The 238,464-nt window shown below is 39.4% G+C and overlaps 2 protein-coding genes across 3 annotated transcripts; one reads left to right on the top strand and one right to left on the bottom strand.

Moving 5' to 3' along the window:
- The first annotated feature begins 3,584 nt into the window (after window positions 1-3,584).
- On the top strand, window positions 3,585-154,084 carry tspan4a (tetraspanin 4a). Of its 2 annotated transcripts, XM_061026180.1 has the most exons (8): window positions 3,585-3,693; window positions 36,617-36,696; window positions 97,333-97,524; window positions 110,065-110,139; window positions 134,085-134,186; window positions 136,244-136,375; window positions 149,503-149,586; window positions 153,364-154,084. In XM_061026180.1, the coding sequence occupies exons 2-8, from the start codon at window positions 36,634-36,636 to the stop codon at window positions 153,430-153,432; spliced, it is 717 nt and encodes a 238-aa protein (XP_060882163.1). In that variant the 5' UTR covers window positions 3,585-3,693; window positions 36,617-36,633; the 3' UTR covers window positions 153,433-154,084. The 2 variants fall into 2 exon arrangements, with proteins under 2 accessions (XP_060882163.1, XP_060921879.1); XM_061065896.1 differs by lacking the exon at window positions 3,585-3,693 and having other exon boundaries at window positions 34,954-36,696.
- A 28,110-nt stretch (window positions 154,085-182,194) lies between these two features.
- ddb1 (damage-specific DNA binding protein 1) lies at window positions 182,195-237,845 on the bottom strand. Its single transcript, XM_061065771.1, has 27 exons — window positions 237,674-237,845; window positions 234,954-235,102; window positions 232,746-232,862; window positions 232,240-232,461; window positions 231,737-231,851; window positions 231,051-231,148; window positions 226,505-226,663; window positions 224,632-224,715; window positions 223,777-223,893; window positions 218,281-218,383; window positions 217,494-217,569; window positions 217,308-217,416; window positions 213,440-213,618; window positions 209,463-209,626; window positions 206,766-206,873; window positions 203,989-204,196; window positions 203,644-203,739; window positions 202,787-202,898; window positions 201,739-201,862; window positions 198,186-198,350; window positions 197,538-197,632; window positions 194,554-194,724; window positions 193,126-193,235; window positions 192,185-192,354; window positions 187,896-187,998; window positions 186,432-186,555; window positions 182,195-182,912 (listed from the first exon to the last, which is right to left on the bottom strand). Exons 1-27 carry the CDS (start codon window positions 237,732-237,734, stop codon window positions 182,829-182,831), a joined length of 3,423 nt encoding a protein of 1,140 aa, XP_060921754.1. The 5' UTR covers window positions 237,735-237,845; the 3' UTR covers window positions 182,195-182,828.
- Between the last annotated feature and the right edge of the window lie 619 nt (window positions 237,846-238,464).

The raw sequence follows: 238,464 nt of genomic DNA, 5'->3' as shown, positions 1-238,464 counted from the left end.
GCAACAGATAGCAGATCATTTAAAAAAAAAATAAAAATAGTTGAGGCCAAAATAACATAGTGCATGTTTATACTTTTTAAGAGTTAGAAGGAAAACATCATCTATTAAACTGAAACTGAAAGAAAATGATAAAATATGCGTAATGTTATTTTTTGTAGAACAGTTGTTGAACTAAAAGAATATCTGTATTGTAAATGGCTGGTCTGAATGATCGTGTTCAGTATGAGTGAGCTTATTGAAAAAAGGAGACTCATCATTACTTGCATATTGCACCATCCTTCGTCAATAAAGTTGACTCCTGTTCTAATGTCTCCTCATTAAGGCAGGCTGCTGTAGCTCCGTATTGACCTGGTTGTGAAATTGTACAGTATAACCTATTGACAAATAGTTCCTTGTTAGGAAATACCTTCACTTAGTCCAACAGCGTGTGAGCCAGTGACAGAAGAGGAGAGCTGTTTGACACGATAAAAACAGCGGAGCATTTAGCCACACACAAGCTGCAAAGGAGTGTGTTGATCTGTACTTCACCACTCAAGTATAGGCTGAAATAACTCAACACATTGTGGATGGATTGCTGTGAAACATTGTTTAAGTTTCCAAGAGTCTTGCTGACTTTGGTGATCCTCATGTGTATAACCTCCAGCAGGTCAACACATTAAGCTTTGACTGAGTTTCCACACCTTAAGGGGGTGCTAGAAAATATTGCTACAATGACTATTATGTCATTATGATACTGTATTGATTCTCAATAACAACGGGGAAACTCCCTCAGGGGAAACAGAGACAATTCTAAGAAGCTATATTGATTTAAAAAATGTTCACAAATGTTTTTTCTAATAAAAGTTTATGTTAAGTCCTTATGTTAAGTCCTTTGGGCACAATGATGTTGGATGTTACAATGACTATAATAAATTTAAAAATAAATTAAAATATCAATTATATTGTTTCATTGAAAAGTTGTTTTTTTACTTAATGTGCTTAATGCATATTTCGGTGTGTGTGTTTGTGCGGAATATTATCCCAGATTTAAAGAGGACAAATGATCCCCCTTCTCCACTTTTTCAAACAGTCCCCTGTGGTCTAAATGAAACATCTGTGCTGTGCTTTGGTCAAAATATAACATGAATGAAGCACCAGAGGAGGTTTGCGACCCTGCATAAACCAGCTCTCTCAGAACGCTCCGTTTTGGTGTGTGTGTCTCTTTAAATGCAATGAGCCCCCCCCCTGAGTTTTCTAGGCTGGGGATCGAGTCCATGGGTGGAGATATCAGGGGAGGGGAGGGGATTTTTTTTTTTACCAGAATCCAGCTTGTGACATCACACACTGAGAAAATTTGACATTTTTCTCTGTGTTGTAAGACTAATGCAGACTACAAACAAAGTGGTATTTTGTGGGTCAGACACTCAGGTTACCCAAATAAATGTTCAAAAACACTGTAAAAGTGGATTTTTCATAATATAGCCCCTTTTCAAATTGAGAAAAGGATATATCGCTAACATTTCACAATATCTTGAACGCTAACCCTTGTATCCTGACAGATGTCATATCGCCAGATTATTTCTGTTCCCTTAGGATGATTTTCAACTGAACTAATAACTCAGTGTAAGGCGACATCATCATGACAATATTTTAATAAGCATGTATTATTTCTTTATACTGGCAAGGTAAATGACGCTCCCTTTAGCTTCATCTATACTTTGTGGTTAGCGCACTCTGATATTAGCATTTAACTCAAAGCACCACTGTACCTAAGCTCGGCCTCTTCGACCCACTAAAGGCTTTATTCCTTCATTCTAAATGAATCAACATTTGTTCTTTGCAGTCAAACATGGACCGACCTTTATAGCTGTATACCCTAATCCAACTAAAGGTACGAAAGAAGCAAGACAAAAAATAAATAAATAAATAGTCCAATAAACAATGTTGACACACTGGTGCAGAGAGGAGATGGTTGTGCTCCAGTTTAAAGTCAGGAATGTGTTCAAATACATTCACCAAATACCACCATGATCATGTTTGTCTTCTGTCCCTTTGTGTATTTGTTTCCCTTTGTGGATACGTGTGAATGGTATGATTCAGTTTGTCCTCTTGTGAGTGTGTTTGTGTAGCCTGTCCTCTTTCAGGTCCTCATGTCATGTGTAGGGAGGACGTGTTTCTCCTGGTCCTTTAGTCTCTTTTTGGTTACAGCTGAAGTTTCTTGATGCCCTCCCATATCCATATCCTTTATACATTAATAATCTAAACTTAGTTTGGCATCTTGTGATTTCATGTTGGTCTATTTTTTATAAAGTTAGTCTTTACCTAAACGGAGGCTTGAGCCCCTGCACAAAAATAACGCTCTTAAACTGAGGCTTCTCCTCAACTCGTTACCATTTTTATTTGTCACTTAGAGACCTTCTGGTGCAGTTCAGAGTTTGATGGTCTGAAGTAATCTCGCCAGTATCTGGTAGACTCATAAATGGGGCTCAGCATGTTTTTGGCACCAATCTAGTACTGAAGTGGTAGGGTACAAAAAAACAAATACATTTCCATCTCAGAATTAAAGTATATCTACCTCCACATCTCAAACAGATGAAAAGTAGTCCATTAAAAATCACTGTTGCAATGGCCTTAAAAAAAGAAGACACAGTCAGCCTTTTGTTCTTGAAGTAAACTTTGAAGAAAACTGATGGTGGTCCCAGCAAATGAAATATAAATCAATTTCATTAAATATATTGTATTGGACCATAGCATGTTGTGAATATAGAGTGTCATTATGAACAGTGGGTTGGCAGCATTTGGTAATGGAGAACTTTTAGGTGGTGTCCATGTTTGAATATTGGTCCCTAAACACATCTGTTTATGTCCACTTTCATCTGCTGTATGTCTCTGTCACAAATCTGCCATGGATCCCTTCTGTGTGGCTGAGGTTTCTTTAATCTCTTCAAGTTTATAATTGTTTTTTTTTGGTGGGGGTGGGTGGGGGTGTTCGTTATCCCTATCTGAATTTAGGGTCGAAGAATAGAGCGTGTTTTTTGCTGTGGAGATGATGAACTGTCTTGAACCATGAGTCTTGATTTTGGGTTTCTTATGTGTGTGGCTGAGGCGTGACATTAGCATAATGTTGTGTCAAGTCTATGTTATAATTGTTGACTTAGTCTTCATAAATTGTGTTTGTTTATCTCTTGTGCGGCCTCCCTCCTTGTCACAATCCATACATTCAATTTTTAGACAAAGATAGATTAAAAGAAGTCTTCATTAATAGGAGACGTGAAAACAAGCTGTAACATAATAATGAAAAAAAATAGTTTTGACTTCCTTAATGAAACATAATGTGTTTTGTGTATGTCCAAATGTATTTGTAGTTCTTAAAAGAAGCCATTTGTATTCAACAGATACTGATTTTAAATCGCCCACTGAATCAGAGCAAATTAGTCCATAAATTACTTCTGAAAATTGTCAGCGAGCCAACAGCACCGAAAATGATTATAATAGATTTTGAGTGCTGTTTGTAACTTCCCTCACCACATGATGTCGCCATTTTGCTGCTGGGTCGCCCTTTGACGATCACATGTGCATGCATGTTGAAGGAGAGAGACAGAGAGAGAGACAGAGAGAGAGAGAGAGAGAGTCTGTGGGAAGGAACAACTTGGGAAGTTTTCTCATACACTGAGTAAGAAGAGGACAGAGTGCAGAGAGTGAGATTAAAGAGTGGTAAGTCATTTTCACTTTTCTAATTCAATCAAACAACATTTTTCAACCTAAAGGTGTTTCATTTCAGACTTCTCCACTTCTTCGCTTTTCTTTTCTGCTCTGTATTCCAGCCCCAGCACAGATGTCAGTGACCTTGTTTTAGAGATTTAACTTTGATAAATAGTGCGCTCCTGTGGGTTCAGTTTGTCTAATTAGAAAGGATAAACCGGATCCCGCTTCCATTTATCTTGTGTGGATTGGTTAATGAAGGTTGTTGCTCTTGGTTTACTTAAGGAGAGGATTACATTAATCTTTCTTGAACTGAAGTTGTTCCCCGCAAGTATGTTTTCCTTATAAAAAAAACACTCTTTACTACTGGTCAGCTTGTTTTCGTATTGTAAGTTGTTGCTGATACAATCAGTTGTGTTATCAGATTGTGGAGATGTGAAGGTGAGTGAGACAGGGGCTCTCTGATTGGCCGAGGAATGTTTCCCTGGACCTCGATGAAAGACAGAAATAAACTTGTGCAGAAGAACAACATTTGAGAATACCAACCATTCCTCAGGCTATTCCCTCCCATCAGTTTTCCTTTCCTTTTTTTCTGGTGGGGTTACAGGAACTGAAGGCCTCACTGACTCCTTACAGCCATGGCTGGCTGGCAGAGAGCAGAAGAATTCACAGCTATACAATGTGCCCTTATGTTAGCCTGGCAGAGCTTTTAAATGGACCCATAGGCTGCTCCATATTACATGTGGCAAATTAAAAATGAATCTCCACTTTAAAAAGCTGCTCAGCTCTATTAAACGGAAATCTAACCAAAAACAGTTAAAACACAAGATGTTCAGGGCCCTTCCTCATGTGTTTGTGGTGTATTTTCTTATTGTTGCATCAGCCAGGTTTGAATTTTCACAGCTGTCAAAAAACAACCGAATTTTGTTTTGATTCTTAACTGTCTGTCATGAATATATAAATGCTAGTAGACTGACAGATTCCATTTTATGTACACTGACTGAGCCCTCCACAGACCAGAATGAAATGCAGCTGCAAGACATTTGAATGAGAAGTAACTTCCAGACTTCTTCCCAGCCCCTCCCCCTAAGACACACTTTGATTTTTGATCCTTTTTAACTTTATTATTGGCAGTGAAGTCACAAGTAGCAATGAATGCTCACATGTACACAAAACTCCTGCAAAAATGCCTGAACCTTTCAGACTGGGGCGATGTTTGAACATAGGGGTTAGGGAGGGGGTGATTCAATTTATCTCATGCAACCAGTGAGTGACTGATGTAACTGAGCTACGTAATTGCTTCCTACTCACCTGCATGTTCTTCTCTGCTCTTGCGTTGATACTGTAAATACGTCCAATAACACTTAGCATTGATATAAAAGCAAAGAAAGGTTCATTCTAGTGTCTAACTTTGCTTTGCCTGCCATCTTGGATACCTTATAACATTACCACTGCAGCTTCTGACGTCAGTGTAGTGGGCTTAAACATTACTATTCTAGCCCACACCATGATTATTTTCTAAGGAAGGATCATGGCTTGGGTTGACATAACAAATCAATGATGCATTTTAGTGTCTACAAGAACACAGTGATGTACACAGCGAGAGAGAAACAGCTTTGTTGTGACGGTCACGGTCATCTGAACTTTCACTGCTTCATGCTGAATAACCATACCCATCTGTTCAAAATGTCCTGTTTTTCAGGACCTCCCCCCCTCGGGAGATTACCTGCTCCCTTTAAAAAAATAAAAATAACTCAAGTTAGGAAACTAATACAATGGATATTATAATCCATTTCATCCGACTGATCCTCCGAAAAAAACAGACCAATAAATTTGAAATATGTCCAAAAAAGAAATGTGAAACAAAAGAAAGCTCAGAGAATAATCAGTAAACAACCTGAATTTGTTCATTTGTCTGTAATCAACAGTTAGCAGCAGCTTTAACATGTGGTAACTAATGTAGAGGAACAGAGAAGCTTGAGGAAAAATATGTGCAATGACAATTCCTGAAGGATTCTTAATACAGATGTAACTATTCCTTGTGATACAATTTAACATTGACACAAATAAGGGTCAACTCTAACAAATGAGACAAAAAATATATTGCGTAACTCCTTTTTAAACAGCAGAGGGCGCTATATACTTTTAGCTTCTCTTGTTTGACGTCGCTAAAGATGAGAGGCGTACAGAAGTTAAGATCTTGAGGTTGAGAATGCGTCCTGTTTTAAATTGTAAAGCAAACGAGATAAAAACAGATTTTGCAGACACTGAAAGAGACTGATGAACGACACAACCAGCACAACCAACATGATGCAGCATTTAAAACAACGCTTTACGTTGAGAAGCTCGAGAGACCAGCTACATATTAATAACATGAACTGGGAAGCAGATAAGAAAAAAAGAAAAAATTCAAATGAGCGCATGAGCAAAGAGATTATTAGAATCACTGCTGTTTCAAGGATTTGGTCTGATGATTAACATGATAGAGCAAAAATACAGCACACATTGTGTCCGTAACATAGACTGTAAATATTCATGGACGAAGCCTGAGTGACGTCACCCATCTGTTACTGCAGGGGGCTCCAGAGGCTCATCAGCAGTGGTCACCATGCTGGAAATGCTGTCTCACTCTCAGCCTAACTTTCAGTCAAACTAACAACAGGCTGAGCTGAGGCAGGTTTTAAGCCTCTTGATGTCAATCAGGTCAGCTGCACACCTTATTGTAAATAACGCTTATCCTTTATAAAAAACAATACGGATGAGTTATCATAAAAGTTCACCCGCTGTAAAGTGTGTGCCAATCGAGACATGAGCTAACTTCGTCGCTGAAGAAACGGGCTTGTATGCATGGGTGTGTAGGTGACTTCTGGTGATTCTGCAGCCAGCCTCAAGAGGACACTCAATGAACTGCAGAATTTTGCACTTCCGCATTGCCTTTCACTTCCGAGATTGCCGCTTGGTCGGTAATTCAAAACAATTACAGCAGCATAAAAATGTGAAAATCATAAACTCAGTATGGTGATATATGTTTTGATTTGTTAGCTTAGTGTGTCGTTACATCCCTAGTTCTTCATCCAACAGTGTTGAATTAAACCGTATAAAACAAGTTACTGACACATTGTTTCCAGCTTATGCTCTATGTATAAACCGATGACTGCTGCTCATGAAATCTTCAGCTCTCTGTGGCTCAGTGTGTCAGTCAGAGCGCTCTGACACATATCAGGACGAGCACAGAGACAGAGAGGAGAGGGAGGCAGCTTCCTTCTCCCCATGTCCTCCCACATTTCATCAGCTCCAGCCGGGCTGAACTGATGGACTGATGGCTGCGGACAGTTGGCATCTGCCCACTGTTTACATTCAGCCGGCAAACTCTGGCCGAGACCAAAGCTGCTGCGGACACACACACACACACACACACACACACACACACACACACACTCACAGACACACAGTTTCCAATCTGAGCGACTGGCTCTGGACCGCACACGGTATCTCGCTGTTTTGATGGAGGCAGTGGAAATATGTTTGGGAGAGGAAGTGTCAAGTGTTTGCTTTAATCGCCACAGCTGGTGTTGTTTGTCCAGCGCTGGCTCTCTGACGTGCTTGAGGGCTTCTTGAGGTGTGGTGACTTTCTGGATAATTGCCCTGAACACTGGCTCCACTGAAGGTGGATGTAACAAGGCTGCATTGTGCTGCCGCCTGCAGGTGTGTGTGTGTGTGTGTGTGCAAGGCTGCTCTAAATTCACTCACCCTATTTCCCCTCACTTCTATGTTCCTTCACTTTTTTTTTTTTTTTTTTTGCCAGATTCCAGTCTGTCCTCTCTCACGTTGTTCCCCTCAGTGCATTTTTTTTATGCCTGCAGTTTTTTTGGCCCCATGTTCCTGAAGCCCACTTTTCTCCTGTCCTGCCAGAAGAGGAAAGCTCGTTTAAGAGGCTGGATGTATGTCAAGTTGAATATAAGTAAAATACAAGGTTGTTTCTTTTGTTTACTTCTCTGATGTTTACTCTTGTCTTGGTAGAAGGTTTTTTTCTGAGCATGGGAATAAAAAATAAAAACCATGCAGCTTGTTAGGGAAAATCGGGGTTGAGGGAACATATACAGAAGGGATGTCCAGTTCGATTTTGTTCAGCATGGACACACAGTGAGAGGTGGTGCACAAAAATACAAGGAGAAAGAAACAACAGAGTTATTCTATAGAATGATAAACATTTGAAGCAACACTGCAAACCATATTTACTTCACACCACAGCAGATTAGACCTACTACAAAGTGATAAGGCCAATATAAAATAACGATTGGAGCAACAGGCTCAGTATGAGATAAGATACAAGGAGATTAAACATGAATGTTTCTGCTGTCTGCAGCATGACACAGGAAACAACAATGAGATGTATGGTTGATCCTTTCTTCAACACAACCACTTTGAACAATTAAAAAAAAAAAAGATACTTGGTTCCCACAATTCACTGGAACAATGTGAACGTATTTTGGCATTTAAATGTCGAGACCCCGATTTCTAGACCATGACACTTTTTTCAGATGTAATCCATTTCTTTCGTTTCAGAAGTTAAACATTCATGTAATATTGTATTGAAATTTCATTTTAATAGCACAATAACTTTTAAGAGGGAGGATCTCGTCTCTCCGATGTCTACAGGGCGGCCCGATCGCTTGTTTACTTCAGTATGTAACTTTGGCAGCGGGCCGAGATCAGCTTGTGAGAAGCCAAACTAGTGCATACACAAGCCTTTAGTTATAAAAAGAAGCCAGTCAGCCTGTCTCAGTACTATCTGATACAACGGCTGAAGCTCAGAGGAGGGTGAGAAAAAGAGAGAGTGACCGAGCAAGAAGCAGAGTGTACATCAGATATTATTCATAACAGATTGCAACAAACTTTTCTTGTGTATCTTCAAGTTAGCATCACACTTTTGTAACCTTTCAAACCATCATAATAAATCTGCCTCTCTAATGCAGCCATATAGCCACAGCCCTTAGACATGGCTGAAGAGGATTGTAGAGTTGTATTTGTCGACATGGGTGTTAAGCTTCTCATGATGTCTGTGCCGGCTTCGTCACCCTCTGCTCGTAAACAAATGCACGTTGTCTGAGGGGGGGGGGGGGGGGGGGGGGGGGGGGGGGTCTATCATTCAGCACTGTGTGTCTTACGACAGTTGCACTCTGACACCTTTGGTGGGCGCCAAAGCGCACCAAACCGAATTCCTACTTATTGTTGCTTTAAAAAATTAATCTAAAACTATTAACTGACAAGTTTAGCCTATAACATACAATCTAGAAACAGGTGGAAGAGCTAGCTCAAACTTTTCAAAGGAGATAAAACTTACCATCAGCTTTTTAATCAAGCTAAGTTAAACTTTATATTGGTTGTTTCATCTCTAAAACATAAACTGTAGTATATTTAATTTGTGGTTATAAGGGGGATTTGATGTGGGAATGCCTTTATTAAAGGAAGAATATGTGATTTTTGATCCAGTAGATGTCACCCTTGAGCACCAGCATGAAACCAAAAACAACTTGCGCTGCATTGTTGTGTTAGCATGCTAATGCTAGCGATCTTTAGTTTGCTCGTATCTTCACACTGCATGTAAATTTACACGAAATGATCTAAAAACGCTTAAGTGACATTCAATTAAGCAGTGAGTACAGTATGTTATTCTTCTTTTCTCTTGTCCCTCAATTAAACAACTTTTATAAGCGAGGGGATGAGCCGGCCGTCTGGCTTGGCGATGTAAACAAAGTGCACATAGGACTCGGGTGTTACTCCCATTGTAGACAGTCATGACTCACAGAGTTATTTTCAGAGGATATATTCTTCCTTTAATGAAACGTCATGTATCATTTAATAATCTCGGTATAATTAACATTTGGCCACTTAATTCTTTTTAAACCCATTCCTCAATGTTAACCTGATGCAATGACTTTTCTCATCGGGTTATGAGGGGGAGAGGTTTTGTGTAATGCTGTCCTCTCCAATGAGAGAGGTTATAAAGGCAGAGTATGTTTGACATCCATTGTCACAGTGACAATAATTTGCACTTAAGTGCACATACTTGATGTCACACTGTGGTTGTTTTGTGTTGCTCTCTGTCCTGGATGCGAGGCTCCAGCACGGCCTCTTACATTGTGAAGGGTCTATTTCGTCCCCTCTGCTCCGTTCCTCCCCGTTGAGAGCTCTGCCGAGACGTTAGTGCCGAGCAAAAACCACAAACCATAACCACACTCTTTCACTGCTGCTGACTCCCAGTCTCACGCCCAGTTTAACACAGAAAAAATACAAGGCAGGGTTTTCTCTCTCTCTCTCCTCCTTGCTTTATGGCTCCACTCATCTTCACACCCGGTATCTCACTCTGTCCACCGTAATTTACTGCTTCTGGCTGACATTCCCAGTTATGTATTCTATTCAATCCTTTGTTTAGACTCCTTTGAAGAGGAGTGAAGAAGGAGGCGTAAAAATAGCAGCAAGTACTTAAATTCTTTATGTAGTCTGTATGTGGTTCTTTTTAGCCCTCTTGGTGGTGCAACTGCATACTAATCTTTACATAACATATCATTTTGCATTGCAGGGGGAATTCTTTAAACATGCAGGCAGTCCACAAAGTCCAAATACTTCCTGTACATTTCAGTTTGCATGCTTAAAATCACCTGCTTTTCTTCCCTTTCCTCAAGGCTTTATCTCTCCATGCTCCGCTTCTCGATATGATCACATTTTCATAAAGTTATGTCCGAGCAGTCTGCACTGAGTGAAACATCTCAAAGTAAGAGCTCCACTCTCATTTGCATTCATTTCTGGCAGCCGGTCGTGGCTGTTCTTTGCTGATCTTAATGGATTTAGTCTAACTTTATAGAGGTTGGCTCCCTGGGTGCGGATCATGCTATAGCCTCAGAGTGAAAATCAATTTTCATGACTTTAAAATGGAGAGTGTCTGTCTACTACATTTGAAGTACAATGCTTTCAGAAAGTTTCCAAGCCTCCCGTCGCCCTGAAGTGGGACACACTTTGAATACAAAGCAAATTGAGATTTGTTGTTGACAGCCGACACATAATGAAAAATGTAACACCGCTTTACTTTGTCTTGTTTTTCCCCATCTTGTTTTGAATTAAAACATTATCCCCGTTCAACAGAGTGGCAGAATTATAGCCTCAGCTCTTCTTAGATGTGTCTTTGTTTGTTTGTCCCATCTGGATTTTTGTTGTTAACTTTTCAAAATTTAAATGAACTCAACAGGGAGTCTGTGAATAGCAATTTTTGAGTCAGTGTGGAGACTTTGAATGGGATTCATTCAGGCCTGTTTTTTTTCCTTGGCACAGCCACCCAAACCCCGACACATCCTAACACTGAAGCTCCTCTATTTGGGAGTATAACTGGTTCTTGTGCACATTTTCTAAATGGAAAGCTGCAGATACTATCCGTTGTATCTTCTTCTCCCAACATGAAGTCAAATATCTATCCTCTTTTAATCTGAGGGAGCGTCTCAATATGCATAGACCTCTAATTCAAACCATTTTTGATTAGCCCAGGATCAAATATTTCTACCAAATGTTACAGACAGCGACTTTATCTGTTCAAGAGTTCATGCATCACGTCTATTATATTCAAGCGGTAAAGACTAACCCATCAAAGCTTACACAACATATATTTAAACTTCTAGTATGTCTTGTATATCGTTATATAATAACGAAATAATTAAATTTCTTATCATTTCTTTTTTCTTAAACCTCCTGAGAGAACCTTCCAGTTTGTCTAGATTTTGGCGCCCACCTGTGGACAAAGTAGAATATGACCTTGCTAAATTGTGTCCTGTACATTTTCAGGTAGTTTCTTTCTGAAGGAAAATGTCACCCTGCTTTCTCCTAACGGTGAAATACATCATTCATTGTCAATCTTTGCGGTGGTCTGTTTGGCAGCATGCTGTAAATCACTTCATCTGACACCTACCCCGCAGCAGCATTAATATAACAAAGGTATGATCAATCTTGTCTCTGATGGTCTATTCTACTTTAACAGAATTAATTCATAACCAGCTAAAAACTCCTCGCGGGAGCTTCAGGTTCCTTGACAGAAGTAGAACTGATTATTAGCTTTTTATTCCACATTCATGTTTACTGTTCTGCACCCACAACATCTACACAATTCTTGCACGTGTAAATAAAACTCATTCTGATTCTGAAGAGAATCAATATAGGACAGACAGTGTATTTACCTAGTGACTGTAAGCTGCAGATGATCAAAGGACTGAATTGCCTTGATAATCTAAGGTTATGAAAATAATTCCTGCTGCCTCCATACGGCCAAAAGACCGAGCAATCTCTTCATGCTGGCACTAATGTACTTTGTCTTTTAGTTTTGGTGATTAGTTTAATAATTCTTGCCTCAAGGTAAAGTAGAGACTAACATCTTATTGAAATAAGTGAAGGCTTTTTACTTGTGAAATTGTAAAACAAAGATGTCGTGGAGGCTAATTTAAGGACCGTAGGCATTAAGTTGATTTTTTTACCCGGGAGAAAAGCAGTGGACTGATATGATATTTGATGTTCACAGTCTCTGTATAATGCAGCTGGTGCTTCAAAGAAAACAAACGAGATTGCTTTTTTATGTTAATGCTAATTTGACAGCTTAGCCTGGTGCTTTTAGACTCTTTCATGTGCTGCTCAGCTGCAGCTTCATGGAGACTCTGCAGCCCCAGAAACAAAATGCTTGCTGTCGCTTTGAGAAGTTTTCGTCCGACATCAAAGTAGCTCTATACATCTGTTTGTGATCCGTCGCCTGACCTCGGTCGGCCCTTTTTCAGACACTTTGTCAAACTTTTCACTTAGAAAAGCTTGTATGGTTGTCGTTTTCTTTTTCCTAATGATGCCACCTGCTGTGTGCTTTTTAATATTTTCTTTCTAAAGTTTGCCTCTCTGTGAATCTTTCGACTCCCTCGGACCGTTTCAGAGACTGTCACTGCTGAGCCCATTGGCTCTGCTCTGTCATTGTGCTTTACTGTGCTGCCGTCCATCCGAGCATGAAAGTTGTGTTATATTTTAAGCCACGTCCGGCTACTTGATGTGAACACAGGTTGACAAGCTAATTCAAGTTGCAGAGAATCAGAAAGTATTTTGAGGCAAAAATGGATGCAAAAATCCCCCCCCCCCCCCAAAAAAAAACCTGAAGTCGTGCTGTAAGGCTTTGAATCATTATTTACTCTAAACATTCAGCTTTCTGTTTTCCTTTATTTATTAACTTTCAGATAACCTGTGTAGATCACAGAAATAACACACATTTGATGAGATAATCAGGAGGTTGTGCAGTCTTTGTCATAAATAGTCAGCCATTGTTCGCTGAATCTTTCTCTTCAGATCTGCTTTTTGCCTTGCTGTCTCGTTAAAAACCCCAGAGAGTTTCATTCTGGCATCTTTTCAGCATTTATTTTTTGTGTGCAATGACAAACTGCTTTGTTTCAAACCTCTCTGTTTGTCTTCAGTAGCGCTCATTAGAGCTTTCTCTTAAATTTCTGTATCTTCTTTCTCAGTTTCAAAGCAGTTTCACACTCAGAATGATAAACAATGTAATATCTCCTCTTTATGCCGTTTTGGGATGATTCATCTAATTATATCCCCAATCAGCTCCCAGTGCCTGATGACACACATCATTAGCCCCTGGTAGCGATCATTTCCCAGCACCCTAATCAACCCTCATGTACACGATGTTAGCTTGATTACTGTGCCCTTTGTGCGTTCTGCTCCATCCTGGACACAACCATGCAGACTCACACTCAGGTGCATCTACGGTTTGTTCATCATCATATATACATGGACGGGTTATAGAGCAGCAGAATGGGCACAGGCCCAGGAGCCCACGTGTTCAGGGGCCCCAGAGCTTCTGTTTGAAACCACTTTCAAATGACCACAAAGAGACGCAAACACACCAGAATGAAGCACACAAAAAAACAACAGCAGAGAGGCAACACGAGTGAGAAGGGGGATGATCACAATAGACACCAGAAGACCACAACGGGATTGGAGGCAACCATAAAAAGATGAAAAATGTGGACAAAGTTTGAGAAAACAGATGTGAAGAGACCACAAAAAGACACAAAACAGACAACAACAGATGCAAAGCAACTGCAAAGTGACACCATAGACAAACAGAGAGACATAAAGAAAGAAAGAAAGGAAAATATAAAAAAACAAACAACCACATAGCAACACAAAATTGACTAAAAAAAAACTATTGCAAACCAACTTTAAGGTTAAATAATGAATCCCAAAGACAAAACAACAACAATTCAGAGATTAATACACCAATGAAGTCACACAAAACAAACACAGGAGGGTTAAAATGACTATAAAGAAATACAAAGAGAGCAAAATCTTTACAGAACAAAATAAATGAACAGTTCCAACAGACACAAGTAAAAGAAAACACAAAAAGGTAACCACAAAGAGACAAAGAGAAAATACTATACATCCAAAACAACCACAAATAGACTCCAATAGACAACAAAGAGAGATACCGTTATTAAAAATAAAGAGACACAGTCTTAATAAGGAAACTTCATAAGACCTCAGTAAATGTGACTTTATAAAGAGACACACAAAAGACACAAAGAAGTAAGAAAGAAAGAGATCCTGACCGACAAAAAAAACAGGTGAAAGTTACAATAAGATGTATGGAAACGAAGAAATGCTAAACAACAACAGGTAACAACAGGTGTCAATAGCAAAGACAGCAGAAAAGACCAAAAGTGTATTAATCAAAAAAAATGAGAAATGCAAAACTACAAAAAAGGTTCAAACATTCAAAGACGCACAAAACACTTAAAGAGACACAAAACAACACAAATAGACTAAAACAGACATACATATAACAACCACAGTGAAAATCTCAACCTTTATTAGATCACTTCATAAGGTCACAATATATGTGTGACTATGAAGTGACTTATAGTCGGCACAGAGCATAGACTGTGAATATTCATGGACAAAGCCTGAGTGACGTCACCCATCTGTTCCTGCAGGGGGCTCCAGAGGCTCATGGGCAGCCGCCATGTTGGAAATCCTGTCTCAGTCTAACTTTCAGTCTAACTTTCAGTCAACCTAACGACAGGCTTAGAGACAGAGCTGAGGCGGGTTTTAAGCCTCTTGTTGAACTGCTACATCGTGCCCACCTGTCAATCATGTCAGCTACACGCCTAACTATGGATACCATGTATTGTTTTCAAAATCCAAACGGAGCCGTTTAAAAAGAATTCACCCCCTGTACAGTGTGTGCGAGTGAAGACAATAACTAATCAGACCTGTTTCGTTTTTTGTACCAGGCTGTAAACATGTTGAACGGCTTTTTTGGCTGTTGTGTGTATGTGATGTCGGGGTTCCTGGAGCCAGCCTAAAGCGGACACTCGACAAACTGCAGAATTTTGCACTTACGCATTGGCTTAATTTTTCAAGACCGGAGGGCGCTGCTTGGCACTGAGGCCCGAAACATCTACAGGGAGAGACACTTAATGCCCCAAAGACAGCAGAGAGATGATAAATGACCGAAACATGACTAACCATCCCGAGGAGAAGCATAACCATCACAGAGAGATGCAGAGTGGCAATAAAAAAATACAACATAAAGAAAGAGCATTAGACACAAAACAGACACAAACAATGCAAGACAGCGAACATAAACAACCCAAGAAACCACAAATAGACATGAAGGGGGAAGAGAAAACACAGCGACCACAAAATAAGACAAAAGACCCATGAAAACATACACCTACACAACAATAGATTCCAAACAACAATAAAGAGATCATACGGTAAAACGACAAAAAAAAGTGAATAGGACCAGTATTTTTGTGACTTTAAAAAGGGACACACAAAAGATACAAAAAAACAAAAACAATTGAGAGACTACGGAAAGACTTTACAACCACAGAGAGACGTGAAATCTTTACTCGGAGATGCAGAGCAACAAACGGACAAAAAACTGCCAGAAACTGAGAGAGAGAGCAACGCAAAACAACAATGAAGTTACTTAAGATGATCACAGCGACATACAGAGAACCAGAGCTTGACACCAGGGTACATCAGGACCCGTGTCCGACTAAGAGCGCCCCATCTTCGGCCTCTCCTCTCGCCTCTCCCGCTCTGCGCCCTGGAGGTTTGGACAAGATCAAGGGCCAAATAATGTGTGAAAAATGTTAAATCACCCAAACTAAACCTGTGCAGAAATGCAAAACTACCAAACTGTTTCTAAATGTTTGCAAACAGGAACAATGATCCCAGAGAAAACAAGGAGACGTAGAAGAACGATTCATACACCCACAAAGAGATGCACAACCCTAATAAGGAAACTTAAGAAGACCACATTCTATGTGACTCTATAAAGGGACACACAACAGACACGAGGAGTATTAAACAGCTAACGGGAGACACTTAATGACCCAGAAGAGATAAAGAAACAACCACAAAGTGATGCAAAGAGACTTTAAATTGACCACAAAGAGATGCAGGCGCCGCCAGCGTGTCTTTGCCCGAGGCCCATGATTATCCGCCCATGCATATAGTAATGATGTTTAAAGACAGAGGGAGTCAGGTGATGTGTGTTTGAAATACATTGAAACACAAACACAAACACAAACACACACACACACACACACACACACACACACACACACACACACACACACACACACACACACACACACACACACACACACACGCTCTTATCGGGGGCCTGTGTGATATCATTAACATTCACAGCCTGCCACTCAACAGTCCACAGCGACTTGTTCTCATTGAGAAGTTCACAAGGTACTTCTTTACCGACACAGCCTGCGGATTAGTTGCCATGGAAACAAAGCTGTCGAAAGTCGGGGGGAATACGTTACCGGGTACTTGTGTTTGCCTCCTTGGGTGGAGGATACGTTACAGAAAAGTTTGAAGAGTGTTGTTGACAGAGGCTCGGCAGCTCGCCGGGACTCAGAGCCGTCTGACAGAAATGTGCAGGAAAAAAAAAAAGCTCAAAATGCATTTCTCCTCTTCCAGCTCTTCCTCTCTGGACTTAAAAAAAAAAAAAAAATAGAAGACTTTAACACCTAATTCTGCAGTGATTCATTCATTCATCAGCAGCCAAATGTGCAGTATAAAAGCAAACAGTGTAGTGTTTAAAAAAGACCCTGCATTAATAACCTGATAATTCCATCATGAATTATTCACTCAGAGGAGCTACAGCATGTTTGCTTTTTCTGTCCGCGCTCTAATATTCACGATTTAACCTTGAATTGTTTGCATAATACTACCTCTTATCAGATTGTTATGATTGTAGTCCACAGATTATTCATAAGTGCTAAAAAGGAAGAGCAAATCGAGCCACAAACATGTCAGATTTTAAAAACAAAGGAGAACAAAGTCAGTCGTGTCAGAGGTGAAAACAAAGCTTGTATTCATTCTTTCACTGTTTAATTCAGCCGAGTGTTTTCTCATATGATGACTTGTTTTAAGCTGTGATTATGACAAAGAGCATCTTTTCTACCTGTTAATAATGGTGCTACTATTGTCACTGCAGTGCCAGCTTGCAGTTCCGAAGTTGGCCACCGGGGGCAAAACGAGCCATTTAGTGAGCATTGTACTGTAAGAGAACAGAGCTGCTTAGTGTGTCCATGTTCATGCAGAGGGAGGAGTGAAAATCCAAATAGACTGAAGAGTCTAAGTCCACATAAAACCACTTCAAAATTCTACAATAAATCATACTTTCTTAGTGTGCAGGAAAAAACAGACACTCTCAGTTCTCTATGTAGTCCTTATAGCAAGAGGACTCAGTTTTCTGCACTCTTCCAGTAAATAAATTCAATAAAAAAGAAAAAAAACAGTGATAAATTGTTCCCAACACGGGTAATACCTTCTGAGACATAGACAAGTGTTTCCCTATCTGAGTGGTTGGACCTCAAACTGCAGCGAGGAGATAAATTAAAGTGGACATGAGATGCAGAACAGCAACAAAAAAATGAGTTAGTGTAATGTTTCCCCTTTCTGTGTGGAAAAGGTTGATTAGTTTTTCCTTTTCAGAAAGAAAAAAACAGAAAAAAAAAAATCTGCATTTGTTTGAGCTGGTCAAGAGTTCAACACGCAGCAGGTGAAGAGGGGTGTACACTTCAGTTTGTTTCAAAGGTTTTAAAGCCAGAAAGGTTTCAAACAGCAGACACGGTCATCCATAAATTATTGAAAAGAAATCCACTCAGCCCACATTGTACTACATGACACTTTGTGTTGTCAGGTGTGTTACTTTATTGTATGCCTTGTGTCACTTTTATGTTGGACTACAGATGGACATTAGCAACTCGCTTAATCTGGTGTAACCATCTTTTCATTTTTCTTTGAATAAATGATCTGTGTCATCGCACACTGTCCACTGACAAATACATTAAATAACAAAAGAAAATAAACACCATGCTCCCTTATTACAATAAATATGGCCACTGTACTTTTTTAAGACACACACAATCTGCTGCTTTGCATACATATGTATTTAGACATGAAGGAAATAGTCCAATACAATCAACTCTCTCAAATGATACAACATATTTGTAAAGAACATGTATGTCCTCTGAGGACTCGAAGAGGGATTATCTTTTAATTGTACAGATTTGTACAATTTAGTGTGTTATCAGAATCAGTGTTTCAAGGATGATACTTTTTCTATTGTTCAGGCTGAAGATGATCAGTAGTCTACAAATCTCAAAGATGACTCAGAATAAAGTCTTATCATATCTCAATTCCACAATATGAACATTAAATATTCATCACAATGCTTTCAATAAGTGCTATGTTTAGATTATTAGAATAATATCTCAACAGCATTTCATCCCAGACATGTTAAATCTCTCCAAGATCAAGAATGAAAACTATTGTCTTTAATGTCTTCTCTGTCTCTGCATACACTTATCATTGGGAGAAGACAGCAGTCAGGTCTGGGCAGCTCATTTTATACATTATTCAGCAGTCTACATGATAATATGAAACGCACGACTGATATGATGGCACGTCTCATGTGTGAGACTTCTGGCTCATCAGCAGTTTCATGTGAAACAATAGATGTGAAGGTTAACCCGTCAATGCTGTCGAGATGATCACAGAGATTTATCAAAGTCAGACACTCCCTTATCAATAGAAGCTGAATACATTCATATTTTAGAGAATCAGGTTCAGATCAGAGCATATGTCTTTGACTACCTGTGACTCAAGGCAGCTTGAAACTGTCCATTCAGGTTCTTATCACGGCTCGGCTTGGCACGGCAAGGCACAGATAAAGTGGACTGAACTGGGTCCATGAAAAAACACAACGGGGCTTATTACCACATGCAGGGTCGAAAAGTGCACAACTGTTGAGAGATGGGCTAAAGCCTTGTTGGTGATAGTGTTTTAATGAGGTTTGTCTGATATAAGAAGATTATGGAAGCCATCATTTCCACCATTAAGAGCACTTAAGAGCCCTCTTTGCATAAAGAGCACAATAGATCACACTCTTTTATACAGTATGTATTATTGTGCTAGCACTTGGCAAAAGTTGCCAGGAAAAACTTCTATTTAACAGGAAGAAACTTTGAGCCGAACCAGACTTATTGGTGAACAGCCGCCTAGCACCATGGGTGGAAAAAGTGGGAATAAAGACATCCTTCATTTTGAAATAGAGAAGATTGAAATTCACCTCTATGAAACCTGCCACCACTTTTAAAATGGCTACAGCTGGATGATGAAATATAAGAACACCTAACATAAAACATCTAAATAGCCAAGAGTTCTTAGGAAGTGTCTGCCTTTGTTATAACTTTAATTCATCTTCGAAAACGTGAACAACATGCAGGATATCCCATTGTTGTCCTCACACAGCAGTTCTGTTTTTTAAAAATATTTTTCCATCAGTCACTCTTTTGTTTGCTGTGTTTTAATTCCCTTTAACACACCGTGCGATCACAAAGCCACCTACCTCCCCCACAATGAAACATTTGTGTCTCCTCACACAACAATTTCTCAGCTAACAGTCATGTTAATAATTGCTCACGGAGGCGTTGTGTACACTTGAAAGACAGCAGAAGAATGTCCATTGTGTTTAATGGCATAGAGATAGAAAAGGCTGTAATAATACCTCATGATTACTGGTTATCAAAGCACAACATCATGTGTGGACGTCTTACCGTGGAGGCAGATATGAAAGCAAGTTTGATGGTTTTTTTTATTTTCCCATGACAGCAGAACCAATCAGCTGCTTGATACTCGTTGACACATTCCTTTAAAGAAAACGATTCTGTTCAATGGAACATGTAATTGCATTCGGATAACATTTGCAGGCATGTGATGATCAATCCCTTTTTCTCTATTGGAGCAAATTATTGACCACACAACACTGACCGCTGTTAAACAGCTGACCTGAGCTGGATCAGGGTGGATTGGGTGCTCTAGGGACCGGGGAACGTCTGAGGGGGCAGCGTTAAAAAGATTTACTTAAAAAGTGTGAACAAGTGAGATGCCTTTAAGACATTTATCCAACAGGACTCAAGCTTCCCATAGGTATCCCTATATATTTAATACATTATGTCATATATTTATTCCCTGTTGGACAGGAGTTCTCCCTGTGCACGCGTGGGTTCTCTCCGGGTTCTCCGGCTTCCTCCCACAGTCCAAAGACATGCATGTTAGGTTAATTGGTGACTTTACATTGTTCATATATATACTGTGTGTGTTAATGTGAGTTTGGTTGTCTCTTTATATATCAGCCCTGTGACTGACTGGCAAACAGTCCAGTGTACCTCGCCTCATGCCCAATGACAGATGGGATCAGCTCCAGTCCCCCGCGAACAGGAAAAGCGAATGGATGGATGTCAAAAAGAGCCTTAAATACTTGTAACAGTCCACGAACAAAACTGTGATGTCACAGTGGCTACGTCCCCTCTTCACATGGTCTATTGCGCAGCCCCTCTTGCAAAATGACCTTGTCAGTGCAGGCTATCAATGTGGATGATGAATTACACGCTACAGCGCTAATTAAACTCATCAAGGTCAAACTGTATTCATTATGCACTTTGCCAAGATCGAATATGAACGTTTAAACCCGAAGATTGTATTCAATGTAATCATGCAACCACAACTGTTTACTGGCGAGGCAACTATGGGTAGTCAACACTGGAGTCCAAGACAAATTACAATAAAGTGTAACATATCATATGGTATCAAATTGTATTGTTTTGTAATCAAATCTGTAAATCCAGATTTTTGTTCTGTGAGATTACATTTTGTTTTTTTTTATTTCGATTGGCCAACATGATTTTAAACATTTCCAATATTTGAAATATGATACCCACTTGAACCTCTCTAATCATTTCTTAATTTGACTATTAAACATGTTTTGTCAGGGTTTGTAGTTCCCGGAAGGCAACATTCGCTCGTTTCTTGGAATCCATGCGGGCAATAATCAGACCATGTATCAGCAAATGACTCGTAATCCAACGATAATCATGCAAATAAAGAAACATCACTCCTTTCACTTGGTAGCTGCAGCTTTATGTTTTCCTTCTTGTTCTCTGTACTTCCCGTCAAGGATTGGACATCGTCCTTCAGATGGTTGTGTAACATCTCCATTGTAACTCAATCAAATAATTTCCAAAAGATTATCAAATTATGAATAGCCCTTAAAAGATCTCATGTCACAGTGACTTTGAGTGAATGCGCTGTTTATCTCAACATATCTTTTAACATTATTCCATTATTTCTCACAAACAGGAATTCATTAAAAACGCTTTGCGTCGTCACTTTGCAGCTGCTGACCTGCAGCTCTCTCTGGTTATGCTTAATTTGTGTCGGCTCTGTCACAGAAGTTGCAGAAAGTATCTGCATGCGGCACCACAGACCGCAAGGACTCCGTTGCCTGGAAGATTCTAATAGTCTTAAAACAGGAGCACATGCATGAAACATGATGTGATTTTAACATTACAAGACATTAGCGGCTCTGCGGCTCGCAGCCTGTCAGGTTAAATAAGGCAGCAGAGGATGCCCTTGGGTCTCAGACTGTTGCAATTGTAAGAGTGTGTTTTAAAACTCTATTGACAGCCTCAGGAGCACATGATGGACCAGGGTCCTTGAGGAAAAAGATGGAGCTCAAACACACATGCCTACACAAAGACACACTTGCACAGAAACACAGTTGTGTATCCGCTGCTACAGCCCAATCTGAGCTGTTTCATGTCTGCTCCTGGGACATTATCACTGGTTATCTCTCTGGTGCTCTGTGTCTTATAGATCAGGCAGGTCTGCCTCCACACTGCCACCTGTATGAACACTCCTCTGATGAGATTACTCACACTGGGAGTTCAGCCCTGGTTTTCTCTTCACATGTGTTTTGATGTGAAACTCTCTTAATGCCACGAACGAGGGAGGACAGATGTCTCCGTGTGTTTCCAAGCCAATGCGGGTCTGTCTGAATAAATGAAACGGTGGATTTATTAGAAGTTCAATGCCTGTGTATTACTATATACTCAGTGAATACAAGGAAATTATGCAGCATTGACTGGAGCAAATGCATTATGCACACATTCAGATAAATGAATATGTTATAAACTCACACAACTCACTGCGTCTCACTATGCTTCTGAAGCATTTGTTAAACAGGCTTCACACTACACTCAAATTATAATAGGATGTATGCTTATCAAAGATGCTGATAAGAGACTTTGTGAAAGGGCTGTGATTGGACATTCACACACACATGTAGTTTTTGCATAAAGTACACATGAGTGCACACATTCACTTGTAATGAATCTATTCTGTGTAATGAGCAACACCGTGTTTGACAATCAGACAAATCCATTAGCAGTCTCTGTTACATTTCAAACATTTCATGCTTTTCAGTCTGGAAACAAAGACGGCTCTGTAAAATTGATTTTCTCAAATCAGATTTAACAGCTTGATTTGATTTTTGCACTCAGATCTTAAAGACGTGTGTTTGCTCCTGGCTGCGCAAATCAGATTTCAGCCTGTGCATATATGGAGCTGAAATGATCTTAATTGCTTTTCCCTCAACGGCTGTTATAGAAAACACCTAAAAATAACAAATTTCAAGCAACAGATCTTACTGGCATTTACTTGGAAATGAATACAAATCATATCATCTCAGACTAAAAATGATCTTGTTGATCTGCTGTGATGTAAATAGAATGTGTTCACAGAACATAATCTGGGAGTGGGTGTCAGGTACTGTATGTATGAATCTGTCAACAGTCGGTCTTCATGTTAACACAGTGGGGGCTGTTGTACATGCATGTATGCGATTTTGAATTTTTACATGTATGAGCTGTGCATTTGTGTCTATGAAATGGATGGATGCATTTACAGCAAGCCCACGTTGCTGCTTTCCTCCTCGGGGGGATTTTGCCCTCCCTTCATGTCCATAAATAAACGTCCACACAAAGCTTATTTGTCTGTTCTTGGGCAGCATTTGACTGGCAAGCAGAGTAATAACCATCCTGCTAGGAGGGATTAGCAGCAGAATTCAAATGGCAGATGTGACACGTATGCATACATCATATCTGCAGATGCTGAGGTCTTCACGCTGGGTGTTGAGGAGAGATCAGAATCAGTCATGAGCCTGCCGACACCGCTGATGACAGCAATGAGTGATGCATTGACGGAGATATTGATGAAGATAAACAGTTGAAGATATTTATAGCTGTAAATTAGATTTCCTCAGTGATGTCAGCAGTATCGCAGGCTGATGAATGCTGCATCTGGATGCCATTTCCTTGTCAATTTGTAAATGATAAGACATTACAGCATGATTAAGTCGGGGACAGTGGTTGTTTGCATTTTTTCTGGCAGCAGTGATGGGTAATTATATCATCTGAGGTGTAAATAATGGAAATCAGTCATCCACATTTAATGTTAATAACTGGCCTGCTAACATTATTTAATGTACACACGCAGTGACATCGATGTGTTAACCATGCATATGTCAGAATGTGTCAGAATGATCTGTCACAGCATTGTAATGTGTTCATTTACTGCAAGCTACCGCTGCTGCTTACCCTCGGTTACGACCGCATGTTTGAATGCAACTTTTTACCGGTAAATTAAATTATTTTTTTTCTTCACATGTTTTTACAGGTTACTAGGGATGGATGACTCAGTAGCCCTTCAACATATTTGGATGTGCGTTTGTTGATTTCTTGCAGAGTCGTATAAGAGCCACAGCTGGTTAACTAACTTAGCCAATAATAACGGAAATTCAAGAAATGGAACATTTTGCTAAGAAATTTGCCCACTAGCAACTCTAAAGTTGAGTTATTAAGTTAAATAAGTAATATCTCATAGGTGGAAACTGTAAAAAAAAAAAAAAAAAAAAAGAGGAAGAAGAAAGAAATGTAAAATGGACAGATTGCAATGTTACAGTAGGTTAGACTATAAGATGAAGGTTATATACTACCAACCACTATGCGCGTCCCATGACACATTGACGTACTGACCTTTAAACCTAACAAAGTGCTGTTGTTCCTTTAAAGACGTCATATTATGCCCTTTTTGGGGTTCATAGCTAGAGTAAAAAAAAAATAACAACAAAAGTTGACATTTGTTGTCACATAAAACATAAACATGATCTCCTTGGTGAAGATCCTGTGTAACCTATTGGACAGGTTGGTTGATCTCTATATACAGTTCACAGAAACATGAACATCTGATGGATCAGATTGTATGATATCAGGAACAGTAGTTTCTTTAGTCTTTTTGTACCAATGAGAGACTACAATTTGAATGGGTTTCACTTCCTTTCCCCCTGATTAACAAAAACTGTATTTGATAATCAACCTCAGAGGTGCAGCTGTGGATTTAAAAACTTACTGAAGATCCAAACTTGCTTGTTTCTTTGTGCTAAGCTAACCACTTTCTGGCTGAAACCTTAGAGTGGTATTAATCCTGTCAAGTAAGTCTGGGTAAAAAAAAAAGGGGGAAGCATATATGAATATTTTGCAAAATTGAACAATTTAATGACAATCAGTGGTCAAAGAAAAAAGTTTATTTGCACAGAGAAGAAGTTTTTGAGATATGTTCTCTTACTCAGGGGGGAGCACAATGAGTGCAGTGCAGCGTGCAGGGGTAGAAAAAGAAATTATTACAGGCACTTATTGAAAAAGGCTTTAAAATTTGAAGTAATTAAATCCCCAGTGCACACAAAGCTTCGACACGGTGGATTTTTTTGTAAGCTTAGAGTTCGTCATGTTCTCTTTTGTTATGTGGAGTTAGTGCCTGATTTCTCACTTTGCCAATGCAGTTCACATTTAGCACATTTCGTCATGACTTTCCAGACGGTTCTCCTTGACACATTGAAACATCTTACTTGGACGGATGCTGCTGCAGCGTGGTCACAGACAATTTGGTCTCCTGGGAGATCATTAAGTCCATGTGTTAATGCCAGATCTCTTCATGGCTCATAAAAGCTGCTGATTAGCTTAATTTTGATGTACCTATTTAGCTAATTTTTTAATGATGATTAATGTACTTAAAAATTAGAGGCATAGTCCTGTTTTTCACTATTTGCGAGCTTCCTGTCGTCTTTTGTCCAATGCTGTGACAAACCTGCAAGCAGCAACTACATCATAAATTATGAAAGAGTTAGTTCTTGCTACTTCACCTTTTCACATTTTTGGAATGACTGTTTGTAGTGTAATCACGAGTTGACAGGCCTTCTTTAAATATACATGAGAATTATCTGCATGTCTATTATTAGGTACCTTATTAAGGCGACATCGTTGCTGGTTGTTGTCTCGTCTGAGGACACACCGAGACACGAACCTGCTGATAACAACTTTAAACCTAATTAGTTTTCTGTTTTCTGTGGAGGCAGCTCAAGCTATAAACATTGTTTAAATAATTAAATTTTAATTTCCTCACTTCACCTAACCTGATGATAGGTAATTTACCTTCAGCTCTGCGATGCACGCAGCACCAACACAAAGTGCAGAAGAGGCATCCTCATCCTCTTATCCAGGCCAGCCGAACATTCAGAGTCAGGCAGGTTCAGGTGACAGTTTGTGTTAAGAAAACAACATTTAACAGGAAAAGGTTGATGTTATTTTATATTTACCACAAATCCAATGAAGACTAAAAAATCAATGAAAAAGTGGATTTCTCAACACTTCCTGATATTTCAATCTTATCTATTGTGTTCTGTGTGTGTGTTTCTACTTGAGTGCTGCACTAATTGAACTTTACTTGACCATGTAGAGATTCAGTTTAACTTTTGCTGCTTTGCTAAAGTGCTCATGATGGATAGGCCGGATCTTTGTAACATAGCAATAAGTAAGGTCTTTTTACCTGCTCTTTTGTAATGTTAACAGACAAAGAGTAAGGTATTTTACCTGCTTCTTGTAAAGTGTCTCGAGATAACACTTAATAAAAGTTGATTGATTGATTGAATTGATTCAGTGCTACTTCACAAGTCTATTTCACTCCATGTCAGCTCTTTTTCTCATTTATATTTACTTAAGAGGTTTAGGAACCTACCACCACATACGTTTTGTGCATGTATGAGGGGCGGCGGTAAGCTCGTTGTTATGATAAGAGAAAACCTAAAAGCTAAAAAAAAAAAAAAAAGGCCAAGTCGATGTTCTTGATTTCAAACATACAGAGGGTTTTAACACAGTTTTTTGGCTGCTGAACTGAAAGTATTAAAGTTTGAGTAGTTTGAGAAGCTGCAGGACTGAGTGTATGTTCTCCATAGACTAGTCATTAAGAGCAACAGTTATTCTGTCGTGAATTTAAACTTTTGGGTGAGAGCAGTTTTACAGACCTGCTCTTTAAAGCTTCTTCAAAGTTTTGTGAGCTGATCTTGAGTTTAAAGTGTCTTGTCAGGCTACTCGTTCTAAGGTCAAGAATAAATGTTCCTGCTTGAGAACAATATAGTTTATCACGAGCCTTAACCTTTAAACAGTGCATGCGGGTGCATAATGTGTCAGCTGTCAGGTTTGTGGGCGAGCAGGTCAAAAGAGAGTAATTTCTACTTCAGGGCACAAAACTAAGCAGCGTCAACCCTCAAACAGCAGGCACTTTTTTAATGTTTGCGTGCCCTGATCCGCAGGAATACCAAACAATTGTCTTCATTTCTGATTTCTTCTCGACTAAATGAAAGCAGGTAGGCGTATAGAGCCTCAGTTCTCTGCCGCCCACATTCAAACACTTTGCATATGCAGAATATCTGTTTGGCTCTGCGTGTGAGCAATTCCATTTAACACAGCTGCAAACATCAATGATCAGGCAGAAACACATGACTTGCTCTTTTTATGGTTGATTAATTGTTTTGTGTCCCCTCCTGTCAAAGCCTTTTGTTAATTGATATATTCATTTATCACCCTCTTAGTTAGCAGCAGTAATTAATGCTAAGTCATTATGAACAAAAAGGAGTAAAGGCAGCACATTCAACGTACACTGACCCAAGTGGGACTCATTTTCACTCTCATGCTTTATGGATTCATGTTATTCTATCACGATTTTTAAATAAGTAAGTTCATGTTTTAGTTCATGTTTGATGCCCTTTGGTGCAATCGATTGTAATGCAGTGTGACTCAGTCCTCTGGTCTTTATATCTCGTCACCTGCTCTGGGATTAATTGCCGTTTAATTATCCATTTATAGTCTTTAGGAGTGAAAAGCTTGTTCATATTATTTTCTGAATTATAAAGAAACTCCATCATGTGTCCACAGTGGATGACATGAAGTGTAGAAGTCACTCAAACGAAGAACGGTGTTGAAATTAGTAAAAAAAAATCAAAGCAGAACCTGACTTTATTCTCCACCACTGATATTTCAGTGGATGAAACTTAATTTTGCGAATAATGAGACAAATGTCCATGTAGTTTAAATGTCAAGTTGATTTTTTTGTGACTTAATTGATCTTAATATTTTCAGCTCTACTTTTAAGTTAAAGCTCCTTTCAGTTTGTGTCCTTCTTGCCAACAACCTGCAACAAAGCTGTGCGTCTCTTTACTGATGTTGTCCTGTACATGTTAAACATTTCAAGGACTTTCTTCACAAAAAAAATGATCTCAATGTGCTGCCTTTTAAAATGTCACACATGTACAATCTTCACTGAGGAAAGCCTATTTTGTCAGTGTGCTGTTTATCGATTCATTTGACACCTACCCCCCCCCCCCCCAGGTTGTGGTTTCAGGCTTTAAATATTACTTCATGGAAAAAGTTGTTCTTCCTTTGTTTGTTTGCTTTTTTAGAGTCATCAGTATTCATTTCGGTCTGTTTCATTACTTTGACAATAAATTAACTTTTTGTTTTAAAGTGAGGAACTTTCATTTCCCTGTATGTAAGCTGTGTCTCCACTGATCTTGTCATGTAGAGTTTTCAGACTTACAATTCATCCTGCCTTAATCTAACTGTCAAACACATCACTCACTGTGAGGCTTTGTTATGAAAAGTGCAAACAAAGACACGTCTGGTCTGCTGTAAATGGCTTTGTCTGACACTGACCGGGTGGCAGGGGTAACAGACACTTTAAAATAACATTATCGATACAGTTCGTCTCATTCCTGATGGTGAGGTGGGCTTTTGTAGGTCATATAAAACTCCTCACAGTAGGTTTAAGTATCATCAGTGAAAGAGAGAGATAATGAACTCTTGATAAAAATGAATATCGGCTATGACTGTTTTTCCCCTGAGGCCTAATGCTTATCTCCTGATCTTTAATAAGTCTTTGTCATATTAAAGGCAGTGTGCTTTTTTTAAAAACACATCACAAACTAGTACCAATTCAAATGGTCAATATTTACATTAAGATAAATTTGCCTATCCTATCCTGAAATGTACATTAAATGCAGAAACGTTTTACATTTTAACATAACATTGAAGGCGTTATTTTCTAATAATAATAATTATTTAAAGCTCAGCTGTAACATCTTTGAAACCACCTCTTACCTATTCTCTCATTTATTCAAATCTAAATAAAGCAAACACAACAGTCACTCATTAACCTTAGACCGGACTTCAGTAATGTTTGAAGGGCTTTCCTCTTTCACGTTGAATTAACTTAAACAGCTGTTTCGATTCTTTCACTTTAACGCTTTATATCTCAAGTTTTTAGAATCACTCTCACAATTGTTTCTATTATTATCACTATTAATATTAATATTATTTTTTAAGACAAATAGTGTGTTTCTGTGAATCACTGCAAACTTGTTATTCACCTTTTGTTTTCTAAAGGTGATGTCCCTGAAGGGGTTAACAAATACTGTCATTGAAATGATGATGCAGCTTTTTTTAAATTTTAGTCAGTTGTATTCAGATTTCTAAAAGCACTTTCAGGACCTCCTCAACGTGAGAATAATCAAACCAAAAGGCTCAGAAGATGGAGACTTAAACAGCACGTCTCACAAAGTCAGAATTTAAACCCCGAGCTTTATTCATCAAAATGTTTGATTTGATTTGAATCAAAAATGTTGATCAGATGATAACTGGCACAGAATGCACTCAGGTGTGCAGCAGGTAGAGAGAGAGAGAGAGAGAGAGAGAGAGAGAGAGAGAGAGAGAGTGAGAGAGAGAGAAGAGGGATGTATGCAACAAGGGAGTTCAGGTTTATTTACTGCTTGTATTATTATTTGTATTACTACTAATTTTATTACTACATTTTATTTGGTTTTTATTTTGTTCACAATCCTAGCATAAACAAATACACAGTAAGTACATTTTTTTTTTTTTTTTTACATTTAATTTGTGTTATTTTTTAGTTCAGGTCTCTCTTCATCCTTCTCCGTCTTTTCTCCAGTACATTGTTTCCAGTTTGCTTTACTTCATCTTCTCTGTGGGTCTATCTATCTATCTATCGTCTAGTACCAAGCCAACAGTAACACCATCTTTATGTGACACCAAACAAAAGCACCAATTTAGATTCCTGCCTGACTGTTGTCAAGTGGCCAGATTTCCCTTCAGGTAAATTTAGACCCAAAGTCAAACCACTTTCCTGAACACAATCATGTGTGAATTCAGCGTCTGCCCCGTCGTCACTGTGCGTGAAATCTACATCTGAAAATCTCAGGCTTTGGTCATATGTGAATTATTAATAGAAAAACACTGAAACCAGGACAATTAAATGTATCATCTCACTGTATGTTGTGACGAGACTGAGGGACTGAAGACCCAGAGCAATATTATGTCTTTCATCTGAAACATCCCTCTTCTATTAATGCTGTGATGCTTGCTTCAGCATTTAACAAACACTTTGTCATATTTTGTGTTTTTGTTTTATGTGCATCTCTATTTTGTCAGCGGAGAGAATCTTAAATCCCTCATGAGTCGCCTCGGTTGTGTAAAACATGTTTATTTCCCGTCAGAGCTGCTGTTATTAATCTTCATAGCTCTGATTCCTCAGTGATCTTTGCTTCTGTGCCGTTTGTGCTTTCAGTCGGCTCCTCCGCAGCTCACATAGCTGTGTTTTAGGAAAGTGACATCTTAATAGCACCTGAGCCGGCAAGTTTCCACATCTTGATTAAATGAGATTGGTCACAATGTCGTAAAACTATCGGGACATAATTCCTAACCAGTAAAAGGCAGAGAACTGTTGTCTCGACTTTCAGTTAATCTTTCTTTTTAGATATTTTAAGATCTTTAATCTCAACTTTCAATAATAGATGTAGCCGGCACGCTGTCTTGAAACGGGATGAAAATTGGAAATCGAACATGTTGTTAGCGTGTAAAACATTACAAGAATGGAACCAGACAAGAAAGCTCATTTGTGTAAAGAAACGTGTTGAGGAACCATATCGTGAAAGATGTTTCGTCAGCTGCATAATGTTTCATCAGTGTTAGTTACAGCAGATAAAAACTACACTCTGCAAATATATCACATCATGTTTAGTATATCACAATGTCAGATAGTAATCCTTGTTCTGCAAACTCAAAAATGAAGGCAGTACGTTTATTTATTTTTTGTGTGTGTCTTGGGGGGGGGACGGGGACGGACGGACTCAAACCCATAGCCGCTGCGATGAGGACCACATCCTCTGTACATGAGGCACGCGACATAACCGTTGGGCTATCAACGCTCCCGAAAGCATTGAGTTTTGATTAATCCCAAAATAGCTTGAGAACTTTCTACGTGAAACATAACGTTTAATAAATGATGTAGCAAAAGCTGCTTCTCTGCATTACTTAAAACTGAATCCGCCTCGTAGATTGTGACTCTATAACCTCATTTAAAAACTCCTGGTAACTTCTAAGGAAATAAGTTAAACAGATGGAAAATAAAATCTGCACATTCCTAAAATAGCACCATGTTTGAAGTGGAACTGAAATGATTTTTTGTGGTTGCATAAGCTAAAATTCTAACAGGCAAAACAGCTCTAAATAATTTGCCAGCCTGGTGGAGAGCTATTCTCATTTCTTACACTCATGCTGCTGCTCTGTGCACGCTGTAGTTGTCTATGATGCCCGTTTTGTCATTTAGCTGAGATACTCATAAGAGACTCATATTCAAGCTTTAAACAAGAGAGAGCCAGCCAGACTTCTCCCTCTTTACGGCCGCACGGAGACAAGGGAGCACCTCAGCGCACTTTGTGTGTCTGACTGAGCGTGCAAGTCAATTTACGTCCTTGATTCCCATCACAGAGACTCATGGAGGCGTTTAGCATGTGGCCCCGTCTATAAAGCTTCAGTTTCAACGCAGATACATTTCATCATGTTGTGTATCATATCTCCTCTGTGCAGTCAAAACCTTCTTCTTTCCCCTCTGTGTGTTTGTATATGCCAAGGACATCAAAGACGATGCCACCCCAGGGTGCCACCACAATCTTACTGTGTGTGTCTAAGCTAGAGCTGTGTGTGTGTGTGTGTGTGAGTGTGTGTGTGAGTGATGATGGTCAGGGTCAGGGGATAACATTAATGAGTAGCTGTTAGGTGTTTTGCTTTGTGGCGTCATGTATGTTAATGGCCCTCCACTTATAGACACATGATGAGGTTCCTCCTGCATCATTCAGCCCTGTGTGCATATTTCATGAAAGTGACAGCAGATTGTGTCAAGTATGTCAAACGGGATGAGCTACACGCTGTATAAATAGGACACATTTATGCTATACAGAACAATATGGGTCATGTATCATTCTGTATGAAAAACTCTTTGAACATTAGTAGAGTAAACAGGATTCACTGCCCTGTGTCACTTTGGATCCTCGATCAGCTGAACAGTGCATCGTTTTTCATGCACTTTTATCCAACTTGCACATAAAAACAGTTGAAAAGAAGGAAAAGTTGTAGCCTCAATAAAAGTAATATGTGACAAAAGCGCAATGGAAACAGCGATTCAGAAGTGAATGAATAATAAATGTCACTTAAACATCCACTAAAGCTTCGACTCGACTGCAGAGAGACGAGGAAACAGAGCAGATGAAAACAGCAGATCGGTGCAGAGCGATGAGGAGACTGTGACCTTCCTCAAATGCAGTGAATCTCAACATGCAGGGAGGGGGCAGGGACCACACGGGAATTTGAATGAATATGATTTGGGTGACGGCAATAAAAAAACAAACGAAACAATAGAGTCCTGGCACTATGATACTACACAGCCTGCCCTGCTAACCTGAATCCCTGAACCCCTTTTTTTAATCCATTACAACTCAACCCGACCTGCGTTACCCCTAGTTTCTCCAGTATTGTTAAAGATTGACAGAAATATACCAGTTTACATGAGGATTAGACAGTATGATTATTCCTTTCATCTATGGATGGGATCATGACTGAAGAAGTGTCAGAATCAATGACCAAATAAATACATTCAACACACATAGAATCCATCATCTTTAGAAGAGGTTTCAGGTTTGACTCTCTTACACATCATCTTATGAGCTCCTTTCATGCGGCAACAACAGCAGTGGAAATGTACATTGTTTTAAATTTTCCTTGCTGATTATCTTGATCCCTGATTGGGGTCAGTATGGTGTTGTTCATTTATAGGCAGGATGAAATAGAAAAAAATGTGGCGGTGTGTCCAATTTGCTTGTTGACCTCTATGTATCCATAGTCATTTCTGGTAATGCAGTGGATGCTCTTGATACGATCTCAGCTAATTTAAATATAAAACTGAGTGTTGTCTTTATACATCTTTGTGAAACAGTTTTAATTTCCCTTAAAAAATATTGACTTAAGGCCGCTGGGGGAGCAGTGGTTAGTGCGCACACCCCATGTACAGAGGCTATTCCCACATGTCATTTTCCATTCTCTCTCTCCCTGATTTTTAACTCTATCCACTGTCCTATCTCTTCATTAAATCTATGAAGAAAAAATAATATATATATATACAAAGTACTTAAAGTAAAATATATACGATATGTACAAATGTCATTGTGTGATAAAGTATCCACAAGAATGTAACTAAAACTGTTAGGATTTCAGCCGTCCCTAAAAAGTTTGGATGTCCAAAAACGGACTTGTTAAATATAATTCAACAACGTAATTCATCAGAAAATACAACTTTGCAAAGGGAAAAGTCACAGCTAAAAGTCTTTAGACAAGACAGAGCGTGTGAAAAGATTTTGAAGATGAAAATGATAGTGACACTTCCTCCCCAACCTCTCGCTTTTCACAGGGCTCATGTCGAAGCTTGTTGTCTAGCAGGTAACTTGATATTTAGGAAACTTTCTGTAAAATAGAAACCCACTATTCTCCAACAAATGTCTGTTTTATTTTTTTTACGTGTCCATTATGGTAGAAGAATACACTTTCTGACACAGGATTTAAAATGTTCCTTTTTTTCCTCTGGAACTTAGGATGCAACTCCATGACAAAGTGTTGCCACGTATAGCCTCTTTCACATGTACACTCTTGAGAAGCCGGCCAATGGAAGGAGGCCGGACAAGATGTAAAAAGGACGCAATGGAGGACACTGTGTTATGCTTACAACACATCCAAAATGATATGATTCCAGTGTTAGACTTTATATAAATGCTATGTGTAATTGGACGTATTGAGTATAAACTAATTAGTGGAATAAAACATTCTAGCAGGAGAAAAGAGTAGGCAGAAGCTTTATTATGTGCACGAGTTCAAACAGGTCGCACAATGTAAACATAATTCCCCCTAAACCAGTCGATTGCAGTGAATATGACCTGCTGCATTCACATATTCGCTCACTCTGGCTTCAATAATTATAGGAGGAGGAAATTTGGGGTTCAAATTGGCCTATTAGCCTATTTTCATTCACACATGCAGCTCACCCAGACAATTTTGGAAAATGTCCACCTCTCCATTCTTTGGCACTTTATGTCAGTATCATGTCAGCTGTAGTTGCTGTTATAAAACAGCAGCTGGCCTGTGCATGAAGTTGGGATATTTGCTCTGTATTGAAGGAGGACTTTATCGCTGCATCAATGCTGCGTTCATTTACTGTTCGTATTTGATCTATTTTTTAATCATGTACCTTATAGATCAATAACAAAATTTCTTATCACTTAGATTTTAAACCTTATCCAGTAACATTTAGGAAGAAAACACCAGCCTGGATACTCTATACAATACTAGCAGTGTGTCAATCAGTAACACTCACTCTACAAGGCCACTACCTTCGTGCTCTGACAAAAAAACATGCTGGAGACCAAACAGAAATCCATTAAATACTTGATGCAGCCACATACAAAGTCAATACCTTTGCATCTTTGAAACGTCCCAGTGGATTCATAAAGCTGCTGACCTGGATGGTTCACAGCTTGTGGAGAGAGTGTAGTTATTTTGAGTGAATGTCAGCTGCAGTGTGCACTTCACGGCACATATGGACAGAGACATGGTGTAGGTGAGCTGTCTTTAGTATGGAAATCTGTGCAGAGTGCAGCTACATGGATACAGAATGACCCAAGTCAGGGTCCGGTGGGAGAGAAGGAACATGACTGAAGCAGAGTGCGCCAGAAAAACCTCTGCATGTGGAATTAGTTCCAGTCATGAGGAAGAGAGACGAGGAGGAGGAGGAGGAGGACTTGCACTTGCTGCACTAGCGCAAGAGCAGCAAGCTTCTCAGCACTGGTATGTGAACAGCACACCAGGTTGTGTGTGCATCAGGGTGTGCATGCATATTGTGTGTATGTGTATGTTCATGTGTAAGGAATATCTGGTAGATGGTAGGGCATGATTGGTGTGCGCACAAGGGAGGAAAGGGCTGCCAAACACTGATTGGTTGTTCTCCCTCGTAGGGTGTGGCCAGAATATGAATGACTGCTCCTGGCTTTCGCGCTGCCAGGTTTTGGGGACAGTCAGCGAGGAGGGATGGGGTGTTTGAGATTGTTCGTGTGGAGCTTGTGAGAGAAGAGAGGAAAGAAAAGGGGAGGAGGAGGGGGGAACAGAGAGAGAAAGAGAACAGGAGCTTGTGAAGATAGAGAGAGAGAGAGAGAGGGAGGGAGCTGGAGGCTGCGAGGCTGGACTACCCGCTCAAACACTGCAGTCTTTCTTTGGCTTCTCTGAGGAAACTGTCTTTCTCTTCTCCCAGCTTATCTCTGCCTCTTTTTTTTTTTGTTGCTTCTTGGACATGACCCCACTGGACACCTGGCTTTCTTTGCCACCGTAGAGAAAAGGAAAGGAATGCTGTAGTGGAGAAAAGGGAGAGACGAGAAGAGGGGACACCAGCGCACACTTTGCCTCACTGATGAGTGTCTGGAAATTAATTAACAGCCGCTGGCAGAGAGGGGGGAGCGCACAGAGGGGCTCAGAGTGAGGAGCAGGACGACAATAAGAGGGCGAGTTGATAGATGTGTGAGGAGCAGGCTGAGGAAAGAGGCTGAGACACTTTTTCAGCGGCAAAAAGGACAAGTTAGGGAAAAGAAGCGAGGGTTATCCAAAGAACGCTCTGCTCTCATGCCTTATTCATCCTTTCATGATTCTTTTAATTTCTCTTTTTCTCATTCATAACACCATCCTTCCCTGTCATTTATTTTGCTTTGTTAAGTTCTGCCCTTGCTTTCTTTTTTTCCTCATGTCAGCAAAAGCACACCAGCCACATGCTGAACAATCAGCCGACACTTAGACCACAGCGTAGCAATTTTCATTCTAAGCGGACGTTACTGAGTAAGAAGGATTTGATTGGCTGAAGCAGGGGTGCTGTTCCCTCCCGGGCTGAGGGCACCTGCTCAGGAATTTCTCATGAGACGAGGTAGGACGCTTCTGGATCATTTTAGCAACCCAAAGCAGCCGGAGCGGTCGAGTCGAAGCCCTCCAGTCTTTCTACCTGATTGAACTGTTAAGAGATGAAACTGCACACCAGCTTATCTCTTCCAGCGTGACGCCTGTGTTTGAGCGATTACGGGGATGTGCAGATGTGTGTGTGTGTGTTGGGATTATGCCCTAAATACACAGCTATACAGGTGTTGCAGTTGGATTATGCAAAGTCTCTTGCTCAATATAGTGGCACTGTAGGATTAGGAGGAACTCTGATCAAGTGAATGGCGGCACATTATGTACCACAGATGAACTCGGATTAAGAGGGATCTCGTAATTAAATCAGCCTCTCTAGGGAGTGAAAGGGGTCATTATTATTTTGAGCTGAAGTGGCGTTAGGTTGAGATATCTCCAAAACCTGTCCCTCAACCCTCAATGGAATAACTTCCGGTCCCTTGTTGTGGACTTTTCTCTAACCTGAAGTACTCAGAGTGACGATCAAAGACTTTTTAAGACTCGTTCAGCTTCCATAATGAGACGCTCAAGCACAGACGAGACTCCGTACCGACGGAGTCCGTCTCTGGACAGCAAACCCGACACGCCGCCGTTCAGTTCCGGGTTTCACCGCTTCAGTGGGGAGTTTGAGTACAAGCGGCCACCATTTGCGTTTGGCTTCCACACGACAAAGGGGCCACAGACGTCCAAGGGGCGCTATTCACAGGGGAAGAAGTATGTGGTGTTTTATCTGGACCTCTCCTTCATATTCCTCCTAGAACTTCGGCGCTGCAGGATGGCCGAGGGTTGCATGATGGCCCTGCGATACGGAATGGTCTTCTTCAACCTCCTCTTCTGGGTGAGTCCATCGTCTTGAATTTTCCCATCTTGAATTGTTTTGTATTTGTTGGCGGAAAGTGTTGCTGTGCTTTCTTGACTTTTCCCCTCTCTGTTACTCATATTTCTCTTATCTCGTTTGGAGGATGCTGTGATCTGTGTGTATGTGTGCAGCCAGAGTGGTGTGAGAGAAGTGAGGAAGGGGGGAGTGGTGAGGAAGAGACAGATCATGCATTTAGATCGTGTGCACTGTGTGGGTGAGCCAGCTTTTTCTGTTCCCTATACTATACCCCGTGTGTGGGCGTACTCTGCTTCTTCCGTGCAAAGCTTTGGGATATTTGGAACTTGCATTGTGTGTAAACTAGCTAATCACAGTGTTACCGCTGTGCTTCAATTCTTCACCTTACCTCCGCTTCACCCTCCTCCCCTCCCTGCACAACAAACACCCCTCGGCCAATCAAAGCATCTGCTGTCAATCTTCTCTATCTGCCTGATGGTATCTGTGCGCCGTGGGGACGTTTGATTCTCAGTGTCTATCTGCTTCTGTCAATCCCGCTCAGATAGCCTCACAACAGATCACTTTCATTTGCAGTGTGAGGCCTGGCATGATCCACAGCCGTGTGTCACATTAAAAGAGCTCCATCTCTGCTTCATCAGCATTTCTTTTTTTTTTTTTTTCCCTGCAGACTCTTTTTGTGCAATACAATCTAAGTTTTTCCAGAGTTTTGAAGGAGATGATAGCCACTGTGGTTACCTTGCTGGGACTACCTTGATTTGTCTTACTTGTGGTCGTACTGGTAATGGAATGGGATGAGGCCTTGAACTATGAAATGCAATCTAGGTGCAGAGATGCAATCTCCCTCTGGGAATGAGTGACCTCTTCACCTCCACATCTTCTGTCAGCAATAAAACGTCAAAGAAGGGTGGTGGTCTTTCTTATTAGGGAACTGTGTGTGTGTGTGTGTGTGTGTGTGTGTGTGTGTGTGTGTGTGTGTGTTGCCTCTGGGGGTAAATAATGACCACATTACCATGAAAGGCCTTCTCCTCTTAAGCAGCCAATCCCGTTATGAACCTCCAGGTAAAAAACAGACGATCTCTTCCAATATAGCGCCTGTCTTCGAAAATGAAATTTTCAGTAGCAGCTGACTGCAAATGTCAGACCTCAATGTTTCATCATTTCAGGAGCAATTTACAGGCTGTTTCATGTCGATCCAACCTAAATTCTTCACATCTCATTCAAAATTTAGACTTCTAAGCGGGTGACTTTGTAGGTGCTGAACATGACCTCAATATTCTGTCAACAGCAGAGGAGGCGGGACAGCTCCTCCGAGCCCCGACAGTCAACACAGATTACATGAACAGTGGGCCAATCAAAATATGTTTGATTTGAGCTGTACTTGCACTTCCACCGTGGAACAGCAAATGAGGGTTCACATCCTGCAGGGAAAAGAGGAGCACAGCAGGGGAGCTCATTAACAACAGCTCTCTCATATATAGATTACTTACATCAGTGAGTTTCCAAAGTCCACACGCTCAATAAGTTCTGACTCAGTTTCCGAGGAGGGGATCTCCTCTCAAATCGCACTACTTTAATCAGTCAAAAAAAAATGGTAATATCATGTTCATATAGAGGAATGTAAAGAGCTGCTTCTGAAATATGCAGTGGGATAAAAATAATGTATTATGAGTCTTCTTACAAAGTGGAAAGAGTGGTTGGTCCAAGTTTTTTGAGTCTTTTAGTTTGACTTTGGTAGAGATAGATTTTGTGTATGTTTCTTAACTAGTTTACCTGACCCTTAAACCTGAGACTCAGACAAGAGGCCCTGCATACAAAAAACTGGTCAGACTGTGTAGAACATGGACATAGCCTCAGTGATGTCATCCTTTGGTAACTGAAGGGGATTTTTGAAGTTTTTGTACCAGGCTGTTCACGTCATTATTTCTCCTGACAAAATGGGCATTTTCACATAGGTGTGTATGTGACTTCCTGGACTGATTGCATTGTCACAGCAGCAGGTTATCAGAGAAAATAAAACAAATAATGCAAAAAATAATAGCCTCAAATATATATATTTTTTATATTTTTATATTTAGCTTTTAGGGTGTAAAATGCCAAAACCTTTTAAATCCGGAGCATGATGTGTACTGAAGACAGATTGTCCAATATTTTGTGACGAGAACAGAAAGCTCTCGGCCACACACGTATTGAAAGTGTCCTTCCAGCAGAGGTGATAGAAAAAAGGAGTTGAAGAACCCAGTCATTACATGCACATGTGCTTTGGCAAGTTTGTCTAAAATGACAGAAATTGCCATGGAGAGAACTTCAGGCAGGAAATAAAGAAAGTATAACAAGCACTTTTCCAACTAAAGATGATCTCTGTGAACTGCAAAGTAAAAATAAATACAGCACAGCTAGCGGCAGAAAATGGATAATAATGGATAAAATAATCTCAACAATTAGTCTGAAAAAAAGACATTAAACCCACTGACACTGAAAACCTCTTTTACAACATTATGTTTCCTGGTGCAGTAACATAAAAACCACACCAGGAGGGCAGGACGAGGAAAAAATCTAAAGCTGCGTCAGCCAGGAGGTCTTGATGTACAAAAAGTTGTCATGTTGCAGATACACATTGACTGCAACATTAATAAGGGAGAAACGACTTTCACACTGAGCATTAAGTGTTAATTTCCCATGTTGATTTATAGAAATAAACTCAAAGTCTCACTTGGAACTGTTAAAGTTACACCATTTAGCTGTGAAGGTATAGATTCCACATGCTGTGTGAGAAGACAGCTGGAGACATGACAGGCTATACATATCCGCCTGAAAATGTACTGTACAAGTTGTCTTTAATACTTAATGCCTGTGGGCTTCAAAAGGGGCTCTGAAAGGTTCGTATCTTTGCTGAGCTGTGGTCAGCTCAGATTTCACAGCAGTTAGGACTGAAGTGACAACCGAGAGTTATGAAATAAAAAACATCACATCTTCCGGAGGTCACAGAGTGCTCGTGCTTTAAATCTCTTCCTTACACTGTGAGCTGCTCTTGCCCTTTACTGTTGCTCCATTTAACATGTTTTTGTTTTCTGATATTATTGTTATCATTGGTACCCTTTGTAGGCTTAGACTCAATTTTTCATTAGAAATTGTTTTTTTGTGTTAAGCTCATGTCAAGTTTTAAATTTTTTATTTGATTTTGTCACACTCATTGTAGACAGTCATGACTCACAGAGTTATTTTCAGAGCACAAACTTGATTTCTGCTACATTTAAATGTGAAAAATCGCATATTCTTCCTTTAAGATAACGTTATGCCCAAAGATGGAAGCAACTTAAATAGTGTGAAATTGAAGAAAATAAGTCAAGAGTCCTTGTGGAGTGCGAGGTGTCTCCTCGTGGTCATGTGGGTACCTGGTTGTCCAATATTGAAGGCAAACGTCCTGGCTTTGTTTTCCTCTCAGCTTGGTATCACAGCGCTCCCTCATGGTGGGCAGAAAACTGCCAATCACACATGCTGAGCAGCCCTGAGAGCTGCAGGAGGCGGAGGAGAATCGAACAGTGGTGGAAGAGGTCAGGAGGCTTTTTGTTACTGAGGCTGGTAAAATAAGACCAGAAGGTGTGAGACTTTGACTTTCTCTGGGTTTTCTTAGATTTTTTCCTATATTAAACTGGTGATCTTTTTGTTTCTTTTTGTACTACGGGGATTAGAGAGACTACAGAGATTTTGTTGTGGCGACCAGCGCATTAAAGTACCTACACCCAATTTAACTAGAGATATTGTCATGGTTTACTTTTGTTTAGTTTGTTAATTCATCGTTTTGTTCAAGACAGATATTTTTTAATGGTAGAAATTCAAAACATTTCAAATTACCCCTACAGGCTCTGAGCTTCATATTTATGTAGGGTTTTGAAATAAATCTAGCTTCCATCACCTGAATCTGTGGGGGCGACTACAGAAAATGGCAATCACTTTACAATAATGTGCAGTAAATTAAAAGATAAGTTGATCCTGTGGGCATGTTTTCTTTCACAAAGACATGGATTACTTACAAGAAATATTATGAACGCAGAGATATGTCATTCATTCTCTAACTAATGAGAGAGAAATGAACTTAAGGGAGAGGAAGTTTCTGTTTCCACTGCACAACGTGTGATTTTAAGAATCCTGTATTCAGAGTAGGTTATACTTCACTTAATGTAGTTTTCTCGAACACTAGTCACTAGATCTATTATTGATCTCTCGGGAAGGATTAAAAGAAAGTCATGCTGGATATGTCATCGTTTTGCATCAGTTTGTCTGCAGCAGGTGCCGCCAGGAAAGGTCCAATTATCTGCCTCCTCCTTTAAACACCAACAAACCATCAGGTATCAGGTAATCAAGGTCAAATATGGAAGAAGAACCAGTAAAGAAATTAAACTCTGCACAATGTATACTTGATCGTCTAGATTGTGCAGCTTTTATATACATTTTACGTACTTGATATACTTATAAATTAGGTTGCTGTGGTTCAGTGGTCGGTCGTCTCTCAATCGAAAGTTTGGGGGTTTGATTCCCAGCTCCTGCAGCCACATGCTAAAGTGGGTACAATGCTGAACCCCTAATTGCTCTGCCAGTGGGGTGTGAAAGTGTATGAAAGGATTAGTTAATACTGATGGACACCTTACATGGCAGAGCCTGCTGTCAATCTGTGAGCGGGTGAATGTGGTGTCAAAAGTGCTGTGAGTCGTCAAAAGACTACAAAAGCTCAAGTCCACTTTACCATTTTTATCACAGTGCAAGTTTTATTCAAATGCTGTGACAGACCCTTCAACTCTGTCTAGTCAGTTAAGTATGCTGCAACAATACGTTTTACAGAATTTACAGAACTATTCTGTCATCCACTTCTTATTGGTTACTCATTAACATTCACTCGGATTCAGTTAATCTTTCGCTCACTGTCACACAAAATGGCCCACTCATTTCAAACCTCCCTCTTGGTGGGAGTTTTGGCATCACTGCACAGCAAAATACAATTTGGCAAGTATAGAAATGTCTGAATTCCAGCAATATGCAGCAGCATATTGCTGTGAACCTCACATCGGGGTTCATGAGCAGAAATAGTGTAAAAATACTCACGTTAAAGTGGTTTCAGTCTGCGGACAGGCTCATGTCACAGTAGCCAGAAGTGTCAGGACTTTAAGCGACAAACTGTCTGCTCATGTTGGTGTCAATGACTCATTTTCTCTCAAGGCGACTAGGAGAGGTCAGGGAGTCAAACTGTGACAGGCTTGTGAGATCACTCGTCATGATTGAGGTCAGAGCTGCAAGTCTGCAGACACAGAACGAGCTGTGAATGATGCGGATGTGCCTCCTTCAGGTTGGACTCAGGCTGATGATAAGTCCTCAAACTTGTCACTCAGGTTTATCTGCAGAAGAGTTCAACTGATTTAAACATGGAAAAACCCTCCCTATGCACATATGCTGTAAAAAAATAATCAATGTTTATGAATTGCCACTGTTTATTGTTCCCATCTGTCACTTTTATTGTTTGCAGTTACTTTTAATGACAGTATTTGAACAACTTTGAAGGTAAGACTCATTGTTTCATAGCTCTTTTGTGTGTGTTTCAAGCTGTCTCCTTTAATAAAAAGTATCCTGTTTTTCCCTTCTTTAAGGAGCCAATTGGTTTAAACTTAGTTTTATGTCCCCAAGCATCCACGTTATGCTCCCCACTGCAGACACTTGTCACCTCTGTTTATATTACATGAGGTGTTCTTGCAGTGTTGACAGCCAAGACAATGCTGCCGGTAATAGCTAGGGAAGAGAAGATGGGGCGAGAAAATAAAGCACTAATTATGCATCAGAGTCTCTCTAAGTTAGATGAACTAACAAACATTTACTGCATGAGAACTGCAGTGTTTTAGTGCAGCAATAGTGTTTCCAAACTCTGATGATGATTAACAGTTTAATTTGACTAACCCCAACACTTAAATGATGAAAACCACCACCCTGAGTGACTTGTTTATCATGCCTTAAAAAAAGATTTAAAAAACTACAAAAAGGGAACCTTATTGTAGTCATTATAACACTTGTTTTTTGTCGTGTCTCTATGCTGAAAAACGTGGAACAAAGTCATCACTCGGCCTTAATTCAGACCTCGTTCTTCCACATCATTTGAACGTGCATCAACTTGCAGATCGTCATGGAAACGAGCCTCTTTCCAAGCACCGCATGAAAAGGAATCCCAAGGTCCGCTTTTTGTGTGCTCAGATACTACACGTCATACACTTGTGCTAATAGAGTCAACAGCAGCCAACACATCTCCCTCAGAGTGTAATCCAATGACTCCTCACTCACTCAGGTCTACAGTCATTTACTTTTTAAACCCATTACATTAAGTGTGTGAATAAGCTCGGCACTGTGACCCCGTACATCCGCGCCTCTTTGCGTGAGAGCAGCCCGAGCTTTGCTGCTTCCCAGACAACGCATCAAAAAAATAGAATAAGGGCGAGAAGGGTTTCCGTGCTTCGGGACAAATGCTGATTATCCCTGAAATGTGGCAGCAATGACTTCACCATAAAATTGCATAAGTGAGTAACTGAAGAAAAACATGCAATAATGCACAACACTAATTGTCTTCACAGCAACCACCCCAAGAGCTGTAAAAAGGCCGCCCCACAGCTGCTGAATACCAAAATAAGACATCTCATTTACAGCCACTTTTTAATTAATCTTGTTAACATAGATGTGGCTTTTCCACGCTGCAGGGGTGTGGATGGGGGAGGGTGAAGAAGGGGGAAAAATATTTAAAAAAAGGGGGAGACTTAGACATAAAAAAGAAGAGATATGAAAGAGACTGTGCAGAGACTGAAGATGACGTGTCCTCTGAAGTTGTGTTTACTTGTCATAGCAATGTAGGTCAGAGCCCAGCGGAGGAACCAGAGATTGCCAGAGTTGTGAATGGGTTGCTTCTGTCTCCGCTGATTTAGCCCGATCAATAGAAATCATCTCTGTGCTGATTTGAGATCTGTCAGCCCCGCCCCGCACGTCCTCCTGCCGCCACATGGCCCAACGATTCGCAGCGGGACTCTGGGATGTGCACAGCATGACGGGGCCTGATAATGGGCCTGCAGTTTGCATTTGCTCAGTTTGGAATGTTTGTGCACAAAGCTCACAGGCGTCAGAGTCACACGCCCACACTCGATTGTGGGGAAACTTTTGGAGACTTCCTTTTTTTCCTCCATTTATTTAATCATTATCTTCAGGGATAAACATATTGTCGAGTTTAAATTTCAGCAGCTTTATCAGTCATGTAAGTGCAGTAAATAATCGTTGGATATTTAATGCACTTACACGACTGAATCTTTGGATCATTGGTGCTGAATAAATTACAATATCTGCAAGTGAATACACCAGTAACACATTAAAGTTTATACAGACAGATTTAGCTGAAAATATCTCTTAATAAAACTCTCTGGGGTTTTTCTTGGCTCAGAAAGAGGCTTAGGTGGTGCCTTGGCGAGGCTGCTCTTTCTTTATCGTCGCTGCCAGTTTAATACTCAAACCCCTTTGATTCCACTCTTCAGCTTTTACAGACATCAGATTTTGGCATTGCCATAACACTGACCTACTTGAGGCATTCTTTAAGCTATTTAAAATCACATTTTCTCCATGTTTAGAGAAAGCCACTTTGTCACTGTGAAGTCATGACTTTTTTTGTTCTACCCCAGATAATGATCAGTGAGCTGGAAACAGTCCAGTTTTCTAATGTTATAGGATTGGCAAATTGTGATACGTTTTGGCTTAGACATGTTTGACCCTCTTGAGCCCTATTAGCTGAAAACACATTCTTTATCCAAAATTCTCCACAGATTACAGACAAAATGTGCATTTGACCTTCCTGTGCACTACCATGATGTTTAAGAAAAACTAATAAATGAAGTGTAATAAAAAAGTGAAATAATTTAATGCAATGTCAGATCCAATTATTTGTGTTTCCATCCTGCATGCTTAAGGCTAAAGGCTATATGCGCTTACATTCTATGATGTAAAAAGTTGTTTAAGGTATGCAGCAGCATAAAGGATGTCGGTAACACTTTTCCTTTCAGTGAACAAACCTGATGTAATGTTCCTCTGAGGCCTGATCTGGCTGCAAACTCACCTTTAAGGGGGCAGAACTGTGTTTCAAACCGAATCGATGATGCTGATAACACGACTCGTGCCCTTTTCAGGCTGCCAACGTATCACACATCGTGGACCTTTCTAATTGCCTTCACAAAAAGCTTCCCTTTAAACACATTTCCATTTGCACAGGTTTTATTAGAATAAAAAAAAAAACATTCTGTCGTCTTTTGTTTTATATTCAAACTGTCAAAAATAGTAATGTCTTCCTTAAAAGACTCGTGCATAAAAGTAGAAATGATTGATTCATCTAGAGTCTGTTAAGTTTTGCAGTACACTAGAGATGGACCATGAGGATGCAGATCTCTAAATCACATATCCACATCTCTGAAAGATCTGATGGTCAACCAATGCTTGTTCCTCAAGATACATTGTAATTCAACAAATCAGAGCTTAGTAGTTTAGTATGGTGAAAAAAATAACAACAAACGTGATGGATTTGTACAAATATAGCAACAATTAAGTGTATAAAAACAAAGTACTGTATAGGTCATTGAATTTCTAGTAACCTCTGCTGTAGCTTCCATGACAACCACAGACTGTGCATAAAAGAGGTTGATATAACCTATGAAAGAGGAGCCAGCCCAGAAGCACTGGAGAGCTGGTTTCTTTCTAACATCCTGCAGGAATAATCTGCACGTGCTGACATTTCTTCCAAAGGGGAACAACTTGACTTGATTCTTAACCCTAGCAAACATTATCCTGATGACATTATGGTCTCAATAAGTAGTTTCTAGTCTTCTTTAATACAGTATGATGTTCATTATGTAAATTATGATCCCGTTTAAATAAAAATATAGGATAAAGCAGGCTATGCTGAAAGGTGTGGCTATCTTCTGACTGACGTGATGCTATCAGAGCAACCTGTGAATCATGATAAAGGTGTAGCAACAAGAATCAAACAATTCGTCCAAAAATTGTCCAAATAACCAAGATAGCAACGACTAAATGCCCAACTTGACTAGTCTACTAAATTGGAGAAAAAAAAGGTCACTGCTGCATTTATTTTACACGGTCAACTGAAAAAGAAATCTGCTTATAAAAAATAATCTCATACTAAGAGGACGAAAATTCAGTCTCGAGACTAATTTGCATCAAACATGGCAGTCGTAGCTCAAATCATAGGGACTTTGGTTACTGGAGGGTCACTGATTTCCCTGCACTGACCAAAGTGTTGAAATTGCTCAAGTTGCTGATGCCAGTTCACTTCATGAGTGGTGTCAAGGTGTCCTTAAGCAAGTCACTAAACACCCACTCTGCTCAGGACGCCCCCTCTATGGAGCCCCTTTAATATGACATCTCTTCATTAATGCACGTCTATAGGTCCTGTTTCTGTGTGTGTGTTTATCGGGTCTGTGTGTGATAGGTAACAACAGAGTGTACACCTGAACTTCCCCTATTAAGCAGACACATATAACGTGTTAATTAGTCAGCTTTAGAGGTATTGGTTGGTTGATGTTTTTTTAATCTTTAGACTGAGCCAGCTGTTTCAGTCTTTATGCTAAGCTAAACTTACTTGCTGCTCGATATATCTTCACATCACCACGCAGACATAAAAGCTGCATCAATCTTCAGATCTTACTCTCAACATGAAAGCAAATAAGATCTATTTCCCAAATGTCCTCTGCATGAAAACAGCCCTACACTTATGTTTAGATGATAATATTACCGCCTCTCTTCTCATAATGCGCTCCATAACAGTAAACATGTTTACATTTATTCAATGAATCACCCATTTAAGAGAGGACTCATTGTCAGCCACACTTTACAGTCAAAGAGGACCTCTCACTTCACTCCGGCACTTTTGCAGATTAGCCCTGGGACTGAGAGGAAGTACTCAGAGAAGGCTGTGTTCACTACTTTGTCAGTTTTCTGACAGTGAATTATTCCCCTCACTGCATCAACGTGGCAAGACTGCAGCGAGGCTGCTCTGTGTACACAGGTGGCCTTGTCTGCTCATTGTTACAAAGGACATCTATTAAACACAGGCTGGAGTATATATTTGTAAGACCTATACATACATATATATATATATATATATAAAAATGATACTGAGTTTATTAAGAGAAACCCCAAAGCACTAACATATAACTGAGAAAAAGCCTGCCGTACTTCAAAAGGTCTCTACCACTGTGCTAAAGCTAATAGTATTAAGTGATCACAGTTGACAGATCTGAGTCAGGAAATTTTTAAAATATTCATAAAGGACACTTGAGGGTGGGATGTGTCAAAGAGGCGAGAAGAGCAGTGAAAAAAAACAGCATGTAGCCTCACTGTAGTGATGGTATTATACTATAAAGGTTGGTTCCTTTTTATGTTAAAAATGGATTTAACTGTCACATGGCAGGTGTTTCCTGACACAGGGAAATTGGGGAAATTGTGGTTTAAGGGGAATCTGCCCAGAGTCAAGTAGCCGGAGGTATAATTCAATCTAAGGGGGCAAAAGTAAAAACTTTCTCTACACAAATGGGTTATAGATACTTGTGTAAAAACATACTCTGGTGAGATTAAAATTAGTTAACTTAACGACTGAACTTGAGTTTAAGGTACAGCTTCTGAAATGTACTCTGAAATATATAAAAGTCAAAAGGAGCATGTAAAAAAACATGGTAAATGTTAAATTGACTTGAGCTTGTAAAGCACTTTTCTAGTCTTCAGACTACTCAATGTGTTTTTACACCGCAGGTCACACCTACACATTAACACACTGATGGCAGAGGCTGCTATGTGAGACCATCAGAAGTAACTAATCCCAGTACTACACTTTCATACGCTGTCGACGAAGCAGCAGGAGCAATTTGGGGTTAAGTGTCTCGCCCAAGGACACATCGGACCTTCCAGTTGAGAGACGACGACTGTACCAACTGGGCCACAGCTGCACCAACATACTTGGAAGATTAATAAAATGAACCCATCCTATCTTGAAAACAAATACTGATAAGAACAGTGAAGAACAATTAAACTGGATAAAGAATCTGAATCCTCTCTGGCATCAGCATTACTGGCGGCTCCACTTTCAGTCGTGTTGCTACAACTCTATGTCAGACACGATACAGAGATGGTATCAGTCAATAGCTGTGTCCTATTTCAGGGGTTGCATCCTTCTAAGGACCCAACTTATAAAGGATCCAGCCTTTCTAGGCTGCATAAACCTGATAAAAATGAGACAGTCTGGTCTATGGAGGATTCCCTTTTTCCTTCCACAGCTTTCCCCACCCTTACCTTTTCATTTCTAAGCACCGCCCTGTTACCTAGCAACCTCAACAGTTGATATGGAACTAGCTAACATAACTTATGCCACCTATATAACCCATATTTTTTATTGATAGTTTAAAGTTTCAAGGCCCCCTCTTTAACAAGAGAATTGGTTGCTATCTTTTTGTGTTTAAACCGTTTGATGTAGGATGCATTGAATGGATCCCTCATAGGCCAGGAACAAAAGGACTCATTTGTAGGCTGCATTTGAAGGAGCCTTGGAAATATGGATTGCCTTTGATGCTTTGACTTAATCGTTCTTCTAACGCGCCCTTCTAAGGATGCAGCCCCTAAATTGGGACATAGCCAATGCAATTACTAAAGTGATATTCACTGATGGAGTTGCCAAGGAATTTGTTACTATCAATGTATTTTGGTTGAAATTGGTCTTGATGTTTGTAATTTGTAATTTTTGCTTCCTTGGACATGGTGGTACATCTTATCTCTTAGTTGATCTTGTCCTGTACTTACATAACTAGTATCAGAAATGTTTCTTGTCCTACCTCCTTTAACAATCAGTGTACCAAAAGGCTCTGTGAACAGCATTCTGTTAGATCCCTTTGTTCGTCCCCGATCTGATGGCATTGACGTTTAAAATCCCTCTACATAAACAATCTTCTAGCTGAGGGTCTCTTCTGCTTCATTAGGTCATACAGAGGTATTATAATTAATTTGTTTTCTGTTCATTGACAAAAACCTCCTCATAGTATATTTAATTACTACAACAAGTAATTTGTTTTTTACTTTTCATTTCAAACGCCATCTGTGCCTCTTTGTTTTACGCAGCTGACCACGTGTAGACACCTCAAGCAGCGTTATAGGTTCGAAAGTTGTATTACTGATGAAGGGCAGTTGGGATATTAAGACTGCTTGTATGATACGGTGTAAGATCTAAGATTTGCATATGGAGAGATTTTCCATCTTAACATACAGCAGCGGGTTGTTAACCCTCGTATGAGCCCACTGTCGATCTCTCTCATTACTGATGGAGAGCAGATGGAGGCGGCGAGCGCTAACACCCCACCATCTCTGCTGACGTAGGGAGGGAAAAATCAGCTCGATATGCCTAATTGACAGCGTGGTATCTGCCTGGGAGCTGTAGTTTAGGGTGCAGCGGAGTCCCAGGTGGAATGCATAAACAGCAAAGTGACAGTGATCAGAGCCGAGCGGATCCTGCTGCGACCGCAGAGGAGATAACACAAGGACTGAGCAGGAACAAAACTTCTTGTTCTGTGATGCAAATCAGAAACACAGTCGGTGTTCATTACTAATCGCTCTCAGGGCATGATGGTAAACAGGAAAGGAAACCCTGGGAAAGAGGATTTCATGTATAAAGAACAATCCATAGCTGGCTCTTTTTGCCATTTAGCTTAGGTGTAATTGTTTCTTAGGATGTGTTTTCATCTCAATGAGTGGTTTTGAAAATCTGAAAAAGGCGTCAGGAGGGGATGGAGGGGGTGGATACAAATCTCAAAGTAAAATTCATTTACTCCCAAAGAAGCACGTCTTGTGTGTAAGTAATGTAATTTTAGGATAGAGAGAGAATTTCTTTTAAGCTATACGGTTATGATGTTCCCACGCACTCTGTAGTCTCCCTCTGTCTTTCTGCAAAAAGTGCCTTTCTATTGATATTCTCCTTCCTCTTCATGCTCTCTCTTACCTCTGCCGAGATGCTGTGCTGAGCCCTCCCTGCTGTCAGGAAATATTTCTGGTTGTAGGGCTTATTCAGTTTAAGATAGGGCAAGGCAAGTCAAACTTTTGTATTTTACATTTCATGCATGAAGGGAACACAATGTGGCTCACATAAAACATTTAAATGCATAAGAACTAGCAGAGACAGTTTTAGGAAGAAAAGAAAAAAGGCTTTCAAAGGGTAAAAGAAGAAAATGATTTGTCCTTTCAAATTACTTTTGTAGTACACTTCAAAATCCAAACTATTAGACGGCACCACTTACACATTTTGTACCGCCTGATCCAGTACTTCAGTTTAAGTTATAACAAAAAAAAAAAATATTAATTTAATATAGAATCGCAGGAGGAAATTTATTTTACTACACTGTTCAATCATATGGAAAAACTGAACATATCTTGGGTCTATTTTTTATTTCCATCTTCATCAAAGTGCTTGGTTTATTAAAAAAGAAATAGCACTCCTAGAGTTTGACAGCTTGATATATTGAATTTATCATCTGGAAGGAAAGGAGCATTATAGTAGTGGCATGCACAATCACAACATACACAGAAGGATAATCCAAGACATACTCTGCATATGGCAGAAACAATACTACTAAACATTGCCTGCAGCTTATTAAATTATAAAAATGAATTTAATGAAAGTGATGATGGCATGAATAGCATAACAGCACACGGCACCTTTTACTATTAAAAGAATGCCTATACCTATAATTATGGTTCAGTGATAAACAATAATACTTCACCGCCATAAAGCGAACACTGTCTCAAAGAAACTATGGCATTTACTACTAATATGCAACCCCAATTACGCTTCCAGAGGAATAAATAATACCAGCAGATGTGAGTCATCAGGACAATGACCAATAAAAGCAATAAAAAGAAATCTGCAAAGAAAAAAAAAGATCTGTGTTAGAAGCTGCTGACGGCTGTGTGTGTGGAGTTTTCATGCTCCCTGTTTCCCTGTGTGTGTTTTCTCTGATTACTTCAGCTTCCTCTAACAGTCCAAAGACATGCAGGTTAATTGGATACTATAAATGTATGTATGTGTGTAAATGTGAGCATGAATGATTATGTGTCGAAGTGTCGGCCCTGTGATTGACTGGCGACCTGTAAAAGAATTACTCCCGCCTTTTGTCCGATGACAGCCTGTGACTGGCTCTTACCCTCCAGACGCTCTAATGCAGTGGTCCTCAAACTATGGTACGCGTACCACCGGTGGTACGCGGGCTCCCTGTGGTGGTACGCAAAGAAATCTCCACAATATAAAAAAACAAAAAAACGTTCAGCATAAAACAATTTTTTTTATTTTTTTTGACATACTCTTATCTTATCTGTCTTGTATTTATTGGGTTGTATTTATATCATATATGTATATATATATATATTATATATGTGTTTTCCCCTCTAAATTAATCTAGTTTTTGCAACGAACAACTTTAATCTGCTCAATTTTTGCTCGCGCGCGCACAGACATAAACAACAACAGGAGTACGGCTCACGTTTTGAAAAGTTCCACTCGATATTCCGTTATATTTCAGTCCTGAATCAACAGCAAGCAGCTGTAGACCTACATCAACAGATATTCTGTTATTTATTGGAGTTCAGTACAATCGGCAGCAAGCAGCTGTACATAACGGAGCCAGGAGAAGCTTCACTTTTTGATGCATGTACGGACAGTCGCTCACCCTCTCTCTCTCTCTCTCTCTCTCTCTCTCTGTTGCTCTGAAGCTGATGTGATTCTGCTCTCTTTTGCTGTCTTAACAGTCCGCAGGAGTCGAGAGGGATTTTTTTTTTAAAAGGCAGTTTTGCTATGTTGAACGCAGAGACTTGGCTCTGGTTACACAGAGCCTGCGGAGCGCGCGCCTGCACTCTCACGCGCGCTCTCTCTCTCCCCTGCTCCCCCTTGCTCTCTCAGGCACGCAGCAATTTTATGAATAAATGAAAAATTAAACAAGGAGAGGTTTGAAATATATTTGGGCCCAGGTATCGTCTATTAGTGGGAAACACTGGAGATTAAATATTCTCAAACAGGTTGTTGGTATAAAGTTGTCATTTGTATTGTGCTGCACTTTTTTTGATTTGGTCAAATGTCAGTGTTGTGTGGAGTTTAAGTGCCAGTTCTAGCGCTAGCCCTTAGTAGTCCTATAGTGTGGCTGCCAACAGTCAATAATAAATAACCTCCTGTGTAAAATATGTGTTGAAATAGGCCTACAGTGTATTTTAACATCTACCATAATGGTGGTACTTGGAGAGCCAAATATTTTCGGAGGTGGTACGCAGTCTAAAAAGTTTGAGAACCACTGCTCTAATGATTAGCTGAACAGCTGACGGATGGATCGATATAATTAGGAAATGTTTTATTGGACCAAACTGTCCAGCTCCATCATTTTGTATCCAACTAATATTATGTGCATGTTGATTGAGACAGTATTTGCGAAATGTTTGTGTCATGTTTCCCAGCAATATCTGCCTGTTGGTATAATATAACAAACACTAAACAAAGACTATAAGCATTCAAAGTCACCATTGTGTTTTTGCATACTTGGTGAAAAGGCAAAAAATTAATTTTGAAGGCTAAAATATCACATTTCTTTTATACATTTAACCAAACAAATGAACTTTCCCTTAAGCATGTCAACCTTACCACACAAAAGATTAAGGGTGCAATAGTCCGTTAAGAACATTTCTACAACCTCTGTCTGGGGCAGGAAACATAGGATTTCTTTTATTGGATAAAACAAATCATAGATTTAATTTCTCTCATAATTGTACTGCCAAATACGTTTTAAACAATTTCTAGGCGACAGGTTTGAAGCGTTGACTTCTTGTAAAGATGGAAAACATGACAGCTACCCAAAAGTGAAAGTTTTTTTTGACTGGCTGGCTGCAATACAGGACATAAGCTCTGCCTCCATGGGTCAAAATGTAGACCGTGTAAAGAGATGGACATCACAGCCCTTCCTAGAAAGTGAATCCAAACATTTGAAGCTCCTCCCAATTGACCACCTACGGTATAGGTCATAAGCTCCCCCATTTTAACAGATGGGACATGGGTCAAACTAGAAATATAAAATACACCTCAGATACATTTTTCTCAAACATGTTTTTTTTTTTTAGATTTTTATGCAGTTATTTGATGCTAAAAAGAGTCGATGTAATGTCATGTTTGACATCTCTGTTGACAAAGCCGTTCCTGTAGATCTCTGTGTGCCAGATTAGCAGAGTAGAGGAGGAACGATGAGAACCACAACAAACACTATAACAGTCATTGAACTTTCCAAAACTGTGAGGGTCTGCTTCAAACCAATCTAAGAATCTGTTCTACTCTGGACTGTACCGACCTCAGGGATCTTTGACCTTTTATGAAGTTATGTGTGTGTTTTGGTTAGCTGAAGCTAAAATGGTAGGAGTTGGAGACACAATGTAAGTCTTTATATACAGTCACTGGTTTGAAGCGAAAGAGGTTGAGATATTCTGACTATTCCTCTACATTTTCTATACGGTACCTTTGGCATAGTTTCTTTAACTGATAAAAGTATATAAGAGTATTTCTGTCACATATTTCTGCACTGCTTGCCATAAATAACACCTGAAGACACTTCCAGGTTTTTTGCAACACTTGACAAAACTTCCCCAGAGCCGTAAACTGTTTCCAAAAGCTGTGATGTACTCCTGGTGTCAGGTAAACATGACCTTGTGTGTAATATATCCTTTTAAGTACACATTGGTGCAGGAACAATCAATAGTTGTACACAAACCTTTGAATCCAGTCAAAGACAACAAACAAAAGCTGTTTTGGGACATAAACACCTTCAACCGAGGTAAACAGAGCTAACTGTCACATGTGTGCAGAGGTGGTGTGATTTCTAGCAATGAGTCAGAGTCAACGGTGTAAACAAACTCTTTCCTCACGTAGATAAGTTTGGCAGGGATCTGAAAACGCCCCCACATTAGGTACGACAGTGAAAAAAATGACCAAATCAAATACTCTTAAAACCACAGTCTTAAACATAAAAACCTTCCCATCAATCACTGCTGTAGCACGAGCAGGGGTTGTAGATCTTTCAGAGGCCAGGTTCACCTGGGTCAGGTGAATGCATCAGTTTAATTAGATTATGCCAACAACGTTCACTTTGTAATTACACTAAACACCTGCTTGCCACATGTCATGCTCCTTTAAAATTACAGTCAGAGTGCAAAGAAAGGGTAATTCACTTCCATCTGCATGCATTCATACATTTTTCTCTTGTTTAAAATCAGCTGCGTGATGTTCCTGCTCAACAAGGCATGTTGCTGTCGAGTAATAGGTGTTTGTACTTCTCTGTCCTTGTGCAGTAAAAGTCTTTCTAAAATAGACACTTTCAATGGAGGCATTTTGGGCCTTGAGGTTTTTTTTCCCTTGAGGTAATTTTTCTCAAATTAAGAAGCTGACACCCATTTCAATGCCACATTGTTCCTTTTGTTTGCATGTTCTGTTGTGTTTGTTTTTTTTCAGCTTTCTCCAGCTTTAGTTCCTCCACCTTCTTTTGCAAGTCCCTGTGCAGCCCTTTCTCCTAGAAATTACACATATACACAACTCATTTGTAGCAGCTAATATGTTTCAAGGGAACCATAATCCCTTAGAGTTGCATTTCTGTTGACACAAAAAGCAAATATTGTTAATTAACATACCTGACAAGTCGTGAAAACATTCATCCTGACTGTGTCAAGGTTAGTAGGAGGGGGAGTAGGACCCAAACGCAGATGGTCACACATAGACTGGTGCAATTTATTGTGCCTTAAATGGCTTATAGGTAGGTTTGGAAACAAACTGGTAACGACGTAAAGGAAAGGCTCCGGTGTGTGGTGATGCTAATGAGGGAAGTCGAGACAGGAGAGCAGGCTGGTGGGGAGGCGAGGAAACTGCAGGTCTGATTATAACAGGGGACGTGGGGTAGATGTGGGTAAGGAGGAAAGTCGGAGGGCAACTGGTGGAGAGGAGACCGGCAGGAGAAACAGCAAGAATATTTAATTGTCCGGGAAAAGTGAGAAGGAGGGCTGGAGGAAGGAACGACAAGCACACTGTAGGAGAAAGTTACAATAAAATTGAAATACGCTCAATATGTATTTATTTACTGCCAAAATAGATATCCTTGTAATACACTGTTCACCTATACAGATTTCAGCACAATGCAAGTGTGATTAACACTCACAATGCATAGAGGATGCAATTTTTAACGTCCATCCCAACATAAGGACACCTGGGAGTATGTGGGGAAAGCTATACTGTTTAATATGCAGGCATCTTTCTTCATACGTAAAGGTAGCATAAATGAGCCTTTAAGGTAAACACATACTCTCTGGTAGTCTCCAACAAGTATATATGCTCTTTTGGAAAACTAAAATGTTACATATAAGGAGTCAGGGAATATCTATTCTGTGGCTTCTGTGTTGGCATGTGTTGGCCATCCTGCTCATCCATTTACTTGCAACTCAAACCAGGTACTCATGGTGTTATGTTCTCCTAAAGGAGCACAATCTGAGAACATAATCCTAGCAGAGACTTTGTTGTCACCAAGATGGTATGTGCGTGCAGATGTCCAGGTGCAAAACTTCAAAACTTCTATTGAACGGGGTTTTTTTCTATCCCAGCTTTGAGTCTGCAATCTGCCAGTCAAAGAATAAAGAAGTTCAAAGAATTTACTTTCTTAAACTCAATATCTTCAATATAACTCGCAGAGCCACTCTACAGACTCCAACCATGCGTGCTCTCTGTTGCTGCCCTTTTAGACCTCCATCCACACACACACAAATATTCACATCTCATCACTCCTCAGCGCACATTCACTCAATTCAATCTTTTTTACACTCACACACATTAACAGCAGTGAGAGGATGCAAAGATGAGGCCTCGCTCTTTCAGCAGGCTATAAAAATAGAGGCTTTTATTAACACTGATAAAAATTCCATCTCCTTATCGACAAGGGAAAGGGAGAAGGGCGGGAGCGTTTTGCTGCAGCGCTGCTCAGAATACGGATGCTGCTGGGCAGAGGGAGAGTTAGAGATACCAAGAGAGACAGAGTGGGGGATGATTTGGGTGAGGATAGGGGGGGAGAATCTGTTTTAAACTAAAGCCAAACAGAAGCAAAACAAGTCTGGACAATGAAAGGACCAGATGGTGGTTTGGGGAAGAAAGGATCGGGCAGTGGGAGATGGAGGATGAAGGTATAACGCTAAATAACAGGCAGAGTCAGAGAATGAAAGAAAGAAAGACAGATGGAGGGAATGGAGGGAGGCAAGGGGGGTGTCTGAGGGTGGGTTGGTCAGTTTGTCTTTACTGCCCTTGTTCTTGTAATCGTGGTTTGGTTGTAGCAGTATGGAAAAAACGACTGCAGTGTGGTGCAGCAGAGTCCGAACAGCATGGATGTGCAAACCCCTCGCACCTTGGGACCTGTGCTGAATGCAGGTGGAGTGGTGCAGAGCAGGAAGAGGTGGATGAGGGGGAGGGGCAGGAGGGATGGGAAAGGGGGGGTCGATGGGAAGAGTGCATGGAGGATGGAGCAGGGGGGGGAGGTGGAGGTTGCAGGAACAGGTGGGAAGACAGCAGGTGGTGACGCGGTAAGGAAAAAAAAGTCCCGGTATAGCAGCACAGGCAGGCTCCATCATAAAGCACCTTGATGATGCTTTAATGACCAAGACTGCTTCTTTGTGAAAAATGAGCTAAAAATATACGTCCATCATTTATTGAGTGCGACATTTCAGTTGATCCACTAATGACTGATGAAATGGGACTCATCTTTCAATGAGAGCTTGACCATGAGGGGCTGTATGGGATGGGCAGAGAGGCTGATTCTAATCTTTTCTTTGAAAAAGCAAAGCCCTCCCCTTGACTCATTTAAAAACACCTTCTCCTGCGTGTCTCTAAATGTAGTTTGTAGACCTCAGACCATTTTGTACAGTTCTTGTGGAGTACTACTGCATTTGAGTAATTAGCTGTTTAAAGCATTTTGTGGCTCCAGAGGGAGCCGTGTGTGAAGTCTGATAAACTGACTGAAGGGATGACATTTGAGTTTGAAGACCACAAGTCTAAATTGAAAATAATCTGGGGGTATGGAGTTAAAAAAGAAATGAACTTCCAAAAGTCTCTGTAGCCGGTTTCTTGTGCGTGCTAAAGGCTAGTCGCCTGAAGCCCGTATGAGTCGCCCCTATTATCCCACACCCGAGTCTTCTCAAGACGTTTCAGTGAGGCGCATTGTAGGCACTAGGTTTGACAATGAGGGAAAAATGTATCGACTCTAAAATATTATTGTTAGTATCTGGTTCTACATCAGACTTTGTTGAACTGTTCCATTATGAGCCTGACATCACAATAACAGTAGTCGTGTTATCTACAGTATAGTACCTTTCTAAACCTAGGTTACAAAGTATCACTTAAACCTAAAGACAACAAGTAAGCCAATTTTAAAATGTTGGTTTTTAAGCCTTTATTTTCTTAGCTTGTATGGCTCTATTATTATCCTGGGGGTGCAGATAACAGACACTCTGACCTGGTCCCTTCACACTGGAGCTCTTGTGAAAAAAGCGCAGCAGCGCATGCACTTTCTGCGTCGGATGAAGAGAGCACACCTCCCTCCTCCTATTCTCACCACCTTTTACAGAGGTCTGACCAGGGCTCAGAAAATCAGCAGAGACACCTCCCACCCCCACCAAGGACTGTTTTCGCTGCTGGACTCTGGAAAGAGGTTCGGCAGCCTCCGAAGCAGAACTTCCAGGTTCTGTAACAGCTAAGACTTTTGAACACCAAAAAATAATCCCTCCATTCCCCCTCAAACCCCCACACAGGACTACCTCACTGGACTGTAAAATACAATATAACATACATCACAAACGTGCAATATATTTATCTGTATAGTAATTTTACTCATAGCTTTTCTTTTTATATCTATTTATATCAGCACCTTATTTTCTTTCTATGTAAATACTTGCTGCTGTTTTTATCCTGCACTAACGAGTCAAATACAACAAAATTTTGTTCTTATCTGCACTGTAAAGTACAAGTTTGAATGACAATAAAGAAAGTCTAAGTCTAAGTCTATTACTGTAGAGGAGTGGATAGAGAAGGACACCAGGTTATTAGAAAGGGGAATGACATGTACGTAGTAGTGAGGAGGGTTTGAGATGAACCCGCCCACAACTCCTTAACAAGAAATCGTCACCCAAATTTAAAAAAAAATCTTCAGATAACCTTTATCCACTCAGATTTATTTAATTAAAAAAGGTGCCGTTTAGACCTCAGATTGAAGAAAATGAGACAGAAGAGAGAGACATAACAAAACTTTTTTTTTTTTTTGAAAAGCACATCATAGACCTTTTGCAACACTATTCTTTTCAAGGCACACATTGGGGACCCACTGGAAATGGCTCCGCGACCCACTTTTGGGTTCCCGACCCACCAGTTGAGAACCACTGCACTAGGCTATCTCGCCCCCCAAGATTTAGTTACACATCTTGTTTGTGAAATCCTCAAGAGATTGTAGTTGGGCAACCTAAGCAGGTCCATGGTCAGGCAATTTACTTTAGGACAGTGCAGGGTGCAGGGCATAGCATCACTTACAGGCCCCAAGCACCATGTCAATATACACTCTTGGTTTGCAGCTTATTAGCGGTTTCAAGCAGTCGACTATACCAAGAGTAGCTCTGTCTCCTGGGCGGCTGGCACCACCCTCACAATAAGAACACCACGGCACCGGCAGAGAGAGGATTTAACACTGATCATGTGTAAGCGGGCTGTGAGTGTGAACCAGGAAACCAGGAAAGAATAAAGAGACAACATTTAGGACTACACTTGAGTAAACGTGTATATAAACATCATATTTCTCACATTCTCTGTTACAATGCAGGCTACAGAAAAGATGAGAAGAGCTTGTGGTATCCACATTAATAGGACCACTTTGTGTAACAGTCAAGCTGTGAAAATGTATTGTATGGATCAGGTACTAATTTGCTCTTCGATCAGCCCTCCATCTGAGTGCTCACAGGGTCCCTTTCATGACACCACTGCCCCCCTGATGTTTGGGGAGCATGTTAAAACTGGGAATTACATCATACTAAGACGAGTACTTTTTAGTTTTTGACTGAAAATCAATGTTGTCAACAGTATTTCTCCTGAACTTCAGTTTTATGCACCAGGACTATATACTGCAGGTATCCAGCGTTTATGCTTAGCTTATAAATGATATCACTGTTCGAATAAAGTATGGGATTTGTACTGGCCTGTTCTCTTTAATCCTGATTTCTTACACTGTACATTGATTTAAGTACCAGTCTGAGCAGATTAGTCGGCCTATTTAACCAGTATCTGTGTCGTAAAATCAATTACACCATGAATCAGGGGCTGTATTATAAAGTGGAACATATTATGAGTTGATAACTGACATATAAGTCATTTTATCTAGGTGAATGTGGTGTGAAAAAAAAGGTCCTCAAACGCGACAGGATCCAGTCGTTGTCCTCTGCAGAGGAAGAGCACCTTTTCAAATTAATCTCACAAGGGAAGACAAGAATACTAATTTCTCCTTGTGCCTCTGTCACCGACCCCCCCCCCCCCCCCCCACCCCCCCTTCCTAACAATATTTCTAAAGACCCCAATAGGTTTGATTACATTAACAGATGCTCAGTTGGTGTCATATTTATCACATTTGTGCCATCTGTCTCTTCTCACCACGATGGAAACACGCCAAAGGATTGTGCTCGACTCTGCTGCACCTGACACCAACCGATATTTTAGTATTCAAGTGTCCTCCCGAGGTATCCAAGTTATCTTCAGCTTCATCGGTCCCACTCACTCTTGTCTTGTAAGGCAAAAAAAAAGGCAGAGCACCTCGGCTTTAGACACAATAATACGCTCAGGCAAGATAGAGGAATTGCTTCTCTAAGGAGTAGAAAAATCGTCCAATCAATCCCGTCACAAAGCAGAGATGTGACTGAATTTTTCCGAAGAGGCGCCCCTGCCCTGTCCTCCTTTGTAGCCACCACAATGAACACCCTCAGAGGACTCTTGTACTGATCAAAGGCCTTTCCCTGTACTTTTAAAGAAAAATGAAGGACATCCATTTTTATTAGACACCATGTTGCCTTTTGTAGAGACGAGTCAGAGTCTTCAGGGCAGGCGTGGCAGGGGCACACAGACGGATGTGAAGTGTTACCGGGGGGCGCAGCAGCCTTTAAGACAGCTTTGTTAAGTGTTGACAAGATAAATATTGAGCACAGACCAAATTGTCCTCATGAAATATGTATCTATCCAAAGGGATACAGGCCATGTTGATCTACAAGGCTGAGTGCTGTAAGGTCTAAACAAGACACGCCACTAGTGGCCTTATTTCCTCTATTACAGGAACAGAGGCTGTGATGACAAAGCTACTTTTTCCTTTAACAAGCTGAATGTGTACTTCAGCAATTTCACCCAATACAGCTTATTCCCAGAGGAGTTCTCTATGTTTTGGTACTTTCTGTGCATCTTATGTAGACAATGTGATAGAACTAAAAAACAGAGACGACACTGGAGGGAACGATATTTGAAAAGTGTAGGCTACAACTAATGTTTTCAGTGACATTTTTAAACCAATTCCCAATTTCTCTGATTAATAGAACCATCGTGAAGTCTACATAGCTGAACTTTATACTTCATGTTGTTGAACAAACAGTCTAAAGCTCAAAGACATTTAACTTCCATGCTCTGTTTGAGGACCTTTGAACAGCCAAATCACTATTTTATAAGCCTAATATTAGATCAGATTAGTTGAGAAAACTTTATTAATCCCCAGCGGGGAAACTCATTTGCCACCTGGTCAGTTCATACACACAATGTGTGACTGATCCTTTTGTTAACAACTATTAACATGATAGTATGTTGAGAGCTCGGCTACAAGAAGACACATCACAGAACTGAAACCACTAGGAAATCATCATGATGTTAAGAGTAAATGGTAAATGAACGCTTGTCTAGTCTTCTTACTTCTCAAAGCAAGTTTACACTGCAGGTCACACCTACCCATCGGACATGTGGCTGCAGGAGCTGGAGATCTACCCCCCCAACCTTCTGGTTGAGAGATGGCCGAATCCACAGCAGAAATGATCTCACATTCATAGACTCAATCATCATCCCTAACATAGGGCTAAATAGGTTGTCTGTCAAAGCAGCTTATTACAATCCATATTTATATCAATTACAGACACAAGCAAAGGAATATGCGAACTGACAAAGCATAAAGAGGGGAAAAGTCGACCCATGGAGGAGTCAGGGGTGATGGATGGGTCAGACTAGTGCATACATTTCACAGATAAAGAACAGTCTAAGACTTGTGTAAAAACAAAAGTCAGCATAGAGTTTGTCAAATTATAGATATTACACTTCCAGGACAAAACTTAGTCGAATTCTCTTTCATTCATATTATACACAAACCATGACCATGGTCCTAAACCTATCAAGTAGTTCTGGACCTAAACAAACAGAACTGAGCCTGTTTCACAACGTTAACTGTTAGTTTGTCTAAAACACGTCACTCTTAGTGGCTAACGTTTCAGGGAAGCTGTTATATGTTCTTTTGAAAGGTACTGACAATCGACCTATTCTGTTGTTTATGTATAAAGGATGTGACGGTTAAATACAGTAAAATGTCACATTCTTACCGATTGCGACCTCATGACCTGACCTTTTAACGAGATTCAATATGAATGATTTCTCATATGCCCCGAGGCTACTTCTGTTTGTTATTCTCCCTTTATGCATCACTCCCTATTAAAAAATCCAATTAGGTACATCTGGATTTCGGTTAATGGCGTTAAAGAGGTCTTTAACCTCTAAAGGGTCTTATATTTATCTTATAGCTTATATATGGCCGTCCTTTCCCAAGTCAAAATCAGTAGAAATATTTCTCCGGACACAAAACGTGAGTCCATAAAAGATGTTTTAATAAAGTACTCTAGAGGTAAGGTTGAGTAAAGTTGGAAGTGGAGGATGTTCTGGGTTTTTGTTAACACGTACTTAAAATAGTTGCAGATTAAAATACAGATAGGAACAAATGAACTTTCTGTCAGCGAGTGAATCCTTAATCAACTTGTGGTTGCAACTTTAAATTAAATATGATAATGTTTTTGTGTATTAATTGAGTTACTCCAACCTTGACACGGAGACGTGAAGAAGACTGAAATATAGAGAGAAACTATTTTTCACCAATTAGGCAAACCAGTTAAAGCAAAAGATTTTTTTCTCAAGCCATTAAGTTGTCTAAATGATACATTTAACCAAAGGCTTAAAACAAACCAAAAAGCATTGCATTAGCTGGTTTACCATCTGTCATGCTGATAAGGCTCCCATGCGGTTAACTGATAAATACATGCAGCCGGTGATCACCAGTTTTAATTATAGATCTGTTTTTTCCCCAAGTGCCTGGGAAACTAATTAGGGCGTGTGGTGCACACCCGTCACACTGATGCTCTGATACAAGCTGCTGCAGGAGATTTCTCAGCAATCTCTCACTGACCAGAAATGATGAGATGCTGTCCTGTAACACGATATCTCATTTAAAGCCTGTGTCACTGCTAATTGATGTGAGTAAATATATACAGTGAGGATTCTGCAGAGAAGCTAATGTCTTCTTCATTACAGATGCCAGAGATTACTAGCAGTTGGTTTACCATAGGGAAGACGTGCAGATAGAAAATGCATGTTCCTTATTTTAATTTAATCGGCTTCATAATTGTGTAACATGGACCTGAATGGCTCTTTGCTGGAAAACTGTCACAAGATTGAACACTATTCAATATAATGAATTAACTAAAAAAAATCATTATAAGTTAAATAATGTTATACATTATGAAGTAGAAAAAGTTTTAAGCTTCTTTTCAAGATGGAAATATCAGGTAACCCCTGATGTCTGTAAATTATTTAGAGCTTTCACACTTGCAGAAAACTCTTGAATAACTCCTGATATTTGACGGAGAGCTGTATGTGTGAACGTAAACAGACAGATTTTTTACTCGGACTACACCCGCAGTTTATCCTGCCAGGGCCCTAGTAATTTTTTCCGCAGCAATTCCGAGTGAGCTGATTTGAGAACACAGCAGGATATTATCCGGAGAATTCACCTTCAGCCAATGGGAGAGGGAGAGGAGGGTGGGGGGGTGATGTTTATATCCTGTGACTGCTGCACTGTGCATAGAGTGAATGAACGGGGCCGCTATGATCTCCGTGCACTTTATTAAATGGCTGCATTATGTTTTCTGTTTGCCTATATGTTGTTGAATAGTGGACTCTGTTACTTTCTCTGCTACTTCCGCGTCTTTTTTTTTAACGTTAAGTCTTACCTAAGGAGACCCCCCGCCCCCCCTCCCGTCTGACAGGGATAGTCTCCGGCTGTGAGGAGCATCCAGGTCAGGAGAATCTCTGGAGCAGTCCTCCTGATATTATCTAGATATTTTCAGGAGTGCATCTGTGAAAACAACTATTGATTTAAACCTTAGCTCAGCATTGACATTTTAAGAATGAGTCCTATCAGTCACGCTAACACTCTAACATTTCATACCGTATGTCATTAGTTTAACGTTGGGGTGCTCGATTCTAATCCAACGCACTTCAGCACATATCTCCTCACAGTCTGCTCACTATCTGAACATAAAGTGTAAGGTATGTGCCCTGAAAATAACCCTGTGTTTCCACACAGCCCTGGCTCCCTAAATGTGATTTCAACAAAGTGGCTTGGAGCGAGACACACAACACGATTCCAGCCAATTAGCAGCAGGTTATGTTCCTGTTCTGCACTCTGACATTGGCCTCTTGTCAGCTACTTCCCCTCTCCATCGTCCTCACCCTGCACACTACACCTTGATAGTCAGAATTAAAAAAACCCTCCCGTATTGAGAATTATTCACCCTAAATCAGCACACTCTGGATTCCATGCTAACATGCTTGTTAGTAAAATATGTCAGAGTCATACCCCTGGCTAGTCACATCCATCAAATTCGAGGACGGAGCATGTGAAGGAGCACTGAAGAGGACAATGGATATGTTGGCTGTTAAGGTCAAACTTCAACAAACATTTTCCAGAATCCCACAACCCACCTTTAATCTGTATCCAAACTGAAGGTTTTAGGGGGGGGAGGTTGTAATATTTCCTGCTCATTGGCCTCCCCGAAGAGTCCTTGGGTAAGATACTGAAACCCACATTGCTCCCAGTGGCGTTGACATCAGTGTGTGAATGTGTATAGGCTACTACAAATGTGATTAGTTTATACTGATGGCCACTTCATGTATAATCCTCCACCATCAGAGTATGAATATGTCTGTGTGTGTTAACGGGTGAATGTGATATGTAGCATAAAAGCCCATTGAGTGGTCAGAAGACTGAAAAGTACCGTGCACTTATAATTAAAGAGTTGTCTCGGAAGCTAATGTGACTAGCTAAAACATAGTTAGCATAGCCCTCCTACAAAAGCAAACATAGTTTAAGAAAACAAATGTCAAACTGGGAGCTGTAGGGGAGCTGGTAACCTGCAAACACACAAATCATACTGCTCCTTATGATTAATTGATATTAGACAAGTGTATTTGTCTAATGTCTAGTCAAAATAATATTTTAAGACTTGTTTGAAGCCACATTCACCTGACAGGTCCAGGTAAGCATCTTATTTCAAGATATATTTAGCAAAAAATTGCTAGTAATAAGTACAAAAAAAATCTGCCAATTGGGTGAATGAAATGAGTATGAATGTGTATTAAAATGAGATGATATAACTTATTAAGATATCTAATATATATCTAATGTATCTAATTTGAATACAATTAACAGGTAACATTTGATTGCATTTCATATCTTTAAACAAGACTTTTACCTTGACTTGTCGGGTGAATGTGGCTTTCAGTAAGTGTATTTAGATATTTTGATCAAAATTTATAAAGACACATTTGCTTAGATCTGAGTTTGTGCAGTGTGGGTGGACTGGATATCCATACCTTTGAATGGGGTCTAGCTAGGTTTCTCCACATTTCTATTCCTCATTTATATGCGAGCCCATCTTTTAATTCAGGGTAATGTTTTATTTATAGTCATGGAAGTCAGGAAGCAAATAGAAATCCCAAAAGCCAGACTACTCATTTTAATGTAGCTGTGACACATCAGGAAAATAAATGGTATCACTTTTTTCCAACTGTGATTCTTAAAAGGATTTTGAAAGGTACGGACAAATGATGAAGCCATGCTGATATGGACGACAGATTTTAAAAAAAAAGACCTTTCACATTGGATTCGTCTTTAGACAATTGACTTTGTCATTTGAAATTGATGAACTTGTTGTTGTTGGTGTGGGGTCTGAGAAAAGTCAGGACATGAATAGAAATACAGATTTGAGTCAGTAATGATCAGCGTATATGTTCCTCTTCTCCCGTCTATAAGGCAGAGATGTACAATTAGTCGGTGACTATTTCACTGGAGTCTTATTGAGAGGGGTTTTGTTTTGTATATCACACTTTTTACCAACACCACTCTGACAGGTGTGGCCCAAAATGTGGTCCAAAATGACAAAGAGCAGTGGTATACTAAACTATAGTAAAACTGAATGTGACAAAGTTTGATGGGTAAATTCAGGAAATATTAAAAACAGAAGCAGTGCTTGCCATTCGTTGCAGCTGTTTACCAGATTAATGTCTCTGCTGGTTCCAATCTGACGTTCTCTCATCTTTCTGATCTCCTTGGTATTATCATCTGATAACTCTGATTGACAAAGAGCTTCATTCTGTGGAGCACGTTTCCATCCCCCCCCCCAGTTTGCAAAAGTGGAACTACGAGGAGGTTGCAAAGTGAAGTGTTAAAAGCAAGAAAAACTCATTTCTGAGTATTGATCAGCGATTTCCCCTGCTGAGGTATCACGTGTGAAATAAAGCAGTGAATATCTCACTTTGTGCACCCTCGAATAACAAGCAGTGTGGAAATAACGGCTGACACAGGAGACACTAAATGCAACATGTGGAGAATTCAGCGATGTATTAGCAGCTGTTTATCTCTCTTGAGACTCAAAGAGGTTTCCTAATCTAGATAATTATTACAGTGAGTGATTGGGCAGTCAGGAGGGGGCTCTTTAATTAGCAAACAAGGCCCATCAGTTCTTTTGAGGCTGATTGGGCCCTTGACATTCATGTGTCTACACTGATGATACTGACGATAGTTCAGCTATAGTTTGGATTTTTAATTAATCAGGGCTCAAATTATTCCTCCTCTTAGTCATTTTCACTGTTATCAGCTGTTATTGACTCGAATAATCCGCTTAATGCAGATCTAAGTCAGAGTTTTTTTTTTTAGCAAAACTTCAGCTTCCGAGTCAAATGAGACTCTTTTAATAATGCTGGACTCCTGAACTGAAAACCAATTAAACACAATGTGATGTTTTCCAAAAGCAGTTTCCGGATCAACGCACAAAACAAAGACTGCAAGTCTGCACCTGGACCGCAGGGACACACTGACTGGTTTTTATAACACAAAGATGAACGCCGTGTCAGCGCTCCCTCTTGCCTGATCAGGAACTGGGCTGCGTTTGATCACTCCTCTCCTCTTCTCAGTGCACCAGTTTTACCTCCCTGGCGCATTCAAAGCTGTTTGATTCTGCAAAGTAACAACACAACCCTCGTTTCTTTTGTTTTTTTTACCCTTGTGTTTCCTGGTCCGCCCTGCTCTATTTGATGCACACGCCTTTTGAAATATTCAGCGCTCACCCATTACATCTTATTACCTGCATCCAACTGGATATACAGTGGTGGAAGGCTCCCTGCTATGCATTTATAGTGTGAATATATGTGAGTAGAAAAAGCTCAGAAACTGTCTTGTATTAGATCAATCCTCGTTTTAATACTGAACTGTACAGCACAATGCTGGGCTGGCTGTAGACCTTTTCACCCTGGGCTCTACCATCTTTTGAGGCATCTGGTGGACACACCGGAGATTTAAATGGGAGAACGTTGGAAGAAAATGAGGGAGAAGATAAGGGAGGTTAGGGGTAAGATAAAGGGGGATGGGCAGGTGGGGGAAAGGATTACAAAGTAATGCAAAGCAAGGAAAATGGGAAAGACAGGCGTGATGGAAAGAGATGGGCATGTGAGTCACTGGGGAGAACTGAAAGCTAATGATGGGAGAAGAGGGGGACAAGGAGGAGAAGGAGAGGCTGAGGTACAACAGAACAAGGAGGGAGGCTTGAGGGAGTGAAGTGTTAATGATTGGAGAGGGAGGAGGAGGAGGAGGAGGAGGAGAGGTAGGGAGGAGAAAGAAGGGAAAGAGCAGCACAATTAAGCAACAGGGAATTAAAATGTCAGAGAAGCCGACTGGGACGACGAGAGAGACAGAGTGAAGGAGTGTTAAAGGGTTTATGGATGGCCACGCTCAGCTGAAGAACACACACATGCACACACACAAACACAAACACAAACACACACACACACACACACACACACACACACACACACACACACACAAACACACACACACACATACACACACACACACACACACACACACACACACATAAATATAGAGGCCGGGCAGCAAAGCACTGTGACTTATAATAAAACAAACACACTCATGTGTGCACCTATTTTGCTGAGAGAAGAGGGTTGTTGCAGCCAGAGAGTGAGTCAGAAAACTGACATCTAAATTAATCTGCTCATTATGATTAATTGATATTTTATTTAGACTGCAAAATGTTGAGAATCAGGAAAAAATACCAAGAACAATTTCCCAGCGCTAAAGGTGCAGTAAATTCATGGACATGCAATTCACAGTTCACGTGTAAAACAAGCAGCAAAACTTTAATGTTTTTCAAACCAGAGTGTGTGAGCTGTTGTTTATTTTAAAAAAAATGTCTTAAAGGTGAATTCTAAAGCGCCTTGGCCGCCTTGGGATAAAGATGACGACCATAAAATGCGACATTCTTGGTTTGGGGCCTTTGAAGCATGTCATTCTTCATTTTGTTCCCTGTCTTCTCTGTACTGTGATCAGCCAAATGGTTCCCCCGAACATGGTAATAAAGGCCTTTTACAAGACCCTGAAAGGAATAAAACAGCAAAAAATTGAAATCCTGTTTTTATAAGTCTGACCATCAATTCAAGCAAACAAAGTAGTTTCAGAGATTTGGGAACACAGCAGCAGCGCCACATAGACAAGAAGTCAAGCACATCTAATAGGTTCAACGACTGCATGAATACAGCGAGTGACGTGTGTCCAAGTTGAAATTTGTCAGTATACTATCCTTTTATTTATATCAGAGTGTTTGGCTTACAATTTTACACATTAACTTTTTTGTCTTCCATTTAATAAGTTTGCCTAATCCTCCACTTTGGACCAAAATGTAACAGACATTTTTACATCGTTTTAAGCAATTACCTGAATAATTCCAATGTTTTTTTAAATAAATAAACAAAAAGATGGTCAAAACTAACAGGAAACAAGTCCCAGGGTTTTTATCCTTTGTGAGAGTAGCTGAAAATATCAATTGTCTAAACTGATGTTTTAGTCAATGGACTTTTCTTCAGTCTCCAACAAAGGACGCAGGCTGTTTCAGAAGCCACACACTACTCACTTTTAGTGAAAAGGCCACTTTGTAGTGGTGTCCTAATTCCAAGTGAGCATTAATATATCCTATTTAGTGCAGTCATTGTATCCCACCATGCATTGTGAAAAGTAGTATACAACCGATGGGTCCCTTTCTAAACAAAATGTACCATCATGCATTGTGGTTTTAAGATTTTTACGAGTGGAAAGTGGCGTTTGACTGGAGTGTCGAAAGGATTCCAACAGGATTAACGTCAGTTTTTTCTTATGATGATGACGGATGCGAGCGCATAGTCTGTGAACACAAATAAATGAGTTTGGCGCAGAAAAACATTGTTATTGTATATAATGACAAATTCTATACTTTATATATATTTATTATATTTAATTGTTTTGTAAAAAAAAATGCTCAGTATATTGTATATCAGTATTGGTTATCATTTAAATTCATGCCATCATTTGCCGGTATTATTTATCCCTGTACAGCGTGAATCCGCACGTTTTGCGCAACAACAATGACGTCATTATCGGCGGCCGGAGTAAAGAGGTGTCCCCCATGGATAACATTCAACCCTTCAGAAGCCATTAGTGAACATGCATCCATTCATTTTGTTTAGTACTGAGGTATTTACAGATGTTTTCTCGAGATTTTGAGTAATTTATCTTCTCCTGTATTTTAAAACTGTTAAATCCATTGTGACAGAAACAAATATCTTCATTTTTTTAATTGTGATAACGGCATAGTAACCTGTGGATCTAGTAACAAAACAATAAACTGGTCACTGTGATGGGAGAATCAAGGATATGCCATGCTGCCATTGCCCAAGCTAATGAGTTAAGTTAAGCATATTTCTATGTTTGTTTTGTGCTTTTGCAACTCAGAGGATACCAAATAGCTTGAGATCTCGAGAAAACGACCAGAAATATAGGAGTAGATAAAATAGATGGATGAATGGATGTCCTCGATCAATACATTAGGGCTTCCTTACGATCCTGTTTTTTCCAGTAATATTTGTACATGATAAATGTGGTACATTAAAGATTGTGGTTGATTAAAATTGCTCGTCTGTGCCAGGTCACAGACTCTCCTGCCTTAAGGTCAAATTAGCAGCACACCTGTCCACCACTAAACCTCCACACACTGTAACTAATCTATTCTTCATAAGAGTTCATTTGTGTGCTTGCATTGGCGTTATTATTTGATATGTATGTGGTTTTTACATCACTGGCTGCAGGTAACAAGAGAAGTGAAAGCGGGTTTGTGTTAAGGCTTTCAGGAATGATGTGCAGCATCCGTTACTGTAAGCGCACATAAACACAGCCTCATGAGGACCCCCTGCCATTTAACAACCTTCTGACTGAATGACGCGTCTCATCTATTTGTCACCTCTTCTTCCCCTCAGCTCCTCGCTTTGTTGAGTCAGTCTGATTGTTTTCATCCCGCTGCCTCTCTATCTCTATCTTATGTCGCTTACACTGACTGCCACTGCTTTTGTCATGCAGTTCTCATGGGACACTCATTGCTACCCTTTCTACTCATTGCCCCTTTCTCGTCCCTCACCCCCCCCCCACCCGCTATTCCCATCAATAATTTGTTATGCCACTCTTGCTCTGTGGGGCAGTTCTCATTGGTCTCCATCTCTCTACTCCAGTTCTGATTTGTTATGCCCCTTCCATTCCCCCGTGCACGTCTCATTGGTCACTGTCTGCTGAGATTTCTATTACCCTGTCTCCCGCCTTCCCCCCCTCCCTGTATTGTTTGATCTCATACTTTTGCTGTCAGAGATTTGTTTCTCCCTACAGCATGCCACTGAGGTGTTTTTCATCTGCGACGCCTCTATCAGCAGAGAACACAAAGCATGTGCAGCATCGGGAGGCTGCGTGTGAGGCGAGCAGCTTCAGTTTTGTCCATCTTTCTGTTCATGGGGAATTATTTAGTCACACAGTGCGGGTATTGCCATTTCAATCTGTCATTAGTGCCACCTGAATGCACCAGAAGGCATATTAGAAGGCTCAGAGGGAATATGGAGGCCATTATTGGAAAACAGAGAAGGGATACACTTTGTGAAATAGTGCACTCCTGTTTCCCGTTAGATGTGATTGGATGTGTGTGTGATTGAATGTGTGTCTGTGTCTGTGGTGCGAGGGAGTATGGAGTGAGAGGACAAATTTATGGAAATACCACATCATGACAGAGGAATTTAAACTTTGAAGTCACCCAGTCACACTGACACAGGCAGTTTCACAGACAAACTAGTTCCCATTGAAAGTGTTTAAGCAGAAAAGTGTGAACCTTTGAAGATGTGTAACAATCGAGTGAGTTCAAAAAGAGTTCTGAAGGTACTAATTAGGTTTTTACAAGGTGGAAAATCATTTATTATCTTCATGACATGTGTTCACAGATATTTAACAGGATGGTTTGTAGTCTCCTTTGTAATAGGAAATTACTCTTATCTCTCTGAAATGCTCTAAATGAGACTCTCCTCGCCAGATGAAAAGACAGCGCCTTGTTTGTTCAATCATTTCAAATGATTGCTGTGCAAGCTTTTCAGACTGTTTTGCAGTCGGGAGAGTATTTTTTTTTATATCTCCAGCTGGCAAGACAGGGAAAGCATAGAATTAAATATTTTTGGAAATGTCTGATCAGAAAGAAAGAGACACAGCAAAATCTATTTGTGAATTATGTGGTTCTGAAAGTGATCAAATGCTGCATTTAAACATGCAGAATGAGGAGTAGCCTATACTATCCTGACTTACGAGCATGTACACATTTCTCTCATATGGCTAAGTTAGCTTATTTTTCTGTTTGTTGCAGTATGCTAACAAGTAGATCTGGTTGATGGATACGACCTTTAAAGTTTGCAGAATAAAAAATGTTAATATTGAATTTTATTATCAGCCACTTTGTTGCAGCTTTGATAAAACTTGGATGGTTGTTGGTTGAAATACAAGTAACACAACTGCGATGTTTGTGTGAAACTTTATCTCATGATAAACCCTGGTATGAATAAAAACAGAACTTTTACATGCTAGCTAGCCAAGATTAGCCTGTACTCAACGTCAGTCACATACCAGCTACCTTGTTGCCCAATAAGATAAAAAGTCTGCACAACCTAACAAAAATGCAGAGTTAGAGAGATAGATAGATAACATGCTAACTAGCCCCACAAAAAGGGCCAACAGCTCATCATGCTAGCTGACAAACAGTCAACATGCTGGCTAGCTTGTTTGCTAACAAAAAGTTAGCACAATTTATTTGGGAAATTTGTGCGATTGAGTGCCAAATATGCCAAATCTCTTTTTATTTTAATCATATTCTATTCATGCAAGACGGCATGAACAAGTTGAACAAGAAAGCTCTGCAAAGGTTGACTTTATATTTTTATTAAACTAAGTTGATTTAATTAAGTGTTTTGAACACCGCAGGAAGATGAGGAGGACGATTAGGTGTGTGACTTTCAAACAGCCATTTATAAAAATATTCCTTAGGAAAGTTGAGATATTTTCTGTCTTAATGTATGACGCTTTGTTCAACAAGATCCTTTTAGTTTGTTGTAGCTCAACAAGCTACAATGTGCCGTGTGGCTTTCTTTCAGAAATCAATATGTTCAAGGCTAAATGACAAAGCTGGACTGCAGCAGAGTGGAAACATTAAATGTGTCCTGATGACTTCTTCTTACATCCACATAGGTTTATGTGAGGTGAAAAAAACTCAGTCCGCCAAGCCCTGCTGCAGCTGTTAAATAAAGGGGTGGATCTGTGCTGGTGTTAGCGTCCGTCTCTCGGGAGTCATTAGGTCTCATGATTGCTCTGCACAGTCGTATAAAGGCTGAGGTATATGAGGGCATTTCATAGCACCAGGTGCACTTTAAAGTGCAAACACTGCTCCCACCTGATATTCACAGGTTCCAAATAGACATTAACTCCCACCAATTTATTTGTTTACAGTTAAATACAAGGATGGCTTCATGGACACATAGCTCCCTTCATGGCTCACTCAATGGAGATCTAAACACCAGTGATTGTTTGATTTTTATGTCTTTATTGTTCCTGCAGGTGTAACTAATATAGTAAAGCATGTGGAAGCAGACAGGATGGGAAAGAAATAGGATCATCTTTTATATATTATCTTATACTACATGACACAGACAGCCATGTTCTAAATGTTTATATGAAGGTAGAGTATCTCTCTGCAGCAGTCAAAGATTAGCCAGCTAAACCCAGAAGTAAAATGTGAATTTCCACTACGGAGTGACATAAACAGTTTCCCCAGTGTTACAGTGTCACAAATAATGTCACATTTTCACTTTGAGTTAACTTTCTCCTCTGCTTGTCGTAGTAGTGCTACATAATGCATATTGAGGGATTTATATTTAATGCATCTATAAATGTATGACATTCTGCGTGACATGTGCGGTACCTTGGGAATTCAATACAGCTTAAAAATAAAGCACTCTAGGTCTCAACAATGCACGGATGCGCATTTATAATAAAGGTTCTGCTGAAGAAGTTAACCCATGTCTAAGGGCAGTTTTGCAATTTAGCTTTTCATTAAATGTGGCTATTGTTTACTGCCTGCAGCTGTCTACTGAATTCAGATATTTGGCTCTTTACACCCTCAGGCTACAAATGTGGATTCTTGAGAATAATGCAATGAATGGAGTGTATCGATCGTGTTTGATTGCCTGACTGTTTTGGTATTGATTTATGTGAACATCTTTTGTTAAGCTGTACAAATGGGTTCACATAGAGAAGGTGTGCTTTACTCTGTGTCCCTGCAAGGTGTCTGATTTGAGTCATCTTTGAGAATACAATATAAATGTAAGTTTAATTGAAATGTACTTATTAAATATATATTTTTAGTCTGGCCTTGAGCTGTTAAACATTTATTATCGACTTTTATCCTCACTCCACTTACTATAAATGATAGTGATGGAACATATTGATAAGACATTTTCAGCTTATAACAAAGAAAAATGTTCTTCTTTTGGCACTAAAAGCCACTCAACACATTCACAAGACTTATGAGATTTCAATGCTTGTAACTTTATTGCACCTACAGTAACTCTTACTCTTCCAGGTCACACAGCATTAGGCATGGTGAAAGTCTATCTGTTAGCGCTGGTGTTAACTGCTACTTCAGGAGCTTAAAGTTCTCCTGAAGGCAATGGGAGTCTTTCCTTTCTCTCATCACTATTCTATATGTTTGTGTGGCTTTTACCTTTGTGATTATCTTTATCTATTATACCTCTGTCATGAGGGAGTTTTATGTACTTGTGTGCATATGGCAAAGCGACTGGAGCACACAGAACCTGTTCTCAAATGAGGGCACATTAAGATCAGACAACACTTGAGGGAGACGGGGACTGAGGGTAATTTGCTTCAATAGGGTTCCTCTATAATGAATTCAAAAATGGCTGCTCAGAAAATTGAAAGAAATGTGCAAACTGAGAGCCTTGATGATTTGTACTTCTCTAAGACTGACCCACAAATTTGGGCCATGAGAAAGCAATCTATGCAGGTCAGATAACATGACATATCTCTCTCATCCAGGGGAGAGATTTACTTATTCACTACAATAAAAAAAAAAAAAAAGCATTACATTAAATAAGAACAAAGTGTTTGAAAACAGCTGCATGTTTTAACCCATTGGTTGCCAGGCTGGATTCATATTTTAAGATATGCATGATGCATGATTTATAATGGGGCAGTTTTAGCGCATGGCGTTAGGGAAATAAGCTGAAGCATATAAGCTGTGTGTGAGCTGGTCCCTCCGCTCTGACTTTGCCCTGGGTCTGCGTGAGAGCTGTCACTATGTCTGACAAACCAGGCGCCACTGCAACAAATCAGTCTCCTCCCAATCCCAGTCGATATAATGAGACCAGACCTGCAGGCAGCTGGAGGAGTGTGTGTGTGAGTGTATTCGTGTTTATGTCCGTGTGTATTTTTGGTTTCACAGAGAGATGGGGGAGGAGAGAATACTCAAGAGATTAGAGATTTATTGATTACCCTTTGCAGTGTCTCTCTCCCCCCCCCTCTCTCTGTCCTCCCCTCTTCCCTGGGTCTTCCATTCTCTGCCAGTTTATTTATAGAGGGTTTGTGGAGGGCAGTGTTTTTGGCTCTGCAGTGTGTTACAGACTTCGTTTTAAGATAGTTTGAGGCTTAAGTGTCGTTTTGATAACCTTTCTGGCGACAAATGTACATTGTATCTTAATAATCTTTGTTCGGTTTATGTTTATGATCTTTAGTTTGTTCGTTTCTACGAAGATTCTTTCAGGTCTCGATAGAAAAACGTTGGACTGTTACGTTTTCTACTGTTGCTATGGTGGTAGCTATGGACGCTATCAACAACGAACTGGAAGGAAGTGGACGTTCGGTTCGCGGCTCTTTTTTCGGCTGCTCTGGTTCCAGAATTAAATTTTCTCATTCAAATCCTAGCATACCAAAACAAAGGTATAGGTTCAAGACTGTGTAGATCATTTTCGTCCGGAGTCAAGGAACTACCCATCCCACAATCCACTGCGAATGATATCGTTTATTCAGTCTTTCAGGTCTCACCAGAAAAAACATTGGAATGTTACGTTTTCTACTGTTGCTACTGTACAGTATTGTCTTTATGTATTGTTACATGTTATAGTTTATAATGTTGCTAATATGCATCGATCTGTTCCAGTCATTTTATTAAATTTGAAAGACTTCCAAAAAAATGTAACAGAAATCATTATTTATTGCATAGGAGCTTAGTTTGATGTCTAGGGTCTGATGTAACCCGTTTTAAGAGCCACGAACCGAACGTCCACTTCCTTCCAGTTCGTTGTTGATAGCGTCCATAGCTACCACCATAGCAACAGTAGAAAACGTAACAGTCCAATGTTTTTCTGGCGAGACCTGAAAGAATCTTCGTAGAAACGAACAAACTAAAGATCATAAACATAAACCGAACGAAGATTATGAAGATACAATGTACATTTGTCACCAGAAAGGTTATCAAAACGACACTTAAGCCTCAAACTATCTTAAAATATTGCATTTTCCGCCGAAAATAGAAGGGATGTCCGCCATGTTTATTTTTTCGCCAGGGGAAAACTGGGCAGTCACGTGACCTGAGGTATGCCTATACAAAAGAATAGGCAAAAGGAAACGTAGGCATGTCACAATTTTAGAGCCCTTATTGTGAAACTACTACGTTTTGCGCTGTGGACCAACGTAGGTATTACACATTTTGTCATGAGACTGGGTTGATGTAAATGCACCATGATGTCTCATGAATATACAGCAACATGTTCACATGTTCATGATTGTGCTTGCACTGTTTGATAGTGTGTGTTTAGCATATGTATGAATGAGAATGAAGGGGGCGGCAGGGGCAAACAAGAGTGTGGGGGCAGGTCTTAGTTCAGTCTTGGCAGTTTGTGTTTAGATTCACTTGAGGCTGCAGGGTGTTTACATCAGGATGTGCTGAATCTGGGGGTCTCCTATAGATGCAGACCTACAATACGGAGTCTGGCTTTTTAATCTCATCCTCAAGACCAGTAATGAAAAGAAAACATCACCACAGCAAATGCCATGTGTTCACATTCAAGCTGTGAAGCCCTCTAGCAGCTGTAGTATTTATGACTCTCGCATGATGTGACTTTGACAACAATTCTAGTCACGGTTTCTCATTTTCTCAGTTTCTACTGATAGTTAATGTTGGTACCAAGGTACTATCAGTTTGGCTCGGGCAATAATCCAAAGTCAAATAAGGAGAGATGTAATAATACCAGAATTTTACACTTCGATGTGACTCTTGTCAAAAATCAGATGATATCAATAGATTTTTCATTACCATGGCAACAACAAAAAACAAGTCCTTTTCAGCCAATTTATAAAAAAAAAGCAAGCAAACTCCTACCCACAGTCTAAATTGCACAAAAAACATTTGCAAGGTTGTGGTACTAAAACGTTGCCAGTCTATTTACGACAGTATTTCAGACTTCTCTCTTTCTTTGGGTCTCTTTAGGTTCATAGGAATGAAGATCTGTAGTTTCTTTTTTCAAGCTTTGGAAGCTTTTGATACGATTGACAATTAGATCAATTAAAATTGTATCGTTTTAAAACACTTGTTATCGACAAGTAATGAAATTAAAAAAATTCCCATTTATGAATTTTGGGAGCAAACAATAATCAACTTGTGCAAGGTTGTCACAGTTTATTTAAATGTAGGTACCAAATCCTTAATGATGGCTCTGGAATAAGATCATTGTTTAGGTTTTAAAAAGTATGAATATAAATGTACATTACATATCTTTTATAGGCTGCATGACATCACTTAAAAAAGAGTCTACCTTCAAAGATCTGATCTAGTTGCTTCACATGGAGATCTAGCTCTGGTGTACTCCATAAAAGTCCAGTGGTTAACTGGCCTGTCCATTGAGAGAAGTTTTTCTCTTCATTTGACGTCATCTGACTTCAGCGACATATCAGAACAATAAGCAAGAGGGCAGCAGTAGGAAAATGATGTTTGAGCCTTCCTAATTTACATTTTCTTTAGATTTTTTTTGTTTTACCATTGATCAAGGTGCTGTAGAACATGCCAACTAAAATCTTTTCTCAACATTTACTGGATGGATATAATTGTTTTTCATGACCCAACCTTAACTTGATTCCTCTTTTAAGTCATTAGCATTACAAAGAAACTGAACCTAGAAGGGAAAAAACAAAGAAGGCATTTTGTTTTCTTTTTTTGGAGAACCTGTTTGAAGCTCTTCATAAAGCCATCTTTCACAAAGAAGAAAAAAAGATATCTGTTTCCAGAGGATGATCCATCCTTTCTTTGGCTTGTACTGCTTTCTTAAAGGCAGTTGCTGCTACTCCTTTCCTCTACTGACAGTACCACTGAGCAGAGAAAATAATGCCATAAGGAGGAGGAACATCTGATCCAGGGCCAGTAAAGGAAGAAAGTGAGTGTGTCAAGCCTTGTAAATGTCGAGGGAGATTCCAATCCTCCATCCAAACACCCCACGGGTGTAGTGATTGCCTATATTCCATCTTGGCAACAACTACCAGATTTACACAATGCCTCAGCCCAAATGAGTATTCTAATGTGTCCCAGACTCACCGAGTGGGAGTGGGAAGATGACGGCAGGAGGCTTTACAGCAGAGCGGAAGCTACACGGCAATATTTCACAGCTTTCACTTGTGTGAGAGCTGCTACAGCAGGATTTATAACAGCGCATCAAAACACCTGAGGGGAAGTATATTTCTTTTTGCCCACTGCACCATCCTAATAGATTGGAAGACATTAAGTGTCTGAGCACTGATGTCTTTTTGAAATTCTGTGTAGAGTATGCATAGATTATTGAGAGGAGATGCTTTAAGCCCCAGTAGAGCAGCTGGGGTTAAAAATCTATGAGCTTAATTAAATGGAAAATACTAAATATATTCAAGTCAGATGCAGATATTTTCTCCTCTATTCATGCCAATTTGTTGGTATGGATTTTTGGATGGGCAACAGACATCTGCAGGGTTGTTTTATTTACCCATAATCCCTCCTGTGTGTATTCAGTAATGGTATCATAATGTAGATTTCATTTGGATGATGAACAGACTGAAACCCTTTGATACATGTAAACACATACACATACACGGCACTTTAGCAAAAAGTATAAAATAAACTTATAATGACTAGCAGCAATGTGTGACCTGCTGGGTTAAATACCTTTTTTGATTTACATACTGGGAGGATTTCAAGTGGAACCAGGCCAAGTAATAGCCCTGGTGGTTTGTAAAGTCAGATGTAATTTAAGTTTTTACCTTTGGTGCACTTTTTCTGAGCTTGAATGCAAGACTTTTCTATGTGCCTGAAAAGAAGATGAAAAAAGATGCTAAGTGGGAAGAGAGGTGGGAGACTGTGAGGATTAGAGCATCTATAAATCTGATTGCCATGATTCAAGAGCACAAGATAAATGCTTCACAAGTTAGCAATTCAACTCACTTTCAGCTCTCCTTATCCCACATCGGTTCACTCCTTTCTTCTGCTGACCAGACCAGAACAAAAACCAGACTTTTCAGACTCCGTCCTCCTCCAAGTGCAGTACTACTGATTTCAATCCTGAGCAGAGGGCTGTCAGGCTTTAATGGGGAAAAAGTAGGTCAGCATGTGAGTGCCCTTTTTCTCCAGGTATGGAGTGGCTAATATGAGCAGTGAGAGGTAACACTGCTGACTGTCTGTGAGCAGGCCAGGCTTTATGAGATGCTCAAGTCTCAGTCGGGGGGGATACAGGGATGCCAGAGACAGCCTACAGCACTGACAAACACTCCAGTACTACACTGGTGGGTGTCTATGTTTTATTTATTCTCTATTTGAACAGAAAGGGCAGCACAAAGAAAAATGCACAAAAAATAACAACAGACTAGAAATATGCAGAGATCAGGGCCTTCAAAGAATCATGGGAAACAGTGGCACATGAGTAATAACATTGTTCAGGAAGTTTTACATATTGTGTTTGTGTGAGTAATGGTGACAAGATGTGTCACACATAAACACACACATGTCTTATATTACTGAAGAAATCATTCTATTCCTGTGCAGTGACTCACAGTCATCAATACATTCATTAATACGCTTTTTAATGGGCCAGGTTGGACACAACCCACGTTGCCACGGTTGTTGAAACCATACTTAAGCTGGTTGAAAAAATGGTCTTCCATCTGCACCCGATTTCACCCTGTTTTTAACCAAATTTGAATGTGGAAGTCATGCTTTCTCTGGAGGTAAAAATTGAAGGATACCTCAACAAGGGAACTGAAAATACTGGGATGACAGGTCCTAACATGTGTTTACAGTAACAGAAATAAAAATAATAATTCAGAGTAAAATCGTTGTGGTTTGACGTACCGTTGCTTGAAGGGATAGTATAACTAAGCTTGTGAATTTAGTTTAGGTTTTGAAGGAAAGCACAAGACTGAGGCTTCCTACTGTTCTCTGGATGAAGTTAGGAGAGATCAACTCCGACTTGTTGCTTTGCCACTCTTTATCTTGATCACAGTTCAACTTCATCTCTTTCCATACACTGCATGATATCTGCATATCATATATCTAAAACACAGCTCAGACTGAAAGCTGGAAAAGTCTGCCTTAAGCACTGTCTGCCAAAGAAAGGTGGGTGGGGCAATGAGTTGTACACGCTCACTCTAAATTACATTGAGCAACAGCAGGCATTCAAGTCATAGAATGAGCTCACATTTGTTGTTTTAGGGTGATTGTTTTCTGATGTGAAGGATGTTTCTCTAAGTGAAGGACCTGAAAACTTTTCCATCACAGAGAACATCTCCAGATGAGTGCATGTAAATGGTTATATTGGAGGATAAGATGGCTCCACTTTGCACTGCTACCCTTAAAGCACTCCTGGTGTTTTATAAAACTCTGTCTTCCTCATACACTTGGAGAGTGTTTACTCACACTCACTCAGTCTGTTACTTCCTAAAAACTCAGTAAATGAAACCCACAGTCACACAGGGAATGCTTTTAAGCCCCAAAAAGGTTCATTTCTTAAGCACAGTCAAATCAAATGACTGAGTTTCTTTTGTATGCCCCGACTAGCTGCACACTGATATTATTCATAATGGCAGGTTGTCATGGTGGCTCTGACGCTAACCTTGAAGCCTCTCAGTAAGACGGGCTTTTGAGCCGGAGTTTGATTAGTTCTCGCCTTCCTCTTAGTGGGAAGACCAGGGAGCTTTTGTTAAATGTCTATTGTTCAGGTGTCAGATGGAGTGGTGCTTCAAGAGGCTGAAGGCTGTAGCTCAGTTTGATCTGACTAGCATGTCTGATATCCCCTCAGGACTTGTTGACATGAATGTTGCACTTTGTTTTTGCTCTACACACACTCCAGCTCTCAAATTGGAAAATTGTCAAGGAAATGGGCAACAAATGTGTTTTCCCACATCTTATGTCTGTTTTTTTCTATTTCCTGGAGCTCAACGAGGAAAACCCACGACTCAACGAGAATGATTTAATGCAGCTTGTTGATTTATTCTTTTAAATTGCACCAAACAGTCATGTTAAGAAATTTTACATAAATAAAAGGTTGATATTTTTATCTTTAAAATCCGCCATGAGCAATAAGTGGCAACAGTGGAGAGAAAACACTTTTGACAGACAGAAACCTGGAGCAGGACTAAAATCATTGGTGCCGCCAAACCACCAAGTTAAGATGAGTTAAGAGAAAGAACATAAGAATGACCCACCAACAGACGGAGAGACAGACAGACAGCAATACATGCAACAACTAAAGCTACATTTTATTCAACAAGTCTTCCAAATACTACTGCATAGGTTGTAAGTTTCTACTGTATTCTCTTACACAACCAAATTATTGCTAGAAGAATAATTACTATCGCCCCAGAGGTTGCAAACTTACTGTAAGCATTTACATGGTTAGTAATAAGCAGGTACATAGACAAGTTATGTAATGATACTTTTGGTGAGGACAGTCTCATATTAATAACCATGTAGATTGGTATTTAAACAGTTCTCAAGTCCCTGACAACTTTCTTTCAAATCTTAGGTATGAGTATCGAATATTAAATATTTATTAAGGAATAATCAAACTTAATGTTTACATTATAAGAAATGATTCAGTCATGACTTACAGTATACCTTTATTGGCTGCGCGGTGGCAACATTAGCAAATCACATCAATCCATTCTGGTTCCAAAAGTATGCGGGGGGGGGGGGGGGGGGGGGGGGGGGGGTTATCTTATGGAATGAATAAGTACATTTAAGGATTCCCTCATTTAAGGTGAGAGCCATCAGATGGGGACCCCTTAGGGATGTCTGTCATTGCAAAATTTGCACACTTTGAGCCACTGCTGTGGTTTAAAGTTTGTCAGCCCTCAGGGGCCCCCTAGTTGTCTGGGGCCCCAAGCAGTTGCCTGCCTTGCCTGTTGACAAGCAGCGCCTCTGTATCTAGTCAGCGTTGGTGGTTCTGAATGACCTTTGACTGAATATGTCTTCTCGGTGTGGTTGTCATACAAGCCACCCGAACACACGCTCCTATGTTTTCTTTGCGTGCCTTACGTGTTTGTATTCCTGTTAGTAAAATAAAATAATATTTAAAAAAATAAATATTGCTGAACTCTGATTGGTGTAAATATGCGCCATCACACTTAACTTTGAAAACAGAAATGCAAGCATGTTGGAGGTTGAATGAATAAAAGTGCTCTAACCCCGGTAGACGATCCTCTGTTCATGTCAGACTCGATCACAAACTGAAGATGCTGATGCTGGAAATGAGTTTTTCCAGGCCTCTAATGTCCGAGACGAGGTTTGTTGACTCTTTGAAAAATAAAGACTTCAAAAGGGCAGAAAAAAAAGATCACACAGTTTGTTGACAGTCTTTAAAGAGCTGTGCAAAAATTCACCCACATACTCATTTAATGAATTATTAATGCTCAGAAAGAAATAAGCATTATTTAATGCCTCTTATTTTTACTTTGTGAAAATGATCAAGCTTTTGTTCTTGCTGTTTGTAGATCAGGCCTCTTCACACAGGCTGCTCCACTGTTGTCTTAACTGAAATTCAATTTCAAACACGATGGGGAACTTCTCTACCAACGTCATAAAAACAGCAGAGATCAGAAGATATAATTCCACTATGTCTTTCTGAAAAACAAGAACAGGAACCTTGATCTTTGCAGAGACGTCACTATCACTCTTACAATGATTCAACATTTAATCATATCATTTTATTATTCCTATGTATGTCCTATGTGCTTTTAATTCTTTGTTGTTCAATAACAACTTTACGTTGACTTGAATGAACTCCATCCAGTTTCTCTCTGTATCATATTACATTGTGCTGTTGTGTTTCAGACCCACATCACATGGACTTTATTGTATCAGTATAATATTACAGTAGAGACTGTGTGATTATATAACACTGGATCCCCCCTCTCTTTTACTTAATTTGATCCCCCTCTCTCTGTGCCTCCTGTGCCAAGCCTCTGTAAACAATAGAAGAAGAGGTCTGTTTGTTGGAGGAGGCGGTCAGGGGCGGAAACGGATTAGCCAAAATTGCATAGAAGAATATTCAGAAAACACCCACGTCAGGTGAACACACAGTGACAAAACAGCACTTTGGAGTTCTTGCTCTGACAGGACCCTTCTTTGGCTTCTGTTTTTTATTGCACAAAATGAAAGGTCTGCAAGGAAAGATGTTTGTTTTTTTTCAAGATAGATAGGACTCGTGCACAAACTACTTCACATAATGTCACAGTTCAATGTTAAAGAAAACGGATAAGGACCCAAATGCAGACAAACCAGCAGAGTGGTCTGTTCTGAGAAAGAGGGACAAGGTTACATACTGGAACAGATAAGGCAGGAACAGGAAGGTGGGATGGCATGAGTATTAGATAATATCAGGAGGACATCACTTCCCTGTTGGAGAATGATTTTTGTCCCGGATTGGGTGACAACAAGCATCGGAAATATGCTGATGCCTAAAAAACACCACTAGAATCACTCGGCGGTGCAAGCAGATGTGGTAGCTTATAGCTCATTTTTTGAACAGGTTATAAAACAGACTAACATTAAGAATGATGCTTTAGTTGATGATGTCCTATTTAAGTTACAAAATGAGACCACCAGCAAGAAGATGGACTTTCTCCATAAAGTTAATTTCAATGTAACCACTGCAACCACCACTGCACTGGAAATCAAAAGCAGTCTGCTTTTCCAGACTGCTCAGATGAATGTGTGGTGTCACAACGCTTTGTCTTGTCGGGTATCGTATTGTTTAGGCTGAAGCCACTCAAGGGGCCTGGCACTGACTGTGTAAAGCTCAAAATGGCTGTGACTGGACAGCAAGCTCTTCACACAATGCCACAGTTCAATGTTACTGGCAACAGGGAATAGGACCCGCATGCAGACAAACCAGCACCATATGAATTGCTAGTGAACATTTACAGATAAAGACAAGGTCACAAGGTCACATATTCCAACAGATAAGCGGGATAGGTTGTCAGATAGGCCTCAACAAAATGTGCCATAACTGACAACTTGCCCAACATGCCAGCCAACTTGTAAACAGAGTGCAGTAACTAAATAGAACAACAAGCTAAAAATCAGAGTACAGCTTTGGTTGCAGTGGCTCTGTCGCATCCATAAACATAAAATGTAATAAGTAACCACAATTAAATCTGAACCTCTCTCTGTGTTTCTCCTGTGGATGGATTTAATGGTTTACTTGTTCGGTTTTCTGGTTAGCAACCTCTACAACAACGATTACGACCCAAATACAGATTAAGCAGCAGAGTAGGAACCGTTTCTGAGACAGGGTGACAATTTTACATACCGGAAGAGATAAGCAGGCATAGATGTCAGAAGAGTTTAACTGAAAGGTGGGCAAATGAACAAGTCGGCCAACAAGGCGGGTGACAAGTAAACTAAGTCCAGAGAGCAGAAGAACAGGAAGCTGAAAATCGGAGCAAAGCTGTGGTTGAAGTGCCTCTGTCCAATCAATAAACACAATCAGCTCTGTGCTTTATGGTACTGTTGATTATCGGACAACACAACGGAGCAAAGTGAGAAGTTAAACTACAGAAGGTTCTTCAAGCCATCAGTTAAGGGTGGATAAAAGTCCTTTAACACTGAACAGACTTGAAGTAACCATGAACTGTCAGGGAACAGGGGAGAGGGACTGACCACTTGAAAGTTACACTGACAGCAGCTAGAACTGATTCAGTCAGAGTTAACCAGCAATAAGCAGCTATTGTCACACTCTCTGTCCCTCCACTGAGAATACAAGGAGTCTGGTGGATCTTTGACAATCACTAGAAGCACCATTTCAGCCCCTTGAAAGAGTCCCCGTGTGTGGGTGCTGGGGTTGTAACACTGATATTGGCTCCAGTATAAAGGGCTTACTGGTGTATGGGTGTTCAGGAGATAGCTGTAGCCATTCAACGTTCCTGTTCATCAACCCTGACTATTTTTTATCTTTCGCTCTAAACAAACTGGCAGTCCTGTGCGTTTTTAGAGATGATTAAATCTCATTCATGTAAAACATCATCTTTCTGCTAGCACTTTTCAGGCCTTCCACAAGTGCCGGCTGCCAGCCAATTATTTACAGTTTGCTAATACTTTCTATTGTTGATTCTGATTAAAAAAAAAAGTTTGACTTACAAGTTGCTACTTGTTTTCCCTGAACAGTTAAGAAGCACTCGCCTCCATTAAAATCACTATGATCATGAGAAAGATGCCTATGTCAACCTCGCCCCTGAGTGTGTGAGTGTGGGGAAGCTGGAGCGCTCAGCTAGGAGCAGACTTTAGCGATTGATAAAAAAAATAACACAATAATTGAAGAGAAGAAGAAGAAGAATTGAATTTTACTGCACAGAGATGTGCGGGATGCTTCAAAAACACTGGTGGCAGCAACATCAAAATGATCAAAAGTTAATTTGAGACATTCTTTCTAACATGGCAACCACCATCATTTGGCTCCAGAACTCAGATTCAGAAACAAATGAGGCACGTCAGTGAGACGCTGTCCATATTTTGTAAAGTCTGTGATTCTAGTCTTTGCTGCTGCATGTTGTGATTTGTAGTACTGAGGTAAAGCAAAGGTAAGATACATTCAAAAATGTGTGTGAATTTCCTTTTGTGCCAAGCGATCTATGAAAATCACTTGAAAAGTCTATTTTTCTGTCAGGGATGGAGACAGTCTTTTATACCGTACGGGAACTGTGAGACATTTGTGCCGTGCAAGAATGACTATTTTGTAGAAAAACGTGTATTTTGGTGAATTGTATTACTTTGTGCTGAATCTGAGCTGATGAATTTCATCTCACACTCTCACCTCCTCACAAAGCAAACACCCACAGAAGATTTGTTGTAGGTTGAACTTCAAGGCTTTTTGCATTTGGAAAGGTTTTCAGAGCGACAAGATTAGGGATGAATGGTAACCGGTTTATGTAAATCTCAATAAAGCTTCACTACACTCCAGAGTTTGTAAATGTAGTATTAAGGTGAGTGTGTGAGGCTTAAGTAGGAACTTCAACCTCTTTCTGAATGACTTTCAACTGAACAGACAAAATGAAAGATTGACATTTTGTAAATAAATCATTTAATCAGCAGAATTTAAACAGTCTTTAATGTCTTTATTTCTATGATTGGAGTATAAATATCTGTCGCCTGCTGAAATGCAGATCAATGTGACATGAATGCATCTCAGCGTTCTTTCATTCCTTTATTGACTCTTTGATGGAGGGCTCAGTCATGTGAGGCGTGCTTTCCTGACTCATGAAGATCATGGTATTGCATATTCTGCAAAAGGAGAGGGTTTTTTTTGTTATTTTTTGCCTTTCATACAGCATATAAATACATGCTTCTGTAAACAGATGTGGGGAAAGTGGGTGTAGCTGCTAATTAATAGAAATGAAAAAATAGCGGGGGTTGGGAGTTGTGATGAATTACATCAAATGAATTAATTTGTTTTAGAAAATGGACGGCTGATGTGACACTTGATTGGTGTTAATTTGCTCTCAGTGATTTAAGGAGCATGCTCTATGAGAAAAATATGCAAAGACAAAACTGTTAATTGAAAAAATTAACTATTTTGTTCTGGTAACATATGTTGAGCTGCATTGGCTTAAAGATGTTAGTTTGTCATAATTTCATTAGCGGTCCTAATTAGCTGCACATTCTGCTGGTGACATACATTTAATGCGCTGCTAGCTGCACGCCGTTGAGTTTGTTTTTCTCAGAGCAGAGAGAGACACTTTAATGCAGAGAAGAAGCTGCTGGAGGGAAGTCTGGTGTTTTCTGCTCTCCTCAGCGACAAGGGGCAGGATGTTTAGCATCTTTAAATTCCCCATCTAAAGGCAGCAAACAGCCCCAGGTTTCCTGTTTACACAATTGCTTTCTTACGAAAACATTATTTTAGTAAAAAATATGCATAATTGGGTGTTGAAACTTGTTTCTGTTTAGAACAAGAAGGTTGAAGCGCTCATGTGGATCAATGTTTTTTTAACCAGATAGACATGTGTCACATGTTCCAAAGAAATATAACAAAACATGCTGTACCTATGATTAAAACACAGATGTAAAATGAGACTGAAGATTGAAGATGCAAATACTCTAAAGTCATGAACTAGTCATATATTTATGTGCAGGGCTGGTAATATCCAACCAGAATATTTTAAGAATTCAGTTTCTTCTTTTTGCTGCTGCGTATACAGGCTTTATAAAGGAGCTCTCACAAAGTCACTTCTATAGCGGGGTGACCACTGCGATGAAGGATGGCATTTTCCTTGCTGAGCCAATGCCCTTCAAAGGTTTCATCCAGCTGAGCCCGATTTAGAAATCTTGCAGTATACCTTAAATAATCTCTCCAATCTTTTATTGAGCAGAATCAGGCTCCAAAGTCTGGACCAACAACTGGAACTTAAAAAAAGAGAAAAAAGCACAAATTCAATACAGAATCAATAATCACGTCCTTGGGTCTTCAGACATTTTAGAAAAAAATTAGTCACAGCAGAGATCAGGTTCATTCAAAATTAGACTGTATCCATCCTCTACCTCCAGGACAAGTCGTAACAAGATTAAATGATTAGCAAGCTTCCGAAAAAATTTAAAGTTTTCCTGCTGACAACAACAGACGTTTGTATTTAAAACATGAAAGGAGAGAGTTCACAGGCCTCAGGGGAGCTGCTGGAAGAAAAGATCATCCCTGAGGATGTGACTTTACTCTCAACACTTAAACCTGAACAAGCGTTAACAAGAAAAATCTGCTATCAGGACAGTTAAGTTCACATTTGGCCTCGGATGTTTTTCTGAGCTTTACGGCCAACAGACAAGGTTGAACTGTGTTTAAGGCTGATAAAAACAAAATCGATAAGAAGGGCCCTAGACCATCCACTTCACAGGTGTAAATCTAATGTTGACCAGCTCCTTCTGCTGTAAAAGTCAACTGTAATAGATTCATCACCTTAACTATTTTGTCCCAGATGCATTTCCATAGTTTCCTTTCAAATGCTGTCATAGCTTAAATCCTGAAAGCTCTTCCTGCTGCAGCAGACACAGCGTACAAATGAAAAGCACTTTCTGACATTTTTCTGGGGACTCAGTAGCATCTTGGTTGGTGAAGAATTTTACTCCAAAGGTAAATATTGGAAAAACAACCATCTGCAGAGCTCACAGAGGGACATTGTGTCTATTTTTCATGGTGCTGTTGAGTTTTTTTTTTTTTTCCCCAAATGTTCTTCTTCACTGCTGTGAGAACCAGAAATGAAATCCCACTTGTCTCCACTCAGTTTGGTTGGCTGCACATATCTCAGTGGCAGATATTGCAAATCATCAGAAAATACAAGCAGAAAAGTCCCCAAAGTGTAAATTCTGCTTCAAATCCTTTCAACACTTTCAGGAAATTCTAATCTGATGGGGAAATGCTGAATGCTTGAATTTTTTTTCCTGATGGTAGTCAACTTTAAACATGTTAAGGTAAAAAAAAAAAAGAAAGAAGTTAAATCAGCAAAAGACATATCCTGCAAGCCAAAGGATCGTTTAATTATTCAACGTTACTTTCGCTACGGCGGACAACATTCACAAATTCCCAGCACAAACAAATAAATAAACAAAGAGCATCTGGCTTAAAAGAAACTATCTAGTTTTCTGAATCAAAATGAAAAGTTTAATAAACTTTACATGACCTCAATACATCACTAAATACGTCCTCAGAAGGATCCACTGTTTGTTGGAGCTTTCAAATGTTCTTGATTATTTTGAACTGTGAACTTGTTGTGTTGAACAGGAATGTACTCGGCTCTGTTTTTAACAGTGATTTTCGACTGTACAATTCAAATATTATTGAGCAGCTTCAGACACAATCTTAGCCGCAGTTTAATGTTGGCAGCTCTGTCTTGTTCTCTAAAAGTGCTCAGACATCAGATAAGAGTGTGAGCTGAGTGTAGATATGAATACAAATGTCAGATACATACAGTAAACATTAGGCAATGAAACATGTTGACCAAAAGATTGGATACATGAGTGTCTTAGGCCAACACAGTTTAAAAAAAGTTACCAACTCTCTGAGTTCTATTAAAATTTCACTTTTAAGCTGTTGTGGCCATTTACATTTGAATTACTGAAAGTTAATTTTGTGCCCCATCAGGCAAATCAGTTCTAAAATGTCTATTAGGTTACATTTTTTAAATCAAATGACTCTCAAATTAAGTGTTGCTCTCAAGTTTCCATCTGACTGAAAATCAACATCCCAACTGTGCATAGACGTAAAGGCTTACTGTGCATGATATTCAGACCTAAACAAATGCTCTCTTCAGACACACCTCTTTCATCTTTCATATCCCCCCAAAATTAAGCACCGTAATCTGTGTTGTGATTCGGCCTGGTAGCATTCGGATATGTTGTTACAGGTACCATATTCGTACTGGATTTCGGTACCCATCGCTAACTATCAGTCAATGCTGGTTTCTCTAAACAAAGACTGGAATTTCTGCAAGCAAGTGTTTGTATCCATGCAGAGATCATTTGTGAAGAAAAAGAACAATTAGTGCTTTTATAGTTCCCACATTTTTTTTTTGTTAATAAGAAGTTAAACATTAATTTTTCTCTTATTATACAACAAGTTCAGGAGTCACAGATTTCTTTCTTTCTCATATTAATAATTTACTCATCAAGTTAATAGATTGAACTGGGACCTTCACATTTCAGGGTTAGGGTTAGGGTTAGGGTTCCTTGCCTCAGGATCAGGGTTAAAAAATGGTTGATGTGGCCATCCTTTATTGTAACACATCAGCCCAGAGGGGCTCAGATTCAAAGTCTGATCCCTATCACTTTTGGTCTGAAAAACATCCTACCTACCTGATTTTTTAAACATTTTGATAAATAAAAAGCACTGTGAGGTCTAATCAGATCAAGTATAAAATATATCAAAACCAACAACCTTCAGACTCCATCACCAGGCTGTAGAGCAGGTTTTAGGAGCAGAATTCACTCTTTTGGGACAAACTTCACACATGGTTTGAACATCAAAGCGTCAAAAGAGAAATAAAACATGAAGAATGAAAACTCACACTAACAATTTTCCCTGTGCCGTCCATGAAACGCTTTTCTTGGCTCTTCATTAACCCCAGGAGCTTTACATATAATTCATATATGTATAAGAAGTATGACCTTAATCATACACTTATTATAATTCCATGTACTCTCCAGGACTTATAATTGCTATACGATCAGAGCCCTCATAGTCCTGTAGTGTGAAAGTAGTAATTAAAAAAATCAACCTGTGTTATACATTGCAAGGAGAATGGAATGTACTGCATATTTGTAAAAATAACCGTATGGATATTTCTGCTCAACTTAGATAACTACAGTGTTTTCTCCGATACAGTAAAGGAAGTTTTGTTGAAGGTATTTATTGAAGAAAACGGTATATTCTCCCCGGAGGCTCGGCTTCAAACCTGCTGTGAGAAGAAGAGGCACTCCAGATGGCTACATCAACTTTAAACACTTCAATATAGTGTAACATTTTAAGCTACTGTGACCGGAATGAAAGGAAAACTGGGAGGACTTTGGTAAAATCTCAAATCGAAGAGAACAAAACTAGACCACATTTTGAAAACTTTGGTTATGTAATGATGAAAGACGTCAATGCTATTATCTCTTATTCACAAAGAAAATAAAAGAGGATTAATAAATCATTAGAAAAACAAAGATTCGGCAGATTTCAAGTGGAAGAGGAGACTCTTTTCATGTCAGATCAGTTGCTGTCGTGTGGGGGCAAAACAGATTCAAAAGAAACCCTAATACATCCTACCAGCCTGCTCTCATTCCCTAAACATCAAATGCAGACGCTTTGTTATAGGTGCCAGTGTCTCATACAGATGGACAAGGTACCTTTGAGCCCCCGCATGAGATACACCAGGCTTTGAATTGTGATGTAAGCACACCAGACTCAATATTAGATGAGAAACAGCTTTTAGTGACAAGGTATAAAGGCCAAAAAGTCAGCCTGGATGGATGGCCAAAACAAAGCAGGAACTTGGCCCTAGAGATTGGGTTTGAAGCACAGACTGTAAAATCATGGATGTAGTCTCAGTGACAGATGTGTCATTGGTCAAACGTCAGAAGCCTGGGGGCTGAATTAAATTAGCCCAAATGATCAGCAAGCCAAGGGTGCTTGCCATGACACCTGTCCCTCATTTATAATGGGGATGCTACAGTGCTTGGGGTATAAGAAAACATTTGGTTCTGATTCTGACTTTGTAGCCCATAAATGGTCATTCAGCCAATTTGGAATTGCTGTCTTGATCAGTATTGATCAATAGTAACAGGCAAAGAGGTGGAGCTGAGCCTTAAGCACCCTGGCAAACAGCTGAAGTACCCCTGCCTCTCGAGTCAGAACAGCCACACCCCTAATTATACAAAACTCTTAGTCAAGCATGACCAAAATGGTTGAGTTATTAAAAAAAACAACACTTTAATGCATTACGCTGTCACGAACACATTCACACCTTTCTAACACACTACCTGAACATAAAAATCATTGCTTGACTTTCATCTCATTTAAATGTATTTGTCTGTATTGTTGCTTTGTATCTTCGATTATGTTTTGCTATTTTGTGTCTATTTTGTCTGTTTTGGGTTTGTTTATTTGTTGTCGCTTTAGTTGTCATGTCTACGTCATGTCTATATATTCTTGTTTCATTTTGTTCACCTTATCACCAATAAAAAAAACAAAAAAATTAAAAATTAAAAAACAGCCACTGTATAGCGTGAACCAATAAAGACATGAGCTATTAGGATCAAAACTGTTTTTTGTGCTACAGGCTGTAAAACTTTATATCTGCTGTTAAAGTAAGCATTTTAACATGGGTGTTAATATTGAAGGACTGCCAGCGCATTTGGAGCCAGTCTCAAGTGGATACAAGAGGAACTGCAGTTTTTTGCACTTCTTCATTGGCTGCATTTGTCATCATCACAGTTTTCTGCTTGTGTTGGACCCCTTTGTGTCAAATTGATTTTTATTTTTAAAACCTTGATGTATGTTAAACATAAACATTCGTTTTTATTCTGCCAAAACTTTTGTGTTAGGCAGGTAATAAAACAGATGCTGCCGTCTGATGCATTGTCAAAGAGCAACATTGTGCGTCTATATAAGACACAGGGTCGTGACAGAGCATCAATATTTGACTGCCTGGTATGAATACAATTACTATGTCACCCATTTAGTAGTAATACCATAACCATAAAAGATGTATATTGGAATAATAAAATTTGGGTTTACAAATAATGAACAGAAAGCAAAACACCTTGCAGAGTACACTTGAACAAAAAGGAATTCAATTAAAGTCACAACCAAGCATCATTCTAAGATTATGCACCGTTGGATTTCAGTAAATAGGCCATAAGCTTAAAAAAAAAAGAATAATTAGAAATGCTAAAGTAACATTTGAGCAAGACAAAAACACGTCGATAAAGGTGATATGAGGAACTGTAGATCACACAAAGTGTTTGGTGAATTTGTGTTGCAAGTAAACTGATTGGTCGATCCAGCATATTTCAGAAGCATGATCCAAAGTGGAAGTGAAAAAATGAAATGAAACACTTGTTTTTATGTCTACAAAGGTATTTAAACTTGTGTCAACTAGGTATACCAACAATTATCATGAAAAATGCTTTTCAGGAATACAATTATTTTTTGACTGATGGTGCCTTTACAAGAACAGAAAACCCTCCTCTTCCTTCATACCCCTGCTGGTCTCATTGATTGCACTTCTTCCTTTTCTATTATTAACATTAACTGAATGAAGCTTGCAATGGAAAGTTCTCAGTTAATCACTTCTGTAGCACATTGCTTTATTTCTGCCTTTTCCTTCAGCGTCGGTGAATGAATCTGTCTCTGGCTGATAACTCTTGAAGAAATATGTCATGCAGTTTACATGCTCCATGTATGTGAAGTGTAACCCCATGCACCAAAGTGGTTATATACTTCTCTCCAATGAGCTTAAGAATCTGACTTCAAATGTTAAGTGCCATCAAATCCCTTGGTTCCCTTTTCATCCTTCACCCTTTTACTGCGGCCAATCTTCATTAGAGAATAATGTATACTCGGGGGCATCATAAGGGTCCTTTGTGAGTGACAGTGACCCAAAGACTATTAATTTGAGAGCAGCTGAAATCTCCCAGCCGAGCTGGATAGTGAACACAAACCTGCCTCAATGAATGGCGCCTCATATGAGTGCTTTCTTATTTCTGCCTTGGCCTACTTCTGGCCCAAAAGCTCATTAAATAAGATCTCATGTTGAAGCTGGAAATAGAAAGAAATGTTTTGGATGAGAACAATAATCACGTATGAAGCTGTGTAAATCTTAGGCCCCTGGGAGTTCTGGGGAGACGCTGGTTAGACCGTGCATGGATGTTTCCTATAGATAAATCTTTAAGTCTTTACTAATGTACGTCATAAATGTGTTTATGTTTTTCTCTCTCACTATCATTCTGCTCCTCTCAAGGCAAACATGATGTCGTTCTTGAGAAATTCAAAGCAGAAAAACAGGATCCACACAGGCTTTGGACTCCAGAGATAAAAAAAAATATCCTCCCAGAGCAGCTGAATTCTTCAAACATCAGCCCCAACTGACTGTAAATGGTCTTGCATATTAAAAAGCCAACCTCTTTAATAAAGGTGGTAATTGCTCTGATATCACAGTTCAGTTATTTTAGTGGGAAATTCATACCTCCTTACTTTGAAATATTAGGAGAATTGCAGGCCATTAAGACCAAAACATTTTCATATTTTAAAATGAGACAATCTCTGGTTCGTAGAGTTCAACTCATTTGGAACAGAGACTTGTTTAAAAGGGAACAACATGCAGAGCAGGTTAACTATATAAACATAAGGATGAAATGTCTAAAAACACAACTTAAGAAAATGTTGATACTGAACACAACTGGAAATAGTTCAATTACAAAGTATTTCTTTTTATTCTCACATACTCAAAAATGTCCTGGTTATATTTAGCTGCTGGTAGCGCTTGGTCATTGTCAGGGGAAAGACTGTCATCTTGGTTTAAGTCAAGAAACTTCAGCAAAGATGTGAATCATTAAAGGAAGCGTGATTGTTAAAGCTTATTCTATCTTTAACCCCAACCAAAGTGCTTTTGTTGCTTAAAAGGTAACTACAGCTAGAACTGGGACTGTGCATGTAAAACATGTCTCTGGAGTCCACGTTCTGCATTGTGTAAGCATTTATCCTCCCCAATCACCTCCCAGTGTCTCAAGTGTAACAATCTGACTCTATCCGCAGTTTCTCCTACCAGCCCCCTAGTATATTTTCCACATGAAGTCAGAGTGAGCTTATGTGAAAACCCAGCAGGATATAATCAGGAGAATTCAACTTGAGCTAGTGGGAGGGGGTGGTGACGTTTATTCCCTGCGATTGGAGCACAACCATAGGCTGTATTAGGTTGTCTGTTTGTATGTTCTTCCCTGCTCTTTTGTTGATAGCATGATGCTGTCTAACTACACAAAGCGTTAATATATATATAGACATACATTCTCAATATACCATCGTATAGCACTCTGTCGCTTCATCCACCACTTCCACGTCGTTCTTCTTACATCATGTCTTGCCTCAGGAGACCCACCAACCCTCCGCCTGTCTGACAGAAATAGTCTCCAGCTGTGAGGTGCATGTGTGAACAACCACATCAGGAGAGGTTCAGAGGCAGTCCTCATGAAATTCTCCTGAAATAACCTTCTGTCAATGTTCTGCGACAGTCGAGGTAGAAACTGGAAGAAACTGTCAATGAACCAAAATATTTCCCCCAGTTCTCAACCCAGAAATGTATCCAAGGAGATAACCTTTATAGGTGAATTCTGCTTTGGTACAAGTAGTCATTTGAAAAACTGTTCAATTAAAATTGGATCAAGGTCTCAATAAAGATACTTGATTTTGACTAATAAGGGTTATTGGCTACAGATATAAAGATAGCGGTCTTATTTCCCAAATGAAAGTATTTCTGATTTTACAATTTAATCACCATAAGACTTTCTTCTACCATTACTGTGACTGAATATCTCATGGTGCTTTAACATCTATAGGTTTAGTCCCAGCAGACTCTGGTGTGAGTGTGTGTATATGTGTGTGTGTGTGTGTGTGTGTGTGTGTGTGTGTTAAGTGCGAGACTGTCTGTAGAATTTTGGTGCAGACAAAACAACAGGTCCAAGTCCACTTCAAAAGAAGGCGCTCAGTTTGCCTCTAACCAAACTCTGGTGTGTCTTTGTTTGTTTGTGGTGTTACAGCTAAGCAAATGACTGTTAGGGACCAGAATATGAATTTAAAAGCATACGTATTATTAATTTAGTATGCTAGATGTGCGCAAACAATTTTCAAAGGGTTCTATTTAAGCAACCTATATAATTATGCAAGACCATTTGGTAAACATGCTAACGTGTCAGCACGAGTGCAGAGAATTTCCATGTTACATCAGAAAGATAAAAGAGAATGTCCTCGTTAAAAAACAAATTAGATTGCGATCACACAGAATCTATATCTCCTATGTTACAGAAAGAAACCCTTGTTTCATCCTTTTATTGCCACTGGCACTATTCCAGCCTGCTTTAAATATGCAGCCTCTTAACAAACGCCAAACCTAAACTCCATACAAATTACCAACTATAGACACTTTTCAAAATGACCTTTCTTATCAATGGTGCTTCAAGAGCTTTTTTTATGTGGAAAATGTTGCCACATCATCAAATTACTTTCCTGGATAAATTTCAGTCTGGTTTCAGGGCTGCTACCAACGCTATCTGCATTACTCAAGGTCAGAAATGGGCCATTTAAATAGTCTTGATTATTGGGGTTACTGTCCTGAGTTGGTCAATTCCTATCAAAAAATCAGATTGTTGTCCCTGAAAACATAGGTTGTCAGTTTTTTTTTTTGGCTATATGAAAGTAACTCACTGTACACACTGGTATTTGTTAGTCATTCCTGTCCTGCCTGCAGCTTGTCCAAAATGCTGCTGACTGACTCCAGAAAGTCAGGGAGGGAGCATATCACTCCTAGCCTCTCTAAATATGCTTTTGGATTATTTAAGGATGCTCTCTTTGTTTTTTATGCCTTGAACGGCCTTTCCCAACTTCGTAGTAGTGGACTCCACGTGATCCACTTTCAGGATGCTTGCTATACTGTGTTTATGCTTATGTGTCTTTCCTTTTTTTTTATCACTGTAGTGCTTGGTTCTTGTGTACAGTTCTGTTAAATTTTTCTTTCTACACTACTGTACTTTGGTCAGCTGCTGCTATTTTTGAAAGCACTTTATGAATACATCTGAATGATTGACAGAGTGATTGATTAATCTTCAGTTAGTCCTGTTGCAGTCAGGACTGATAATACTCATGAACAGTTTTGTCTTTGAGAGCTCTTCATGACACCAAAGTAGTCAAACAAACACATACTGTAAGGTGCGGTAATATGCTAATGACTTCCTGTGAGTCACCAGTGTTAGATTTTTTTAAATGTAAGTTTATATGTTTCATCGTGACAGTCATCAACATTTTCTGATGAATTAAATATCCTCAGGTTCATCCTTTGAGTTAAATATTTACAGCTCTCTCACTTTTTTTTGTAATAAATCTGTGTAATAAGGAAACACGAATAATAAGGAAACAATTGGTCATCAATCGAGTGTTAAAATAATATAGTTTTATTCTTATCTATAGTCAAGTTCTACTGAAGATAATTTTTATTTTTTTTTTTTTTTTTCGTTGGAATTAGATGAAAGGATTGACAACACTTAGACCAAGTATGTAGCCACGTGTAATGAAGTTACTGTTAGCTGGCAAGAAACACATAACCCTGCCTTGTCTGTCTTTACCCATCTCCCTCAATCTCTCTATTTTCTGTACATCCAGTTGTGATAGATGGCTGTTCACCATGGAGTCTGGTTATGTTTGAGGTCTCTGCCTGTTAGAAGTTTTAGCTTAAGGTCTAGTCCACATGAAAACGCAAAACGCACTGTTACGGCTGTCATGAGCGTTCCAAGTCAAAAACAACGTCCTTGACATGCTAAAAGTTTCTCGCCATTCCTCTGCGATGACCATTTCATCGACAAAGTTGTCCATTCAGGCGCCTCTGCTCGTAGGCATAGTGGGAGAGCAACTGTGTATGTTATGTGTTAGCATGTAAAAAAGTCCAGTTAGCAACATTAAAACCAGTAATAGTTTAATTACGTCCGCTATCGCACTAATCTCATGCAAACAAAAGTGAAAGCGATGTACAATCAAAAATACCCGCCTACGTGTGGACTAGGCCTAACACTGTTGCCAAATGTTGCTAAGTGCTTAGTCATGCTGGATTTATGTTGGGTCTCTGTGGCAAATCTAAAAATGAGTACTTTTCTTTTGTACACGTCTGGACTGGCTCTTTTTGTAAAGTGTCTGGAGTGAACTTTTGTTTAATTTTGTGCGTCATTAATACAAATTGTTTGATTGTCTAACCCACAGTTTGTTATTTGTTACTTTTCCACGTCAGGAGAACAGTTTACTCCTGTTTCATGTGGTCGTGCTAAGCTTACATAATAAGCTGCTGACTGCCGTTTAAAACGGGCCCGACAGATGTGATAGTAAATCGATTCTCTTACTAAGAAAAGCAAATAAACATATTCTTCCTAAACATATAACTATTTATTTAAAGGCTTGTGTTGCTTTGCTCTGCATCCTCTGTTCATCCGTTATTCTGACTGCTGCAGCTCTTTGAGTATTTGACAAGTGATTTTTTTTTTTGTTTTGTTTTCCCTATTCAACCTTGCACACCCTCACTTGCATGCATTTTAAAAAACAAACCAAAAGCCACAAAATGGCTGACCATATTTTTATGCACCACCACGTTTGACTGTGTTGATGTTTCGGGTGAGAGTTTGACTTTGTTGTTTGCACACTGACGGCTTTATGCCTGTTTGTGTTTCTCCTTGCAGTTGGGAGGATGTGGCATACTGGGGGTGGGAGTCTGGCTCTCAGTGACCCAGGGAAACTTTGCCACCCTGTCATCATCCCTTCCCTCCCTGTCGGCAGCCAACCTGCTCATCGCGGTGGGGACAATCATCATGGTGATTGGCTGTCTGGGCTGTGTGGGAGCTGTCAAGGAGAGCCGTCCTCTGCTGCTCACGGTAAGACGTTTGCATGAAATGTTTGTGACGCAAAGGCTGATTGAAACCTTGATGACTAAAGGTTGTGCTGATGTTATGACGCCACATTCTTCTATATCACTTTGTTGTTGTTGTTGACGTTACCAAAACATCAATAACAACTCCACATTCCAATTTAGCAAGATATATATCTTTTTCCCTCTTATTCTCACTGATTGTTCAGACACACTGCAGATTCAACCTGTATCCATTTCTTCGAAGCTTTTACAATCACTGTTGTGAACAGCTGTTGTTTGGTTGAGAAAAATATCATCTGCACAACCACTCTTTCAATTAGCATGTAAAAGAATTGTTTGTGATAAACAGGAGCAGGACTGCACAGTAATTATAAGTTTCAGTAATCATTATCGCCTAAAAGACAAAAGTAGGACAGTAACCCACAATCTAATTTGTTAACTAATCTAAAGACATGCATATTGATGAAATACAGAATGTGTGAGCAGTTGTTACATTGTTTTTGGATTGTTGGACGAGTTGCTATATTATGGACAATGCGTCAACATAAAGGTTTTTATTTCTTACTGACAATCAATAACAATAGTGATGAGTATACATATCCATGGCTTATACGAACGTGAGCTTCACAGACCGACACAGATTAGTCCAATTATATGACCTCAAAGTGTAAACAAACTTGGAAACTGTGTCCTCAAACTGTAATACCAACCCCAACCCAAGTGTAGTTACTTAAATATCTTGCAACAAGCTTCTAATTAAATCACTACATGTCCTTAGGTGAAATTTAAATGGAAACTTTTAAAATCCCTGTCTCTATCGAAGCCAAATTGTCCTACATTAACCCTGGAGCAGGTCACAGCATTAACATCTTTTCCATCATTGAATGGCCATACCTATGTATGCCTTGTGTTTTAAATACTGTTCCAAATCTGTTTTCATAAATACTAAAAAAAAAACATGTTGCAACACAGATAAATACTGTTTCAATAGTTCGAAGATGTAAATAAAAACAAATCATAACATAGATGTGAAACCAAATGGGGAATACAAATGATCTAATCTCGCTATTTTTTTATAGAAAATGTATGGCCTTCCTGGGCTTATAATGGAAAACTGCTCTTCAGTATTTGGGTAAGTTGGGTTTCATGTCCTGTTGTCAGAGGAGCTGACCTCCTTGAACGTGGAACCCCTGCTGACATAGTTACTCTGTTTTTATTTCGATTCATGTCTGGAGATGGTTTTTGTTGCTCTCTTTTGTATATCTGCTTGTTTGTTCGATGGTTTCCATTCAGCTGCTGTCTCTCATCCTGAAGTATTGACAGCAACATTGTAATCACAGAGCGAGAGCAGTGCTTCATGACCATGACCACTTATCATACCACTTATTGTCAGTCGTAAAGTCCTAGAGAAAGGCCTTTTATTTATCAAGTGCTTAAGTGGACTCATAACAAGTGCAGATACTGTAGTTTTTAGTGGCATGAATCCTACTATAGTTCAGTCAGACAAACTCACGTTTGCATTGTTTGAAATATTTATTGCAGCAGCAGATCATAGTTAGTGTTTGGCGTCAGGCTCCGACCTCATCAGTCCTCGCAGATTTATTTAACATGCAGAAATTGGGGAGTGATGACATTAAATCTTAAACCCCCACGGCGCCTGCAGGTGGATGCTGGGTTGGTGGGGGGATTTAAGTGCAGCACTGGTATAAACAGCAAAGCAATGATAAAGCAGAGAGAGGCCGCCCAATTAGGAGGACGTGTGTTAGGGGAGATTGTGACAATGAAGCATATCAGTGTGAAACCAGTGCAGCTCGAGTTGTCTGCCTGGACCTGTTCTCAGGCGTCGCCCCATTTTTGAAAATAAATTCACTAGTTCTCATATAAAAAAATAATTTTTGGTCATAAATCTCCAACATTTAGAATTGAATTATTTCTGATGCTTATTATTTAGAGTTTAATCTTCAGTAAATATGTGAAACAACAGTTAAAATTTCTCAAACCGCCACAAATGCAATTGACCATTTCATAGCACACATAGAGTAATACTAACAACAAATAAATAATTTGCTGAAAATGATGCTTAAATGATCATCCTTCAATGAAATGTAAATATGAGACTAATGTGGACAGAAGTCAAAATTATGGAAGAAATTTTAAAAATCATTCAACTATAAATAAGCAGCCAGCATGATATGTAGAAAATTATCATTTGGAGAAAAGTCATGTTGAATTTTAATAGGGTATTTTTCCAGCAGAGGACTCTGAACCTGAGTTTGCCATTGGGAAAAAGAGATATTTATACTCACTTACATGAAAATCAGGCCACAGGGAGTGTTTGACATCAAATATTGAACTTTTTTTTTGCTCTAATTTGAACAAAGTTTGTGCTTAAAGCCTCTATTTCAAACCAGGTATACCTGATAAAGTGTAACCCCTAGATCCTGACAGCATTGATGATTAATAAACAAACAAAAGCTGATGTAATCAGGCCACGACGCTGTGCAGCATTTATCACAAAGAATAATTCTGTCAGGGGGGAAAATAGCATTAATCATTAGAAAAATGGCACAGCAGGAGGAAGCAATTATGAGCTCTGTGGGAAAAAGTCTCGGTGTCGATCATTAGTATGATCCATGACATTTTCCCTACAGTGACCAGACTAAATCCAGCGCTGTGTCAATATAATGAGGACGGGCAAATTAGAAGTGTGCTTTAATGAGTGACAGAGCTAACTGTTCTGCACGGAGATTAGAAAAGACTTCTCTGCCTTCAAGATTCAGGGCTAATTATCATGTTGATCACTGATGAGGGACACTGAGGATTGAAACATCCCTGTGATATGTTTGAGGAATTACTGTTGCTCTGTGCTGGCACACGTATTATTGCCTTTGTGTGCATACTCATTAGCAACAACAAACACAAACGCAGTTACCGGTTTACAGTTCTCAAAATAAGCTTTTGCATTTTTCTCTTCTGAATGGTCACAAAGACATTTTTAGCTTTAAAATTAATTTAAAACTTTATACACATTTTTTAAACAAATGGCCAGTCTGTTTGCTCGTGATTTTGAGGGCAGAAATATTGCTGAAGCCATCAAACAAAGTACTCGTAAAGAAATGTTGTTGAAGTATTTGTTTGGGAAAAAAAGGAGGCCTTAAAACAGCCTGAATATTATCTGATGCAGAAACATATTGTAAATGGTAAGAACAGAATTTTCTGCCAAAGTTAGATCAAACGACTTTGAAAAGGATGTATGAAGATATTTCAGGTGTGCATGATGCTGGAAGAAGTCCTGTTCTTTTTTCTGCATAGACAATATTGAGTGACTGTTGGAGCTCTTCCAAGGCTTTTTTAAAAGAAGAATCTAGTTCTTCGATCCAAAAGAAGTCAAAGCACAGATACAAGCCTGCCAACTTAAGCAGAAAAGTTGGATATGAGTTCTAAGGTGCACTTTGGTCACAAAGATTCAATCACTGAGTTTAAAATTCAATCGTGTCTGCTGCAGTCACACTGTGTAGTAACCTGATCAAATATGAATGTATTTAAAGCTTCAGTTTCTAATTTTGACTTTAACTTTGGTTCAGCTCTGTAACTATGGTGTAGTGTTTTGCTCCCAATTATATGAACAAAGTGTTTCTCATATGCAGTAACTGAGGCTGTCTTCTTCTCCTAAGCAGAACCTAATTGGAGTTCTATCTTATTAGAGAATTGCCAGGCAACCAGCAACACATCAGGAAGTAACTGCAGCAGGTCTGGATATGGAGCATCCAAACAGACCCCATAAAACCACAACTAGTCATTACTGCACATTGAGATACATCCTGTTAATTAATGAGTTTCAGAGGTGCTGGTAGGCAGATTTAGTGACCTGATAAAGGCATTCTTCATTGTTTGATGTCCTCATGCTAAGCTAAGCTACCTGGCTACTGGTTCAAACTTAAATTGAACTGAGAGATATTGTAACTCTCAAGACAACGGAATGAGCATGTTTCCCAAAACACAAAGCTATTCTTCGGACATTACAATGTCTGGAAAATGCACCCTCCTCCTATTCAATTATATTTTTGCAAATAAAGCTTTGATTGAAAAGATGATGTCATATACCTGTGTTCCAATCAGAGTTAAGCAATAGCTAAATCAATTTGAAAGAAGTTTCCAGCTCTCACACTGTTGTTTGGTGAGAATGTTTGTGTCTGTCACTGATAATCATTGAATTGTTGTTGTTAAGAAGAAGATTCATGATAAAAATAAAGGTCACGATCAAAATAGTCTTGCAGGCCAGACTCTATTTACTAGTTAAGATCTGAAATTGGATGCGTTTCCTCGTTTAACAGGGATCTTTTTGACGCAGATTTTACAAATTGCCTCATCTAAAATAGCTGGGTCTCCTTTTTCAAATGGCTGAAAGCAAAACTGTTTCCAAAGGGGTGAAGTTACATTCAGTTTAGGTACCAATGCAGTTGGCACTGTTTCCATCTGAACAGGAGGTGGATTGAGGTGACTTCACGTGTGCCGTTGATGGTGGCCTGCCATGCTCCGTGGCTGGCTGGTTAATGTCGTGGTCATTCATTTTTGCGGTTACTGCGACAGTCCTAATTGTAGGGCTTGATAACACCTCTTCAGCAAACCAATGACGTCCATGTTTTATACAATCAGCTACTATTAATAACAATAAAAACACATTTTTGCTTCTCAACTACAACTATTTTGTGTTGTTTATTCCAAAGGGAAAAAAAGGCCTTCTAGAGAAACTTTTGTCTTTAAAGGCTTTATATGCGATTTTTTGATCCAGCAGATGTCGCCCTTGAGCACCAGCATGAAACCAAAACAACTTGCGGTGCATTGTTGTGTTAGCATGCTAATGCTAGCGATCTTTATTATGCTCGTATCTTCACACTGCATGTAAATTTACCCGAAATAAGCGTGATCTAGAAACACAGTTAAGCAGTGAGTACAGTATGTTATTCTTCTTTTCTCTAGTCCCTCAATTAAACAACTTTTATTCGCGAGGGGATGAGTCAGCTGTCGGGCCGGCTATGTCAACAGACTGAAAAAAAACTCTGAAAGCATCACAGACAGTGGGACTCGGGTGTTACACCCATTGTAGACAGTCATGACTCACAGAATTATTTTCAGAGGATATACTTGATTTCTATTATATTTAAGTGTGAAAAATCACATAAATCCTTTAAACGAAGTCTTTCCGGTGCTTAAAGAAAAACACGCTTGTCAATATTCAACTGTTATGCCAGTCATAACATTTAACTACTTTTTGGAACAACATGCTATGCTCTGTCTTTATAAACAGAAAATAAGAGCATTTCATCAGGGCAATGGGTAATTAAAGTGATGTTTCGCACCACTGAGTACTGTCGGTCAATACTAATGCAAGTCAGAGGGCACAGAAGAGGTGTGCTGGGTCTGTGACCTGATCTGCTCACAAATTAGTGAGAAAGGTGAGGACACCGTGGTGTGAATGGAAGAAAATTGTTAACAGAGCGCAGGTCTGAGATTTAGAGCCTGTTAATGATTAGACCCCCCACATCAAAAGAACAGGTGTATAACCTCAAAGGCTTCCCTCTATCTCCGCTCCAGGCTGCAGGATTCCAAAAGGTATTGATTCTGGAGGTGCTGGAGGATTGTGCTCTTGACATTGCTGCTTCACCGGTCTTATATTGGACTGACAACACACACACAAAGAACGCCGTAGCCTTAACTCCGTGAGGAAATCACAGGATGAACATGGAGGAATCAATCCCTGTGCCAGGAGTTTGATTATAGTTCTCATCCTGCAGCCCTGCTAAGGCATCAATCTCTGCTAAACAGGGGCTATCAGCACTGCTGGCCAAACAAGACATATAATGAATAACATCAGTATATGCAAGCAAGGCAGGGGAGTGTGTTATATACATTTCATGTGCAATCTGCATATTGACCTCAGTGACTAATCAAAAGCTACACTCTACATATGAAAGTAGAGTTAATATGACATCAGAACTCTCTCTAGGGACTAATGTCTAATGGTTTCTGTGCTATGAGCTGCTGTCCTGCAAAAGAAAAAGCTCCAAACATACTTAAAAAAAATAAAATAAACAAAGCTTAACCCTAAGGAGCTCTATTGTGGTCCTTGAGAAGTTTTGGTTTCCTGCAGGTTTTTGTTCCCTCATAAAGTCAGTTACAGTACAGACCAGCTGTGGCTCATAAAATGTCACAATACATACATTTTAATGGAACAAAAAACAGCAGGACATTGGCCCTCCATGACTACAACAAAATATGAAAAGTATTTAAGAGCCATTTGAATCGTACTTGTTTTAATACAATAATAACAGGTTTGTAAAAAATAGACATAGCCACTTCGATGTCACCCACTGATTAGTCGAATGCCTTCTTGAAGCCTTTTTGAGTTCAGCTTCTCTACACAATAGTGTGTGCTTGTGGATAATTCATTAGCTGGCCAATTTAATTCGTAAAGCTTTGTATTTCTATTTCTATTTGTGGAGGCAGCTCACCGTAGTTGTTCATTAATTAAACTCGAGAAGCTATAGGGAGCCGGTGAAAAGTAGCTTTGTTGAAGTTAGTCGCTTGTGTCTCTGGTGAGAGAGTAAGGACTGATGCTGTAGCACAAGCTTCCTGGGCAGTCCTTCAGTACAATAAATCACAGAGCGAGCAATATTATTTAACCAATATTTGTACAGATAATACTCAAAAGACACCAATAAACGACCAACGCAAACATGGCTGAGGAGTAAAATCAGTGAAGGAATAAGCTGAGCTGTTGTCTAGCCAACAGCCAGCTGTATTCACATGTTACTCAAACTAACCACACCCCTAATTACACATTACCTTTAGTGATTATATAACTTAAACTGATCAATTATACAAACCCCTCTATTGTTGACATGAAAGACAATTGAGCTGAAGGGGGGGAAAAAAACCTTTGGTTTAAATCAGGCTGCAAACATGTTTAATAAGGGCCCTAATGAGGATTGACCCAATTTAGAGTCAGCCTCGAGTGGCCATTCCAGGAACTGCATTTTATTTATTTTTTGGCACATTTTGTTTTAGATCTTTTCTCAGCCCTGGACGTTTCCATTTGGAAAATATGTACTGTTTCTCATTTGACATGCAATGGAAGAGTAGTGGGAAGAAAGACATTGCACATGTTCCCTGGTTTGAAGTTCTCAGGGTTTTCTGGTGATAAGAAATAAAGGTAAAAAAAGATCTCTCTTTCTTTGCTCTGCGTGAGTACATAATGAAGGGAGGGATGTGGGGGATGAAAGCAGCCTTCCTACAACATACAGAAAACTGACACGTGTGATGATTTATATTTAGATTCCTTACTATACCATGAGTGCACAGTGGTGGAAGGAAATTACTCTAAAGCACTGCACCTTACTTTACAATTTTGAGGTACTATAGTATACTTGGAGGTCATATGTTAATTCTACACTTTTGGCTTCTTCTCCTCTACATTTGAGAAGTCTTGCCTTGAGAATGATTCATCCTTTAAATCTTTAACTTTCATAACAGAAAGGGTACAACTGTCCAATATTTCACAAGTAAAGTGAAACAATACAAGTCCAAACTGAATATAAATTAGTGATTCATACGTCAGTGTTTTCTTATTTTCTCCCTCAGTCATAACCCAATGACCCCCTAAGACTTATCTGGTGACCCTTTGGAGGGGGGCTGACCCTGAGGTTGGGAACCACTGAACTAACTGCATATAAAGTATAAACTAGCTCCATAAGCCTTCTTTAACACTGCTTATGAATCAAGTCTTTGCTGTAAATAATCTAATAATGTTATATAGAATTTCAAATCTATCACAGAGACCAACTTTTCCTGCAGAACAGGTACATTAACTTTGGATATGTTAAGTGCATTATACTGATCTATTAGCAAATTTACTTCCAGAAAATTTTAATGAGGACTTTTACATGTAATGAAGAACTTTTGTTCGATCGGCACTTTAACTCAAGCAAATGATTTGGGCTCTTCTTCCACCACTGGCAGTAAATAGCGATAAGATTGAAAATCATAAGAACGTCATTTGACAACAGTTTAATAACGGCAGAACATTTTCCTCCATAGAAAACCTGTTTAGAGCCCTCTTTCTTTTCCTTTTTTTCTGATGTCCTATAAATCTTCCCCGTAGTTCTGCTGCTGGAGGCCACTGCTGCAAACAGAATAACAGATTCCAGCTTGAATAATGACGATCCAGGAAAAAACATATCGAGCCTGTTTTGCTCCTTGTGTAATGGGATCTGAGTCTTTGTTTATAATAATTTATCAAAGTGGGACACCGAGTACATTCCAGCACAGGAAAAAAAACACAATTGCAATTTTAGATTCAATATTTTACCCCTGTACATTGATGCAAACCATACTTTAAATACAAAGTACCTCTATTAAGGCTGTAGAACAGATGCAAATGTATTTCTGCCGCCTGCTGTCACACAAACAAGCGTGTCATTACAGTCTTGTTAGGCGACAGCTTCTCAACGTCATTTAAAACAAATTATGCTCTTTTTTACATGTTATGTCGCAATTAGACCTTTTTTTCTTTCTCAGAGAAAGAGACCTGTTCACCACCAGCTGCTTCCATGTTCTTTGTTAATATTAACATGACGGGGAAGTTACATCTGTTCTTTTCAATGAATAATGTTTTCTAAAATGATTCTTCTGCACTAAATTAGCACTCTGTTGTTGCTGTTAACATCATTAGCCTTTCTAAACAGTTCACAAATTGATTTTCATAATTTACTGTTAATGTATGCAACCTGCTTGATAAAAGCAACCCATTCAATCCTGCAACTACAAATTCCCCATGTTAATTCATTTGCTTCCTTTTAGTGTATTAAAGAAGCAGAAAGCAGTCTTCTGCCGTTAAGTAGTCCCATTCAATCTGCCTAATGCCTGAGGTCTAAAGAAGGAGTTACATTTCCTCTTGAGAGTAAATTAATGGGGAATATTCAGAGAGCCGCAGGGGAAAAGTCTGTTTGTTTTCCAGATGATGGTGAGAATCAGTTTCCCATTCCTAACAATGTCCCTTTGCTCTTTGGTTTGGTTGCATGATCTCAGAGAAAAAAAAAAACACGAGAAGCAGTAGAGCAAGAAGCCATGAAGCAGGGAGGGGAATCATAAACAAGGAGATGGGAAAATAGAAAGCTTGAAGGGTCGGTTTGTAAGATTTAGAGAGTTATATTGGAAGCACTTGAATATTGGATTCGTAAGTATGTTTTTATCAACGTGTAGTCACCTGGAAATGTGACATAATATGTTTTGCAACTTCCAATTGATCTCCTTTGTTGACAGAGGGAGTGGGTCTATTAAAAGTATGCCATGTTGAAACGCCGTATTTCTACAGTAGCCTACAACTGACAAGCATAACCCTGGCTCGAGTTTTGTGGCCTAGACCCTGGTACTCTATGGTTCAATTCCTTGATGTATTCTTCTTGTTTTAAAAGCACTGTATCGATAGTAAAATATCAATATTAGGACTCCTTGTAATACCAATCAATGACATGCAGATAAAGATTTGCAACTAGCTGGTAAAGAAATGAAAATTCTGCAGCTAAATCCTGAGATATTTTGAGATTGTTACAGTGATGATAGAATGTTTTATCAATGGAGAGTCTGAACACATGGCTCCATTTACAGCCTTATGTTCAGCTGGAAGCCTTTTTCAAAACCTTTGATTTGGGATTAATTTGTTGATGTTTTCAGCAGTTCAGAATGTTCAGGTGTTGTGCCCATTGACAGTTTTCCTGGACCATTAAACAGCCAAGTCAATCAGTGGTTTTGTAAGCATGATGAATAATGGGAACATCAGCTTTTTGTACAAGACCAAAATAGCAACACTAGAATGGCCCCAAAAATGGCCTCGACACAAGATTGAAAGGGTAGAAGTAATGAATGGAGTTTTTGGTGGTTGATGTCCAGAGTTAAATATTACATTTGGATGCTCCTTTTACAGACATTGTGTTATCTCATCCTTACTATCACTGCTGTTGACCCCTGTTGTGTCAAAAGACATTTACATGACTGATCCCTCAGTAGTTTTATTAACTTAATTACATGATTAGAAATAATTACACAAACAGACATGAGCACTGACTTGTTTGCTATCCCATTTTCACAAGAAGTAAAGTGATAGGAGTCAGGGCGGTGAATCTGTCAAATTGATTCTGTCTGCCTGTTTAAAACCTTCTCTACATTCTAGTGACCAAGAATGAATGCAGTGGAAAAACTAGCAAAAACTTATCACATACTGTAGCAAGGTTCAAGTGCCTTTGGCAACACGAATCTCCTCTGGAACTCTGGACCAGACACATAATCTAAATTCAGCAGTGTACTTGCTCAGTTGACCCTTCAATCTCACTCATCGAGAAAAAAAAAACATTCAGATATCCATGGCGGGTCAGGAAATATCTGAAACTGAAGAAATGTCAAGAATTTTAACTTGACACTTGCCATTTTGTGCAAATCTCTCAGTGTGTTTCTGCCTGCATCATTCAATATTTCAAATGTATTTTCAGTAGCAGAACTATTGTCCATAAATAAGTCATATATTGCTGCTGTCTGGGGAAGATCCTTGAATGAAAATGTCAAGTATTCAGAGTTAGGTAAACTACGTGCTGCTTTACTTGACTGAATTGTATTTTCACATTATCTCCTTCCTTTCAACAGCATGAAAAGCATCAATTTTATTCACAGTTGAGCATAATTCCAATAAAGAAAAAAAAAAAAAAACTCACAAATTGGAGCTACTTAGGAAGTTGGCCTCACAACACACAGCACAAAGTACAGACAATGAAGCCTGACAGAACAATGGAGAATTGATTTCAGACAGTTATTTGAGAGCCTCTTTTCAAAAGCGCATGAGTCACCATGGGCTAAATGCTGTTAGCTCGTCTGTATCTCACCTTCCAGTGTCTCCATGCTCAGTGATTCATTCATGCAGGTGCAGCCAAAGAGACCTCAGGGGCGACTGACAGCCCTGCTCCATGCCAGTCTTGTGAACTTGCAACATTCACATCTACTCGCAAGCATTGCCTGTAATACACAGAGGACATGTGGCCATGATTTCTTTGAAAAGCTACTTCTATCTTTTGATGAAATACGTTTTGACCCTCTGAGAGGGTCCCAGGTTTTCTGTGCGTCACTCTACAAAAAAAAAAAAAAGATTTAAAAAAAACAAGCTGGTAGCACTGAGGCTGTACCATGAGCAACATCTCAGGTTTGTGCCTTCTGTACATCTGCTTTGTCCTACTTAGCCTACTTGAAATGGCAGATAATAGAAACCCTTTCTATCTGCTAGAACAAATTTGATCTTACTCTTTCTTAGAATCAGAGTCCAAACTGAACAAAGAAACATGTCATACTGTTGGAGATGGCATTATCTGTAATTATCCACCAAAATCTTCCTAAAGATCAAGGAATAGACTATCCTTATATTTAGAAAACATGCTAAGAAACTTAAATTGAGTTATAAAGGCAGCTTTGAGGAAGTCATTCTTTTGTCCATTTTGCTATGTGGACATAAGGCAGTAAGTCATACATCTCTTTTGATCCGGTAGTGTATGGGCTCAAGTTGTAGTTTTAGCAAATGACCACATGGTTAAATTATACCTTCTATTTAGACCCCGAAATAAATTCCCTTATTTATGGGGATTATGATTTGACAATGTATTTATCTTTATAATAATATTTACTAAGTTTATTTTATCAATGATTGCCAGACCCACTGACATTTCCTTTCCTAGAGCATTACTTAAGGCTGCGTTTCTATTTTTGTTTTCCTCAGAGCATAAATGTAGCATAGATGTTTGTAGATGTATTTGTCTACAGACCTCAAATTGATTATCTAGAACCATTTCATCGAGCTCTATGTGTGACCCTCTGGAACGTCGTCTCATCATGCCTCTCAAAATATGTCCCCATTCCCTGGATCAGACAGTCACTTTCATGTGTGAGGCACAGAGTCATGTCCTCTCAGAGCCGCTGATGGATGAGCTCGTAACTGTTTTAAGCGCTCACATGGGCTCACATGGAGAAGATGTATCGCCCATCAAGCAGCTCATCCCGCCCGCCACAGAGAGGAAAGGGTCGGCTGGCGAATAGAGGAGAATAAAATGTGGTTCCTTTTACAAATTCAGAAGTGGATGGAGAAAAAAAACTGTATATCACTTCTCCTGGTCTGTCCTGCTGGCTGTGATTGTGCCACCGCCTCCTCTCTCTCTGCTCTCTTGACCTGTCACTTAGAATCAAGGCTGAACGATCTACAGCGCTTCGATCGCCCCCACTTCCCCAAATCCTTCTCCTTGATACTTTATGGCATTTTCTTTCTTACTTTTTTACCTTTCAGTCCCTCACACGCTCTGGTCTCGACTGCCTTTTTCATCTCCTTCAATTTAAACTACATTCACTCTTCACAGACAGATACCTATATTCCTCCATGTGGTCTCCTTCTCGCTGATGAATTTAATGATAAATAACTCAGCTGTCCTCTCTCTCTCTTCCCTTTGTGTCTCCGCAGTTCTTCATCCTCCTCCTGCTCATCTTCTTCCTGGAGATTCTGTCCATCATGCTTTTCTTCATCTACCAAGACGAGGTAAGACACCTTGATTGCTCTCATCATGATATATTCTGTTATTCTTCTGCAGCTGAATCAGCCCGGCTATAGAAAAGCCCCTCATGCGTCATGCAGATTGCTGATGCTCCAGATAGATGCTGGCGGGTAAAATGATGCCTCTTAGCATCCTGGTTATTTGACATTCCTACATGCAGTGTTGTTTGTTGAATAAGGAGATGGCATGGCAGCTGACATTCTGCATGCATATCAGTTTAATAAAAATGATTGTACTGTGCCTCCTGCACACACACACACACACACACACACACACACACACACACACACACACACACACACACACACACACACACACACACACACACACACACACACACACACACACACACACACACACACACACACACACACACACACACACACACACACACACACACACACACACACTTCAGGAAAACATCTCAAGGCTACGACCGGAAAAAATACAATCTGTCCACAATTTCCTCTCCTTGTTAATAAATCTCAATTTATCTCAGCTCATCCATTTTGGATGATTTCCCTCCTAAATAAACAAGTCAGGCAAGAGAAAAGGAGCGACTGAGCAGCCCCTCTCCTAATATGAATATGTAATCCCTTCACATTTCAGGTCAGGTTTTAATAAAGCATTTAAAGGGCATTTTAAAAAATCCCATCCAGCATTACCTTAATTAACTTTTTGAGGGCTTTATTTGTTTGGACATATTTACAATAATTAATTTTTGTCATTTGAAAACTATCAAACCATTTAGACTACTGTGTATGCTTTGACAATGCTTTTTTATCCATCCTTAAACATCGATCAAACACACAGAAACAAACGCCTTCACAACGGGTATTAGTAGGACTTTGAGTATTAGTGAGATTCGTAAAGCACTGGAGGGAATTACATTCTTTAAGTCTGTGTTGATGTTATGAATGACTCAAAAAGTTTTAATCACGGTCCAAGTGCCTCCAGCGAAGAATGCCTCTAAGCTCTTAAAAAATTCTGTTTGTTCTGTTATCTTTTAATAGAGAGCTACTGCTGCCTCTATTCACTACAGTTGAATTATTTAACAACAAAAGAGTCTGAATGTGTTGCAATAATAGAATCAAAAGTCCATCGCATGTATTGTTATGTTTTAATCAAGTGATTGAAATTTAATTACAGGCGGAAACAAGCAGCAGTGAATGGGCAGCTGCTTTTGTATCATTTCATGGTTGGTCCTTTATTAATGTCCTATTAAATTAAGATTTCAAATGTATTAAAGGGCCACTAAGGATTCATTCCATTGTAGATTAAGCACTTGATCATTTTTTTTAAACTAACTGATTAGTTTTTTACACCACACACTGTCAGGTGGGAAAGAATTATGTCTGTAAGCAAAATGTGACATCTTAGAAACACTGTTTTTGAGTGTTCCACAGCAGCAAAACACAAAGAGATTTGGTGTATAGATATGGAATAAAGAGCAAATCCTTAGATTTAAAAAGTTATTGTTTGACAATATTTGAGTGTATTTGGATACAAAGAATACACAAAAAAACTGGTTGATCTATTGACAAAATGTTGGCGAGAACAAGTCCATTTATTTATTTTAGATAACACTCTTTCCTGCTTGCTCTGCCGAGTCCTCGCAGCAGACAACTGTCCACCAATGAGTCTGGCCTTTTAAAAAGATGTTTTTCCTTGCCTCTGTTTCAGAGTGCTTATTTCATGATGGATAATGTTGGGTGTCTACAGAGTACAGTGTAGACCTTCTCTTTATGTTAAGTGTCATGAGATAAATTGTGTGTTAAATAACCTTCATTGACTTAAAAAACTGATAATTGTATTCTATAAAACAGACTCAAGTGTCCTTAAAGAAGATAAAGTGAAATTTTCTTAACTAAAAAATCCCCAGGTGCGGTCTGAGGATAATGTATGGTACAGAGAACTCCCTCTAGAGGACCTTAATGACCACTGGAGGAGATGACTACAAGCATAGATCCCAACCATAAATCATTGGTAATTTCAAAACCACTTGTGTTACATTATTCATGTGTTAGGACAGAGAGCCTTATCCCTGAAGACTTACGCCAAGGCCGACTCTGACTGTAATGCCTTTGTACATACATTTCTGTAAATAACAACCTACTTTGATACTTCCCCCACTTTCTGTCTGTATTAGATTTGCAACCATAGACCTTGGAGTTGCTTCTCTGTGCAGGCTTTTATCTCCTTGTTATTGTTGTTTTTTTGGGTGATTATGTGATAGCCTAATGTGTTGTATTTCCATCCAACTTTGTCTTTGGTGGTGTGCCCTGATGAGAGTTTCTGGACTGGGCCATGAGCCAATCAACCCTCTTCTGTTTAGCTTTTAATGAATGTTTTCTTTTGTCACGCCTCACCTTTCTCGTAAAATGTGTGTTCCCTGATGTTTAGTGCACCCCATTATTCAGCCCCTGAATTATTCAGTTTTGTCCACCCAGGAGGGGACTAGGAACCAGAAAAAACCATTGAAAAGTTACGGATGGCAGATGATCTGCAGAGTGGTTACACCAGGGGAGATCTCACAGTAAAGAATGGGTCGCCATTACCAGTGCCTCCATTGATATTTTTCAAACAGCATGGGACTTGTTTACTTTGTAAATGTTTGAGTTTGGTCACTGTTGGAATAGTGAACAACGGCAGTATCTCAGACTTGGTCGTTTTATTATGTTGCAAAGAGCTTTTTGAACTTTTGTAAACTCAACTTGAACATTCATTGTGATATTTAGTTTCTTTACTGTCATTATTCTTACACTCATTATTCTTAGACAGATCTCTACATGCCTTCCAAATGTACTGTGATATGGAGACAGGCGAATAGACTTTTTAAGCAAAGCAATCCTTGTTTTGAGCCTCCAGAGAAGCATCAATATGACTGCATTGTAGATCGATTTTATTTTATTAAAGAATATGGGATCTATGTCTGCAATTTCCTACAATGTTAGAGCTTGTTATTAAACACACAGTGAATCTCTGTTGACGTGGGTTGCAGCTTTTACATTGTTAGTTTAAAAGGGAAATACAATTAAAGTTCTGTTTTATGTAATGAGGAAATTAACTGACAACAGGGAAAATAAATGCTTGTGCATGATGGATGATTTGATCTAAATGAAAATGTGTTTTTTATTGGATTAACTGTTGTAGTTCTGCATAAATCCTGGCTTTTTTCTCTCTGCTGCTGTGACAGTGATGAATACGATAAAAACAGTTCTACAGCTATTTTGTACCAACTCTAACTTCCAGGTAATGCAAAAACTTGATGATGTGAAAAAACACACATTCAAAACATTTAAACCTCATTGAAACATTGTATACAGGGTGTCGAGGAAGATTAGTTTGAGCGTTTAAAAATGCTTGATTCAAAACCTAGTGTGCTCCAAAACCACAAACAGTACATTAGTTATTTGCTTGAATTTGCTTTAAATGTGGCATGCAAACATGTTGTATGTGGAGAAGCAAAGCAAAACTGTTCCAAATATCTTCATGCACACAAATATTTCTGGACCCGCATTTTATGAGATCCTTTAAGATATTACTTAAATCTTACTTAAAGTGTCCAATGGTTTTTGTTGATCTACTTTAACTCCGTTCATCAGGACATGCTGATTTGAGATACTCCATCACCATGGTAACTCCTTTGAAGCGGTCCTGCAGTTTTGAGTATACAAGCCTCTGCCATTCCTACAGTGTGCAAAGCCCTCCAGACGCCATAACTTAAACAGAGTGCAGCAGTGGGTGCATGTTGATGAACTCTTTCTCAGGCTTCAGGGATGGTCACGCTCACTGGTCCAGTTTATTACACCTGCTTTAGACGTGATAAAAAGCTCCGTGACGCAGCTGGAAGCAACATCAAACAGCTCACACATCTTCCATGCGGCTGAAACGGTCACCGTTTGTTTCACTTTGTTAGTCCCTTTGGATGATGAAAAGGTCCTATGGGGTTAACTTTAGGGGAACCACTGAGATTCAAAGTGTCAAAGTGAATAAAAATGATCCTGACTCAGCGGCGTGATATTGAAAGTTGATGCATGGGTGTTTTATGCTATCTCAGTGTGGGTTTACAGCCGTGTCTGCTTGGCTTTATCGTCCCCTCAAGGGAAAATCAGCCCGTCAGACAAACATAAACGGAGAAATAACAGCAGCAGACCACCAGTGATATTGTGCCTAAGGTTTAGGGAACAATCAACAATCTTGTTCTCATAGAAGTTATCATTTGTAATATTTATGTTGCAATTGTTATGACAGAAGCAGGAGTGGTGGAGTAGAAATAGTAGTCCTGGTAGTAGGACCTGAAGAAAGTCTGATCTTATGACAGTCTCACGGTATATTGACTATCCTTCAGTTTAAGAGTTAAGTTAATGGGCTTCTCACTTCTTCATTAAGTCTTTGTAATGCAATGCTTGTTGGTACAATTTGCATGCTTGTCTTGATATATCTGCTTATGTATTTAGTTTACTGGAGTAAATCTGCCCACTCATTAAAGTGTAGCTGCTTCATTGCTTGCAGTGTAGTAGTAAATCAGTCAGCTATCTTGCAGACTGTACAAGTGAAATGTTATTTTGGCCCCAAGCCAACATAAAACGGAAACATCTTCTGCAGGAACTCCCAGACTTTACAGTATCTGTCCATTTAAATTATACCAATGAGCTATAAGGTTGCTAGAAGCAGAAGAGCCTGAATAAGGTAACAACAAAGTAAAGACAAATCTTTAATCAGATCTTATGGACACTGTTAAAACAGCGTCATACCAATTACTCCCAAGCTAACACAAACCACCTCAACAGACTCAATATGTTAGCACACAGAGCTGAAACGTAAGAATTGTTAAGTGAAGCAGTATCTTTGGATCAGCAAAAGAAAGCTTTCAGGTTGCAAACAGAACATGAAGACAATCGCTCTCAGCTCAAAGCAGCTTGACAGTGATTTCATGCTCACTAGCAAACTTAAGTTAAAGTTTGATAAGAGACTAGACAACTATAACGCCAGGATATGGAAAGAATTAACCTCAAGCTCAAACATTGTGACTACTTTCACCTTCAAATTCTACTCAAAGCTGGCGTGAAGCAAAACCAGGAATAAAAACAGGGTTTTTGGTAACATGCTACACCAGTGACATTTAAAGGCCATGAATTCAATCACAGGTGTTTTCACTTCCAGCTTAATAGACCTCTGCTGAGGTTAAATTAAAGGGCCGCTCTACAGTTGGCATTAATGCTCTATGAGAATTATAAAGTTGTTAATAGACAATGAGTATCCAAAAAGCCTATAGGTGCTGGACACCAACGAGTTTAATGCAACTTCAAAGAACAATATCTATTGTATGTTTGTAGAGATTTGAATACTCTTCCACCACTGAGTACAATATTTGTGACAACAGTGGTCATTTCAAGAATTAGATACATTTATGACCTCACTCAGCCTGCAGGGATTCCAAAACGTCTCACCGATCGCATAAATAATGGAGTGAACACTGGAATGAAACCAACTAATCGAAAATGCTGACACTCAATGGAAACCATACAAGTGAAATAATTGGCTATCCCTGCTCTAACTCCTTGACAGGTTACCCCTGGGGTGCATATAAAGCTGTTGTGCAACTCCATTGATAGGACCAGGACAAAACCAGATCAATAACTGAGAAGCTGTGTTTGTGCCACTGATTATAAAACTTATTACATCAGAATCCTTTACATTGCAACAGATGTATACACAGGGCCCTCTTTGTACTGTATAATTGCACTAGTTTTATCGCTCCACTGTTGAATGAAAGCAACCATAAATACGTCATTGCTTGTACTCAAACACAGGCACACACAATCAATCAAACAAATATATCTCTGCGCTATGAACTGCCTTTGATTTCAAATTCAAATCTAATACCTGTTCAACACCAGCTGTGCTCCACAGCAGACTTCAGTTTTCTTTGACTTCAAACACCGTTTGCAACAAAGGCCCTGTAGCGCAAAAAGGTTTATTTTTTGACATTCATGGGTTAAAATTAAAAGAAAAAAAGTCAGTCCAAAGACAGTCTTAAAATGCTCCATGTCGTCAGTCTGTGATGTTCACTGCAGTTGTCATTCACCTTCTTGTACTGATTTCAAACAAAGCACAAAGGTCTTGTGATTGAAGGAGCTACGGGGGATGGGTTTTTACAGACCTTTGATTTTGATGCAACGCACAATAACCAATAACACTAATAAATATTTATATTACATAAGAAAGAGATTCACTTACTTCTGTATAGAATTTAAATAAAGATTACTACATTTACAACACAACTTTACAATGTGTCTTGTAGTGCATACATAATTTCACATGTCAATAAAAATTACAAATGCATAAAAAAAGAAAGAAAAACCGTGATCTAAAATCTAAGTCACCACAAAAAACTATATGTGGATTTAAAAAACAAAGTGAGCAAAAGGCTATTATAGCACTGACTAGATTTAGACAAGCGTACACAACGCAGCTGCCTGCTAGCTGTAGCCAACATTAGCCCCAATGCACACAGCATATACAGAAGTAGATTACATTCAGCTCAGTATGCAAACTTACTGTTTTATTGAAGCTCTTTCAGGCAGTCCTCTTGCTATTCCTCCTCATCATCTTTATTATGCTCCATGTAAGGCAACACAATGTTTCGACCAATTTAGCATCCTTAATGACAAAATCAGCCGTAAGTGATTGTTACAATCAGCATCCTCCACTCAGCCTGGTACCTGTTGGTAATAAAAGGAAAGTGGTCCATAATTAGCAGATTAGAATTAACCTTTTGTATTCCTCTGAAACAATACGACTATTTCAGTAACTGACCAGACACGGTCACATTTATGTTTCCCCCACAACGCAATAGGACTAGATCCTTAAGTATGTACTAATTCAAACTTTGAATCATGAATCCAGGATGGTTTTGAATAGAAAATAAGATTCTGAATCGAATCATGACCCCAAGAATTGAAATCAAATCGTATCGTTAGACACCCGAAGATTCACAGCCCTAACAGTGTTTATTCCATAAATTATTCCATCACAAAATCAGGGGGGCTTATGGAGGTCCAGCCTTTTTTAAGGAGGGGCTTCAGACCCTGGATGGTCCCTCTTTAATGTTTACAGATTTCACCCTGACAAGCTTTATCTACTTCTGCTAAAGATATTTAGTCTGTGCATGCAGAGGAATGGCTTTTTGAAAACCAACAGCACAGAGGCGTGAAAAGAAGATTTTATATTTAGAGTGAATAAATAAATACGAGAGCTGTGACATTTACTTAAAAGCAACATCTCATATAGTTGTGTTCTATTTTAACTAAACTGGGTTCTGACAACGGTGAAGAGAAATTGTAGGTCTCTCCATCTCTGTAACAATACATTTATCTTTTTTTATTTGCTTTTATTCACAGAAGGTATCATCTGAAAAGAGACCTTTCACCATTGATGATAAGGCATTGACTATCGAATCGTTTGAAAAAGTGCTCAGATGAATGAGGTTATTTACATCTACATGTCACGAGGCAAACTCCACGATTAACTAATGCTATATTAACAAAGCTCCGCAAAAAGCCACAAAAAACAACATGTGTTGAGTATATATTTTTTCACTATAAATATGAACTTTGAAAATCGACTTTAAGTTATTGTTGTGAAATCAACCAAGTTCAGAGGCAAATGTCATCATCATAGTAAGAATGTAAACAAGATACAGTTTTAAAATACATGATAACGGGAGAGAAAACATCAACAAATCTGAAAAAGGAAACAAGAGGCGGATCAGTGATATCAATAAGCAGAATAGTCGTACAAAAAGATATTAAACTGTGGACAAAAAGCTTAGGGAGGTTTAATACTGCTGTTTCAAATCCACAAATCTGTCTCTTGTGTTTGGGAAAAACAGGTTCATATTTCTAAAAGTAACAAAATGGTCTCTGAAAGCCAATATAAAAAAAATCTCTATGTTATCGGCCCTACAACTAAAAGGTTGCTGTTTGGCACTGTGAAAAAGTCTGCAGTTTACACTCCTCTATATACTGTGCAGTTCTTCTCAGATAGAGGAACACATTGTATAGAGTTAATAATTAATAAATCAGTATTGAACTGTATGTTCAGTGCTGCTGTTGAACCAGATACAATCCCTCACAGAATTGAAGGACCAGGAAAACAACGTTGATAGTTGTTTACAGAATTTCAAAGTGGAGCTGGGTATCACACCTCAACACATTTCAAAATGTGTTTTTAATGTGTTCATAGTACCAAATGCTGCTACGGCCATGGCCCACAATGACGATTAGACTATATAATGAAACAGCCTGTGATAATTGATACATTGCAATGTTATCATGACACGTCTCAATATCTGTTTAAATGTACAATATGTAAAATTGTATGACAATATTTACATTAAAATATCTATAAAAATTGACTAAACCTATGTTAAATATACATTTTTTTCTTGAGTACTTACATTACCTCAAATATTTCCAACAGTTATCAAAGCCACAGAAATCCGTAATTTTAGAATTGTAACAGGATGTGTCTTGGTGAGGCGGCCACCATGATGAGCCGCCATGACAGACAGAATGTTTATCGTTGCCGTGGAAACACCGGATGTTACGTCGGAGACAGGTAAATATGAAGGGGGAGCTGCTACTGAACGCTGCCTGTTGCTGTATGTGCTGCTGTGATTAAAACGTCTTGTAAATTACACTTGGACACATCGTCGGTACACATATTCTCTTCCTCAGGTTTGATCCGCCCGTTCATCTTGGGGGCAGCGGGGTAGCAGGAAGAACTCCTATGATACCCCGCTAGCCTCGACGTCATCTTTTGTTATTGTAGTATTGATTGAGAGCCCCCTGGCTGCAGAATCTACCTATTATATCTTTAACTGAAGAATATTAAATGCCCCTAAAAAGGTAAAGCAAAGGATTGAAGGATTTATTTTCTGCACTTTGGTTCACTTTCAACTCTTATCATGCTTCTGCCTTTTACTTCTTTTCCCCGCTTACCATCATTATCTTGCTGTCTCCTTTCTAACGTTTCTCCCGCTGTCAGCTTCTTCTTTGGCCAATTAACCTGCAATCATAATAATAATAATAACATTATTTATATAGCACCTTTTAAAAACACAGGTTTACAAAGTGCTTTGACAAACAGCAAAAACAAGAACTAAGTAAACTAAACCAAGCACAGAAGAACATAAACAACAGCAAGAACATAACAAATGCAAAATACTAAAAATAATTAAATACAATTCAACAGAAAAGAACCCATAGTGCACGATACCCAACAGACATATATAACCCGACCATCACAAGAACCATCATAAGAACCCAGGCAAAACAAGAACCCAACAACACGAGCTGAGACCAAGAGGACCAAAGATTTAAAAAGATGTAAGAAACTAAAAGAGCTAAAAGCAAATAAAAAGAAGTGGTTAAAGGATAAAAAAAACCTATAATATTAATACAAATAAAAAGTAAATATAAATATAAAACATAAATAAACAAAGTAAGATAAGAAATTACCAAGTTAAAACATAAGAGGAGTTAAGATATGAGTATAAATAAAGAGCATAAATAAAAGGAGAGATAAAAATAGTAAAACCAGTAAGAAAAGACATTAAGAAGACGACATCACATAAAAGCAAGTCTGTAAAAGTACGTTTTAAGAAGGGATTTAAAAGAATTGAGTCTTATCTCCTCAGGGAGGTCGTTCCAAAGTCGAGGGGCCCTGACGGAAAAGGCCCGGTCACCTTTAGTTTTAAGTCTCGACTTTGGAACGACCAGGAGGCCCCCACCTGAGGATCTAAGACTGCGGGCTGGCTCGTATGGTGTCAGTAGCTCGGTTATATAGCTTGGAGCCAGCCCCGTCTGTGCTTTAAAAGTAATGAGTAAAATCTTAAAATCGATTCTAAAACTTACAGGAAGCCAATGTAATGAAGCTAAAATTGGAGTGATGTGATGTCGTCTGTTACAACCAGTAAGAAGCCTAGCTGCTGCATTTTGGACTTGCTGGCGGCGAGACAGTGACTTATTTGTGAATCATGTTACCCTCAGACACATTTAAGCGCTATAGTGAGGAATCATTAAGTAGTGACGGGGTGGGTGGAATTGGCAAGGACAACTGCTTTATATTTCAAATCAAAATATTGATATTTGTCAAGAGCGATTTGTGTCTTGTATCACACGGGTCACTCTTAGTTGGGAATAAGGTTTTTTTTTTTTAGTTAACAATGTTCATAAAGCAACATGTTGAATATTTTGGCTCTTTATTTGGTAAAAGGATTTGAAATGTTTTCCTACCTTCACCTTTCCACCTACTTTTAGTATAGCATGACCACTTTTTTACTCAGTCCCTTCTGTTACTCTACTGTACTATTAAATAACACAACTACCATAAGAAAAAAAAGGCATGGAGAACCATTTGGACTTTGACCTGCTGCAACTCCATCATAACCAGTGCCTTATCTCAGAGAGCATGTACATGCGTCTCCTCCTGCCAGGGTCATTAGTGCTCTCACCTCTACATGATGTTACATATCAGGTCAGGGCAGCAGGAGGTGTTTCCTCTGCTACCCAGCCTCTGAGGTTTGAACGAGGTAGATGTCACAAGGCAGCTGTGGAGGTGATTTCCTATCCGCTTGTGTTCTTTGGGACAAGTCAAGGTGAGGTAATGCTGCTGTAAAAAGAAAGTCATGAAGAGCTATGGGAAGACCTCATCCACTAACCCAAAGGGCGCCGGAGCGGTTCATATGAATCATGGCTGCTGTTACATTTACAACAGCAGATGTAGCAGCAGCCATGTATTTAGTTCTGATACTTGTTAATTCAGGGATGGAAGTTAAAGTCAGATTTATATTTCAGTTGTCTCATACATGGCTCAATTACGAACACCATCCAATGCTCTGGCTCTCTAACATGCACACTTAGCGTCAAACATAAGCTAACTAGCGTCTTTAACCATATCAAAAGTTCCCTGGCATCAGGAGGTCCACAGCTTTTTCCTGCCAGTGTTTCTCTTGTTTCTATCTTTCCTGATAACAGGGGGAGGAGTTATCAAACAGACATGCCTGCAGTTGCCATGGTGCTTCCAAAAGCTGTCTGACGGTTTGTGCAGGGGCAAACAAGAAAAAAAAACCTGAGGTCGGGGGAATTGGCATTGGAAACATGCCAGAAATTCTGCCATCTGGTAGCAGCTGAGATAGCAGGTAAAAGCTGTGCAATCAACCTGAAATTTGGCCCGATTTAAATATCAGTCATGCGAAGATTTGGTCTAAATCATCCTGAAATTGCACAGTGTATCCTGGCTTTAGCTAAGCTAGTATTTTAGCTAGCGTAGGGATCAAATCATGACTTTGGCACAGAATGAAATGTATCAACAACTCTAAGATGGATTGTCATTAAATGGGGTTAAGCTCCCTCTGATTTGTATCGATCTCTTTCTACACCTTACGTTGACCAATGCTTAAATGTATTCCCAAATACCTTCCTCAGCTGGAAGATTTTTTGGTTCTAACTAGCATTTAACTTTAGTGAGATGTTTTTGGATTTATGTTAATGTTGCACATATTTACTCTCATGACTGAAGACTCTTAAGCTTGTCTAAAAATACACTTAACTATTTTTTAAAGTAATTTTCTGTTCTTTATTTAGTTACAATTTATTCACAACTATTACGGCACCATTAGCAGACTATAGGAGATTACATTTGTTTAAACCTTTTCAGAATATCCTCATATCTGCCTACATTGCCTATGTAGTTTGTTTGTTTCTAAGAAAGTGTTACCTAATGTTCAGAGGTTTTTCATGCTTATCTGAATAAGAACCTGCCCTCATAAGAAGAATCTGTTTTTCTGCTGTGCAAAACACCTCTTTTCATCCTGTTAGCTGTGTTTGAAATTGAAATGCAGCTTTCCCATTGAGAAAATGTCTTGTGGTAAATTCTGTTGACATGCATCATTTCTCCTGAGATCGAGGATCTATTTCAGCTGTCACTCTCTCTCACATCACTGTATTCTCTTCTTGGCTCTGTTCCACTGTTGTCAGCCTGAACATTAAAAAATTGTGGAATAATTTGAAAAGGAGAGGGCTGAGTATTCACTTGTGAACAGAGCATGACTGTGATCACTCATGCGGTAAAACAAACTACAAGCCTCACACATTATAAGTGCAGACGTACAACTCACGAGACCAGCTGGAATCCCATTTTAAGCATGATAGCTCCACTTTTTCCACATCATTACTGTTCTAGCTTAAGCAGTCAAGACATTTAAGCTTGTCAGGATATCAAACTGCAGCACCCCTGTCTGAATACATTTCAAGCATGAGAAATTTTTATTTCGTTCAGACTTGAGAACTGCAATTAGATAAACACCGCTAGCTAATCAGGTTGCTAAAATGCACCCACGTCAGGGCAATGTTAATATGAGAGACCAATTGAGATAATCGACAAACAGACAAGACATTTGTTTGGGGAGTCTTGAAATATCTGTGACATGGGAGCGTGAAGTTTGAATGCTGCAGATAACGATGAGGAATCGCAGAGACGGTAATTATGAATCATTTAAATTGCAATCTGGGTAAGACCCTGATGTTGCAGAGGAGCACATGAGAGTGAAGCTTTGCAGGAGGAAGCAAACTCAACTATGCCACCTCTGCAGCAAATCTATGTAAATAAGCATAATAATATTACATCAGCCACATACAGCGTGATACTGAATTCAGATAAGTAACTCTTAAATTACTGAATATATATTTATAGTATTATATTTGACTATTTAACGATTACATTTTTTAACAGCAATTAATTGCTAAATTATGAAGAAAAAATAAATAGAATGCAATTTATGTGATTAAAAAAATGAATGCATTAATTTCAGACCTTAATTTATTGCGATTAACTAGATAACAGCTTACAGCCCTGATTACAACACATTAGTACATTTAAAAAGTAGGTCATGTGTAAACTTTTTAACCACTTACACAGTTATTGGTAACTTCCTAGTTAGTGTATGAGACCGATGTAAGGAGGCTGTAGCTCTCCAAGCAGGCTGCCCGGGTTTGAATCCAACCTGTGGCTCCTTTTACACATGTCATCACCAACTCTCTCTCTCTCTCTCTCTCTCTCGCTCTGATTTCAGACTCTATCCACTGTCCTATCTCTACAACAAAGGCACATAAAGTCATGTCTTGAATTATTCAAACAGAACATGTTGTTTTTGGTAATGTTCTGTTGAAAGTCACATATCATATTTCACACACTAAACCGTATAGTTAATGGTAAATGTGGGCTGGACATGTTGGGTTGTAACCGGGCATTAAAAGGTTTAAAACTTTACTCCCATATCCAGTGACTTTCAGTGGAATCCCAAACATACTTCACATAAAGCTGACAGACTTCTGCTCAGTAGGAGTTGGACAGCCAGGTGTGTTGTTCTCTTCATTCCTTTGTTTCTCCAGCTTCAAAGGTTTTTATTTTATTTTTTATCTGTTTCAAGATATCTTTTAGATCTCCACTTGTTCCTGGTTTGTTCAATTTCTGTATGAGTGTCTTTGGGGTTACAGATTGAAAAAGATTTGATGTGAACATCAAAGTAAGGTAACATAGCTGAGCTGAGTCACCTATCAGACCTTTGTCTTCTTTCTGTTTCTGGTGGATCCGGTACGACAGCCCCAGTCGAGGGATTTAAGTTTTATACTTGAAATCCAAAGAGGGCTTATGGCAGAGGTTAAAAACCATCTCACAGGAATGTCAAACATGTTAAATCACAGGTGACCACAACAGACAGAACAGGCCATTGATACTGACAGTCCCAGAGATTGACTAGTAGCTGAAAAATCTAAATGGATGTAGAGTTTGAATGTGTGGGCTGTTGGGTAATAGTGGTTTAGGAGTTATTACCAGATGGAAATTAGCATTGGCAAATTTGTCCAGCCTATTTCCTCCAATTCATATTTCTTTCAAAAAGTGTAATTATTCTGGAAAAGGACATCCACCATCACTGCGAATTGGAAGCTGAATCAGTTTCTTAAGAGCTGAAAGTTTTGGAGTACACAGGGCCTGAATTTGAGTATGGGTTTGCTGGAATCGAGCACCAAACATTAATTTCCTGCAAGTCCGGCTCTCATAATGTGGGACAATCCTCCATTAAATTGACCATGATGTTTACAATGCTTCTGTATTTCACTCAGCAAACATTGGCATGGTTGAGTACAGGACAGAGATGCTGCATCAAAATAAAAGACTTCAGCCTGTATCATTCACAGCTCACTTTTTCTCCCTCTCCTCAGCACACACATACACATGCATTTGGGGGGGGGGGGGGGGTGTGTGCCATGAATTGCGGAGGCGACTGTCTGACAACGGAGTGTTACCCAAACAAATTATGACTGGGCGGCCCGCCAAGATACATTTACAGCTGCCCAAGTGTAGTTCATTCATTTAAGCATTTCTATTTTCTTTACCTGCATAAGATCCCCATCGGCGATCGATACACCAGTGGACAATCTTCCCTCGCTCTGTACTCCTCGCAGACGTGTTGCCAGTGGCAGCTGACACTGACAGCTGATGCTCTGCATCCTGCACTGTTTGGATTGCTTTGATACACTACACGTTATTACACGAGGCTCGTCCACAAGCGGATCACAACAAAAGTCATGAAGAGGAAGTGATGAAGAGCTATGGGCAGGCTGAACCCGTAAACAGATTTTATGAGCGGTTATTTAGGAAATTTTAGGCCTACTGCAGCTGACTGAAGTTCAGACAATAGAAACAAGGGACCTCTGGTCACATGCATTAACATAATGAGCTTCTGATGGTCTTGTTTGCATTTGTAGTTCACATGGAGGCACAAGCTTAATTTTCAGTCCGTTTGGTAACCTGAAAAAAAAAAACTCCCAGTTTTGTAAGTTTCTGAATTAAATCTATTAAATTTAATCAAAATTTTTGATTAAATCAAGACCAGATGAACATCATATTCACACATTTTAGCTGTCACCGAGACCATAACATACTGTCTGTTCTCCCATGAGCCTCCATTGATGAATAAATGGTTGAATCACAGAGATATAAGTACAGCAATTACATGTATTACATAATGTACTTGATACTATTGTAAAGAGTTGGATTTTCCTAATTTCTCGTAATTTCAACACACTTTATACAACAGTTTTAAAGTGACTGATGTAAAAAAAACATTCACACAAATCTTATATTTTCTTTCTGTATTTTTGTGTTTCATTCTGTTTACGTAAGAATGTTCTTTTGTGCATTGTGTACAACATATTTCATGTGATAAATTCTATCACAGACTTTTCAGGTTTCAACTAACTCAAACTTAAACCGATCTAGTGATATTAGATGCTAAGAGCTGCTGCTATTACTGACGTAGTATAAAAAACAATAAAGTCTGCTTGGGGTGTTGTTTGGGGGCAAAAGAGGATGCAGACAAGGTGGAACTGACTTTGTTTTTAGCCGCAGGCAAAAGCTTGTAAGACTTTTTCAGTCCTGCATCAAAATATTTTTTGGTGCTTCAACATCAGGAACAGGCCATGAAAAGACAAAATAAACTTAAATTAAGTCAAACCACAGTGGGAGCTGAAAAAAAAAAGCTCTGATCTTGGTTTATTGTCCAACACCTCGTCTAAAATCCTTCAGCTCACTACCACCTTGATTAAAGTTGTTCAAGTATCATCTGTTATAGCCAAGATTCTGCTAGTCCACTGCATTCCCCCCTTTAGTGACATTGATTGTCCATTTGCATGGTTGGCCAAGTGTTAATCAGGAACCAATTAGAAGCAGAGGATTGGAAATTCTGATTGATTTGCCTTTGCTGGGATTGTAATTGATTATACCGAGAAAAGGACTAAGATTACTCATTTGAAGGGGAGTGTCTCAAAACTTAAATTATTTAGGTATGTTATTGCTTTGCCCCAGGACAGAATTAGAAGTCAGAGACAAAGGCATTGAATTTGTGACTGAATGGCGCCATTCATTATCCAAGGAGCACAGCTGGATTTCACATCCCACTTGACAAATGTAAGGGTTAGTTCTTGAGTTTTAAGCTTTAGGAGAGTTCTCTAAGTTCACAGGTATTGACCGATCCCTCCTGAGGCACAGGAATAACATGTGGACTCTTCAGAAGGATGGCATGTCCCCATAACTCCTTTTCGAATAGCAGTGCAGAGCTTCTGAGGATTTGAGCCAAGCAGGAGTAAAGGGCAGCCAGTCAGACTGGAGTATAATGTGTCTGCAGTGGAGATTATGCCTTTAAAAAACTTTGACTTTGGTCAAAATTGGGCATGAGTCTGGGGAAAGTAATCTGGGCTCCCTCGGAGGAAGGATAAAACGAAAGTATTTGACGAAACCAGCCCTTTCCAATAAGCATGGCCGCCCTATGTGAGGAAGGCAGGAACCCTGTAAAACATTAAAGTTCATTCACAAAATACAGAGACGCCTGGGTGACCAAATTACACACATTTAAAACGAAGCATGTATCAAACATTTTGATACAACCTTGATTTGCCTGTGCAGAGCCTCATAGTGATGAACTTCAGACGTCAATGCTGCAATTTGAGCTATGAATCAATAATGTTAGATCCTCTTTTTTTAGAATCGCTGGCGTCATTGTAGGACTTGAAGTAGGGCATGTTCTATGCAGTTTGGCATCTTGTCGGGAAATAGTCCAAAAGTTCAAAAGAATATCTTAAATCTTTTTTTGCTTTTTTGTGAGACTGTTCTTTTTACTGTATCTCCGATTCAGCCTTCCTCATTCATTTACGACACAGGAAATGGATCTCCACTGTTTTGAGGAAAGGAAGAAAATTGAGCCATTTTTCCGCTCATTATTTCTCTTCCTCTGGAATCACTTTCTGGTGTTTCTTTCAAACAAGATGTCCTGCGCTGTCACAGATCTTTTTCTTTGCCTACTATACACTGTCAGCACTATCTAAAGCCCACGAGTCATACATTATAACCACTTCATCTACCCCACCGTGTATTTGCTTTTACATATTCTACCCTTCATTGCCTTATGGCTCGTCCTCTCCCTCTATTCCCCCGTTTACATTTTCCTGAAACCAACTCTTCCCTACCTTCATCTCTCGTCTCCTTATAAAACCCACATCTCTCTGTCTCGCCTCTCCTCTCCATATACATCTCTTATCTCTCCTTGTATCCCTGCCATATAAATAATTGATGGCCCATCTTTGACTCGACTGGTGTAGTTAAAGGGCGACCAAAGTCCCGAGGACAACATCAATAGTGAGTTAAAAGTACAGCTGAGGCTTACGCAGAGTCTGCTTGACGCACTTTCACGGGAGTCACTCTTTACTAATGACCTACTTAGATTCTAAATAAAAGTATTCTTTTTCTTTTTTATTTGACAACTTCAGAAGACTTTGGGCTTTATGCAGACCTTGCAAATGGGACTTAAGGGTTCCCTATGCTGGATTCTTACATCACTTTGTAGATAGCTTGCTGGCTGCCGAGAGTCAGTATTGAGACATCATGCAGCGGTGTCTCCAGCATGAGTCTGTTTTGAAAGCAGATCGGCACTTCTTTATTGTTGCACCCAGTGTCATTTGTCATTCATAATTCTCTTTTATCTCCGTCTCGTTGAGGCATCCAAACTATGATGTAATTATGTTTGCAGCTCCCAATACAACATCTAATTTTGACTGAGCAATGTGATTGGCAGAGAGGAAGCCCACCTGTGATGTTATGCAGCAAACAACCGGCTGTGCAAGAAGTGGAATGATTACTGTGATACACATGAACTTGGCTCAAAATGACTTTGGAGAACATAAAAGCTCCACTTACTAAGAGTTTTGACAACACTGCATCAAAGTACTCAAAGAAAGGTTCATTCAAATTAAAAGACTTAGAGGGAAATATCCCATCAGGAGGCCTTTTAGCTTCTTTTAGCTCATCGTTTCAGTGCAACAGCACGTCTACCGTATGGTTCAATCTCACAGCTCTTATCAACCCTTTTCCAGCAGCAACAAATAGTTTTTTTAGGAGATAATCTCTAATTATATGCCACCTGCTGACCATCCAACACAAAGGTAAACAATCGTCTAAAAACATCTAGCAGCTAAAATCAGAAATCTTTTCCTGAAGAGTTGGTTGTGGTGGGGAAAGTAATGCAAATTATTTACAGATATTCTATTCATGAAGTCTATTATATTACTTTTGGCTAAAAGTTTTTATATTTATTGAGGAGACTCTCAACAGACCACTAGATTTAAAAGCATAGCACATCATACTTGGAAAACCTCCAGCTGTGGTTGTAGCTAGTTTGGTAAATCTGTGAGCTCATGTTTATTTTCATAAATATGGTCCACCTCTGGTTCCGACAGATTTCCCATTAATTATTTCAGATTGGGCAGGATTTATATGAAGACTGAGAAGACTAGCAGAGTACACGTGTTTTTGTAAACAACTAGAGGGCTGCATCTGAATCTGGGAAAAGTATTAAAGGGAGCAGAATGTATGTCATGTTATTGAAACAATTCATTTTAAATCAATTCTTCAATGGCAAAGGTCTGAGTATTATGTTGAACTGGAGGCAATATAAAATGGATCTTAGAACCAGCTACATATCCTTGGAGCCTATAACTTCATCACACATGCTCTGATTGGTTGTAGCTTCCAGGGGCAAATGGTCTGCACTTGTTAACATCCCATGGGGAACTGCAAGTGCTTTTGTGAACTGGTATTACCATGAAAAGGTAGGTCCCAGCATAAGAGGGAAAAGCAAGGCCATTCATCTGACAAGGAAGCATTGAATTTATCTTGATCAATGTGAAAGAATGGGAAATGCACAGCAAGAAACCAAATTAATCCAAACATGTTTCAATCTGCATTTTTTTACCAAATACTTCATCACATCAGGTTTTAAAACAGCAGCAGTACAATAAAGGTACTTTACTTTTGAAGAGGTTAAACGTTTTTTCTTTGATTGTCTTTGTTGCACATGGCAACAGCTACAGGCCAAATAATAATAATAATAATAATAATAATAATAATAATAAAATAATAATAATAATAATAATAAAATAATAAGAGTTCAGAAGTTCATGATAGTGTGTAATTGAATCATAAATGGCATTGTAGGGAAATGACAAGGCTGCTGAATAAGCCAGGAACATTTGTTTGTAAAGTCCATCTCAAGCTGTCATGTTTCTCTGTTCTCTTTTTTGAGGGAGAAAAAAAAAATCAATGCAGGGATACAAGTCTCATACTGGCATTCTGGGATTTAATATTACATCACCACACCCCCATAAAATTGTGCCTGACAGTTTTATTGAGCACATTTTCACAGTGTTGTTATTTTGAGTGAAAATATTAAGCTGGCAATGTTTTTTTTTTTTTTGCATTAAATATGTTCCATTGTTAAATCGCATTTATAAGAACATAAGCAAAAACAACAGACAGTTTTGTGATATGACTTAGGAGAAATTGGTTTGTATTTGTTTTTCAGTCTTGTTTCTTGAATACTTCAATACCAATATTTATTCTCAATGTGACTTTGTTGTCTTTAGCTCTTTGCCTGGTTGATATCTTTTCAGTGGAATTAGTGTAAAGTGTGTATGCTAATGCAGTGTAATTAAATTAAACGGTGTATAAGCTGAACACAGTTTATATTGCCTCAGGATGTACAGCACATTTTACCCCAAAGCCACAAGTTTAACAAAACCGCCTCTCTCTACTATTTGGAACCGCAGGCATTTTAATGACCTTTAATGAAGGTTAAAAAAAAGGCCTTTAATATAACTACTGGCAGGTACACACAACCTTTAAGAACCGCAAGTCAAAGCAAACATAACACTTATTGACACATCTCAATTACTATTTTCTTCATATGATTTACAGGAAAGAAAGCGAAACAGCTAAAATAAGCAGTGACTTAAATGATGTTAAATCATCTGGCTTATAGGGGGATACAAAGTGTACTGTGCTCATCACATTGTGCGAACATCGAAAAGCTAATAACAGCCACTATTAAAACTCCTCATGTAAATATTAAATAATGGAGACTGGCCTCAAAAAAAACTGGATATCACACTCTAAGTAATCTATCTAACGTTTCATTAATATTACATATTCATAGTTATTCAACAACCTTTTTTGGCTGGAGAAACATTAGGGACCTGTGTCCACTGACAGCGCTTGTTTGAACTGGCAGTCCCAGCGACCTCAGCTTCATGGCACTTCTCTCAGGTGCTCATTGTTGCTAGGCTGAAAATGTAACTTCTGCTTCCAGAGTAGAAAGTAAGGTCGGTGTTAATAGCATTCTGTGTGCTTAATATTTTCCTTTATTCAAGATAATATCACCAAGAAAAGATGAAAACAATGTTAAGGAATCATGTCAAATGGCGTCAGCAGCAGCTCTTGACCTGGGAATGGTTCCCCTACCTGACAGTGAGGGTGTTATTACGCACCAAACATTCCAACTCTGTGCTTTACACAGACAGTGAGACATTATTGTCCTGTCTCGAGCAGTCTTTGTAAAAGGGCTTTTTTTGACAGTATTAAAGGATAGCAGGGAGCACAATATAGTTCAATCAGGAGAGACTTAATTGAGAATGAACAATTAAATATGCTCAACTATTGAAGCTGGGATATTTTTTCTAATCAAAGAGTTCATATCTGATCAACTATTTTGTGTTTTATTTATTGAATATTTTGAACTGAAATCAAAGCATCGCTTGAAATGAAAATGCCACATTTTAGTTTTAAAGTAGAAATTAACTTCTCTAAAACAGTAGAAAATAAATAACTTGCATTTGTTGCAAACAGTTTATCCGCAATGTTTACACCTGACATATTTTTGTTCGGTGTCGCCTTCCCTGAAGACAAAATGTGTCCAAACGACGGACATTGCTTCCATGTTGCGGATTAGACATGTCGTCACATGACTCTGCCCTGAAAATAATCAAAATAATCGACATGGGCAAGATTTCATCGATTAGAGGTTCTGAATGTCAGTTTAGATTAATTTCCCAGCCCTAGTGTGAGTCCTGTGTGAACCCAAAATACTGCAACAAGATTGCCCCAAAGAAAATGCAATAGGCCAAAGAGTCAAACTGTCACTGTCAAGTTCAATCCTAACCTCAATTAAGTGCATGACATCACTGTATACAAACTGTAGCTCAAGTGTATTATGCATTAAACCATTTACACATTTAAACATAACTATAGCATACTTTTTCAGCTAAAACAGGATTTTCTTTTGAACATACAGTAAGCAACTATTTTTGTGACTCTACCCAACCAAACCTTTCCTTTGCAGAATTTCAACTGCATATTTAATGTGTATATCGAAGACCAACATTTGTAACACGATTTGATTTCTGTCAAATTAAAGGCAGTAGTTGAGGGAACCATCTCTGGCATTGTATCAGACGCTAACAACCAAAGACTGATTTGTTCGGGTTGACGGACTTGTTGAAATTATAAATTGTGATGTATCCTGTGATGTTTTGTTTGTCAATGTAGAGAAATAAAAGATATACAACACTTAGTATTTCCTATAGCTTCTAGGTTGCAGAAGAAAGAGCTGAAGTTGACTATCTAAATATTTTTTAAATCCTTAATTAAAAAAAAAAAAATCAACGTTTGCTTGTTAGTCTTTTTCCTTTCTTCCCATAGCAAGCTCAGAGTTTGTTTTTTTAATAACCACCTCTAGCGGTCTTAAAATGGAATTGTGTGAAATCTTTGGCAGAACGTCTCTTGCATCAACACGTTGCGTCTATTTCGTAACATTTACTCTGGAGCAATGTTGTGTGTTTTCAAATCTGAGCGTAGTGGAGAACGTGATTCATCATCTGTTGCATTGCCTTCTTACACTCAAATGTCTCATGGAAATGTCTGATTACTGAGTGTAAGTGTTTTTGGAAGGCTTTGCAAGGTAACATGTTATCATGCTCTTCCCTTTGATGTATTTAATATATCAAGGATGCCCACTAAATGTATGCTGCAACCCAGCTTCAACATTTAAATGCTGTTTGGCAAAATTAAGGCCTTCATGCATTTGAAGTTTGAAGAGATTTAACAAGGTGTTTGGTGTCTGCAGCGCCTCACAGGCTAAAAGGCTGCAGTGTAGAAGAAAACCAAGGTCAGTGGAGATCAATGCGATTGATGTCAGATGGGATTGACCACCTAAATGTGTAAACAAGACTGAGCGGCCTCTGTTTGTGTGTGCGTGTTTGTGTCTGTGTTTGCATTAGCAGCAGGATCTCTGATTGTGTTGTTGATTTTAAAATGAATGTATTTTAGTTTTAGTAACAGCAAAGCTTTATCGTGTTTAAGCTTGTTTATCTCGGTGACTGTTTTCACACATTCTGTTTGTTATCTTTGATTCAAAGCTTGCAGGAAAAGCAGATTTTATTAAATGTTTTTTTTTTTATCTTGTTTGTTTAGGTTCACACTGCTGAACCACAGCCTCTAAACTAAACTGACAGGGATCTGTTTGCAGCGTGTCTATTGAACAACGGCTCAGTAACCTGCCATCTTGCAGTGTGATGTTTCTGTCTGAGCAAATCCAATTCTCTCCCTCTCTCTAACTTTAGCAAAGTTTCCATTGTTGGCCACAATTTACTAGTCTTATGTGGGAACACTTGAGTGCAAGCATCAGTAAAGACTGCAGTCTCTCTCAGTCCATTTACTTCTGCTATGCAGGGGAGTCAAGTATCAACATTCACTTTATTAAACCCATAAAATCTTGTGTTGGGACTGTCTCCGTTCTTAAGTGGTCCACAATGTCAGCAAAAAAAACTATGTAAACTATCAGTCCCACTCCAAACCATGCAAACTGTTGTCTGCTCTGAAAACACAGAATTTGAAAAAACTTTTAGATTTTATGTATAAATGCTTCATTCATTTTGCTGGAGTTTGGGCTCATCACAAAGACAGAGGACCTCACTGTATATACTTACACAGAAACCCCACAGCAGACGTGCAATGCATTCAAGAGCTAATCCTGTCCTCTCCGGTCAATGCACGTTTCCACTACACGCCCCCTGGCCCATCTCAGCAGCGTGTCAGAAGCAACACTCTGCTCTGCTCCACTAAACTATTTTCGACAGAGGCGCTACGATGTGGCAAAAAGCTGTAAGAGCAGATCAACCCGAACAGGAAGTCAAACACAGGAACACATAGAGGACTCAGCCCACACCATGGTGTGCACATCAATTGCAACTGTACATTGCAGTGTTTCCTACAGTAGACAATAAATGGATGAGCCCCTCAAATATATTTACCGTCCATTTTTACATATGTCCTGTTTTTATCCATACAAGATCACCATCTGTGATCAATAAACAAACAAACCATCTCCCTTCGCTCTGTACCTCGGTGTACTTGCAAATAGAGTCTGACACCTGCTCTGTGTGAGAGAGAGAGGTCGTTGAATACTTCCCTCCTGTAATTGCATTGATTGAGGGGCAACGTCTCATGTTAAATACAAAACATATGGTACAGCTGTTTGAATAGTGTTGTGCAGCTGGTTGCTGCTGATGTCATTCTGCACATCGTTGCGATTAGCTACGTCATTAACAAACCTCGTCCACATGCGGACCACCTGTTGGGAAGACGCAATATTGACCAAAACATTTGAAAACAACATTTGTATTATTGAGGCATCTTGGTAAAGCCTACTGCTGATGAGCATTGTCAAAAGATCAGACACATCGAGAAAGGCATAGAGAAGCGGTAGAATGAACCTGCCTGTGAGTGCTGAATTGCGCTGTAGGTTTCCTACAAAACAAATGGGAATACATATGGCTAGTAGTTGCCTCTTCAACTACTTCAAATTCCATTTGTTCTCATCTGCTGAAAATGGGAATAAGCAGGTGGAAATTGGAATTGCTAAATTATCTTATTTTCTCTTTCTGACACAACCATTTTTCCTGTCTTGTTATCTCAGATTGATCACTACGCACAGAGGGATCTGAAGAAGGGCCTCCAGCTGTTCGGCACAGAGGGCAACGTGGGTTTGACCAACGCCTGGATGATCGTACAAACTGATGTGAGATCACTGGAGGGGGTTGGAGGTTGTGTTTGCTAACATAAATCAAAAAAACAAAAAGCCTCTATCTCTCCAGTCACAGGTTTCTGAGGTCACAATGCCTTAAAAACACTCATCCAGCTGCGAGCATCACAGCCCATTCAATATTAACTCCAGTGCCATTTAGCAAGTCAACTCTTAGGAAATACCTTGTCACAAGCTGAGATACATGACGTTTTGACTGCATTATTCATCGTGACACTGCTTACTTTTGCTTCTGGCAAGCCTCCACCATTTGTACCACTGTGATCACATTAATATAACAGAAGGTAAACAAATGTTGAAAGGTCATTCGTTTTTACACTTCCACTTTTGTTGTGTAAAAGTTGAAAAAAAAAAAACTGCAATCCTTTTTGTTGTAAATAGGATCAAGACATTTAGAAGCAGGCTGGAAACATTAAATGATGGCAATCTGAAATGTTTGCACAGACAGTAACAAACACCCAAAGCTTTGAAAATACTGTGAGAGAGATTAATGCAAACATCATAGACTCTCTGAGGTAATCTTTGTTTCCAGCTCTCACTTTGATGTGCTTTATTCTTTGTAATATTTATATTTTTAAATTCCACTGTAAAGAGAACACAATGTGAGAAACCAAGATTTGGAATTAAGGATTGCAGAGGACGGATGCAGCTGCTGGTGAAGGCCTTAGAGAGACATCAAATGATAGATCGGAGACTTCAGGGCTCTCTGGACCTTTTTTATTTTTTTCACATCACAGATATCAGTGTTATGGCTTGTAGTTTTGTTCCATTAGCAAATGTGCAGTAAACGCTGAATGTTTGGCTCCAGTCTGTGTCTGCATGTATCTGTGTCTGGTGTCTGGGAGGCATATTGTGTTAGTGTGTGCCATTGTGTGTGTGCATGCGTTGACTAAAAAAGCATAAATTATGTCAGGGAACTGTATTGGTATGCAAATTACACATGCAGATGTGTTTGCAATGTTAAATTTGCATGTGTGGGTGTAAATGTGCAGGGATGCTTTTCTTTTAAAGGAACAAAGTGATTTTAAAGGGAAAATATGCCTGAATGAGGTTGAAAATATTGGTGCATGTGCAATACCCACTTGTTTGTGTTGTTTGAGTGTACTGCACTGTATTGTATGAGGCTCCATAAAGTTTGGTACTGAAGAAGAGCATTAAAAGGCAGCTCTTATTCTGTCACTGCTCTCACTCCCAAGCCTCCTTCATACATGCTGAGTCACTGAATCGATAATAAAGCAGATGTCCCTGGAGCAAAGTTCACCCTGAATATTATTAACGGCCGCTTATGTAATGGAGAAGAATTTACATACAAAAGAAGAGGTAGTAAAAAACCTCCACAAGGTGAAGAATGCTGCAACAATAAATCAGTTAGAGTCACTGACTGGTTGTTAACGTTCTGAGGCGATAACATTTGAATATTTCCACTCTATGCCGTTTTTATCAGTTCATTGACTTTAAAGCTTTGCCTGAAATGCTAGCTTGTTATTTAAATTCAGGTACATGTTCATAATGAATTGCAAACTTTATCCATTGTTTCAGAAGGTGAGGGAGTTTAGAATTATCACACAATCCCTGATTCTGTGCACGCTGTGGCGTCTGGCTGCATTAAACCTTTGTGGAATTAAAGTCGGCCGGACGAACAAAACAGCAGGGGCACTTTATCTTTTCCTGAAGTACACAGATGAATGGAATTGTGGGCAAAGACATGATTCCTTATCAAAAATCTATACCAATCACAAAGGGAGGAAGATGTGTTTAAAAAGAAGCTGCAGAGTTAGAAAATGAATTTAAGGCTTTGAAACAAATGGGAGTCGGATTAAACAAAAGCTCTGCAGCTCAATAACAGAAAGATAAAGTGGTTTCAACATTCAGCACAAATACATTATTTTGGCTGTTAGACCTTTTTTTTGGTAGGTACATAATTTAAGCTTTGAATACAGAGGGTGTTTATTTGATATGATGCATTAGCATGTTGGTGTGTTGTTAATAATAAAGGAAAAATTGCCTTTACTCTCTGGATTTTTCTGTTTCAGTTTCGATGCTGTGGAGTCACCAACCACACAGACTGGTTTGAAGTGTACAATGCCAGCCGTGTGCCGGACTCCTGCTGCCTGGAATACAGTGACAACTGTGGCCTAGACAACCCAGGAACATGGTGGACAGCGGTAAGATTTGGCATGAACGTTGAAGTTTACCTTTTGTGTTTATGAAGCATTATAAGTTGAACATTTTCAACAACAAAAGAAAACCTTCATAGTGAATATCAAATCACCTAAATATTCAACTCTTCACTGCAACACAAGAAAAATGCAGTTTACCTGCCACATGAATCCTAACACTCTTTCAGCATGATGTTATGTATGTAGAAAGATTCTTTGATTGCAGATTAATTCATGATACATTAGTGGGGAAAGCATATTGAGCAAGACTGTAAATAGAAGGGGACATATCCTACAGATTTCTAAAGTGAAGCAAATGCTGGAAAGCATTCTTCGTTCTGTTGCTAATGAGCTTATATTTACAGAACAGAATTATGTTTGTTTTGTAATATATGGTCCTAACTAAGGTTAAAAAGACTACATCATGATGAATCGGTTGCTCACATGCTTAACTTTTGCTTCTATACAGTTAATGGTTTTGAGACAACTCAGGGAATTCATTAATATGCTAGCTACTGCTTTTACTATCTTCCTGCAATAGTTTACATACAAGCCAGCGATTAAACTCTCATCAGCTAGAAATGAGAAGTCTAAATTTGTTAACACGGAGTCAGGGAACCAGGGAAATTACTTGTTTTTTGGAAACGTGTTCCAAGAACAGAAAGCCTAATGGGCTGAGGATCTGAAGGCACATTTATAGTCATACATTATGAGATGCTAATGTGTTATGTACCACATAATTAAACATAGCATTTAAGTGATTATCTTTGATTATTTGTGAGGGTCTGCTTTGGAAAGAAGGTCCTGTGTCATTTGAGATTAATGTACAAAAATAGAAAAATGCTAAAGAGATATTATTATGTTGAGAACCAGAGTGTTGGTTAGATTTCTTTTTAAATGTTAATTTGTTACACTACAAAAGCAAATGCTCATTTCATTCAAAAATAATTTCAGCACCACAATTAACATGTCTGCTATTCTTTTGGATTTTAAAAACTGAAATAACAACCTGGCTCTGAAATGCTCCCATTCAGGAAGGCCAAAAAAACAACTAAAAACTAGGCCAGCTGTCTTTATTTGGGCCTCATAGCTGTACAGCCTTAGCAAGCAGCAGCAGGACATACTGAGAGATTTATATTCTTAATCACAGGTATTGCAATAACTATGGTCCAGGAGGACTTTACTGTTATTGCTACTTGTGTTTTGTGTTTGGCTTGTGTACTCACGTGTCATATTTTCTTAATTAGGATAGCTGCACTGTACAGAGAGATGTGTGTGTGTTTTTGCCATGCAGACTGGTTCTGTGTAGATCAACAAACTGACTTTGAACTCATGGGTACAAGGTTAACACCAATAATGTATGCTGCTTTGCTGCTGCCAAGTCAGACAAAATAAGTTCAGTTTAAAGTCATTAGTGTCATGTGGGAAAAAAGCCCCATTTGCTTGGAGGCGATGTTTGTTGCGTGAGAGTAAGCATGAAAAACCTTGACAGGGTGTGCAGAGGATTGCATCATTATAAAGAGGAAAACAGAAGCTGTATAATTTTGTCAGGTTTATTTTTAATGAATATGTAAAACTGGGTGCTACTAGAGATATTGCCAGGAAATGAGAAAATATTAAGTGACAGCTGGTATTAATTACATATTTCAGGGCTGTACAATGAAACACATATGTAGCACGTGCTACAAGTTAACTGGTCTGTGCTACAAATTATTTTAACACATCGCAAAGGTCAGATAATATGATAAAGAGAGAGAGAGAGAGAGAGATCCACCGGCCATGTTTGCGGGTAAGTACAAGTAAAGTGATAGAGTGGTTTGAATCCAGGTCTTCTGCTTGCTCCTCTCTGACTTTATGAGTAGAGCAAACAGTCCTGCATGCTTTCAGAGTGAGTGTCAGTGTTTATAACAATAGCCTATGTGCTAAAATGGTTTTGCTCTGTGCCACTTAAGCGAGTGCAGCACAAATGAGCATCTCCATCACAACGGGTCTACCTGCTGAAGCTGATGTCTTGCTGTATTAAGTCCAGTATGATTAAAAGAAGCTGCCTGTGGCTCTAACTCGTGGTCAAAGGCTCCGCTAAAGTTAAGAGTGATTAAAACAGTTTATTTCTGGAAAGTTCTTCACAATAGATGTTTCTTATTACCTCTCCTGAAAAACAGGAGAGAAACAAAACTTCAAACGACATAAGTTCAGTTAGAAGTGACTTGTAAAAACATTACATATGAGCTCATATATATAATTTTAAAACAATAAAATCTTATCTTGCCTTTCAGGTTTAGCTGCAGCTAAATCAGCCTTAGAGGACACAGCTTCATTGGAGACTCTTTACCAGCCTCAAAATTATAAACTTAAATTACTAAAATAAACTTGACTTCTGTTTATGAATGAGATAAGGACAATGTTAGTATTTTCTTCAGTATTTCAAACATTTCCCTTCATAAAATACCCTATTACTTGAAGACTATAAGCCTTGATAATAAAATGTAAGGATGTCTTTGTTAGTTTTACGTTTTTGTCCTTTGAGCTAATAAAGAAAGTGTGTATCTGAAAACACTTCTCGTCAAAGTTTGAATATGCAACATTAATGTCCTTTGCCAGTCACAACCTGTTTAAATGATAAACTGCAGTACTTGTGGTTGGTTTTAGAGATGCAACAGACATTTTACATGTTGTGCTACAAGTTTTTGTCTTGTGCTACAAGACTATCAACCTCTGAAGCACCACTGTTCTGGGGGAGAAGTTTATGTGCAGCCCTGCATTTGCGAAGAAATAGATGTTCTTCACCTTCTTTTCAGCGCTTGGCAAAATTTGCTTCACCGGATTCTTTCACTAGAGAATAATTTCCATTCCTGAATCAGAGCAAATTGTGTCCCGCATGGCAGCAAACTCCTGTTCTCTTGACACTTCTGATAAACCATTGATTAACACAAGCGTTCTTTCAGTCATTAAGCAATGCTGGAGCTGTAAAACTTCAATTGGCCTTTTTTTCTTTCAAGTACAACAGTCCAGCCGATACTTTGAAAATGAAAAACCACAGATTCATCTTCATAATTCCCTTTCTTCACAAAGTCCGAGAGGAAATTAGGCTGTCTCTCATGCTGTCTTTGAAACCCCAGTCAGGTGTCAGAGGTCTAGCTCCAATGGACAGAATCAGCTCTTCTGCCTAACGATCTCCTCTTGGCAGCTGATGCATCAAATTGTGCCTTTCTATAGCTCTTTATATCTGCCTTTGACACAGGAGAAGCCATTATTTTCATGCTAAACCACTGGGTAGTTGCAGACTCATCCTTTGTTTGGGTTTCATCAGATAAAGGTTTTAGTTCATGTGGGGGATTGATGCTCATCCTAAATCCACAATTTTGTATGGGATCCCTCAGGGCTTGATTTTAGGGCCTGTTCTCTTCACAACTTATGAGCAACAGGTCACGAGAACTTAGTCAAAGAATCTGTAGGTTGGGATAAGATCGTGGTATTGTAAAAAAAATAATAATAATAATAATAACCAAATTTAATTCCTGTATGGATGTCAAGCTGGTAATGCCCCAAAAGTCATGATAACAGAGTTTTCAACTTTGATAATATCCTAATAAGAATAAAACGTATCGATACCAGTTTTAATACCATGGCAACAAATATAATAGTCCTAAGCCCCCCAATTTAAGAAAGATCTTCTTTTTTTATTGCAAGCAAACTCCTGCACACTGTCAACATTGGCAGTGTTTCAGTACCAAACCGTTGCAAACATAATTTCGACACTGCTGTCACCTCCTGTGCTCTGTGTCTGTTTGTAAGACATAAACATAACTTTTGCAGCTTTATGAGATGCCAAAAGGAGACCTGCTGATTTGAATGGACATCAACTGCTCTCTGTCTTTTACTTCTAACTGCTTCGGGTTGAAAATCAGCCCTTTTCTTTCCTATTGATACAAAAAATCAGAGGAGATTGCAGAATTTTGAAAAATGTGGTATTAAAAATGTTGACAAAGATGATACTTGTATGTTATTACTGTTTGTCTGTATAATTATGTCTGCAACTTAAACAGCATATACTTCAGTGGACTTTTTCTAACAGTATACTTAAGAAACTGTTAAACTAATCGGGAAGTAGGCAAAACTATATTTTAATAAAGTCCATGCAACACAATGATAAATGGGCATATTCCAATTATAATAATGGTCAAATGGTGCCAACTTCTAAAGCTTATGAACAAATGGTACAAATACAGAGTAAGGCCGTGTTCACACTTGACTTCTTTTTTCAGAAAAAAACGCTGCCTTCAGCGGCTTTTGAGCGCTTATGCGTGAGTGTTCTGTAACCTTAACAACGGGATCTAGTCTGCAGTACAACCGCGCCGGAGCCGTCCAGCACAACGCATCAATTTAGCACAGAAAAGAACAAGCGGGACGGGAAGTCAGACACCGATACAACATTAAAACATCCGGTTTATTTTCAGAATAACACCCTCCATTTTGACGGTTCAGAAAAACGACCGTTTGTGTGTTTGTTTATGTGTTTATGAGGTTTTTATTGAGTTTTATACCACAAACATATTTTTACGTATTATCTCGTGCTGTCGCGAGTGAATCTGTAAAATTACCACGGAAATTGCTTTGTCTTCATACTCCAGCTGTCCGGCTGTGCTCTCCGTGCTGAAGACTGAGAACGCAGCCGGTGGGTGTTGACGGATGAGGATGCACGGTCCCATAACAGACCGGAGCGGACACACAATGCACACATATGTGGTGGAAGTTTGCCGTTTTTGGGCACAGGTAACTAGGGACGTAGGTTACTACTCGTCCTGATTGGTCAGCTGTCAGAAAGGCGCTTGACGTCACCCAGCGCTTTTCTGAAAAGTTGAATTAATTCAACTGAAAAAGGCGTCGGGCGCAGCGCTTTTTGAAAAGGCGTCCACTTTTTGAAAAGGCGTTCACTTTTTAAAAAGGCGTCAACCTTTTTCATTTTTCCATAGGCCTGTATGTAAAAAGGGCGCTGGCAGTTCAAAAAAGAAGTCAAGTGTGAACACGGCCTAAGTGTTGTTGGTGAAGGGCACTCCCAGTGTTGAAATATGAAGACAATGCTGAAGGTTTGATGAAAAAGGGCAGTCCCTTGAGTGTCCACTTGAGGCGGGCTCCAAAACCCAGGAAGCTCCATTAACACCCAAGTTAAATCGCCAATTTTAATAGCAGAATTAGATTAGATATACTTTATTGTCCCAAGGGGGAAATTTGCCTCGGGCAAAAGTGCAGAGAAACATGTTAAACATGTTTGCAACCTGTTTCAAAAAAGGTTTTGTCTGAATAGCTAATTTCTTTATTCATACACGCTGTAGAAGTGTAGACAATGACATACGTTTCGTCACTGAGAATACGTCCATATTTTATACAGTCCAAAAGCTATTGACTTACAGCTCTAGGATATGTCATCTCTCCATTGTGCTAGTTTATATCCAGGTTGTAGAGCATTTGAGCAAATTAGCAGAATTTACTGGAGCTACAGCCCTTGCCAGAGTCGGATGGCTGTGTTACACATTAGACACAACAATTAACCGGCATTGCAGGCCTGAGTTAATAAAGATATGAATTATTAATTTAACCCACAAGTAAGTCTGGTGCTGACAAACAAGGGTGAGGAAGTTTAATTGTTTAGTCGGCTAATTATGCAGATCACTAGTTTTGACAGTAATAATTTATTGGTAATCATGAACTATCATCATATCCTGTCATGTATAAGGGCATGTTACTTGAGCCAGACATTATGTTCCATACATGTGGCTATTTGACAGAAACATTTTCCTGAATCTTGTTTTTGCATTTTATGAAATAATGTAAATCTTCAGTATGCCTTGTTTTCCACTTGCAAAGGGCAAATCTTAAATATGACGGCATCATGGTGCAGTAATAGACTTGCTAGCTGAGAGCACTTCATCTTTAAATACAAACTTCTTACTCCAACAGTATTTAATATGTCCTTTCAGCTTTGGAAAGGTCAAGCTGTGGTCAAACTGCAGTGTTTTTTAATTTATACAATGAAAGCCTAACCTTTTAAAATGGCTTTCTATTATTTTTCCTTCAACAAGGCTCTTGAGGATTTTTGTCTGAATTATGCATTTATATTCTCATCAGATGATAGCCTGTTTGCCTTTATGTTGATCTGTAAATTCCATCTGCCATTCTAGTGGGAAAGATACTTTGATGCAAATTCATCTGCCTTGTTTTGTACTTTAAGCCATGTTTATCCTGCAGATCAAGGATTACGTTTGTGTGGTTCCTTTTACATTTCTCATCTCACTGCCATTTTGTTAGAATGACAGTTTGAACCATGTTTTTCACCCCTCGCTCTCCAGTCTGAAAACCAATCTTTCACCAATGCTTGTCTTCAGACTGCCATGTGATTAAAAAAAACCCAAGAATAGATTGAGAGTAATCCAGACCATTGAAATGTTGATGTTGAGATAGACACTGTGTTTTCAGTAAACATAGAGCAGGAATAAAGCCTAATCTTAACTATCATTGACAGCAGAATGTTTGTTAACTAAAAAGCTGTGTAAAAATGTTTGTCTCCTACTACAATACTAATTTTGTAACATTTGTATTTGTAGCTAGCTTAAGAACCTGACACAAAAGGACACATTAAAAGGTTTGAGACAAACACACACAGATACAGTAAAGCCAGCCAGTGTTAACAGACTATATACCAACTGTGTTTATGTTTACCTGATGTGACTTTGTTTTAAAACTACAAAACCTCTACAAAAGCATGTTGCCCCTACAGTTAAAAAGAACACCATAGATGAGATGAAGATCAACTGATCTATAAAGTGACTCCAAATGTAATTTACTCAAATACAAGGATTTATTGGGAACTCATAAAGTCAGGTTTAAAGGCCACCAACCGTACAGATTTCGGTTACTTCCATACTTTCCAATATCTCATGTTTGAAACGATAGAATTTATAATTTGTAATTTTAATGATCAACACCATAGTATCATAAAATACCAAAATTAAAATAAAACTTCAGTTCTTCAGTCCTACCCAAAGCTGCTCTGAGCAACAGCTCAGAGAGAACATTGCCAATTTTGCACAAGAATGCGCAGGAGTTTGCCTGCATGTTTTTGGTAGTTAAAAACAAGAAATAATCCATTATTGTGTGCCCAGCCTTCTAGTTTTGTTGTTGTGGTAGAAACTAAATTTTGCAAATTTAAAAATCTGGTATCATGACAACCCTAGTACTGAGTCTGTATTTCTGAAAATTCACAACCTGGTCCTTGCATTTGAATCCTATTGCTGTTATATCCTGATTTTACCTTTCAACAATTAAGATAATGCCATATTAGTTGATCTTCTCAAATATGGGGTTGGCATTGGTCAGTTACAAAGCTTTCTACTTTCTAAACTTAGGCAAATGTACCTCCTCTTCAGCCAGTCTATCATGTGGGGTCCAACAAGGTACCTTCCAAGGCCCCATTCTCGTCTCATAAACCTGCTGCATCTTTGTTAAATGATCCAGATACAAACATATCCTTCCCTGACAACACTTAGCCCTATCCCTCCACAGTGCCAAAAAACAGTTTGCTCTGAATTCACTCAAAGAATGCAAGGAAGGTTCAAAGAGCTGGATTGCTCCAACTCCAGTGGTACAGGTTGAGGCAGTAGTAAAATACGGATGATTTCATTTTCAGACAATGTCCAAATAAAATAAAAATTCTCCTTTTATTAAGTTATACACAAAAAATGACCCACGCTGTCATGTTTTAATTTGATTAAATAAAAACTATGAAAAAACAAAGAATTGGATATCTATGTGGGCATGGACACAAGTTTTCCTTCCGGCATCATTCCTCCTGCCTAGATCAGACTTAAAGTGATCCTTTTCAAAGCACTTTCAATGTAAGAGATAGGAGACCAAATCTACTGTCCCCATTCTGTGCTATCCTCGTCCTGTGCAGAAATACAGTACTTTTTCAACTTCAACCAAAGTTAACATGAGACTTTCCAGCAGTCTGAGTTAGACAATTTGAGCAGGTGTCTTCCAAAGTTACAGTTATTTTAAGTACAAATCCCTTCCCTCCAGTGCAGCTTAGTACTATCTACTAAAGGGATTTTTTTTTACCAAAAGACGTTAAATTTAGAAGATCCCCACTTGATTTGTCTGACTCAGACTACTGAAGTATCATATAGCTTCAAATAAAACTTTGGAATATATTTTTGGAAAGAATGAGGACTGTAAATTTTGCCCCTTATATCTCCCATTGGGAGGACGTAAGAAATTGTTCTCTTAAAGCCTTATTATGAAATCAATGTATCATGTAATGGCCCACTTAACACAGCTTTACATGGTGGCAGCCAGTGTTAAAATTATATGCCATCACGGTAACAAAAAATGCAAAGTGGATTCGGCAATTAAACTGCTGGGTAAGTTTGAGACAACAGGATGGGTTTAAGTAAGAACTTTTGTTAGGAATGTATTTTCATGAAGAAAAGTTACCAGGTCAATGTCAACTTTGATCACACACAGGACTCTATGTTTTTTTCTGTAAATGTTTTTGTCTTCAGCTCCGCTATGCTCTTCGTACCAAGAATATTGAACTTAAACTGGCAACCTGATAAGTTTCCCTTATCCTCCCTGACAGAAAGCCATTATGTAATGTGTTGTGCAAGCTAGATGTGCACAAATGGGTATTCAGGGTTGAATGTGGAATGAGAGCGGCATAATCTCTTCTTATATCATTAAAATTATTCTAAGCATACATTTTTTTAACCAGAATTTGAAAAATGAACCTCTTATGTTAAAGATACACTAAACCTTGATTTCTCCATAACCAAAACAAGTTGCAAATCAACCGTTTACCATTAAGAGAAGGAAGTTTTAACTAGGTCGTAGAGACTCATTTCAAAGTTGGTTCAATGCAAATTTTAATACAGACTAATCAACTCAGTTAGTCTATATAAAATGAATTAACACAGTATCCGCATGCACCTAATGGTGTGAATCCCTGACCTTTTGTTTCATAAAATAATCCAGGTCCAATTACAGGAATAAACTCATTATCTTTCCCGAGTTTTTAAATCCAAGTGTCTTTACACTTGTAAAAGAACAAGCTTGTACGCTGGTAAAGGAAATCTTTACGATTTCCTTTACCAGCAAAGGTGCAGGCTCAGGTGTCTGAAGAGAGATGGCAGTACAGCAGAAAGGGGGTAATAACAGACCAGGTCAATCTGAATCAGCAGGGGTTACTAGGAGCATCCCAGTGGGACTCAGTGGGCATTTTGAAGTCACAAGGAGTCAACACTTACCACAAACAATTTGAGCACTTCAAGATTGTAAAAAAAAAAGCAACAACACTGGACAAGAGCCTAAATGAACACCAGAACCAGATGACCTCGTACATGTCAGAGCTTTCAGTGGAAAAAGTTAAAATTTACTGAGCATTAGTCTGGACTCAAGGACAACGAAGGAGGACATTGACTGACTGTAGTTATACAAGAACACATGAGGAACCTAAATGCACTGATCAAGCTGCATAATGTGGTTGAAAACTCAGAAAAGCTCATAAGTTGGATCTTAAAGCTAAGATTAATTTCTTTAACAGCCTGATACCGTTTAAGCCTTGCAGCACTGAGATTGTGGTCCCTGTGCTGAATTTGGCTCAGAAGGGATATTGGGTTTACTTATCTGTTTTCTTCCAGATTTATGGGACACTGCAGTTGAAGTCAAACAATAAATATATGAATTTATATATTTTCAGATGCAGCTCTGCGCTGTGGGAGGGTTATAGCTGGGCAGCAGTTTGATAAATAACACTGAACTTGCTCTAAATTTTGGCCTACTGAATGACTTTCCTTATTGATCCAGTTCAGAATTAATTCACCTCGTGCTAAGAAAAATATATATCTGTCTTGTGGTCGATGTTTCAGACAGCAATGAAATGCAGAGAAGTTTGGGTTTCCCTGGCTCTGACTCAGCTATGTGACGTATGAGGTCTAAAAAGTAGCACAAACAGAGGCAAGTCTGCAGATATTAATAATTCAATTAGAGCAGCAGTGCAGCCTGCTATGATAGCACTTTTCCTTTTACTGCAGTACTACTGGGCCTGAAATTCTTTCTTTTATTTGGGGGGGAATTCCCCCCAATAAATGCTTCACGTAGGGGGGTTCAAACATACAATGAATGAGGAATTTTTAATCCGGTTATGAAACTGACTAAAATGAATACTGTTGCCTTGTATGACCTACAACGCAAATGAGACCATCAGGAGAATACTGACTATTTGTGTGTAGTTATTTTAATGCCTTTCACCATTGCAACCAGGTCAGTGTCCGAGGAGGGATTTTACAGTCTACAAGAAATACCTTTGTGTTAATTTCCATAGAAAATATTCAGTGTGTGTGACATGATTGACAGCCAGAATACAGGAGGATGTTTCTGTTTTTCATTTGAGAAAGGTACTTACACATGTACAGAAAAGATCAGGAAAATGTATACAGGACGAGGATAGCACAGAATTAGGGGGTCGCCGAAATCTGAAGAATTTAAGGTTCTAACAGCAGCTTTAACTTTGGGTCTACATGGTCCAAATTTGACCCTACATTGCATTTCTTACTCTTTTACTGCTTCACCTCAGTCATGTTTCCAATGTGTGACTGACATGCCTGGCATTATGATTAGTATGAGGAGAAGCTTGCACCAGGCAAATAACATTTGAGCAAAACATAACCAAGCTACAGTACGCGCTATATTGTCCACGTGAACACAAAGCCAAGAAAAGAAAATCCAGAAGGATTTTGTCTTCACTCTCTTTATGGGACGTTATTACTCCTCTACATATTTACATAGGGTACATGAGAGTTTTGCTGTATTAATATTCAGAATGTTGCATATGATACCTTTAGTTAAACAGCTAAAGAAACACTAAACCACATAACAATACTGTATCTAAGCATTTGTACTATGTTATATGTATGTTATATATACAGTATCATCCAATAAAGTACACCACCTGACAAAAACAAACAGCCTATAACACTGCAGAATGGCAGCTATTGGTCAATATATTTAACGTTAGCATTCACTTGCTAATAGACAAGTATTAGTTCAACATGCAGCTAAGTCACTGAGCAGTTATGGAGGAGTTTTATACAGACAGGGGTTTATTCTCAAACTTTTATTAAAATACAACACATCTTTACTGGTCAAAAACATCCTGGAACTGTCGATGACACATGATAAGCTGCCTCTGTTGTTTTGAATAAACCTAACTAATGCTTAGCATACGTTTTTTTGTGGAAGAAAGCCATGAAGGTTGTGCACTAAAGTTGGGAACAATCGCTTCACTGCCCAAAGGCGCGTTTGTAAAGGCGAGGGAGAGAGTGAGCTGGTACCTAAGCCATTCACACTGAAACCAATCTCTGAAGGGGCATAGCCAATTTGTCCTGCAACCATGCCAACATTTTCTTTTGTGACATATGTTGGGAATTTTTAACATTATTGTTAATGTGTGCAAGATTTCCTCACACATGAGGTTCCAGACTTGTAGGAATTTATTCATCTGTGCAGAAATTTTGCAATCCTATGTCTAAATTCAGGGCCTGCAGATGGTGATGTGGACAAGACATCTTACATAATTAAACACAGAGTTTGGTGCATGTATAAGTGTGTTTTTTTAAAGGTCCAAGAGCTAAAGGAACCATTTGAAATGTGGCCTCAGAGGCAATGCCATCCCAATCACTTTCAATCTCAGCTCTCACCCTCTTCTTAGAGAGCATGTTTCTCTGCTTTAAGGATTCATCTCCTATTCATGACTTTCACAAATCACCAACCCAGAAGGGCATTACTCTATGCCTTATATTAATAGTAATTATCTTTCTTTTATTTCTGCCAGTTTGGCACTACATGGCTCAGGGACGTTTTGCAGAGTTTGAGAAGAGATTTTAAAATGTGCTCTAGAAGCTGAAAATTTCTCAGGGACAAAACAAATGGGAACGCAGTGAGAGGGTGGAGATTATTTGGGTATTTTTGAGATGCCTTCAGAATGATTTCGAGCAATGTCAACATGAAAAATTCAACCCATTCTCCTGTCTAAATGATACCTGCGGCGTATGTGCTGCTCCCATAGTCACATCACTCCTGTTTGTACAGCTGAAGGGAGACAAGGACAGCTGGGACCCGCTTGAATTTTGGAAAGTTTCCCCAAAGAATATTAGGTCAGAGGAGGAGGAGGAGGAGGAGGAGGAGAATTGGGAGATTAGGATGTCCCCCGGGGGACCTTTCAACCGAGGAACATTTTCTATCACAGTCTTTTATTACAGCAAAAGAAAACTGGCTGTAAATGCTACATAGACCTATTTTTTATTCCATGGCTGTTTTGAAACTTTACTCTGATTGGTCCATTACAGCATGATAAGATCTGTTATATCTATTTCTACAAAGTAAGTTCTATCCAAGTGATCCGATTTGACAAGGAGCAATTCACATGAGCCCATACTGGGTACAAAAGCACTAAAACTTTTAGATATGTATCATCAAGAATAATCTGTTTCTTCAGACACAGCAATGATGTAGACACTGTTCCAACAGTAAATCTTTGGGATTCTTTTTTTGAGCAGGGAAAAAAAAAAAGGTCCAGCATCATGCCTGCAAAATATGAGATATGAGATGTGTAATTACATTGTTCACTATTGCAATTACAACATGAAGTACATTACATAAAGAAACAGTGCAGAGTGCATATTAGAGTGCATATTAGCTTTAGCTCCCAGTTTTTATATCTGGTGTTCCTTATGTCCCTTCTGAATCCTGAATTCAAAAAGCAATTTATTTTTCCCACTTAATTGGTTCAGATTTATGCAATGCTGATAGCTATTTTTTTGAAAAACTTGTTGTTTTACCCAGGACTCCATCCAGTAGCCAACATGTAGCAACGCGTTTATTGCTGATGCTCATATAGCAATAACAAAATCCTGCATCACCTTAGTGGCTCACTTTTTTCTGCCTTGCTTAGGGCTGCAGTAAACTATTCCGTTTCAGCTGTATCCTACATTATCAGTTATATATTTTATTGGAGTATTTATTTGATTTTACATTTATTTGTTAATGTTTGGTCCTTTTGTGTTTTTTGTATGTTTTCACAGCCATGCTACGAGCGGGTGAAGGACTGGCTTAATGAGAACCTAGTAGCACTTTGGATCTTCGCTCTATGCACAGCACTTACTCAGGTAATTACAGCTTTTAAGTTGTGTGAATTATTTCTTAAGACTGAGTCATTAACGTGTTCTTGATATCTGCAGCCTCAGACGGAGGCTCTTACTGTGTGATGAATACACCTAATACTCCCGGTGTCCTTTGCATTAAGAGCTGAATGCAGGATTTCTGTAGACAGCAGGAGCCCATATAAGCCTCTCGTGTTACCCCTGAAGACCACATAGGACGGTTTGACTTTCCATAAAATTCTTTTCTCTGCTTTTCAGCCGAGGGTTACGTGATGTGCCTCCACAATCTGGAAGGAGAAATATCACACGAGTGCCCCTGTGATGCTGCAGGCTCATTTTACATTCTCAGTGCCCTTTGTGAAAATCCTACATGCTGCAAAGTGAAAACCAGAAAGACTTATCTCAAATATCTGATATGTGCCAGATGACTCACAGTGTTACACAATACAAAGATTCAGAAAATTAGGCATTGTTCTCAGGCAAAAAGAACAAATGAAGGCATGTTTATGTAACTTCTTATTACTGAGAAATGACACATTCCTCCTTATACAAATTAGAAGCTAACTCAATGTCTAGTTTTAAATATTAATGGGGTTTACTAATGCAGTCTTCACCTCTGCTGACCAATGTTAGCCTATTTAGTCTAAATTTCTGCCGCGGTTTTCTCACAAGAAGTGGCTTTACGGCACTATAGTTCACTCACAAGCCTTCAGCTAAAATAGAAGAGTCAGCCCATCTGAGTACTGTATGATCCAATAGCTGATGCCAAGAGATGGAGGAGGATGGTGACAGGTAAAGCTAAGGGAAAAAAAGAGTGAGTGACCGAGCAAGAAGCCAGACTAGAGTAAAATTGGACCCTTCAATCGAAATGGTTCTTCTCAAATCTTTGCCAGTGTTCAATCAAGATGTGCTACCTTGTGGAAAAATGCTGCCATAGAATGAAACAATAGCAGAGGCTATCCGTATCCCCTTTCAAATAATGCTTCCATTACAGCATCACTTAAAAACAAACGACTTGCTGTATTTGCACTTAAGGAAACAGGAAGCATGTTTTAATACTCAATAATAAAACCTTCATTTAAGATTATAGAGGAAGCATTTAGCGATAGACGAAAAGCCCCTTTCGGCACCCTCTGATTGTAAACAAATGTATGCTGTCTAAAAAGTGGAGGCATAACTGCACCTCGGTGACCATCAGTGGGCGCCAAGCACACAGACAAAGGACGAGTCAGAGAAAATACGGACATATTCTTGTTTAAGTGAAATAATACCTTCATGCCTTAAAAATTTAAAATCTACATCATTTAAGAAAAAAAGGAATAGAGAGTTTGTACTACACTGCCATTCTTCAGCCCTCTGAAGTTAATTTATAAATAATAGGTCTCATAGATACGGGGAACTGAAAAAATCAGAAGGATTTCAAGACACTGTATAGACTGTCATGCTGCACCAAAAGGTGAAGAAACTGAGGTACGCAATGATGTTTCACTTAAGGTTTCCTGGTCATGAAGTGTTGAGGAACTTCCTGGAGATGTAACATCACGTACAGATACACCAAAGTTTCTACAGAATCATGATGACAATCAGTTATGAATAATGATAAAACAGGTGAAGTGCAGTAGTTGAATTATTCTGACTCTCTTACTCTATGTTAAACTATGTTAAGAGTTCTCATACTATTACTGTAAAGCACTGAAACAAACTGATGCGACTGTTTCAGTTAAATAAAACGATAACTGCTTCCTTACTCTGTTCTTGTAAATTGAAGCAGGGACATCCATTTGTTCACATACAACCGCTGTTTTTGTGTTATTGTGTTCCAGGTTGTTTATGTGGAGATATCAGTTTATTGTGCAACAACAATTTATCCTTTCAGTCTCCGTCTTCAGTAATGTGTTTACCTTAAGATCACAGGGCAGAGACCATCAGGGTTCTTTCTCTTGCTCACCGCAGAATTAGGGTAGATGAGCCAGCATGCAAGCTGAACAGCGACATCTACAGGCGCGGAGGTTGTTGTGATTACTGGAATTTAAGAGAAATAAAGGGACGAGAAAATCGATAGAGTACAGTAAGAACAATTTTCATTTCATTGTCAAGTCAATCTTCAGTAAACCTTGTTTTCCTCTTGCAAAGGGCAGATCTTACATTTGATGCTACGTATTTATAGACTTTGGAGCTGAGAGCACTTCATCCTTTAAGACAAACCTCTTACTTCGATTTTTGCAACAACATATCATTTGTCCATTCAGCAGTGAAAAGGTCGAGCTGAGGTCAAATTGCAGACGTTTTCAATTTAAAAAATGAAAGACGTAACCTTTCAAATGTCTTTCAATTATTTTCCCTAAAACCAGACTCTGCACAAAACATTGAAAGATTTCTCAGGATTATGCATACATCCATCCTTCAGCTGACAGCTTGTTGGCCTTCACGTACGCCTGTGAACTCCTTCGTGTGAAATACGTGCTGACAGCAGATTGTGCCTCCTAGTTTTGTATTTTGATTCTTGTTTACCTTGCAGATCAAGGATGTAGTTGGCACTGTTAGTCAGAAACAAACATTTTATAAATGATGGAAGCATAACCTACAAAAGCTTCCCTACTGTTTGTAGTAAGTCAACCACTGGCTTGTATTAAAGAGCAATAACAATGGTTTAATACTGTTGCATTAGTTTGTAAATTTGTTGGATCTTTAATTATACTGCTGTTGCTGTTTTAATAATACAGGTAACAATTTAATTTTTTATGTGTATTTTGTGCTTTTGTATTTTAAATGATTTAATTTCCTTTTATAGACCCTTTGGACTACTAACAAATAATTATTACACTGAATTTTATGTTCCTAATTAAATCAGCTTTTTAACAATTGCTTTTATTCCATCTGAATGGATTTGATTCTGGGGGGGGGGGGTTAAGTGTGGGATGATTTAATTCGCCCAAGTCGAGCACTTTAAGGGTCTTTGTCCAGCAATGGCTACAGAAACAATGCAGTTCAACACTGGCAAATATTACAACAACTTCAGCTGTATGTTGTGGCTGCGTTCGATTACTCTCAGTTGAAAACAGTTTAACTTTAGGAACATGGCAGCACTAACAGAAGAAACTAATCTATCTTTTCAAGAGTAGAATGTCCAATTCTAGAGCTTCTGCTCATTCCCGGTCATGATTCCTTTACAATGATTTATCTTTTCTTTGTGAAATCTGCTTGAATAAAATAAAATACTGACCTCACAGAGAAATGTTTAAATAGACCTAACAGTCACTACTAAGGGAAGTGTAAGTGTTGTGAAAAAAATGTCGTAACCTAGCAACAGCACGCGCTGACTTTAAGGGCTCAGATATTGAGGCCATGGGGATTCCAAAAGCAAAAAAAAATTTAATGGACACATGCCCTGTTTTTGAAAAGTGATACATAAATAAAACTGTGCTGCCTTTGATTCTTCTATGTTAATCTTTTGGTACATTTCTAAATAATTTCATCCCTCTTTTGCACTTTAAAATAAAAGTTGTTCAACCAGAAGAACTCACAAGTTCACACATGCCAATCTGTGCAGTCTTTTATAAATGAACAGCCCAGATTGGATGGTGTGGAGCCTTATCCTATTGTTATCCAAGAAATAAAAGTAATGAGATTTGGATGTAATGGTATGAGAAAATTAGTCCTTTTGGCATTTACTGTCAAACAGATGTACATTACTATACAGAGAATGAGACAAAGAGCTCCTCTTTGATGAACATCATTCTGAACCTGTTAACGGCTGATCTGTTTCCTGTGTTTTTTGTGCAGATCCTGGGGCTGGTCTTCTCCATGACGATGTTCTGTCAGTCAGTGAAAGTAGAGACCTTTTACGCCTAGCGGTCGACCTCGCTGCCCTTCAGCACACTTGGATTGTTTATCATTAAAGAGGGACAGATATAGACCAACCCTCCTCCTCCTCTTCTGCCTCCTCCTCAAACAGACTCTTCTTTCCGACGCTTGTCCTCTCTGTGACATTCCCTCTCGGATGTCGCCTGTTCACAGTTTTCTGCTAACTATCAACAAGCACAGTGTCAGTGTAATACCTGAGTTGGTTTCTATGGTTTGCTCTGTGTAAAAGCTAATTTCTGTGATACATTTTATGAAGCAGTATTATGAAACGTGTATAAAAAAAAAGTGTAACCCCCCTTTTTTAATATGTGTTTTGTTTTAAATTATTTTATGGTTTGTATGTGTTTATGAAAATGCGAGCTATAGTTAGGAAGGTGCACAGTGTGAAGTGCTGCAAGTGCATGTCTCCTGCCATGGTGTGTATTAAATGTTTTGGCTCGACTTAAAAAAAGGACATGTCATCTTGTCATTTCTCAACTGGAAACGCTGAAAGGTTTCATGTGTAATCCTGCTTTATTTATTCCTGTCACCCAGCATGACAAACAGGAGGGACTGGGGGGAGATTTTCAAGGAACCAGCACGTCAAATTGTTTAGGGTGTGAAACATGCTGGAGTCATTAAAACATTTTGTGACATTTGACTAATTTGGCTTTAATGAGATAAATCTGATGAAATTAACCGCTTTGGGCTTTCATGCATGTGCATTTTCCACTACATTGATTTGCATGGGTGATGCAAACTACAATAAAAAGATCCTGTTGGAAGACACTTCATGAATAAGTAGCAGGATCCTCCAGACTGGCCTGGGGCGATTACCCCCTAGCAGCAATCACAGCTCAAATGACAAAGATTCATCTGTAGTCTTTGAAGCCTCCTCTGGCCCTTTTGTGACTCTTTAAATTCTTCCTTTTTCTTCCCACCTTGGGCCGTCAAGAATAATCCAGGCTATAAGTACACCAGAGACACACTTTGATTAAATAGTCCCATAGGAGAAGTGCTTTAAGAGGAGCTTTTATTTTTGCAGTATTCAGAAGTTCAAGTACTGCAGGTGCTGGAACTTCTTCTGCATTTGTAAAGGTTTTTTCTTCCTCTGCTTCTTTTCTTTCTTACTTGAAAAAAATTGGAACTGAGAGAGCAAAAGTCCCAGAGCAATCAAAACTGGGGGTACGTTTCAAGTCTCCCCCTGAGGTCAACAGCCAAATATATTACACAGATCAGTCAGGAGGTGGAGCTATGACAGGAAACTCTACATCTTCTGCTCCTGGTGCAAGAAGTGTTCCTGCCATTTTGAATAATAAGGAATAAATGATTTCACTGTGGTTCCCCATCATAAGCTGTGGTTAACATACTCTGTCTTTTGTTGAAAAGTGAGGCTTTGTGTATAGAAAGCTGCACAGCTGTGGTAATAGCTCTTGTTTTATGTTTAGTACAAAAGCACAAACACGAGAACCCACAATGTGACGCTGCAACAAGATGTGTTCTGAACGGATTTAGAACAAGTGACTGAAAGCCTTGTTGTGATTCTTAACGGAAATGAAAAAACGGAGTCTGCTTCTGAGCCCCAGTTTGTGTCTCTAATGTGTTACCTTTATTATCCAGTCAAATAGCTCAGCATCTGTTTCCATGAAAAATAAATACCTGTTTATTTAAAAAAAATGTTAAAAAAAAGAAGGTCGTTCACCAACACTTAACACGGCCCTGAAGGAATTCTATGGATTCCCAAATTCTCCTCTAACCATCTGGATTTAAAATAATATAAATATGGTCTCCCAAACTGCACCTCTCTCTCTGAATCACAAATGAGATGGAAATTTGAGTTCCACCTTTTCCAAAACATTTTGCCTATGTTGCACAAAAAGAGCAAGACAAACATAAATTCTGGGGGCAAAACAACTGAATCCTGAATAGGTTTTCAACACAAGAAAAATGATAAGTACAGCACTTCAAATTAGTGGTGGGCGATATAACGATCTTAGATCATGAAGGATTTTAATGTGCTGACGATCTGCCAAATCAGGGAGATCCTAGAACCGGGCTTAAATAAATGTGTTTATTCTATCATGCTGCAGTTTATGCTCCGACACAGACGCGTCTCCCCCTCTTTTGCTCCGAAAACGAAACTTAAAAGTAAAGTCCGCAAAAACAACTCCATCCCGGTTATATGCAACTGTTCTGATATTTTTCCAAACCGACACGGCGTGAGCAACAGTTAACTTATCCGCATAGTGTGCACAATTAAGTTTAGATCTCGGATAGCGACACAAGAAACCGTTTAACGAGCCGGAGAGACGTAAACAGTCTGCAGAGAGACAGAGAGGAGCTCAGACAGTAAGTGGTGGGAGATATAACCCCGGTGTTTAAAATGTTGCTGTCAGTGTTTTCTGCTCTCTCTCAGTTTTTAAAATTTACTATCAAGCTTCTCCACCCGAAGCTCACCTGTTGTGATAACCGAATTTATAGGGATTACACTAAACGATGTTACATGATGTGTGCAGCAGGCAGGTGAGAGTGAGTAACCATGGTGACTGTCTGTCTGTCAATCAACAATGTCCCGCCCCCTCTATGAATTAAATTCTTCTGTCAGTAAAACTTACTTTGATCATGTGTCGCAGAATGAACACATTCTGTATTATGTTTGATTATATTACCAAATTAAAGTTAGTCCAATGATGTCATAATAAACAACAAAGGCTGCAGAGCCTGTATGAAGCTACAGCTGTAGGAACTCTGCAGGACTAAAATATTACAGAAACACAAGAACTTGAAGTCTACATGTTTTTAAATGAATGCATCACTGCGTGAAAATGTTCCTGATGAACACAAAAAGAGGACACATAACTAAATCATAATTTCAAAGTGGTGAGGAAAACCTTCAAAGTGTGCATAAATATTGATCAAATTGAGGGAAAGACATTTCTGTTGCTAAAGATGTTCTGGGTGAGACCTCCAGACCTCCTACAAAGATGTTTTTCAAATAGATTAAACTTGTCAGCACAGTTTGTGTGCATTTATAAACATTATAGAGGGAAATAAGCTTGGTTGAACTGGTCAGTAACTTTTGTCTAAAGATCAGTATGAAAAAAATCGTGATAAAATCGGGATCGGGATTTTGCAAAAAATAAATTGTGATATGATATTTTTCCCATATCGCCCACCTCTACTTCAAATCATTATTTTAATTGCCACGATTTTCTTACGTTTAAATGTTATCACATACACCACTATGTCTATTGTTAACACCAATCAATATGTACTATAAGGCCTTCCCTAGCTTCCCTTCAACACATAAATAAGCTAAACTTTGTAGCACTCAAACTGTTTAAAGGAACCTTTAACGATCCTGGAAATATAGTTAGGATCTGAGAATGTTGTGTTTTGGTAAACCCACTTCTATTTCGTTGTTTTTTTGTGTTTTTGTTTTTGTTTTTTGGGGGGGGGATAAATATGACCTTTTTGAACCCGTTATACCTGTGAGGCTTAAACTTTCTTACAGAGAGTGATTGTGCAGATCTTGCTTTGTACTAAACCAGCAACAGACAGAACTTTTCTCTAAATCAAAGACTCCTCATTAATAAAAAGCACAAAGGATCTATAAAAACAATCCTTGAACATTGCCAAACAAAATAAATGAAATGGATTATATCTTTCTTTAGCAGCAATTGCAAACAAGTGTTGTGTGTGGGTGTCTTGGATGTGTCCCAAGGGGGCATCTCGGTTATCACAATTTAAACTGGGGGTATACACTGAAAATGTTCTATGTCTTCTATATCATACTTGTTTGTGGGTCTTGCAGGGCATCAAGGTCCATGGTGCCTCTATCCAGCCACCTTTATCATATCCATTTATCTTTCATCATTATCAAGGCCCTGATTCTTATCCCAGCATGCACTGGGTTGACAGATTCACAGCTCAACCGGCACATCGCTGACAAAAAAAAGAGACAACAATTCACACTAAAATCCGCACATATATTAATTTTATGAATACAGTGTACCTCTCCATTTTTAAGGACGTGCTGTTAAAACAACTTCACATGACACCAATCCCATGTCAAAAATGTAAGTTTCACACTTAATAATAATTGAACTTTAAGATAGATTACAAGGGGGCTAAAACTGTGCAGGTCACAGTTGGCCCTGTTCTGTAATGGATACATTTATAGGTGTCAGTTTGGCTGATGGCCTGGACCCTTGGACGAGCCAAAGTAAGAAACATATAAATATTTTTGCTTTTCCCTCTCATAACAGACTCCCACAATAAATGTCCCATGTGGACAGGTAGTTTGAAAATGCCAAGACAGATGCAGACTATTTCCTCCTTCATGTCAAACCAAAACCAGCAGCTTTTCACACTTTTTGATTTTGAGTGTTTGGTCAGAGATAACCTATAGACCTTTACACTTTTGTTTTCATGCAGTGTTCTTATTAAGGTATAAGTCAACTTTATGTGTTCTGCCCTCGAAAGCAGTTAGAGCTTCAAATAGCCTCACAGTGCCTACATTATGAAACAATAAATGAAAACGATAAATGAAAATGACAATTCAAAACCCCAGGCCTTCGGCGACAGCAAGAAAAAAAAACTCCAACTAAAACCTCATTACACAAAATGGACCCACAGTTAAGTTTTATCTTCTGCTGAAACTTGTAAAAACAGCAAAAAGACTTGTTAACAGGCTTTTCACAGGACAGTTCCATTCAGTATACAGTCTGTATATGTGCCAGGATCTAACTATTCAGAGACAGTGATTCTCATACAGCATCTATGAAATAGAAAATAAGCTATTCTGAGGGATAAAATAAACCCTATATTATTTGTTAATCTGACTGAATGAATATAGTGTAGCAGGTTTGACAAAGTTTTAATTTGGGGTGCCAGTCAGAGTCAAGTCTGACAAATAAAAATTAAATGCAAACAAAAAATAGTCAACCTGCCCAAAATATGACATAAGCAAGAGCCACAAAACCATCAAACAAAACAGCAAGGCAATTTCAATAAAATATATTTTCACAATTTATATCAACCACACTGCAACAAAATGAATGTGCGCAATGTGTGTGCGCGTTTCACAGTCTCTGTTTGTAAGTAAAGTTCAGTCCCTTCCGGCAAAAGTCTGCTCCGGTGTACCCACAACCCACAGTTTAGTCCATTTCAGTTCAATGTTCAAACTACAAAACAAAAACTCTGCTCCGGCTTATACAGAAACAAACTCAAAAGAAAAACCAGAGTCTCTCTTCGTGGTGCGACAATCAAAACACAAACAAACAAAAGACACACCAGGTACTCACAGTACCAAAGTTTTTAAGTCAGTCAGTAGGTCTAAGTCAGAGTTGGCTTTGATCCATCGGGACCGGCATCTCGTGACGGACCTCCAGTGACGAAGATTTCAACACACGGCTATAACACGGACTGCAAACACGCTCTATGCTGAGGTCCTTCAATGACACTTCTCCTTCAATGACTTCATTTTTCTGACTCTCCGCGCCTATCACCGGTGACTTGCACCTATACAAATGCCCTTCCTGGAGGACGGATTCAGACTTTGCGGGCACTGTGGCTGTTTTTCATTGGCGTGTGAGATTAATGTGGGTGGATGACAGAGGAAGCAATGAAGACTCAAAACAATCACACAGAGAAACTAAATACCGCAAAAACGTACTACATTTTCAGATTTCCCACATTCATTCCAAAAAAAGAATGTGGGAATGGGATGAAACGTTCACAAACAAACACAAAAGAGATGTAAAAACAACTGCAAAAAAATATGATTAAAAAGAGACAAAACTGTCTGCAAAGGGACCTAAAATGACTTCAAACAAAACAACAAAAGTGCAGAGATGCAAATATTAAAAAACAGACATAGGACCTGAGACAGAAAAAAAGTTTGCGAAACAAATACAACAACCTAAAATAGGTGCAAATACCGTGAAGCTCCACGAAGAGACTCAAAATAACCACAACGATCAAAGATGGACACAAAACCACCAAAAAGAAATGCAAAACAACCACAAAGAAAGGACAAAAAAACAACACTTTTTGATCCTTCTCATTTTGTCTATTTTTTTAACTTCAGTCTCTGTGTCTCGCTTTTATATAATGTGGGTGGGGGGCTAAAGTACTTGTCACTGCACAGGGTGGCACAGTCAGAGCGGAACACCTGGATTAAAAGAAGTGGGATATGCCAAGACTGATGAAAGTAATACCCTGTAATCAGCTTTTCAACATGCAGAGTGCTGTAACCCTCTCAGTGTGCTTCCCAGTTCAAACATTAGCATGAGCTTCCTCATGACTCCATTACTTTAGAAGTGCGGTCGCTCTTACACACCAGACTCTCTCCAAACCTAGAGTCCCCTCTTGTCCCTCGGTTGCCTCCTGAATTCACCTCACCACTTCAGCAGATCTCTGTTTCCTTTCCTTCTTGTCTTATGCATAATTCATGATCATGTTCACCGGCTTTCATCCATCTTGTGCTTGATCAATAAAACATACCTGTGTGCTTGCTCCCTCACCTCTCCATCCTCTCGTCTTGTTTCTAAAGCCAAACCGGCGTGAGCCCACACTGAGCTGATGAAACAGCATAGATGGATGGCCTTTTCAAACTGGAAGAAAAATGACTACATTTCTCTCTGCTGCGTGAGTTGTGTCTCTAATAAAGGATGTGAAATGAAGTCACTGTTTTTGTCACCTGCTTAGAGTTTCACTACCATAGGCCAGAAATCTTTTCACATTAGAGAGTCCGACTCCCACTCCAAAGAAAGAGCCTGAACAATTTTTTTTTAACTCGGCAGACCATGACCAGGTTTAAACAACAGTGTTTCCCCTAGGTTTACAGCGTTGGGAGGAACACTTGAAGGAATCTTGGTGTTCATGGGTTACTTTTAATGACAGCTGTCCTTTTCTATCGGAAAGGTATCCTTAAATGACTTCTTTCCCTGATTTCCAACTCTATCCACTGTCCTATCCCTACAATAAAGGCACAAAAAGAAGCAAGCAGCGAGCAGCACCTGAGCAGAGCAGCGAGCAGCACCTGAGCAGAGCAGCGAGCAGCACCTGAGCAGAGCAGCGAGCAGCACCTGAGCAGAGCAGCGAGCAGCACCTGAGCAGAGCAGCGAGCAGCACCTGAGCAGAGCAGCGTACTACGGTGAGCGTATTGCATAATTGCTTGTTCTGTTCTCCTCTGCACTGTGTTACTGTGTACCTACTCTTAGCTTAGCCTAACAGTTAGCTTTACAATGGCTTCTTTTTCTGTCTCTCCCTCTCCTGCTCTCTCCTGCTCTACGTGTCAGATGTTAAGTTATTCCTCGTCCTCCTTTAGTGATAATGATACTTGTAAGAAATGTAGTTTATTTTTAGCTTTGGAGGCGAGGGTGTCTGAGTTAGAGAGACGGCTCCGCACCATTGAGTCGGAGTCATCGTATGCAGCAGTAGTTAGCCAGCCACCTGTAGCCGGTGCGGGCCGACATAGCTTGGCTTCCCCCCCGGTAACTCCCGAGCAGCCGGGAGGCAGTGGCTGGGTTACTGTCCGAGGGAAGCATAGTCGAAAATCGAAGCACACGGTTCCCCACCAACCACTTCACGTTTCAAACAAATTTTCCCCACTCAGCGACACACCCGCTGAGAATAAAACTCTGATTATTGGAGACTCCATAGTCCGAAACGTGAAGCTAGCGAAGTCAGCGGGCATAGTTAGGTGTATACCCGGGGCCAGAGCGGGCGACATCGCATCTCATTTAAAGTTGCTGACAAAGACTAAAGGTAGATTTGATACAATCGTAATTCATGTCGGCACAAATGACTCCCGACTACGCCAGTCGGAAGTCACTAAGGTTAATGTGGAGTCGGTGTGTACTTTTGCTAAGACGATGTCGGACTCCGTAGTGTTCTCTGGACCCCTCCCAAATCAGACCAGTGATGACATGTATAGCCGCATGTCATCACTCAACCGCTGGCTGTCGAGGTGGTGTCCAGCACACGATGTGGGCTTCATAGATAACTGGCAGTCTTTTTGGGGAAAACCTGGTCTGCTAGCTAGAGATGGCATCCATCCCACTTTGGACGGTGCAGCTCTATTATCTAGAAACATAGCAGAGGTTATTAGTCCAAAACCCTGACAACAACTCAGAGTTCAGACCAGGAGGCAGAGCTGCAGTCTTACACACTTCTCTGCGCCTCCCTTAGATCTGTCTCCCAGTCACTATAGCTGTAATTCTGAATCGAACTGTAGTTATACTATAGGTACTGTGTCTGTCCCCCGGCCCAGACCCATTTTTATAAGTCATCCAAACGGCGTGAATCATCAGAATCTGATTAGAATCAAAACTACGAATACGATTTTGCTACAAGATCGGAGGATTCACTGCGGACTTTTGAACATTAGGTCCTTAGCATCCAAGTCTCTTTTAGTGAATGATCTGATATCAGATCAGCACATTGATTTACTTTTTTTGACTGAAACCTGGCTGTGTCGAGATGAATATGTTAGTTTGAATGAATCCACTCCTCCCAGTCATTTTAATACTCATATACCTCGAGACACCGGACGAGGTGGTGGAGTAGCAGCTATTTTTAATTCCAGTCTTTTAGTTAACCCTCGACCAAAGCTGAATTTTTCTTCTTTTGAAAGCCTTGTTCTTAGTCTTCCACATCCAGTCTCAAGAACCTTTCAGCCAGTTCTAGTTGCTGTAGTTTACCGCCCTCCTGGCCCATATTCTGAGTTTTTATCTGAGTTTGCAGAATTTTTATCAGACTTAGTCCTTAGCAGTGATAGAATAATTGTTGTAGGTGACTTCAATATCCATGTGGATGTTGAAAATGATAGCCTGAGCACAGCTTTCATGTCACTATTAGACTCTATTGGTTTCACCCAGGGTGTAAACGAACCTACTCATCATTTTAACCACACCCTGGATCTTGTTTTAGCTTATGGAATTGAAATCCATAACCTTACAGTTTTCCTAGAAAATCCTCTGCTATCAGACCATTTTTTTATTACATTTGATTTTGTCCTACTAGAATTACCTCTGCCTGGAAGAGGTGTGCTTTCTAGAAGTTTGTCGGATAGTGCTGTGGCTAGATTTAAGGAAGCTATTTCAGCTGTTTTTGATTCAGTACCGTGTTTCAACCCAGTTGGAAACTCTTACGATAGCTTTAGTCCCTCTCAGCTAGATCAGTTTGTTGATAGTGCAGTGGATTCACTGAGAGTTACTCTGGATTCGATTGCTCCCCTGAAACAGAAGGTTGTCAAGCGGCGGAGAGTGGCTCCATGGTTCAACTCAGAAACCCGTACTCTGAAACAATCATCACGGAATTTTGAAAGAATATGGCGTTCGACCAAAACGGTAGAATCTCGTTTTTTCTGGCAGGATAGTCATAGAAGATATATGAAGGCTCTACGTCACGCCCGAGCTGCCTACTACTCCTCTCTAATCGAGGAAAACAAAGGCAATCCTAGATACCTTTTCAGCACTGTAGCCAGGCTGACAGAGAGTCATGGCTCCATTGAGCCTTGTATTCCTCTAGCCCTCAGCAGTAATGATTTCCTTAGCTTTTTCAACAACAAAGTTCTAGACATCAGAGACAAAATTGGTAACCTCCTGCCCTTACCTGGTGCAGATACGTCTGTTACGGCAGAGACAGTTCCAGGACCAGATATTAGTCTCGACTGTTTTTCTCCAATCGACCTTTCAGAGCTACATTCCATTTTTTCTGCATCGAAACCGTCAACCTGTATTTTGGACCCAATCCCAACCAAGCTGTTTAAGGAAGTCTTTCCCTTAGTTAGCAACTCCATATTAGATATGATCAATATGTCTTTACTGGCAGGCTATGTACCACAGACATTTAAAGTAGCGGTAATCAAACCTCTACTTAAAAAGCCTACTCTGGACTCAGGAACTCTGGCTAACTACAGACCTATATCCAACCTTCCTTTTATCTCGAAGATCCTGGAGAAGGTGGTAGCTAAACAGCTGTGTGACTTTCTCCATGACAACAGTTTATTTGAAGAGTTCCAGTCAGGATTTAGAGTCCACCATAGCACTGAGACTGCACTAGTTAGAGTTACAAACGATCTACTTCTAGCCTCAGACAGGGGACTTCTGTCTGTGCTCGTCTTGTTAGATCTTAGTGCTGCTTTTGACACCATTGACCATCGGATCCTGTTGTACAGACTGGAGCATTTGCTTGGAATTACAGGGACTGCTTTAAGTTGGTTTGAATCCTACTTATCAGACCGATCTCAGTTTGTACATGTTAATGATGAGTCCTCTATGCACACTAAAGTTTGCCATGGAGTCCCACAAGGTTCAGTGCTTGGACCAATTCTTTTTACATTATATATGCTTCCTCTGGGAAATATTATGAGGAAACACTCCATACAGTTTCATTGTTATGCAGATGATACTCAGCTTTATGTATCAATGAAGCCCGATGGTACCAGTCAGTTATGTCAGCTAGAAACATGCCTTAAGGACGTTAGGACCTGGATGACCAGAAATTTTTTGCTACTTAACTCAGACAAGACTGAAGTTATTGTGCTAGGCCCTAAGAACCTCAGAGAGACTTTTTCTAGTGATGTGACTGTCCTTAATGACATCAGCCTGGCATCTAGCACCACTGTTAGGAATCTAGGAGTTATTTTTGATCAAGATATGTCTTTTAGCTCTCACATCAGTCAAGTTTCAAGAACAGCCTACTTTCACCTTCGTAATATATCCAAGATCAGGAATATCCTGTCGCAAAGTGATGCAGAAAAACTAGTTCATGCATTTGTTACCTCCAGACTGGATTATTGTAACTCTCTTTTGTCAGGGTGCTCTGGCAAATCTCTAAAGACTCTTCAACGGGTCCAGAATGCTGCAGCTCGTGTACTGACCAGAACCAGGAAATGGGACCACATTACTCCTGTCCTGGCTTCTCTGCACTGGCTCCCTATACAGTCTAGAATAGAATTCAAGATCCTTCTTCTCACCTACAAAGCTCTAAATGGCCAGGCACCATCTTATCTTAAGGAGCTACTAGTGCCGTACTGTCCCTTGAGAGCGTTGCGGTCCCGGAGTGCAGGCCTGCTGGTGGTACCTACAGTCTCCAAGTGTACTATGGGGGGTAAAGCCTTCAGTTATCGGGCTCCTCTCCTCTGGAACCGCCTTCCAGCCGGGGTCCGGGAGGCAGACACAGTCTGTATTTTTAAGATTAGACTTAAAACTTTCCTTTTTGATAAATCTTATAGTTAGGGCTGGTGCTGGTGTAGACCAGCTCTTAGTTATGCTGCTATAGGCTTAGACTACCGGGGGAACTGGCACCTTGAGCTCCTCTCTCTCTCTCTCTGCATATACAGTACATCATATTACTGCATGTATCTATCTATAAATCTCAGTCACTAACCACCTACTTTCCTGGGAGCTCTTGAGCTCCCCTAGGCTCCTCAAGATCATCGGTTGACGGCTTGCCAGAACAACCCCCACCCCACCACTACCCCCTCCCCACCGGATCGTGGGTTGGCGGCCTGCCAGAACAACCCCCCACACCCCCTCCCCTCCCCACCGGATTGCTGATGGACGGTCTACCTCCCCCCACCCCCTTGCTCTCTATCCCTCTTCCTGCATCTTATCCCATCTCTCCCCCTATCCCTTTCCAAGCCCGGCGCAGTCTAGGCCTGTGAAGACTGTTTCGTCATGAGCCGGGGATCCGGCCGAAGATTTCTGCCTTTTAATAAGGCAGTTTTTTCTTACCACTGTAACTTTTGCTGCTTTGCTAAAGTGCTCATGATGGATAGGCCGGATCTTTGTAACATAGCAATAAGTAAGGTCCTTTACCTGCTTTTTGTAACATAACAATGAGTAAGGTCTTTTACCTGCTCTTTTGTAATGTTAACAGACAATGAGTAAGGTATTTTACCTGCTTCTTGTAAAGTGTCTCGAGATAACACTTGTTATGAGTTGACGCTATACAAATAAAAGTTGATTGATTGATTGATTGAAAAAGCCCAAAAATAAATCTTTAAGACAAATTTAAAAAAAACATTTTTTTTTACTTGACCTTTCAAGGGGGGCGTTGGGGGGGGGGTGATGGTAGGGGAAACACTGAACAATGTTCTGCCAATACAGGGGAATCAGTTTATTTAAATACTAGAATTATAGAACTTCTTGAATGGGAATAAGCAGTGATTCTGACCGTGGTTTCTATACTGTTCATGGTTGAATAATCAATACAAAGAAAGAATACACCGATCAGTTTTGTTAAATTCCTTAATGCAATAGATTCAGAAAGCGTAATTACAAAGACCAGTACTCAAAATGCATGTCTTAATGAAAGTGGAATTCAATATGATATCTTATTTTTATCACTCTCACACTCTTCTTGATGTTTGCAGTCATTCTATGCTGGAAAGAGAGGATCGAGGTCCAACAATTACTGATTGTGCCTCTTGTGTTTGATCTTACTGATGGCTGAACTGATTAAAACCCTCAAAGGTATTCAATGAAAATTGTCACAAGGAAGGATGGCATATAAAATTCCTCATTACTTTTGCACATGAGCTTAGACTTCAAACTTAAAAGTTCAACAAAGAGCTGACTTGATTTAATCAGTGATTTCTGAACACTACAAGAGTATACCGACACCCAAACACAACAGAGATACGTGATTGTTAAACCTCTCTTTTCCAAAGCAAAGGCAGCCATTTTCAGTCTGGCCTTTGTGTGCCCTCGACAAGATTAGGATTTGGTGCACCTACCACCAGCCCCATCACATACTGCACTGCACAAGTAACAGCATATCTCTTACAGTAACAGTCACACAAGAACACAAGTCTTTAAGGAAGTTGTAAATAAAATAGCACACATTAAACACAAATGATGAAACAGCGTTTTTCTGTCACAAAGCATCATTATTCCATTGACGGCATCCCTTTATCCCTCAGTTAACCAGTAGAGACATAATCATTTCATTAGATATGTCTTATTATTCAATTTAGATATTACAATTTATTACAATGTTTATGATTTTTGGAGAAATGGGAGGTTGTCGACGATCCTCTCCATGGAATTATTTTCCTTTTTTTGATCAACAGCTCTATTTGGATGCTATTGTATGCACTTGTGGCAACTAATTTACATTCAAAAATACATGTCATAACCATTAGAGCAAAGCAGAGGAAGAGGTGAGTAGTGAAGTTGTCATTTTGGCAGAAGGTTTACATTAAACATTATATTTCAGGCTACACTCAAAATCGCCTTTTAAGCCTGCGCCACTGGAACCTGCTGCTCTAGGTCATACTGTGCTATGGTTTATTCCTTGAGGCAGCCCGGATCATGCTACGGCTCTCTAGAAGATTTTGAAGGCTGACTGCAGAGATTTCGGAGGTCTGGAACAATGATGGTCACCCAATGGACCAGCTAGATATTATCTTTCATCAGAAAAAAATGAAGAGGAGGTCAGCAGGAGAAACACATGAATGGGACCCCTTTTTCTTCCAAGGGTCTGTAGCAACTTATCATTATCAACTACATAGTTCTAGATTTAAAGCTATACAGGATCTGCATTGTGTAAAAGTTGTGCACTTGCACCATGTAGGGAGAAACATCCCACCATGTGAGAGCGATAAACTAGTAAGTATTGAATTATACAGAGACGATGGCGCTTTGTATTCTCCTTCTCTGTCCTTCAGACACTCTGGCTGGGTCTCTCTGTCAGTGAAAGGAGATAACATTCCATGAAATGAGGAGCTTTGAGAAGCTAGATTCGGTTATTTCAGATTTGAAGAAGGTTAATAACCTTTTACAAATGAAAAGTTGTTTCTGGAGAAGGAGACAGGATATCTCTTTCAGACCAATTAGTATGAAAATGACACTACCTGTCAGAAAATGAACTAACTCTCTAAGCACACAGTTGTATGTTTGGTTTTTTAAATATTATCCTTGAAACCAGCACAGACGTAACAGGTTTCCTGTTGTTTTTTTTTAGGTATTTTTAAACTGGTCCAAATAGTCATTATCGCACTAGTCAGAGTGATAGCTGATACACCAATTTGTGTGACCACTAAATTTAGGAAAAATGTCTTGCTTATGGGATATGAACAGTAGGAACATTTAACAAGACACAATAGTTATCTCAACACAATTGTCCCCTCAAGGCTGTTTAGAATAATGATTCCAAACTACTCAACTCTTGAATGTTAATGTTTTTAACAATTATCTGCTATTGCATGCTTGTTTGTTTCCTTGTTGCTTTGTATTATTGTATTTCTTGTATCTGTATTTTTTCTTTTACACATACTTCTGATGCTATTGAAAAAAAGGGGAAGTCCTTAATCATTTTCAAGATTTAAATGAGATATGCTAAAGACTGTTGAGAGAACCTACAAATTGAGATAGACAATATAATACAAAACGTTATTAATCCAGAGGAAAGTTCTAGTGCAAGATAACTCCAATATTGCAGCAGAAAATGTGAAAAACACAAAAGAACAGTAAATATACCATAAGCTGATCCCAACTAAATACCTATTCCCTTTTACTATTCCAGTGTGGCTGCATTTTTTGACAAATAAACACAGGTCTCAATTAGACACCTGAATATATCCATTGTTTAACAGGTTGTCTGACCAATAAGGAATTAATTTTTTCACTTTTAAATTCTACTTATCTATGTACTGATCATCCAGGAAGTAGGACTGGAATGTCATCAGTGCCAAGTTTGGGGAGTGAAAATCGCAGGCTCATCAGCAAACACTTCTATGTTGATCTTTAGAGGATGAGAGGAAACGTAGAGCGGAACTTTCTATTTCTTCCCCCAAAAAGATGGTAGAACAGTCAGACTGCCTAGTGGCCGCAGATGGAGATTTAACGATCAGCTGGAGCTTAGTATGTGCAAGTGAATCCACAGAATGCAAGCATGGGATCAATTGGCATTATAGTCTCCATCAAGCTGATCAGGATGAAGACAAAATAAATTTACACTTGGGTAAGTGTCAGGAGGGACAGAGAGAATTCTGCTGCTTAATATTGATTGCTAATTAGTTTTTTTTGTTTCTTTAGGGGTGCCATATCTGTAGCGGTTGTCGCGCGCCTCATGTACAGAGGCTTTAGTCCTCATTGCAGCAGCCATGGGTTCAGATCTCACCTAGGCCCTTTGATGCATGTCATCCCCCACTCTCTCCTCCCAACCTTTCCTGTTTCTCAGCTGTCCTAACTAATGAAGGCAGAAAGATCCAAAAAATAACATGATAACTGAAAAAAAAAAGAAAAAAGACGTTCTCATATTAATACCTGTTCAAAATAAAGGATGGTGGATTTGGGAGATTGAAACAAATAAAAGCCCGGGCTTTTAATTGAACTTTTACTGTAATTAAATATGAAGTGAACTTCAGGAAAAAAGACGGTATATTGTAGTGGCATTCACAGGTAGTAAATAAGAAAAGAATAAATTAAGGTTGACTTAATTTTGTTATTTTTTAATTAGTTTTTAATTTTCTTTGGTGTTTTTTCTTTAACAAGGGATTTGTAGTTCTGGGTTTCCATCCTGTCTTTTGTCTCTAGTGCTGCAGCTGTTGTTGAGCCAACCGTATGTGCTGTAGGAAGTTTAGTCCCTTCTGTATGTGACAAGTTTGTTGGAGGCATATTTTGAGAGTGTTGTGTGTTTTTATTCAAGTGTGGGTTTTGGTTTAGGTTTTCTTTTACCCTGGCAAAATACTCTCAGCGCTATAACTGTGGGTGGATGACTTTCTGGCTGTGATACAACCTACTGTCCTTTTCTTTCCTTTTCATTTTTAAGTAAATGTTTGTATAATAAAGCCAGATACAGCACACAACCCACTTTGACTGTTGTGGCCACCATATTGGAGCCCTTGCGTCTCAATTCAGCTATGTATTCCTGGTTTTTAAAGACCTGAGGAGGTCAGGAAGTCAGATATCTGGCTGCCACTGATTTGTTGCTCAGTTATTGAGTTGTAACTTGTCACACTGCTGTTTTACTGGATGAAATCCTCATTTCAACGTGCCTCCCACATCAGCTGAGAGGTCCAGCTTCACAGCTCGGCATCTTATGATAGTGTGACTTTGAAAGTTTTGTGATTTCCAGAATGACCCACTCTTTATCAAATGTGTGTCAGTGGAGAAAGGAGAAACTTTGGCTCATAACAGGATTGAAAATATAAAAAGAGTCTGCAATAATCAGCTGGTTCCAGGGTCGAGATGTGATGCACGCTAATGCTGTCTCACTGGCATGACTGACTGGCACACTTGAAGAAACTGAGCAATCATAAATAAAATTGGATTCTTCTGAGCTTTCTTTGGCTGTGACAAGTCAAAATGTCAACCGCACAGAAGGTCTGCAGATAGGCACAATCCCAATCTCTACCCCAAGGACTTAAAGCAATACAGGGCCCAAAATCTGACCTAAAATCATATGATTTGTGCCACGCTTAAGTGGGAACGTGCCTCAAGGTCTTTGAATCTGTGATAGTGAAGATGGGGATCGGGCCAAAGCGCTAGCTGTATTCTGCTGATTAATGCACCTGCTGGATATGTCAGTGGCAGAGGCAGCTGAAACTACATAAGAGTCCCTTTAGTTTGGCCTAGAAATGGGCGTCAGGGTAAAAACTGAACACTACACTGCGTTGCGCTGCGTCCCTTGCAAGTAGTTAGGACAATCTGATAGGAAACAATATAATCAAGTTGATTTTGTCGCCTACACTCGCTCGCGTCATGTCTGTTAGGGCAGACTGTTATTGAGAATCTTCTTAACTCAACAGATTGACAGACTTGAGTTCTAGGCATCTATTTGATAATCAAATTCCAAGGTTTTAAAATGTCTTGGATCTCAGTTGATTTAATCATTAACCGTTGATCATTTTGAGCTTCCAAACTGCCATTGTGACTCCAACACAAAGTTTTACAGTGGACAAAAAGTGTGTGTGCTTGTTTGGTTTGACTTTGCGCCGCCTGTGTAAAACTAAAAGGTCACACTTGGCTGCCTCTCCTGCAGGTGGCCATCCATCAACCCTTGGCTGGGTCTGTTAAAATCTCCACCAATCAACTGACACAACAAATTACAGTCCAATTTGTAAGCGGCAGAAAATAACTTCTACCTCAATAAATATTTGTTTATCGGGATGAGAGGGAGAACACACAAATGACAAACTACTGACCATTTCATTTCCTCACCTTGAGCTTTATAGAACCATTGATTCACAATCCAACCTGTTTATTTCCCTTTAAAGTTTAAATGTGATGCCAATATTAATAATACTATTCTGATACCGAACAGGGTAAGTTTTTAACTGAGTAACTGAGTTTTTTTTTTGGACAAAAATGAATCCTGGAGTGAGGCCCCATAAAAGGATGAATGTTAAAAAGACCCGGCTTCAACATCACTAGGTTATAAATCATTTAAACACCCTCGGAAAAAGTCAAACTGTCACTTTCACCAGCAGGACTGAGAATGACCTGCAAGTAAGATTCAGGTTGGAGGCAAGTTCAACTTCCGTCTGATATTAATGATTCAAAGACATCTGTGAGCTGAGGGCCAGTAGGCGTTATGACATATGACAGACTCACATGCACAATTGAAGAGCGGATGTTTTATATGTTCTTGGGTGTGAAGAGGTCACAGCTTTTGTTGCAAAAACATTATCATGTAACATTTAATTTAAGTTATTCATGTATGTGTCATGACCCCATATGGCAATGTGGATAAACTTGTTATCTTCTTCTCAACTGAAATATTTCTACAGCTGATGGATTACATCAAGCATGGATATTTCTGTTCAACCTAATTGAATCCATACATAATTCGGTGATTCCCTGACGTTACTTCAGTGAGGCTGACATGACAAGTTTTGACAAGTGTTGTGAAAATTAACTTCACATCGAACTGCTGCAAAATTTGATTCAAATTTGTGTAGTGTAATGTGAACACTTTATCTTTGTCATTTTCAATCATTTTTTTCTGTGTTGTGCCTTATGATATACATTCACATGTTTGCGTTTACTGCTAATTAGCAATTAGCATGCTAATGAATTAAACCAAGATGGTTTAATTTAGATTCATATTGTGAAAATAAAACCTGTTAAATAACTAAACTTACCAATAAATAGATACATTTATTAGCTTTAGGTTTTCAATGGACCCAAAAAAACATCACACTGCAAGAACTGAGAAGCATGAAAGTTCTTTACTGCTCTTTGGAGGGATTATTTAGCTGCAACCTGGAAATAGTCACTCTCTCATCTCAAGATGAAGAAGTGGTGTGATATACAAGCCAATGCAGGACAAACAACCATCATCTTTAAAAAACAGAGTAACAGCTTTATTATTTACTTGTCCAACTGACATATCCACAGTCATGACACTGACAATCCACAGTCATGACACTGACAATCCACAGTCATGACACTGACAATCCACGACTGAAACACAGCTCAGACCACGTGCATCCTCCTGGATGGTGTTGTCGGTATGGCTTTACCTACTTTCAGTTTTCTTTGTCAGAATTTCTATTGACAGTTTGATGCAAAATAGAAGAAAAAAATGTCAACATATGTATGCCAGTGAAGGATAGCTCCCCATTGGGCTTTCTTTCTCAGGGAGTAACCAGAACTAAAAACACCTCTTCATCACTGTGAGCACATAAGCATGCTGGTGTTAGTTAAGAAACTATTCTAGCATGGCAAATGTTGATTATTGGTTATTGCCTGCTAAACTAAAAAGCTAGATATATAGAAATACATAGCATAATAGCACACTTTGAGCATGTAAGCATGTTATAAGCATTGTAAAAAGCTAGGCTAACATGTTTTTGAATATGCTAAACATTGTGTGCTAAACCTAGTTAATCAACTTATAAACATAGCAAATTAAGTAGATGTGGAAACTTAAAGAGCCCATATTATGCCCTTTTTGAGGTTCGTATATTTAATCTATGTACCTACTAAAGTATGTTCACAATACCTAAAGTTTGAAAAAAGTGTCTGTTTTCATGCACTGCCGCTCCATGCACCGGCTCGCTTCTGACTCTCTCTCTAAGGCTCTGAAGTGCCCACGTTCAGAGTCCCCATGTGTGCCAAGTCTGATCTGATTGGTCGGCCCTGCCGTAATTGGTCAGTCGCTCAGCACGGTTCTCGGAAATGTCACGCCCCTTTTACCATATTGGGAATGCAGCCACTCTGGCTCCGAGGAGAGCAAAAACATTAGCACCTTAGCACTACTGTGCTACCGCAGGCTACGGCATATTGTGGGCGTGCTACAGAAGTTAATGGGTGTGCAACATGAGCTGCAGGGCTTGCCACAACGAGCCAATGGGCTTAGATCAGTGATATCACACTGACAAGACGTCACAATGGCAATTTTTTTTCGAGGGGGGCTAGAACTGAGTGTTACATGCAGCTAATGCTACAGCTAACAGGAGGACGTAGGAGAATTTTTGCACATAGCTGTGCCTAAACATGCACAGGACACTTGGAAAACACACTAAAGAGCATATAAAACCAGAAAAAGCATAATATGGGACCTTTAAGTTAGATGTAAATATGTTCCATATTGTCTGTTGAAAATGTTAAATAAAAAGTAAATGTATTCACTATCATATTATCATTTCCATCTTTATGTTGTAAGCATCCTGTCATTAGCGTTTACCTCAAAACAATACAATGAACAGCCAGAAAGAACCACCAGCACAGCTCTGGACTTAAGAAGTCATTTAAGCAGTCAACACTGATTCAGAGGATAGTTTCATGATTTTCACAAAAGACAGCTGCACACTTTATCCGCCAAGTTAATACATCCTACATCCCAGCTTAGTGTTTTGTCTTTTTAGCTCAATCTCATCTGCATATTACAACTAAACAATGCCAGCAAATGTCTAGGTTCTTCCGATGCTACGTAATTATATGTTTGGACTCTGAGTTTAGCAACTCAACAGGGCTGAGAGAGAGAGGCTCTGTTATCAGACACTTGCCTCCAGTGTGCACAAGGAAAAAAAAAAAAAATTAACATTCACTAACTAATGTAGGCCACCTCCATTTGAATATTTCATGCTGTATGCTCAAGAATCACAACCAACCCCGCTTTACGACTCACTAATTTGATTAGAGGTGCTACATTATTAACTAAATCTGTTGGAAATTATTCCAGGGAGTATGTATTAGTGACATCAGGAATAGTTCTCCATCACACGTTTTGGTAATATTTCCTGAAGAGTGCTGGAGTCTCTAATTTTTAAAGACATATGGATGGTCTAGCCTTTGGTTTCCTTCCCAGTCCGACTATCATGTGTTTGATGCACTTGAGTAAACCCTTACATTTACATATCACTGTTTCAGCTTCCCAGTACTTCTTCTTCCTGTGTTATTATTACGGACAATTGTGGGATTGGAGAGGCAACAGAGACAAGCTTTAAGAAGTACAGCACTGCAATATTCTTTTAATCCAATTCCACAATAGTTCTTCAGGGTTTTATATTCTAAATATATTACTGCAGATATTTTCTCATCTGTGAAATGAAAAATTATCGTAATAATTTTACATTCAAAATCTCTCAAACTCAGAATTGAAAGTAACCCACATAGCAAGACATAAAATCCTGCCAACAAAGCAACACCGTAACAAAACCAGGGAGAATGCTGTCTCATCCTGAGGAGGCAGGAAAAGACATTAAAGCAGAAAAAACAAAGACAGAAAAACAAACACCCAGAACCAGATTTACCCTGGCTGCATCATAGACGAGTACAGCAACCGGGGCAAGACTCCCCCTCAGCTGCTGCAGGACTGGAATGGCAGTAACAAATTATGTGCCAGAAAGTGGGGGGCCCCCTGCCAGGGCCGAATGCATTAACCATGCTGTTTAGACTCCATAAAATAGTCCACTTCTGTCCTTGGGGAAAATGTGGGGTTCATGCTGGGACAATGCTGAGATTCACTAGTTTGAATCAGAGACAAGGAGCTCAGGTTTTCTTCAAGGAGACTAACAAGGCAAAAGAAGATAGGAATTTCTCATATGGAAATAATATGGAAATTCAGTTTGATTGATCGAAGACAACACTTGTTAGAGTGCATTGTTTCTGAAGTTGGTTTTCAGCACCCTCTTAGAGGGGTACAACGATCCTCAATGTGGATAGATTCATCGATTGGTTAAACAAATTGTAGCATTGCCACTGGCAAGAAGACTGCCACTGTTATTCTGCACTCTCTTAGTTTTGCCACGTTATATAGTAAGCCCCATGAGTAAAAAGTACTAACTCATGAGGTGCACAGTAATAGTTATTACTATTTGAAAAATCTGTGTTATTTAACAGTAATCAGGACTAGGTCAGGAATAGGTTAAAAAAAAAAAAAAGGTAAATAGGTAAATTCTTCACTACATCACCATGTATCACAGATTTAATTTGCATTATGTTTACTTAACTTTTCTTTGTTACATTTTCACCAGTGCAATAAAAAAAAACTAAAGTAAATCCCATAATGTCATACAAAACGACATGAGTTATACATTAAAATTTATACATCTAGAGAAAATATGAAGGGCTAAAATATTGCAGAAACTCAATTACTGTTCAAGTCCACGTGTGTGTATAATGTATTCAAAATAAATTGTAATATTTAAGCAAATGAGGGCTCAAGAATTAATCATAATTATACTGCAAAAAAACACTAAACTGGTGAATTTTAATTGATACAGAATGCAGTAAAATAAATGTCTGGCGCTTTCAAAAATAAATGTCAGGAGCTTAAGTTCAAAAGTGGAGCCCAAACATGTTTAATTATATTCATAATTTAAAGGTAGTCAGTGGCTAGTTTCCTTACTAACCGTGTTTCAAAGGCCTTAACTATCTTAGCTCTCAGAGATCAGTCGATGTCCATACAGTTATAAAAAACATCTCTAAGCAACAATGTCACACTGGCTGATATGTTAGACATTACCTTTAAAACAGCCACCACACACAGAAGCAGCAGCACCAGTGAATCATGATTAGGGGAGCTGAGTGGGGCTTGATTGTTTTAAGAAGGTGCAAATAATTGTTTCCAAGACATTATATATATATATAATATATAATATTACTGGAGGAAAACGAGAATCTGTTATCCATGGTGGATAACCAAACTGCACATTACTCAAGCACAATTACTCCAGTTTATAAGTGCAATAAAAATGCATCCAAAAATACACAGCAGCCACTAACAATCACACACAAAGTCAGTAAACATGCTCAGAAGACATCTGTCAGTAAACAAAATACTGCAGCAGTGAGCAAGAACACCTGTAGCACAGGTTTGAGTTACAAAAACCTCTCAGGTAAAGCAGCTTCAGGAGGGTTTCTATGACAACAGCACTACTGCCGCTAGCTCGCAGCCAACCCGAGTTAAACAGAACATGATAAAAGTAGCTAATTTATCAGATAAAAACGCTCACTTACAGTGTTTATGTAGCTTGTTCCGATAGTTTTCTTCCTCGTCGTCGTCTTCATCACCTTCACAGTAATATCTCTCTCATATGGTGTCGTTAAGTCTTCTTCATGTTAGCTTTCAGCTTCCTCATTCACACACGGTGGCGGCCTCCGACAAAATCCTTTCTCCCTCATTTCTTACAAAGAGAAGCACAACTAAAGCAATGTTGTCCACACTTTAACGAAAGGACTCACTGTATTTCACTGAATCAATACGACCCTCAAAGTAACTCCCTGGGGTGGAAACTGCTGAAGAAGTGTTTGTTTCTGTTGTACCGAACATGCACCAACTGCGTAGAAGGTAATTATTACAATCAACCAATCAGAAAGCAGCTGAGGTCCACGGTCATCGTCACTCATGACCATAACTTCATTACATAATAATAATAATTATAGTGTGTTATACATAAATTAGCCAGATTGTTTATCCTTATCGACGGAGGATTAGGGCCACATTAAAAACATTTTTTATTTTTTATTTCGAGATTAAAGTTGTAAATTTACAAGAATAAAGTCGTACATTTACGAGATTAAAGTCGTAAATCTACGAGATTAAAGTCGTAAATCTATGAGAATAAAGTCGTACATTTACGAGATTAAAGTCGTAAATCTACGAGAATAAAGTCGTACATTTACAAGATTAAAGTCGTAAATTTACGAGAATAAAGTCGTACATTTATGAGATTAAAGTCGTAAATCTACGAGAATAAAGTCGTACATTTACGAGATTAAAGTCGTAAATTTACGAGAATAAAGTCGTACATTTACGAGATTAAAGTCGTAAATCTATGAGAATAAAGTCGTAAATTTACGAGATTAAACTCATAAATTTGCAAGAATTAACGAGTTCGAGACCAGCCTGAGCAAAATGATGAACAGTAGAACTCTTATGAAGTATTTTCCTCTGCAGACAACTTCCTCCAAGGCAGTGTGGTTCTTTCTTCAGTTTCTTGCAGTATCTTTTCAGGGTGCTGATATTTTATGACAATGTGAAGATGATGATGTGCCAAAAGCATGTGTAGTTTCATATCTGCATAAGTAAAGCCCCAACACAACTATTTGTGTCTGTTATCGGTCTGCCTTGTTAAAGTGTCTCATGTGCAGAGCCAGTTTATGTCCTGTTCATCATTTTACAGATAAACAAGGTCTTGCAAGTTCAAGTGAAAACTTCTCTTGAACTAACTGTTTTTACCGACTACACAAGGAAGTAGCCTATTTCCTTATTAGTGAAACCTTTAGGACAAGATGCTCCATGTTTGTCATTTGACACTTCTGATATAGACTAAAATAACGACTTTATTCTTTTATTCTTTAAAGACTTTAAGAGTTCTACTTTCATCATTTTTGCGCAGGCTGGTCTCGAACTCATTAATTCATTAGATTAAACTTGTAAATGTACGACTTTATTCTCATAAATTTACGACTTTAATGACCTCCGTCATACCATAGCATTTAAAACGTGCTATTTATTATTTTTTGTCATGTTTTTGTTTTAAAATATTACTAAGCCCTAGGCCAGCCCACAGCCTCTGTCATTATACCGCCTCTCTCTCATAGGCTATAGGCAAGGCAAGTTTAGTTAAACAACAAGCCAATTTAATTAGGCAATTAAAATACAAAAAGAGTTCTATAATAAGCGTAAAAGTTACAGTGCAGATTTAAAGTTCTTTAATCTTATTAAAATTGTTTAATGAAAGGCAGCTGTAAACAGGTGAGTCTTCAACCTCGATTTAAAAGAGCTGAGAGTTTCAGCTGACCTGTAGTTTTCTGGGAGTTTGTTCCAGATATAAGGAGCATAGAAACTGAACGCTGCTTCTCCGTGTTTGGTTCTGACTCTGCGGACAGAGAGCAGACCTGTCCCAGATGACCTGAGTGGTCTTGATGGTTCGTAGTTAATTAGAAAGTCACTAATGTATTTTTGCCCTAAACCATTTAGCGCCTTATAAACCAGCAGCAGTATTTTAAATTCTATTCTCTGACAGACTGGGAGCCAGTGTAAAGACCTCAGAACTGGAGTGATGTATAAAGGCTATATAGCTATCTGATCCATAAAATTGCACTGCACTATTGTCTCTTACAACTTCTACAAGTGTTGTTTAGTTATAAGTTGTAACTTTTAAAATGTATCCATAGACCTGGATATATCTGTTTTCTTATTGTTTAGTACTGTACTCTGTGCCGGTGCTACCTTTGTCGAACATCTCGTTGTTCTGAAGTGTAGTATGTGAATTGGTTTGTCTGCACATTAATTCATGTATAGTCCAATTCCTTGGATACGCTTACAAATTTGACCAATAAATTCACTGTGGAAAAGATCTTCCCGCTTCCAAGTGTTATACCTCTGTAACTGTGATTTCTGCACCTTTAGTACCTTTCAAAATGATCTGAGAAAGAAGTAGCACGTTTGTATTAACAACTGGGTCATCTCCAGCTGGTGTAAAAGAGCAAAAGCTCAAAATGTCATTATTACTCATCGACACTGCCTTAATGACTGACTTTTGGTTAGAAAAGTTTAAAAAAATGTCCTCAGACTGAGATAAAAGGTAATTTATGGGGCTGTCATGAAATGTGTATTCTTTTGTCAAAACAGTTGTAATATTCTGATAGATATTTTGAATCAGAAAATTACTGAGGAGATGTGGAGCTGTGGGGGCTAAGCTTATTCTTCTTTTTTTTTTAACTAACGCAAAATGTGTATTACTCTTCCACTGAAAAAAGTGCCCCATTTATTCCTGAAGTGAGAAAGAGCAGCTCCTCTTCCATAGGGACGCCATCTTCCATGTTTTCTATAATAGACCCAAACTGACAAACCAAACTGTGCTTCTAGAGAAGGCCTTATTGCATTAATCTGACCAGATTCACTACAGTGTATATTCTCGTTCACTATTGCAAGGAGAGATCTCTAAATTATTCTCACTGCTCCTTTAGGGTGTTTTAATAACACTTTTCAAAACAATGCAGCAAAGTGTTTAAATGACACAATAATTACATTAACACTACCAGAAACTGAAAAGACATTAGACTTTATCCAGAAAACCTAACATCATAGATTCTAAAGTCAAACAAAATATGTATTACAGCATTTGGTGTCAAGGTGTTTTACAGCAAAGCATTCCCTGTGGGATCAATAAAGTACTTCTTAGTCCGATTCTGATTTAAAATCCAGACATCAAAGGCTCCGTCGGTGGTTGGATCAGTCAGGTGGGCCCTCTGGCTCTTGTTTAGATGGGTTTGAAGATGTGAAATGGAGCTGGGACCCTGACCATGCTGCTGCTGCCGTAAAAATAGCTCTCAGTGAAGAGAGTCAATCAGCCAAATCAGAGCTAGCATGTCACACCTGTATAGACTCAGTCGATAACTGTACGTCAAACAACGAGATTATTTGCTCCAGCCTCCCAGCTGCTCCAGTGGAGCTGCTCTGTTTAATCAGTACAACATTGTGGTTGTACTGGACTTTTCCCAGAGGTGGTTCTACACGGTCGACCTTGCTTTCCTCCTTTTAAGTAAAATCCACCCCGAGAGCGTGTAACACAGAGAAGCATCCCCCATCTGTAATGTTTGGAGCTATTTGAGGAAGTTTCTAAATTGTTTTATCTTGTATCCAGTTTGAATCACCCCCCCCCCCCCCCCCCCTCACTATAGACTTCTTCCTCCCTTAATGATTTACCATTTTTTCATGGAAAACCAGAGAAAAGTCCTCCTCTTCTAATCCGCTGTGAGTGGGTGGAAAAGACTCAAAGTCCTCGCTTCAGAGGAAAGTTTCTATTGGGTCTTCTAAATCTTTGAGTATTGTTCATCTGAGTTATTAAGATTTCAGTTCACACACAGTTCTTCTTCTAGAAACTTCCTGTGGTACATTCACCTTGAGATGCTGCAACTATTGGACATACAAAATGATGCTTAAGCAAGACCAACCCTTTGAAAAATTCAACTGATCAAAATTTAAGTCTGAATTAAAGTCACATCTATTCAGTGTGTTTGAAGGTGGAAGGCACATACCTAGATTCACTATTTATTCATTTAAATCTGAATCCAAGCATGAAAGAGCAAGAAAATCATGCTGTTTTTATATAGTTAAATATATAGTTGTGTGCAGTCCTCTCATTATGTCCTACTTATTTCCATGTCCTTGGTAAAGCACAACACCACATGCGTGTGCATAAACACGATGGAGCTACTAAATTCTGCTTACCATACTTCTGTAGAGTTGCTCTCATTTCATTTCAATATTAAACTATTTTTTCTATTGAACCTTTTACACTGAAAGATAATGATGACACAATATTTCAAACAAACAAGCTAATTTCATATTCATATATTCTGTCAGTCAAATCCTATCTTAAGGTACATCCTGTTCTATTTACCTCAGCTCAGCCTTTATCATGTAATGTAATGTATCTTTCTGTTTCTCGTGTGGCTGCTTTAATTATTCAGACTTGGGAAAAAAAAGTGTAACGATGAGAGAGGATGCAAACAGTGAAGTGTGAATGTAGACTCTGGTGCACAAACAGCAAGAGAAAATATAAAAAGGCCTGCATGCCTCAGGATGGTGACAGGACAGAAATAGCTCAGGAGAACTGGCAGACAACTTCCACTGCCAGTTACTGACCAGTTAGCTTCACACACCCACAGCTATTTAAGAGGCAAAAGGCGTAAGTAATTATTACTGTGGCTAGTTTGCACTGCCAGCATTTCAGTCAGTGCAACCTTTGATACGTTCGAGTTAAAGAGCTGCAATTCCTCAATATGACATTTTCTGCAGATGAAAAGGAAAACGAACACAACATAAATTAATGAGTCGCTTGAGAAAACAATGCGGTTACACTCTGCGTTTCAGCAGGTCTGACAGAGAAACGAGAATGGAAAGGCGGGTTCTGTATTTGCATGTACTGATTTCCTGACACAAAGAGATGCAGACCTTGTTTTTTTCTATTCAGTGTCTCTTGTTTGGTGGTCTAACATTCATTATGACTGCGTGGGCAACCAACAGCAAGGCAGCATTAACTGTGAAGCAGACAGAAGTGCTGTTTTAATATGATGGCTGAGGACAAAGACAGTCATGGTGGAGGCCAATGACTGTGAGAATATTAAAAAAAGGGTTTTATATGAGCATAAAAGAAGTGTCTTTTGAATACAAACGGCTCAGACTGAATGAAAAGGCTTTACTCGCAGGTTTGTCTATGTAAAGAGTTACATCAGCTTTGGCAAATAATTGTCTACTGATGGTGTTAACTACCTGCAACAGTTTAGGTCAAGTTATTGCGTCAAATAAGATTTTTATCATATAAAAACCTGTCCATTGTTTTCTTTGATTTGTTAAAGAAATGTTACTGCACTGTAACTATGCCAATAAAGATTTCCCAAATGCCAAGATCACACATTCAAACAGCTCAGTTTGTCTAACAAACACATGAGAAGCATCAAATATTCACATTAATGAGCTTTTTTTTGGGGGGTATTTAACGGTTTATAGGTGATAAATAGGTCAAATCAATGGCTGCTGGGCTTAGATTTTGTATGCTAGAGTCCTTATTAGACAAAATGATTTTTTAAATGCTGTTTTTTAACTGAGTAAATTATTTTGAGTTGCTCTATGTTTAAATGGTGCTCAATAAATAAACTTGTCCTGTCTTGTCTTACCCCTTTTTTTTGGAGTGACCTTGACATGGCGACCACACTTCAGAATTAAGCAACAAAGAGGGCAGGGCTAACCAAACTAAATTTGATCATTTTTAATTTTTAAACAAAGGACATAAAGACAACTCTCCTGTCACTTAATAGCCGTCATTAAAGCAAAGTTCTTTCGACACTGATTCCTTTTGCATCTACATCAAATTAATATATTCAAATGTATTTTGTAGACCTTTTTTTCTGTGACGATATGACAGTAATCCCCTTCCCCAAGCAGCTAAGTTCCATATTAAACAGCCTCAGTACGCAAAGCTTTCTTGCAGTATTCTTCTGCCACTCAGTTTGGAGCCTGAATGTGAGAACGATCCAGCTGGATGGCCACTTGGAGGACAAGATGACGGCCATCAATTGGACACAAAAAGAAACTAGGTGCCAAAAACAGAGGGGTCAAGGATATGATTTGGATTTGGAATGCAGCCATGAAGTTGACAGCCATGCTAGTGGCTCTGTGTAGGTTTACTCAGGCTCAGTGGTGCTGTGAGCTAAACGCTCCCAACAGCATGCTAACACACTCACAGTGAGACTTGTCACTATGAGCTAACGGCTGGTGGTTAGCAGCTGGTGTATCATTTGCTAATTAGCCCCTCCTGGTTCTTAGGAAACAGACACAACTGAGACAAGTGTTAACAGTACTAAAGCAAAGTTTATTAGAATAAACAAAGAAAACATCACAAAGACAAAATAGCTATAAATCTATCATCTTCCTCATTTTGTTTGTCATACAGCGTGTTTTCTTCCAGACTTCAATAATAAACTTGAAAAGTGTAAATCAGTGAGACTTTAACTGTGCGTGTGGAGGATCTGCTAATCTTTAACCTGCATTTAGCTTTTGGTGAAGAAAATATCTGTTGTTATGTTTTCCTATTTGTAGTCACACATTATTCCACACAGACCCAATCACACACACAAGCGCACACACACACACACACACACACACACACACACACACACAGCCATAAACACTCAAACACACGCAGACCAATGTCTCGACTTTGGTCTTTTAGTTGTCCAAACAGGATGCTACGCACTTCGCCCAGAGATTTTTCTTTTCTACATGAGGAGGCAGCACTCGTCATGTAGCACCTTCGGGGACTCACAGGTTGACAAATCACTGAAGTCTGAAGGACGAACATGCACACACTGTTTATTTATAACTATTTACAAATCTGCAGAACCCAAACCGTTCCCTCCTTGTTGTTTCTCTCCTCTCTCTGGACCCTCCTGGAAACTCAGCAGGGGTCCGGATGGTGGTGGAGGTTAGTGGATCCTCGTCAGCTCCTCCACTATCTTAATGACCTCGTCCACTGTGGCTTCACGCTTCATGCCGCTGCCGTCATCGATCTGAAATCGAACATCGCCAAACAGTAAGACTCCGCTACCTGGAGAAACAAGCCTGAGACAAATCTACATCCCAATAAACAAGTGCCGGTACAGAGAGGGATGCTTGTTTTCAAAAGCATTCGATTAAGTCTCTAAATGTGTTACCTCATATTTTCTTTTAGTATTTTTGTTTCAACTGTTTTTTTAAGCTATTTGTGCCTTTATTGGAGAGATAGGACAGTTGATAGAGTTTTTACTGCTGGGTGTCCCGTTAGCACGCATTAACCACTGTGCCACCAGCGCCCCATTTCAGCTGTTTTGATGTTTATTTTTTCAACTCTTGGGTGTTCTTTAAACTACCTGTAATGTTTTTGATTGCACAATTTTGTCTGCTTTTCTTTCTGTCTGAATCTAAAACAGTGTGTTAATTAAACAAACAAAAACAAGAACATAATCCATCAATTTGGTGCGGCTGTGGCTCAGTTGGTAGAATTGTCGTCTCTCAACCGGAAGGTTTGGGGCTTTGATTAGGTTTAAATTTGGATTTTCTCAACGAAGCATCAAAAACCAATGTTTAAATCATCTTTTTTCCCCCAATGAATGAATATTTAAGCTAATACTTTTAAGTAGCATAGTCAATCATTGACAGATCTAGCTTCTTATAAATGAGATTCTGCTGCTTTCCCCTCGTCTCTGCATGATGACAAACTCAATCTCATCGCATTTTGGACAAAACGGCACATCAGATGGCTTCACTGTTAGCTGTTTCACAGGCCTTTCTCACTGTTTGCTGATTTTTAATAGAGAGAAGACATTAATGAATTAATTAATGAAGCAATCACGTTCTGATTGTTGATTTTGAAATATTTGTTAGTTGTGGACTAGAGTACAAGAGTACAAGTGAGCATCTATCACTGCATCATATTTTATTTGAAAGGCAATGATCTAGCTTCAGTAGAACCTTAGATTTAAAGAGTTTCCTGGTGTAAAAAATCATCCCAATATTTTAGACTGTGTTTTTATTAGCTTGTATCGAAGGTAAACAGGGAATAGCCTTTTGTTTATGAGCTTAAGGTGTGATTTAAAAAGAAAAATATGAGAGCAAATAGGGAGCAAAAAAGCAGAGTGTGCTCACTTATTTATCTGCCAATAGTGATTCTGCCACCTGTTCTGCCATGAAGCGTATTCCCAGCTCTCTCTCTCAAACAGCAAAGGAGCAGCTACTGAAACTGTCTAAAGGGTCTCTGAAAGTTCAACGTCGCTGGGAGCCAGAAACACAAACGACAGCAGAGATCTGTTTGCTTCTTCAGCAGATGTTTTCTTTTTTGGGTGAACAGAATGAGCTTGTTGTTGGAGCAGAGGTCTGGGCTCTAATAACAAGCTGTTATTAAACTCACTTTCATATTTGTGTCAATTACAGGTCAACACAAGCTGTGCCAGCCGCCTGGCAAAGAGAGAGGGCTGTTGAGCTCGCTTAATGCCTCAGTGCTTAATCTTCTTTTGAGTATGAAGCCATTCAGTGTGTTCACCATGCTGAATAACTCCTTTCATGATTGCAGGATAAAATGAGAATTAACACCTCGCAGTTTTATGACTCAGCCAACCATTCAAGTTCCAGTTTACGTCCATGAGTTTTTCCTACAGAATAACAATGGATCTGTGGCTGGGACGGAGGATATTGTTGTACTTTGAAAGTATTTCAACAATAAGATGACAATGCTTTTGAAACAGACAAATGGCATTAGCAGGCCTAGATTTGTCAGGGCAAACAAGGGGAGATCATCGAGTTATTGGGGGGGGGGGGGGGGGGGTCATTCACTTGGATTGATGAGAGAAGAAAATAAATCAAATGTAAACAAAAAAAAGATTTTAAAAAATCACCCTGGCATCGCCAACTTATCGCTTTTGCAAGAATGGACGCAAGGTCATAGGTATGATCATAGATCATGGATGATACATTAACGTGGAAATCACATATAGCTCATGTTAAAAATAAAAGGTGTCCAAGAATATATTTGTTTTTTTTCTGTTGGATTATAAGGTACTGAGGATTTTGTATTGTTCACTTATTTTGCCTTATCTTTGTTATGTGTTGAAGTGTGGGGTAACACTTACATTAAAACATTATTTATCTTACAGAAAAGAGCGGTAAGACTTATTAATAAAGTCCACTATAGAGAGCACACCAACAGGCTGTTTTTAAGATCAGGTTAATTTAAACTGAAAGATTTAGTTGAGTTACAGACACTCGTAGTTCTGTTCAGAGCAACGAGTAAAGTATTACCAGAGAGTTTGATTTTAAGTTCAGAAGATGAAGAACATAGGAGATTTCATTTGAAGCATCAGTTTGCACGGACAACTTTAAAACAGATGTGTATTTCTGTAATTGGAATCAAATTGTGGAATTCTTTGAATAATAATTTGAAGAGCTGTGTTCAGATATTTCAGTTTAAGAAATTGAACTGGGAGAGAATTATTAGACTGTATGACATTGGCAGTTAGGGTGTTTTGTGTGTGTTTTCCTTATTTATGTGGAAGTTAATTCAAAAATTCTAAATTGTCAGATTTGTTTTAAGTTGTCAAGTGATTGTTATTGGACAGTCCATCCAGATGTTTCTTGTTTTCTTTGAGAGTAAGGGGCAGGCAAACTAAGATTTATTCTTCTCCCTGCTCCTTTCCGAACATGGATTGGGATAAAAGTGTGAAAAATGACGTTCACAGAAATCGTTGTGTGTCTTGACATGTGCAGAACAAATAAAAATTAAATTAAATAGTGACGTCTCTATTCATATGTAGATTAGTATTGACCCCAGTAGTACTGACCAATCACATATCAGCAGGCTTGGCTGTATGCAGTCCATATGGAGAGCAGAAGCAGGCGGAACACAGTCTGCCGTACTATCATCCCAGCTCACATTGGCAGTGATCGAGCAACCATGAGTCTATCTCGACAAATACATATCTGCATGCAAGTGCAGCTTACAATCTGTTCTAGACCAAACATTTTAATTTGAACAAATAATCTGCTTGAAGCTGTGATGAAAAGTTAATCAGCGTTTAGATTCCCAGACTTTCTTGAATGCATCATATATTAATGGATCCATTAAATCCGTTCATCTTGAGTCCAAGCGGACATACTGTTCGTGCAAACCTTGAAGAGCTTCCCTTCTGGCGTTCTTAGGATTGCCTTTACAATCATAGGGTGGGAGTAATCGAGATAGGAAAGTATTTTTCTAGGAGATTTTGTGACTTTGTGGGATCGTAAATTAACAAAGTGCTTTTGAACTTTGACCACGTTAATTCTCTTTATCATTGAGTCTCATGAACGATTTCTGACAAAAAAAAAATCACAAAGCACTCCTGAGATGTTCTTTTCAAAAAGATGGGATGTACAGATAAACGGAAAAACTAAAAACATAAAGCCTCCAGCCATAACTCTCACTGGCAGGGAGGCATAAAAGATTCACAGAAAGAAGCCCGACTTCATCTCTTTCAACATATTGCTTATCTATATGGCGGTGACTGGAGATGAGCTCCTACCTGCAGAGTGCTGACAACCTCCTGCATCTTGGCTCGGCCGAGATCCAGGAAGCTCTCAATAAGATCCCCGTCGATGAATCCTGTGGCCTGCTCCGTCTTACGCTCGGTGTGGAAGGATCTCCAGGTGCAGCAGAGTCAAGGAAAATCAATTCAAGGCTGCTGCTGCTTCGCCTGAGGATTGCACTTACGCTACAACATTACATATTTTATCTCAGGCAAAGTCGACAAATATACAGATTGATGTGTAGGAAGTCAAATAAAAGCTGCAGTGCTCAGAAAAAGATAGCCGGTGTTGTCGGCCAATGAGGATTTCATATATATACCCCTGAAGCTCACATTTAAAAAGGAAATCAAAAAGAAAACTTTAAAATAAGAGGCACTTATCACCCTCATCTCTCAGAGCAATTCTCAAAATTCTCTTTTTTTAGGTTCAATCATTAAAAAACAATGATCTTTTCGACAATAGATTAGAATATTGCTAACCCAGTGTCGTCATTACAAAAATGGGCTTCATCAAGACAAAAATTATAATGGTTACAAAAACAATGAGTCATTACAACAATCAGTTAAACTCCTGTGGAACCACAACTCTGAACAAAATCCCTGGAATTAACCTTAGACTAACATTAGAAACACTTAAGAGTCGATATAAATCAGCCTTCCTCGTTAATTAAAGCCTATTAATGACAGTAAGGCAACCTCTTAAAAAGGTCTACTCGAATCCCTCAGTTGTGGCTTTTATTATACAATTAAAACAATTACAGTAACATTAGGGCGGTGATTACATCATGACAACAAGCCTTACAGGCTAACATGTTGATTAAACAAATTAATTACATTGTCAAACGTCGGCCAACTATGCCTCTCAAATTGTGTGCTCAAACTGTTACACAGCCATGGCTGTAGCCATAGAGTGGCAGTAGGCCCGGTTAATGGGCCTTCTCCTCTGGCTCTACCGTCTGGATGTAAACAAGCAAAGTAAATGGAGTATAGCATCCTGTAGGAGCTGCATGTCTGGTAGTATTGCCTGGCCACATTCGTCACAGGCATGTGAACGTTAACCCGCAAGGAGGACCAAAGGCTGGCAGGGCTAGCACTGCTAACATTAGCCACACTCTGCAAACAGTTACAAACTGAGTGTTTCCAGTGGTGAGAGCGTATCTGACAGACAGTCTCCCTGACTATGTGAAGGACTGATAATTTCTGTAGACTCATTTATAGACAAATGTACCAATAGTTTTACTTGAATATACAATTACACCATCATATCACAAGGTAAAGTGGCCACATACATACCATTATATGCATCATAGCGCTATGAAACACCTGCAGAGCCATATATAGTAACTATAATCACTTTGTCACGTCACCCTCTGGGCTTACTGCCCAAAAGACGACCAAAGCTGTCAGCATAGGTCGTCTCTGTGACAGATGGTAATGCACATCAGAATATGAAAAGGATATAAGCTGTGCTCGATCTTGCCCACACTCTTGATGACCTTGTTGAGGCGGTTCTGCAGGTCCAAGAGGAGACTGTACCAGCCCTCGGACAGGGACGTCACCAGACCTAAACACACACACAGACACACAGACACACAGACACACACAGACACACACAGACACACACACACACACACACACATCAGTCAACAACACGACTCATTTCTTTGAAGGTATGATATTCTTAACAGGCTTGCTTCTCTCACTGGCAGATGGTTGATTCCTTTTATTTCTCCTCAGTATAAATAAAAGGACGAGGTTTCAGAACTGGATTCAAAATAGAACTCAAAGCACAATAAAGTCCCCTCGTCTTTTTTGTGTGCCTCTGCCACTCGGTCAAGTTGCACTCTATACCTGCGTCTGTCGAAAATATCTAAAGTTAGAAATTGACAGAATTCTTAATAAAGTTTGAGAAAGACACAATAACCATGTTTTCAAAATCATTTGTGATTTCATTAAATCCCAGTGAAAAACTGGCAGCCTTCACTTCAAGACTATTTTTTTTCCACATGAGAACAGAAGATTAGAGACACAGCCTTTAAAAGAAAAGGAAGAACATGAAGTAAAAGCTTACTTTGGCTTTTGACCACCAAAATCTTATGTGCTCACACGGACATTAGTGTAAACATTGACGTAAACCCTCTCCAGACTTTCTTAGGATATTGCCTTTTTGAGGAAGGGACAACAACAAAAACAACATAATGTCTTGATGCCTAGCTCCTGCCAGCAGGGAGGAATGAAGAGCTTCATAATAAACAGACTAAAAGATCTTTAGTGTGACTGCAGTCCTTCTCTTGCAAGATGCAATCACATACACTGGGACTCTGGGAGGAGGAAAGTAGTATGATTTAAATACTTCAATAATTCAAGACCACTCTAAAATGTTGTAATTTATGTTGTAAGTAATTTCCTCGTAAATTTTAAAAGCCACAGAGCTTTAAAGTAGTAACATGCTTTCTTCTGAGCTAAAAAAAAAAAAAAGTGCAATTTCTGTGACAGCGAGTGCATGAAAGTGATGCTCTGGGGAAATAATCTGCACTGGAATCGACAGTATACACAGAAAGAGACAAACTTGATCACAAAGGGCTGCACTGAGTTGTATCGCAGAGCTTACTTCCCTGAATATGAACCCCGGAAAGTATGAAGGCGTTTCAAGAGAAACTGAGAGACCAAGTTTGGAAGACAGTAGAGATGCAACAAAAGAAACAACAATACAAATGATTCCCTTAGAAATTAATTTCAAATGACGTTCTCTAATTATGGTGTGTCAGAAAATAGTGAAAAATATCGGTCATTTATTCATTTAAGCTGCCGTGCCCCTTCCCTGACAGATGATTCAGCAATAATTACACAGGAGGCATTACAAAACACAAACTCAAAGACAAATAGAGACATTATTAACACTAAGCACAGAAACAACAATAATACAGACAGTGGTTTGTATCTTGCATTACTCTAAGACCTAGTACAATGTACAACAAGACTCACCCGAGGTGTTTTTATGATCATTAAATTGTGTTTTTTTTTTACTATCCACTTAAGATTTTTATTCAATCTATGTATTTCTTTTTTCTTTTTTGTAGATCAACACAATAAATGTGTATATCTATCTCTACAGATCGAACATAGATCAAAGAAAGATATCGGATGATATATCGGCATCAGATTGTTTTCTCTCCCAAATATCAATATCGACCCCAAAAATGTCATATCGGTCGGGCCGATATGTTCTGTTTTAATTTAAGGATTGAAAAATAGGAAGATGAAATAATGATAGCTTTTCTCTTCCTCAAATCAAATATAAAAGTAAGACGTTTTCCACAACAGTTTTATTCATACCAAATGTAACTGAAGTCATTGTGCTGTGTCTGTCATTACACTGAAGCCTGTTTGATTTTTTGGTCGTATTCAAATATTTTACTGGTACATATAATGTTTTCATTTCCTGTTTAACTTTCCTCAGAGGCTCTTTAAAGAATCACACGAGGTGTGGAGGTGAGACAGCGTGCAGTGTGTCTGTGCTGTGTGATTAGATGGTGTAAATTACTGCTGTGTCAAAATGATTTTCTCCCTGTTCTTTTCATCATTACTGCCAGGCTCAAAGTTACTCGTTTAAATCGGAGTCATGACGTGTGAGACTATGATTTCTCTCCTTTTCTTCTTGCCTTCTCAAATGGAAACATTAGTTGAGAATAAATGGCTCTGACAAAAGTTTGTGTACTCCTTAATTGGCCTGCGGTCTCTTCTCTGCAGGCAGCTGATTATTAGAGAAGTAGACTGGAGAGCTGTCTGTGCAGTGATACAGACTCGTACTGTAAAAGTGAAGGGGATGCTTTTTTTATTGGTTTAAACTTCATGTGATGTTTATCTTCTTGCATTTTCAGAATTAAATTTAACATTATAGGTAGATCTTTTACAGAACACTACTATTACATTTAGCTAAAACAAAAGTTTAAAATATGTGATTTGTAACTAAAGTTGTAACATTACCTGAATTTCTAACTTAGATACGATAATACTAAAAAATAAGGATTGATATACAGGTACCTATTTTAATACCTGTTTTGATACCACAGCAACAAAAATATAATTTCAGGGTACACAACACTTGGTGATTTCTTTTTCTTGTCTTGTTGTTTTTTTTTTAATTACCATACCAAAAATTGCAAATAAGCTCCTGCACACTCTCAAAAGTGCTAATGTTTGTGTGCTAACTTAGACAGTGTCACCCCCTCTGCTCTCTGTTTGTCAGAGACATAAACATGTCAGTATTGGGGGACCTTTGAATTTGAATGGACCAGCACTGCTCAATCTCTTTTGCTCACTGCAGCCTTGGGGTAAAATCTGTATTGACTGAAGATCTGTATTTTGTTTGAAAAGTGGTATCAAATGATCTGACATTTTGCCAACCTTACTTTTAGAGAGTTTACTGTTCTCATAATATATGATTTTCGATCAAAAGTTAAGGAGTTATCAGAGGGTTATCCTAGGCAACAGAGAAAAGTACTTAAAAAAATAAAAATAATACTGTAGAATTGTTTTGAAAATGTTATCTTTCACGGCAGGGAACTCCACAAACTGAAGTCTCTTCATCTCCATTGAATCAAGCTGGAGGCAGAGCTCTGAGAAAACAGTGGATATTGCGAAACCTTGAAAATAAATCCACAACTGTCTGTTTGTTTGGACACAACTGGAGATAAGGGAGAGAATGTGTTGTTTGCTTGATTGGGGTGAACTAATCCTTCAGGAGAAACTTTGCCCACAGCTAGATGAAAAGGGAGAAGTGAAGTTCCTGTAACCCAGTTAGCTTACCATAGTTTAGCACAAAGACTGGAAATGGAGGAAAAGAATGATTCTGGCTTTTATAGATCTGTCTATTGCAACAACTGCAACTTTGTCTGACCTGTACAAAAATCCCCTGCTGAAGGCAGCCACATTGCTGGCTATATTACTCAGTCCGACACAGGCGGCACGTCCAAGTGGGAAAGTGACGTCAAGAGGTGTTTTCTGATCAAACAGTTCTGTGGACTTTTTGATGAGACACTCTCCACTAGGGAGTTCCCTGATAACTACACACAATGGGGACTTTTTCTCTGTCTGCATTCGCACCGCCATTGTACCTACTCTGAAGCAGGAGCTAAAAAGGTTCCTCTAAACGGGGATTTAGGAACTAAAATAGTTCATAGTTCCAATAAAAAAAGAGAGAGGGTTCCAACAGTTCCTATGAAAACGTTTCTCCAGCCTGAAAGCGCCTAATGCATACCCTCCACTGTCAATAATGTAACAATCTTGAATTCTCACAACATGAATATACAACACGTTGTTTTTCTTTTGCTTCTAGATTAAAAAACAAAAACAAAGGTATAATACGACATGTCAGTTAGCAATCTTTAAAGGCGCCAAAGATGGATTTTATGTGTAGACAGAGTTCAGTTAGATGTGTCCTCTTGTTTCCATACTTTGTGCTAAGCTAACTGGGAGCTGATAGTGGCCTCACAGAAAACATAAACCTACAGATATGCGAGTCATAGGTTAAATTTAACACCTTTTTTTTATCTAATTCTCAGCACAAAGCAATAATTGTATTCCAGAAACGTTGCATTATTCATTTTAAAAAGTTAATTTGAACACTTGAGGGCATTTTTTTGTTGTGGTTGGTGAGAAACTGATGAGACACAGCAGCAGTTTTACCTTCAGCAATATTTGTGTGTGTGTCGATGCTTGAGTGAGTGTTAAATTGTCCGTGTGCCTACCAATCATGCCGTTAACGGTGCCGAAGAGCACCGAGCCCTGGGTGGGTGTGGAATTCTCGCCGAGATTCTGCAGCACCAGCGAGCCGTGGCAGAAGACATTCACAAACTCCCCCAGGTGGAAGACCCCGACCTCCTGCAGGTGCTGCCGCTCCTCGTCTGTGGTGGCCGCACTGACCGTGGAGAAGGACGGCGGGAGAGAAATAGAAAGAGGGGAGGGGGAGAGATTAAAAACATTGGGGAATAAAGAGGTCATACAAGAGCAAATAGGAAGAGGAGAGATCAGAATCGAGTGTGAAAAAAAAAAAGATGTCAAAGGCAAAGTTAGAAATGCTTGTGGGTGAGAGTGATCGATTAAGCAAATGACAAACAAGAGGGGCAGAGATATCAAGAGCGCCGGTAAAGGTCAGGGAGTAATAGAGAGGTAATGGAAAAAAGTGTGAGGAAAAGCAGAGAGCACACTCGGAAAAGAGGTGATACAAAAATAAAGGTCAAAAGCACTCTGTGATCTGACCTGATGTATTAGAGGGATAATAAGCATTGGCGTTAATGCAACACACTCGCTTTCAGAGCGCATCTTTCTTCCTTTGCCCATGAATTCAACACTTGTCTAATAGAAAATGACTAAAATGAGAAAAGCAGCCGGGCGGCTAAAAGCTCGCTGGCGGGATGACTCATAATTTCCGAAAAACAGATGCAAGGACAATGCTGTTAAACCACATTTATATCAATGACGCTGCTCGGAAAACGTATCCCGAGATTCTGGGTAATGACATAATGGTGATTTGAGAGGATAATATCGGATGACTCAGAAACTTTTTGACATTTTAGTTCTATAGAAAAAGCTGATGTGAGTACAGTCAATACAAGGAAGGTTGAAATTCATGTTGAGGAAGCTCAATGCAGCTCTACATTCACATTAAAAAACTTGATGTTCCCCTCACCTGTCCTTCTGGCAGACAAACAGATTGAAGGCGTTCTCTGCCCCCAGGAAGTTGTCATCGTCCAGGATTTCCACGGCGCTCATCCAGTTTGGATTGAAGTCACGTGCGATCTGGCCGAGAGAAAAACATGAGATATGTTGAATTAGCCCGTAAACAACACAGAGGGCCGAGGCCTGGATGAGGCCAGTCCCAGGGTAGTTACTGTATTATCCATGAGGATGAGGTTTGGGGTCAAACGAGTGCTGAAACCCAGACATAGTCAACATGTTTAAGTGCATATACAAGAGGAGAAGACATTTTTAAAAGACTTAAAGATGCTCACGTTCACATAAGATCTGCATCCACAGAACATCTGCTCTATTTATGAGAGTTTTGGGAGGAAAAATAAACACCAATCTGTACCGTAATTATATAAAAAGACAGAGTGTGGACTCTGCTGCAGCTCATTACCTCAAATAACTTTAGAACCATTAAAAAAATAAAGTATATAACAGCACCTTAAAACACATTCAGAATATGTGATAAGGGGAAGCTTTTGCTTCATTACAGAATGTACATTCATTTCACCCACAGCAAAAGGAGAAGCTGACTGTATACAAATGTACAAGCTCCCAATTATTTTTTATTATCAATGTAGCATTTTGACCTGCAAGGTCTTGACCATGGCAAAGATCCATGTAAGTAAAAAAACAGTCTTTGTTCTGCACACTGTTTTTTGGTTAACATGGATGTTTTCCTGTCAAAGACATTAAAAATCAAAAAGGTGCATGACCAAAAGCTTGGCAGCTTGCACATTTTAGCGTATGTGCAGAGCCTCCATTTTTTTGCAGTTTTTTTGTCCTTGTTTAGCACAATGTGCTCCTTCTGAGATGGGTACCATCCTCTTCTCTGTAGGTTGAGCAGAAAATCACCTTAGCATAGCATGAGGTTTATTGGTTACAAATGCCTGCTTTCAATCTCAGATTGTGTGGCATTTTGAGGAGTGTTTTGTTTGTGAATAAATTCAGAAAGTCCTTTTCCCGGCCCCCAAACTACCCCCACTTATCACACTGAGCACAGCGCCGCAGCATGTGCTCGACAGTGTGCGTGACTCGTCCTCAAATCTCTTCATCTTTCCGCCACAAATCAATTTGAACACTCGGCTCTCCAAAAAGGCTGGGAGGTATACGTCTGCCACAATGCTTGGCGGAGCGGGAGAAAAACATTTACACACCAAAGAGATATTAAGTGCGGATAAACAGACACGGACCAAATATTTGTTTGATGTTTGATCGTATCTCAGTATGTTAAAATAAAACGCAAAAACTAGCAGCAAAGTGAAAACCCTGATTTGTGTTTTTACAGACCCTTTAGGTATGCAGCGACCCATTTAAGGCTCCTGTTTGACCTTAAGAGTTCTGAAAGTCTCAAATATTCCCGACATCTCACCTCTTCAAAGTTGCCCTCCATGGGTTTGTAGGCCAGTAGCAGGACGGACCGCATCAGGTCCCCCACCAAGATGAAATCCCCTTTGGTCTTCAGGTACAGAGCCATGATGTTGTTGTAGTGGTTGCACTCGGTCCTCAGTTCTTTCTCGGCGGTCCACTCGTACAGACGGACCTAGAAACAAACATTCCAGGTGAGTAAGCGTTTGTTTTTGCGTCAGCTGCCAGAAGGAAGAGGATGAGCAATTAGCCCAAGCAGTGTTGGATGAACTGGCTGACACTTTAGCTCTGTGTCGCCATCGCTCCGGATGAGATGAGCCTGAATTAGGCCGAAGTGCTGATTAACCGTCTGAGCCATCAGCTGCCACATTACATGAAGAGTTAACGGCAAATTACACCCACCGCTTCACACTGTCTGCACCTTCTAACAGTCTTTAAAATTGGTACTGGGGTGGGACAGTGATGGAGTGGTGATGGTTTGATGCTAGAATATGTTAGCTTTACCCTTGGTTTAAGAGTGATGTCGAAAGCATCTCCCACAAGGTGCTACGAGATCAGAGGAAGAGTTATCTTTTTAACGTGCTGTTTTTTTTAATGTGATGAAGCTTTCATTATTTAGCTTTTCTTCATCTGGCCTTAACATTTGAATTCTTCGATATTTCTTACCTCCTTCTGCCTTTCAGTGCTTTTGTTTCCGTCTCTTCTTTGTTCTAATATTCTATTTAACTTTTCTTCTAAATCCTTCAGCGTTCAGTACCGCGGGCAGATTCATCTTTTGAAACAAACCCTCCTACTTTTCCTGAATATTTACATCAATACCTATACCTTATCCAATGACCTTCACATTTTTAAGTTGATTTTGTTGTTATGGTTACCCAGCAGGAAACCTTATCTTTGCTCTCTGAAAGACGAGAAAAAACGTTCCAATTGATGTTGTTCAGATCCAGATCTCTGCCATTGAAGTCCGGCTGAAATCAAACTTAGATATCCCTTTTTGTTGTCACAAGCCTTTTGAGGCTGCAATTCAGCTACACGGTGTAACCAAGCTGAGCCATCATTACGTCTTTGTACATTCATACAGACTCCGGGGACGGTGTAATATTGGTGTCCAGGTCTATGAATGCAGTACCTTATGCCAGTGCAGAAGAGCAAGGGAGCGCCGCACGCACGCACGCACGCACGCACGCACGCACGCACGCACGCACGCACGCACGCACGCACGCACGCACACACGCACACACTGGTGCAGTAACATTTAACACAAGTCCATTGTTTACAGCAAAATGCTAATTTGCAACACCTGTCAACAGGAGGCTTCTAGAATTAACTATTTAAAGATTAACATTTTACTTATTTATATTTTGGTATTCAAGAAATAAAACATTTCCCAACCCTCAGATTTTTTGGTTCTGACATCTAGAGAAATGTTTGCAAGTGACAGTGGTGGAGAGTTAATCATCAGTTCATCTGAGACAGAACAACGCAGTAGAGTGCTGCATCAAGTGAAAAATGTTATCGAAAATGGCATTTCATAAGCTGAAACTATCATCAGAGGGTAATATTATATTGTAACCACTACTATGATGGATTAGTCTTCACTGATTAGAAGTTCCAATTTTAATGTTATGCGTTTAAACTCTGCTATTACTGTACCAAGAAGTCAGTCATAATAAATCATTAGAAGCGGATTAAGGTACATTTTGCGTAATTACGGATAAAATGATTTCTTTATAAATCCAATTTAAGGATGAAATTAATTCAGGAGAGAAGTGGTAAGAAGTCATTCTCTGGACGGTGAAATTAGTTCCAGAAATCTGCAAACCATGACTATTTGATTCTCAGTATCTTCAGATAAAGCCTTCGTCTCCAGCTTTTAATCCTTCTAATCTATCTATGGCTCAGTGTGGATGAGCATGGTATTACAGGACAGTCGGGGGGGGGTAAGCCTCTTCTTTCACACTGTATGTCAAGTGTCCCATGTGGGATGAATCTATTTAGATGTAGATAAATAATACGACTGAGGGGGCACTTTGCTTCCTGAACAGATCACATGCTTCTTAAAGAATTAAAGAAAGGAATGTCAGCCAGAGGTCGACCGGCTGGTGAGAAAAATAATATGTAAGGCTCAAAAAAAGTGTGGACTTCTGATGTAAAAACATAACCAATAACTGAATAAAGTGACACTATGTGAACTTATTTGAAAAAAGTGCCTCTTCCAAATCCAAAAAAAGTTAAACCAATCATGGCCATTACCTTGTTGTTGCACTGTTATTGCAGGATCATTCAAACAACATCAATTTTACAATTTTGTTAATGGATTTCATCTCTATCTTGTTTAGAAAGAAATAGGGTTGACTATTGGCCCAACAAAAAAAAAGATCAATTAAAAGATTTATTATGGTGAAAATAAAGGATAAACATGCACATATTCTTGAACTTTCTCAAGGAACAATCAGCTGAAACTAAGTTTATGTGTTGGTTACAGTATTAAGGTCATTTAAACGTCCTTAGCCCTAAAATAAAAGGAAGCATTTTATTCATATTTTATGTTTGTGAAAATGCAGTTTGTCTTTATGTTGAGCTTAAACAAGAAAAGAGTTGCATCCCTCCCATGTAGTAGATGCAGACTCTGTCCGGGTATTTATATCAACGCTACAGTGTAAACACAAACCAAACAGCTAAAAGACCTCTTGACATACTGACAGGAGGCGCACTTGAAAGAGGCAGGTGGTCAGCACCTTATCAAGAGCTGAGACTAAAGCTTTCAAGTTGGCCAACAAGTCTTCAGACTTTCTGACAGTGAGTGTAGTAAAAGCATGATCTGACAAATCGACTTACATCAAAGTGTACCGTGAAACCGACTCAGCGTTCAAGCTGCACTTTTCCCTTCCAATATTTTACACGAGTTGTACAAAATATCCACAGCGTCAGTGAGGAAAAAAAGTCAGTTGCTTTGTACGCCTTGCTGAAAACTCTAACACCACTTACTGTGCTATTGATGCTCGCCAGCAGTTTGCCATTGAACTCCACCATAGAATAGACAGCTCCTTTCACTTCCTTCTCAGCCACGGTCTGCAGCTTACCTGTAGGTAAAGAGCAGCATGCCTGTCAGTCTGTCCGTCCAGCTAACAATTTAAGTGTTACATGCTCAATGTCAACTTTAACTAGCACCTACAAGATCTCAGTGAGGCAGAGCGTAGAGTACAGCGGTGAGAGGGATGCAGGAAAGAGTAATAAAAAATAAAAAAAACAGAAGATGAGGCTTCAGGAAAATGGTCGTGGAAAGAATGAGAAGCTAGAGGAGGATAAATGAAAGTCACACCATGCACCTTGAGAGGGACAGAGCATGAAAGAGAATGAGGAAATCAGTAGTGGTAAGAGGGGGGAAAAGTCTGATAAGAAGAGATAAGACAATGATTAAGTGGGAAGGGAAAAAAGAGCATCATAGGACAAACAGGAAGGAGAGGAGAAAATGAAACAGGGTGAAGAATAGAGGGACGAAAACAAAATGAGAGGAACAAGAAGAGGTTAAGGTGGAGAAACTAAACCTGTGTGTGCACTTGAGTTTGTGTTTGTTAACAGAGAGAGCTAAAAAATAAAATAATAATAATAATAGTAAAAGGCTCAGCTACTGACCATCAGTGTAATGAAAGACGATGATGCGTCCCTGCTTGGGCTCAGCCTCCTCTGGGTACACCATTGCCGTGCCGACAATGAAATACACTGACGGGTCTTTTCCCAGACGACATGACACCATGCTGAGGGCGTACTCACTGGGGAGGAACTGATGGGCATGTAGAACTGAGGGGAATACAAAGCACACATATATTAAAAAAAACACTGCAGCAGCACTATTTCTCTCTCTATTGAAAAAGGTTTACATTTGTCTTTTTAGTTTTTCTTCATACAAAAGGAGAATCTGTCGACACAGAACCTTATTTGGGCATAGTTAGTGAATGGGGTTTTCATTTGTAGTCTGGATGTAATCGTCCACTAACATTTCTGCCGGGACGGTCTGTATGCAGAAATACAATTTGGGTTAAGAGCCAAAACAGCAAAATGCAATCTGCTGTAGTACAGTCCAGGAAGTCATCAGCAGCAGCAATCTCTCTAATAATGATTGAGCTTCAATTCATGTCTACAAACAAACACTGCATGCAAGTGAAACGAACAATCTGTCTCTGAATGTTGGACTGAAAACTGAAGCGGGCAGAGCGTCTGCTTTGGCTGTGATGGCTCCGGAGCTCTGGAATGATCTGCCTGATGAGGTCAGCTGAGTCTGAGATCTCTCCAAATCTAATTTTGTAATCTGTTTTTAAGTGCTCTATAAATAAAGGTGATTATCAGTATTAGCAGATAACTCAGAAATATCAGCCAACACTCCCAGAGGCCATATCCTCAGAAAGGAAACGACGGCTTCCCATTTCTTGGGACCAACCTTCTTTCTCGTCTCAACCTCAGTTGTGCATAACAAATTGCCTGACCTCATCTTAACTGAAACAGGAGCACCACAGGTTGCTGTTTTATCACTCCTTTGAATTATATTTCACTTTGACTGTTTTCTCATATGAGGTGCCAGAATGTCGGCAGGAGATCGTCGGTGTCAGACGTGTTCTAACCTACTGAAGATGCTGTTTGAATTAGGGAAGGGTTTGCTCCAGGGGGAACATGTAGGAGGAATATTGGGGGGGGGGGGGGGGGGGGGCTCATCAGTGATGAAGACACTATTTTTGTGTTGATATTACAACATGTATCTGGAGGTGTCTTCAATGTCAATGAAGAGCAGAGAAGAAAAAAAACAAAGTGTGAGAAAACATTTCATCAACACACTTTCATGCCTGTAGCGATTTCAGAAATAACCTGCTCTGTTCACACATCAGCTCACTTAAAGACACATAAGGTCAATTGTAACCTAGCAGGACAAGGTCTGTTGTACGCCCAGTTCACTGTCCACTTTGATTTGGACATTTGTGTTCTCACATGCAGCTCCTGAGGGTCATGTCTAGATAAGTTCAGGGTCTCTCTGCTAGTGTGAGTGGAGCGATTGGCGGTGTCCTAAAATTCCAACAACTTTGGATGAAACTGCCGCAGTGAGTCTACGTCGTCAGTGTAACGACCTGACCTTCATCTAATGTGAAGCAATTTCTAAAACGTTTAAATGTTGGTACGAATCAAATAATAATGAATGACTTCAGGAGAATGAAAGAAGGAAGTGTTTCCAGTGATATTTCAGGACAAGCAGAGAGAGATTTCCCAGTTTTACAGATATCCCAAAGATAAACTGAAAAGGAAGCACTATTCAAGGAGGCTGGGTAAAGGACATGTTTCTCTAAGGAGGTTTGGATCCTTTGATATCTGCAGGAAGCTCCTTCATGTTTTTTTATCAGGGAATCTGAGCTCATGTCCTCTTTAATGCTGTGCACCGCTCCGATTATATTAAAAAAAAAAACAGGATCAATAAGATGATAAGAAAGACTAACTCAGTGATTGCCCTTACATCAGATCACAGAACAAGAGACAACATTTCACAGGTCACCATTTACATAGTGTTATAACAGACTAAAGCTCATTCAGTGATAAAAACGTGTTATGGTTCATTACCGTCGGATTCTTATTTGTTGCAAGCCTGCAGGAGCTTCGCTGCAACAAAACCCCCCATAGAGCAACATGGGAAAGATTAATAGCCATATGCAAAGATTTTAAGGTGGAAACAGTTTATCCACATTATGCAAACAAATTTGTTTAGGATAGGATAATACTTTATTGATCCCAAGAGGGGAAATTCGGGCGTTGCAGCATTACAAGACAATAGAAGAAGGTCAAACAAAATAAAACTTTAAACAGTAGCAGTAAAACTAAAGTGAGTGAGCTTAGAAATGTGTAAGAATTCCTTCACTGCACAGGAAAACAAGGGCCCCTCGTTCAGGGCGTGATTGCACAACGGGCCTTTTTAAACTGTTAAACAACATTTTAAAAAGCTGTGTTTTCTATTTTAGATTTTAGACGTCTTAATTATAGTTGCCACATTCTCCGATCAAGCCAGTGCCTCTAATATGATTATGTCATAACGTGGAACCATCCATGGTACACAGACACAGGTGTTTTCAGTCACAGTATCTTAACTAATGAGATCTGCACCGTCTTTTTTTTATGTGTGTTTATTTTCTTCCCCCGCTCTCCTGTTTGTTTGTTATATTTTAATCCTAGGTTTTACTCTTCTATTTTTTCTGGCAATTTGTGCTTAATCTAGGCAGCATACTAAAATCTTACCAATATAAATATGTAGGGAAAGTACTCTGCACAAGGTATGGCAATTAATCACATGTTTCTTACCTTAAGACATGAGGGAAAAAAGTTGATTATGCAGAAGCTACAGAAAGAACAGCCTTGTTTGGAAGATAACAGCAGATTTCTATGTTTTATCAGTAATCTGTGAGGTGGTTACACTGTCTAACATCCCTGCATCTCTTCTTAAATACAGGGTACCAGTGCTGTCACCTGCATCAATGATCTGTGTTCACTGAATTACAAGCATCAAGTGTACAAAGTAGACAATTTGCGACTGCATTAGAGCGTCTCCGTGTTTGATTGATGAAAATCTAATGACATCTAAATGAGCGGTTATCTGATCACACGTTGATGAAGTGGATTCAGCTGTGGATACATTGTGCTGAACCAGTCACTCATTTGCATATCATTTACATATAATATACAGTAATTTATGCCGTTGTGGTAACTCCTGGGTTCCGATAGGGAGGCCTGGTGCAGTGAAATCTGAATTGCAAAACAGGATGGAGCAAAGTCTTTTCACTTTGAGTGGGCTTCACAAAGGGGGAGGTTATCTTGAGGCTCAACAGGACGACTGTTCTGCGTGTGTGTGTGTGTGTGTGTGTGTGTGTGTGTAAAATGCCTGCTTAATGTTTAGATACTTAATCGTATTAAGAACGCTTATTGTATGGAGAACAAAAACAGATTAATTCAAGCTCAGTAGGTGAAATCATTCTGAACCTTTCTTTGGAGTAGTTTGGGGAGTAGAGCAGCTTAATGAATGAGTGTTGGGACCTAAATGGAGAAAGTGTCTCATGCACTGACCTGGTTATTCTCTGAGCTGAGCAAACACTATTTAACCATCCATATGAAAGGACCAGCTGTGTATGATCAAAACGAAATGTTCATCCAGCAGTCTCACCTTCAAAGGTGTGCTGATCCACGACGAGCAGGCTGTGAACCTCCACCTCTTCACCGAAGGAGGTCTCGTGGGGAGAAGTGCTGCTGGGGAAGAGCTTGCTGGAGCTCACGCTGCTGGAGAGAGCCTGCAACGATGTGGATTTATTAGAGAGGACAGGAAGGAGAGGTAGCGGCAGAGAGGAAACCTAATAAACGCTGTAAAGCAATTCAAATCTCTATTTCTGCGTGAGTTCGACAGCCCGGCCGGCGCCATCTGTGGCACCAGATGTGCGGCATTTAAAATCAGGTAAACATCTTTCTGGTCATCACGTGTGAGGGGCTCTGGCTCTGCAGCAATAAATACAATCACAAATAAAAGCACACACCTGTCCCCCTGGGGGGAAGCTGGAGAGCCAAGCTGAGTGGACACAGCACATGCTGTCAGTGTAAATCTGCCTGAAAGGACTTTTTGATTAGCTCTCCAAGTACAAAGCTCTTTGAAAATGTTGCTCCTACTCGCTTTTCTTTCTTGGCAGCTGAAGCCAAAGTTATTGTTCTTTGACAGCATATCAGACAAACGGTGATTATGTTTAATTTCATTTGGACTTGATGCGAACTCTCCCAGCTCCTAAATTTAGCTTGAGAAGATCCGACACTGAACAAAATGTCTTAATGTCTTCATTCATTGCACTCTTAAATGTTGCCGGAGTAGCAGTGAAACACAAAAAAGAGAAATATATATTGTAGAATCTTATTGTAATTACATTTTTTATTACAGACTATACTTTTGGGGTGCTAATGTTCTGCCAGTGTGAGTTGTAACTGGGCTGAGATTACAATTCTGATGACAAAAGTAAATGAACCGAACAGCATTAAGATTTAAATGCAGTTCCAGTGCACATGCTAAGTGACTAACAGGACAGGACAGGACATGCGTTGTCCTAACAAGATCCCAGTTAAGGTTATAAATAATGCTCTTAGTCAGCATGCCCGGTTAGATAAGAGCGCAAAAACAAACAAGCCTTTTGGGTGTTTCAGTTTCCCAAAACACAAACATGGGGCTACAGTACCTGAGTGCTCGCGCTGGGGCGCACAGCAGATGTGGTGCCGCTCACATCCTGGATCTCCACCCGGCTGGACAGAACCCCGAAACACTGCGAAACCTCCTGATAACAGATCCGCCTGTAGGGGAGTGAGCAGAGGGAGAGAAGGAAAGGGAAGATGCAGGTAAATATTAAATGGGGTTGCTGGTTTAGACGCCCCTTGTACAGAGGCTACAGTCCTCATTGCACTAGTTGCAGATTTGAATCCCTATCCTGAAGCTTTCCGGTGCATGCCATCCCCCCCTTCTCTCTTCCCTCATTTTCTGTCTCTCTATATCTTTCCTGTCAAAGCCCCAAGCACATTACACACACTGTTGACACTTCACTTTAGGTTGCTTTATCTTACTATCTTACGTTTTACCCGCATATCAGCTTCATCTCTGTGGCACATGTATGGCCACATTATATTAATCAGCATAACGTCATCCTGGGAATCCTGGGAATCATGGGGCACGTTTGGAGCGCTACATAAATGACTGTCTTGCCTCGCACTGCCAAGAGAGCCAAGATGCACATTAGTCATATGCTAGGCCACTTTTTCCATGCAACATTGACATTTTCCATTATTGCAGACACATCAGTGTCTGGTCATGATGCCCTTTAAAACATTTTGACAACAAGGAAGGGAATATAAAGTTATCCTGCAGTTATTTGACTAAAAAACCAGTTGGTGAAAGTAGCCCAAATCAGAGCAAACAGACAAAGTCACTGCAAATATGAAGAGCACACGGTTCATTTACACAGATGATGGGTATGAAATGTTCCTTTGAAGGTCAATTCTAACTCTTTTTTTTTTTTTTTTTTTTTTGGACAAGCAGACTGACCTGGGAGACTCGTAGAGGGGAACGGTGCGAATGTGGAGTTTCTGGATCTCGTCGATGGTGCCGATGGTCAGGGTGCTGTTGTTGGCCAGAGCCAGACTGTAAAATACACAAGATGCACATAAGTAAGAGGGTAAAACAGAACAAACTTATCCTCCAACTTCATATCAAAGGAAAGATTGATTGAATGCATTACTCTAAGAGATCATCTGAGCAGACAGTGTTTGATGATAAAAACAAAGGAAAGTGAGGCTTGCATTTTTCTGAACACTTCAAAGCCCCAGAAGGAAAACATAAAAGAACAAAAGTTTCCTTTAAGACAAAGAAACCCCTGCAGACGGAGCCTACCTGTCGGGATAGCCCTCAGAGTTGAGTGGGCACATGTAGTTGACCTCCTTGAGGTTGACGTTGGAGAAGACCAGCTTGTGGTTGGACGAGTAGATGACTGTCGGTCGGTCGGAGCAGGCGAAGACGTTAGAGGTGGACAGGGATCTGAAGGTCCTCAGCACGGTGGGCTGGGTGCCGAGAGTGACTTTCTTACGCTCGCTCAAGGCGCCTGGGGGGAGGAAATAAGATGTTAAAAAATGTTAAAAAATAAGTTCAACAGAAGTTTAAAAAGGTGGGTATACTGATCTTATTGGGGTCAAAATGAACACTTGACAAGCACATATAGTGAATAAAGTTTGTTCTTTTTATGCAGTTCTATCACCATTTTGATGTTCTTGTGGATGCACTCTGCACACACCTGAGACCTGCATGAAAGAATCTTCCTTTCTTATGTTTCTCCATTAATATATTTAGGCTTTTCAGTAAATGAGTGTGACTTTAGGCTTAAAAAACCTTCTGTTATTTGGCTTGTGATGCCCTTATTTTTCCTGCATTCTGACCACATCGAGTGACTGTGAAGTGATCAAAACAAATCAAAATTAATGAGTACATTTATATGCACACTAATGTCCTCGCAGGGGAGTTCATGATTGAATTCAGAACAAGATGTTTACAAGGAACAAAAATTACCTGATTATATTCCTAACCCTCATAATCATAACATCTGCAGCTCTTGCAGGGGAGGTCCTGGAGGGGAGGATTTGAGCTTTCTCAACTGATTACTTGTTTTGTGAGGTTAGGCCATATACTAAAAGGGTCAAACGGCTCTTCTTCTAAATCTGAAAATGTTCATGGAGTGAGCTGAGTGAGCCGTCCTGCTGGGTAATGAGAGAGAATACCAAGCATACGGAGGTCAGCACTAATTTCCTCTTGAATTTTAAAACCTAAAAGAGATGGTACTGTGAGTATTTATTTTAAAATTCACTTTACTCTATTTGTAAAAATATATTTTTCTTTCAAACATCTGTTCATGAGTCAAAAAAAGAGACAGTAAAGTTGGCTTTAGTTAGAACACACAGTGATTCAATAAAGCAGCAATTAAAAAAAATAACTGTTCCAAGGCATTAAACTTGTCAAATTCAATTTCCTTTTTACACAGAGTAATGAACAGTTTGTCAAAAAAAACCTCTATGTTTTCTGTGGCTCTCAGCTTTATAACCTTAAATGATGTCCCCTGGGTATCTTGACTTTACCATGAATCATGTTCCCATGTGCTGACTGCGCATGTTGCCTGTTACAACTGCTCTTCAACTCCGATAAGGTATTTCTGATTCTGACTCTGGGTCTATGTCGCAACATTTTTAATACTGACCCTCCATCACAAACCCTGATGTGAGGAGTCGAGTCTTTAGTAAATTATAAAAAGTCTTTAAAAGGAAGAATGTGCGACTTTTTGATCCAGTAGATGTCGCCTTTAAGCACCAGCATGAAACCAAAACAATTTTCTGTGTGGCGACACCTCCACCATACTAAAGCCTCGATCTCCTCCAGCGACACACCTCCAACCCCTCTCCCCTCACATATGCATGAAGGAGTTATCAAAAGGAACGCACCATAATTTAAGCATCATTAAGCAGAAGCGGCGGACAATGTTGTCCTTGGTTCGGGCTGCACTTGCCTGTGGGCTGTATTGTTTTGTTAGCGGGCTAATGTTAGCACACTTCAGTTAGCTCGTAGCTACACATTGGACGTAAATTTACACTGAATGAGCGCGATCTAAAAACGCTTACATGACTTTCAAATAAGTAGTGAGTATGTTATTCTTTTTTCTCTAGTCCTCGACTTAAACAGCTTTTATACAGAAGGGGAGGAGTCAGTCGTCCCGTCCATCTAAACATGATGTAAACACTTCCTCTTTTTTCCAACTTTAACCAACAAGACTACATAATGTTACACACTGACAGCCAATAAAAGCACCAACAAAGATCTTAATCATCAGCTCCCTCCAGGTGTAAAGAACCTATAAAGACCTACCGTAACAGAGTTGAGGATTTATCAGCTAAAGGAAGAGACGGAGCAATTTCCCTCGGCTGGTAAAAACTATACAGGGTTAAAAATGTTGATTACTGGACGTACTCCAAATGAATACTTTTAGCAACCCTGTTGCCAAGAAGTACTATAAAGTAGCTTAGAATCGTCAATGTGGTCTCCAGCTCCCGAGAGACCAAATTAGAAAAATGAGTTATTTCAGCTTTGATTGGCAGATCAAAAGCTGAAAAGTTTAGAGTTGACTTATTCCCATGAGGTGGTGCACAGCAAGTTTAAAACAAATAAAAAAATATCAATACACATCATTACTTCCCAAGGAAGATTGGCGGCTTCCCAAACCGGAGTGTTTAAGTGTTTGTATATGAGAGAGCAACATGAAAGGTTTGACAACGTGTTTGAATTAAACTGTATATTTTGAACAGGAGTAAGTTTTTTCTGGCAGTTGCAACAGCTCAGGTGTTCTATCTCTGAAATCACAACGTTTGATTGCATCACGGAAATCTCGTTCTGCAGTCAAACAGGAAACACAGACTCGCAGTAGTTTCTCCACACTGAAGAGTTTCTCCACAATAACATCCAAATGTAGAGCTGGCAGTTATGCAATTCTCCGTGAAATTCTTCTCCGAAAATGAAAAATGTTCTCAGACGGCTGCCTGTGGCCTTGCCCGGAGGACAGCAACAGTCTGAGAAGTTAGAAGAGCTTTAATGTAAAGTGATGTAGCGACGGTGGGTTGTGAAAAAGAACCTACCAGTCTGCAGGTCCAGGCCAAAGTAGAAGAGCGCGCCGTCTCCCAGAGCGCACAGCAGGTAGTAGCTGCCTTCGAAGGTGGTCATTAGGATTGAGCGAGGGATGATCTCTGAGGGAACACACACACAGGCAGATGATTTATTCTCCTTGTTGTCTGGAGTCACAGGTTCATGGATAAACACCGAAGTGATAAATGTCTGCAAAAATGTCTTTGTCAGAAAAATCAATAAGGGTTATTGGCCCGGCTGGCTGGTAACTTTTTTAGAAAAACATTTAAATGCTGCAGGATAAATATAAAGTCTTCTGTCTTCTCCGTTTCCCAAAAGAACCCTGGATTGTCCGACTGCGGGCCAATTACATCAAAACAGCATTGGCTCTGATTAAAGGCTTGCTGGCTGACTCTATACAAAACAGCAGTGTTAGAAATGTGGCTTCTAGAAAGGTTGCATGTTTCCATGGTAATGTTCACCAGTTATTATGAGGAAGTGAGCCAAGCTATTAAAAATACAATCATTAAGGCTGGCTCCAAGTTAAAAATAAAAACCTCTTCTCAATCATAATTTAAAATCATTTAAATCCACAGAACTAACACATAAAGTGAAGCCGCTCAATGTGCCAGTGCTTCCAATGACAGAGCTAAAAATACCGACACTAAGGGCAGCAAGCAAGCTTATAATGTTGAGGTTCCCTGTTTTTTACCAGTACGCCGTTACACCGTCCTTGTTAGGGCAGTGAGCGAGAGAGAGAGGAGCTTGCTGAGTTTGAGCAGCTGTCAGTCAAACATGTTTGGATAATACTGCGTGACAGTGGGTAAGAGTGTGGAAATCCTCCTCATGGATGCAGCAGGCTAATTGGAGAGTGAGAGTTCTGTCTTCGCCTGGTTCACCCTGCTCTGAAACTTTGTCTCCAGTGACTGCTGACTTTTTGATAAGTTTAACCAAAAGGCAGTCAAAGTCCTGTCTTGCATATTTCAACGCTCGCAGTTTAAACACTTTAAGGGTCTAAATGGGAGCGCTAAATGCATTTTGGTTGAGAGCATATTTAATGTTCAAGTACACATCTAGAATATATTAAAAAAACGAGGAACTTCATGGGGGGATGAAATTTACATCATATATAATCTATTTCAGGTACTACTACACTATGAGGACCCATTACCTGGGCGTATATGTGAATAGTTCTTCATTATATCCACAGCAAAGGGTAGCAAAGTCCACACATTAAATTGAATTATTTAAGTCCTGCAATAAAACAGAAAGGGGAATTCGCCGTCACAGTTTTCCCAGGCATTAGGTGCAGAGTGCTTGTTGGCCCGGGGCTGCAGAAAGGTTACTGATCCCATGTGGATTCATGACATTTAAATGGGCTGAAAGGTGTTTTTTTTTCTTCCTACCTTTTCACAGATCCATGCTAGCTGTTTCCATCCATTTGCACTCTGTTATGCAAAATAGAGATGCACTAATGTATCTGCCAAATATTAGCATTTGCAGATATTTGCCCTCGTGACTGACATCAGCCCATCGGCTAAAAAAGTGGCATGCACCGATGTCATTAGTGGAAGGGTGTCTGATGTGTGTCACAAATTAAATGCTGGAAATTGGGAAGTCACCCGTTGGACAAGCTCTCGTTTATTTTCATGCTCAAACATGAAAAAGAAAAACGTGTCGGCAGTGTGGGAGTCTCTGAGAAAGATCAGCGACATGCAGACCTGTAAGAGCGACATTTCAATATGAGGGACGACTAAAAAAACGATTTAAATACATCAAAGCTCATAGCTCATTTAGACACAGATATGAAGAAGTAGTGAAATTATCAGAATAGGCTAAATTACATTATCCTAATTATCAGTATCTGCTATGAATTTCACAATCTGTTAGCATATCTTATGCTAAACGAGGCTACCCGCCTGAAGGCTGAGATTTCATCTTTACGACACAAACATTTAAAAGCTGTCTTTTGTAGTCGATCTATAACCCGATTTCAGTCAGTAAAAGACCAATCCTGCTTTTGTATGATCATGTCAGGGCTGAATTTGGTATGTTTTACATCTTTGTTTTGACCATCTTTTCATTCAAAGTCATGATCGTCTCTGCCACCTTCAGCCTTCTGAGGAGAGAGGATCTCTGTTCAAAAGTCCTTGGACAGTGTTGCGTGACCAACCAGCAAACTTTATAATATGCTCTCTCTTTTTTCGCAGAAAATGGAAAGTTAGTGGGGGGGGGAGAGTCCATGTTATTGAATAAAGCCTTTTTTTTTTTCTTGTAAGACTTTAATATGAATGTCTCAATATCTTTAAAACTGAGTTTCTTTGAATTCAATACCAAAGAAAAGGAGACATTTTACTTTGAAATAATGTGTCTAAGGTCAAGTGAGAATTAAACTGCACGCCCTCTCCTGTCCTGTATTCAGGCTGTGGCTTTCTAAGTGCTACTGAGCACTGAATGACAGAGACAATTCTGCCTTTATGTGCAAAGATTTTGTGGTGGGTGTTCAAATGCTTTCAGAGAGAGCTTTTGTTGGGTTAGAAATTAATTATTATTTTTTCTATCTGTGAAGCCCATTAAGAGCTTGAATGTGCTATGTGCTAAAAAAGTGTCACCTGACTTGATATTATCTGCATCGACTTTTCTCTCTGACACCAGCTAATACCAGCTTTCCTTTTCTCCTGTCAGTGCCTAGTGCCTCTCTTTTCTCTCACCTCCTCCCAGCATCTCCTTGTGCAGGGCCGTGAAGCAGGGCAGTTTGAGCACACGGGCGGAGATGTCGGTCCAGAGTCCCACGGCGCAGAGTGGTGACTCACCGCCTCCCTCCCCCAGAGGTGTGATGTCCAGACAGGCCACCTCGTGCTCCATCTCTGTGGTGCTGATGGGAGATTAGAGGGCATGAGAAAAACAGTAACAAGCTGCCCTTCACATTGTGGGAAATGTGACAGGGTAAGGTTGAGACGCACAGCGGAACAAAAGGACTACTGGCGTTCATGTGTGAAGTGAAACAGTGCACAAGCTCTAATTGAACTTATTCTCATGTGATTTGCAAATTTAGAAATGTTTGACAGGAATTTTGAGAGCCGAGCTGTGAGTTCACACAGCCTGAAGACGACAGACGACGATCTGTTTGATACCGCTCCACTTTTTAAATCACATGTTAGATATTCTATTATTCAGCATTTCAAAATAAAAATGGTTAGGCTTTTATTTTGAATTTGTGTACCGTCTTAAGCTGAGATAACTTTACTTGCTGTTTGAATTGAACCCTGCTTTTATTTTGAAATAAAGTTAGGACCTTCTGGTAGATCAAAAGTTACGACATTAACTCATTCTCCGTAAGTGGAACTCGTTAGGAATTTAAAAAGTAGATAAAAACAGCAAAAAAGGAACGGTACAAGAGTGAAATTTTTGATGAAATGAGCAGTCTGAGAGTTTTGTAAATCGAAATGAAACATAGATGCAGAGGTGTCATTCTTTTCCATCACTGTGACTACAGGGAGACACTGCGGAGGCTTATCTACGGTGCTCCTAAAGGGACAAAATAATGTGATTAATCACAATCAAAAATTATTCACGCAATCATTTCAGACCTAAATTAATCACAATGAACTAGTTAATGCTGACAGCCCTACTTTAGATATTTAGATTTCAACTAAAATGGCCCTGATAGGCTGTTAAATCCATGCTTTGGGTGAGTGGACACATTCAGCACAGGAATCAAGCAAGGTTCCATTTAGTCATTTGTGATGTATCAGTGAATTCAATATTTTCAAACATCAGTAACCATACTGATTAGCATGACTTGATATACATCCAGGAACAGTAGCTCATTGATGTTTGCCAAACTTTACTTCACAGCAGCAGTGAGTCACTTCACTCTGTCTCCTTCATCGTGTCGTCATTTATCATCACCCACAGGCTGAAGACAAACACTGTGCTTCAAGGAGGCCTGGTGGCCATTCTTTGCAGGCTGTATGTATTACTCTGAAAAATTATATATATTTTTGAGTTTCCTGGACTTTTTTTTTTTAGAACTCCTGTAAAAAAAAACAAAAAAAAAAACAACTGTCTTTTTTTTGGCAGTACTGGCACAAAGACAGCCGCAGGGGTAAACCATAAGAACAACATCACAGAGATATAATAAAAAAGTGAGACTTGACGGTTCAACTGCACTTTTCACTCTGGACTTCAGAAATGAGATGCAAATCCCTTATCTCAACCTTTACTGCATATCAGGGAGGAAGAGATTAAATTAAGGGAAAGATAGTGAAGGAAAATAACATCACAAGAAAGCTGTGACTCAGAGGTAAAGTTGCTGAACTATCGGGAATACACTAAAATGATGTTTGATTAATTAAACTTTCAATCGATGGTTCTGTTGGGTATTGTCCAAGCACAGTATGTACGATTCTTCCCTGCTGTTATATCACATTAACTAATTAATATACCGACAATTCTATCAGGCGGACCACTTTGTTATAAGTTGAAGTAAGACATCTTGTCTGTTTCCAAACAAGGCACAGAGAAAATCTCTGCAGCAGACTTATGTCTGCACTACTTCACTTGGAGAGCAGCTACAGCGTTGTAACCCTCATGCTACAAGGCAACCTTTCAGAGATCACAGCCAAGGAGACAACTGAAGGAAAGATGCTTTGTTTTTTTTTACTCCTCAGCGTTTCTGCACCTACAAGTGTTACCGCCACAGCCAGCAAGCAGATGAAGTGTTTTTATAGATTCATCAATCGTGAAAAAAGGAGTTTAAAAATTGTGAGTCAGCTGGTCCTCGGTGGCCTTTCTCTGTCAGATACTAACTGCCAACTCAAGAGAGCAGTGACAGTCCACAGCTCAGCAGGTGGTGTTTATGCATTTAACACTTTAAATAGAAATAGAATCCTAATAAAACCAGGTGAAGCGCATACACATGAAATTACAAATAAGTGGGAAATATCATATCTATATCCTTTGTATGTGTACCACACAATCTGACTCAATCGTAGGTGTCTCTTATCATGTGACTGTCAGACGGTCATATTTGGCATCAACCCCCCTGCTTAAATTTAAGAACTACTGAAGCTGTACACCAGCAGAACCTCTGAAGTCCTCTGATCAGGGTCTGCTGTTGTTTCTTAAACCAGAGTGGAAACATTAGGACACTGTACTTAAGAGGCTGTAGCTCAAAAAACTTCAGAACCGTCTCCCATTAAAACTAAGAACTGTGGACACTGAGTACATTCTTAAAAAGCAGCCTAGAAACCATCTGCTTAGATTTGTCTGTCTGCTTTTATGGAATTGCATATATTTTAATGTCTGTCTGACTTTCCTTTTAATCATTTATTGTGAAGCATTTTTAACATCTGTTCTTTAAAAATGTTTCATAATTTAGTATTTTAATTAATTTAATTTAATTTTATATACTAATACACCTCGAGGGAATTTTAACTTTTCACTGTGTTATTTTTGTGAGGCCTGCGACACGTATACATAGAGAGGCCTGAAATACACTCAAGCACACACAGGACCTATAGACATTAATGGTCAGAGTGAGGGTGCTGCACGGGGTTGGTGCTCCATCCCTGTGCAACTTACTTGTTAAAGAATGGTTTGACAAAGAGAGGATTTGATGATTTTGCATGCAGTGAGTCAAAGGGTCAATGCCACTGCTGTGACTGTATGGTATATATGAAGCTGGGGTCAGTTGCAGGTTAGCTCAGCTGGCACAAATTTAGAAGGTATGAGAAACAGTGAGTCCAAAACTCCACCAAGTACCAGACAATGTATTTACCACCAAGTAGAAGCGTCAAACACATTTCACCTCACTTTGCTAACAGTGTCGAGCGTTACTTGTGAAACAGCAGTGAACTGACACATTACTGTTCGATTGCCCCTTTCTTGGACTGTCATGTTTGTTGACCAATTTTGATTGTGTGCACCAGACAGAACTAGCATTTTTTTTCAAGTTTCTTTAATTTGCTACCGGTTTGAGCTTCAGAATGACCGCACAGTCATGAGAGTAGTCTGGTAACTGCTGAACCAACCATCACAGATACGGTGAAACGGTCTGAGAAATACAGTTAGCTTTTACCACAATATCAACATCCTGTTCTAAGTAATAACTGTCTTGAAGCCCCCAGTTTGGCATTTGGAGCCGGAAGAGGCCACACTATATGGATTAGAGGGTGGATACTAATGAGGTCAATTCCAGTGACTTAAATTATCTGTAGTGACACCTACTAGACTGCTAGCTCAAAGTACATAACTCTAAGGCATAATAAGATGCCAACAGTGATTTATAAATTTGGGCCCTGTGCAGCTATCATGAATGGCCAAATCTGCTGAAAAGTTGAGATATATAGCATTGACCTCCATGGGTTTTAACTCGATTTTAGAGTCAGACCAAGAGTTCATTTGAGGACCTGCGGGTTTCAGCGCTTTAACATCAGCTTCATTCTTAAGCCTTTGAGGTTGTTACTTGATCTACACAAAATGTACTGTTGTCGATGTTACAAGATATAGATATCTGTATGATGTATGATTCCAAAGGCTTACAGCATGACCTTCGTTTGCAGAGCAGTTCGATATTGAAAGTAAATCCCCAATTCAGTGTTAAATGTAAAATGTTTCTGAATAATCAGACAGTTGACAATGAGTCTATCCTTTGAGGGTGTGTGTGTGTTTATCTGTGTCCTACCTGATCTGTTTGAGTTCTCCAGCCAGGATCTGCAGGTAGTAAAGAGCCCTTCCCACAGCAAGCACCACCTGAGTGTGGTTACAGGCCGCCACGCTGATGTTCCTGCCCTGTGGCTCCTTCCATTCACTCACTAAAGCCTTGCTCTCCTGAAGCACCAGGCGCACAGAGCCTGATGTGATCTGGAGGCACACAGAGATTTCCCCTGTTATTGTTTAGCACAGTGTTTGAGTAAATCAAGTTACAGTGCTGAGATAGGAAACTGTTTCCAAGAGAATCCCATTATTAATATGTTGTTTTGAGCCGTTAAGGTGTTCACACATATTTGACGTATTTCTGTAAATGAAAAAGTGGAGAGACCCGAGAGAAGATAAATTACTTAACATTTAATCTATTCCATCTACTTCAATTCTGGTGCGTTTAAGTTCTTCAGCCTTCAGTTAATGTTTAAAAAGGGACACTTTCAGTAATCCTGGTGGAGCTCAAACTGATGTTCATAAGGAGAGCGAGTTTGAGTTTTGAGTTTGACAGTATGAAGGCTGCAATGACATTTTGAAACCATTACTGAATTTAAAAGCATTCATGGAAAATACAGCTCTTCAATCACTGCACTAATGTTTAGAGCCCGACCGATTTATAGGCCAATATTAGCATATCCAGTGACTATCAGTATTGGCTACTTTTATTGCAGATATGTGCTGATATTACTAGATTTATTCACCAGTCAAACAGCCTTTCATTTGAGTCTCACTGTAATACACTAGCAGTTCTTTTTCACAAACAGAGTGTGCTATATGGATTACAACAAGCACCATCACTCTCGTCTCCAGAGAGTCAAGCAGCAATGCACGTACATGTAAAGTTACTTTCCAGATGAGTGACCATCTTGACTTAATTTAATATCTTTTCCACAAGTGTTTGATAACTGCATTTGAACATAGAGCTAAGAAAGACATCAGCCGATATAAAAAATCCCAAATATCGGTCGGGCCCTACTAATGTTAAGAAATATGGCTTGAAAGAAAAAAAGATGCAGTACATTAGTGCAGGATGTGTTTCATTAGATATCCATTTAATGAAACAGCAAACACAAGATGTTTTCAAGTCCTATTAATTTTGTTATAGAAGTTAATTTGATGGCATCTGTGTTGCCTTTACAAAGGAGTGTGTGTACTTGATGAAAGCCCCTCAGGTTATGGAGAAACACACACCTATCTAAAATGTAACGACGTGATTGGGTGAGCCATACAGCGGCAGAGGTATCATTTACAACAGTCACACTATAAATGGAAGTGTTTCACTGTTGGAGAGATGATATTATATGGAGGTGCAGTGAAATGTGAAACCAGAGGACTGTATATTTCTAATATTATGGAATCTTAATGGAGTCCTTGAAAGCAGTTATGAAGATGATATAGCCCAGAGTCTGCAGCCTGTTTATGTTGTTGTATTGAATATCAAAAGCATACATAAACAGTAAAAATCTGACATCTTGTTGTGAAGTTAAGTGAAGACATCTTTTCACACGGGTTAAGTTTTATATCCGAAACACACAGTTGGGGAACAGCTAGTGTCCAAACACCTGGGGAGGTTATTTTGTCAAACAAGACTAAGAGCCCACAGCAGCTTTAGTGGCTGTGTGAGGCTGTTCTTAAGCACTGCGGTGCTTCCAGCTGAATGCAAACATCAGGGTGCTAACGTGCTCAGAATGCTGACATGCCTTACAGCAGGTAAAATGTTGAACAAGAAGTTTATAAAGTGTTTTTTACCATTTAATAAGTTAAGAAAGTTAGCGTATTTACATCTCCTAATTAGCACAACACAAATAGTACAGCTAGGGCTGATGGGAACGTTTTTATCTTTGGAGCTATTTGGTATGTATTAGTCTATTATTGACAATGTTTTACTATGTATACTGAATATACTGGGTGCACTTTGTAAGTACAGGTGGATCAGCCGGTGTTGGCTGATCTGTGTTTTTTTCTACCTGATCTACCCGTCTGTTTCTACACTACATCTGCCACTTTAACGCTTTCTCTTGCATAAAATTAAACCCTATGTGTCTACCTCTTGATTCTTAAATTCTACTTTTATGATGCATCATGGTCCTGGGGGAGAAAAACAATATTTCACTGTGTATCTGTATATGGTTGACATTACAATTTTAAAAAAGGTGACATAATTGGAATTCTTGCTATTCTTGTAGAGACATTTCATTGAAAAAAATGTCTAGAAATCACTCTTCAGTAGGACCAGAGTGAAAGTCAGGGGAACCACAAAGTCAAAGGGACAATGAACAATTACTAACATGCATCTTCCTCGATCTTATTTTTCAAGTCCGACACAGTTTCGGCAGATGTTCATCATGAGTCTGTTCTTGCCCAAAGATTAATACCTCCTAAAGGAAGTTTTTTCTTGTCACTGTAACTTTTCTAAATATTGCTTAGTGCCCGTGCTGAATTAATGATGGGTCTTTGTAACATAGCACTAAGTAAGGTGTTTTACCTGCTCTTTTGTAAAGTGTCTTGAGGTGGTGCTATAGAAATAAAGACTGATTGATTGAGATTGAAAGAAAGCTTTTACTGTTCCCTCCTCAAGTTGATTTGAGTTGTTTCAGTCTGGACAACTAGAAACAAATACCACCATCCCTTGTTCTTAAAGCTGCACTAGTTTTTCCAAAGTTAAGGCAGGTAGATGTACATGTTAGCATAAAGTCAACAAAAGCACAAATGCGTTTCTTTTTTTTGGCTAACTATTAGGTCTTCTGGTCTTTTGGCTTAGTCTCAAACGCTCCCTGAGAAATATTACTTGTGCCTTTTTTTTCTCGATGTTCAGCATTTTATTAGCAGCTTATTTAGCCCTTTGCAGTTTTGTGTTGGATAGGTTGTGCACAGTCGGCTTCTTCCGGCTTGTTAGATAAAAATTGCGGGGTTAATTAGAGCGGCAAAGCCCAAGCTCACTGTCTATGTGCAGGACAGTGGACCAAAATAATGAGCTAAAATAAGGGCCAGGAGCCAAAGATTCATTTGTGTTGGGTTAAACAGTATGAGCAACCCTTTCATGTTGTATGGCGTCATTTGATTCACTGTTAGAATTAATACATTATGTGCATAATTTGCAAAGTGATTATAGGATGTTAAACTGATAAGATGAGACAATGAGAAAATCTAAAGCAGTGATGATTGTGATGACACCAGCCATGTAATCTACAAAAACTTAATTTTTGATCAAATCCACTCAAGGAAGAAGTAGCACGATCTAACTCGACAGCTGGAACCTTCAGTGCAAATTTAAGTGCAACTTTTAACAATTGAAAGTGACTTTATCTCAGGCAGGAAAGCAGGAGTCGTGTAAAAACAACAAGGAGATGAGCTGAAATGTAAAAGTGCATTCAGTGAAACAAGTCAGAGAGTTAATAAAATGTTCCAGCCTTTAAACACAAGCGTTGTTGTCATAACAGCCTTAAGATTAATGGTGCGGGGTCTAACAGTTGGCAGAATTCCCAGCAGGTTTCATCCTGGTTTTATAAAAGGCAGGCTAAAACTTGAATTTAGATGAAGTGCAATATTCATCTCCACCCAGTGTAAAATACATGAGGTCCTTTTGCGCCCTTCCTTTTCGCAGCTGCCCCTTTCAATCATGTATGACTCAGTTCCTGCAAAGTCTATCTTATTAAATGGAGAAAGGCCACAGTTGAATTATTAATTTCTCTAATTAAATTTGAATTTGTGAAATTAGATGCTACCCCTGCTTTGAATTGGGGTGTACAAAGTCAGCTAATTCAAAGAGAGCAGGGTCAGACTTCAAACGAGTATCGATGATCTAACAGTACACATATAACAGAAGTGTTTTCATGTGTGAGAATACGAACTTGGATGAGCTGTTGGTGCGCCACGTTGCCACAGTAAAATGTCTGCTGGTTGTCCACGAAGCCGGGGAGTTCAGTCTCCTCTACTTCCTCGCCGCTCAGCATCAACACTCTGAGGGAAACACACTCTTGAGATAAGATAACGACATTTGGAATTGACTCTACACTTATCAGGCGGGCTGCACTCACCGTGTTTGACCCACGAAAGACAGCACCAGCATGTCATCTGTCTCTCTCCCGGCCTCAGAGCGGAGCGGCCACAAACCTTTGAGTGAAAGTGTTGGGAAAAGTAACGTTACTAAATGCATCGTTCTGCGGCGCAAGACACCAAATATCCAGACAGCATTCCACTTGATCTTTAACTATACCATCCATCAAATGTTAACATTCTGGAAGACATACAGGTTGCTGATCCCTCTCAGAGAGCAATTGATTGGCTGAGTGAATAATTGCCTTTCATGAAGAGGCCAGGGGCAAGAAGCAGCAGCTGAGACTTTTAGGGCAGAGGCGGTCAATAAACAGCTGAAGCCTAACAAGTGCGAGCAGACCTGGACCTGGCCTGTGTCTCATTTAAGCCTTAGAGAAGTCTTTGGAGAGGAACCTCATTTTCTGAGATTAAGAGGTGTCTGCCATCATTACAGCTGATAGCATTCTTCAACTTGACAGTTTACTATTGCAGACACTGCAGTGCCCGTTGGTTTGCCTAATGAAAACAAATGTTTCCAAATTGGCAGTTGCTGTTCTTTTGAAGCCAACCGCGCCAAGACCTACGACTCCTGAGCCATCTGCCCAGACTCGCCTGCTGAGCGTAGACGAGCAACAGCTGACGACTTGGCAAGGTGAGGCAGATGCAGACAGATGTGCAGGTTGAAGTGGCATTACGTTAGCCAGCGAAGGATTAAAGTCAAGATAAAGTCAACCCTTGAGACAGATGCAGCGGAGGAGACGCAGACATTCACATACAGTGCACACAAACCTTTAATTCCTGGGAGGTCAATGCTGGCGTGCTCATGAATTCCAATGCCGTTGCGGATGATTCGAAGAGATCCCTCCTTGAATGCACCTGAGCAAGTCACCAGCTGAAAGCAGAAAAAAAAGACGTAAAGACATGAGCTTGGGGTCAATAAGAAGGGTCTGATGTTGTTAACCTTTTTTAAAGCACTGAAATGCAGCCAATCACTTTTCTCTAAATCATATTTGTAAATTGGAACATAGTTGTGTTTCTGCTCTCATCTGAGTAAAAAGTTTGATAACCAATTATTAGAAAGTCCGTTCTCTCCATCTTTTGCCTACTCCACTTTTCAGAAAATGTGTGCTCAAACAGGCTGTTTGGAGATTTTCCCTTTATGACATCACAAAGGGAAGTAACCCCTCCCCCACGTTGGTGACACTCCCACAGCTAGGTGTTTGTTCTGCCCTCTGAGTCTGCCTTCTCACCGTAAACAATAGGACATGGAGTGAGAAAGCCAAAGTCACCCAAGCCTTTCCAGAGAGGGGGCGTGGTCAGACACAGCTCATTTACATTTAAAGCTACAGACACAGAAGCAGCCTGTTCTGACATGGGTTTATAGACATGATCAAATACAGGATCATAGTGAATTATTTTGGCAAGACACTTCACAGACATGTTTTGGAGACCTCGGAGACTTATTTAAACTGGTTAAAAAGGAGGATAATATGTGACCTTTAAAACACCATAAAATTATGTGACAATAACATTCCTCATAGTTCTCACAAATTATTAATAGGTGGGTTGCTGAGTTTAAAGCAACATTGGCATAAGGAGTGTGATGGAAAAAAAAATATGTACAGCTAGTAAAATGATCAGTGAGGTTTTAAATACATGCTCAATTTGAGCTAACTTAGATGAGGTAAAAACAAAGGCCAAGAGTCCAAAGTCATCATCCCGTTTACACCAAAACACCAAGTCAAATTCCTTGTATGTGTAAATGTACTTGGCAATAACTCAGATTCGGGTTCTGATTTTTCTGACATTTTACAGAAACTTCTTTTTGGTCAAATTGAAGGATTTATCAATGTTTGTTGTTTTTTTTTCCAAAAGGGCTGCGACTATGAATTGCTTTCATTTTCTGTTGATCTGCCATTTACTTTTCCTACAGATTTTTTTCACTTTGTCTATAAAATTTCCACAAAAATAAAACATTTTGAAAAGGCCAAGCTGACCTATTCAAAATGTTGGATAACTTTAACTGTTTAAATTTAGTTTATGATCTTGTTATATGAACATTTTAACTATATTATAATCTAGCTGTAAATCTTCATATATTAGATGCTGGCACATTGAAACATTTGGTATTTATGATTAAAGGAAGTTTGAGCAGAGTTTAAGTAAACTTCAGGCTCGATGAAAATGGATTAGACTGAAGCAATAAGTGCCTCAGCATGTGCTGTACTGACTGACAGAGCCGAGCTCCACCGCTCACAGAGTTGCGCAAAAAGTTCTCACAATGTGTTGCCTGAGAGCAGCAGCAGCCTCTTCCTTATTCTGCTGATTTTCATCAGCTGTATACTGGACTCAAATATATGCTGCTGAAAATCTCAGCCAGCACCCAAAAAACAGTTTTTACTTGTTCATTGCATCCTCAGAACTCACACAGTGGATTGCCATTTTTCACTGGTGGAAATGTAGCTAGTTTGCAATTCAAGCAACCTCAAACTATTTCAAATGATTGTATTCTGGTGCCGGGAGAAAATACGATTTTACAGCACTCCACAGAGACACAGAAAACTTTCATAACAACTGGAAACATTTTTCATACTTTACACCTACCTGCATGAATAGGAGTAAGTTTAAGGATCAGTAAACAATCCCTAACAAAGGACACATAAAAAATGTGTCAGTTTAACTATCCTTAGAGATTGGCTTATTGCGGGAGCTCTTTGTTAGGGTCATTAGGTGTCATAATAGTAGCATTATTTGGACCTCTAGGGTCAAAGCAGTCATGAGCAGCTCATTAATACTCACAGCTGACACTGATCCAAGTTCAGGCAGTTTTAAATGTCATCTAATGTTTAAGTTAAGATAGAAGTCACAGCAGAGGTCAGGGTCATAGCAGCAGCACTGTCAGTTGCAGTAATGCAGGATTTGTATATCCCTATCAGCTTATAGTAGAGCCTCTCTTAGATTGCCAGTTCAAACATGGCAACAGTGTTAACATCCGACGCCCTGAAGGTAAATAACTCTGGTGTCTGTGCAGTCTGACTGTAGAGCATCAGAATGTTATTCATCCATCCAGTCATGGTTCTCTAACAGGATTAATACCAGAGCCCATATAATCTCAGCCTCCACCACCTGCCACCCAAAAGCTTCATCCAAATGGAAATAACCATTGTGAGCCTGGCAACCCACCTAACTCCCGGGGCTTGTTCTCAAATGCCCTCACACTCTCAGTCACACTCTCACAGGACTGTCTGAATCCTAACAGTCTGCACATGATAATATATTTTATTTGGGTATTTCTTGTTTATGCAGTTTTTTATGATTCAGAAACCATAATGTGGCTTTCAGTTGCACATCTGTGATTGGAATAATTTGACTGCAAACTGTGCTGTCAGTGTTTTTTTTTTTCTGGTAATATTTTGTCCTTCAGCTTGGGCATCAATTCTCTGCTGTATTAAATGTCTTGGAATTTGTCTGCACTAATTAACCAGGCCAAATTCTCAGTGGATTTTCAGCAAATGGCTCATTATTTGCACAATCGTTATTGTATTTAGGCCCGAGCCTCAACAGACTGAAATGAGCTGGAGTGTGTGTGAGTGTGTGTGAGTGTGTGTGTGTGTGTGTGTGTGTGAACACTGTCAGGGGCTGATTGTGTCCTGGTCCGTACCCAGACTGTGGCTCAGCGCTCGAGTGTACTGCTGCCTTTGGATCCACATCCAAGTACCCCGAGGCCTGGTGTCAAACCCTGCCAACAAAACCTTCTGTACTCTATCTCTCTGGTTACTTCACTGTTTCATCTTCCTCGCTGGTTCAACACAAGGAAAGACAAGACAATGTCATCATATAATAAAGGGTTTTGTCAAATATGTAGGGATATCGTTAGGACTCTAGTGAGACCTAGAACAACTTGGATACCGCTTATCTTTACTTATCAATAATGCTCATATTGATGATACTGTATCAGAGTTTTCAACACATAGACGACACCTTGGCCGGCTGCCAAGGTATATTTATGGCCGCACGAGTATAATTAATACATTTTTTTTGGTTTATCCATTAAACCATTGTTTGTGAGAGAGACGCACACTAAGGCGAGAGGGTGAAAAAGAGCCCACTAACCGTATGCCCGATACATCCCTCCTGTAAATGCGACGCTTGTTGTGCTAGAACATCTCATTTTAAAACTGTCGCTTCTTATTCTGTTGTTTTAATATTTTTCTGCAGCTGCAGTGATTGTAGTGATGCGCGTCGTATGAATCATCATCATTAAGCGCAGACCTCCTGATGTGATAACGGCATAACGAGTGAAACATTTCAAACGCGAGTAATGTACATGAATCGGTGAATATTGTCATAGATACACAAAAAACAAAGCTGCAGAATGAGGCAAGGTGGGACAAGCTGGCAGGTGTGTGTGTGAGCGTGTCTATGGCTAAAGCCTTTTTCACATACGCACTCCTGAAAATATCTAGATCATTTCAGGATGACTGCTCTGGATATTCTCCTGACTGTTCAAATATGCACCTCACAGCAGGAGACTATCCCTGTCAGATGGGGGGGGGTAGGGTAAGACTTGTCAACTGTCAAGTGATGTAAAAAAAAAAAAGGTGTGGAGTTGGCAAACTAAGCAACAGAGTCCGCTATACGACGCCATAATGAGATTATTTGTCTTAATATCAATGCTATGTGTAGTTCAACAGAGTCTCAATATAAACTAATAGTAATAGAAGATACTGGAGAACAGAAAACGTAATGCAGCCGTTTATTTACGTGCACAGAGATCATAACATTGGCGTGCCGACAGTCTATGGTCGTGCACCGATCACAGGGAATTAACATCACTCCCCCCTCTCCCACTCGCTCGAGCTGAATTCTCCTGATTATATCCTGCTGCGTTCTCACATCAGCTCACTCTGACATTCTGCAGAAAAAAATTCTAAGAGGCTGGCAGGTAAAGTCCAGATAGAGCCTGAGTGAAAAATGTGGCTGTTTGCTTTCTCACATGCAGCTCAACCTGAAGACTTCAGGAGTTCATGAGGAGTGTTCTGCAAGTGTGAAAGCCATACAAGAGAATCTAAGGAGAACGGAGTACAGATGAGCAGATGTTTGTTCACCAACTAAAATAAGTTAGATAATAAAGCACAATTCATATACAAACCTTACATTAACATCCAACTTTAAAAAAAAGGTTACGACACCCCCCTGCCTCCAACTACAGCAACCGAGTACAGCGTGATACTTTGGGAAACGGTGTGTATAATGGTGCATACATAGAAATGAAAAATGGAACAGCGGAAAAAATGTAACCATGAATGTGATATACTGTTTAATATTAAGCAAAGGCTGTTGCTACTTGACTGATGTTGTCTCCTGGATAATTTCGGAAAGATAAATTACAAGTGTTTCAAACTAAGGCTAGTCAGGAAAAAATTATTTTTTATTTAATTGACACTAGAAACAAAATCCTTCATACGTTTTTTTCCCCTTTAAAAATGACTCAGAATACAAAGTGTTCTACATCAGATGCATGGAAATAACTTCAGTAGTACGAAGTGCATAAGATGATAGATTGTTGGGAAATATGCAGACACGGGGAACGAGTGAGACAGTCAGTCTTTACAGTCTGTTTAAAAGGCTGTAAAAACTCTAAGAGGCCATAAAATGCACAGCAATCGGCCTTCTCGCATTGAAACAAGAAACTCAATCTAAGTTTGATCACTGCGGAGTAACTTCAGTGCAGTCCAGCTCAACCCTATTATTTTAGGAGACTGGAGTACAAGGCTCATGTTAATACCAGCAGGTATGCAGGGAACAAGAGAAGAGACTAGACTTAAAGTAACACTCATACAAGAAGCCACAAAGAGTCGTGTTTTTGATGTCAGCAAGAATCTCCTGAATACTTCGCACCCCGCTATTCTGGCCAGTGGCAGGTTTGTACTGTAGCATGTTGCAGCTTTAATTCTGCTGACAAAAACACTGTTAACACGACTGAAGAACGGGGCTACATCAGTGGTATAAGCTCAGACTCCCTGAAGGCGGTGACACGGTGGAAGATAAAAAAGAAACACAGACTGAGACTTTACCAAACCCTTTAAAGTGTATCCGTTGACTATTTAAAGGGTTTTTTTGGTAATCACCATGGCAAGTCAACAGCCTCTAGAAATAGGAGGAACCGTCTATTCTATCTGGATGAATCTCTTCCAGCATTTAACTGAAGTATTACTTGTGTTGTGGATATCTCGTTCTGCTTGAGCAAAGAAAGAAAGAAATAATTCTACTTCTGGTTCTTACCTGGCCCTGGCCTTGCCTCTCCAGGTCTACCACACACATGTCTACAATGGGCCCCAGGTTGGTGAATGTCTCCATCACTGCCACAAAGGAGCCCTGGTCATTGCTGTCCACGTTGAGCTGCAGAGAAAACAAAGAGATTCCTCTTTACAAATCCACAGCAGAGGAAGAGGTGATGTGGTGAACAGGAGTGAATTGTCGTTTTATATTTTATGTTGACTTATAAAACAGATACAGAATCCATCCCAAACTAAGACAGAGTTCTATTTCCATGTATCACATCATTTTACATGCATAGAAAAAGGAGAGAACACTTGCATAGTTTAAAGACAAAATTTTAGAAAAGATCTCAAGTGTCCAATATGTAAGATATCTACTCAATCAAATGATAAAATTACCTCACCATATCATCAGACATTAAGGAAACATGCTATGTTGAAGTGCAGGCTTCTCTGTCAACAATGCAACAGCCATTATGTCCTTCTTATAAGTTTAGATTTCGGTGCGGAATTGTTTTCGTTTTCTACCGGATTCTACCCGACCTACAAAGCCTTGGCATTTTTCTGATATGCTCCACGAGCAGAAATGAGGTAAAACCAGGATAAATATTGGAGATGAAGAGATAAGGGAGATAAAGTGAAGCCTCCTGCGACATGACATTCTGCGTGCACATCGGCTCGAGGGAGGAGGGGTCGGGGGTAGACAGCTTTCTTCAATGTTTTTAAATGTGGACTGCAGTACCCATTTTAAACGCTAGGTGTCAGAGTTATATACTTGGTTGTTTACCACATTGAGATAAGAAAAAAAATATTTAATCAAATGATTGTAGAAGGTGTGAAATAGTATCTTGCTGCTTACCTTCACCAACTGGGAGTCGCCCAGTCTGGAGCCCACAAAGACCACACCGTTATCCAAGTAGGTCAAACACTCAGCGATGGAAGTCTGTCGTTGGAGGGACACAAAAACATCTTGGTATTAGCCACAATTACACAAGGGCTGCTGCTAAAATACAACATCTCATTTTCAGCAATGCTTAGGGTGATAACAGTAAACACTTTCTCATCCTAATAACTTTGATGGTCTCTAAGCTTTTTCTGCAGCACTTCCAACATGTTTGCTGAAATGTGCTGACAGGCTTTTTTTTAAGAGAATAATGTAGCCCTTGGTATGAAATGGAATCTCTTAGTTAAACTCTTTTTGATCGTTGCTTTAAGAGTCATTATGAGGTTGACAAATGTGTTCAATATTTTGGTTTAAAACCAAATCCCTGCAGAATTAATAACATCTCCATCAGTCTCAGTAGTTTGTTGTTTTTTTAAGTAGATGTTATGATGCTAACTTGCTAATAGAGCTGCTTAGCATGCTGATGTGTGTTTCTCTCATGTTTTATTCAGCTGAGGTAACACCGCTCAGCTTCACAGAAACATTTTGAGGAAGTGAACTCTAAATCATGTTGATCAATGTGGAGAATACCTTTTTTGATTTATAGATTTCCCTATAAGGTAGATGTTCTTTAACATCAACTCTGCATTATTAAAACTATGTTTTCTGCACCTTACCACCTATGAACACTCTCTAACGTTTAAACAATCTGATAATACAAATAATCATTTAAAGGGACCCTCAGTCCTCAACAGATAATCAACTTAATACTCAGTCTTGTGTTCTCGATCAATCGGCCCAAATATTAATCTGAGAGAAGTATATTTGTCATTATAAAATATTTAAGTTAAATTAACTTTATTTTTTGTATTAAAAAAAAATAGCAGTTATTAGACATCGCTTTGAATGAGAGAAATTGGGAATCCTTTGTTTAATTTCATTTTTTGGACTCAATCAGTAATAGAAACCAAATTAACTGATAGAAAACTTGAAAATGGAAATTACACACTATTTACCTCCTGACTTTTTCAATTATCTGATCACAATAACAGAAAGATCACTGAGAGCACCCCTGCTCAGCTATACACACTCATATGAAGTCTTAACAATGACCACATCACTTTCCCATTGTTCAAAATTTTAACTTTGGAGCGATTAACTTAATCTTTAAAAATTTGTTATGAAAAGATACTTCAAATTCAGCCTCATCAGCGTGAACCAGGGCTTACACTCCACCATATTACTGATACACAGTGAAGACCAGTTTTACTGTGACATTTTAAAGCAGAGCTGCTGCTGCTGCTGCTGCTGCCTGTTGGCTTAGCAGACTGCACCAAACAATAAAGTTAAGACTGATTTGAAAAGCAATCTGTCTCTCGCTCAGCAGTCCTACTCTGCTTGATTGTTTCAAGCTCCGGCATCACTCTGCGGGCTCCACAGAAAGCGTTTTACCTTTCCAAACTTGGCAAGTCATTAGAGGAAAGGTGCCACAAGCCAAACGCTGTGCACCTTCACCGTGGGATTTAGCTCCGAGCACAGTATTGACATACAGTGATTGTCTAAATCAACTTAAGAGGGATAAGTGACACGCTGGCAAGCATGCAACAAAGAGGTGGGATCATTTCTTCTCATCTTCTGTACAAGTGTAGACTGATGCATTAGCTCCTGTCAGGGCCATAAACCTTTTAACAGTCAGTCGTAACAAAAGGTGGGTAGTGAGGGGGGAAAAGCATCGGGGGGGGGGGGTCGAGTCAGGTAGAGAGAAACAGATGCGAGAGGAAAGGCATGTGGACAACCAGTGACGACAGGAGGAGATAAAGAGAGAGACAGAGGAAGATGAATAGAGCACCTCTCCGAGCAGCTCCACGTGCAGGTCTTTGAGTGCCACCGTCCCGTCCATTAGCTCCTCCTTCTCCAACAGCAGCATAAACAGACGCCCCTCCATGTCGCCCAGCAGGTAGCGCGAGCCATTGGGGTCCACACGGTTGTGACATACGATGGTGCTTTGCTGCAAGACAGTATAACAGAGCCAATCATTAAAAAAACAAACAGCATTGTGAAGGAGGTCCCTGAAGTAAACAAGGAGGAAACAGGACTTCTATATATATACATAAGTTGATTAGATATGTACATGTCTAATTAAAGACACCGGGATCTGTCTTTAGAATATTTGCTTTGTCTGCTCTTTTTATGGAAACATTCTCTCGGAGGAGATTCCCCCAGCGTACAGCTTAATCCCGACTCTCACAGCTTCAGACTCCTCAAATTCTGCCTGACAAGAAAAGTACAGATTAAACACGTCGGCCTGCCGTCCTGTCAGGAACCGGCACGCTACCACAGCAGAAATCAAAGACTCATGCATGAAGAGAAGGACTCCAGGCTGTCCAGACGCTCTCATTCTTTTGGCTCATACGATCTGAAAGTCAATTACAACTGTAATAATGCACACAGGGATTACACTGAAGACTTGTTTTACAATGCTTACAATTACAGCCTAATACAGGATTTGCAACTCATTTAGGCTTTCTTTCAATCTCATAAGACACTGACAGGTGCTTTCATTTGAACAAAAGGAGATTGCATAATGAAACATTTTGTACATTTTTGTGACATGTCATTTTTCTGATTACTGAATAATGACCAAAACATGTACTGAGCGGGTCTACACAACTAGACAAAACTTGCCAGAGCTCAGAACAGACGTCAACATCTCTTTGGTACTTTAGTATCTACTTATAATCTTAAAATGCCCGTTATCACTGAAACATCTGTCATTGTGTTTTGTTTTTTTATCTTAATGTTGAAAATGTCTTGAACGGGTGTCTCTTAACGTGACAGTATCTTCACTCCAGCCCTATTCATGTTGTCAGTTCAAGGGGTGATATTTATACCTCTATAACTTCTTGCATTTAATATAAATGTCAAAGAATCATGATGATGGGGACCAAGTCGTCCCATCTCTGTGCCTGCATTGGAGGTAGTAAGTAGGGCTGCAGATATTCCTCTATAGTCCCATTGGAATTTGTATGCTTTATCATTTTTAATATTCAAATAAAGTCTATTTTTTTTAAATGCAAGAATTTAGTAGGAATCAATATAAAAGTACAAAGACGTAACGACAGCAGCGCTTCATTACAGCTCTGTTGAAAAGAGCTCCTGTTTTTATGTTGTTCCAGCGAGACAACAATCTTTTTTAAATTATTATTCTAGACTGGTTTGACAATAAAAGGAACTGAATTTTAATTGAATTGAAAAGAAGCTAATATAGTGGTTGTTTACAAGCCCTGCATGTCACGCCATGACTCCAGACTTAATGCTCCGATCGATGCATGTTGGAGTGTTTCACCACGTCCAATTAAATATGTTCACCAAATAAAACTGCAGTCACTTGCAATGCAAACAACAACAGAACCTTTCTTCTTTAACTTTCCACTTGAACAAAACTCCCTTTGGATAACATGAGAGCCTCACTCCGCCTGAGGTCATCGATAGACCTGGGCTGCCAAAAACAACCGGAGTCAAACCAGAGCAGGTGACACCAAGACACATTTTCTGACATCTTAGGAGCTTTAAAGTGTTCTTTTTTGTGGAGAGCCAATGTCTCCCGTCTCCACAATAACTAAGATAAGCTGGCTAGAATAGTATTCATGATTGGAGTAGCATTAAAATCACGTAGCGTGACTGAGCTTTCCTTCAAAAGAAGGTATTGTTATTGTCTTCTGTAAGAGCCCGAGTCAATTTCTCACTTGATTGAACCTTTACAAAACTTATTTTCACAATCCGCCCGCTTCTGATATTGCTTACATCTTCTGTCAAACAGAGAATCCACTTTTGTTTTACCACCAGCCTCCAGCGTGCCTCTCCACCGAATGGCAGCTAATTAGCTTGTTAGATTGAACAAGGGAAACCAGTGTGCTGGCCCACTTTACACCAGTCCCCAAAAAAAAAAAAAAAAAAAAAAAGGCTCATGAGTTCAGACACAGTGAGAGGAACTTCATGCAGGCAGAACGTTTGGTGTCTCACATTAGTTTTCCCCTTCGTTGCTCTAGAGTGACAATTTATTAATTAGCTGCCAAAAGTGTTGGCATAAATCAAAGGATATGCTTCTGTGTTTCCTTGACACTGCAAAAAGGAGCGCTGAGTGTTTCAGATGAATGCTAATTTCACTTTAGGTGTGAAAAATAAATAAACATCTAAAATAAAAAAAACTTCATCTTCATTTAGACTGAGGCTTCATTAGTCACACAGCAGCAACAGATGTCCCACTACATCTTCCCTCAAACATCTGCTCAGCAATGTCGGGCAATGCTTCTGCAAAAAAAATAAAAAACAGAGTTGTAACAGAGCCGAGACAGCTTGCAAGACAAGAGCACTGTAAGCTTTGCAGGCTGTTTGGGGCTTTTTAAAGAACAAACTGATCAGCAGGACACATATGAGCTGCAGCCAATGATTAAAAAAAAATAATAATAACAACGTACAATAATGTGAAGCTGCAATTCTATTTTTCACGATAGGGTCATTAACAATTTAGTGTTGCTGCTAGACAACACTCAAGAGAAAGTAATGAAGCATGTAAGGACGCTGATGTTCCTGCTAAACTGAATACTGAAATCAATATTACCAAAGAACAGTTCTGACAAGAGAATCTGGAACGGGTTTTTTGAAAGACCACAGAGCGCCTTCTTATGGAGCATACCGGTTCACTTTTAAGCCATGAGGCAAAACCCAGGATAGCCTGAACAGAATCACAAGACTCCCCCCCCCCCCCCCCCCCCCCCCCCCAAGAAGATTTTTAATCTAAAAGAAAATGACCACCTTTGAAATGACCCCGGGGACAATTAAAGTTTCTTGAATTGAATTGATATATAATACTCATGCAAGTGTCAATGAAATGCAGATTAAAAAGGTATAAAAATCACTGAAGAGTTGCTCATTTCATTACAACACAAAAACATAATTGACATTTATTTGAAGGCAGAGTCAATCCTGGCAGATCATCATCATCCTTTGTCCAAGGAGTTGAAGTTTCAGCCGCCAGGCCACAGACTCAGCCTGCCAGCATGTAGGACAAAGAGACTGAGGAGCTCATTTGTCCCTGCTGCCTCTGCCTTTTGAAACTAAAGACTAATCTGTTTTTTAACTACTATATATATATTGTCCATTGGACTTTTTGCTTCTTATTGTCCTTCCTTATGTTGTATGCTCATTGCTGGCTGTATTTATGTGTTTTACTGCTGACTGCTAAACAAATCGCTCTCTCACAGGGATAACAAAGACAACCTTGATTGAGTACTTTGAATAGTACCGCACACCGGTAAATATTCTAATTAAACTCAAAGTAAGACATGTCATTATTTTTTTCTGAACAATTTCATGTTCTTCTCTCTCCTATCATTACCAACAGGGGGTTGATTACTGAATGTTTACCTGTAAGCTGTTGAGTAACAACTTTATCTCCATATTCAAAAGGTTAAAATGCATGACTTACCAAATGCACAAATGACTCAGAAGCATGTTACATTTACCCATTCCAAAAAGGCTTGACTCTATTAACCCGATATCATACTGACAAGTTGGAAAAATAGCCAAAAACTGAAGACAACAAATTGATTTCATATAGTGACTCGCCGAGGTTTTAAATGAGGAACTACACCATCTGAACAATTTCCAGAGTGTATGAGGCCATGGCACCACAAGCACTGGGACAGTAGGAGAACATTCTCTAATTATAGGAGCAGGATGCTGCTGAGGAGCTCCTCTGGGCCCTGAGCTTTGTTAAATAAGAGCAGAGCGGTGCAGGCTCCGACTTCATCTTGTTAAGATAACACTAAAGGCGATGGTGTATGGGGAGCTAAAGTCATCATCACGGCTTGAATGAACCTGCCTTTAAATGCTACTTCAACATTAATCACGGGGTTCATAACAAATTAAGTCCAACGTGTAAACCTCAGGGTGTCCTGAGTGCAGCGAAGTATGATTATGTTCATGTAGGGCGGCTTCTGATGACAGACTGTTTTATTAGACTACATTTGATCAAATACCTTTGCATTTGGGACTTAATTTCCTACTAAACCTTCTTTTAACTTGACTAATTTGGAAACGCTTCTTCTACCGTTTTTCATCTGTGTTTCAAATTAAATTTCAAACAGTCCTAATGACTGTTATGGGACGTCTCAGAAATTGGACTCCTAATAGTTACAAAAGAGAAACATTCATTGATCCCATAATAGAATGATCTCCCTATGAAAATAAAGTGGTAGCCGACCCTGCATTGCAGATATGTATATATCATACACTGCAACTGAGTTTCTAAAAAATACATTATTTTCTTGAGCCTGGAGGATGATGAAATATCTAAAGCTGCAGGGCTTCAAAAGCAGTTATAAATATTTTACCTTGATTGTAGGTGGTGCAATGGCCAAGTATTTATCTCCATTGTGGTAGGTGATGGACTCTTGTCCTATGATTATAGCGCCCCCAAATGGCTCTGGCACTAAAATACAAGCAAAGAGGTGAAAGAGTCAGTGGCAAAGCTTTGTAATATCAGACACAGACAGGTTTAAGGCTGTAACACAAGAATACATTTAAGAAGTACTGCCACAGAGAATTATGTGATTGTTTACAGTCTTTTTTATTCATCAGGTGACTCATTAGATTGTCTTACCACAGACCTGACTGTACTATAAATCAATCATAGAGGGAGGATTCGAGAGACAAATCAAGCATCAAACATGGCAGTGTTTTCCAAAGTGTAGTCTGCTGTGCTGTGGTTGAATTTCTTTAAATAACCAAGCCTGTCTGACTTTATTCATTTCAACGTGAGAATTGTCAGACGATTTGGTCAATCTCACACAAAGAGCCTGTTCTAGTCTGACTTGTGAAAAAATTGTAAAGATTTGGAGAACAAAATCATTTGCAGAGCTTTTTTTTCTGTGTATAACTTATACTGGAGTTGCAAAGTAGCCATGGCTAGAAACCTGCATGCATCTACTTTGTATTTTGTTCACTGCATGTGTCCCTGTTAAATAAACAAATCAAAATATAACATCTGAGTAATGTACACAGTATCCACTCTAATTACCTGGGATGACCATGGATGCCTCGGCCTCCACATTCTCCTGTTTCCAGGGACCCTTGCTGAACTCCTTCTCCCTCAGAGAAACCTCGTAGGTCTTCACATGGCGCCCCTGGGGGTCCTACAATACAAACCAGACGTTAAATATTGAAAATGCCTCCAATAAGAACAGTAGGACGTTAAGTTGGAAGTTTATTCTTATTTACAGGTTCCCTGAAGCGTTTAATACCTCCCGTAAAGCTACCCTATTCCATTGATCAACAGGTGATCACAACACACCAAGATGTAAACAAAACAAATGAGACTTGGGAAATGTTTCACAAAGAAGGGACATTCTTGAGACATTCTGTCAGAGCTAGAGGACACACACAACCAAAAACTGAATGTTTACGTGACTTCTGGTTGAGAACAGGAAAACCCTACATCATAGATGTGCCAGCACAATCTGTCCCGCTCCTCTTACACAGACACACTCCCTCATCCAATCAGCGCTCGTCCTGCCTCAGTACCTGGTAGATGAAGCAGACGGTCGGGGCCTGACAGCCGTAAAGGAAGTGAACATCGATGACCTGCAGCTCCTCCAGTCTGATGTTGAAGGCTTTCAGCTCGCGGTTGTCGCGGTCCAATGGGATCACCTTGAACAACCCGTCGTAAAGCCGCAGGCCAATCATGCGGCATTCTGGGTCAACGATGCCAATAATGCCCGTCTCTGATGGGCGCCCAATACGATCCTGCAAAAGAGCATTTGTTCTCTGACTGCTTTTGACACTTTATGGATCAAATTCTAATGATACTGTGCACAGCATTTAACAGTATTCAGACAGTCTAGACAGGCCTGACAGTATTTAGAAAGTCGTGATAAAGTTTGATTAATGAAGGTCTTAAAAGTTCACGAGAGAAGCTCAAAATACACATTTCTTCATGTAAACAAATCATCCAAAACTAAATGTCTGTTTAACTAGTAGATGTCTAAATAAAGGTCATTTCACAAACCACTTTTTTTTTTCTCACCAACCTGGACATTGCCGTGTGCACGGGTGATGATGTCAATGCTCTCGCCGTTCTGTTTGTACTCTAGGATGCAGGCGTTGTACTTGGATGTGAGAATGAACAGGAGATCTTTGCTCTCACCCTGAGTAAATGTCAGAAGACAACACAGTCATCACAGAGCAAACATGAAAGGGGCCTGTGGTCAATTTAATTAAACTGGCTTATTACAACAACAACAGCAGCAGCAGCAGCAGCAGCACTGATCAGACATGAGGGACCAGTTTCACAAAGACTGGACCGGATCTATTCAGCCTTATATGCTGTAAAAGATGTTTTATGACTATGAGGAAATCTGGTTGGAAATGAATTCTGGGTATAGCAAGACTTTTTACAAGCTATAAAACATGGTCACCTTGCAAATGTAACTTCCGTCAACAAATCCTATAACCACCCAGGACGGGATCAAAACTCCTTGATCAACACCGTCTTCCTCACCTCATGACTCTTTACTAACTCTTCACCCTCACGACTCTCCAAACATCGCAGGGAAGCCACATAGTCTGACCCTTTTTGCCACTTGGTGCAGCTGATCAGCAGGTTCCCCTGATAGTTACACTGGTGCTCTAAGTTTGCCTGAAGGTAGCGTTTGAAAGCTTCTGGCTTGTAATAAGTTTGTCTTTATTTACCATGAAATGGTTAACCCGCATAAGATTGGCCCAACAGCTAAATTAAGAACGTCTAAAATATCTTTGTGAAACAGGCCCCTGATTTCCTCAGAGCATAAATAGCAGAAACAGACTTGACCCGTTCATGACTATAATAAATGATCCGTAGTTGGACAAACTTGGAAGATGGTCTCCTGATCAAAACATGCATGCATGTAAAAATGACCCCTGAAAATAAAAAAAAAGACTAAGAAATAAAAGAGACAAATCTATGCACATGAGGGTTAAATTGGGTCAGTGCTGTCCACATGTTCAACAATAACATATACAATACATAATATTGGATGAAAAAAAATCAATAATCTGTGGTAAACTGAAAAAGATTTTATTGTAAATTCACAATAAAGTTACAGTAAAGTCATTTTCAGTGTACCACGAGTTCTTGATCTGTTTTTCATTGTATGTTCCAGCAGCTGAGCGGCAGCTGAAAACATAGGTAGGTTGTGCACAGCATGCCCCGGTGGTCTTTTGCATAATTATTGTATATTTGTACATTTTCGTATGTCATTATAATTACAAACAACATGTAAAATTTTGTATAGTGTTTGTGGAGGACAACGGCCACTGGTTTGTCTGCTTTGTAATGTCTTGATTTTACAAGTGAATACTACAACATCAACACATGATGATTTGACTCAGATCCTTTATCACTACCTGGAACTGTAAGTCAGCTGGTAAGCTCTGGGTGGACTCAAACCATCAAGGCAGCTGCCATGTATTGAAATCTCTTCTTATTGTAGGCAAAACCAAAGTCGGTCTGATCATTATATCAAAGCCACTAAAATGACACCATGGCTGGTTAAAGCAGTCTAGTTTCATCAATAAGTAAGCAATAAGTAAGGTCTTTTTACCTGCTTTTTGTAAAGTGTCTCGAGATAACACTTGTTATGAGTTGACGCTATACAAATAAAAATGTATTGATTGATTGATGTGTATGCAACCCTCTTAGCAAGTTAAAGGATGTTGGGTTGTGGTATTTGAAATATATCTCTCTTAGAATCAACGTTTTGTTAAATTGTATTTTATTCAACTTTTTAAAACACTCATTTTTAACTTAAGATATCCAACAAATGTATATTAACACATTCATTCACAAGTTTAATTCCTTTTCATTTCCTTTTTGAGGGATTAAAGTTACATTTAAAACGACTAGAGCAAGGAACAAGAGCCTTACAGATCACACTTAGTTTTATTCACTGCCTGAAGTATTTCTCAGGACTTTAAGGGGCGGTCAGATCAGGGGATTGTCTCACCTTCAGTTATATGTTATTTCGAGTTTGACAACTGGTATCAAGAAGATTTACTATGCTTGCACAAATACATTAGAATCCATGACAACCCTCAAATCACTTAGCCCTGAAAAATAAAAACCTAATTCCACCCCTAATTTTAAAACTCTCCGGAATAGACTATTTTCTGATTCTGTGTGAAATAAAAGCAAAGAAACACATCCACCAGTGTAACAAAAGTTACTCAGTGTTTAAGACCACGCACACAAACAAACTTACCTTTGGCCTGAACAGCTCCATGACGGCGATCTTTCCATACATGCCCACCTCCTTGACGGGCCGAAGCCCCTCTGCTGTGACCACATAGATCTCCAAACGTGTGTTTTTAGCTATGAGCAGATTGAGGTCCTCCGCAGACGTGAAGTGACCTGTGGAGACACCAGAAATCAAAACATGTTCATCATACTGAATGAGCGTAGCAGTAAAATGTTTGGTGTGGATTTCACATCATGTCAATTTGAAAAATACATGTTAATCATTTTGGTTGGATTGGACTTCTAGTAAGGCAGACAGAGAAGCCTTTTAAAGGAATATTGATTCAGACAGAGAGAATATGATAATGTTACAATGGTGTAATTACTATGAAGGCAGGGGCGGAAAGTAAACTCGACAGTAACAGTAGTTTTTAAAATCAGGAATTTTACTTTAACATAGGTATGTTTTGGGTAATTATTGTACTTAGTTACATTTATAAAAACATTCATTACTGAGCAAAAGGAAGAAAAAAAACAACTAAAAATGCTCAAAGGAGATCCAAGCTTTCCTACGTGAAACTGACCACCTGATTTACTTCTAGGTACCATATGATGGCCAAGGGCGAAGTCAAATCACAAAGAAGAATAAAACCACTGCTCACACTAAAATGGGAAGATGATGTTAGATGAGTCACACCAAAACATGGTCACATTTTCTTTCAGTACTTGTACTTCTATTGAGTAGCAATTCCCTAGAGATCAATAAAGTATCCTTCTATCTATCTATCTATGATCCACTTGTTTGCCCTGTTTTAACTAAGGTAATATTTCAGTAGAGCTGTGTAAACAGTTTGAACATATTTGTATCCCATATGTCTGTATAACTGCTAAGGACCATAGTGAGAGTAATGAATCCACATAATATTCAAAATTTGCTGTTGCCATGCACTTTAATACAAAGGTGTTCATCTAATTTAACACCCTGGTTGGAGATTCAAATTCTCGTGTAGATTTTGCACTTTTGCTAGAGTACAATTATAGAACAGTAATTTTACTTGTACTTAAGTACAGTTGAATCAAAGTAACTTTATTGTTACTTGAGTACAATGTTCTTGTACTATTCCCATTCCATTATGAAGGTAATAAAATCATCCACGTTGTGAAATAAAGGGGGAAAGAGGCAGGCATTTTAGTTGCCGTCATTACATATCTAGACGTTTCAAAATGACATTTTCAGTAACAGCAGGGCAAGACTTATCATCCCAACCCCTGGACAGTTACAATTCTACAATTCACTTAGCAGACTCTTTTATCCAAAGCGACGTACATCAGAGAGTAAGTACAACACAAGATAGGATCTAGAAAAAAAGGGAACAATGTCAGTAAGAGCAAACGATCATCTTTGAGTCCGATTGGACACACAGGTGCTGACAGGAAGTGACCAGAGGCAAAGCACAACATTTACGGCAGTTCTAGAGAGCTCTAATCAGTATAGAAACCATCTTATAAGTCGTCGTTATCAAACAAAAACAATCGTCACAACCATCATTGTCATCAATGATATCGAGACCATCATCATTAAGTTAGTAGGTATTCATGAAAGAGCTGGGACAAATCACTCTGACTTTGTGCAATAATAATGTTATATTAATGTTATATTATGTTTATCAAACCACTGTGCAATAACATGTGTTACACTGAATATTACAGACTACACTTTTGTCAAATAGCTGATCTATTTTTTTAAATCTATTTTTTTGTACATTCTTAATTTTTCTTTTTACATTTAAATTGTACTGTGTTCACTTTTTGTCTGCAATCTTTGCTCTTTGCTGCTGTAACAATGTAAATTTCCCCATTGTGGGATAAATAAAGGATTATCTTATCTTAAGCTTTTTCTTAAAGTTAGATGATTTAATAAAACCACATTAGAGGTGCACTTTGAAGTTTTGGTAGAGATATGTGTAAGTTGGTGAAATGTACAGATTCGGTTGTATATGTTCATAACTCTAAACACAAACTGTCCTCAGATAAAAATGTGGTCCCTGTAACTCTGTTTGAAGATGACATACTACATGAGAAGTTTTGGTGGTGGGCCGCAACAGTGAAAGTGTAACTCTCCTGGTATCTTTAAAGATCCAAACAGTGCTCCAGGGACCTGTTTTTCCTTTAAATAAAGTTTGTGTATTTAGTTCAGAAAATATAGCATAGAATTGTTTCACTTCTCCAACTTTCACCACCAAATCTACACAGTGCACCTTTAATTAAACATCAGGATGTTTATAGACCCTTCATTTGTAGCCAACATCCATTAGATCAAACGTCGACACTACCTTTTCATGAAGTTTAAAAAGTGGTTAATTTTACGGAATCAATACTTTGTAAATATATATCCCCTTGTGATTTGAACAGTATTGAAAAGCTATGGTTGATATTTTCAGATAAAAAAAAATCCAATCGCATTTTGATCTGTAGCCATCAAACTGTGATCCTGAACAGATAACGTTGAATATCAAAGAGCATCGTATCTGCCTTCTGTACAGGTTTGATTTTAACACATTTAAGACGGTCCTGTGTGCTCATAAGTGTGTGTCCACTCTCAACATTTGACTTTGCAAAACAAAAGCTAAGCTTAGCCACAGGCCCGTGTGGAGCAGCGCGGGAGCTCCGTTAGCACGCAGGTTGACAAAACGCTTCATCTCTGCACAACTGCAACAAAAACAACAACAACAGCGGATCTTTTACCTGTGATGCAGGCGTTGACTGCGGTGGGTTTCTGGGCTGTTACCACGTAGTTGTACGACATTTTTGACAACAACAAAACACAAACACCAGAGAAGTGTTTTAATCCCACAAAACTGACAAAATCATTGATAATATAACTCCCGGAAGTAGTTAGCTGAGCCGTTTAGAGCATAGCACGACGACGAGAACGGAGGAGACGAGACTTTAGGCGTGAGCGCCCCCTGTGGCGCGGAGGCATTATACAATTCAATTCAATTTTTTTATTTTATTTTTTATTTTATTTATTTATTGCACAAAACATAAACATAATAGATCAATGGAAAAACTATGGAAGCCCATTTCCGCCAGTTAAAAAAATAAAAATGAAAATAATAAAGTCATAATAATGAGATAAAAAGTCAAAATTATGAGATAAAAAGTCGAAATTATGAGATTCAAAGTCGAAATTATGAGATATAAAGTCATAATAATGAGATAAAAAGTTGAAATTATGAAATATAAAGTCATAATAATGAGATAAAAAGTCAAAATAATGAGATTATGAAATTATTATTATTAATAATTATTAATAATAATAATAATAATTATTTTCTTTTTTCTTTTTTTTACTGGTGGAAATGGGCTTCCATAAAAAACAGACAGTACATAATGATTAGATAATTAACAAACTATAAAAAGAAATGTGCTGGAGGAGCCAAATAAACCCAGAGGGGCTTGTCGAGCGGCCCTCCTATTTGTCCCCGGGGGGCAATTCAAGGCCACACAGAGCAGTAAATTAACAACAGTGCAAG

The sequence above is a fragment of the Labrus mixtus genome, chromosome 1 (genome assembly GCF_963584025.1).
Source record: "Labrus mixtus chromosome 1, fLabMix1.1, whole genome shotgun sequence".
Taxonomy (NCBI): Eukaryota; Metazoa; Chordata; class Actinopteri; order Labriformes; family Labridae; genus Labrus; species Labrus mixtus.
The sequence above is the reverse complement of the archived record's forward strand: the minus strand, read 5'-3'. Positions and strand labels throughout refer to the sequence as shown.

What these genes read in the sequence shown, in the direction of transcription:
- tspan4a (XM_061065896.1), top strand. Translation starts at nt 36,376, where the DNA reads ATGAGACGCTCAAGCACAGACGAGACTCCGTACCGACGGAGTCCGTCT. An exon ending in TCTTCAACCTCCTCTTCTGG is followed by an intron (nt 36,697 to 97,332) that starts GTGAGTCCATCG and finishes TTCTCCTTGCAG; the next exon opens with TTGGGAGGATGTGGCATACT. An exon ending in GCCGTCCTCTGCTGCTCACG is followed by an intron (nt 97,525 to 110,064) that starts GTAAGACGTTTG and finishes GTGTCTCCGCAG; the next exon opens with TTCTTCATCCTCCTCCTGCT.
- ddb1 (XM_061065771.1), bottom strand. Translation starts at nt 237,734, where the DNA reads ATGTCGTACAACTACGTGGTAACAGCCCAGAAACCCACCGCAGTCAAC. An exon ending in CCGTCTGCTTCATCTACCAG is followed by an intron (nt 231,852 to 232,239) that starts GTACTGAGGCAG and finishes TTTGTATTGTAG; the next exon opens with GACCCCCAGGGGCGCCATGT. An exon ending in CGCACCAACAGCTCATCCAA is followed by an intron (nt 213,619 to 217,307) that starts GTTCGTATTCTC and finishes GTGTGCCTCCAG; the next exon opens with ATCACATCAGGCTCTGTGCG.